Genomic DNA, 288,358 nt, shown 5'->3' with positions numbered 1-288,358 from the left:
GGAAACAAAAATTAGGAATAAGTGGTTTCAGCAGAGAGAGAGGTAAATAGTGGTGTGCCTGAGGGGTCTCTACTGGGACCAGTACTGCTCAACATATTCATAAATGATCTGGAAAAAGGGGTAGAGAGTGAGGGGCAAAATTTGCAGATGATACAGAACTACTCAAGATAGTTAAGTCCAAAGCTGACTGTGAAGCTTTACAAAGGAATCTCATAAAACTGGGTGAATGGGCAATAACATGGCAGTTGAAATTCAGTGTGGATAAATGCAAAGTAATACACATTGGAAAACCGAATTCCAACTGTACATATACAATTATGGGGTCTAAATTAGCTGTTGCAACTCAAGAAAGAGATCTTGGCATCATTACGGATAGTTCTCTGAAAACATTCACTCAATGTGCAGCAATAGTCACAGAGTGTTGGGAATCATTAGGAAAGGGATAGATAAGACAGAAAATATCATATTGCCTCTATATAAATCCATGGCCCACATCTTGAATACTGCATGCATATCTGGTTGCCTGTATCTCAAAAAAGATACTGTGGAATTGGAAAAGGTACAGAAAAGGGCAACAAAAATGATTAGGAGTATGAAACTGCTTCCGTGTTAGGAGTGATTAATAAGGCTGGGACTTTTCAGCTTGGAAAAGAAACGACTAATGGGGGATCTGATAGAGGTCTATAAAATCATGAGTGGTGTGGAGAAGGTAAATAAGGAAGTGTTATTTACTCCTTCTCATAACACAAGAACTAGGGGTCACCAAATGAAATTAATGGGCAGCAGGTTTAAAACTAACAAAAGGAAGTATTTCTTCACACAACGCACAGTCAACCTGTGGAACTCTTTGCCAGAGGATGTTGTGAAGGCCAAGACTATAACAGGGTTCAAAAAAGAACTGGATAAGTTCATGGATGATAGGTCCACCAATGGCTTATTAGCCAGGATGGGCAGGGATGCAAAACCATGCTCTGAAGTGTCCCTAGCCTTTGTTTGTCAGAAGCTGGGAATGGGCGATGGGGAATGGATCACTTGACCTGTTCTGGTCATTCCCTCTGAAGCATCTGGCATCGGAAGACAGGATACTGGGCTAGATGGACCCATTGGTCTAACCCAGTATGACTGTTCTTATGTTCTCACTTTAAGTTGGCCCCTTGTGCATATGCACTACGATAGTCTTTAATTACAAGATCACATACCATTTTTTCCACGGGCCCCCTACAGTACCACCTTTTTCAGACTGCTATGTAGATAGAAAGATTAATAATAATAATTCTTTTCCACAGCTTGCTCATTTACATCTGAACTGTAATTACCTAGCAGCCCTGTAATTTATTTACCTTGTATACCCAGCAATGTGAAGGATCTCTTCCCTTTTAAAATTCCTTATCTCAAGCCGTATAACAGGAATCAAGAACTCAAGCTTTAAAATAGTTACTGCTACTATATTAATTTGATTGCCTTAAACAATCAGCCTTGTGCCAGAAAATAAATCCCCAAACACAGGTTAAGAGAAGTATTTTCTCCCCTGAGTAGAGCCTCCTCAGTCTAGGGCAATGCATAGTTATTACTAATGTGTTATAAGGCTGTGAAGATCCGTATGATTATCCTTAGGTTCTGCCCACACTGAATTTCAAACTGAATTATGAACATTGGTGTGGGCAGAGAAGGGATTTTTTTCCCCAGGAACAGTGAAGACAAACACAAGGCTTGACTGGTATGGGGCTTGTCCTCGCTGCTCAGGGAATCTGCCTAGAATCATGATAGCACCACCGTTTGGTAATTACTAGCATTGCTCCAGTGAAGTAGGTAAGGGCCTGGAGGTTTGCTGCTAGAAAAGTTCCCTCCAACATAACATTTCACTGAACTTTGGGGGGCTTGTGTGAGTTTTAATTATTTTGCTGGGGAAAAAAACAAAAAGCTTCCTGCAATAAGTGCTCAGCTGGATATCACTTGTCAAACATACCTCTTGAGTGGCTCGAACTCTTTCCTTTGACTTTGTCAAGGGAGTAGGTGGTGGTTGTGGGCTATGAAGTTAGAACAGTCATATATCTTCCCAAGAAAACTGCTGGCAATGAATATATTCATAGCTTTTGAATCCACTGTTTTTGATGATCTTATTGTCAGTTTGCTTCTTTGTATAAAAATTCCAATTTTGAGCTGAGTAGAGTCATTATAAGATAACATGCTGCCAGGCTGTAATAGTGAAGTCTTACACTTGCCAGGTTTAACTATAAAAGTGATCAGTAGAGTCTCGGGTGTGTGACTGTAAGCGAAGCCAGTTGCATCATGTCCAGTTATAGGGCAATGTTGGAGCAATCTGTTTTTCCATAATGAATCAATTTTAAAAAATTAAATACCATGCAAAGTCACGTAATATCAATAAAAGTCGTGAAACAGTATAGGGGAAAATCTTCCAAAGTTCTTATGGGAATCAGTGCCATTGCTTCATTGGTATTTTCCCCATCTCCCTACTGCGGGAGTCTGTCTTTTTTTAAAAAAAAAAACCTCACATCTTCTCCACTGATTCATGCTAGGAAAGAACACTGAGATTCCCATACATTTGAAGGCTATATGTACAGTACATGAGAAAAATCATGGCTGGTGATGGACATAACTAAGAATAAAAAAAATTGCCAGGCATAGCAAATCTAAAGGCTGGAGATCGATCAACTACTGAAGGGCTTTAAAATTAAATTATAAACCTCCTGAATAACTTCCTAGGGCTCCTTTTTCTCGAAAGCAACCTAACGACAAAGATTGGTGAAGCCTTCTTGGGTGGTGGTTCTCCTCTTCTCCTGTTTTCACTGCCCACCCTTTCCTTGTAGCTCACTCTCCTCCTCGGCTCTGGCTTACCCTAGTTGTGGCAGTTCTTCCCTCACACAACCAGTGCTCTCCCACTTGTCACTAACACTCCCTTCTGCCTCACACTACTGCCCCTTACTTCCTATTTGTTGTCTGCTTGCTGATACCCTGGCACATTGATAATGCCTTACTTCAGACACAACCTAATTCTTCTGAACGTTCATTACAAAACCCAATGATACCAGTTTGGCAGAAAGGAAATGTGGAAATTGGCCAGAAAAGATGGAGGAAAGTATTGTTGCCTGGACGGTTGGTGGTAGCAGCACTGTGTGATGTGGCAATTTAAATATGAACCTTGTGTCTCTGGTTCCTTAATGTCTCAGGCCAAAGAAGATCAGAAGTTGCATGGAGGGTAATACGATTAGGCTACAGGGACAGAGTGAGTTGAAGGTCCCTTGTTATTCAAGTGCCTACTGCTAGCTGATCTGAGTGGCATTGGCCTCACACAAGTCTACTCATTTTCCCTGCTAGCTGTAGGAAAGGCACTGAGCCTGTGGCTACTTCAAGGTAAAGAGAATGTCAGGAGGTTAAATAGTAGGTCACCCAAGAACCATTACATGTGCATGGCCTTGATTAGACAAAGGATAGATGTAAATATATTCCACTGCAAAAACTACCCTTCATACTAGTGTATTGTGAAGCCCAAAGAACTTCAGGACCAAAGGAACATGTATATCCTACTGCCATGGGACATCCTAGGGCATATTATTACTCTTACAAAATGGTTCCCTATGTCTAAGGGGCAGAAAAAGGAGGAACGAGTCTTACTTCTAACATAGTTATGTTTTTACTCTTTTTAATGTTGCACCAGAAAAAACATTTTTCCTTGCAGTATATTTTCCATTTATTTCTTACTCAGTTAATTTTCACTGTCTAGGAATACAGCAAGACTCTAGGCTCCTACAGTACCAGCATATTGACAGTGGCTTTCAGGATATCTTTCTCTTTTTTAACCCAAGCTACAGCCTTGCAACCTGACCCCAACCTGACCCAAACCAACTACAAGTATCGGGGTCAGGTCGGGTCTGAAAACAGCCTGACCATCTCGGGCTTGGAGTGGGAAGGCTCTGATCACCTCCGCTTGCCCATGTGGTTGGCATGGCAGTGGCTGCATGCCCCACACCTGCCAGCCGCCACCACCTCGCTGCACTGCACATGCTGCATTGATGCTAGGGTCAGCAGGCAGCCAAAGATGGATTGTGAGCATGGGTCATAAGGAGCAGGAATCCCCCACCAGCCAAGCCCCCAGCCCAAGGTGGCAGCACTAATACAGGTTTGGGGGGAAGTCTCATGTCCAGGTCAGACTGGGTTGGGTCTGAAAAGGACTCAACACGCTCAGGTCAGGTTTAAGTCAGCTGTCCCTGGGTCATGTTCAGGTCCCAGTCAGCTTTAAAATTAGGCCCAAGCAGACTTCTAATGCACGCTGCACAAATTTATTCTGGAGGCAGAACATTTGAAGTCAGTGCTGTTTGGGAAAACAGCAGCATTTTTTGGGGGGGTGGGGTGGAAACCGATTTAATCCAATTGCTTCCATGTTCTAAAACCTCCAAAAATTGCTTCTCATGGAGAAATGCCCACAGCACAAAACCCAGCTATTCAAACGCTGTCCTTTAGTTGTCTCAGAAGAAAGCCGAAGTTTGAATAGCCATGGAACCTCAGACCTAGAACTGGTCCCTCTAGAACTGGTCAGAATTTTTTTTTCCCATGGGAAATTTTGATTTTTTTTTTTAAACAAAACACTGAAAGTCCCAAACCCAAACAGTTTTCAATTTAGTTTTTTCAGCAGGAAGTCAAACATTTCCATGGAAAGCAGATATTTTCCATGAAAACGTTCATTTAGTCAAAAATTGAATTTTCTGTCAACCTCCCTCCCCCCATCACCACCACCACCAGTTTTCATGGGAAAAGCTTGACCAGCCCTATTCCCTTCCGCTCAGGGTTGAAGCATAATGACAGGGAAGGGTGGAGTAGCTTATACTGCTGCTGCCTGTGCTGTGGCTAGAAGGATAAACAGCCTGCAGCATTGGGTTTGTCTATCACATTCCATGAGCACTTCATTTGTTATTAAAAAAGTATCGGAAAAAGTTTTAAAGTATACTCCAAGTATACAACATTTCTGAAGGGATACAATTTCCTCCTTAGCCACTGTCAAACAGCCAGGAGTTTGAATAGACAGTAATGGGAGGAGCCTGGATCCCTGTGTCCTTTTGAACCTTGGCACCACTAAGAGAGACCCCTTTATTCTCACATGCCCCCACACCAGCTAGAGAAGACCACCAGAAGTTAAAAGGTTCTCTGCCAACCTCAAAAATAAAGGGACTCACAAGACTGAGATAATTTTCTTGGTAAATTTATGAGTCCTGGATTGAAGTAGCTGATTTAATGGAAACCTCTACAGAATTTAAGCTCCTCTAGCACCCTGAAGTATGCAGCATAATTTTATGTGGTAATAATTAAATACACTGAAAACAATATGAAGATCTTAAAGAATTTTTGAACCAGATCATGAACATATTGGAAGTATGTCTGCTATGGTCTGACTTTGACTTCCATAGTCAAATGTACTCATTCATTGTGCCCAAGCCAGTGTGTCCTCATCAGAATATATTAAAAATAATTCAGTAAATCAAATGGCTCCTTTACATATAAACTATTGGTTTTCTTCAGCTCTGTGTGATATCATCCTTGGCCTCTAATTTAAACCTGAATGACAATACTCAGCTGTCCTCTAACGTCTGTTTCTCAGGAGATGACGTTACAGGTAAAATAGGTAATTTAAATAGCTCAGTCTTACGCTGAAATGCTATTAAGAGCTGTTGACTTACCATACTATTAGAGATGGGCTTGAAGCAAACCAGAGATCCAAACACTCACAAAATGCATGTGCCGTGTGTGTGTGTGAAAGTATGTGGTAAGGGGAAGGTAGTGTTTCAGAATCTGAAACTCGATTCAGACCTAGATGGGGTTTTCAAAAAAGTGTAAGTTCATTAGGTGCATTAGTCCCACTGAAAATCATTAGGGATTGTATTTCTGACTTACTTGGATGCTTTTGAAAACCCAATTCTTAAGGTATAGCTCCTCCTATATCACTGCAATGTGTCAAACCAAAAGTCTGGAATTGAACACCACTGGAAATTCAAAATCCAGACACAAATCCAAATTTGCAACTTGAACTCATCTCTCTCTTTTGGATGAAGTACCAATATGCTTAGCTAAAAGTTATCTTCTAAGATTGCAGCTACAGAAGCTTGCATTTTACTCATCTCTGTATATACGCGCAGGGTTTTAACTGATTGCCTAAATGCATTTTCAGCTTGTCTGTGTGACTGCATGCAATGCATTTTTCTGTTCAAATTTTTCAGGCGAATTTAGTGCTAGTGGAAGGTGCTGGCTTGATGGCCCAGGAAACTGAAGACCGCTCTTTATACCCACAACATTTTCACGTTGCGCTGCCAGTGAGGCTCATTCCTCCTTGGGAGGTGAGCACCTCTGGGGATGAGAGTGTAGGCCAGTCTTCACGTCCATTCAGTCTTTGTCCTCTCTGCAGATACTTCCAACAAGAGTGCCAGTTCCAGTTCTGAGTGGATGGGTGGGGTGGTTTGGTGATGCAGACCCCTCTACGTGCTGGAAGCTGGACTGAGATCGTCCATTCCTTTCACATAGGCCACTCAGCAGCTGGTCATGACTTCCAGTAATTAGTAACCCAGGCCACAGCTGAATGGGGGATCAAGAGGTGAAAGGCACTGTATCTTATTACTAGAGTCCCCAAGCACTCTCCATACCCGCTTGAGTTAAAAATTAGAGCTGTCAAGCAATTAAAAAAATGAATCGTGATTAATCGCACCATTAAACAATAACAGAATACCATTTATTTAAATATTTTTGATGTTTTCTACATTTTCAAATATATTGATTTAAATTACAACACAAAATATGTGTACAGAGCTCACTTTTTATTTGTTTTTGATTACAAGTATTTGCACTGTAAAAAAACACATAAGAAATAGTATTTTTCAATTCACCTCATACAAGTACTATAGAGCAATCTCTTTATCATGAAAGGTGAACTTACAAATGTAGAATTATGTTTGGTTACAATTTGCAAGAGATAATGCTGCACACGTCTTGTTTACAATGTCACCTGAAAGTGAGAACAAGTGTTCGCATGGCACTGTTGTAGCCAGCATCGCAAGATATTTACGTGCCAGATGCGCTAAAGATTCATATGTCCCTTCATGCTTCGACCACCATTCCAGAGGACATGCATCCATGCTGATGATGGATTCTGCTCAATAACAGTCCCAGGCAGAGTGGACCAACATATGTTCATTTTCATCATCTGAGTCAGATGCCACCAGCAGAAGATTGATTTTCTTTTTTTGGTGGTTTGGGTTCTGTAGTTTCTGCATTGTAGTGTTGCTCTTTTAAGACTTCTGAAAGCATGCTCCACACCTTGTCCCTCTCAGATTTTGGAATGCTCTTCAGATTCTTAAACCTTGGGTTGAGTGCTGTGGCTATCCTTAGAAATCTCATATTGGTACCTTCTTTGCATTTTGTCAAATCTGCTGTGAAAGTGTTCTTAAAACGAACATGTGCTGGGTCATCATCCGAGACAGCTATAACATATATGCAGAATGTAGGCAAAACAAAACAGGAGACATACAATTCTCCTCCCAAGGAGTTCAGTCACAAATTTAATTAATGCATTATTTTTTTAACGAGCATCATCAGCATGGAAGCATGTCCTCTGGAATGGTGGCTGACGCATGAAGGGGCATATGAATCTTTTAGCGCATCTGGCACGTAAATATCTTGCGATGCTGGCTACAACAGTGCCATGCGAGCACCTGTTCTCACTTTCAGGTGACATTGTAAACAATACATGTGCAGCATTATCTCTTGCAAATTGTAACCAAAGATGTTTGTCTGAGCAATTGGCTGAAGTAGAACTGAATGGACTTGTAGGTTCTAAAGTTCTACATTGTTGTTGGGTTTTTTTTAGTGCAGTTACGTAACAACAAAAAAAGCTACGTCTGTAGGTTACACTTTCATGGTGAAGAGACTGCACTACAGTACTTGTATGAGGTGAATTGAAAAATATTATTTCTTTTATCATTTTTACAGTGCAAATATTTGTAATCAAAAATAATAATATAAAGTGAGCACTGTACACTTTGTATTCTGTGTTGTAATAGAAATCAATATATTTGAAAATATAGAAAAACATCCAAAAATGTTTAATACATTTCATTTGGTATTCTATTGTTTAACAGTGCAATTTAATCGTGATTAATGTTTTTAATCGCAGTTACTTTTTTTAGTTAATCGCATGAGTTAACTGCGATTAATCAAGAGCCCTATTAAAAATATAAGTAGTTCAAAGTCTTCTCACCAAGAGGAAGTTAGTTTTTTAGCGTGATTACAATATACAGGTGTCATACTGTTCAGAGAATGGCTTTTATTGGGGAATACTCTAATGTCCTAGTCTTAAAGTGACTAGATTTATTCGGCAATTTTTATCTGTCTAGATAGCTAGCTATCTGTTCCTGAAAAAAGTGTGATACCCCACTACCCTTATCTCTGGCAACAGTAGATTAAGTTCTCCTGTGTAGATATTATCTTTTTTGATTTGTAACTTTAGCTAATTAAGGTATTTAATACTATTATGACATTATATGAGAAAGAAAGAAAAGATGATCAGTCTAGATAGTAAATGAAATGCATGGAAAATAGAAACAGCAGGAAAATACATAATCAATGTATCCATATAAATGAAAAAAAAGCAAACAGGTAAAGAAGAATGGACAAGTTTAATGGTAGAGGAAAAATACAGCAGATTGACAGTGGAAAATGGATGGAAATAAGGAGATCACAAGAGGATTAAAATATTGATACCATATGCTCTTGGGCAAGTTATGTTTGCAATATAGTTCTCTCTTTACTTTTTCATGCAGAACTGATTGGTTTTCCTGCAGTTTCCAGCAGTTATCCTTGATTCCTAGTGTGAGTTGATTCACGCAGGCTGTGGTCCCTGATTGTTCCCCATCACGGTCATAATTCAAAACCCACTGAAGCCAGTGGAAATTTTTCCAGTGACTTCAGTGGTCTTTGAATCCAACCCCTGGTGAACGGCATTGTCAGGGAACACTTGACTTTCACATGTACAATAAAGTTTATTGTTCTCAAACTTAATAGCAGTTAATTTAATATTATGGGGATAAATTGGGGAGGTTTCACTCACTGATGAGCACTCGCTCATGCATATAATAGTTCCACACTGAAACCAATCGGATTACTTGAGTTAGTAAATACTTAACACTCTGTCACTGCTCCATAATCTGGCCCACAGCCAGTTGGATGGTGGCTCGAACAAATATATCTAAACTAGACTCTGCCACCTTTACCCACACTGAGTAGTATGAGTATTCCCTTGGGTAAGATTCTGACACCCTTACTCATGGTGAATAGCACTTTGCTTCAGAAGTGATCCCACCGATTTCAATGGAACCACTTAAGGAGTAAAGTGCTACTCAGCATGAGTAAGGGTGTCAGAATCTGTCCCTTTGATTTCAACTGGCCTCTCTGACCTGGAGTAGGATATAACTCAGCATGAAATTTAATGGCAGAATCTGGCCCTCTCCGAGTAGGGGTTTGCGTGGCAGCAGTGCCTTGATCCTCCTGGTCCACAATACATGAAGTAAAGGGTGAAAGTGCAAGAACAGAGTAAAAAGAATAACAGCTGAAAAAGCACCATAAAGCCCAAAATGCAAACAGGAAAATGTCTGTGAGATACCAGTAATAAGGTGAGGTAATAATAATGACATATCATTATACGCTGATTTATATGGCATGTTCTAGTCTGGTTGCAAAAATCAGTACTCTTATTATGTATCCCTTCAATTCTTAGTCACTGTGCTTTCATGAGAAAGTATTGCATCACATCACAACTGCATAACCCAGCTCACCCATTTTAACTGTTCAACAATCCTAATTTACTAGCTTCTATAATGAGTCATTTGTTGGAGTCAAGGCAAATGGTTATTAAAAATATGCCTGCACTGGGGGTGCAAACTTCAGTTTAAAATTTCCTAAAAATGGAAAAACCTTAACACCTTTTCCAGCCACTTTCCTATTTCCTCTAAGTCAGTCTTTTTCAAAACATTCCAACATTCCTTATGGTACATTCTCTGTGAAATCAGAGAAGCAATTCATGATTTTGGATCAGAGCTGATCCACATAACTTACACACTAAGGCCCTGATCCTGCAATCAGAAACCTGTGGGAGAATCCTTGTGCCAATGCACCATCTTCCACTGAAGCCATCGGGGGTCCGTGTGGGCACAAGGGTCTGTCCGTAAAGATCCAACTGGAGATCAGGGCCTAAAACTGTATTTTGTATGCTACATTAGTACTAGATATTATTATAAGGCACTTTTAAAAATAAATCTAAAATCAATACATGTTGTTTAATTTTACTCAAACCCTTGGGCCACCAGAGCACAGTTCAGAAAACCAGTATGAAGGCTATTTCTAATTGTTTGAAATACAGGGGATACTGCTCACTGTCATATTTGTTTTCATCTTAAAGCATAAAACCTAGCATCCGGCTTACTTAATACAATAGTATGTGTCCATTTCAGGATGTTATATGTATAAAATGTGTGATAATATTCATAAGTGTTATCATCTAATTTTATAACCATTTTGATTCATTTTAAAATTTTAAATAGTTTGGACTCAGATTTGAGGGGATACATCTGAAGTTATTAAGTAAGCTAAGGACTGCTATATGCACTCTTGGTGTGCCAGATCACCACTGCAAACAATTCATTGCAAGCAAAGTGGACACTGAGTTGCAACTACAAGATTTACTCTTCAATGATTGATGGCTTCCACACCTGGGCTGTGACACCAACTTTCTTTGCTGAAAACTTTGGCCTTGGAGCAGTAAACAAAGAGGATGTGATTGATTCTTGCTTAGAAAATGAGGGGTAACCACTAGGCTCGTAGGACTCATTTTTTGGAGTGGATGAATTCGACTGGAACCACGGTTGTGAACTGTAGGCTGGTACGGAGTACACTGAAGATGCTTGGACATTAGCAGAAGAACCAGCACTGAGTGGTCTTGAAGGCAGAGCATATTTTGAGGCAGACACTGAGTCGAACTTTGTAGACTGCTTAGTAGGTAGGCCTTCCTTAGTAGCAGAAGGAGGTTGAAAAGTAAATAAAGATGCATTAAGTTGATATGGCTGATGCTTCATAACATCCAAAGCACTGAGAACTTTCTTAGGTTTTCTTTTGGTACTTTTGGTAACAGCAGGTGATTTAGATTGGGGTTTAGTAGCAGCAAGAGGGTAAGAGGGGGACTGGATGGGATTGTAAGCAACAGGTGGAGGTGCTCGAACATTAGATGAATACTTCCAAGAAGCTGGTAAAGATGGAGTTGGAGATGAGGCCCGTGCCATGTGTGCCTGCACAGTTTCTGAGTCTACCACATACTTCTCCATTCGGGATTGCCTTTTGGCAAATAACTGTGCTCCTTTTCCACTAAAAGCTGGTGGCATCTCAAAGGCTGGCCCCATTCCTCCAGCGAATGCAACATTTCCTATTGGTGTGGTAGGTGTTTTGGGTGTATAATTTTGATTTGATACTGCTGCTTGAGGCCCTTTAAAAGGACCAGCTATGTTAAGAGTACTTGGAGGTTGGGGAGGATGAGGAGCAGGCTGTGTTACTTTGATTGGTGCAGGAACTGAAGCTTGTGGTGAGTTTGGAGTTGGGAAGGCAGGAGGCTGGGCAGAAGCCACAGCTGGAGGTGACCAGACTGGTGAAATGGGAGTGACAGCAGTAGGCGAGACTTTGACTGAGGGCTTTGGAGCAACAGGAGGAGGGGTCTTTTGTTTTGATGCTTGGATCTGCATGAAATTACAAGCCTCTGCTCCCAAACTAAGGTAGTCTTCTTCAGGTCCCGATTCAAAGCCAGTTCCAGTACCTCGTTTGCCTTCTGTATTCTGTACAAGGGACAATAGGGCAGGGTTAGGACTCACTTTTGGAGGTTCTTTGAAAGTAAACATAGGCTTTGCAGTGCTTCTTTTCTTTGCTTCTTGTAGTATTCCAGTTCTTTTGGCTGGCACTGCAATCCTTTCATCTCTGGATGCTATCTGCTCTGTTGGTGACCAAATAGCTGACTGAGCTCTGCTGGCCACTGGACTCGAGATTGCTCTATACAAGCCTTGAGGCGGTGGGCTAATTGAGGAATAGGAAGGTGGTGCTGGTAAGTCTGATAGAGGGTTAGTCACATTTCTTGTTGGTGAAAATGGTGGTGCTGCTCGATTCTGTATACCAGGAAAAGGTTTAGCTGTTCTGTTTAATGGTATTGATTTATGGGCACCAGAAGACTGAAAGGAGATGTTTGTCTCTGATGCTCCCCCAATGCCATTTTGTTGTACCATTTTGCCATGACTGTGGCTCACCTCTATGTAGCTTTTGCTCACACAGCTCTGCATTCTTGACGTTTCTTTCTCTTTTGCCTGATAGGATGAGGAGCTCACTTGTTTGAAGCTCTCTTTTGGAGTGGCTTCTCTTTGTTCCTCTGCATGCATTCCGTGCGACTTCACCTCTTCTTGCTCAGCTGTGATCTCATCCATTCTCTGTCGTCTCTTGGCAAACATGAGGGCCCCCTTGCCCTTGCTCTCTGGCAGCATCTGCATCTCGTCTGCACCTTTTAGTTTCTTTTCAATCTCAAGCAGACCAGTGTCCCAATCAAATGTCACAATCTGGCCTTCGTGGTCAATGTCAGAGAAGAAATCTTCATCTATTTCTGACTCACTTGTTCCAAATAAAGTTACCTCAAAAGTGTTTTCTTTGTCACCTTCTTCACCTTCCCTTTCTTCACCCTCGTCGTCTTCACGTTCTAGTTCCCCAGTGCCGTAGCTGACTAAAGTGTATTTTCTGGCTCTTTGGCGACGCTTCTTGAACATCAACACCCCCTTGGAATTGGGATTGGGAGCTGCCGTCAGCAGCAGGGCAATGCTTTTACATTTAGATTTGGCTTCTTTCACCTGCTTCTCTGACAGACTCTCGCTCCGCCGGAGCCCTGTGGGAAGGATCAAAAGATATAATTAAAGAAATACACTCCATAGAAATATGTGAAGGTGTCTGACTACAAGCAATGCAACATCTATATGGAATGCCACTTCCTAAATGTGCTCCTCTCCTCTCTTCTTTCTTTTCATTAATACTGGAATCCTACCTGGCAGCAGGACTGACTTCATATCCGTAGTTTACATGTATTTCTACGTGTGTTTTTAATATAATATATATATAAATCTATAAGGAAGGTATTAAAATTAATCTTTTCCCACAGTAACTACTATGGCACAAATTCCATAGCAATAATTCTTCTTTGTGAGACATGCCTCAAAGTTTAAAGACAACACAGTTTTCTATAGGACTTTGCTAGTTCAACTTACAAGAACTTTTTTGTGTCACATATCTATTTCTATCATTACATACATATTATATTCTATGATTATACATATAAAATCTCTCCTATATGCACTATACATTATATATATAATACATTTATATGTATAATATTACAAACTCACATAAAAATACGTATAAACTAGGGATATGAATTCAGTCCTGCTGCCATTGAAGTCACTGGTAGTTTGGCCTTTGTGTTCAATGCAAACAGGTTTAAGCCCTTTAAAAGGAAGAAGTGCTTTCCTAAAAGGTAATTCATAATAATAAATAATAGAAAATGGACTGAAAAAATAATAGATTGTTTATCATAAAAATGTATTTTAAATACATTAACAGGGTTAATTGTGTAGGATATAACATTTCTAGAGTATTTCTTTAAAACACGTAGCAAGGATAGCAACTTCCTACAATAAATGCTGTTCTGGAACTAGTTCAGGAAGGCATAACTAACTCCTAAAGAGTATTCAATAGTATATTATAGTTCCATGTATCTGTTAATGCATAAATTAATGGTCTTAATAATTTATATGGACTGCAGTTGGCCTCACTACATTCTCTCCTTTTTTTTTAAACTAGTGTGCATCCTGCTCCTTTTAAAATTAATGCTCAAATTCCAATTAACTTCAAAGGGAACAAAATGGATTGCTTGTGTATTATTCATGGTAGGGCAATAGAGCAATAAAAAAATGTTTACATCTAAAGTGTTTTTAACGTACACGTAATAACCTCATTAAAGAAATGTATGTAAAGCATTTTATAATTGATCCTTTCAGTCATGTCAGGAAAAAAAAATATGGAACGCTGGAAGCTGATCCTTCTCTTGTTGAAGAAAAATGTAGTTTGCCATTATATTAGGTGAGAGCATGACCAGACCCATGGTTTTCACAAAAAATGATAAAAGAGGATAGAACATGGGTCCAATCCAGCAAAACTTCCACAGGGCCAAATGCTGAAATCCTCTGCTCAATTCTTAGTCAGGCAAAATTTTTAGTGAAGTTACCAGGGGAATTTGTCAGAGGAGGGGCTGTACAACCAGAACCATTTTTTGAAGATTAAGGTAGTTACTATAGTATCTAAACAGTATGGACCGATTCTGCAAATCTAACTCACAAGTAATCCTTACTCATGCAAGAAGTTCCATTGGCTTCAAATGAGGCTACTCTCATCAGCTCAAACTACACTTGTGGGAAAGGATTTGCACCTATGATTTTGTAGCAAGGAATAATTTAAAATATTCTCTTAACAAATATTTTTACAGCTTGTTTACGTCCGGTTTAACCAATAGATTCAAAAGAAAGTTTAAATGAAGAAAAAATGCCTGCTTGATTAAATTTAATCAGATTGCTATTTGCAGGGAAATACCCCTGTTAAAGAGATCAAAACATCACAGTGCTTTATCTGTTCTAGTTTAGAGTCTTAAACACCACATAACAGCTTTTTGCTTCACAAAACAAACATGTTTTATATGCACCATACTTGCTGCTTCAAGCAAATCTCTTATGTATCTATGTATGTCAACGGTACCTAAAGTCTTAGATAAGCTCTTTAAAATGTTTTTATCATTCAATCAATATCTCTGTATGTATAACTAGTGTTTATTCTTCAGATACAGTTGATTTAAAATTTACAGTCCTGCCAATTGATTCAAAATAATTCAGATATTATATGGGAAAGGGAAAAAAGGCAAAATATTTGTCCTAAGCAGAACAAATTTAATGTAAGTACATTTTGTTCCACATGATAGTTCATCCTGTACTAAATAGGATTTGCCTCACACTTACCCCTATCTTATTAGACAGCCAGTGCATTACAGAACTGACAGACCCTGTTCTACAATTGCTGCTAGCTTCACTGCCAAAATATAATGCATGTGCACTCTTCTTTTATACTCCATTTAATATGCCATAAATATGTGGATTACATACAGATACTTAAAGCGTAAGTAACGGCTTAACCCACATGCCAATAAGGATGGAAATGGTTATCATTCTAAAAATATGCTTACAGAGGAATTAGCAATGGGTTAGGAGACTTATTCCAACACTGCATATAAAATAACTCGTTGCTACAGTATATCATTGCTCACATTCAAGCACCTTTGCCATACTGCGATTAAATCCCTAAACAGGATGCTTGACATTGTCGGAAAAGAACAAACAAGCAGTAGAAATTACCTAAAAAATAAATATGTGTGTGTGTGTGTGTGTATGTGTATATATATATATATATATTTTAAAGCAGCATTGGATTCAATCACGTTTTCAGTTTGTTTTCAGTTAAACTCCTTAGATACATTTTGAGGCTGACCTCTGGGTATGGAAGGCAAAAGAAATAGTAAGTTCACTTTACAGTCCAGAGAAGACTTACAAAACTCAAAGGATCATATAACTAGCCAGTAATACACATGCTGGTGTCTGTCAAACTGACTTCTGCAGGCATCATCAAGCTTTCCTACTAGCCTTCTTTATTCATATCTACTTTTAACAGCAGTGGCATAGCTTTGATTTTTAAAGATGCAGTTGAAGAGAGACAGTTTTTTGCTATAAATGGAGAAATCCAGAACACCCAACTACGTTCAAGAGATGATCTTGCTTATTTGGTTAACATTCTACAAATCATCCTTGTAATGTACTTTAGAAGCCTAGCACAATTTACCTCTCTTTGTGCAACTAAAAGTACTTGAATTTCCAAAGTGAGGTGTCACATTTTAAAATAAGTAGTCTTTAAAATAAAGTAAAGTAGGCTACTACAGCAATGTTGTACAGTACTGTGAAAGCATGGCTAAATATCTGGCCTGTCACTTTTGCAATTTTTTTGTTTTAAAAAGACACATGAATCTTGAATAGAAATATCAATTTAAAAACAAAGAGAGAGAGGAGTTAGAACACTTGAGAAGAATCTCTTTAAAATATTTACAAATGCAGGCACTGTTCTGAAAAGCTGTTTCAAGTTACAAAATTTACCCTCAAGTCAATGCAAATGATTTAGATGCAACATACTTGCGTGTCTTGCCCTGTGCTTGTGAGGTCTGCTGTGATCTCTTTCTGAGTGCTGGTCGTCTTCTCCCTGCTCTGTGCCTTCTGATGAGATTCCAAAGGAGACTACAGAAGGAGGTGCTTCTGATTGCCCTCCTTCCTCTTGAGAATCAACACACCCCTTTTCAGCTAGAGACCTGGACACTTCCTTCTGTCTGTCAGAGCAATCTAGGATCACTTCCACTATGGGGAGAGATGGATCGCTTGCTTCTGCTCCTTGGATCACCTTGACCTCTTTGCCACTAGGAATCTGGAATGTTTTGCTTGACCACTGGACAGTGGCCTCTTTTTCACCCAGGGGGACTGCAGTTATCGGGCTAGTCCCATCTTCTTGCACAGTGGGTCCAGTTTCTGAAGGGGTACATTTTTCAGCTCCCAGGAAACTAACAGCAGGAACACTGGTGCCCTTGTCCCTGTCATGTGAGAGGGACAACTGCAGCTCAACCACAGTGCCTGGCCTCCTTTCTTTTGTCTTCTCTTTGAAAGCAGCCTCATCTGTCAAGACTACTCTTGAGGTTTCTATCACTTTAGGAGCAATTTTGTGGCATTGTATTGTCTCCTTTTCTTGTTTTGTCCCAGAAAAGTCAAAGTCACTTTCCTCTGCTCCAGGGGGAGCTTCATTGTGTATCTCTGTGATGTAGAATTCCCTCTGGGGCATTTCCGGGGCTGTTCTGATTTGCAGTGTGGTACTCTCCCTATACTCCTCATTTTTTACGTTATCACGTTTTCTGTTTTCTGTTTCTGGACTCAAGCTTTCATTTAGTCCATTGGATGATCTGCACATATATACACATACACACACAAAAATAATAATTCAAGAACATAAGCTGTTGTAAGTACAATTACAAAAGAGATTTTCTTGTTTAAATGGAAGTACATATTGTATTTTCCCAGGTCCCTGCCCCAAAGAATTTACTATCCAAGAAGGCAAGTCACATATAAAGGGCAGGGAGAGAGCGATAAATACTTAAAATACTTGTTTTAAAGGAAATTCCGTGTTTAAAAGTATCATCATCCCTCTGTGTCATTAAATGGTTAAACTTTAAGGGCCCAATCCCATGACATATGCCTCTCCCTGTGAAGTGCTCAGTGCCTTTAACTCCCACTGAAATCAATGCAAGTTGAGGGTGCTCAGTACATCACTGGATCAGTCTATATATTTTAAAATGGGACTTTTCTGATTGGTGAATCTTGCTTTAACCCTACATGTCAGACTATATCTTCATTTTTCTATTTATTCCTCTCTTCCCTCTCCCCCATTATAGGTTCCCTTAAAAGTATTATAAACTTTACTGTAACCTCCAGTTCCCCCTTTCAGTGCTGTATGCCTCAGGCGTGTACTATTAATTTCAGTAGAAACTATTTCAGTGCAGTCTGACACAGTGACATATTATTCATTTTTACATTTGGCTGTAATGTAGCAAAACTTTTTGGTAATTAATAGACGCATTAGGTGCCCTCAATAAACTACAAAGCATCAAGTACTATAAGAGGAGTTTGAAATCAAAAGCAGGCTCCTGGTATTCTAAAACTATTGGATCACACTGCAAATAAAGGCCAGAAATAGCAACAGAAAATGACGAGGTAAATCTATCACTGAAATGACTTTAACTCAATATAACTCACATTTATAGCTTCTCTGCATACTGATTGAATCAAACTGGATTTGCCTCAATTAGGAAACAATGTATAACATCTATTAAACCACATATGGGGCTACATAAGGGTCAGACAGACTTTCATTTAGGAAACCCTGTGTCTCTATCTGGATTCTATCATGTTGTGCTATTTGGACAATCAGTTGTGCGGCTGCTGACTGCAGACAAAATTGTATGAATCCATAAACATTTCCTTGTAGGATATAAGACTGGGTGTGGGCCAGCTAACTTTTAGCCTTTATTGGTAGTTGAACGAGTGTGTGTGTGTGTGTGTGTGTGTGTGTGTGTGTGTGTGTGTGTGTGAGTGAGAGAGAGAGAGAGAGAGAGAGGGAGACTTCCACCTTAAAAGGCCCTCACTACTTACAGATATACTGTTTATAGACACTGATATGTGTCCAGTGGTACAGTACTGTATCTGGTCTTTTTTGTTTTATTTTTCATTCTATTTTGTCAGATTCATTTTTTTAGGTCTGCTCAGTTCACTGGAAGATTTGCAAAATCTCTGAGTACCCAGAAACTTGTGGTATAATTGCAGGAAGGAAGTAGAGCTGTGTGGAGGGAACGCAACAGGATTTGGTCCAAAATGGTGTTTACAGACTGAATGTTACACTTCAGTTTGCTATGCACTGAGCATGAGCCAATCTTTTTACTTTCATGGAAATATTTCATGCTTTCCTCCCGCAGCAACCCTCTGCCTAGTCCCCAGGTCCTCACATTCTTAACATCCACTGGGAGCTTTCTACTCATCCTTGAGTGCTTCAGGAAAGGCTAGTGGCTCTCTTCCCATTCCCACTGCTTCTTTGATACCTCCCTCTAGAGGCTTTCTGGAAAGTCAGTAAGACATTCCCTCCATATGGTCTCTTTAGGGTAGCTGCCAAGCAGGGCCTTTCCCTCTCCACTTGCAACCAATCCCAATCCCAAGGATTTTGCAGGGGAGCATCAGGAGTGTCACGGTTCCTCCCCCACTCTGAACTCTAGGGTACAGATGTGGGGACCTGCATGAAAAACCTCCTAAGCTTATCTTTACCAGCTTAGGTCAAAACTTCCCCAAGGTACAAAATATTACCCCCGTTATCCTTGGACTGGCCGCTACCACCACCAAACTAATACTGGTTACTGGGAAAGAGCTGTTTGGACGCGTCCTTCCCCCCAAAATACTTCCCAAAACCTTGCACCCCACTTCCTGGACAAGGTTTGGTAAAAAGCCTCACCAATTTGCATAGGTGACCACAGACCCAAACCCTTGGATCTGAGAACAATGAAAAAGCATTCAGTGTTTTACAAGAAGACTTTTAATAAAAAATAGAAGTAAATAGAAATAAAGAAATCCCCCCTGAAAAATCAGGATGGTAGATACCTTACAGGGTAATTAGATTCAAAAACATAGAGAACCCCTCTAGGCAAAACCTTAAGTTACAAAAAAGATACACAGACAGAAATAGTTATTCTATTCAGCACAATTCTTTTCTCAGCCAATTAAAGAAATCATAATCTAACACATACCTAGCTAGATTACTTACTAAAAGTTCTAAGACTCCATTCCTGTTCTGTCCCCGGCCAAGACGACTACAGACAGACACAGACCCTTTGTTTCTCTCCCTCCTCCCAGCTTTTGAAAGTATCTTGTCTCCTCATTGGTCATTTTGGTCAGGTGCCAGCGAGGTTACCTTTAGCTTCTTAACCCTTTACAGGTGAGAGGAGCTTTCCCCTGGCCAGGAGGGATTTCAAAGGGGTTTACCCTTCCCTTTATATTTATGACAAGGAGGTAGCCTGACTCCAGTGCAGAGAGTAGCAAGAAACCTTCCTCTAACCAGCAAAGAGCCAGAAGCATTTAAAGACTTAAGGTGGGATTTTTAAAAGCTATAAGTGTTGGACTAACTCTGCTCCCATTAAAGTCAATGGAAAAACCTCCACTACTTAGTAGAAGCTGAATTAGGCTAACACTGAATGCTATGGAAATCCCACTCTGATTATAGCAGCCAGGAAAATAGTTAAAGGCTTCCTAGCAAGCGCACAATAAGAAGTGAGGCTTCCCTACTCATACCTGCAAAAGTAAAAGGTTAATGGTGCTGGGATGCAAAGATCATCCAAGGAATATATCACGGCCCTTCACAGCCTAACCCTACCATACCTATCATCTCTCATTCACAATTGAAATTTCGACTCCTGCCTCCACTTGGCCCATGATGCCAGCCTCTATTATCCATTTGTTAAATTTTCAAACAAGCACCATTATGCTTTCTCCCATGCTGCCCATCCCATTTGTGATGTTGACAATTAGTATTTTAACGGTTATAAAGCTTTTTGAATCTCAGGGTCTACTATCATTAAATAATTATCTGACCCTCCCCATACTGCAACTGCAAAATTTCCCATAACTGGAAAATTTAAAAGTTTAAAAAATGCTTAAACCCCATAATTTATGGAAAAAAAACATAAATGTGAAAACTGAAAGCTATACAAATAAAAAAGCTTAAAAATAAACATCTATATTATCTTTTGACATTTAAAATAATAAAAATCAAATTCTGCATTGCCTAGATATATTGATTTATCTTAGTTAGGAATAAGAGCTACACTACAGTAGGTAAGCTGGAATCCTCAGCTATTCCAGTGATTTCATCAAGCTGAGTAAATTAGTCAGCCCACAGAAACAAGCAAACATAAAGCATTCAAACCCATCTCCTATTATATATTAGATTAATTCCACTCAGTGACTCTCTCCCTCTCAGGGCAGAGCACGCTTTTACCCTACTGGACACATTGGAACTGTCCTACTGTACAGCTGTGGAAGTCCCCAGAGTAACTCTGTCTTACTCATTCAGAAGTCTCCTGAAAGCTACAGGGGTGCACATGCTGAAACAGGAACACTCCAGCCTTTCACAGGATGTTGCTCTGTTAGTATTCAGGGAGCCTGGACATAACCCTCCTCGCCCTTCTGGTCTCCTTTAGGAGAGCTAATTTTGGAGGGGGCACTAGTTGAGAGCACTGGCAGAGTTCCCTGCCCCTTTAGTCTTTAAGGTGCCACCAGACTCCTTGTTGTCCCTGCCCCTATTGTGGCTGGCCTCTGCATAGGAGGAAAGGTCCTTGGGTCGTCTCCTTTTCTTACCCATGTAGAATTTATACTATATATTAGAGGGGTAGCAAGACTGAACGCAAGACTCAGAGAGTTTTATAAAGGAGAAAAAATATCTCTATCACCAATCTATAGATGGAGAAACTGAGTCGTAGAGAGGTTAAGCAACTTGCCAAAGGGCACATAGTGAGTAAGAAACAAAAATGGAAGTCATATCTCCTGGTTTCTAGTCCCTGTTCTGCATGGACTATCTCTCAGGAAACTCTTTGTCATGTCATCTATGCACTGTGCCCTTGTCATGTATACAATCTTTGTTCTGCTTAGGCCTCATTCAAAATGCCTCTCTTGTATCACTCCTGCACACTCATATTCCTTCCTTTCCACTCCCTATACTTAAAATTCCCTCTCACCCTTAAGTGCCAGATCATCCTTGTGACATCCCTCCTGAAAACACATTACTTTTGGTAAGGCTGTCACTGGTAAGCCATAATGCACGAACCAGAGAGCTGTGGTCTTTAACTGGAGAGGAAGGTTGTTCCAGTGGTTAGGGCACCTGCCTGGGAGATGGGACAGATGAGTGTAATTCCCTGTTCTGCAACACATCTTAGGCAAGTCACTTAGTCACTCTGTGCCTCAATACCCTGTCTGCGAAATGGAAGTAATAGTAATTCCATACCTCACAGAGGTCAACACTCCTTTGAAAATAAGTCCATTAAAGATTCTGAGGCACATGCTATGGTTACGGGGGGGGAGCATATAAGTAGCATAGATAGATAAAAATGTGCCATAAGGAGATAGTACCCTGAATCGATGCATCATATGTACCTGGACTGTGCTGTCTGAACTATCAAGTGAGCACTTTGTGGCCAGGAATTGTGTCTTCCTTTACATTTGTACAGTGGCAAGCAAACTGTTGGTGATAAATATATAAATAATAATATTACTATATATTGGAAATTCACAGTACATGTCTATAAAATGGACATGCATGCACCACCATGTTTTGCCAGTAAGTTTAGGGAGCAGAATGTATGCCAAAGCATTCTGAACATTTCTTTACCTCTTGATAAGCAGCTGGAGGGCATCAGTCAGACCTTCCATAAGAGTGATAACTTCAGAATAGGTTAAGTCTGCACAGGACTTGCCGTTGATAGACACCACCTCATCCCCCTCACACAGCCCAGCCTTGGATGCTTTGCTCTTGCTGCGAACCTGAGATGAGTTAAAAGTAAATTAAATTCAGAATTGTATAATTAGAGTTAATTACAGCAACTCCATCCCCACATTCTCAGTAGAAAAAAAATGGGTTCGTGTATATACTTATTTATAGTACAGTAATACTGAGGAATCCAAATCAAGGATCAAGCCCTGTTGAGCAAGGTATTTTACTGGAACATAACAAAAGATAATCTGTCCCAGCGAGTTTACAATCTAGGTATCAAACAGAATGCAAAAGGCAGATGAAACAGACCAACGGGGTGGCAATGGCATGAAAGGATGAGGTAACAGTACAAAGAACAGAGTTCAGCAGAAAAGCAAAAGATGTAACTCACCACTCAGCTGGCTAATGAGAGACTACCAGGGGTTTATGTAGATAGCCCAGTAAAATGAGGATCTGACATCCTCTTAGAAACCTAGGCCAAGTTTTCAAAAATGAGTCCCTAACGTAAGGCTCCTCAAGGCCAAGATTTTCATACTTGCATGCCATTTGACTTCAATGGGAGCTATGGGTGCTCAACACCTCAGACAATGGCACAAACACTTTTATTTAGGTGACTAACTATAGGCACATCACTCTGGAAAAAATGTTCCTCAATTCAGATTTAGTCAACTTAATTAAGTGCCCTGATTTTCAAAAGTGCTGAAGTGAATGGGTGCCACTGGAGGCTCAACACCTTTGATAATCAGGGCAGCTCTTGAATGGACTTAGCAGCCTAACTTTAGGTACCCTTGTTTTTAACCCTAATTTTTGTACACAAATACATACACCTGCCACAACATTTTCTTGCTCTTGAACAACAGTTCAGCTCTACAGATGAGTTAATATAATGTGCATATTTATATACGGTACAGAGAGAAGGAGAAAACAAATGGGCTAAACTGTAACTGGGCAATTAAAATAGTATACAACCTGTTGCAATGAATCACTGTTAGGAAGGAAACAAGTCATCATGATAAATCAGGTAAGTATCATGAGAAGAAATCCTATCTAAGTAATTACTGCTGTAAGGGGGAATAGCATATTAAAAGATCAACGAAGGATTTTCAGATGTATTTGTTTTTGGCTTCTAAACTATGCACACTCTCTTGATGCCCTTATGAACATCACATGATCAAATAACCATTCACAGAAAGTCCAAAAATAAATAAATAAATAAATAAACTCTCTAAATCCCACTAGTTAACCCTCAAACTCTTTCTCCGTCACCACCTCCCCTCCCCAAAACTTTTGCCTCTAGTCATGCTAGAAAAAGTCAGGAAGAATAAATGGGGTCAACAGGTCCAGGTTCTTCCAAACAAAGGCAGAAAACAAACCCTATCGTTTGGGATTCCTCTCCAACAATTCCTCATCTCCAACGCCTTTGTGATTAAATTGGAAAGATGTCATCTCCAGATGTCATGACCTGGACTATCTCAGCTGTTGTAGTATCACATGGGGAGAGCAATGGCATCTAAGATCTAGATCTTAGGCATCTAGCCCCCAACCCATTTAATTCATTATGAGTCCAAAACAATGTCTTAAATTATTGGAATTGGAAACTACTTGTTGAAGACACTCCTCATTCATTCCTTTTAATAAATAGAGTGTACCTCTTCTTAGTGCTAACAGAAGCTGTAAAGCCACATGGAGGAATACTCTAAAATGATTGTCACAAACCATTTAGGTGCCTAAGATTCCCTCATGCATCTATGTATTCCTCCCAGGGACCTTAAAGCACTATATATTCATTAGCCAAGCCTCACAACACTGCTGGGGAGTACAGTTGGTGAGGGACAGATAGGGATCGCTTCGCTAAATAATAAAGGGCATCTAGCTTTGTGGTGAAAGGCGACAGCTATTCAAGAGTGCACAGCAACACATCAAAACAGTTTAGGACAAGAAGCGAAGACAGATGTTGTATATCCTGCTGCAAATGAAGGGAGAAGTTCAGCAGATAGAAGAATGTAATTACCCAGCATGGAATGTGGCTATAACTGCAGGGTTAACAATTCTACTTTCGCAAAAAGTGCAGTGGGAACTTTAATAACCAAAAGTGGCTAGGATTTACATCACATCCATGGAAGAACACCTCCTGCCTTCCACTGCCCCATTACTGATGCTGGGGTATTAAACTAGTACTGGTGCAGAGGAAAGAATGTTACCTGTTGGGATTACCCAATACAGCATCTAGGTTTCCCATCCAAGTCCTAACCCAATCTAACATTTGCTAACTTGTGCTGTGCTCTTGCTAGATCTTTCGAGGTGGTACACACACAAAGAAAGCTTCTTTAATTCTTCTTTGTTGTCCCAAAGGGTTTTATTCTCTCTTCTCAGCTCCTTAAGCTTAGGAGTATACTGATGGGAGAGCCCCATTATTGTTTTAAGCTCCTCTGTTCAAGAGCATAACCAGATCTGTCAATTAGCACAGCCTGCCAAGATTCTCATTAAAGAATCTATCTGATTTTTTACTGCTCCGGTCCTCTTTCCATTTCCAGTACAACATTGTGACCCATCATAGTTACTTTATAAGAAACCATAGACATCTTCAACACCACTCAAGGAATGCCATCCAATTAACTGCTATTTATAAAATACATATTTGGCAAATGTTGTTATATTAACCAGGAAGCGTGCAAACGTGTATTATAAAACAACATATATACACAAAGGGGCTGTCATGGAATCTGAACTCTGAACTCTCTATCTTTTGGACATGTATGAATACTTCAGCCTTAATATTGTGTTCATAGGTTATGCCATAGACATAAAAACACACATACACATAATCAACAATAATCTTATTAGCTATTTTATTTAATGTTATCACAGGCTTGGTACAGTAATGTAAATATGTATAGTCCTCAAAACAATTATTTGCTAACCGTGCATCTTGGTATGTATACCACACTCATTGGTGTGGTGTCGGCCCATTGTTTCCAATAGGATTACTCCCAGTTTGCACTGGGGCCATTAGTATCTGAGCTTCTGTATAGGATCCCATTTCTGGAGGCAATTCTGTGAGGCAACCCATTTCTGGAGGCAATTCCTAGATTCATAATGCTATTTGAAAATAACAGTGGGACTATAATCCTTTTTTGCTGCTGCTGGCCATTCATTTTGACTGTTAAAATTTATAAACACCGGTGTGTCATAATATGGCCTTCTGGACATTAGAGAAACAATAATCCAGTGCATACAGGAGCCAGTCGCCACCTTGCAGAGCAGCTAACATCTACAAATATGGAGTGGTATGCTGTGTTTATCCTTTTCTAGCAGGACTATAAACATCCTGGCACTTTGGGAAGCAATGATGGCTTAGATAGTCTTTAGTATGTTTCTCTGCATAAATGAGGTTGGATTTATTTTGTTTTTAAACGTGGATGACATTTCCCTTAAAATGTTTATAATACAATATAACCCTTAAAGTAAATATTTAGTAGTCATGTTAGAAACAAATTAAATTTACACCAGTTTTTAAAATGCAGAAACATTAACAATAAAAATATATGAACATTGAAACAGTGTAAATAGAAAATAAATAATTGCTGTGATTTTCACTATAGAAATAAGGAATTCCTATGATGTTAAGGGAAATCGCCTGTTTCTGTCCTTTCACTTCTACTGTAGGTTGCCAATTTGAATCGGCTCAGGTCAGCAATTATTACCCAGTTCATAGCTGTTTGGTGATCTATGTGAAATAAATCAGGGGTCTCCATTCGTTGTCCAGTGGCAAGATGTCTACATGACTAAGCTGACCAGTAGTATGTATCATCAATTTTTAATTAGTCTTACTGGCAGCATCAGAACGAAATGGGCAGCAATTTTCACTCTCCCATTCTTAGACGTGATCCTTTCAGATTAGGGCTCAGGCACATTCCATTGCCCTTCCTACTACCTGGACTTTTCAGTGAGGTCCCAAACCTGTGAGGTGGTGAGCACTTTCTTGAGCTTCTTGAGAAGTGCTGAAAACCTGCAGCTCTGGGAGTTGAGGGATGCTCAGATCCTTAAAGGTGATCATCTTGTGGGACTGGGCATAAATAAAAAAATATTCATCTTCATGGCCAGGCTAAACATACACAGCTTTTCTGTCAGCACTTCAGTTATTATGTTGTCAGCTACCAGGAAGTGTTACTCTGAATTTCCTGATTTACCAGTATAAGTCAAACCCTTTACATGATTTTGCTGTCACACTGTTGTACTATATTTCCTTTTATTTTTTATTAAATATTTGTAAAGTTCTCCATTAACAAATAGTCTTTTATTTTTAATAATTCCCCTTCTCCTTCTACAGCTCTCCATTCACACCTCTGCTCCTGTGGCTTCCCTCCTTCTCTCCTTTCCCTCCACTCCAAAACTGACCTCTTCTTTTTACCCACATAGTAAGCAAGCTCTTCTCCTGACTGTTCAGAAGCCCCCTTCCCAGCATAGGCCAGCCAGCCAGCACCTAGCTACACTCTGCACCCTTTGTGTTCATTGAGAGGTTTCTGCTGAAGTCAAGAGGCAGAGAGCACTGAAGAAGGAACTAGAAGCCAGCTAACTGGTAGTAGCTGTTGGACAAGAAGGTGCTGCTGTGCTCTGAGTGCAGAAAAACCACGTTGGCTTGCTATTGGCCTAATCTCAAGATATTATCAGGGATTGTAGTTTACCCATAACAGAGTGGGTAAACTAGTGGTAGTCAGAAAATGGGGTGGGGGTGGTGGTTAACCCCACTGAATATTTCTACAAACTGGGAGGGAAATGGTTTTCATCAAAATTTTCAATGGAAATCTTTGACATTTAATTGAAAAAAAAATGAAATTTTTCTGTTTTCAGGTTTTTGGTTTTCTGACAAAAGATCAAAAATGTTCAAGGAAAGCAGACCCTTTCTGCATTTATTTACTGCAAATTATTTACTCAAAAACCCTATTTTCCATTACAAAGTCTCAACAGAAAACACTTTTACCAGTCCTAGAGAAAACTGAGAGCTGTTTTTTCTGCTGACAGCCATGTAATTTGATTACACAGTGGAAACTGAGGAACCTTTCTTCAGTTGTGGGGAATTCAGCGGCAAGACTCTCATCCATGTAAATCACAAGAGACTCCACCAAAAACTCACGAAAGCTTATGCTCAAATAAATTGGTTAGTCTCTAAGGTGCCACAAGTACTCCTTTTCTTTTTGCAAAAACAGAAGAGTGTCACTAGTATAAAATCAGTGAAGCCTCATGGCTCAGCCTGAGCTTTTTTGACACTATCTGCTCCCACCTTCTTTGGGCTAGTGTTTCTAAAGGAATCAAAAATTTCCTCTCTCTAAAACTACTAAGTAGGTTGTCATTACTAGGGAAACTTCTGTAAAATTCCAATAGCTTCTCGGTGTTTATAATTAATTTTGTCATATAATCATCACTGCTGCAGCCTTCCACCACTTGTGCTGAACCTGTCTAGACACCAGCTGCTCTGCTGGAATGTTCTAGTGCTTTACTTCCTTCCCTCTGATGCAGAATGTGTTACTAGTGATGAAAGCTCCGTCCCTGAATGTGGGACTCCTTTTTTTGATCATTCCAGTTATATACCACCTGCTGTTTAGAACTGCAGACTACTCCATTATTTCTTCACAATACAAAATTAACATTACCAAATAGTGAAATGTCAACATAAATGGGAACTCTTATGTTTGTCACATAGGCAGGACAGCAACACCATGTTGTAACTGCCAATACTATGCATGTTCATTAGGTTCTTCTGCATTTTTGTATCATTGTCAGTTCATTGTCCTTGTGTATTCTGAAATAGTTGAACAGTGGAAAAAAATGCAGTTTTTGGAAAATAAAACTATCCTTATTGCCTATCCATTATTGAATATAGGCAAAACCAATAATCTATTCAGCACTATGTAAATATCTCCTGATAGTAAACTGGATATTATGCTGATTTGTTTTAAGTTGGTACAGCATGTCTAACTATTACTTGTTATAATGTTCAAATTTTCAGATCATCTCCTTCTGGACAGTTTGATTACAGGACTTGAAGAATGGCTCTGGATTATTTTGACAATTTGGCAAATTTCAATAGGACTTGGGTGCCTAACTCACACAGACTATTTTGAAAATCCCAGCCAAACTATTGTTCATGCTACAGAACTGCTTAAGGATCCAGTCCTGCTCCTACTGAAGCCAATTGACTTGACTAGAAGCAGGACTCAGCACTAAGAAACCATAGGAGACTATAAGAGCTCTACTGGTATTTGTTAACTATTTCAAAATCAACCAAAGCATTTTAAGATCAGATGATGCTTGCTGAAAATCTTTTTATTTAGGTGGCAAACTTACCAAATCCATATTTATAATGACAGTACTGATAATCGTAGGATTACTGCTAGTTGCTGCAGTAATCAAATAAAAATGTTAATTAGATATATTCAAATATGCTTCAGAGACTGCTCAGTTTAAAGATAGCTTAATATAATCATACATTTAATTTAATATAGTTAGACATTAAATTTACTGTAAGAAGTGTTTCATTTTTTCTGGTAATCAATATTTTCATTAATTTATTTTCCCTTGGTCACAAAGTTTATGATCTCTTTTCCTGAGAGTCTTTCTTTTATATTTATGCTAAAAAAATTATGAAATTTCATTTCCTCTGTTTATAAACCCTACAGCAAATACACAGAATTGCAAACCCATTTAAATGTATTAACAAATTATCTGTCAGTTTAATAGAATTAGCAGTGTACAGTACAGTATGTGAGATTATCGGCAGGAAATGGAAGTATCGAATGGTGCAAACTGTTAAAGGATATTAATGCTTTTTATTTATTATTAAGTCAGAGAATTAAAAATATTGTGACTGAAAATGAACTTAACCTGAATTTAGCTTATTATAAACTACAGACCCTAAGTCCTAATTCTGCAGTCCCTTACACAGGAGTCCTTCCCTGATCACACAAATAGTCTAATTGATGCCAAAATCATGAGAGAGATGTTAACTCTGGCTTAGTCCACATCAACATACGTTAATCTTCCTCAGTTTTCAACACTGCTACAATTCCTTTTCTGAGTCTTCCCATGCAGATATTGTCAGATACACTGAATTCCATACTGATTTTGTGCACCTATGGCCACTGAGACCACCAAATTCACTGCCCTTATCATGTAAACACATTTCGCTCAGGGCTCCAGTAGCGCTCAGTGATTACTCAGCACTTAAACTGCTTGCAAGAGCTCTGCTTTATTCTGTGTCAGGTTGTAACTACTGTGTGTAAATTATAAGAGCTTTAGAGTGCCCCACCCTGACTCTCTGTCTGGGAAGCACAGCCTTTAAAGCTAGGGTTGCCTTGCCTTCTGGCCAGTTTTTAACCAGCTTGGCTGATTTTTGTACCGCTTTGTCTTAAAAAGATTTAATGTGCCATTTTTTCTTCATTTGGGATGTTAGCATGCTCTACAATTCACACTCTCCTAGTCCAGACTGTGGCGCCATGTTAGGTTAAGGTTAAAAAAAAAAGTGATAAAAAAACATAAACATACACATATTGTGTTAGGGGTATTTTGTTTGTTTGTTTTGTAAATGGTTATCTAAAACATTTTAGTAATAATTTGCTATAGTTGGCTCTGGGACAGGCAGCCATTGACTGTTTTTTCTGTGTCTCAGAGGTGGTGGCAACCCTATTTAAGGCACAGCTTCTAATACCACAGCATTCATATTTCCTGTTGTGTCATTTACTTCCCCCATCTCCAAGTTTTATATCTTCAAGCAGAAATACATTTACCATTAAATGATCTAGACTGCCCTACGTTACACATTTATAACATCACGGTCTGGGTATACATGAAGGTACAGAAATATAAAACAATGCTTGTCCCCTCTGAGCAAAATGGGCTTGATTCTCTGTTGCTTTCGCTTTATGTAGTTATTTATATCAGCTCAAAGTGAGTACAAACATGCTACCAAATCAGAATTCTCTGCTCATTTGTAGTAACAGTGGCACTTTACACTCATTTTGCACAGGTGAAACTTTCTAAAGAAAATGTAAGGCAGTGGAGAACCAGGCCCTGTGCTTGCTGCTTTTGGTGATTTTCATTGTCAATGAATATATACAACTTCCTATTTTGAACGCAGCCCTTTCCCTCACCCCTTGTATGTTGTTTGTTTTGAACTTGCAAACACATATGCGTGCATAAATTTCCTCACGTGAGTAAAGTTACACAAAGTGTTTGCTGGATTGAAACCAGAGAATTATTTGCTCTTCAGGACCACAGATTGTAACTTCCCATAGGCATATGGGCACTTTCTAACACTTGGGTGCTACTAGAACACACATTGTAATAAAGTGCTGCATGCTCTGTCTCCTGCATTGAGCCAGAGTCTTGCTCCTTCTGTGGGTTCTAGAGCAGGCAGCTGCATTCTACTTGTAATGTCTTCGTGCTCCCGGAGCCCTAAACTTGCATGTTACATTTGTGAGCATATGCTGTAACTGTTCGTACATTACAGAATGTCCTTTTATAATGTTAGTTACACATAGATATTCAGGGGTATTTTGAAAACAAAAATATGCTTATTCCAGACATAACTACGTGGGTGGGGGAGAGTCCAGCCAGTCACATGGCCAAATCCATGACCTTTCCAATCCTTTGTCCTTCTTTTATCCCTTTTGGTCTCCTCCTCCCCCCCTTCATCCGTAATCCTGTCACTATTTAAAATAGTATTCATAGACGTAAATGCCTATGTTTGGTCTGTCCTCCCTCTGTTGCCAGTAGCCATCAAACTACTAGACTTCTGTTGTACTACAAATCAACACCTCTGGAAGCAGTGACACCCTGTGTCAATCTCTCCCTATGCCCTGATTCATTGTACAGAGCAGGTCAAATCCTGTGCCGGCATAAACTCCATGGAAGTCAATGGAATTAGACCAGTAGAGATTTGGACCCAGGGTGTGGAGGGGAGCTAACAGTGACTTCCTAGTCACTTGCACAGGCGGGCCTTATATTTAAAAAATAGTGAGACAGACTGAAGAGAGAAGGCCAAGAAAACGTCTGATGATACCATGGGCTATAATAGAATTAAGGTAGTGTTTTAGCTGATTTAATATCTAGACTTAACAATAGCTGGGTGCATGGTTACATACAGTAATTGGTAAGCAGAAGAATGGAAAACCTAGAGCATAGTCATATACTGTCTGTAGAATGCTGATTTACATGAAAAGCACTGTTATGCCCAAAACAGAACTCTTCAAATCTGTAGGGAACCTAAGAAGTTCCAGTTTCCAGGGGACCTCAAATGCTGTCACTGGAGGGTCATGTTCTCAGCTCGTATAAATTGGCATGGCTCCATTGAAATCAGTGGAACTGTACCAATTTACACCAGCTGGAGATCTGACCCAGAGTGTTTAATCAGCTCCAGAACTTGTATTGTTTAGCTCCCCAGCCCACTCTCTCTGACATTCCCCAAGGAATATTTTTGATTTATATAGTGTAATCCCAGCAAGAGCCCTTGTCTTTGATCTCTTTCCAAATCCAACATATTTGCATTACAAGTCTGGAAATATAGGCTAGAAACAGAAAAGTGCAGGCTGAAGAGGGAGAACTCCATGATTCACCCATGAATGTAAAGTTGGTTTTTCATATCAGATAACTTTAAATGTAAAGTGTTTCTCTCTACTGTAGGGTAATCTCTTTATTGGGGCGTAAATAATAACATGAGAGTACAGCACGAGGGAGATGTAGGGAGAAAAGAAGTTGTGTGTTTACACGCTCACACATTTTTCTGTTGCCCACATCTATATTCAGTTTCAAATGTAATCCTTTTGCACTTGCTAGATCCAACCTAAACCATGGCTTTTCCCTCCAGGTGACAGAAGGCCTCATCCTACACCCATCTGAGTCAATGGGAGTGTTGCCATTGAGTATAACAAGGGCAGGATTAGACCCTAAATTACCTGACATTGGTGTAAGGGCAGAACAGTGGTGTATCAGCCACACATTGTACTAGACTGTGGGAAATAGATGTCAGCTGAGGATTTGGGTTTACTTGTAAAAAACACTAATACATTTACAAAACTTAAATCACAGTGAATCATGTGATTGTACTACTTCAACAAAGGTTCAGTGCTCATCCCCTGGCTAGAGAATGCAGTATTTTTACTGTGTACATTCTAATCAGATTTATTGGTTTAACTACTTAATGTTACATCGCATTGTTTAACACTCTGGTTTTCTTCCTGTTGCTTTATATATGAGGAATTCCATTTTGCATTGTCTCAACTCAGAGATGTCTATGTGCAGTACCTGCTCTCTCCCCTCATGAAAAGAACTGGACCCTAACTATCAGACATAATGCAGAAGTTCCAATTTTTGTAGTGCAAATCAATCAAGTGATGGTTGTAATAAAAAATTACACACATGCTGCTACAGTGGAATATAGAAGAAGGTCCCACTGTGTATGAACTGTGGAGTATTTGTGTTACCCAGAGCCAGAGAGCAGACTTACCTCAGTAGATGGAAAAGCTTGCCCGAGTTTCCAAAAGCTATTCCTAAATGTACTAACAGTATAATCTTGCTAATGGTTGCCTTTTGCTCTGGCAGAAATCCAAGGCTAGCAACTGAAGAAGGGATGAGGTAATGACCTCCAAAATATTGATCTGGTATGCTGACGACACAGCAAATTTCCCAACAGTGAGCCCTGGGCCTTACTTTAAGGCTATGCATTATACTGACAGACGTGCTGGATGAGTGATGGTTTTCTCCAGTTATTATTTTTATTAATACAATATGATGCTTGGTGTTACATTGCACACTTTTAGTTGGCATTTTGAAGTGTCCTGTTTTATATAGCAAAGGATCACACCAACTTCCTCTACTAATGCTCCCTTTGACTTCAAGTGTGTATGACTAGGGGCACGGCTACACTAGAGAGTTTTCAGCAGCGCAGCTGCACCAGTACAGCTGCGCCACTGTAAACTGTCTAATGTAGCTGCTCTAAGCCGATGGGACCAGCCCCTGCAAACAGCAGAAGCTATGCTGGTGGGAAAAGCTCTCCCGCTGACATAGAGCTGCCCACACTGGCGCTTATATCAGTGTACCTTATGTTGCTCAGGGGGTGATTTATTCGCACCCATGAACTACATAAATTATGCCAACATAAGCTGTAGGGTAGACAGCATAGAAGAAGAAAAAGGGAAATACTGCCACTCAACAAGTTGCAGTGGGGAAGGTTTAGATTGGATATTAGGAAAAACTTTTTCACTATGAGGGTGGTGAAACCCTGGAATGCGTTACCTAGGGAGGTGGTAGAATCTCCTTCCTTTGAGGTTTTTAAGGTCAGGCTTGACAAAGCCCTGGCTGGGATGATTTAACTGGGAATTGGTCCTGCTTCGAGCAGGGGGTTGGACTAGATGACCTTCTGGGGTCCCTTCCAACCCTGATATTCTATGATTCTATGATTCTAACAGGATGCCAGTCCCTGACCTATTCCATTCCCAGTCTCACTTTTTTTCCTATCACCCTTCCCTACTGGTGGCCTGCTGCATGCTGCCTGACTTATTTTGCAACCCTAATGAACTTTTATTTTTTCTTGTACATAGCATCTATATCCTCCTTTTTTCTACTGATTTTTCTTTTTCCTAGGCAGAGAGAATAATTGAATTGCCACTGCCCTTTTGAAATAAAGCGAGAACAATGCTACTTCAGTGAGCGTGTTTTGTTATTCAGATAGCATCACAATGATAGGGTACTTCCTCTCCTTTTCAGCACTGGTTGTGAGATCAAAGATCCTAGAAATGGGAGAACACTGTGGCCTAAAAATGCATTGCCTGTATTATAGCAACTGCACCAAGGTAGCCATGGTGGAAGTACTAGCTTACAGCGAGCTCACATCTAACTTTGAGCAATAATACAAATGCCTATACCAGAAGGTTAGCACCAGTGCAGTTGCAACATTATTATCATGTATTATTTATTGCTGAGAGTGCCATCAATGTGCTAGACACTTTCTAAACAGAAAAGGCAGCACTGTCCCTCTGCTAAGAAGCTAATAATCAAAAGACGTGTAAACAAAGAGTAAGGGGCATGCATACAACAAAATATGATAGCCTGCTTCATGGTAATACAAGGTCATGTAAATACAGTTTTGAAATACTAGAGGTTATATAGAAAAGGAGTACTTGTGGCACCTTAGAGACTAACCAATTTATTTGAGCATAAGCTTTCGTGAGCTACCGCTCACTTCATCAGATGCATCTGTGCATCCAGTGAAGTGAGCTGTAGCTCACGAAAGCTTATGCTCAAATAAATTGGTTAGTCTCTAAGGTGCCACAAGTACTCCTTTTCTTTTTGCGAATACAGACTAACACGGCTGCTACTCTGAAACCCAGAGGCTATATAAACTCTTCCCTGTTCCTGGCTCTTGCTGCAATATGTCACTGCACAGCCTGCGGCAAAGGAGGAGGCAAAAGGTGTTCTAATAGTATTTCTGTCACCATTAATGTAGCATTTAGGTATGTGGGCCCTAAAAATAAGTTAGCTCTCAGACCCAGATGTTCATTTCTTAAAGGGACACTGCCAATTTTTTTAAAAAATCACATTTCTGAATTTTTGCTATCTACTGTTGTTATAGGTAGCACTCAAGGTTAGCAAACTTGAAAAAAATTGGGGTGGGGGGAACAGGTGAGGGAGGGAATTACTTCTTTATATTCTCCATTTGTTTATTTTGAACATCAGACGGCGTTTTCTGTAATGTCTCTCTCACATAGTCACTCAGTTTCCCCTTTTGGTTGTGTGGGGCTTTCACACAGCAACAGGGGAAAGAAAAACTTCTAAAAGAATAGGAAAACATGATTTTAAAATCACATTGTGTTTCTGTACACTGGCCTATTTTGTCCCCATGTGCCAGGCAGATCCCCTAATGGATCTGTGCCCGGAGACTTGAGGCAACAAGGGACCAGAAATAGGCCCTACAATCACAGAGTACCTCCCATCCAGCTTCTGCCTCCTGATCTGATGGATGGCCATCTTGGCCAGCACCAGGAGGAAGTTAACAAGGAGGTCTCGTGACTTTGTGGGGCCATGGAGAGGGTGTGTGCAAATCAACAAGTGAGGAGGAAAGTGCAGCCAGAACCTCAGCAAGAGATTCTGGAGGAGCCAAAAAAAGGGTTGAAACCTAATACACCCTACTTTGTTTCAACAGTGTCAGAACAAGACATCTCAGTTTTTTCTAATGATTTTCCTTCCCTCCCCCTTTCTTTTTTCAGTTTAAACTAATCACCACATTAAATCTAGTGTCTATACTAGCTTTTGTCCTAGAAAAGCTCCCACTAATTTGGGTATAGATGAAGCACTGGTTTAGACAAGGCTGCAGGTGCCAATAATGTGTTAAGAATGCACATGTTGCCTAAACTTGCTCAAAACAGGACTATGTGACATAGTGATAGAAATGCTTGCAACCACCAGGCTCTTATCTACACTTTATCTACCAATGGTGATAAAGTGTTACCAATGATGATAATTCCCACCTTATCTATCACTGATGACACTGCTCTGATGGGAAGATTTTCAGAAAAAGACTAATGTAGATGAAGCCTTAGGGCCTGATCCTGAGGTGATAAGCACCTTTAACTACCATTAAATTCAGTCCAGTGTTTGGATAGCCTGGGGTCAGCCTACAGGAACAGCCATAGTTGGAGAAAGGGACATTTTGTGGATCCGAGTTAGGCTTGGAATGATAACAGTTCATTTGCTTGGGCTAGGATAAGTGCTAGGATCAGACTGTGGGCCTTAGCTAGGTTAGACTGGGTCTGTGTGAACATAAAAACAGTGAATTATAAAGGTCATCAATAACAACGTCTCTGGGATCTGAGATAGGATTGGATTACTCACTTTGCTGCACTGCAAGCATGCATCACTTCAAACCAAGTGTCGTTTTATAGAGAGTTAAGTTTTGTACTTATATCTGGGATTATGTATTGGTTTCTGTAAGTATAACAACAAAAATATTAATTCCATAGAATGTATTACTGGCAGGATTATTCTTTGTTCCACAGTGTTCTGAAAAGAATGGTGCCTAGAAAAGTGCGAGAAATCTGGTGGTTGGGGTTTTTTTTTTTGCTTTTGTTTTTTGGAGGGATAGGGGAGGTGGGTGTTTGCTGGAAATCTTTCTTCTCCACTTAGCTTCACCTCAAGAATATGTTTGTGAATCCACTGGTTCCTCCTGCCATCTTCATCTGATCCCCCTGCGCTGATTTTCCTGACTAGCTCATTCCTAATTAATGATGTGCGCACCATAAATTCACCCTACTAGCAGGCAAAGGAGCCACTCGCTACCAATATGCACTTACATACACATGCTCCTATCTCTATATCCTGCATCAATTACTCACTCCTATGTGCCTATCCAATCTCATTTTCATTCTATCAGTCATCTGCCCTAATTCTGTTGACCTGGGAGGTTTCTCATTACAAACTCAGATAAGAGATAACACGCTTGATCCTTAATGCAAAACTAGTCCAACAGGAGCTACAGTTAAATCTTTATTCTATCTTCCTGAAATGGTCTAGTTTATGATAATCCCCTAACATTATATCATGAGTTTTCAAATATACAAGTGTAACCCTTCTGCCCGTCAGAGTTGGCAGCAACAAGGGCCAGGTTCAATATCTAGTTGATCCATTCCAATAACACAATGTAAACCGGCTCGAGTCCCCACCCAGTGACCTAGGACAAATATATACCACCCCCGCTGGGCGCCTCCAAGAGGCAATACTTCCCCTCTCGCAAGCACATAGTCTGAGTGTAGCAAAAAGCCTTTTAATAACAGAGAGAAACAATGTGGCATTATGTTGGGGAAACACCACCAACAGGATTCATAACACAACCCATGTGCAAAAAAACCCACCCCAAGCAAATTGGAGCATGCCCCTTTCCCTTTGGTTCTTGAGTCCAGCAACCCCAAATCACCCAAAGTCCCAAAAGTCCAATGACCCAAAAGTCTCTGTCCCTGGTCAGGGCAGCCCCAGAGTTCAAAAGTTTATCTGCGGAGCTTTACCTCCCAACCTGGGTGGAGATGGGACGGGGGTAAGAGGCACCTTACATGATCTGAAGCTGACCGCCCCACAGCTCCATAGGCCTTCGCTTCGCTCCGATAGCTGCCCCACGAACTCCTTCGCTCAGCTCCGCAACCCACCAGCAGCTCCCACCGTCCCACGAACTGCTCCACCAGCCGGTCCACAAACTGCTCCGCGGCCCACCAGCAGCTCCCGCCATCCTACGAACTGCTCCACCAGCCTGTCCACAAGGCACTCCAGCCGTCCCACAAACTGCTCCACAATATATCTTCAGGCTCCCCCACTACTTAACACAATGCTCAGTGATTTCAGCTCTTAGTCAGTTCAGCTCTTTGGTGAATTCAGCTTGTAGTAGGGGAGCCTCAATGCTGGTGCACCATTAGCCCAAAGTGAGCTCAGCAGCCTGTAACTAGACACCTAATGGAATCAAAATTAGCTCTGATATTCCACAGTGGAGAGAGGAGGAAGTGCAATTAACATGTAAGGCCCTCACCAAGGGGCCCATGCCACCAAGTATTAATACTTGTCACCAGCCTCTCTCAATTCAGAGTTTGAAAACCCATGACCCTTGCCTAGCGAGTGCTACTTAGTTGATGGTGAGTCCCTCCATCATAACAAAAGGCCAAGTACAGTTCCAAGCACAGTTCCCATAATCAGGGTAATAACAATTTATTCTTCCTGCCCCAATAACAGAGACACTGGGGATCCCACAGCAGCCAAAGTGACCGTTTGGGCAGCTATGGCCTCATTCTAGGCGGGGTGGGTGTGCCTATGCAAATGAGATCGGCCCCTGAAGTTCTTTTCCACAACTTGCCACACCTCACCACCTGATGTCAGGGTGGAGCTCATCCTGACACTGCTTACACAAGCAAGACATTTGTCTATCTGCTTGAAAGGAATAGCAAATGAAGCATAATGAGAAACAAGTGTATTTTTATAGGTTTCTTTTTCACTAAGTACCACAGCTATCCCCATCAATGATGTCACCGTGTTATGACGAAATGTGCACCCAATGATGTATTTTTTGCCACTTGTCTCACTGCTGGCGCAGCAATTCAGTCAACACCAAAAGGGCCATGAGATGAAAAGGAGTGGTTCTGTCTCACTTCTGCTGAGAATGCAATGGCTTTACGTTATTAAACGCAGGGACTGCCTTTTAATATGTGTTTGTACGATGCTTAGCATAGTTGGGCCTGGATCTCAGCGAGGGCCTCTAGGTACTACTGTAATAAAAATAAATAATACTCAAATCATGCAATAATACAATGGAATAAAAAAAGTGAGTAGCTGTTAAAGGAATAAAACCATTAAAAGAATAATCTTCCTGTACTAACATACACAATAGGGTTCTTTTGAGAATAATACCAGTCCCAGTATAGATGGCCCTTAAAAACAAAACCACAGACCTGAAAGTCCCCTGGATCCAAACCTGCTCAGCTGAGAGCACAAAGTTGAGAGTTGGTTCCAAACCCAATGATTTGGGCCCATTTCTAAGTGGAATATCCAGTCAATCAAATGATCTGATTATCAAACACATTTAAAGGTCCCAACCTGTTTCTGTTTGAGTGATTCTGCAGCTCCTTCCATTTGGTTTCACTTATCAAGGTGAAATTCTGCCAAGTTCTGCCATTCTTTGATTGGTTTAATTTCAAACCAGGCAAAACTTGCAGAAGTTTCACACAGTTTCCCCGTGTTCGGTTGAAAAGTGGCCAAGAAATGTTAGAGAATCTTGCTGAACTCCTCAGTGGACCTGGCGTAAGTTTAAGGCTTGTCATGAAACAGGAAGCCAGGCAAGTTTTTTTTCAGCTGGTGGTACAAAAGTTACACGCAAATCCAGTTAGCAAGCTCCTAACTTGCTTGACAATTTCCCCTCCATCCCCAGCTATCCCATTTCAGAATAACTTCCTGATCACTGTTGTCCACACTAAGGATTGCAACATGCTTAGCAACTTAGCTCTGACAAGGGAAAACTCCACCAAGCAGACATGTGGACTAGGTTTTGTTTTCTGTGTGGAGATGTGCATGTGAAAGAGCTGTCATACATGCACCTTGCCCTGCCATCCCTTTGCTCTCCCTGACAGCTCTTTTCTTGTGAGTCAGCAGGGGATTCTGAGTTTCATCAGTTTCAGACTCCTGCTGGTTCAGAATAACAACTAACAGGGCAGCAGAGGGATGAAGATCTAAAGTTCATGCATGCATCCATAGCACATACATGCCCACAATGGGAAGCCAATAAACCCAGTGTTCTGACTTAGTTTTATTTGTGTTTCCAAGCTGAAGAAATGAGGTTTTAAGGCTCAGCAAGCCTCAGGCAGCAGTGCTGGAACTAGGGGTGCTGGGGGCACAGCATTAATAACAACCAAATACCTGGTTTCTGCTTTCAGCACTCCCACTATAAAAATTGTTCCAGTACCTCTGCCCTCATGTTGAAGGGACCGATAATAAAATAAACGATTGGTGGAGATTTTGAAACAAAAAAATCTCATTTTTCAACGGGATATGTCCCTTCAAGAACTCATTGGGGAAGCAGTTTGTCCAGTGATTTAAACTGAGACAGAACTTCTGGATTCTAGTCCTACTTCTGCCACTGACTCTACCACTGGCTTGATATATTGCCTTGGGCAAGTCCCTTTGGCCAAAATTTTTAATACTGGCCTCTAACTTTGGTTGCCCAAATTGAGACAGCTAGTGCCTCAAAATGGTCACGAAAAAATTAAGGCATCCAAACTGAAGGGGGTATTCCTGAATATTGGGCCTTTAGCCTCTTTCAGGTCTTGTCTAAACTCAGAGGTTCCACAGGTTCAATTTAAATTAGGTTTTAACCTGATTTAGTTAGGTTGATGGTAACCCTTTGGTGGACACTCTTTTCAGTTTGAGTGGCTTATTTAGATTTAGTTTAAACATGTTCCTAATTGATTTTAACCTAAACTGAAATAAACCTGGTTTAAACTGAAATTAGAGTGTCCATGCAGCTTTTGGTGCTGGTTTAAAAATCAGACTGTAAGTGAAATTGTGGCAACTTTCTTGTGTTGACCAGCCCCTGTACAATAATACACCCTTCACGGAGCTGTTGTGAGGATTAGTAAGTGCTCAGGAATTGCTTTTTGGTCCTTAAATAAAAGGTGCTACAGAAAGTTTTTCTATAGAATTCCAATCAAAGGCTTAACTCTGTATATCCCAGATATAAAGAGTTCAGATATGAAATCTGCATTGGAATCAATGGGTCCAAATCATGGCCATCTCCTCGTATAAGGGCTTAAGGCACCAGGGTCCATTTGCATTTGACTTGTTGTTTAGAAATAATATCATTCTTAGAATAGCATGAAATGCATGAAATTACATGAGCAGCGACGAAAGAGAATAATCAAGCAGCAGGATATTTTAACGAACATTACTTGGTTGTGGGAAATGGTATCTTCCTTTCCTGACTTTTAGCCCTCAGCTATGAACTGTCTACTTGTGGGCAGCACCCAAAGCACACACATGCCTGAATAGGGCTGATCCAGAGAGGTACTGATACCACAGCTCCCATGAATTTCAAGGCTCGGTGTGCTGCAGGATTAGGCCTACCCTTAGGTTTCTTTTCAAAGCAGCTGCCATTGACTTCAGACTTTGTCATTTGTTGTTGACAATTGTCTTGTCATTAACAGGTTTCAGAGTAACAGCCCTGTTAGTCTGTATTCGCAAAAAGAAAAGGAGTACTTGTGGCACCTTAGAGACTAACCAATTTATTTGAGCATGAGCTTTTGTGAGCTACAGCTCACTTCATCGGATGCATACTGTGGAAAATACAGAAGATGTTTGTTTTTATACATACAAATTATGAAAAAATGGGTGTTTATCACTACAAAAGGTTTTCTCTCCCCCCACCCCACTCTCCTGCTGGTAATAGCTTATGTAAAGTAATCACTCTCCTTACAATGTGTATGATAATCAAGGTGGGCCATTTCCAGCACAAATCCAGGTTTTCTCCCCTCCCCCACCCCCCCAAACAAACCCACCAGGATTATCATACATCTTCTGTATTTTCCACAGTATGCATCCGATGAAGTGAGTTATAGCTCACGAAAGCTTATGCTCAGATAAACTGGTTAGTCTCTAAGGTGCCACAAGTACTCCTTTTCTTTTTGTCATTAACAATAAGCTATCACTGACTTCAGTAGGAGCTGTGGGCACTCAGTGTCTCTGAAAATCAGGCCATAAAGGCCTCTGTGTTCCCTTTTCCCTTTGCTCCTGTTCAATGGCACAATCCCTTTTCCAGTACATGTATTTTTCTGTTCCTTAGCAAAGCTGGTCCACGTTTTTCAAATTTCAAAATTAAAAAGAGGAAACAAGTTTGAAAAAGCTTTGGTGGAAACAATTTTCTTTTTCTTCCACCAACTTTATTTTCCAGTGATACACTCCTCCAAATAAGCACACTGAGAAGGTCAAACGAAAGATGCCATTTTAGCTAACATAAGGAAATTAGATGATTTCTCCCAAGTGCTCTCTTCCTGCATATGCTCGCCTTTTCAGCTCCTCACCCCTAACAATGTGAAAATTACAGCTACTGGCAAGTTCAGGCCCGTTGGCTACTTCCGACACCACTGACTAGTTTCCAGTGACCACACCATACAGCTTTATGTACTGTTGGACAGGCAGGGACTTTACAGAAATCATCTAACCATTGCTTCATCATTCAGAGCTCTCTTATTCCTATAGGGCACTTATATGTCTATGGCCGAGTCAGGGAATACAGTTCCAGTATAACATGACAGAAATTCTGTTTGCTTATTATATATTTTCTCATCCCTGTCCTCTCAAACCAAGTAGTGGTTCCTCCAGTTCAGGGATATTTCACAGTGGCAAGGCCATCTAGAGAAACCGGCACTAATGCTGGCAGTGCTGTACTTGCTCTGTGGAAAAGGGAGAGCTATAGTCTCCACGGCTGTAAATCCAGCACCTCTTGCCAAAGCATTCATTCTTTTTTATTATTCATTTTTTAATATTGGATGCTTGTTGGATGCTAATGAAATCTCCTGTCATCAGAGTACAAAACAGGCCAGATCATGCATATTTGACATTTGTGGGACACTTACAAAGGAAGTACAGGGCACACCTTCCAAAACTCCAGCTTGAAATATAACAGTTTCCATATTGCCTGGCACCTGTGTCAAAGAGAATTCTATTTTTAGAGTGGTGCTCCACTGAAGCAGCTATATAAGGTTGTGCTGAGGAGATCATTGCTTTTGTATAACATATCAGAATGCCCATTATTCACTGGGGGAGGAAAAGGGCCTGATTCTGCTCTCATTTACACTTGTTTGTAAATCAGGAGGAATTCCAGTGAAGTCAGTGGTTTAAAAAAAGAAGTATGAGATCAGAACCAAGGCCAGTATTTTCGTTTTGAATAGTAAAGATACATATTCTCCTTTTCCCCCAGAGCGTAACATCTTAAAGATAATGTTCTAATCTTTAAAAATATGAGAGCGGGTTCATGATTAAACCAAATGATGCAGGGGAACATGGATGTTCCAAGTACATGGAAATGAGATCTGTTTGCATAGTAAGCTAACAATAGCCTCGTAAACTAGTAATAGACTAACAGGGGAATCCCACTAAAGTTTCTACTCTTGTTCCATGAAGAAATTACTGGATAGGATACTTGATATCTACTATAGTGGTATTTAGATTTGATAGTAATTTGTTTTCAGCTATAATTCTATTAGTTGCACTGGATTTGCAACAGTGAGGACTAAATGAGATATCAGGGCTAAATTACCACTGGGTCCATTTCTGCTATAGAATTTAAGCATCAGGATAAATAAAGGCAGCACTGGATTGATTCTAGTCTTCTTTACATTGGCTTTACGCAGTTGTATGTAACTTCTCTGACTTCAGTCCTGATCTAACCTGTTTTGCTTCAAGTAATTAAAAGTATAAAGAGTCAGGCTGTCTCAGGCTGGACTAAGTAACAGCAACACACAAATTATAGGAGACTCTAAGGATGAGACACAGCAACTGGAATCAGTGTTCACATTCCAATAGCATAAGGCAAGGCAGCAGTCAGTGGCATGCTGCAGAACAGGATAAGGCAGGCCTGGCCTGGTGGCAAAGCAGAAGTCTGGGCAATAATTGCTGAATAGTCATGATCAAGACATTCTCCTACCCACCAAACATGCTGAGCCAGGAACAGCAACACAAGGGCATTCTCTGCTTCTTTGTGACATTCGAAACTCACAAGGAAAAGCTCTGCACAGTCTGGATCATTTCGTTGCAGAACTATTAAATCAAATGATTTTCAGCAGAAATAAAGTGCCAGTCTTTATGGCAAGCAGTTCATGCATGGCAAGGTGCTCCAGCTCCAGTTTACAAAACTCTATCCTTTTTCAAGCTATATAACTCATCTTTTAAAATAGCTGCATCACTTTTGAATATAATAGAAGAGATTTAAACAGAACAGCTGGACAACCTTATGGTGACACAGAACATTTTCCATGTAATTGTAGGGACTGTTCAACATGACATAAGAAAGGCTAGAAAGAAGTTAGCAGGCTAAACAGAGTTAAACTTTTCAAGGCTTTTAAAATAAAGCAATACTACCCTCTACTGGCAAAGTTCTAAGCCATGCCAATATCCAATCAAAGGAGTTTCAGAGTAACAGAGTATAACCAGTACTTTTTTGTTAATTAGTTATAATCCAAAACACTATCATAATTGGCAGGTAATTACAGTAATTAATATGTTGAATTTCAGAGAACAAGTCATACAGCAGTTCTACCACAAGAAATTTAGTAGGACTTCTAGTGCAATGCAGCATTCACTCTAGCGTACTAAGAAAATATCAGCTGCTCATCCCTCCCATTCTACCCTTAAAGCTTCTAATTCTCCTCTGAACTGCTCATCCCTCTCTCTCCATCCATTCTACAAGGCATTTTACACTCTCCCAGGTCTCTTCTCGTATTCGTCTAGTACACCCAGAAAGCACCCAAAAAACCTTCCTCCTCACTGCAATTCTCTTCTACTTCTTGAATGTCCCCTCTCACCACTGGCTTCTTCATGACACACACAAAAGACATGAATACCCCATTTGATCCACTTCCCAGATGTCAATCTCAGACCGGATTCCTAATATGCCTCTCCCCAATCCCTGACCAGTTCCTCTGTGGGACTGGCCTTCTACACCCCTTAATCACAGCTCCCTACTCTCACCCACCAAGGAACTGTAAGGGTTAATTCATATCTTTGTGGACTGCGCATTTGCATGCTTTTATAATGGAAAGGAAAATATACGGAACTATATTCACTGCGGTACTGGGGGCTGTGCCTTTAAGGGTTGAGTTTCTAGACCAAGTCTGGGTGGGGCGCTCTGCAGCTCTTGTTATGCACCTGAGCTGGACTTAGACCCAGGGTAAAGCAGAGTTCTTGTAAGCACCAAGGCCCAGATCAACAAAGGGACTTAAGCGTCAAGTGAGCTTAGGCACCTACAGGATTAGGTGGCAGCTGTGCAGGGGTTTTATGGATTTTAGTGGCACCTAAAACAGGAATTTCGGCATCTAAATCTGAGGTTTAGGCACTTAAGTTTCCAAAGTAAAATTCTCTAGGCACCTAAATTTCTGCCTCTAGACATGCTCACTGCTGCCTTGTTCTAGGCATTCAGCCACCTAAGCCCCAGTGTGATCCACAAGCCAAGAGATAACGGATGTTTCTTCGCTTAACGGAACTCATTGTAAGTCCTCATCCAGTAGGAAGCTCAGAGCATTTCTACCAGATTAGGCCCCATGCAAAACCTGGCCAGAGGAGGTTGTGGTGCCTATATTGTAACTTGCAGCCAAATGGTTAGAGCACTCACCTGGGAAATGGGAGACCCTGATTTAACTACCCTGCTGCCTGAGGATTTGAACAGGAATCTCCTGCCTCTCAGGAGAAATGCAAAAGTGGTGCCACTGAGAGAACTATTAGCACTGAAAGAAAAGTCACAGGCAGTAAAAGGTAAATGGGGGAAATTCAGGACTTACAGTGGTGATGTTATCCCCACTAAGGGAGTAGGTGACCTAAATGTATATGTAAATATCAAACTGGAAAACACACCATTTGTAATAGTACCAGGGAAAAGAGAAGGAAACTTTGGCTGTAGTCCATGAGTGTAAAAAGTTTCACGTCTTTATTTATAGAAGCCCTATTTTAAGCTGAAACTGCCCATAACCCACTTACTGCCATTGCCAAAAGGGGCCTGATAACTCCCTTTCTTAATGATATAGAGATTATTCTTTCAGTTACAAATGTATGCTCTGCAAATTGAATATAAACCTGGGAGGGATTTGGTGACTGCAGGTTGATATATACACAATCTTGCTCTTGAATTTCCTCCACTGCCCTCTCAAGAGCTGTCATAAATATAAAGGGAAGGGTAAACCCCTTTGAAATCCCTCCTGGCCAGGGGAAAGCTCCTCTCACCTGTAAAGGGTTAAGAAGCTAAAGGTAACCTCGCTGGCACCTGACCAAAATGACCAATGAGGAGACAAGATACTTTCAAAAGCTGGGAGGAGGGAGAGAAACAAAGGGTCTGTGTCTGTCTGTAGTCGTCTTGGCCGGGGACAGAACAGGAATGGAGTCTTAGAACTTTTAGTAAGTAATCTAGCTAGGTATGTGTTAGATTATGATTTCTTTAAATGGCTGAGAAAAGAATTGTGCTGAATAGAATAACTATTTCTGTCTGTGTATCTTTTTTGTAACTTAAGGTTTTGCCTAGAGGAGTTCTCTATGTTTTTGAATCTAATTACCCTGTAAGATATCTACCATCCTGATTTTACAGGGGGGATTTCTTTATTTCTATTTACTTCTATTTTTTATTAAAAGTCTTCTTGTAAAACACTGAATGCTTTTTCATTGTTCTCAGATCCAAGGGTTTGGGTCTGTGGTCACCTATGCAAATTGGTGAGGCTTTTTATCCAACATTTCCCAGGAAAGGGGGGTGCAAGTGTTGGGAGGATTGTTCATTGTTCTTAAGATCCAAGGGTCTGGATCTGTAGTCACCTAGGCAAATTGGTGAGGCTTTTTACCAAACCTTGTCCAGGAAGTGGGGTGCAAGGTTTTGGGAAGTATTTTGGGGGGAAGGACGCGTCCAAACAGCTCTTCCCCAGTAACCAGTATTAGTTTGGTGGTGGTAGCGGCCAGTCCAAGGTGTAATATTTTGTACCTTGGGGAAGTTTTGACCTAAGCTGGTAAAGATAAGCTTAGGAGGTTTTCATGCAGGTCCCCACATCTGTACCCTAGAGTTCAGAGTGGGGGAGGAACCGTGACATGAAAACCTCCTAAGCTTATCTTTACCAGCTTAGGTCAAAACTTCCCCAAGGTACAAAATATTACACCTTGGACTGGCCGCTACCACCACCAAACTAATACTGGTTACTGGGGAAGAGCTGTTTGGACGCATCCTTCCCCCCAAAATACTTCCCAAAACCTTGCACCCCACTTCCTGGACAAGGTTTGGTAAAAAGCCTCACCAATTTGCCTAGGTGACTACAGATCCAGACCCTTGGATCTTAAGAACAATGAACAATCCTCCCAACACTTGCACCCCCCCTTTCCTGGGAAATGTTGGATAAAAAGCCTCACCAATTTGCATAGGTGACCACAGACCCAAACCCTTGGATCTGAGAACAATGAAAAAGCTTTCAGTGTTTTACAAGAAGACTTTTAATAAAAAATAGAAGTAAATAGAAATAAAGAAATCCCCCCTGTAAAATCAGGATGGTAGATATCTTACAGGGTAATTAGATTCAAAAACATAGAGAACTCCTCTAGGCAAAACCTTAAGTTACAAAAAAGATACACAGACAGAAATAGTTATTCCATTCAGCACAATTCTTTTCTCAGCCATTTAAAGAAATCATAATCTAACACATACCTAGCTAGATTACTTACTAAAAGTTCTAAGACTCCATTCCTGTTCTGTCCCCGGCCAAGACGACTACAGACAGACACAGACCCTTTGTTTCTCTCCCTCCTCCCAGCTTTTGAAAGTATCTTGTCTCCTCATTGGTCATTTTGGTCAGGTGCCAGCGAGGTTACCTTTAGCTTCTTAACCCTTTACAGGTGAGAGGAGCTTTCCCCTGGCCAGGAGGGATTTCAAAGGGGTTTACCCTTCCCTTTATATTTATGACAAGAGCATTTGACAAAAGTGCAGTGGAGGAAATTCAAGAGTTAGATTGTGTATATATCAACCTGATTTTAAAAAATCTGTCCTCTACAAAAAGTAATTAAGGCTATTAGCACAAGATGGTGGGGGCAGCATATTCCCAGCCCCTGTTGCCAATTTAATGGGGAGCTCTCAGTGTTAGACGTGATTTTGTTTAAATACACCGGACTAGTGATTCCTAAGATATTATAGAAAAATATGTTGAAAGGATACATGAAGGTCAATTAGGGATTGAAAAATCTAAAGGAAAGGCCAGAGACATTTTATATAGGCCTGAAATGAATAGTGACATGAGGAAGCTGTTAAGACTTGTTGCATATACCAAAAATATAGGCCAAGTCAAGCAAAAGAGCCCATGTAGATGGCATAGGAAAAATTGGCCTGTTGGAGCAAAATAGGGATAGTATTTTCCAGCCAACATTAAACAAATCTATGCACTTGTCATAAACTACTATGCTCACATCCCTGAGATAGCCTTACTAGAAGATGCTGTACTATAAATAGGAGATTAGCTAAAATAAATTTCATATGCACAGATGTGGTATACTTGGCACAGTAATGTCTGACAATGGACCACAGTTTAGTTCAAGCAGTTTGCAGTGAAGTTTGAGGGTTGGTGGAAAATGGTGCCAAAATAATAAAGCACCTACTGAAAAAGGTTGAGGAGTCAGTCTCTGATCTGTATTCAGAACTCTTCAATAACAGAATGGCACCAGTGAGGTATGGGTTGTCACCTGCTGACATCTTATTAACCAGAAACCCCCCAAAAAAGAATGCCTGCTCTGTTAGAAGCTGATGGCAGAGTCACTGGGGGGCTTTCAGATGTATAAGGAGACAGATAAGTCAAAACAAGAAACTCAGTATTGTTTGGAGTCCCAGAAGCTGCTGTCACCACTACTTCATGAAAATTATGCTGTGAGTATCTGCAATGGGAAACAACGGTCACAAACAGCAGTGCTGTCACAAGAGGTTGCCCTGTGGTCATAAGAGTCCAATGCCCCCAGACGGACACACACTATGGAAGAATAAGTGACATCGTCCCCAAATCCCAGAAGCAGAAGCAAGTTAACAGGTGCTGAGTCTACTGTTTTGCCAGAGAGGGTCTCCAACAGGCAACAGCCATAGCAGATTGAGACAGTGGATTCCCAGGATATACCACCAGAACAAGTGGCCTTGTCAGCTCTTGAGAGCAGCACTGTTGATTCAGGACAGGGCACTCAAAGACCAATTGAACATTGTTAGTAAATTTACTTATTAGATTGGTTATAAATATTAATAATTGTGTGTTATTGTTAGTTATGGCTTGGAAAGGAAGATGTGATATTAGGGGGGTGTACCTTTAAGGGCTGAGCTTCCCAGAAAGTGTCTGGCCAGGGTACTGTGAAGCTCTTGTTAAGATCAGAGGCTGCCTACTGAATCAGGCTTCTGAGGCAAGTTAGCAGAAAATGGAGTATGACCTCCCTTAGTACCTTTAGCCTAGTGTATAGGTTACTCACCCAGGATGTAGGAGACCCTCTGGGTCAAGTCCCCCTCCTCTTGAAGGAGAAGAGATGGGAACTGAGATCGGCTACTGCTCAGGTGAAAGCCCTAACCACTAGGCTATGGGACATCCTGATGTGGGCACCCTCAATCTCTCCTATTGAATTTGTTCCACTTACCCCTAAGTAATTGAAAAATTAAATATTAATTGAGCCAGAGAAAGAGTTTGAATGACTCTATAGCCTCATGGTTAAAGCATTCACTTAACAGTCATCTGCCACTTCTTCAAATCCCTTCTTCTGCACAGGAGGAGGGGGGACTTTACAGGAGAAGAGGCTTTTGTTTCCACTGCACACTATTGTTGACATGTCTGTTAGATAATTCATTTAATGATATTAAACAATATATATGACTGAAGGATATGATTGGAGGGAAATACCTAAGCCTTTCTTCTCTTTGTTCAAGATATTCTGAAAAATACAGCAACTTGTACTGAAATCCTGCTCAGGCATCTAGAATAGACAGATAAGATTAACTAATAGCATTACATTATAAACAAAGAACACCATTTTGTAAGTCATCTGGTTAAACAATGATTTCATCAGACCTTTTCTGATTGAATAGACAGAGGTTAAATCAGCAAAGCAAAAAGCACACAAAGTTACTGAAAACAGCTGCATCTTTTTATACAAAAACCTGCATTTAATTAAAGACCATGATTAGAAATATGTTTATAAATGCTTTGGTCATTACTTTATTGTTTTTGTTTTCAATTTAAATGGAGTCATTTGATGTAACTGTTTCAGAATATATGCTATGGCAAGTATATTCATAATATCCCAGATCAACAAGTGAAATAAACTGGGTTACAGGGAATCTTATACTAAACCAAAGCAAACTGGTAAAATGTTTTTTAAAGTTACTTTAATACTTGTGGAAAATGGAATTTGATCCAGCACAGGCAGTAGCAATATACAAGTGTGAGGAACTGTTGTCACATCAGATATATGCAGACAGCACAGGCTACGGAGAGAACTGAATCTTTAATATTAAAAATGTGTGCCCCTGCCACTCCAGCTGAAACAATAACTCCGTTAGCTTTAAGTAAATAGCAGGCTGTTATTTGTTGTTGTAACCAGCCGCTGTATGGAGGCTTGGTCACAGATTAAAGGGTCTTCATTGCCAAAAAAACAAATGTTTCCTGAACTTGGGTTAGCTAGCTCTGGTTAAAATAGCTATAAGGACACGATAACTTGGCTTTTAACTTGGGTAAACAGCTCAAGTTTAACTCCAATTCTCCTATAGGGTATAACTGGAGCTGCTAAACAGAGTTAAAACCAAGTTGCCAAATCTTCACTGCTATTGTAACAAAAGCTAAGAACACACCTTTGTTTCCGTGAGTGAAGTTTTACTTGCTTGTCTGTTCCACCTCACAATATGACACAACCTGACCCAGAGAGGAGCTATCTTTTGGGGAGTTCAGTCTGAGTCCTTTGATTCATTCCTGAAAAGGTTTCCAACTTCTGTCCATTTTGATGGTTATAGGAACATAACCAGTTCCACAAGGAACTGGACTGAATACTAACAGTAGCCACTAACAGAGGCCGTAAGACAGCCTGCAGCTGGTGGCAACATATTTTATTTTTAAATTAAGCACGTTGCAAAAACCCTGAGAGATAATTGCAGCCATTTGATATTCTGAATAGAATTCTTTCAGGTTATCTTTACAGAAAGACTAGTCAAGCACTTTAACCCCCAGTTTTTTTCTTTTAGGGTGCACCTTGATCCTGCAAGAAGCAGTAATGAGCAAAGCTTATCGAAGGGATACAGTCTTCATGTCAGCACACAGCCTCACCAGCCAGCACACAAGGAATGTTCACAGATGAAAAACATGTTCTAAGAGCCTACTGCCCGCTCTTACCCCACCTCCGCCAAAACAACCTGAAAGAGAAGGGGAAGCAAGACAAACAGAAGCAAGGAATGAAAAAGCAGAAGGAGCCCTGCTCCACAGAGAGTGCACTTAAGAAAAGGTAGGATTTTTAATAGGGATGAAACTAGTAAAGTAATACAGAAATTATTCTAAAAACCTATGAAATCTAAATAAGCTTTATATCCTATGTGTGTGTGAAGATAGATAGATAGAATTTATATCCCTGCTCTGGAATCCTATGGGTGAAATCCTGGCCCTAGTAAAGTCAATGGGAATTCTGCCATTGACTTCAGCAAGGCCAAGATTTCTCTCTGTATGTTTAAAAAATCATAGAAAGCTGCTGGTTCTCTACTGAATTCTATTGCATTTGTTTAAGGAATGGTCCAAGGGACAAACAAGAATGGTGGTTGTCTGTGGAGAACCCTTGCCCAGGGTTCCTTCATGGCACCAGAGTTGTGCATCTGGGAGCAGCAGCAATCCAGTAAATGTTTTGGTTTTAAGTAAGAGATGAGAGTAGTGGGAGCAGCATGTGGAAAGAGGTGACTATAGTGACAAGACGGGGGCGGTGGTTTGAAGAAACTGGCACACCTCCTTTCCCCCACAAAGCAATTTGTGCACATCTTCTAAACTGTGTAAGACTGGCACTGGTGCCCATGGAAAAGAGAAGAGTTCAGAGAACTCTCCACCGTCTCGCTGCTAAATTAGCTGGACCCACAGCCAGATTCAACCCCAAATCCTGGACCACTGCAGACCTACCAAGTCTACGGTTTTCCTCTATAAACTACAAGTTTGTTGCCCTTTTTCTAGTCTAGAGGGACACTCAAGCAGTTCTTCTCTTTTTTCTGATGCCAGTGCAGGGGTGCGGGAGGGTGGGCTTCATACGATTTATGTGTTTTAATGAGAAATAGTCCTGGCACTAAAATGTTTCATAGTCCTCTCTGTTTCCCTAATATCTCTTATAATTTAGGTTGTCCAGATTAAATTCCCCAGACCCTTTCACAAGACAGAATTCTAAGCAACATTTCTCTCAAACTTGATCAAATGTCAAATTTCTTGTATCATGCTATCCAAGTCTGAACTTTTCAATGAGAACTTCTTGCATGTCCCTTGGAATTTTCAGGTTATTTCCTGGGTTCAGAGAGCAGGAGGAAAAAAAATAGGAATTCATTTTTATTTTATCCCTGACTTTCCAGTGTCTGGAAAGTACAGAATGGTTCTCTTCTGTATTTTAATGTCTTCCTGTTCTGTATTCCTTGAACTATATGCCCACACAATATTCAGAGAAGGGGGAAGGTAAGTAAGTGTAATGTGTTTGATGTTCATGTAAACATCAAACACGTTCTATAATGTTAAAAATGGGAACAGCTGCAAAAGTGTATCCAGGAAATTTAGATTAAGAATTGTGATCCTATAAAAAACTTTAACATCATGATTCATAATGCACTCTATTGTGTGTCTGTGTTCTGTTCTCTGTGTGTAACTCTCCTTTACCGTTTGATGTATGACAGTTATATTCCTTCTAAGAAAAATTTATATTTCCAGTGTAGCATGGTGTTGAGATTTCTGCTTAACAGTCCATATTAGAGCAGATCCATGCTAGGAACAAATGTATTTGAAAAGGACATCACACTTCTTCTTACCAGTGTGCAGTGGAACTTTTCTTATTGAGAACCATGTTATAAACCCATGCAACAGAGTACAGACTATGGTGATAGGCCGTTGTGTAATTTGACTGGCAACGTTTTCTGAAAAAAGTCTCTCTCCATATCAGTTAGGGAATAGCATATTAGCAACCGCTGTGTTTAAGCATGGTCATTGCTAAAATGGTGTCAGCCACAGTGTGGATAGTGCCTAAATTGTCTTCTATTGGTAATTAAATGTCAATCAGTATGTAAATTAATACTGCCAGGACTGTGCAAGCCCTGTACACTGTACAAAGATCTTAGTTTGGAGACCAGGCATGTACACTGTTAGCTCTCTGAGATAGGGACTGTCTCTTCAACTTCGTTCATACAGTACCCAACACAACAGAACCCTGATCCTGACTGGTGCCTTTGAGTGCTACCAGGGCTGATGAGAGTGTGGGGAAATGGGAGACAATTGTACTGTGGCCCCAAGCTCAGGAAGGGCCCCGAAACATCTGTAACTGGGATGAAATGAGGAGTAGGGGGCAATGAACATGGTGTACCTGAGCCCCAAATTTCTCTCAGCAGATCAGGGTGCTACTTTTATATATATATGAAAAAAGATGATGAGGTATGGGAAGTAGCAGGAAGCTAATGAGTGCCTCACTCACCAGTACTCTATATCACTGATGCACAGTGATAGTTTGCTGTGTGTTCTGCCAAGATAATGAAAGCGGTACGTGGGGAGTGAGGGAAGCGCATTAACCACTTAAAGGTAGTGTTCTTGCACTTTGGATTGAGAGAGGTTTTCAGATTCAGATCCAAATTTTGCAGCTTAAGGCCAAGCTCTACACAAAACAGACATTTCTGAAATATACCATATGATATTAATTTTCAGTGAATGTACAATTCATGTATACAAAAACCTCAGCACAAGGCATTTCCTGGGGATTATTAATTGGCTGGTTTTAGTGGTCTCTTGGCCATCTATTCATCTTGGTTAGTCATTCTGAATCTCAATGATCGTTGCTCAAATAATTATTTCAGCATTGTTTGAATGCACACTGAGAAGAAGTGCTCAGCAGATTTATGAATTAGGATCTAAATACCTATAATATGGCATTCTCGTAGTGAATCTGTAGAAGTGGCTATGGAGGTCCTGTCATACTAAACATGACAGGCTATGGTGGCCCTGTCATACTAAACTAGCATGGTATTATACCAATCACAAATTCCCACCCTTTTTTACTCTAATGCCCAGCTCTACAGGACTCATGTTTTTGTTTTTCTTTTCTGTCATTGTAGGTAACATTTTCAAAGATATTTAGACATTGCTCCACTTAGTGTTGCAAGGTCTAAGTGACTTAGGAACCTATGTTCAATTTTCAAAAGAGACTGAGGCACTTATCAACTGACTTTCAGTGAGACTTAGACCCCCAAGTGTCTGTCACTTTTGAAAATGAGAGTTAGAAGCCGCTCTCATTTGGATATTTATGAAAATTTTACCCTAAATCTTTCTGTGATACAGAGTAATCTAGTACAAATATCTCACTTTCATAAAACAATTCCAAATTTCACCTTTGGTGAACTCCTTTGTTGTTTTAAAGGAAAGCTCTGCTATTAGTCGAAGGTCTTGCTCTTCACAAGAAATAGTTCAGATTTTTAACTGTTTCATTGTTCCAATGTTTCCAAGGCAGGTAAAGTTTCATCAGGCATGTCAGCAAAACAAAATGTTCCCTTAAGTTGGTAATAATGGTTTTGCCTGAAATCAACAGATTCTGTATCATTGTTCTCATCTAGGGCAGTAGAGGGCAGTGAAGCCACTGCTGAGGGGGAGAAAAATTCACGACCAACTGGGGAGAAATATCATATTTCTTTACAACCACATTTTTTGGTCATTCCCCATCAGAAATCTATGCCACAGTTCATATGTGTGGAGGACATTTTTAATTCTGTGATGTACTAAATTAAACAAAATTGTTTTAGTTTGGGGGCCCAATCCTGGTCTTATTGAAATAAATACAGCTTCTTCAATAACTTCACTGGGAATTAAATCAGGCCCAGTGGGTACCAGAATTGTCAGATTATACTATGTGATGCACAAAAATAAATTATGCTGCAGAGTTTATTTCCTTGATGTGCTGCAGAGGGAAAGAGAGTAGGTAACTTAGGAGTGAGTGAGAAGGAAACAGAGAGGGATTGAGGTGGAGAGAGAGACAGTCAGACGGACCACAGGAGGAAGCAAAAATCACAAAAATGGAGATAGCCAATAGTGAAGACAAAGACAAAATTCCATGTGATTGGATGTAGAGTTCAGAAAATGGGGTTTTCCCCTCATGGAAAGATAATAGTAACTTTTCAGTGAAAACCTGAAAACATTTAGGCTAAAATAAAGCATCAGGGTTGGAAGGGACCTCAGAAAGTCATCTAGTCCAACCCCCTACTCAAAACAGGACCAATCCCCAACTTTTGCACCAGAACCCTAAATGGCCCCCCTCAAGGACTGAGCTCACAACCCTGTGTTTAGCAGACCAATGCTTAAACAACTGAGCTATCCCTCCTTTCTGACATAGGTGAGAGGTTTTTCACAGGAGTGGGTGGGTGAAATTCTGTGGCCTGACTTGTGCAGGAGGTCAGAGTAGATGATCATAATGGACCCTTCTGACCTTAGTATCTATGAATCTATAAATACATTTTCAGCCCAAAATTTCCAGGTTTTGGTTTTCTGACAAAAAAACTAAAAGTTTTCAAAGAAAGCAGATACTGTCTGCAGAAATTTTTGTTCTGTTGAAAATCCAGTTTTCTGAAGAAAAGCAATTTGATAGGAAATTTTCAAACAGCCCTGTATGGAGCATAATTGAAATAATTATTAATAATAACAAAAAATAAATCAGAATTCTAAAACACTTGGATTATTACAAATTGAAGATCTTGCTACTAAGGCAAGCAATGATAGTTGTTAAAACATGATCTTTAAATTTACAGCATCCCTTTAAACTAGGTAAGCATAAAAATTACAAGGTTGAATAATCCTTATCCACCAGGGCATAAACTGATCCAGCTGAGATTAGAGAGAAATGCATCCCACTTGTTTAGTATTGGCCAACTAGTTCATTCTGGTATAGCCATTTCTGTGCCCCTACATCTTACTTCTCACACATTGTTTGATGTTGTACCATAAGTAGGGCTCTACCAAATTCATAGTCCATTTTGGTCAATTTCACGGTCATAGGATTTAAAAAAAAGTAAATTTCATTATTTCAGCTATTTAAATCTGAAATTTCATGGTGTTGTAATTGTAGGGGTCCTGACCCAAAAAGGAGTTGTGGGTGAGAGGGTCACAATGTTATTGTAGGGGGAATGGGATACTGCTACCCTTACTTCTGCGCGGCGGCGCTGCCTTCAGAGCTAGGCAGCTGGAGAGCGGTGGCTGCTCGCCAGGAGCCCAGTTCTGAAGGCAGAACCACTGCCAAGAGCAGCGCAAAAGTAAGGAGGGCATGGTATGGTATTGCCCCCCCTTACTTCTGTGCTGCTGCCTGCAGAGCTGGGCCATCAGTCAGCAGCCGTCACTCTCCGGCCACCCGGCTCTGAAGGCAGCAGCGCAGAAGTAAGGGTGGCATGGCATGGTATTGCCACCCTTCTGCGCTGCTGCTGGCGGGGCGCTGCTTTCAGAGCATGGCACCTGACCAACAGCCACCGCTCTCCGGTCGCCCAGCTCTGAAGGCAGTTCAGAAGTAAGCGTGGCAATACCACAGTCACCCCTAAAATAACCTTGTGACCCCCTTGCAATTCTTTTCTGGGTCAGGACCCCCAATTTGAGAAACTCTGGTCTCCCCATGAAATCAGTATAGGGTAAAAGCACACAAAAGACCAGATTTCATGGTCTGTGACATGTTTTTCATAGCTGTGAATTTGGTAGGGCCCTAATCAGAAGACGTGTTCCAAACCTCACTGTGAAGAAGAAACAAAAGAAAAAGATCTGCTACGTGCTGAAAAAGTGACTGAGTTATAATTAATTGAATCTTCTGTAAGTGCCTCTTTTCTCTTGGAGGAAAGACACCGCTGTTTAGTAAGGGTGGAGGAACTGAAAGATTCTGTCTTTAATCAAAAGACTGTTAAAAATGATGGGCTTGTAGAAAACAGCTAATGATTATTACCTATCCATACAAGCATTTATGAGTCACCCATTCCTGCCATATCTGGATACATTTTACAAGGTTTAGATGTACTAGCAAACTGTATATTCCAAAAAAAGGAGCATATACTCTTTGATCAGCTGCAGCACTAACTGTGTAACTTTATAGGGGGAAAACCCAGCCAGTAGGCTTAGTGAGAGGGAATTACAGAGAGCTGTAGTGCAAGATATTAGGATGGCCTGCTATTAAAAATAAAACAAAAAAACCCTCTTGGATTGTACTCTAAATATGGCCAGGTTTGGTCTCAGACATATTCTTGAGGGAGTGAGTGTGTATAAAATGCACCCTTGAGAAAGGCAGTCAAAACACCCCTGCTACACATAAATGATTGGAAATAGAGGGATGATGGTGGCCTAGAGGGACAGAGTGTGAGATAACCGAAGTGTGGACTGTTAGGATATAATGACCAGAGCCCTGCTTTTCAGCTAGAAGTTCATTGGCAGCCAGTGCAGAGGGCAGAGCACACATATAACATGATCTCACCATTCTGCTCTACTCAAAGGCAGGCAGCTATATTTTGCACTAGAGGAAGGTTCTTTAAACATTAACACCAGATAGAGTGCACTGTGGTCATCTAAACATGGATGATTATGGCAAGGTCTGCATCTGCCTCAGGTCCAGATTCTCAGCTAGTTCAAATCAAGATTGGTCTGTGAATCTGGCCCTTAGTCTCTTGGTCAGCCATTGATTACCAAAATTCTCACCATTTCTGGAATATAAATGCTTTTCAAAGTATGTTCTAAAAGGAGTTAATTGGTAGGCTGATTTAATGCACAAGTTCTTCACCCCTTTTTGACCCAAGTTCATATCTAACACAGGGATTGCGGTATGAGTTTGATCTCAATCTAGCGAGTGCTCGCTCCCCTCACAATTAGGGCACATTTCAACACTATGAGTCACCTCTGCTGAGGAGAGGCCCAGCATTATAAGAGCAGGTCAAGATTGAGTGTAAATAGCTACACAGGAAGATTCCACCAGTACATATCTCTCAGGCTTGGTGTACACTGAATTTCTGGAGAATTCTCCTATTGTTACTGTAACGACAGGTAGACATGCTGGCAAGAAATAGAAATTTTAGTTCCTGGACCCAGTCACATGACCTAACATGGGGTGCCAAAAGTTAATATTCCTGTCATATGATACTGGACCATATCTTCTGATTCCAGGGGCTACTGCTACAGTTACCACCATGTTGTGTAGACCTGCTTTGAGCAGCATTAAATTACACTGTGATAACAACATCAATCCACTGTTTATACTGGTTAATAATGAAACAGAGGAAGATCCCAGAAAGACTAATATAGGCACAGGCTTAGCCAGCGCTATTACCTTGACACTTACATATGGATTTAATACACCTCTTTCTTTGTGATGTATCTATGAACAGAAACATTAACTTTTGAGATCAATTTGAAGAAAAAGTGCTAGTATGTCACCTCTCTCCTCCCATTAATACACACATACACACCTGGACTATGAAGAGAGTGAAAAAAATCTTCCCCCACAGTTGGTTGTAACTAGCTCAGATATTTATTCCCTTACTCCCTACCCCCGCTCCCTTCTCCACCCCTCACTCAGGCTTTAATTAGACTGCTGTTAGGGAAATAAAATAAAATATATTGTAGATAAAATCAGCATAGTGCACAATAGCAGAGGGAAGGGAAATATTTTCCAAGGGCAAGCTCTTAAAAATACCACCACAGAAGCTTTAACCTACATTGACAGCAGATAGGATATTGATTATTAAGGTGTCATCTGAAAATCCTATGTAGTAAAGTAAATGGAACTCACCTTGTCTATCTTAGAAGGTTAAAGGACTGAGTTAACTCTGCCAGGTAGTTGTTTGAAACATGATGTGTAGCCACCTCTCTGCCTTTTGAGGCCACACTTCTCCCCTCCACTGTGCATGGTAACAGCCTAAGTATTTCAGATGTCCTTCACAGGATCCTAATTACCTATAGCGAACATTGCTGACTGATGGTTTCTCAGCAACCCCGTGTTCTTTGATCGTCCTGAAATCTACCTTCTCCTTAAAGTTTAAAGCTACAACCAGTAAAATTTGGAAACATGCTATGTTATAGTTTAGATTATCCTGCCTCCTTGAAACAGCTGCTCCCACCATTCACTGAACCCATTGCTGAAGTAACATCCGATCTGAGGTAGGTGAATGAATCATGTACTAAGAAGGACCTAAATGTGGTACTGTAGTTAGGCAGCTAAATAGTTGGGGAGAGAGGAGAGCTAATTCCGACTGGCACTAGTTAAAGTTTCCCATTAAGTTCAAGTTTCTTGGCCTCACTTTCAAGGGCCTTTAGATCTATTCCCTCCCTAATTATCATTTATTGTTTCCCACATCCCCTCCAACTCTGCAATGACAGCCTTGACCTCACCACCCATGTGTTTGTTTCTCCTACAAAAGTTTCCATGCTTTCTGCCACGCTGTCCCATATATACAGAATGAAAGGCCACTACTCTCTCCTTCAGATCCCTCTTCAAGACCCATTTCTACCAAGGTGGGCAGGGGGGGGGAAAGTGCATGTTAATATACTACTACCCAAATTCAGGGTCAGATCACTCCCTCTTTTGGTAAAAGTCCTCAAGTTTTTTCCTCTAAGAGTTTCTCCCATATTGTTCAGTCAGGAGTGTAGGCTTGGGCCCGCTGCAGTATGAGACCTAAGTCCAGTCCCCAGACACATCGGATGAGAGCCTGGTCAGGTCACTCTAATGTCAATGGGAGTTTTGCCTTTGACTTCAGTGGGACCAGGATTCCACACATGGATCTCAGGAAGCAAATGCTATTTACATAGAGAGTGCTTGTGTCTGTATCCCAACACTTCAGTGCCTAGCACAGCTGCCCCGGCACTCCCCTGAGAGGAGATTCTCCACTGTAGAGGGGGACCATGGGGAAGTTAACAGAAGTCATATTAGCTTTGCTCCCTAATTTCTGCAGGGAAGAGTTGGGGGTGAACAATGCACATCTCACAGCTTGCTCCCACTCACCATTGGCCTGCCCCTCTCCTTGTATGAGTCCTGTCTCTGTAGAGAGCACTCCAAAGGTGTCAGGGAGTGGTAATGGTGCCATGAAGGTAGCTGACCAACCCATTCCTTCCACACAGGAGGGGCAAAATCTGTAGACTGAGCATCCCCTCCATTCATATGTACATAATGACTCCTGAGAATGTCCAAAGAGCATGCAGAAATGTCAGGCCAGTTTCAGCTGTTCTGTACTGATGTTCCTATAAGAGCTGGGAATGAGTTCTTCAGGTTACCAAATGGGAAAATCAGAAAGGCATTCCCATTATTTTCTTTCTGCAAAAGAGAGTTTGCTCTCTGACCCCAGTTCTCACACTGTAGCAAATAGCAAACTCAAATGGGACTTGCAAGAAATATGAGAAACACAGACATTTAAAAAATGTTTTCTTAGAATTAATCACTCAGAATAGGAAGCATCTGGATCTGGATAATCTAAATTGAGGGAGAAATCAGGGAACCAGCAGATAACATTTTAGTGCAGAACTATATCTTAACATAAACAAATAACTCTCTGATTTCTTTTGAAAACCCCTGTTCTGAGCCCGGTACCAGAATATGTAATACAGTGGTTGGATTTTCCAGAAAGAAAGTCCTCAAAGCCGTAGTCTACTTGGGGAAGCAGATCTGAACAATCATTGGCCTGGGCTCAATTCTAGCTGTTGCGTTTGTGATGAATTAGAAAAGGACATTTTTCCGATTTTAGTGGAGTTTTAAATGGAACTGTGGGAGCTGAAGAAGAAGAAGAAGGGAGAGGGTATTGTAATTTCAGAGGGAAACAGACCAACTTTTTGCCCTGAAAAACCGTTTCCTCAGAGGAAACTTGGATTTGATTAATATTGAATGGAACATGGGAGTAAACCCTACAGTCCTGCATGCAAGCCTCAAAGTGGGGGCAGAGATGGAAAAATGTGTAGACAGGAATTGTGTAATTCTATGTGTTTGTACCACACCCAGCACTGTGGGGTCAAACTGTGATTAGAGCCTGGGGTACTGTAGTTAGATGTTCAGATGCATGCATATGTTCTTTTTGTGTGCTGCATTGGCTCTGGCCAGATAGCCCATACAGTAGGCTCCTATCAAACTGTCCAATAAGACCACAAGACTTGGTTTACTAGTGAAGGTGCCCAGCCAGGTTTATTGTCAATGTAGCACGGTAATGGCACTTGGCAGATTCTACGAGGATACTAAAGACATGTAAGCTCGTGACAACGGCCGCAGCTCAGTTAGTGGCAGGACTTTCCACGGCTTTCTAGGCTAGCCAAAGACACTCCCTCTGAGATACATCTTTACACACAGATACAAACAAATTACATATTGCCCCTGACGTATCACGGTGCCATGCTCTGATGTATTAGGGTACCACCCATTGCCTTGTACTTGTTGGTTTGATTAAAACATTTTTATTTATTATGCTGGTGGTAATACTAATAAATAAGTGCAGTTTCCATGCACTGACTTTCCTGTATCTTCCCCACACAGCAGAAATATAAGGTGAAATCCAGGCCCCATAGAAATCAGTGGCAAAACTCCCATTTACTTTAGTGAGGGCAGGATTCCACCCATTATACAGTGGATCTCAAGTCTCATCTAGTCCTCCTAACATCGTACAGGAGCAGCCATAGCCCAGCTACAGGCAAAGCCCTTTTTACTCAGGCTTTGCTTGCAAGACCAGACCTTTTCCCCTTACTGTCCAGTTTAAATATTTTTGGCAATATTTTGCTGAATCAGCAGCATTCCCTTTGCAGAGAACAAATGAACTAACCATCTCTTGCTGTTTTTGCTTTTTCTGTTTAGCTGGAACGTGCAGGCTTGTTCTACAGACACAGTGTACAGCATTTCCAAGAGCCAAAGGTCACCCTGAAATCTCACAGCACACTGTACAAAAGCCAAGCAAGGAAATGCTCAACAAGCTTTTGGAGAGCAGTATCCCAAAATATCAGTTTATTTTACTTGACAGTCATGCTAACCCCATATGCCTCATGCCTTGAATTTTCCACCTGGCTTGACATTAATACAGAATAGCTAACTATCTTCAATACAATGTGGTCTCTAGTTATAGGATAGTGAAATGTCATGAGAGAGGCACATCCCTCCATCCCTTCACACAAAAAAAACAAAAAGGAACAGTGTCTCATTTAAATAGCCTACGCAATCTATGCTGTTTGCAATAAAAGGGTTAGATTTTGCTCTTTGTTAATCTGAATCTACACCAGTGCAGTTCAAATCAGAATCTGTCTCCAGATATCTTTTTTCCACTATAGCATTCTTCTTTAAAAAGACTCTATAAAACATTGCAGCATTCTACTATAATATCGTACTAGCTGGTGGCATTATGTAATATTAATATTGTTTGCTGTAGTGGGGCCAATACTATAACATTTCTCTCTTTTTTTTAAATAAAGGTATATAAATGTTTCATCATATACATTCTGAGAACAAGAATGTGTTCTAAACAAATACTCCTACATTTGGACCTGATTCACCACTGATTCTTCCCTAACACGATATAAACCACACCTATTGACTTCAGCAATAAGTACTCATATTCTGCAGTGGGAGAATATGACTCTTTGTTTATCAGTTTTTAAATGGGTCAAAGAATAAGGTAAAACATTACAGTTCAAACCAGTAAAAGGAACATAGCTTTTCAGTTGGTACATTGGACTGCACTGCATGCATCTCACTAGTACTTAGGCACTGTTTACTGATATGGGAAATTGAACCAGGGAAAAAAAGAAATCAGGAAGTTACTGTCTAAATATGTCCCAAATAAATGGGATGCAGCCTATTTGGAAACATTGTCCCTCTGGGTACAATAAAAATAACAACAGGATATAAATGAATAAAATCATGTCAAGGTCTAAGGAGTGGAATGAGTTGGGGAACTTCTGCATCTTATGTGTACAAAAGTCCTTCATGTTTTCCATCGACTTTGATAGTTTTCAGTTAAATGAGATATAAATGCACAGTCTGATCCTACTTCCTCACAGTCAAGGGCAAATCTTCCACTAACTACAGTGAGAGCAGAATCAGGCACAACAATTTCAAAAAGGGCCAGACTCAATGGCAAGCAAGTGTGGATAAAATGAGAACTCCCCTCTTCCAAATCTTTGCCCAAACTCTGATCACACCATTTTTGAGGATCAAATAAATGTAGCTAAAATAAGTATGAAAGTTAAAGCAACAACTAAAGAGCTTCTGCCCTTCTTAGTTTTCATTGGAGCCAGAAGTGGAAGTGCCAAATGAATACAAGTTTTCATGAAATGTTAATTCCAGCTTAAAGCTAGATAGTTTGGATAAGCATATGGACTTCAAAGCCCTCAGTTGAAATACCAGATTTGCAGAGGTTCCATCACTGCTATTTATAATATGTACAAACATGTCATCTGTGAAGCAAAATGTGTACCACATTATAACATTGTAGGTGTAGCTCTATTGTGTATTCACAGTATCTAAGAATCTGCTAGACTTTATGCTGCCGGATGTATGTACTGATCCTAGTCCTCACTGAGGCAAAACCATTCACTGAAGTCTACAGAAATTTCACCTGTAAAAGTCCTGTAAGATCAGGACCATTATTTTTAATCTTCTATTACTATATTTCAATTCCAAATATTTAAAATGATCCAATTTCTGTGACTCTCATTCTGGAACACGGACATCATTGTGACAAGTTTAGAATTACAATTGTAATTATTTTCTTTATTTCCTATCCTGTTATTTACTAAAGTCTAAATTCTGCTGCTGGGGAAATCCTTCACTAATTCCTATTTTCCTCCTTTCCTTCTTTGTCCATTTGCATTTTTTGTGTGGTATGTGTGTGTAATGAATTTACCCCCTACTCAACAGTAGGATACTTTAAGTGATCTCATTCCCCTTAAGCAATAATCCATCTCTCCTCGAAACAAAAATAAAACAATCTTGTGCTGTTTTAACACAATCTAAGAGATAGAGAAGAGGGCAGCTCAGGGGACAAATATCAGAATATAGCTACTCTAGATCACTGGTTCATTCTAGCCAAGGTAAATGACTGAAAGTTGTTACTGTCTAATGGCTGTTCTGTAGTCTTCGTGAAGAGTTTGTCCACCGAGTTCTCAGTGCAGTTATCTACATCAGAACTGCACCCTAGCTGACTGGCTCACTATGAAGGTTACCAGCCCTTCTCACCCCTAAAGGAGATCCCTCCAAAACTGGGTGAGGCAGGCTGTCTGGGAGGTGTAAGGAAGCTTGTATTTATGCTCCTTGTGCTGTACCCATTCTGGATAGAGATGATTTTAGTCTTCAGGGCTGACATTACATCACTTTTCACCAGCAGTACTGTAAGTTATCGCACACAACGTGTAAGTAATGACACAACAGAATGTAATAAAAACTACATATTTTACTTGCTGAGTAAGATTAAGCACTAGACGCAGTCTTACACATTGAGCAGTAGTAAGTCTTAAATCCCCTGGTCAATCAGCTCCTTCACTCATGAGTGCATAAGGAAGAAAACAGGGGCAAGGATTGGGCAAAGAATAGGTGTTTGTGGACATCTAGACTTAAGAGCTATCACCATCATTCATTCCCTTAATTCTGCTACTAGAGAACAGCAAACTGGTAGTTGCACAATGGCACACATCAAAGCAGGACTCAGTAATTTTTTACTCTGTGCTTACATGTGCAGAATGCCAGTGCTGTGAGGGAACAAGTTCTCCGTATACATATACATCAGTGTGAACGAGAAGCTCGAATAACATATTGTTTGTGACATGAAAAAATAACATCTCTGCCTTGTCAAAAGTGACAGATTAAGACTTGGGATCAGGGGCAGGAGAAAAGGCTGAGTACATTTTTGGCAGAAAACATGAATGATATTGTTATATTAGATGTTAAATTCACTTTGTGGGCTGGAGAAGAAAGTCCACATGACACACCGAGGTTTACTCTAACAATTGCATAAGCTCTCCAGAGTTTGCTGTTAGGAGAGGAGGTTTTCAGGAAACATGGCTCTTCGAATGAGATCGTTGGAAGGATATTGACAGATCTCAAAGTAGTTGCACATTGACAGTATTATGAGGGAGAAGCTGTTCACTGAAGTTATTTTAACTTGCAGAGTGTGTCTGGTTAAAGGGACATATTCTCATCTAGATGCATGGGGATTTGTACCTATAATTAAACTCTGGTGAGAGTTTATAGGCCCTTCCTGCTATCAAGAGAATACAACATAAAACAGTCAGCATGATCAAATCTAGACTGTTGAATCTTTGCACTACAGTAAAATGATAGGGGGGGAAATGCAGTAAGAGAGAATATTGTTTCACTTTGCCATTTGGGGCTTATTATACACTACATTGGTTCTCTCCACATCTATCAATAAACTCTTGGGGTGAAATCCTGGCCTTACTGAAGTCAATGGCAAAACTTCCATTGACTTTAACAGGTCCACAATTTTACTCTAGAATTCTAGTTATACAGTTAGTTGGTGTCTTTGTAATTCATCCTTCCCCCACAAGGTTGCACATGAGAAGGGCTGCTCTCTTCTTTCCATTGCTACAAGGTGGCAAAGTGGCTTTCCAAAACCTAAGTAGAGGTTTGCAATGGCTACGTTTGGTTACTATTTTCTTCTGCTTGGTTATTGTTTTCTTATTTTTGTTTGTCTTAAGTTTTTTCATTCCAAAAAATGATTTTTGTTGCTGCAGACCCATCCACAAAGAGAGCATAATTGAACATACCTTATCCCCTGAGCTGTGTTATAGACATCACAGATTATGTTGGTGCATGAACAGGAAGCAAACAAAGCTGAGTAATGTTGTCTTATGTTCCATAAGAAACAAGGGGGCAAAGGGAACACTGTCAGATAGATAAGTGCATAATGGATAAGAAAATTATTTTCAAGCTTCTAAGAGAGTATTACCTGCAATAATAGATAAAATACCTGTTTAAGTAAAAGGTATATGAAAGTAACTCTTTAAGGGAAACTCAAGCTCCACCTGATTTCTGCATCTATGCTTAACCAAGTAGTAATCAGGTTGAGTTGTAACTGTGGTTTTGATGTAAGGATAAATGGAAATTCTTGGGATTAGGCGCCCACAAATCAGACCGAGGATGGAGGGAAAGACTTGTATTTCGTGCGAATACAAAACAGTAACACTATTCTTCTTTTTTATTCTCTATTGTCCTTTTAATGTCCACAAAAGTCTACACATGAAACCTATTTAGCAAATTCCTTGGAAAGTGCAACAAACTTCCAAGTTAAATTTGGAAGCTGTGATTGGCTCTTTAAATAAAAGAGGCTGAGCCTTATGTTTTAAATACTGAGTTGATGTGCTGGCTGATATAATAAATTCCACCAACTCTGATACCCTCATATGGTTATGTGAAATTCCTCAGTTGGTGGCAACAGATCCCTTGGAAAGAGATCTTGGCTTTTGTTGACTTTTTTCATTTTTATTTTTTTACAGAAACTAAATTATATAGCTGCTGACAGTTTTATAGGCTGCAGTTCAGCCATGTACTTAAGCATGTGTCTAACTTTAAGCATGTATTTCCATTGAAGTCAATGGGGGTAATCACATGCCTAAAATTAAGCACATGCTTACGTTCCTTGGCGAATCACAGTATTTCAGACACTAGTTACAGCTGAGGAAGTAGATGGTGGCTACAGTGTAAGAGTTGCAGAATCAGACCCAAAATGTGGAAATAGCTGCAACTGTTTTTGAGAAAAATGCTCTATGCTTTTTTTCTTATACGCACCCACATCCCCACAGGCAGTCACTGGTCTGTTGAATGCTTAGTGTATACTGTGATTCTCATAGAATCTGCATGCACATTTTTTCAGTTGTACCTTTCCTCTGATTTTAGTTGCACATTCCATAAATGGTGATGATTAGCCTGTATAAATGTTCTTTTGTATTATAGATTCAACTCTGCGCAAATGTGGGTTCAGATATCATACTATCATACCTATTACAAAAACATTAGTGCACGTATTCAGAAAAGAAAAGGCAGGTATTTTAGAAGTATTTATTTCTAAAAAATATAGAAACATTAAACACTCAGTTTTGACATCTTAAAATTGAATAAACATTGTTACCAGTAGAGCTATGAAATCTCAATGGTTTTGCTTCAGGAGTGTGTGTGTGTGTGTGTGTGTGTATACACACTGTATTTGGTGTCAATGCACAGACATTCACACACCTTGACAGTCACATTTAGTTTTGAGTTTGAACTGAAAAAAATCTCACTGCAAAACACAGTTAAGATTGCCACACTTCACCTATTTTCACATAAAAACTAAAGCAACGACAACAAACATTGCATGATTTTGATGCAAGCCCACATTCATATGAAACTGAGCTCAGGTTTGCTTAAGGGTATGTCTACACTACAAAATTAGGTCAAATTTATAGAAGTCGGTTTTTTAGAAAGCGTTTTTATACAGTCGATTGTGTGTGTCCCCACACAAATGCTCTAAGTGCATTTAGTGGGCGGAGTGCGTCCACAGTACCGAGGCAACCATCAACTTCCGGAGCATTGCACTGTGGGTAGCTATCCCACAGTTCCTGCAGTCTCCGCCAACCATTTGAATTCTGGGTTGAAATCCCAATGGCTGATGGGGCAAAAACATTGTTGCAGGTGGTTCTGGGTACATATTGTCAGGCTCCCTCTTCCCTCCCTCCCTCCATGAAAGCAATGGCAGACAATCGTTTTGCGCCTTTTTTCCTGGGTTACCCGGGCAGACGCCATACCACAGCAAGCATGGAGCCCGCTCAGCTCACCGTCATCGTATGTCTCCTGGGTTCTGGCAGATGTGGTACTGCATTGCTACACAGCAGCCGCTCATTGCTTTTTGGCAGCAGACAGTGCAGTATGACTGGTAGACATCGTCGTCGTACTCCTGGGTACTCTTTTAGCCGACCTCGGTGAGGTCAGTCAGGGGTGCCTGGGCAGACATGGGAGTGACTCAGCCAGGTCATTTCCCTTTTTAAGTTTCATCTCATGGAGATTCAGTCCTACCGGCAGTCGTACTGCACCGTCTTCTGCCGAGCACCCAGAGATGACGATGGCTAGCGCACCGTCTGCTGCCAGCCTAAGATGTAAAAAGATAGATGAAGTGGATCAAAACAAGAAATAGACCAGATTTTGTTTTGTATTCATTTGTATTCATTTTCTCCCCCCTCCCTCTGTGAAATCAACAGCCTGCTAAACCCAGGATTTTGAATTCTATCCTTCAGGGGGCCATTCTGTTTCTCGTTGATGCAAAGCCACCCCCTTTGTTGATTTTTAATTCCCTGTAAGCCAACCCTGTAAGCCATGTTGTCAGTCACCCCTCCCTCCATCAGAGCAACGGCACGCAATCGTTTTGCGCCTTTTTTCAGTGCAGACGCCATAGCACTGGGAACATGGAGCCCGCTCAGATCACCGTGGCAATTATGAGCACTATAAACACCGCAAATATTATCCAGCAGGATATGCAGAACCATAACCTGCAAGAAAAGCGAAACCAGGCGTGGAGGAGGCGACTGCAGCGCAGTGACGAGAGTGATGAGGACATGGACATAGACTTCTCACAAAGTACGGGCCCCTGCAATGTGCACATCATGGTGTCAATTGGGCAGGTTCGTGGTGTGAAACTCTGATTATGGGCCCGGGAAACAAGCACAGACTGGTGGGACCGCATAGTGTTGCAGGTCTGGGATGATTCCCAGTGGCTGCAAAACTTTCTCATGCGTAAGGGCACTTTCATGGAACTTTGTGACTTGCTTTCCCCTGCCCTGAAGGGCAAGAATACCAAGATGAGAGCAGCCCTCACAGCTGAGAAGCAAGTGGCGATAGCCCTGTGGAAGCTTACAATGCCAGACGGCTACCAGTCAGTCAGGAATCAATTTGGAGTGAGCAAATCTACTGTGATGCAAGTAGCCAACACAATCACTGAGCTGCTGATATCAAGGGTAGTGACTCTGGGAAATGTGCAGGTCACAGTGGATGGCTTTGCTGCAATGGGATTCCCTAACTGTGGTGGGGCGCTAGATGGAATGCATATCCCTATCTTGGATCTGGAGCACCAAGGCAGCGAGTTCATAAACCGAAAGGGGTACATTTAAATAGTGCTGCAAGCACTGGTGGATCACAAGGGACGTTTCACCAACATCAACGTGGGATGGCCGGGAAAGGTACATGACGCTCACATCTTCAGGAATTCTGGTCAGTGTTAACAGCTGCAGCAAGGGACTTACTTTCCAGACCAGAAAATAACCGTTGGGGATGTTGAAATGCCTATAGTTATCCTTGAGGACCCACACTACCCCTTAATGCCATGGCTCATGAAGCCATACACAGGCCGCCTGGACAGTAGTCAGGAGCTATTCAACTATAGGCTGAGCAAGTGCAGAATGGTGGTAGAATGTACATTTGGGCATTTAAAAGTGCGCTGGTGCAGTTTACTGACTCGGTTAGACCTCAGCAAAACCAATATTCCCATTGTTATTACTGCTTGCTGTGCGCTCCACAATATCTATGAGAGTGAGGGGGAGACGTTTATGGTGGGGTGGGAGGTTGAGGCAAATCGCCTGGCCGCTGATTACGTGCAGCCAGACACGAGGGCGGTTAGAAGAGTACAGGAGGGTGTGGTGCGCATCAGAGAAGCTTTCAAAACCAGTTTCAGGACTGGCCAGGCTATGGTGTGAAAGTTCTGTTTGTTTCTCCTTGAGGGAACGCCCCCACTCCGGGTTCACTCTACTTTCCTGTAAGCTAAGCACCCTCCTCTCCCCCCCTTCGATCATAGGCATAAAGTCATTGTTGCTTCACATTCATGCATTCTTTATTTATTCATCACACAAATAGGGGGATAACTGCCAAGGTAGCCCGGGAGGGGTGGTGGAGGAGGGAAGCACCGGGTGGGGTGGTGGAGGAGGGAAGGACAAGACCACACAGCACTTTAAAACTTATTGAATGCCAGCCTTCTGTTGAAAGAAGGCCGGAGGCCCTCCCACCGCATTCTTGGGCATCTGGGTGAGGAGGCTTCAGCCCGCCATCTCTCCTAGTGGTCATATTGTGTTTTCCTGCACTCTGAGATTGTCTACCTCCAGGTATTTTGCTGTGCTCTGTCAGTGTGGGAGGAAAGCATGAGGTCAGAGAACATTTCATCGCGAGTACGTTTTTTTTGCCTTCTAATCTTTGCTAGCATCTGGGAAGGAGAAACATATGCAGCTGGTGGAGGGGAAAAAAGGGAGCGTGGTAGTTAAAAAGACACATTTTATAGAACAATGGGTACACTCTTTCATGGTAAACCTTGCTGTTAACATTACATAGCTCATGTGCTTTCATTACAAGGTCGCATTTTGCCTCTTATTGAGGGTATGCCGGTTTGGTGTGAGAGATCATAGAATCATAGAATCATAGAATATCAGGGTTGGAAGGGACCCCAGAAGGTCATCTAGTCCAACCCCCTGCTCAAAGCAGGACCAATTCCCAGTTAAATCATCCCAGCCAGGGCTTTGTCAAGCCTGACCTTAAAAACCTCTAAGGAAGGAGATTCTACCACCTCCCTAGGTAACGCATTCCAGTGTTTCACCACCCTCTTAGTGAAAAAGTTTTTCCTAATATCCAATCTAAACCTCCCCCACTGCAACTTGAGACCATTACTCCTCGTTCTGTCATCTGCTACCATTGAGAACAGTCTAGAGCCATCCTCTTTGGAACCCCCTTTCAGGTAGTTGAAAGCAGCTATCAAATCCCCCCTCATTCTTCTCTTCTGCAGGCTAAACAATCCCAGCTCCCTCAGCCTCTCCTCATAACTCATGTGTTCCAGTCCCCTAATCATTTTTGTTGCCCTTCGCTGGACTCTCTCCAATTTATCCACATCCTTCTTGAAGTGTGGGGCCCAAAACTGGACACAGTACTCCAGATGAGGCCTCACCAATGTCGAATAGAGGGGAACGATCACGTCCCTCGATCTGCTCGCTATGCCCCTACTTATACATCCCAAAATGCCATTGGCCTTCTTGGCAACAAGGGCACACTGCTGACTCATATCCAGCTTCTCGTCCACTGTCACCCCTAGGTCCTTTTCTGCAGAACTGCTGCCTAGCCATTCGGTCCCTAGTCTGTAGCTGTGCATTGGGTTCTTCCGTCCTAAGTGCAGGACCCTGCACTTATCCTTATTGAACCTCATCAGATTCCTTTTGGCCCAATCTTCCAATTGGTCTAGGTCCTTCTGTATCCTATCCCTCCCCTCCAGCGTATCTACCACTCCTCCCAGTTTAGTATCATCCGCAAATTTGCTGAGAGTGCAATCCACACCATCCTCCAGATCATTTATGAAGATATTGAATAAAACCGGCCCCAGGACCGACCCTTGGGGCACTCCACTTGATACCGGCTGCCAACTAGACATGGAGCCATTGATCACTACCCGTTGAGCCCGACAATTTAGCCAGCTTTCTACCCACCTTATAGTGCATTCATCCAGCCCATACTTCCTTAACTTGCTGACAAGAATACTATGGGAGACCGTGTCAAAAGCTTTGCTAAAGTCAAGAAACAATACATCCACTGCTTTCCCTTCATCCACAGAACCAGTAATCTCATCATAAAAGGCGATTAGATTAGTCAGGCATGACCTTCCCTTGGTGAATCCATGCTGGCTGTTCCTGATCACTTTCCTCTCATGCAAGTGCTTCAGGATTGATTCTTTGAGGACCTGCTCCATGATTTTTCCAGGGACTGAGGTGAGGCTGACTGGCCTGTAGTTCCCAGGATCTTCCTTCTTCCCTTTTTTAAAGATTGGCACTACATTAGCCTTTTTCCAGTCATCCGGGACTTCCCCGGTTCGCCACGAGTTTTCAAAGATAATGGCCAGTGGCTCTGCAATCACAGCCGCCAATTCCTTCAGCACTCTCGGATGCAACTCGTCCGGCCCCATGGACTTGTGCACGTCCAGCTTTTCTAAATAGTCCCTAACCGCCTCTATCTCCACAGAGGGCTGGCCATCTCTTCCGCATTTTGTGATGCCCAGCGCAGCAGTCTGGGAGCTGACCTTGTTAGTGAAAACAGAGGCAAAAAAAGCATTGAGTACATTAGCTTTTTCCACATCCTCTGTCACTAGGTTGCCTCCCTCATTCAGTAAGGGGCCCACACATTCCTTGGCTTTCTTCTTGTTGCCAACATACCTGAAGAAACCCTTCTTGTTACTCTTGACATCTCTGGCTAGCTGCAGCTCCAGGTGCGATTTGGCCCTCCTGATAACATTCCTACATGCCCGAGCAATATTTTTATACTCTTCCCTGGTCATATGTCCAACGTTCCACTTCTTGTAAGCTTCTTTTTTATGTTTAAGATCCGCTAGGATTTCACCATTAAGCCAAGTTGGTCGCCTGCCATATTTACTATTCTTTCGACTCATCGGGATGGTTTGTCCCTGTAACCTCAACAGGGATTCCTTGAAATACAGCCAGCTCTCCTGGACTCCTTTCCCCTTCAAGTTAGTCCCCCAGGGGATCCTGGCCATCCGTTCCCTGAGGGAGTCGAAGTCTGCTTTCCTGAAGTCCAGGGTCCGTATCCTGCTGCTTACCTTTGTTCCCTGCGTCAGGATCCTGAACTCAACCAACTCATGGTCACTGCCTCCCAGATTCCCATCCACTTTTGCTTCCCCCACTAATTCTACCCGGTTTGTGAGCAGCAGGTCAAGAAAAGCACCCCCCCTAGTTGGCTCCTCTAGCACTTGCGCCAGGAAATTGTCCCCTACGCTTTCCAAAAACTTCCTGGATTGTCTATGCACCGCTGTATTGCTCTCCCAGCAGATATCAGGAAAATTAAAGTCACCCATGAGAATCAGGGCATGCGATCTAGTAGCTTCCGTGAGCTGCCGGAAGAAAGCCTCATCCACCTCATCCCCCTGGTCCGGTGGTCTATAGCAGATCACTCACGCAGGGCCAGGCAACAGAATTCGGCTTGCAGGCAGCCATGGTAAGCCAGTCTTTTGGCTTCTTTAACCTTCATAACATGTGAGAATGGTTTCAAACAGCAGCGTCCTCATTTCCCATACAAAGTAGCCGTTGGGTTGGTCATTTAAAATGGGTTGGCAATTTAAAAGGAGGGGCTGCGGTTTCCGGGTTAACGTGCAGCAGAAACCCAACTAACCCCTCCCCCCACACACACACAATTCTCTGGGATGATGGCTTCACCCCTCCCACCACCACGTGGCTAGCAGCAGGGAAGATTTCTGTTCAGCCACAGGCAAACAGCCCAGCAGGAATGGGCACCTCTGAATGTCCGCTTACTAAAACCACCCTATTTCAACCAAGTGACCATGAATAATATCACTCTCCTGAGGGTAATACAGAGAGATAAAGAACAGATGTTGTTTGAATGCCAGCAAACACTGGGACCATACGCTGCAATGCTTTGTTCTTCAATGATTCCCGACTGCGTGCTACTGACCTGGTGTGGTAAAGTGTCCTACCATGGAGGACGGAATAAGGCTGCCCTCCCCAGAAACCTTTTGCAAAGGCTTTGGGAGTACATCCAGGAGAGCTTTATGGAGATGTTCCTGGAGGATTTCCACTCCATCCCCAGATATGTTAATAGACTTTTCTGGTAGCTGTACTGGCCGCGAATGCCAGGGCAAATTAATCATTAAACATGCTTGCTTTTAAACCAGGTATAATATTTACAAAGGTACACTCACCAGAGGTACCTTCTCCACCTTCAGGGTCCGGGAGCCCGCCTTGGGTGGGTTCGGGTGGTACTGGCTCCAGGTCCAGGGTGATAAACAAATCCTGGCTGTTGGGGAAACTGGTTTCTCTGCTTCCTTGCTGTGAGCTATCTACAACCCCCTCCTCCTCATCATCATCTTGCTCGCCCCCAAACCCTCTTCTGTGTTGCCTCCCACTCCTTGGACGGAGTCAAAGCACAGGGTTGGGGTAGTGGTGGCTGCACCCCCTAGAATGGCATGCAGCTCATCATAGAAGCAGCATGTCTGGGGCTCTGAACCGGAGCAGCCATTTGCCTCTCTGTTTTTTTGGTAGGCTTGCCTGAGCTCCTTAATTTTCATGTGGCACTGCTGCGGGTCCCTGTTATAGCCTCTGTCCTTCATGCCATTGGAGATTTTTTCAAATATTTTGGCATTTCATCTTTTCGAACGGAGTTCTGCCAGCACTGATTCGTCTCCCCATACAGCGATCAGATCCCATACCTCCCGTTCAGTCCATGCTGGAGCTCTTTGGCGATTCTGGGACTGCATGGTTTCCTGCGCTGATGGGCTCTGCATGGTGACCTGTGCAGGTGAGCTCGCCACGCTGGCCAAACAGGAAATGAGATTCAAAAGTTCGCGGGCCTTTTCCTGTCTACCTGGCCAGTGCATCTGAGTTGAGAGCGCTGTCCAGAGCAGTCACAATTGAGCACTCTGGGATAGCTCCTGGAGGCCAATACCGTCGAATTGCGTCCACACTACCCCAAATTTGACCCAGCAAGGCCAATTTCAGCGCTAATCCCCTTGTCGGGGGTGGAGTAAATAAATTGATTTTAAGAGCACTTTAAGTCGAAAAAAAGGGCTTCGTCATGTGGACGGGTTCCAGGGTAAATCGAGGTAACGCTTCTAGAATCGACCTAAACTCGTAGTGTAGACCAGGCCTAAGACTTGTCTAAATGGGGAAACTAAACAGCAGAAGTATATGCTGGTGTAACTCCTCATGTAGACACTTTATTCTGGAGAAAAAAATGACTTTATTCCAATATAATTACTCTGTTCTGCTCCTCAGTTTTCCCATATAGACAAGACTTCAAGGGTGGGTCAGGTTTGAATTTCAAGTCTGTAATTAATACTTGAAAATCAGGCTACTATTGCTTTGATTCCCTTGTAAAGATATTGCTCTGCTCCAGTTGATTCTACATCCAGATTATGATGTTCTGAACCACGTTAGAATTAAATTAAAATGCTTTTCTGTTTTTAAATTGTTTCTCCATTTTGAGATGGAGCACAAAAATATGCAGAAAAATAGATGAAAATAAACAAGATCACATTGCCTTTTGAAGCTTATAATGGGTATCTGCACCCTAATTCAATCCAAAGAAGTGATTTAGTAGCATTAAGATGAACTGTTAGAGACTTTTCTGATTTAATGTATACATTATATAATAATAACAATGGTTAAATTATCCTTCAAGGGCCTAATCCTTCAAGGTGCTGATTTTAGGAGTTGAGGGTGCTCAGCACCTCACAGAATTGTGACCTAACAACACACACACACATACTTGAACCAGTAAATCAAACATTTCAAATCTGGTGAGTGCTTCAACTTTGTAGAAAGAATCTACTGCCTGTAGCTTCTTGTTTAACAATTTCCCTTCATGGAAGTTGGAAGTTACTCATGTGGCTGTTGTTAGTAGGCCAGGACCAAGAGATTTTACTCTACCTAGTTTAGTAAATCTAGAGCTTATTAGACACAGGTTATATATACACCTGAGCCTGATCATCCACTGAAGTCTACATTTAAAGTCAATAATGTACTTAATGCTGCTATCTGGGGATATGAAGTAAGAAAATAGCATTCAGCATTATTCACTTACCTAAAATGCCAGAAACAACAACTGCAATAGATTAGGCTTCATGAGCCTGTTGGAGAATCACTTGTGCATTATTTCAGGCATTTTGTATTAGCTTTGCTTGCTTGTTAAAAATAACACACATTCTAGTCTGAAAATTCTGTACTGGAACTGGGTATTTTCTGAACATTAAGACTTTTTAAATGCTTAATTTTTTTATCTGCTAAAAACAAAAGTGCTAACAATGGGATTTTGAGAGGGGGTAGATAATAAACTAAATATGGACATTAAAAATTAAACCAACATTATTAATCAACTTGATTAAGTTTCCCCTTTGACTGATTCATCACCAGTGGGAGCGCAGAACATGTAATTAATGCAATGCCTGTATTCAGTCAGAACAGCTGCTTTAGGGAAAAAAGGGAAGGGATTTGAGATTTATACCAGAATCATGAAACTACAACCATTAAAGGTCTTAGTGGCTTTTTAAAAATGCAAGAGAGAGCCTGAGGGTTTGGGGTGGGAATCAAAGATGCAGACTCATCCTCTAATATCCAATTTCTGAGACAAAAAAGAAAACAAGACAAAAGTAGTGCCTGGGGATGGAAAAAGAAGATATAAGGATCATTCTGCGTGATTGGAACCAATTACGTAGCTTTTTATTGCACAACAACACAGGATCAGTGTTGCAAGGGTTGTTACTTGCCTTGTGTTATGCAGTTCCATATTTTGTTCTTTGTCCCTGTCTAAAAATGAGTAAGAAATCCAGAATGTCCCTTCTTAATGAGTGTGTTACTGTTGCTAGTAATGGCAGAGTTGTACACTGGGAGATTTTTATAATACCAGTTCTCCAACTTCCCCCAAAGAGTCTGGCAGCTTTTCTTTTACACTTTCTTGGTCTCGCTCTCTCTAGCCAGCTGCTTTGGGAGGGGCTGGTATAATGTACTGGTTTTGCATGTGTGTGATTTCATCTTTTTATGGCCACAGAGAAGATAAAGGACCATCAGCTTCTGATAATAAAAGGGAGCCGAGAATGGGATGCCTTTGTTTTCAGACTTAAAGGGAAAGGGCTCTGGTCTTGGTTCAGTAGGAATGTGTGTGATTCTAACAATTGTGCCTGTCATCAGCAGCATATAAATTTGCTACACTTGGAGAGAAGAGAGGGAGACCTCTATTTTTACAGATGCAACAACAGTAAAGGGGCCTATTAGCCCAATCCACAAGTCCTTACTCAGGCAGAACTCCTAATATTTTCCTTGTCATCTCCTGGGCTCTGTGTTCTGGTTTATGAACTTAAACGAATAAAACCAGAAAAGATGTAAGAGCAAAACTGACCTTGTTCACCTATTTCTGACACTCCTCAGACTCTCAGTGCGCATTTGAGAGTCTGAGAATGTTCTTATGTTAAAAAGTGGAAAGTTAATCACAAGCTTAACTACAGAGAGACCAAAAGCTCTCCAATAGTGTATTCTTCCGTAAATATACAAATATGACACCATCATCTCTTACTTGACCTTGACACTGATATATTTTCATATATTTCTATTTTCAGTATATGTTTCACAAATTCATGGTTTGATGTTTTTATGGTAATAGGCTGTAATTATATAAATGTTACAAGTACTGTACAAAGCTGAGCCAGTTATTAGTGTCTTTGCCTGTAAATAAAGATTTGGCAGGGGGAGGGGAGGAAAGTGGAGACTAATGCAGGGTTTATAATCATGAACTTGTTTCATGTGGTTTTAATCAAACGTGGGATATCTGGAATTAAGGGTCACCACCCTGCTAGGCACCTTGAGAGGAATTTCTGTTTCAAATAAGACTAGGGCTGCTGCTGACATGAATGTGTCTGTGAAGTTATGTTCTGCTGGAAACCAGGCATAACAGCAAAAAAAAAAAAAAAAAAAGAAAGCTAGTATAATGCTTTGAAGAAGGGAGATTGTGGCGTTTCATAGCATGTCTTATTACTCGCCCCACCAAAAAAAATTTTTTTTACCTGACCCAAGCTCATTTTCCAAACACATATATTGTATACTGTAAATTATTTTTCCAATTTGGATGGTAACAGATTGTAGCTGACTGATAGGTTACGGAGAACTTGTTTTTGTTCAGTTTAAACTACTCTAATCTAGAATTTGTAGGTTAGATTCCAAGGCCAGAGAGGACCACTGAGATCATTTAGTCTGACCTGTATAGCACAGGCCATGAGATACAAGGATTGAGAATGAGATAAAAGGAATTAAAATAGAATATTCATTTGATAGGTAATAAAACCACTTTTAATAAAAGGGAGGTATATCAATGAGGCAAAGTTGGAATGTAAATTTCAGCTTTCCAGAACTTTGTGGTAGTGATGGTGGTGCTGCTTATATTGAGATTTTGGTTTGGCAATTTATGGAAATAAGAGACAGGGAACAGATTCTGTGTCTAAGAATCATGGTGTTTGGATCCGGAACTTTGCTTTTGGTTTCCTCTTTAAAAAATCACTTGAGAAATCCAAAGCACAATGCAGTTATGACGGAGCAGAGATAACTGTTACCTGTTGGGCTCATCAGCACCAAAACACAGCCGTTTAACAACGTTTATTTTATTTTGATTTTATTCCTTATAAATACTTATTTACATCAATTCATGTCTATATAATTATTATATGAGATGGTTTGTAGTTTGAGAGGGAAAGCAACACAAATCATACATTCCTCTTGAAGATGTCAACATGACTTTGGACATTTAACTGGAATTTTATGCTGTTTTCCCAGCACTACTGTGCCATCTCCTCAGATTGTGTAGAGTACCTGATTTGTTTTTTCAGGGAGTTGTACCACTAAGGCCTTGTAAAATGGGAGGATAAGAGAATTTTAAACACATAGGCCGCAGTTCTATAAACACTTAGGCATGTGCTTAACTTTAAGCATGGGAGTAGTCCCATTGAAATCAATGTTTACAGGATCAAGGCCAGAAAGTGATCCATGCCTCATTGTTCTCAGCATTTCCATGGCATCACTTTGTTATTAAATAGATCTTATATAGCTGCTACTGAAAGTAGCACTGAAGTTTCTAAAATGTTAAAAGTCTCGGTCCCCTATGCGAGTGACAAGTGTTATTATTTAGCTGGTCCTACTGCTGAATCTCAGTGGTGCACATCAGCATGGAAAAATATGTAAAATTAAAAGAAAAAATATTGGACCCAATCCTCCCTCTATTGAAATCAATGGCAACATTCCCAAAGACTTAAATGGAAGCAGGATCAGAACTAGAAACATGCTCAACCCATCTCCTTTTGTATTCTCACCTTTTCCATCTTCTTGCTGTTTAAAGAGAACAATTTTTTTTTCTGCTGCCAATATCCCAGTACTTCAGCGATCAAAAAAATGCCTTGTGTGACTGCACTGCTGGTGCTTGTTTAGGACAATCTTTAATCAGATCTGTCACAGTCACATGAAAATGAACTGCCTGATGTGTTTTGCAGTATAAGCAGAGGACTGCAAGGGAAGTACAGGCTTTGGCTATATTTGCTGCCAAAATCTGTACTGTTTTAAGATGAAATCCCAACTCCATAATATTTAGTTTGGGGTGGAAAGGAAATGGAAGGAAGATGGAAAAAAGTCTTTCCAGTATACCTATTTATCATACTCATTGCATATAGTGGTGGAAGAATTTTACTGTCTGGTTTGAGTGATGATGTGGATGACATTGGTTAGTGCACAACAGGACATCCCCAAGGCTGACCAGCCCAGCCAATCAGAACTTGATTTTGACTTCATTCCAATTTGTGTATATGCAATATCTTTGAAAATCGGGCCATGTGCATCCCTACCCGAACCATATTCTGATCTGGAAGATAATGCTGCTATGTTTTGAAAATAAGCACAGCACACATCTGGCAGTGTTAAGGACATCAAGGGGGGGTACATTGCACTTCAACCTTAACAACAAACAGGACCAGTTCAGCCTTTTCTCCCAGCATTATAAAATGCAGCACAATTTTTCCAAGCTGTTACTACTGTTTTCACCTGTAGACCATGCATATTTTGCATAAACATTTTTAAATGGCAGGTGTTTGGCTGGTGGGTGAGTGGATGGATGGCTAATACACACACACTAAAGCCATCCCATTATCTAAAGTAGTATACAGCATTATTCAATGATAAAACTGTTAACACAATGTACTGGGCCATAAAAATGACTACATGATAGTTATTTCAGAAGCCCTTCTTTTTTAGAAAAATATGATAAATACATTTTAGAAAAGCCAAAAGTTTACAAAAACAAAAGTCAGCATTTCTTCAAAGCTATCTCAAATATACAGACATGCCCTTGTCATGAATCAAAACAGTTCTCCCCACACATCCACCCCTGGCTTGAGTAAACTTATTCAGCTGCATAAATGAAAAGAATGTCATGCTGAGTAGCTGTCCAGTTCTATGAAACAGGTAGATCGACTGTCATTATTGTTTATATCATCTTGTGCGCACAGAATCTATAGGAAAGTGATTGTTACACTTAAGTTTAGTGTTCTTACCAATTTGATAAGCCTCAGACTCTCACATAGAAATTTAGTTCCATATCATGTAATATGAGTACAGATTAGCTTTATTTGGCATTGTTTCTTTAATATAACAGTCTCTCAAACACTTTAAGCAGCTAATGGCTGAGGGAGAAAGAAATTAGAAAGGCAAGAGAAAAAAAGACATGTATTACAATACATTTGAAATGAGATGGAGAGTCTGTGAAATGCAGGAAGGCTGTTCCAGATGGCAGGAGGAGCAAAGGGAAGGCTCTCACATCAAAGTAACAGGAATTTATGGGAGGACATAGAAGAGGCTAGGGCCAGATAAGCAGGGGGGAAGTGTAGAAACACAAAGAAAGACCAAGAGTGGGAGGTAGACTGGGGCCAGTAGATGCAGGGCGCTTGAACTGAGTCCTGATATTATTGTGGAATCCAGCGGAATTGCTTGAGGACAAGGATGATGTGTTCTTGTTCCTTTTTATATGTGAGAAGGTAGGAGCAGCATTTTCCATGTGTTGGAGTCTGCAGAGGTGGTATTTGGAGAGGAGGGAGTTAAACATAAGAAAACGTCCAGGAATAGATGAGGATCTGAACAGAGGTAGAGTTCAGGAAGTGATATACTCAGGCACTATTTTAGAGGTGATGAAAGACAGGTCTGCAGACACAGAAGGTAAAGGAGCAGGTGGATAGTCTAGTATCATAAATATTTACCAAAAGGTTGTGTCTGACTATTAAGTTTAGATTTTAGGTTAAAATATTGCAGTTATTCTAGTATGAGGCTACTTCACATGGGGTCTTAACTCCATTAAAACTCTCTTCAGCCTCTTCAATCTGCCATGACAAGCATACATTTGGGGCCAATTCCTTCGCTGGTGGGATCAATCAGCATAGCTCTGTTGAAGTCAATCAGCCATTCTGATTTACACCAGCAGAAAATCTGCCTACAGGTTCCTAAGAAGAGTCTGACTGAATATAGACAGCCAGAGCTGCAAAATTTGGATCTGGATTTCAAATCTTCCAAAATCCAGGAGTGTTTATAACCAGAGATTTGACTTGGGCATTGCAGAGAGAGGAGCCAGATGCAGCATCCTGAACTGGATCAGGATTGGGATTCTGAATCCCTCATTCTAGCATTTTGGTTTGGGCCCCATCTTTAATTCTGAGGGAGCACACAACTGACCAGGCAAACTGATTGCTAGGCCCTGTTGTCACACATGCTCTGTGTCCCATGCTGCTTTGTATCAGAAGTCATTATTGCAGTTACCCAACTTGTCTGAAACTAACCATGCTGTGTCTCTTGGATATTTGGATTTCAGTTGCCTTTTTAAGGAACATATTAAAAGTGATATTTTGCAGACTTGGCCATATTGTGGGTTACTTTTATCAGAGATGGACTAAACTGCCACTTGGTATTTTTGCTGTTGGCAAGAATGGCTAATTGCCAGCTGCACTGGTCTGCTTTCCAAAAAAGGCATTCAAAAAAATCTTGTAAGCACTTTCGTTTTTTATTTCTCTATTTAAAAACCATTTTAAATAGTGGGAATAATTCTTTTACACAATTAGTTTTCAAGTTATCCCACTGATCACTATTTTTAAGCGCTGAGTTCAGGGGCTTGTTGTTTAGAAATGAACGCAGACACATATGAGGATGGAAGCTGTCCAGGAACATATTGCTTTGAGTTAGCAGATGTATCCTCAAATAGTTGGGTCCTCTAACCTTGTAAGAAGGAGCACTAAGAGGGGAAGGGAATAGGAATGGCAGAGACTGAACTCCTCGATTTTAAACTTGACCTCTCACGGACATTTTTTCTGCTCATGGAAAAAAATTAGAAAGAATATGGGTCCTCACTATGAAAAAGCTTGAGAACTCTGTTCTACAGACATTTGCCTTTTGGAAATTTTGGGAAAGGAAGGGAAATATATGTACACATTCCAAAACATTTTTTCTGAGGAAACATTTCTATGTAAACTTCCATTAGCATATTTTCTATTTCACTTCCACTGGCATATTTTTCCCTGGAAATAATTTTATACTCCCTCCATATACCTTTTTATGAAAATGATTTGTTTGGTCTTATGTTTATAAGTGAAAAAGTGGTTATTTTAGAACCTGAAGGTATTTCCTCAACACTCATTTGAGGGAACCACAGTACCAGCATATCAGGATACTTTTCAAGAAACAGTAATGGATGCTAGGATTTTCTCTGTGTAACATTATATTGGGTCCTCGATTAGTCAAAATGAGCTGTGAATCATTTCAGTATATGCCACTTTCTCCTGTTTTCATTATCAAAATATTTTATGTCTCTCAAATGATACTTTGTGACAGAGTGCTGAGGCCTAACAGATGGGTCAGCACTCTGATCACTGTGGCCTCAATTAGTTTCCCTAACAATGGCTGATTGAGCAAATTGGGGGGAATTAGCAAATCAGATGGGGAAGCTGGAAGAGTTAAGTAGCTGATTGGCTCATCAGCTGACTAAATTGACAAAAGGTAGGAAGGAAATGTTAGAAGAGGGAGCATAGGACTAGCAGTGCCTAGACTGAAAGTGATTGCAAGGAAGGAAGGACCGGCCAGCCAGCCAGGATGAATGTGGGCTGAAAGCAATAGGGTCATAGGTATTAGAATTGTTGTATTGCAAATTGTTGCTGGAGGGGACTTGAATAACATGGGGTGGACACTAAAAGAAGGGAGTCTGAGTGGTTTCTGGTGTGACTCAGGGTGGGGGACAATATGGTCTGTTACATACCTGCTTACAAGTTCCACTGTGATACAAAAGAGGTATGGATAGTATGTATATATGTTGTGCTTTATATATACCACAGCCACTGACCTGAAATGCAATACTGTACCTCTTGGACTGCACTCGATTGTATAGATATCTATTTATTAAATGGGATAATTGAAATGCATAACCACCATTGCAATCAAGTATTTGTTGACTGAGAACTGCATAAACTATTCCTTTGCAGATTAAACCCTATAAGCGCCAGGACAACTAATAATTTCAAGATGCTTCCATTTAAATGGGGAAAGATCTCTAAATAAATAAAACAAATACTTCAAAAATCACCTTCACACACTTGCAACTCAGCCAGCATTGATTTTTGAATGTGGGACAGTTGAGGTAGGTTCATGGGGCCAAATTCAGCTTTAGTGAAACTAGCTATCTAAGAGGAATTTTAGACCATGAATTTTGTTAAATCATCAAACTGTCTTCTAGAACAATAGTTCTTACCATTGGGTGCATCCCAAAAGCAAGCTGTGAGGTCTCACCCCTCTGGAAGAGAGCAGCAAACCTTGTAGCTACTAGGAGCCAGCAGGAGTCCACAGCAGAGGGAAGGAATAGCTGGCTCCATCTTCCTTCTCCTGCTATTCCTTCCTCAATCTCTCTTGGCAGAGATGGCTCTGTGCTATGTGGCAGTCTGCCACTGGATGAGGAATGGACAGTAATGACAAATGGACACAGGGGATCAGACCCAAACACAGAGTGTAGCCCTATCTTGGGTGGGTGCTACCCACCTCTGACAGACCTGAGAATTTGTCGTTTTCTTACACTTTGGCAACCCGTGTCTAGCTTGTTATATCAATGAAGTCTCATTGAATTGAAATTAACTACCTCCTCTCTTCTCCCAACTCCTCAGCTGTCAGCTCTGGCACAGGCCTTCCAGGGACTGCAGATCCACCTTTACAACCCTTTGGAATAGCACTTCTACTGCTGTGGAGGTGGACACTGAGCACGCAAGGTAGAAGGAGAAGGAGAAGCTCCTCATACCTCACAACCCTACTGTCCCCAACAGCACCACTCTATCCCAACCCCCAGACACCAGTCCCCCAACCACATAAGCTCTTCCTTCAGCAGCAGCACCAGTCTCCTCTCTCTTAAAACCATTCCCCACCCGCCACATATTTTTGAACTGCAACCCACAAAATGGACACCAAAACAAAATTATCCCAGGACTCAAATCCCTCTATTCTAGGCATCCATAAAAGACTGTGGGATGTCAGAGATCATGGATGGAACTCTTGGGGAATTTTGTGGATCCTGGACTCAGAAATTATCAAGAGTTCATGCTTTAGACCTGTGTCAGATATACTGTAGAAAAACAATCTTGACTTTGTTTGATCCCTGGACTCCCAAAAATTAGAATATTTCTGAGCTTGATTCAAACATACATGAGATTTGTTTGGTTAGAACATTCTGAGTATCTCAAACCTGGTATATGAAGGAATTTTGTTATTCCAATTTAGCCTTAAAGACAAATACAACTGCATCATATTGCAATTGCCCTCAGAATGACTCTAGTGTGTTTAAAATAATGAAAATTCAAAATGTCCAACATTTTCCTGTAATCTTTGAAAGAGTGGGAAACTGGGCACAGGATGATTTTAACAGAATATTGTTCATTCCAGCTTTATAAATGAGCTCAAAGCAGGCTTGATCCAACTCCCATTGAAATCTGTAGTGTCCTTTCTACTGACTTCAGGGTAAACTGGATCAAGCCCAGAGGGAACACTGAAGGGGAAAATTCCTTAATGCTATATCAAAGAAAAACTATTTTTTTTGTAAATCATCCCACTGATGCTTTAGGAGACATTAATTGATCCACATGGCCAATATTAGATACACATGTTCACAACAAAATTAAGACATTGCAGCTGCTGAATATTTAATGATATAAATAGGTACGTCTTTAGATGTGATAAATATAGTAAACTTCTCCACAATATATACGCACTGTGAAAAAGCAATTTAAAAACTTACAGATATACCTATCTTTGTGGGGGACTGAGAACTTGGTTTAAAATGAAGTAATTGCAAAATGTTTACAGAGTAGAGATTTTTTTTGATTGTACAGTGAGAAACTGACCAGTTATGACCCAACAGACTTATGCCATCATTTCTTACTTCCTTGGGAGGTTCTTTAACTTTAATACAAAATGTTTTTTTTTCAGTGTATTGTACTTCTTTCCAGATGGTTTCTACAGAGTCTTGGCAAATATACTCCAAGATTAGGATTGTTGCCCCTCTAATCTCTCACTTTAAATAGATATTTTTATCCAAGAGCTTTTACAAACTGTTTAGCAGATCTATAACTAGGCTCATTATCACAACATCCTGGCCTATTGCATGCATGTATTATCTGAACATTCAGGTATTTTAAGTGAGGAATATGTAAAAGACCATTGCTGTTCAGATTCAATGTACTTTACACAAACGCCTCTTGGTTGAATGGAAATAAGCAAACAGCTAATGTCAAAGTTAGATAAATTCCACTTCTCAGGTGGCTGGCATGATGTACTTCAGATACAAGTCAGCATGCTCCCTCCCAATTCTGGGTATTGCACCTTGAAAAAGAGAGAGAAGGTGGGTGAGGTAATATATTTTATTGGACCAACTTCTGTTGGTGAAAGAAACAAACTTGAAAGCTTGTCTCTTGCTCAACAGAGGTTGGTCCAAAAAAATATTACCTCACTCATCTTATATATATTATAATATAGTACAAACACACTTCTCATATGCATTCCTAATAAGGATAAACGTGAGTCCTATTAGGACTCAATCTCATGATCCTTAGGGCCAAATTCTCCCTTTTCCCACTGAAGAATTGGAGTATTACTGGGGTTGCGCTAATGTAAATTAGAATTTGTCTCTGACTTTAAGTGTTCTGACCTGAGTTCAGACACAAAATTCTGTCCCAGTAAAATCTAATATAGTGTCTGTAAAAGCCAAGGAACTCTGTTCCCTTTTCATCACCTGTTCTCTTTCTGATCAGACTCTCATCTTGGATGACACACTGAAGTAAGCTGAAATATATGTTAATGTCTCTTTAGGGTCACACCATGCTAAGCCAGCAGTTTCTGTAGTATAATACTGAGCAGTATTGAAGAGTTAAGAAGTTCTGCCCTGTGCCACTGTCCCAGCTCATCCTGATAGGTTGCCAATGGCCAGACAACAAAAATGTGGAAGCAATGTGATACCATTTGGGAGACTTGGTCATATAGGCTTTGTTTACATTAGAGAATTTTAGGGAAAAAATCTTACCAAAGCTTCTACCACTACAGCTGCTCTGTTGATGCCTGAGGAAACCCCACTGTAAATGAAGTTCTGGTGACCGCTGATTAATTTTACCACCATGTCAGTTAGCCAGCAGGTGTAAGGAGCCACAGGTCTAGAACCCTGGGCTGCAGGTTCCTAAGAGACTGATTGCTCTATACCACTACTGGGGAGCCAGCCACAGCACTATCTGACAATTACTGGATGGTTATGCATTGTAGGAAGTACTGCCTGAAGAGGCCAGAATGACAGAATGCTCCAGCTGCCTGATTGGTCCACACCAACTATTTATACCAGAAAGTGGGTCCTATGAGCCCTCAGAGCAACAATGCAGACTCTGGTTTGTTACTGATATAGACCTTGTCTTTTGATCTGCCTTTGACCCTGGTGCAGCTTGATGTTGGTAACAGTTTCCTGACTCAGCTTGGTAACTAATCTCAACTCCTCCCTTTGACCCCAGCCCAGCGGACACTACTGGCTTGACTGCCTATGCCCTGGCCATTACAGCAGGCGAGAAATCAGCTGGGGAGAAAATGACAAATGCATTTTAATGTAGCACTTGTTTGATACAGCATGCTGGTTTGTATGGTTTATGTAATTTAGAATGAAATTACTTTGTTTCTGTAGAAAAAGAAAAGATTGGAATTTGACCCATCCTGTTTAGGTTTTGTAAGGGTTCCAAGGAAGCTAAAGTGTATGAAGTACAGAAAAAGTGTTGTAATATCTAGGCAGAGCTGAGTGAGCTATTTTGTTCCTGAATATATAGAATTGTATAATTTTGTATAATTTGTATAATTTTTCTTCTCTTTTGGAACTTAATGCTTTGTACTGCCAGCTATAGAATCCCAACACTAACTCTGACAGAGCAGAGCAATGCAATTGGAATTTGCCTGTGAGCATAGGTGCTGGAACTAGGAGTCCTGGGTGTGCAGCAGCACCCCCTGACTTGACGTGCTTTCCATCATATGCAGGGTTTACAGTTTGGTTCACTGACTCTCAGCACCCCCACAATACAAATTGTTCCAGCTGCCTTGCCTGTGAGAATAGAATTTTTGGTAAGTAAATCAGATCAATTTTGTCTTAGAGAACAATGATAATCTATAAAATATTTTTCTTTAAAATTTACCACCGTCATGCTCAATACAGAATCTAATCTGGCTCTATCTTATTAAAATCCTGTCTGAACTCTCTATTCTGTAGCTGTGCTCTGCAAATGAGTCATACCATAACAATTCCCACTTTGTAGCCAGTTCTCCAGAGAAGCAGAAGAAAAAAGAAACAACTTCCTTTTATGGGAATCAGACCTGTTTGTAGTGATAAAACTCTTTCCATTTCTATTTGAAGACATTCTCCATAACCTAAGACTTGATAGTTATAAAAACACTACCTACTTTATTTGGATTCCAAAAACATGCATAACTATAGTTCTTTGTTTAATATGTTGCTTTAAAGTGTATGTACGTACATGCATAGATACTGTACAAGTTACACATGTGAAATTTCAAGAGAACACCTTGTTTAGTGCATTTATCAACATCACAGCTTGGAAGTTTTGTTTAATTTTATTTTATTCAGTGTTTGAAACAAGCAATCTGTATGGGGTAGTGAAAATTGTTTAATAATATGTGGCCACCAATTAAAGCACCACAGCAGTGGCTATTGAAGAATTAACTTCTGGCAAAAGTTATCACACCATAGTATCTCAGATACCACAGCAGTTTCCTGGCCTTGGCATAGAGGGAAGTTACTGTGTTATTTCATATCACTGTGTGGTAACTTTCTGACAGTTATCATTGTGATGGAGACCACAGTGTATCACAATAGATGCAATTTTAACTTCTCACCATATAAGTGTAGTATGTATTTAATTGGGTTAATGTGCCTCTATGTTCATCGCTAACTGTGATTATTTCAAACTGTTACAGTAGAACCTCAGAGTTACGAACACCACAGGAATGGCGGTTGTTCGTAACTCTGAAATGTTCGTAACTCTGAACAAAACATTATGGTTGTTCTTTCAAAAGTTTACAACTGAACATTAACTTAATACAGCTTAGAAACTACTATGCAGAAGAAAAATGCTGCTTTTGCCTTTTTTTAGTAGTTTACATTTAACACAGTACTGTACTTTATTTGCATTTTTTTTTGTTGGGGTGGGTTGTGTCTCTGCTGCTGCCTGGTTGCGTACTTGTGGTTCCAAATGAGGTGGTGGTTGACTGGTCAGTTCATAACTCTGGTGTTTGTAACTGTGAGGTTCTACTGTACTTATAACTTTGCTACTGATAAATAATATTCTGCTTTCCTAACTTTGCCTAAGCAATACCATATAGGGGTGGACTTAGCCATTAAAAATATGTGGCTTTCCTTATAGGAAATCCATTGCAGGAGCTGAGTGCTTTGCAACATTAATGAATCTGAGAAGTAGGAAACTATTTTCCCCATTTTCAGATGGGGAATTGAGGGGGCAGAAGGTTAAAATGACTTATTGTGCAATAGTACTCCTGATAGCACAGGACTAGGTTTAACGACAACATTATCTTTTCCCTCGTGCAATTATTTTTAATGGAATTGTATTCCAGTAATGCCTAGAGGCTCCAGCTGAGATCAGGACACCCTGGTACCACACCCTGTGGGTGCAAATGGGAATTGAAGGGCATCCTGGCTCCTCTTCCCCTAAAGAGAAGAGCAGGTGTTGCAAAGCTCATTGGCTCCTCTCCTGCATGGGGTGAGGTTGTATGTGCTGAATCCCTCTACGCCACAGCCCCTTAACCCTCATTGATCTTACCCACTTTCTTATTATAAAATGGGGTAGAAAATGGCCATGGGGTGTGGAAACATAGTGAGAGTCTGGACAAGGAGAGGGAATGGATTTGGAGGACAGTGGAGTTTAGGTAAGCGATTAAGGCAGTGAGGGGCAAGAAGAAGAGACTGCTTTGTACATCTTTCTATCCTTCCCCCACTCTTGCATCCTTCCTTGCCCCAAAACAATGTTTCCTCTCACAAATTCAGAAAAAATAATCCTATTCTCAACACCATGCACTAGAGCTGGTTGAAAAATTTCTGTCAAATGTTTCCAGGAAAAATTGGGTTTTTAACTAAACAATTTTTTTCACAAAATGTGTCTGCTTTCCATGAAGAGTTTCAACTTCTTTGCCAAAAAAGAAAACCCTGAAACATTTCTGGTTTTTCGCCAAAAACTTTTTATATTAAAAAGTCATATTTTTTTTCAGAGAAAATGAACTTTGGGTTTGTCTAAACACTTAGTTCATGGCAAGCTGGGATTTGCATCTACCCTTCACTCTCCTGCCATGGACCAACTATCCATGTGGACCCTGCTCATATGCATTAACAGTTCATTATTGTGCTTTGATCCAGTCCAGGTTCAAAAATAGATCAAAGCACATTAGCAAACTGTTAATGTTCATCAACAGGGTTCACATAGTTAGTCTGTGGCTTGTGGAAGATATTCAGACTGCAGTGTGCTGTGAATGACCTATATGTGGAGACAAGACTCTTGTTTCATTTTTATTGTAAGTTTTTGCAGAGGGCAAAAAACATCTTGCGATGAGCTGTACTGTTCAGTGACCAAAAAATACTGTTCCCCACCACACATTGACCAATTAGTATCCTGCCTACTAGGCTTATCTATTAGTACTGCCTCACCACATAAAAGCCAATTAATTCTGCCCTCCCACACTACATACCAGCCACTTCATTTTATACACCCCCCCATTACTTTTTGGCCCCATCACCCACAGACCAGTTAATCTGGCTTTGCTCTCACCTGTTAATTCAGTTTCTCCCCCTCCCATGCACACATTTCTCATCAGAGCCCCTCAGCTCATTTTAATTCCCCTACCCTCCTCTTCTCCCAAAAGCCTCCTCACATACTTTCCCAGGCCAGGAATGGAAAAGGCTGATGGCATCAGTATTGCCCTATCCCAGCCTTAGGGGTTTCTTGACACTCCCTCCCTCCCACTGGACCAGTGTTGTTGTGGGGTTAGCTCCAAAACCTTAGAAACCAGGGCATGGGACCCCCTCCACAAAGCTTGCTAGAGCATCCCAGGCAGGATCTTCCTCAAGGGCCTGGCACGTTGTTGACTATGGGTTTTCCTTAGAGAGGGAGGGAACAGTTGGGATGACAGGCTTTTCACAGGAGTGGAGTGGGTAGAATGGAGGGGAGAATCAGCTATGAGTTGTTGGGTTCTTTCTACTCCCTCTGTTCCTGTGAAAAACATTTCTGCTTAGCTCTGCTCCACTCCTGCCTTCCCCGCTCCTCTAAGAAGCTAACTATCATTTCAGGGTAGGAGGAAGAGACAGTAAGATGAGCCAATACCCCTTTCCTAGGAGCAGAGGTTGGAGATAAGGGAGCAGAAAGTGCTAGCAACTCAGGGTTGGATCTACTTTCCCTTCCTCCTTCCGTCCTGTGGAAAAAAACATGTGTTGGCCCAGATGCCAGGCTCTCCCTCCTCCCAGTCTTCCTCTCATCTACCTGTTTGGCTGTCCTGTCCAAGGAGGTGAGAAAATGTGGACAGGCAGTATGGCACTGGTGTTAGGGCTTGTGCCTTTAAGGACAGTGAATCTGAGTAGAGTGCTGTGAAGCTTTTATTGTGCACAGCCAGCTGAAGTCAGACACACAATAAAGCAGAGCTCTTGCTCTCTTGCAGCACCTTAAGAACTGAGTTGGGATTTTCCCCACAGACCTATAAAGTCAGAAAACTAGTCTGTGGAAAACTGATAGTATGGGAAATTTTGTTCTCTTGTCTGCCCATAGTGATGGTGAAGAGTGAAACAACAGTATTGCCAACCCTAAGCATTCGAAAACGATGGACCGGGCCCCAAAAAGTCATGAAACTGGCTTTAAAAAGATATTTAAAAACTAATAAATTTTGGAGTTCTTTTTCTTTGCCGCCTCGTATAGCATCACATGGAGTTCACAGTTTCAAGTTTTTCTCGGCTACTAGGAGGACTAGAAACTTACTGTTTTTTTTAAAACAAGAACTGCAATTTGCAGATAACTTGATTCCAGTAGCTTTGGCTTTAAAGAAAACTGCAGATATCACAATATTAATGATAAAACCACAAGAGTTGGCAATACTTACAATGCTACATTCAAGCTTTTTTAACACCTGATTCTTGAAGTGAAAAACAGGATTTTATCTTGATAATAATTTTAATCCTATAATGGGGGCATTTATGCATATATATTTCAATATTTTATTGTACATTCTACTTAAAGATGATCTGTAATAAGGATTGATATAAGAAACGCCGTTACAAACTTACTAAAAATTTAATTAAATATGAACTGGTGGCTCTTTAATACCACAGAACTAGAGATGGATTTTTCAAGTAATATTCCCACCAGTCTAGCAACAAACCACTGGCGCTATTGGTTAATTGAGAGGTTGAGACAACACAATGCTTTGTAACATGGATTTATATTACCAAAGGAGCTACAGTAGAGTTCTATATCATTAAAGTAAATTAATCAAAACATCAGGGGAAATGTTGTTGAATTACAAAGGTTACACTAGTCACAAAGTTTAAAAGTTGAATTTATAAGCAAATCCAGGGAGCTATGTCATTTTGGGAAAGGGCCAAACAAAAATTTAGTTTAGCCATTTTTAACAACTCTTACATTAGTTCCAGAATGTGAGAATCTGAAGTATTTTTTTCAATTAGTAACTTGACAGAGTTTTATTTAGTTACCTTCCACCAGTAATAATTTCCATACAGTTATATGGTTCCATTACTCCTGAATGATTCCAAAGTACTTTATGGACTGGGCCAGATTCGGTCCTGGATTTCATAGTGCTGTGCTAGAGGTGTATCTACAGCCCCTATATGTAGGCCCCACTTCACATACTACTGAAATGCAGTCACTCTAACTGCAGCACTGTAAAAGATGGTTTGCAGGAGATAAACTTAAACTATAGGGAGGATTTAATGTAGTTGCAAAGTTGGAATTTGGCTGGGACACTAAGATTAATAGCCCAAGCATTGCACAAATAAATAAATAAAAGCAAATGACCAAGAATAGTCAGGACGCCAGTTTTATATTTCACCTGACATATAGCACCTCTAGCAGCGCAGTTCTTCCTGGCACCATGGGGGGACACTGGGTCAGTACTAACTCAGCAGAAACAGTGCCACCTACTGAATGAATATCATTAATTTCTGCAGCATTTCAGCTTTCCCATGGCAGAGAGACCTTGCAATGCTTAGGAGATCATAAAGTGATATGGTTTAAGGTAGTTGTACAGTTGCCAGTTTTAGGAGTATAACACAATGCCTCTTTATGAAAACATAGTACTAAATGAAATGAGGTTTGACTCCTCATTGCATCCCATGGTGGACAATAGCCCGTCCCTATAGATACTACAACAATGGGATGGATGGACAAACAGTACAGCATGGCAGGCAACCACGGGCCTTCATTTGGGCTGATTGTTGCTTAGAATCCAAACCTGTGTCTACTTTCATTTTGCTTGGCACTACTCACAGGGGATGCCACGAGAAAGCGGTCATCCCTACTGTGTCTACTGCCATATCCTCTCAGAGTCACAGCAACTCTGAGGTGCAGAGACAAGCACACTGATGAAGTTCAGAAGCCCTAATTTACATCCACCTGTTTGCAACCTGGGAGGCAGTTTCTGAACTAGGCTTAACAGGCTACTGTCAGGAACAACCAGAGTGCTGCCACAATACAGAAATTTGTCTTAGTCCAATCCTCAGAGTATAACTGTGGAGCAGCAAAGCAGATGGTCAAACATGGTGTAGGAATGCACAATGAAAAGACTGGAGAGAGTGGACTGCAACACCTTGCTGCCCTTGTTGTTCAGCAATCTAACTGCTGCATCAATCTAGATATCAACTTGTGATGGATACAAAAGATGTCTCCACCATTTACCAACAGTATTGTCACAGCTAACAAATGCCCAGCCTTAGCCACTCCCCTAATCTCTCCTTCTCAGAGAAGAGGTGGTTTACCAGAGTACTTTGGAGGTAGTGTGAAAGTTACTTTCCCACACCTGCTGTAACAGTACTTGAGCATGTACAAACGACCTCATTTTAAAAAACAAAAAGATAATACTACTCCATGTCATGTGGGGTTCGTTTGTTTTTTTACAACACTTAGGAAAACATGGAAGACAAAGAAGCAGTCAGTCACTCTTAAAAGTCAGACTCCACAGGGCCTTTCCAAAGTTATGACTAAATCATGCCTTCCTTACAGGATTAGGCTCTTGGGTGGGTAATTGGATAATTCGGGCTACTAGGGGGACAAAGTTTTGTGAGCCATTTAGGCCCAGATCCTCCAAGGTAGTTAGATGCCTAACTTCCTTAAACACTCCTCTGAATTTTTGCTCTTATGGAATCATCACTGACTTTTATATATTTATGGATGTCAAATATTTGACATCTGCTATAAGATAATTACATCTCTAAAGGGTAATATGCTATTCATAGTTGGCTCAGGTTTCATTGTTGCATCATAACCATAACATCCAGTAACCTTCCTGTTCCTATCATACATATATTTTTCTAACTGGAGAAAATATGCCAAAAAACTCTTCTGGTGAAGTTCCATTGACTTCAGGGGCATTACACAGGGGAGAGAGATGCCCCATTGCATCTAGTCTTACTATAATAAATAAACACTGGAATTTTAAATGTTCAGCTTGTGTTCATAATTTTGGTATGAAAGAAAAGGGAGCAATAGAAATAGAAGGAGGGAAGAACATGCAGAAATGCTACAGGGAAATAAATTTGTATATTGTTCAAATCATACTCCAGCTGCTGAAGTGATAACTAGTCTAAAGCATTTTCTAAAATTAACAAAAGCAAAATATTGAACATGATGATGACAAACATCTGGAATATATAAGATGACATGAAATAACTACCATTTTACAGATTTAATTTAATAACTCACACGGTTCAAACAGATTAGCCTATCCCCCTAAAATACCTACTTGCCATTCAAAATACTTCACCCCTGTAGCAAGCTTTTGACATATATAGCGGGGTGGAGAAACTTACTGACTCTCTGAGTTGCATGTGACAATCTTCAGACATTTGAGAGCTGGGGCATACTTGCCGCGGCTAGGGACTTCAGCACGGTGGGAGGCGCTGGCTGGGGTTTGGGGTTCAGCCTGCTCCTGCTGAAGCCCCAAGCCCCAGCAGGAATGCCTTACAGGGCTGAAGCCCCGAGACCCCCCTTCCTGCTTGGCACAAACCCCTACCCCACCACCCCACTGTGAGGCAGAGGTCCCAAGCTCCCCCCAGTCTGGTAGGTGGAGAATGGGGGAGGTGTGGGGGGATCCACGAGCCGCACTTTAAAGTGTAAAAGAGCTGCATTTGCCTCGCGAGCCACGGTTTGGCCACCCCTGATATTTAGTTATATTAATATAAGAGATGGATTTTCCTTTTCATTTGGTGTTTCTATTATTGCTTTGATTATTTTGTAGACTCTTCAGCTATTGTTGCAGCCATTGAGTTAAAGAAACTTCACTATGGACAGTTTCCAAAATAGTGCTAGATCCTTCCAGTTTATTTTAGGAGCAAGCATAGCTTGCCTACATAAGAAAACAGAACATTTTAGTTTCTACAGAGTTAAAAGGAGCAATTTACAAATACTTGTGCTCATGGAGATTAAGGAAGTGGCAGCTATAAAAACAAAAATCCTCAGTGTAATATTTCCCGCTCGATCTGCACCCACTCCCAGAGTAAGGTCAAATACAAGCTCAAAGAGATGAGATACAAAGAGAACAGGAAATGGAATTCACTCCATCTATTCCTTCAATCACATACACTGTGCCTTTTTCAGAAGCCCTTAGTGAAAAGAAAAATAATGCAGAGGAAGTGTCTGACATTGACAGCACATTAGTCATGGAGGATAGTATCAGAATGAGTGTCTGCTGTGATCTGTGACATAGTGGGTCCCAGCACTAGGCATCTTTTGAAGGGATTGAGCTAAGATTAAGAACAGGAAATCACCCACAAGAACAAAACCAACAAATACAAAAATACTCACGTGGACAGGTATTGAATTAGTTCATGAAAATATTGGTCAAATTCTGCCCCAGGATGCATGTGATCCATACCACTTCAAGTCAATGGTTATTGCATATGCTTTTTTGGCTCTACTTCAGCTTATTTTTTTAAAGACACAGCTATTTGTCCTACACAGCTCAAAATTCCATTATGGTAAGTTATCATTTAAAGAATTGGTGACACTGATGATAATAATAAAGAAGTCATTTTGTGACTGAGAGCACTGTGAGCAACAGAACAGGAATGTAATCTAATGTGCTGCTTTTCTTCCCCTAAAAAAAAGACAATCTGACTCATGTTGTCTAAGATAATGGCTATGACTTTGCTGGGCGCACTTTAACTGATCTAATTCTGGGAGGAAGGGCCATTTTGACATTTTGTGTTGTAGCAACTGTGAGTAGCCTCTCAAGTTTCCCTAGGAATCACTCATGTTAAGAACTGGATAGCCTTTAAACAAGTCACAAGTCATTGCCTTTATACACAAAAATAAATTAAAATGAAAAGTCAGAGCTCAGTTTCCCTTTCTCCATTATTTTGCCCTGAAACTTATCTTTCTACTAAAAACCTGGACACGTTCATTAATAAAGTAGCTATGTGTAACTAGGGAATTCTTCTCTATAGCTTGTGTCTCCTACTTATACTCAACCCTCTTTGACCTCCGTTCTCTAATCCTTACTGAACAGTCTGCTTATAGTTGTGCTGAAGAATTAATGTGACTCATAATATTTCAGTGTGAGTATGACTTAAGGCACAAACCCATACAAAAAACATCCCTTCAAGCACACATGGGAAGTCAGGAGCAGCCCTAGCCATTTTGTCGGCCGGGTGGAAAATGTTTTTGGCTTCCCTCCCTTCCCCACTTTAGCAGTGGATCAACCTCTCCCCTGCCCCAAAATGGCTGGCCAATCAGCAGAGCAGTATAACAATCTGGTGCTCCCTGGAAGCTGGCACCTGGGGGTCTACCCTAGGACCAGTCATTTGGGAAGTACATCTGTGTCACTGAATCAAAGGGAAATTATGTTGCTTTTCAAATCTATTTTTTTTGTTCCATTTTTCCATTCAGGAACCCAGGAATCTGTATAGGGAATAATCCCTACTTCTGACCCCTCTGAAGGCGTGAAAGATTCTGAACCTAGTGGGACCAGCATGGTTCAGCTAAACAGGCAGTTGGCTGTAGGAAGTCACTACAGGGAGTCTGCACCTCCATTATACTACTGATCTTCCAAGACCTGTTGCAAAAGCATTTTAAGGTATGGGGGCATGGATCTGTGATAGTGCTGCCACAGGGGTAAAAGAGGACACAGTGGTGGAGTGACCCGGATAGGAGAAGGGAGAGTCCATCCTCTCTCACACACGCAGCTCATTTACACAGGCTGTATAGTGGCAAGTGGATTTCACCTTGGACATTCCCTAGAGTGGTCTAACCCTTCTGACCAGTGATGCTCCTAGAGGCTTTTACAGCAGGATCTTTACTATGAACTGGTTCTGAGGGCTGGTCTGCACACCGTTTATGTACTGCTTTAACTGTGTCAATCTGAAACCACTTTAGTTAGAGCAGAACAGTCTGCCAGTGTGGACACAGTTATACCATGTATAGACCCCTTTCTTCCACAGCCATTAAGGGGTTAATAGGTATGCTTGCTATCTCCTCAGCTGTAGCTAATTGCTGGGCCAGCAACAGCTGGGAGATAAGAAGGCTGCAGCTCAAAGGAGAGGATGGTTCCTAGAAAGACTACTGAGAGGAGAAGTTGAGTCTGGAAAAAGCCTATAAGAGAGGTGAAGTAGGCAGCAGCAAGGGACTGGGAGGAACTGGTCCTAGCTGCTTAATTCAGGGTTCCTGGGCTGGAACCCAGAGGGGTGTGTGGATGGGAGGATCTGAGTTCTCCAACCATCCCCAGCAAAGGGGTCAGGACTCTCCTGGGGGCTGGGATTATTCACCCATTCCTAGGGACATAGGACTTCTGGTCTATTGGACTGATTGTTTATTGCCCTGGAAGGGGTGAGACTATCAACAAACCAGCTACAGTCATAAGGAGAATCCATCTGGCACAGAGCTAGATGAGTTGTGGGGTAGGAAAACTGAGGCAAAATCACCATTCTACCTTGCAAAGCCATGGAAGGGGTGGGTGCTGGCTGGCAAAGTCACACTGGGCATACTATTGTAAAGATGCTTGTGAAAAAACATCTATACCGTTATAAAGCCCCTTTGTACTGGTATGATTGTGTCCACACTAGGCTTTCAATTTTACCTACCCTTTTTCAGATATCATCAGTTTCCACTCCTCCTGGCTGAAGACCATACTTAGTTCTTGGATACACATTGTACAACTCTCGTAGGAGTCAATGGAAATTCCTTGGACATATCCAAGGACAGAATTTGGCCTTTAGTGACTAATTCTTTTTAGTGGATCTACATGTATTTACCCAGTGACACGCTTTGTGTATCTTGGCTTCTTTTCCCCCCCCCGCATCTCTTCTCACCCTCTGCCCTTCCGACTGGGTGCAGAGCAACCTGAAGTGAGGCTATAAAGCTACTTCATATCAAATAGCAGAGGGGGCTAATTGTGTAGCAAACTATTCCCCTCTCTTACCCAGGCAGCAGCATTGCACAAAAGCATTTCAGAAGCTAATAGGACCAGAAATCTCAGAGAAGTCTGTTCATGTGAGATTTCCACCACATTTTGTAGCTTCAAGAACTTTGCTATACTTATCTAAACCCATCCTAATTTTTAGACTCCATGCTGCATCCAGTGGGGTTGCTGAACTCCCATTGAAGACTGGGGAGGCTATTGTTACCTTGCAGGATCAGCCTCATTTTGGAGGTTCACTTTTCACTTGTTAGAAACCTATTAGCAGAAATTTTAACATTCTTTAGCAAGTGAATGAGCAGCAGCAAACTACATGGGGCAGTGTCAATAGGTGACCTGTTCTGAGCAGGTTGCAGGAATGTAGCCATGACTCTGACATAGGGAGAGGATGTACACCAGAGATGGTTCCTCCTGGTTTGAAAAATGTACAATATTGTAGCAGTTTCCTTTCCAGCTTTGGTTGGCGCACACCAAATGAAAATGAAAATGAAGTGAAGGGGGGAAGGTACATTGATCATTTTCAACCCTCAAATGCTTCAGTTCAAGGTTTGGGAGAAATTTCAGGTTGGTTCCTATCTTATGTGAATTGGTTTACTCACCCTTGGTCTGGAATGCCTGGAAAGAAAGTATTTGTCACTTGGACCTGTAGCTTCTTCCCCACCCTTTTCAATTTCAACTAAGATTTTCCCAAAATGTGGCTCAACTGCTGTTCCTTCATTTTCATTGCATGGCCCAGAAGTATGATGAACCATGCTTGCTCTTAATTGTTCTTCAAAGCTGATTCAGGAGGAATCCAAAGGGCCCAAGTCTGATTTGAACAGTTCGCTGCGGCTCTAATTTTAATTTCAATCAATAACACCAAGCATGAGTCTGTTAATTCTGATCTATGCAACTTTTTCCAGGACAGCTATGCTAATCATCAGTTGAAGAAAACAACAACTGAGTGACACACAAGAGTTGTACCATTATGCCACCATTATTTCAGTGAATGCATTTGAATGCTTCATTTAGTCATGTAATGACATTAAAAAAAAAAAAAAAAAAAAGACAGGCCACAAGGATGATCTTCCCAGACCTAATTATTAACTCCTTTGCCTTGTTCTCTCCAGTGTAGTATAAAAACACCCAGGATCTTCTCATATTAGTTGAATTTAGATTCACTAAGTTGCTTTTCACAATTGCTGTACAGTTTACTAGAGGAAACCCCTAACTATGACGGTTTGAAACTCCCCCCGCTAAATAATACAAGATTGTAAATCACATCATTGTTTGAGTTACAAATGATCCCATGAACTCAGAAAGCTTCTGGTAAAGTTAGTCTGATGACCCTGAAAAATAGAAGACTCTGATAACTTTGTCACAATCTAGGGCCTGATGCTATCTTCACTGAAGTCAATGGAAAGATTCAAGATGTTCCAAGCAGAAACAGGCCCAAATTGTAAAATTCAGATGATTTAAAAAAAAAAAATTGGGGGGCATTAATTCCAGGATTTTTGTCCCTCCTGGGACCTCCTGTGACCCCACCCCCTATTCAACCCCCCCTGCTCCCTGTCCCCTGACTGCCCCAATCCCTATCCATACCCCCACCCCCTGAGAGGACCCCAGGGACCCCACCCCTATCCAACTGCCCCTGCTCCCTGTCCTCTGACCGCCCCCCCCCGAACCTCTGCCCCATCCAACCGCCCCCTGCTCCCTGCCCCCTTACCATGCCGCTCAAAGCAGCAGGAGCTTGCAGCCACACCGCCTGGTCAGAGCCAGCCACGCCACTGTGCTGCCCGGCAGGAGCGACGGCCCAGAGCACAGGCGGCGCAGTGAGCTGAGACTGCGGGGGAGAGGGGACAGCAGGGGAGGGACCGGGGGCTCAAGGGCTGGGCAGGATGGTCGTGTGGGCCAGATGTGGCCCGCGGGCTGTAGTTTGCCCACCTCTGATCTAAAACCTAAATAGACTGGGTTACTTGCCCAACTTTCAGAGGTATATCTAGGCAGATTTTTGGGTTGGGTCCATCTCTAGTACAGACTGTAGATTTGGTTCAGATCAGCACCAAAAGTCTTTCTTTCAAACCTGGCTGGATATTTCACAGTGGCAGCCTTCCCCCACCCCTGCAGTTTATTACAGCTATCCCCCACTGTGAAGCACTCTTGGAACCCTTAATGTACAAAGTTTCCCACTGATGGCAGAATTCCTAGGAAGGTTAATTTAGGCAAGAAGAAGTATTTTAAGTGTATCCTACTTCATAATTAATTATTTTAGGGCATCCACAATCTGCTAGGTACTTTACAGATATATAGACACACATGGTGGCTGCCCTGAAGAGATTACAGTCTAAATTCAGACATGATATAAGGAGTGGAAGTAATAGATAGCAAGATGTGGAACTGGAGGGGAGTGGGGCAGACAGTTGTAATGTTTTTGATACTATATACTTCTTGTTCTGATTTACATGTATAGATATCCTGTAGGCAGTAAGTAGTTCTGTAAGAAATGATTTCATCAGAAAGGCTAAAGCAATATCAAACTTTGCTGCATGATATGCAACAGCTTCCACGAAGAAAAAGCACCATAACTAACACATATTTCTCAACAATGTAACTACCTCCACATTCAGTTAAGCAGAACTTGTAAGACTGTATGAAATAGCAACATCTGGCAATTCTCAATCATGTGACTGCATGATGATCAGATGTTTACTCAGCTCAGGCATATATACATGTTGATAGTGGGATTTTTGGATTATTATAATTGTGATCACTTAAATTACCAGAAGCACCCCATATAATCTCTGACAGGTAGCACACATCTGGGAGCTAAAGTCAGCCCAGATCCCGTTATCTAATTAGTTTGTCCACTAAAATAATACATAAAGTAAACGTTGCTTACGGTACCATATGTTTAATAATCAGTTACATGAAAACCTGTTGTGCACGTTCTGTAACTCAACCCTATACTTCAAATTGAAGAACAGTTCCTTTGTCCTGGTCAATAACCTATATAGACCTGAATCACTGAGAATGTGAATGAAACCATGCTGGTTGTCTAGGCACCAGGCCGCCCTGCAAGCCTAGCATTTTGCACATTTTGTTTTTTATTTTAGTATTGCTATGAATAAGATCAAACAAGTACCTCCCTGCACAAAACGTACCTTCCAACACATTAAGTAGTTTTATGTGTTCCCAGCTTCCTTAAAATAGACAACCTTATATAGTAATAGTTCCTTCTACTTGGAAGAATCATGTGTATAAGTCTTCCGCAGCTATTCTGGAATATTATTTTGATGACTGTTCAGGGAAATGGCTATGCAATGTTTACTTATTTAGCAAAAACTTTTTGCTATTCCCTCACAATGTAGGAAATTATTCCTCCCTCTTAGATAATTTCGATATCCTTTTTTGTAACTAACTCAATTAAATTTGTCAACAGGTGTTTGACATGAACTCTACAAAATATAACTTGTAGAACAACCTACTGAATGGTGCGCAGCAGTTATATTAGCTGTTCCCTGCTAGCTTCTGCACTTCTATGGCAAGCGATAGTTTGTTCTAAGCAGAAAGTTTTCAGAACCTTTTAGAGATTCCAAAAGAATTCTGTTTCTTATTGGTGGCAATCAGTCAAACAGCAAGTAAGAAGAATAGTTCATAGAGTAAGGAAAGAGAAGTGTGGGCAAAAAATACAGCTCATCAGGCAGCTTTCAGCAGAAGCGGGGCAGGGAGCGGGGAATGGTATGCTTAGAATCCAGTTAAATAAAAGTGTTCTATTCACTACCTCAGGATGGAAAAAGCAGAACACCAAATTAGCAGAAAAGTGCAGCAAACAAAAATATCCAAACAAGATAAATAGTTATGGTCACTTCTGGCAAGAGGCATCCAAACCCCAGCAGATTTTTGCTGATCCCAGACAAGGCAGAAATATCTACCTGTGTTTTCCTCCCTCGCCAAATGGAAAAAGCAGGTCACTTGTGTGTAAAAACTCAGCAAAAGGTGACCAGGCTAGCCCCCTACTGGGATCTGGATTCAGCAGTCCATCCATATTCAGCAAAACATTTAAGCATGTGCTTAAGTCCACCTACATTCAGCAAATGCAACTTAATCACATGCTCATAGTTAAGCACATGCTTATATTCTCTGCTGAATTGGGAACAATTTTCAAAGTTATTTGGGTACCTAAGATGCAGATAGGAGCCTACTGGGATTTTCAAACCTAACTTGTCACCCTTGGTGGCAGAGAGAAGCCAAGGATTTGAATGGGCATGGAGGACTAACTAGATGTGGTTCCTTGACGTGATAGCTGAAGAACATTTGTGGGGTATCATGAGGGAGTTTGTACAGCTCCAGTATGTGCCCCCTGTATTGTATGAGGGTTTGTCTATGAGGGAAAGCTTCACCAAGTATATTTGTCTGTGTACTTAAACCACTGTAATTATGTAGGTATAACTCCCCATGTAGATACTCTTATTCCAGAATGAGTGGCTTTTGGGGGGGCTTTCTTTTATTCAGCTTCCAAAGCAACATAAGCTTAACCAGAAAAAGGCACCTTGTACCAGTATAACAATAACCACACAGGTAGTCATACAAGCGTTACTATAGTGACTTAAATTCTCACCTTACCCAATGCACATCTAACTTTGCTGTGTAGACAACACATCAGTAAGCCAAAGTCCTCTAGTTTCTAGTGCCGTCATATAGCACACTTCATGAGCACCATTTTTTTTTAAAAAGTACAGATTGAAATGTCTTCAACTCAAGACTGTATAGCTTATCCTCTGTATAGACTTCCAAGAAATGCATGGAAATGAAACATACATTCAGTAGTAAACACGTTTTTAGCATTATATCATTGTCATTACAGTGCCTAAAAAGTATGCTAGGTGCTCTTCAGGACAAAAAAAGGAGATGTGATTTCTACTCAGAAGAGCTTACAATTTAATGTTAAACATGATGCAAGCAGTGAGGGTGCAAAATAGATTACTCCACCTCTGTCCCCCAAATAGTTCATTCTGTCATTTCATTTAAAGCTTTACAGGATTCACACACTTTTGCAACAAGCATCTATTCTAACTGTTCAGGGCAGTAACCGATCTCTACAGCAGTCAGGAAAGGTTTCCCACATGCTTATGACACTTAACACATACAGAGCTTTCAGTGTGGCCATTATACTCAGATATACTCTCAAAGAGCCAACGGGATGACTTAAGCAAGCCTTGCCCCCAAGAAGATCAAACCAATATCCTTATCTGGTTCAAACTGGCATAATTCCATGGAAGCTGAAGAACTGGCTTCCTGTGTATGATACCCCTGTCCTGATCAGGAAGAATGGGAGAAGGACCCAGCAAAGGCAATAGGTAGTGGATCTAGAACTGAAATGTATAGCTATGGAGACAATCAGAGAAATAGGGGTTGGAGGTTGTGTATTAATCAGGAGGAAAGGATCCTTTCATGTGCCCCAGTCAGAACTGCAATAGATGGCATATTACCCAGGGGGCCCAAGTTTGAAGCTCAAAGTTCCAGTCAACATGAGAGAGCTCAGGGCTAGATTTTTTTTTAATTTAATTTAATTTTTTTTTCAGAAAAGCTCAACTCCGATTTAGGTGTTTAGGCACCCAAATGAAGTGGCCAAATTTCAAATGTGCTCAGCATACATCCATCTCCCATTGTTCTCAACGGAAGTTGGGTACTCAGCTCCTTTAAAAGATTTTGGCCCTCATACTCAACATTATACTACACTGGAGTGTGAGCAGCAAATAAAATGCTATGCCATAGCCGGTGTAGGTACCACCTATGCTGATGAGAGGGATTCTCCCATGAGTGTCAGTCATCCACCTCCCCAAGAGGATGTCTACACCAGGGGTTAGGTTAGCATAGAAACATCTCTTAGGGATGTGGATTTTTCACACACCTAAGAGATGTAGCTATGCTGATATAATTTCCCAGTGTAGACTAGCACTGGTGTGTGCTCAAATCTTGCTGCTTTGTCCATCCTCAACTTGGAGCCTGATCCTGCAGCCCTTCCATTATCGTCTAATGTGACTGGTGCACTCACAAGGGCTGCAGGGTCTGATGAGAAAAGGGAACTACCTGAAGAAAGTGGGAATAAAACCATGTTATATGAGGAATGGTGAATCGTTCCTTATATAACATGGTTTTATTGGTCCCAATTTTTAAGCCCCTCAACCTGCCCTCCAATTTTGTGGTGTCATTTTTGTTCCTGCCAGCGATAGTTGTAGAAATGAATTCTGGGTTCAATCAGGTAGCTCACTCTCTAAATGTGCTCATTGTTGCCCACAATTAATTGCAGGGACAAAAAAAAGTTCCTCCAAAACTAGAAGCAATTTCTTAAAATAAAAGCCATTTTACAGTGTGATAGGCTCTGAGCATTAATCCCCTGAATAATGGGCCCCTTCAATAGTTTCTGCTTGAGAAGATACGTGTAAAGCAACCCAGGTTCCACACTGAATGCGAGAGCCCCCTTCCGTGATACGCACAAGTACTGGAGTTATCCTTTCTAATGACCTGACACAATCCTCAAGGATATTATAAACATCATTTTCTGTTGTGCTGTTTTGCTGCAAATTTAACTAAGAAACCTTACTATCAAGTTAATGGCAGGAAATACAAAACAATAAAATATAATGTCATACAATACACTTTAAATGTTTCCAGCAAAGGGTTCAAATGATGAAGCAAAGCACTAACAAAGGAGCTAATGTAATTTTAGTATTTAGATACAGACTTTACTTTCTTAAGTTATTTATATTGAGCCAATATGTACTCTCTCCCACTGAAAACTCTCTTGGCATAGAGTTTTGAAGTTTATCTATTAGAAACAAACACAAATGAATATTTGCCATATATCCAGACCATATTGTATTTGCATAAATGCTTTTGGAAAGCATGCCAAAAACAGTTTGGTATGGAGGCTGCATATCCAAAACAGGGTATACAGTCGTGTCAGTTCTGCTGTGCACTACTACACTAGTGCCTTAGTACTAAACTCTTCCATTGGCACTGCTGCTGGAGTACGAAGCTTTCCTTCCTTCCCTCTGCAATGAAATTACTTAAAAACTCACAACCCTACACTTTGGAAGCTCCCTCTGGTAAAGGTATATTACAAAGGATTTCTTTTTCATTATTTAGTCAGTGCCAGAAAGACAAACATAGTATTTCAGCCTCAGAGTTCAAAACTAGGCACTTTCCACTTGATTTTGGCAAACTAAATTTATTGTTTCAATTTTCAAAATGATTTTTAATCAGATCTCTGAAATGGCCTCCTGCTGCCCCACTGAAGTGAATGGAAGTTTGCCATTGACTTAAATAGGAGCTGGATCAAGTCCTATGTGCACAGGCAAAATTTTATTGGTTATTAAATTGGGTCAGTATCAGTTAAAGGACTTAATAAAACCTTCTTCAGAAAAGAAACACAGCCCCTCAAAACAACTCCTCAGGCAAAAGACTGTGTGTAAATATGCCTTACTTGCCAGTCCACCCTAATGAGACTTTCCACTGCTGGGGGCTTCATTTTATGGACAGACATCTTTAGCCTTTAGTGCTGTCTGCCTCATACCCTTCACGAGCACTAAAATCAATAATGCTTTAAAAAATAAAATCGGGAGGATTCCCCCCTAAACTTTCAAGGTATATATTTTTGATTACTCAGCTAATGCATGTGCATATATTTTCCTATAAGGCTCAAAGAGCCAACAATGTTAAAAAAAGTAAGGGCCAGATTCTCAACTGGTGACAGTCAGAATAGCTCAATTGAAGTCAGTAGGTCACCAGCTGAGGATCTGGTCCTAAATATTTATTTCTGGCTTCCTGAGCCAGCAGGAGCTGGAGAAGCTGCACAGATTTTGCTCTTATTGGTGCCTGGTGCAGTATGAGTACTGTGCAGAACTGATGTGCTCTGGAGGGAAATTCAGCCAGCCTCTACAGCCAGCGAATAGTAGCTCTGAAGTGATGCAGCACACAGGATGAGGAGGTGTGGAACAGAGAGGGAAATAAGATAATCCATGGAGCACTCTCAAAGACAAGACAACAACAACAACAACACAAAAAGCCCCACACAACCCCCCTGAAATCAATTAATTTTTCTGTGTTCAGCAGCATGGCTTTATCATTTAAAGAGCTGATGGAAAAGTAGAGGTTTTCCCCCCAAGAAGTTTTAAGTATTTTCTCTGAATTATTTTTGCTAGGAATAATCAAACAGAAAACCTCATCCTGTAGGTATGACTCCAAACTTAGCATTAATATTTATGGCTAATAATTCTGTAAATATTTAACAGAGTTTTACTTAATTAAAAAAAAAAGAGTTTGAGCATTCTATGGATGTGGTAAACTAGAGCTATTCTTTTCAGTGACAAAATGTTTATGTACATATTATTGCTCCAAGAGAATGAAGTGGCTTTACTGAGTCTCATCTATTAGAATGCGTGTTTTCTTTAAAAAAAAAAAAGTACTTAGCTATTCAGAGTAATAGAGAGTACAGAATGGTTGAGACCAGTATACTAAGGCTTTGATTCACATAATACATAATACATGTACTAAGGCCTTGATTCACATACGCATTCCCTGTATCAAGGGAATGGTTCTGAAATAACAATGAAACTGTCTAAAAAGCCAGGCTGCATGAAATTAAGATGATATTTTTTATCTTTATGTTCATGTGCCTTCTGTGTCCACCTTGACATAAGTGAAGGACCTGGATTTTTTTTAAGTTTTTAATTTTATAAAATATAAAAACTAAATTAAAGAAAAAATAATATCCAGAAAATCACTTCAAAGAAAAACATGACTTTCCCACCTAGTTATGTGAGTTTTCATAGTAAACACTTAACATCCATTATATATATAATGGGCTAGATTAATTCCTCCTATAGCTCTGTTGAAATCAGGTAAGTTAATGGAGTTATACCATGGATTAATTTGATCCATTACATGTAACAAATATGTAAGCAAATGAGTTCACATGTAGCTATGTCAAAGTCTTGTTAACTTAAGATAGGAGACTTATTTGCAGAGTAGAATTATTCAAGCATCATAAGTTCCAATACTCAAACCCCATGACGCTTCAAAGGATATTCAATCCTTTCTCCCCCTAAAAGAAAAAAGATTTACCACTAAAGGTAAAGAAGAACAGTCTCTAATTCCCTGTGAGGTTGTGGGAAAATTAACACTATTGAGAAGTGTGCCTCACTGCTTATTGATTTCTGATCAGCTCTGAGAATACACTGGTAAAAAAAGATTATGCCAATAAAAAGATTCCTCTCTGAAGGTGTCACACTACCATGTTTTATCTCTGTGGGCACAAACTTTGGGTCTGATCCTTCTCTCATTGATATCAGTGGCAGAACAACCTATAACTCAATTGGTAGAAGGACTGGGCCTTTTTTGAAAAAACAATATTAGAGACTTTACATGCTTTTTTAGCACAACTGAATTTGTTGTAGGCTTCAGAACAGTCTTTATAAAATGGAATAAAATCCACTGCAAATTTCCCTTCCTTTGTTTTAAACCATACCAAGCTACAAGTGCAACTAAAATCCTATTGCACTGAAATGTCAAAAGCTGTGTATTTGGGGGTGGGGATGGGGGGAAAGAGGAACCATTTCGCAATTCTTTATCCACTGACCTTGCACCCAAGAAATTTGCTTTCACACAAAAGGCATTTTTTTTTCTTTCCTCAAAACATGAAACAAAGTGAAAACCTTTACTTTTTAGGTTTGCGTGTTCTGTTGTAACTATTATTCACAGACCTACCTGAAGCCATGAGATATTTGGCTAGTTTAGAGTTCAAATCAAACAAAACCAACTAGGTTCTCTCCAAACATTTTTAGTGCTCATAAACGTTTTGCCATAACTCTCAACAAAACGTTTTGCTGTCTCTGGATAATTTTTTTTAGACTGTTTTACCTCAGATTTAGTAATGAACCATATGGCAGTTGGTTACATAATTATGTTAGACTCAAGAACTTCTGCAACAAAACTCTCTGGTTTCGATATGGGTTTAATTTCACCATATTTTGTTCAAAAGGAACCTGAAACCGAAAGTGAAATGCAAAGGGTTTGAAACAACCTGAAACAATACTGAGAAAAGTTCATGCTCGCGTACAATTCATTAGTGTTTTATAAGCCATATAGGGGTTGGGTCCTAGCCATGTTAGAGATTGACTCTCTCCCTGTATTGTGACCCCGAAATTAAAAGCAGCTGAAGGGCCTGGTATCTGAAGACTGACAGCAGGATATGTTCAGCAAGGGGCCTTTTAGGACTTGTCTAGACAGCAAAAATAAGTCATGCTAGAAAATGAGTTATAAAAAAATAAATGTAGCTGAAGAAAAGCTCTGTGTAAGCTCAAAACTTGTCTCTCTCTCACCAAAAGAAGTTGATCCAATAAAAGATACTATCTCATCCACCTTGTCTCTTTCCATTTTAACTAAGAGTTTTAAACACTATTTTGGGCAAGTCATGTTGAGTTAGTTGATCATGGTCAACCATAGGGGAAGACTAGAGTTATCCTCAAACAGCTGTTGTTTTTTAAACTAAACTAGGTGCACATTAATTGAAGTGTGTTAGCTAATACATTCCCAAACATAACTTGTTTTCCCAGTCTAGACAAACCCTTACTCTGAAATTCACTCCTCTTGCTGGTCTGACAGAGCTCATGCTTGTTGATATGAAGGGCACCAAGTAAACCCCAATCTGCCTAGGCACCCAGAACCTGTCAGTGCAGCCCATCAAGTAGACAGGGCTGGCTGACCGGGAGATCTGCCAATTCAGAACATCTCTCGGGGAGTCACACAGCAGGCCCCTGTTGAGCCCTGGCTAGATTTTACCAGTACTCTCCCTAGTTGGTCATGATAGGAAAAGGCATGTTGTGGGAAAGGTATTGACAAGTTGGGGTACCAAAAAAGTTCTTGGCCTTGTGAAGGAGCAGCGTTGGGCCAGTCAAAAGTGACAGCTTTCAGTCCCTAGTGATCTGGGCCATATCATAACCAGCAGCTGAGGAATTAAAACTCTGGTACCCATAACCAACTTCATGAGACATTAGTCTACAAAGAGTCACTGACAAATATATATAATATAATTTTATTTTTATAAAGCTTGTTCTAAAGTTTTTGCATTACTTGGCCATTTGATTGGTTTTAATTACAAGTAAAACACATATTTTCCTTAATGATCCTTTCTAAAAACGATTGGTTCCTGCTTTTAGAGATTAGTCACAACTGTAACCACTTGGCTAGTTCTCCCAACCTCAGGGTTCAAATGGTTTAGTGGTTCTGGTGAGTTAGTTTTAGGACACATCCAAACTATCCCTGGTTCTGGGTTTGGGTTTTTGTTTTTTGTAAAACCCCTGCCTTTACCCATCTTTGTCTGTAACAGAGATGGGTCATACCTGAACCTTGTGTCAAAAGTACCATGGTTTTGCTTTGCTTTGACAAAACAAAAGCTACCCCAGTTCTATCCATCTCCTTTGACTTTTGCATTCCTTGATGTTTCCACTAGGTGGCAGGATTCCACCATCACCTACTATTGATGAAGTTACTTGCAAAGAAACATTTGTGTGCAAACAGGTTTTGATTCTTTTAAACAAAAAACGCTGGTAGAGTATTGCAAAATATTTAAAAATAAACATTAAGAGACAATAATACTTACAAGTGATAAGTGAAAAATATGTTCAATAAACTGCAGCTTGATTATTGAATAAGATTAATTTTATGGCTGAAAATAATTCAGAGAAAACAGAATGAAAGATGTTATTTTCCTAGCAAAAGAATGGACACAAGCCCCTGGTTTTAAACAAGTAAAATCCTTTTCTCCCATATCTAATATTTCTGCTATATTGGAAAAAGTAACTAACTCAATTAGTTTAATGCAACTCTAATTAGTATGTATATTGCCAGCTAAAAGAATTACAAGATTAAAGAACTAGCTTAATAATGCCCCAAAATCAAATTCCTAAAAATGTAGCAACCTACCTAGTACTGAGTACTATGTGATAATGAATATACCCCTTTTTTTTCTTGTTTCCTTTTTTATTTTATTGGTATAAAATACATCTTAATCTCTGGACTTCAGGTTAATCTGCCAGGATTTATTATATTCACTAGTCCAAAATCTGCTCTCACAGTATTGAATTTGTGCCGATACCATAGCTGTGGACAGAACGGCCCCTTGTCTAAAATGACAGGATGCGGCAACCCAGCTATCATTCTACAATTCCTAATCACCATAAAAAACCACAATCTGTAATAAAATGAATATTTGTTTTAAACCAAACTAATTTTTTTTAAAAAATGTTCTAAAATTTTATGGTTTGAGAGCATTTTCTTTCAAGTTGTTTTAGACTTTTTTTTGTGTACTTTCACTTCATATATAAATATAAACTGTGATACGCTCAACAATTTTCAGGGTATAATCCATGAAATACATACCAGGGCATGTTTGGCAATGATTAAAGCTGTTTCCAGAGAATGTACTTTTCATTAATATGAAGTGATAACTCTCTGGGTAATGCTTTCCAGGAGTCCCAAAATAGTAGGAACACTTTCTCGTGCTAAATCATTTATTTATTCCATGCCAAGACTAGAGAAAGTGTTGCAAATCAATAGTCAAAACTGGGATTGCTAACTGGGGACCCCATCCTGTGTGGTGCTGAGTGACTTCCACCACACCCAATGAATTCAGTGGACACTGAAGGCACTCATCACCTCATAAGCTTGTGCCCTTCCCATTCAAGAAAACAGCTGTGGTACTTGTAGGTAATCAAACGGTAAGAATTGCCTATCATTTAAAAAAATCACAATCTGCACCTGTGGAAGCAGCTCCCCAAATACATTTCCAACAAACATAGCAAGCCCCACAATAAAACTTGCCTCAAGGTTTCTGACTGGAAGCTATATAGATCACAACAAGCTTCTTTCTTTCTTTCCCTCCTTGTCATAACAGACTGATAACATCTCTCTCATTGTCCTACCTTAGCGATTTGCAAAGGCTGCTTTTGCTCCTTGCCACCTTGCAATCTAAAGCCCCAAGGTGCCCCTCCACTCATGGAAATGCAGATATAATCCCCTGTGCCCATTTTCCTGGTGCGGTTAGGCAGAATTCATCTGCAGAGGAAGATGAAAAGTTCTCTAGCTTTTGTAGATGTTCACTGAACTTGAGGCTCGCCTGCCAGGCAGAGCTGGAGAAGCAGAGCACCACTCTGTTGCTGCTGTTGCGTACTGCTCTCTATAATGTAGTAATTCACAAGAATGCAAGAGCTCTCACAGATCAAGGGCCCAGCCCACTGTTTCGTCAGACTCTCCTATGCTCAGCCCACCTTCAGAGTAAAGTAAAATAATGCTGAGAAACCACACACAAAAGAGACTGAGCCATGAGGCTAAAAAAGCTATATTTAACCACAAGAGCCTCTGCCTGTGACAGCTACATCAAAACACCAGAGCAAGTAGTGTAAATTTCCCAGTGATGATTTAAGATCACGTTTATATTTTGTACATGGAACCAGGCTTGTTAAACTTTAATCTCTGTATTTCTTGATCTCACACTCCAAAAAAAGAAGGGAATAGAGGATATCAAGGGAAACTCCATTAAGATCAGCTGAATAAATTATATTCTTAGATTCCTACTACTACCCACTATGCACTCGCTGCAGCTTTGGGGGGGTAGGTAAAAGAGGCAGTTGTGACTTCCTCATTCTGGAGCTGGTTCTATGCTGGCCCAGTCCTTATGCAGCCTTCAGGTTCTTCTAAATTGTGCCAGCCAGTTATGGTCATAAGCAGTGTTCCCTCTAATTTTTCCCACCCATATTGGTGCACATAGCAAAATTCATGTGGCGGGGTAGGGTCGAGAGGTTTGGCGTGTGGGAAGGGGCTCGGGGTTGGGGCAGAGGGTTGGGGTATGGGGGGGTGAAGGCTCCGGGCCAGGGGTTCAGGCTCTGGGGTACGGCCAGGGATGAGGGGCTCAGGGCTGGGGCAGAGGGTTGGGGTGCAGAGGGATGAGGGCTCTGGCTGAGGGTGCAGCCTGGGTTGGGGCCAGGGGAAGGGCGTCTATCCCCCAGCTACAGCAGGTTCGGGGCCGGATGAGGGGTGCCTGTCTCCCCAGCCGCAGCAGGTTCGGGACTGGGGAAGAGGCGCCTGTCCCCTGGCGCAGCAGGTCCAGGGCTGGGCTGGGTCGTGGCTGGGGGAAGGGCGCCACAGCAGGTCCGGGGCTTGGGGAGAGGCATCTCTCCCACCCTGCAGCCCTGAGCACCTGCGCAGCACGTAATAGGCAGCTGCGCGGCTGTGCAGCTTAGAGGGAAATTAGGTCTCAAGGCACCAGTATGCCCCCAGAGCATCACTGAAGCACTTCAGCCACGTCTCCTTCCTCTCAGACATGCACCCAGCATGCCCACCACTTGAGAAGGAGGGACTAGACATGAGGTGTAGCAACTGGCTTTACTGACACTATCCACAGATGGATGGAATTCATCCACCAGAGCAGGCCATATTATAGAATAGGAATGAGCTAGACTTGGACTTAACAGTTAGTTAATGCGCTTTGATCTAGCACTCAAACAACACTAGCTCAAAGGGCTCTAATAAACTGTTAACATGCCTTAGCAGGCCCCCACACAGTCAGCTAGACTGAAGCAGGCTTGTGTGATCTAGATTCACTCCCTAGCTTGCCACAGTCTTGGTTCTGTAGACAACCTCGTAGACTCTCTGTGCCTTAGATGGCCATCTTTAAAAAGAGCATAATAGCACATCATTACCTCTCAGGGGAGAGGATAAATACATTAAAGATTGTAAAGTGTTCAGTGATGGGAGGGTATATAAGTACCTTACATGAAAAGTAGGAAAAATTGGCCCCTAAATTGTAATGCCTTCTTGGATGGACTGTATTTTCTTATGACTGCAAAGTGTTATGCAGATCTATGACGCTGGAGAAGAAACACTATCATACTTTGGTATATTCAAAGATTACTTTTGGGAACATCCTGGCAGATGATCACAATGAATTGAGAACTACTCTTTGAAAGAGGATACCAATCAAATACCTCAGACTGAAGAAGCTGTGCCTGCTATTAGTGCTGTCAATTAATCGCAGTTAACTAAAAAAAAATTAATCACAATTAAAAAAATTAATTGTGATTGATCGCAGTTTTAATCGCACTGTTAAACAATAGAATACCAATTGCAATTTATTAAATATATTTGGATGTTTTTCTACATTTTCAAATATATTGATTCCTATAACACAGAATGCAAAGTATACAGTTCTCACTTTATATTATTTTTATTACAAATATTTGCACTGTAAAAATGATAAACAAAAGAAATAGTATTCTTCAATTCACCTCATACAAGTACTATAGTGCAATCTCTTTATTGTGCAAGTGCACCTTACAAATGTAGATTTTTTTTGTTACATAACTGCACTCAAAACAAAACAATGTAAAACTTTAGAGCCTACAAGTCCACTCAGTCCTACTTATTATTCAGCCAATCGCTAAGACAAACAAGTTTGTTTACATTTACGGGAGATAATGCTGCCCACTTCTTATTTACAATGTCACCTCAAATTGAAAACAGGCGTTCGCATCATAGGCGCTGACTCCATGGGTGCTCTGGGGCTGGAGCACCCACGGGGAAAAATTAGTGCACCCACCGGCAGCCAAGCTCTCTTCCCCTCCACCCCACCTCCTCCCCCCGGCCGAGCACGCCACATCCGCACTCCTCCACCTATCTCCGAGCGTGTCCCACCCAGCCACTGCCAAAAAGTTGTTTGGCAGCGTAACAAGCTCTGGGAGGCGGGGGAGGAGTGAGAACATGGTGTGCTCAGGGGACAAGGTGGGGAAGAGGAGGGGATTTGGGGAAGGAGTCAGAATAGGAGCAGGAAGGGGTTGGGGTGGGGACTTTGGGGAAGGGGTTAGAATGGGGGTGGGGCCTCGTGGAAGGGGTAGAGTCAAGGCAGGGCAGGGGCAGAGGAGGGTCGAGCACCCACAGCAGGAGCAGAAGTCAGTGCCTATGGTTCGCATGGAACTTTTGTAGCCGGCATTGCAAGGTATTTATGTGCCAGATGTGCTAAACATTCGTATGCCCTTTTGTGCTTTGGCCACACTTCCAGGGGACATGCTTTCATGCTGATGATGCTCATTAAAAAAAAAGTGTTAATTAAATTTTGACTGAACTCCTTGGGGGAGAATAGTATGTCTCCTTGTAGCGGTGCAGTCACCCCACTCTGGCCCTGAAGGAGTTAAAAACAGCCCTGGGAAAGGGCTGCCCCAGGGAGCCAATAGGAAAAGGCTGGGAGGCAGCCAATCAGTGCCAGGCTGGGCCCTATAAAAGAGCTTCAGGGCCAGAAGGAAAAGGAGTCTCACTCTAGCCCTATAGTGGGAAGGGCTAGCTGCCTGGGAGCAAGGTACCTGAAGCAGAGCAGTACTGGGGAAAAAGGCAAGAGGAGCTGAGAAGCTCCAGCCTGGCAACTCTCTAGCTAAGGCCTTATGCAAGGCCTAAAAGGGTACTGAGGCTGCAGAGGGGTAGCCCGGGTTAGGCAGAGGCAGCTGGTCTGACACCTTGCCAATGATGAGTGGCCATTACAGACTACAGTTTGCCCCAGTGAGAGGGTGCTAGATGACGACTGGCAATAGCCACTGAGGAAAGGTGGGCCTAGAGGGAGGGGGTTCCCCTGGGAGGGGAGACCCAAAGTGTGGGAGTACTGCTGGGGCACAACCCTGAGGTAAAGGGGCACTGGGGTCCGGGAGGGACACGGGGGCCTGAGGCAGGCAAGACACCGGCCAGCAGAGAGTGCTCCGAGGCTAGGAAAGAGCTAATTCCCAGATGACCAGCAGGAGGCGCTGGGCCGGTGAGTCCACGACCTTGCTACGCTCCTGCTCTGTTTTAACCTCATTCTGCCCTATATTTCAAGTTATAGCAGTCTCCAATGAATTTGTTAGTCTCTAAGTTGCCACAAGTACTCCTTTTCTTTTTGCGAATACAGACTAACACGGCCGCTACTCTGAAACCAGCACATGTTGTTCGTTTTAAGAACACTTTCACTGCAGATCTGACAAAACGCAAAGAAGGTACCAATGTGAGATTTCTAAAGATAGCTACAGCACTCCACCCAAGGTTTAAAAATATGAAGTGAATTCCAAAATCTGAGAGGGATGCATGCTTTCAGAAGTCTTAATAGAGCAACACTCTGATGCGAAAACTACAGAACCCGAACCACCAAAAAAAAAATATCAAACTTCTGCTGGTGGCATCTGACTCAGATGATGAAAATGAACATGCGTTGGTCTGCACCGCTTTAAGCAGAACCCATCATCAGCATGGACAGATGTCCTCTGGAATGGTGGTTGAAGCATGAAGGGATATGTGAATCTTTAGCACATCTGCCACAGTGCCATGCAAACACCTGTTCTCTCTTTCAGGTGGTATTGTAAACAATAAGTGGGCAGCATTATCTCCTGCAAATGTAAACAAACTTGTTTGTCTGAGCGACTGGCTGAACAAGAAGTAGAACTGAGTGAACTTGAAGGCTCTAAAGTTTTACATTGTTTTATTTTTAATGCCGTTATTTTTTGTACATAATTCTACATTTGTAAGTTCAACTTTCATGATAAAGAGATTGCACTACAGTACTTGTATGAGGTGAATTGAAAAATACTATTTCTTTTGTTTTTTCCAGCACAAATATTTGTAATCAAAAATAAATATAAAGTGAGCACTGTATACTTTGTATTCTGTGTTGTAATTGGAACCAATATATTTTAAAATGTAGAAATCATCCAAAATATTTAAATAAATGGTATCCTATTATTGTTTAACAGTGCAATTAATCACGATTAATTTTTTTAATCGCTTGACAGCCCTACTTGCTCTATGACTCCGGACAAGCTAGTCATCTCTTTCCTGCTACCACTGTGCTCTCTCTTCCTCAATTTACAAAGGGCAATGATGACTTGATACAGTAGATAGAAAAATATGTTTCTCAACCTTCAACTTTTTACTACCTCCAGGGCAAAATATTTTTACAGCTTGATACAAAGGACAAGAGACAGCACCCCCCCCCCCACCAGCTAAAATGACACAGCATTTTCATATAGCTGACCTGTGGTGCTGCTGTAGTAGAAAGTGAATCTCATAATCCATCCAACCTTCAACTTTAAGAGCTTCTATGATCAAGTAGTGGAATTGTTTGTACACTATTATCAGGACACTTGAAGCTTGTTTTTAGGCTTTTTTAAATCATTAAGTCAAAAGGAAAAGATAACATTTATCTTCCCATATCTGATCTTCTGCACAGCAGTATGAGTGCAGTGTTATATGAAAGAGAACCATAATTACATGCACCTGTGTTTGGATGGTCACATATCTGTTTGTGGAATGTGTACGTGGACAGAGATTTCTACCTTTTTTGACCACGTAAGAGAACTGTGTAAAAAACTGTGACTGGAAACAAACAAAACACAAACAAAGGTTAGGTCATCACTCATCAACAGAGAGACTCTAGCACTGAGTAAAAGCCAAGAACTGGTTGACTCTAGTGCATACCATATGAGAACTGCCTCCCTACAGCCTACCTAAATCCTTGGCATCTGGGCTGCCCTTTCAGACATGCCTAAAAGCTGTTTCCTCCACATCTATTTCTGTTCTTTTAGGCAATATGGCAAGGAGGAACACTCTGAATCTGAACATATAAAGACAAAGGGGGGCACAATAATGGGAATAAGCTGAATCTGCATACCTGTACAGTGTTACTGACATTTCTTGGAGTTTAAAAAAACCTGGTTTTCTACAGTAGTGCAATAATGCTGTAGTAGCGATAGTTTGGGGGCTATTACTGTAGAATGCTTTAGCAGGTAGTCATGGAGTATAAAGCCAGATGGGACCACCAGATTACCTAGCTTGACATCCTGTATATCGTAGGCCACCAACACCACCCAGTACTTGCACACTAAATCAAGCAACCAAAATTAGACCATAGTATTACAGCCCTACTATGTGTGCTATTGGATTATCCACCTTTTGAAATCTAAGTGGTGTTATAACATATTATTCCCTTGATATGATAGAAGCAGAGGCAACATTTTCCAGGGGAAGAAGGGAGCTGGTTTGATGGATGGAAGGGAAAACTCTAAAGTGATGACAGCAGCTGTTGGCTCACTTCTAACCTGGAGCATACACTATTCTGTGATGCTGGGACTGAAAGCCAAGATCACGGTCCTGCCAGGATCCCAAAAGCAATGTATAATTCTTCTTTTCACTTTTTTTTTTTGCGTGTTAGTACAATTGTATTCAGTTCAAGTGACTTCTATTTTCTTAAGACCGTGCTTGTTGCATGTACCCAGTGACAAAAACAACTGAAGTTTGTGACTCCCACATTCCCAGAATGGAGAGGTCAAAAGCTTCCTAATCCCTAGGAAATACTCTTCAATGAGCACTAAAGAAAAACCTATTTGCCGTATGATTTTCTTAAATGTTTATGCATCAGAGTATCTTGCTTTTTAATGCTATTCTTATCTTTTTTTCCACATTCTCTGCATCCTTTGGGATTTCTGCTCAGAAATCAGACAAGAGTCCCTATAAAGGCGGAGTAATCCATGTTTGTGACATTTGTGCAAGATAAAATGGAGGCTGATATAAGCCGGACTGAAAGGAATAAAACAAAAGTTTATCCTGCAACAATTTTCTCAACTGCCTCTTCCTGCCCCCTCCCCCTAAAATAACAAAAACACTGATAAGATTTTTATTTGGCCAAAGCTTCTTGATTGGCTCCAGCACCAAAGTGAATTATATCTGGCAAAACTTAAACAGAAAAAATGTTGATTGTCCCTGCTGACTCAGATCTGTTTCCCCACCCTCCCACCCCGCAGTTGGTAAAACTTGGCCTGGATCTGATCTGAGACAAAAATAAATTCCCTGTATGAAAAATGGCAAAATGGAGATGCTGTATCAAGCTCTGTGTGCCTGCTTTTGAAGTTTTTGATACCTAAGATGTGGATTGGTCTTGCCATGTCATCACAGTTTCAACTAGCAGCTCTTTATATAGGTTATTTGATCATTACAATACTACCCAAGTGATACTGAACACCTTCACTATCAGTGGATTTGAATAAAATCAGCTTTCAGTTGGGTAGCTCTTAACAGGAGCCAGATCAAGAACATGGATCTCATTGCCAGAAGAAATAAGAATGTCCACCACCCTTACCTCAGTCAAAGCTATCTGAAAACCGTTCTCTTCACACAGGCTTTCCTCCAGTAATACCCTTGCTGTCATGGATTCATTTAAAAAAATAAATAAACCCAAAACTCTTGAGCTTGCTTCTTGGTAGCAGGGAGAGAGAGAGAATGAGCAAGAGAGGAGAGAGATTATCATCATCAAACTTACAGGAGGCGTTCAGAGACTATGGTGATGAGGGCCATATATAAGTATATAGATAGGTAAATAAATAAAAGTAATGTCCTCTTTAATATGTATGTCAGTTTCCTTCTGTAGCAGATATACATAGATGTTTTATTTGAATTCATAGATGTTAGGTTTATAAGGATTTCATTACAGATAGGAAGTCTGGATAAAACAGTTATATATGCGTGTCTTAGCTTTACAACAACATATCAACCACTGCTACAATAGATTCTAATTATATCTGCTATAAAATAATTTTAAAAACAGACCTTCTTGTGATCAGCAGTAGAATGTGACTTTTTTAGGATCTGAACAGGAAAATCAGCATCAAAAAGGCAAGAGTATTTTTGCCAATGCCTTTCATTTGTTAAAGTTACAAGGAAAATGCCTTTAAACAGCCAGTTAAATGGGAAAGAAGGATAATTATTCAGGAAAGCATAAATTACAATCTCATCTACATAAAACAAAAGTGACCTCCTAAAATATTCTCTTCCTGATAAAATATCTTGCTCATGCAAATCTAACTGCAGAAGGCCCAGCCTTGAGTAGATTCTCAAGCTAAATCATGTTGAACAGAATCTATTCTAACAACTACAGCAAATGCAAGCAAATTATAAAATCATAGATTAATGCAATTTATCCCAAGCCTAATGTAAGTAAACAGATATGTCTCTGCTTAATTCCTGCCCTAGAATATTAATAAATTTTCTGTCATCCTGTATTTTTGAAAAAAAAATTCTAACATTTTTCCACCAATAAGAAGTAAAAAAGGAACAGACCCACAGTTAAATAATTCAATTTTCACAAATGGTACAAAATAAGAGGCAACTGAAAACATGCTGAGGAAAACTTCAAGTCCACAGCTCAAGTCAGATAACACTCATTAAAGTTGATTGCACTTCATCTTTTCTCCTCAAATTCCTCTCATCCTGCACCAGAAAAGAATAGAATCCAGATGTTGTGATTACATGAAAGACTTAGCAAAGTATTGGAAACAAAAGAAGGCCTGCTAACTGAAGGCAAATACTGGCAGAGAGACACTATTATTAAAAGAGTAATACCAAGCGCTTTGTACAAAAAAAAAGAAAATAACGACAGTATGTTATTGTCAGACAATGTCAAGGAAACTGACCCCCATACCTTCAAAAATACACCTACAAAAAGAAAGATTATGAAGTCATTACTCACTTGAGTAGTATGATAAACTGCTTACCAAGTCTTCAGAATCTGGTATATAATGTGGATTATCATTTGTGTTATGTGGTACAAGTCATGGATTTCAGGATTGTTTCTGCCCCAAATTTCAAATATATACTAGGAAAACCAGAGAAAGGATCTGGATCTACTGATCTACAGCTCTTAGAGATTCTCTTCCTCAGATATCATGGTGATAGAATTATGAGAATCTGAGTTCCTAAAGCAATGTTGATAATGTATTCAAAAATTAAATAGTTTTCTCTGAACTAAAATACACAGGGATGTGCTACCAAGTTTTAAAGAGATTAACTTTACAGCCTGCCCTGGGCACAGAGCTGTGCCTAGCTCTGGGACCCCATGCATGGGATGGGTCCCAGAGCCCAGGCTCCAGCCCGAGCCCAAATATCTACATCGCAATTAAACAGACCCATAGCCTGAGCCCCATGAACCTGAGTTAGCTGACAAGGGCCAGCCATGGGTGTTTAATTGCAGTGTGGACTTAACCTAAACGGCCTCCTCAGTGTGGGAGCAAAACAACACAAGTCAACTGAGTTCAACTGGAAACCAAAAATTTTTCACGCCAGGCCCAAGAAGGCCCTTCCCTTTTCAGTGATTGGACTCATCCCAGATAGTCTTAATGGGTTTACTATGTGTGAAGAGCTACACAAAGGAAGCCATTTGCAGCGCACAACAGCAAGGAGTTCTACTGGTCCTACAAAACCCAGGAACTATGCTATATATTCTTCAATATCACCTACTGGCACATTATCAACGGGGAAATGACCATCTGGTCACACAGAAAAAGAGACTGAAATTTCCAGAGACAGCAGGCCATAGGGCCTGCACCATTTAGGGGAAAGCTGCAGCCTGTTGAGAAGGGGGGACTGAGTGGTTGCTGGAAGGGAAAGGCTCCATGATACATTAGGGGATGGGGGCTACTGGGAAATTGGAGATAGAGTGTTGAACTGCAGGAGGAGAGAGGAAAGTACGGGTAATTCAGATAAATATCCACAAGTTTGGATGACTATGTGAACAGAACCTATGTTTAGTTCCTTGTCTGGTTTGCCCATCACTAGCTAGAACAAGCTTCATTCACCAGGAGATATTCTCCTTAGCTCCTGGGTGAATGAAGAAGTAGAGGGCCTACTTACCAGCTCTCCAGAGGCTGCAGGAAGGGCTTCCCTCAGAGGCACTGGAGCTGGGATGTAGGGGAGAAATAATGTGTAGAACACCCACAAAAGGTTATGTTAAAGGAGAAGGTCTCAGGGACTGTTTGTGGGAGAGAGAGTAAAACTCACATAAAATGAACTCACCAAAAAGTTTGTGAACCTGGGCAAATTTCATGAATCTGGACCTCAATCTGCCTGGTGTCAAGTATCATTATGCTAGTAGTTTTGTCCAACCCTAGTGCTTGGCTTTAGCAACTCAAGATTAATTTCATTTTGACTCTCTGCAGAAGAATATGCAGAAATGGTTAAATTTCAGTTCCATTAGTTGGGTGAATTTCTGCTGAAACTATCCAAAAATCAGGGCTCCATTTTGTGTGTGTGTGATGTTTTCCTTTCGTTTTACACGGAAGAGTTACCTAAGATTCCATTTTAATAAAGACCACAACTACAGCTTCTTTACAAAAGCTTTTGGATCTTGAACTAAACAAGGTATATAAACTCTGTTCTGCATTTACATAATACTCTGCACTGACCTTTCAGTTACCATAAAAGGTGAAGCTTAGCACAAGACCCCTTCATCTATCTATTCAGTTTAGGCAACCTGCTTTTATAATCTATCATCTTCTTACTGAAAGAACTCCATGCAACATTTGATGACTAGTTAATCTACTAAACTAAACTCTGCCCCAAGTGACACTTGTGTAAACCCAGAATAACCCTGTCACCATTAGCAGAACAACTCTAATTTGTAAATGGCATATGTTAATGCAGAATTTGGCCCAGAATGGTCTATTAAACTGTAGCTGACCCTGTTGAACTGAAGGTTTAATACTAGCCTGACATTTATATACTAGATCTAAATTTCCTCTCTAGTTTTCATTTACGCAACTGTATTTTTTGGTTTTGTAGAACAGAGTATTTCAGGACATTTACATATAATACCAGTTAGTACCAATATGATCCATTCACTGAATATAACTCTAATAAATCAGAGTGAGTGATTACACAAAGGGTTACTATCAAGTATAAAAGTTGGTATCGGCAATTTTTTCTTGCTTTTTTTTTTAACAATCTTTTTTACATGAAAATCTCATAAGATTCAATTAATCACTGGTCAAACCTAGGTGCAATTCTCACTGAAGAAATTAGAAATGGAAGGACTGGGCCTCAGGAAACCTGGGTTCAACTCCTGGCACTGCAAGAAATTTACTGTGTGACGTTGGGTAAGCACCACAGTTCACTGTCTATAAAATGGGAACAATAACCTCTCCCTGAATTTTTTCCTACCTTGCCTATTTATAAATGTATTTATAAATTCAGGACAGGGAACTATCTGTTGCTATGTATATGTACAGTACCCTAGCACAGTGGACTTTGATCTCTATTGGAAGTGCTAGATGCTATTGTTACTGTAATACAATAACAATAAGTTGTAGTTTGCTTATGCAGGACTGGATATGGCCCATGAACTCCAGTTTCTTCATCATACGTTGTCCACTCTTTAGCTGCATATGGCTATCATTTCTGTAACTCTCAAGGTATGTGCGGCGTGCTTGGGATTGTATTTAGTGGGTAGCTCTCCTCTTAGACTTCTCCCTCCCACAGAGAACCTGTCTTGATGATGGTTGGTATTCTTTTATTTGCATTACTGCAGCACTTAGGAGCATAGTCATGGACCAGAACCCCATTGTACTAGGTGCTGTAAAAACACAGAACAAAAAAGACTATGACACAAAATATCTCATTAGACTGTATCCATTTTTCTTTTTGTCTTTTCCTTTCTGTCATTGTCTTTACTTACTAAATACCTCAGGATACAATCCACTGACACGTTGTTTATCTCAGACTAAATTCCTACCAACTCACCTATATAAAATGTTGGGACATTTATTTTTAGGGGAAAAAAATCAAATTTGGATGACCAAAGCTAGATGCCTAACTTCAGTCATCTGTGACGTAAAGGCCCTGGATTAGGACTCAGGAGACTAGAGTTTAATTTGTGACTCTGCTGCAAACTCTGTGTGATCTTGGTCAAGCTGCATAATCTCGCTTTGCCTCAGTTCTCAGTTTTCTACTTGTAAGTTGTATCCTTTCCTTTCATCTCTTTTTCTGTCTTATCACTTGAAACTGTAAGCTCTTCAGGGCAAGGGCCGTCTCTTACTTAGGGTGACCAGACAGCAAATGTGCAAAATTGGGAAAGGGGGTGGGGAGTAATAGGAGCCTATGTAAGAAAAAGACCCAAAAATCGGGATTGTGCCTATAAAATCAGGACATCTGGTCACCCTACTCTTACTGCATAATTGCCTAGCACAATAGGGACCTGATACTGGTTGGAGCTTCAATGCCTATCATAATAATTGTAAGAGGGGAAGAAAGAATAAAGAGAGCAATTAAATTGGATCGCTGGAGTTCAGTCCCAGGTTTCCTGAGACTCTCCCATTTTGACCCACCAAAGCCCCTGTCCTTGTTGATGTGGCTGTTCAGTTTTGGCCCAGCACTACTGACAGGGGGAGGAGGGCATAACTGAGCTAAAAATGAGTGACTGGCATGCACCAGGTCATAACGCCACTCACTCAAATTTGGTCTGCTCCTGTCAAGGGGGCCCAGCCAAACCTGAGCAGCTATGTGACCCCATGAGCCAGGTTGCAAAACCCAGAGTGTGGAACTGAGCCCAGCCAGTCCCACAGAGCAGAAGACACTGCTGCAGAGTGCGTACAGGTTGGGTTTGCTTTGCAACTCTTTTTCCTTCTCATCAAGAAGAACAATTTTTCTCCCTCCTCCTTGTAACAACCTTTTATGTACTTGAAAACTGTTCTCATGTCCCCTCTGAGTCTTCTCTTTTCCATACTAAACAAACACAATCTTTTCAATCTTCCTTTATAGGTCATGTTTTCTAGACCTTTAATCATTTTTGTTGCTCTTCTCTGGACTTTCTCCAATTTGTCCACATCTTTCCTGAAATGTGGCACCCAGAACTGGACACAATACTCCAGTTGAGGCCTAATCAGCGCAGAGTAGAGTGGAAGAATTACTTCCCATGTCAAGCTTACAACACTCCTGCTAATACATCCCAGAATGATGTTCGCTTTTTTTTTGCAATAGTGTTACACTGTTGACTCATATTCAGCTTGTGGTCCACTATGACCCCCAGATCCCTTCTGCAGTACTCCTTCCTAGGCAGTCATTTCCCATTTTATATGCATGCAAATAATTGTTCCTTCCAAAGTGGAGTACTTTGCATTTGTCCTTATTGAATTTCATACTATTTACTTCAGACCATTTCTCCAGTTTGTCCAGATCATTTTGAATTTTAATCCTATCCCCCAAAGCACTTGCAAACCCTCCCAGCTTGGTATCATTCACAAACTTTATAAGTGTACTCTGTGTGCCATTATCTAAATCATCGATGAAGATATTGAACAGAATCAGACCCAGAACTGATCCCTGCAGGACCCCACTCATTATGCTCTTCCAGTATGACTGTGAACTACTAATAACTACTCTCTGGGAACAGTTTTCCAAACAGTTTTGCACCCACCTTATAGTAGCTCCATCTAGGTTGTATTTCCCTAGTTTTTTTATGAGAAGGTCAAGTGAGACAGTGTCAAAAGCTTTACTAAAGTCAAGATATACCACATCTATCACTCCCCCCCATCCAAAAGGCTTGTTACCCTGTCACAGAAAGCTATCAGGTTTGTTTGACACTATTTGTTCTTGACAAATCCATGCTGACTGTTATATCCTTGCTTGCTGGCTTATTTCTGTAGCCTTTCGCTCCCTTCCTCACTGGAGCAGCAGGTTATATACTTTCTGCTGGGAAACTGGCAGGCTAAAAAGGGCCACTGCCCAAGAATACTTAACTGCTTAGCCCCTGCTGCTCCTAGATGCTTCACTGCAGTGCTGAGTTTTCTCTCCCAGGATCGGCTTGGGAGTGTTGCAATCTGGAGGACCAGTCCACTCCATTACAACTTCCCTTCCCTCACTCCTCTTATTCTCATTGTCCTACAGTCTGCATTCACAACTATTCATTAGATCTGTCATATATAATGTGATTGTTTTTAGCTCCATTAAAAAAAAACTTTACTGGTGGAGATGGGGAGGATGTTTAGTTGAAATTTGAGTTGGGTAAACACAGAAAAACAGTATTCTTGAAAATAAATATTCTGGCAATTAAAATAAATATTCTGGCCAATAACACCCATCAACTTACTTTGCTGGTATTTGCAACCTCTTTTATTTGTAAATATTCAGAAAGAGGATTTTTTTCCCACAAGAATGTTTATGGAAAGCGAAAATCTGGTAAACACTAGTGTGAATAAATATTCACACTAAAGTATTCACAGCTGAAGAGCTCTCATGACCATTTCAAAAAGCTCTTTTTATCATGCAATAGTTTCATCCACTGTTATGAATGTTCATGGATAAATAGGAAAAAAGCTCATCCTGCTTATAAAGTTTGGTCATCCAATCTGGGAGGAGAAACAATACCATGTGACTTACAGTGACTTACTCATAGTGAGCATTTTACAAACTGTCAGTTGGCTGAAATTTGGTACTCAAACTATTCACTGGATAACTGGAAATAACAGGTGTGACAACAGAAAAAAGAGTAAAATTAACTGAATAATTAGTTTGCTGTAAATAGTTTGCCTATTTCTTGTTGAGATATGCAATCTCTGAATTTACCTATGACAATACACTTATCTGAGCTCTTTATGCATGGCAAGAGTTTAAAATATTCAGCAAAGATTTATGAAATGCTAAATGAAAACCAACAAAAGTGAAGCTACTTTAAATGCCTCTGGATGAAAGGGTGAAAAATATCAAAGCATTTGAGAAATGCCAGCACACAGTTCACCAAGCAAACATCAAAAGTGTTGCATAACTCTCTGTACTGTCCTTGATTTGGAGGTCACTGACGGTTTCATGTCTATTTAAATGCATCACACTTAAAGCACGAATCTTTAGGAGTTTGTGAGTGATGCTCATATTTATAGTCTGCATGGCATAGTTTTATTTCACATAAATATATAACACGGTAGTGAAGTTATTTTATATTTTAAGAAATTACTAATGCTCCTGTCTACAGCTCTTGAATAGCTAGACAATCACTGTTAATTAAAAAAAGGATTAAAATTCCTTAGCTGAAACATCACAGCAATATTCTCAGAACACTGGATCCAAATGATGAAAATGTTCCAGATCAGCTTGCCAGAATGCTCATTTCATTAGTATGGCAGAGTAGCGGTAGCCAGTGTGAGTAGTCAGAGCCTTGCAACTTTCTGATATTTAGCTGTCTGGATCCATTCTTTGATTTACCAGGAGATCCATCTGAACCTTTTAAAATAAAATAGGCATATGTTTTGTAAAACACATTCCATTCATAATGACACATCTCTTGTATTTCACTTTTCACCCATATACCTCAAAGTACTTTGCCATGGAAGATGCGGAATCTTAGATTTAGAGAGGTGAAGCAACTTTCCCAAGGTCAGACATCAGACCTGAAATAGAAACCAAGACTCCTGATTTCCAGTCTAAGGCCCTAACCATGGGCCCACGTGGCCTCATAGGAAATAATAATATTTTGCGCTTCTATAGCATCTTTTCTTCAGCTATCCTCCATGGAACTGCATTATACCATGGACAAACCATTAACAACATTTTCTGGAAATGGCATTCCCAGCAAGACAAGCTGTCATGTACCTTCTTTTGGTAAACATCTCTTAGAGACCCCTTTAATGTCATGTGAAGCTTATCTCTACATGACATAACTTTGTTTACTGTACTAGTAAAAGGAATCAAGCTGAAATCCAGGAGATTTGCTAATAACAGAAAAGGGTGCAGTTTTCTTTTCTAAATTTAGAAACTATTGGAGTTTTATTAACTACTCCATATGATAAAGCAGCTTTTTAGAAAAAATCACATGCATAGTGTTACCCTCATCTTCCTCACCAGCATGGTTTGAATTTCAAGCTGTTTTATGGTATAATTTGATACAAACATGGAATGCTGAACTTATTGCAGGTATTGTTCTCTTACAGATATAATGCTCCATATCATGCTAGCATGTACATCATAAACGTTAATAGACTGAAGGGCTGTTAAAAACACAGTGGATGTACTAGTAATCCCTAAATTCAATTCTGCACTCCTTACTCAGAGAAAACTGTTATTCAGTTCAATAAGAGTTTTCCCAATACCAGGCCAAAAAAAAAAAAAAAAAATTAGTGAAGCTCAAGTTAAGATTGAAAATACATATTTAAAAGTAAAATATTCTTACCTACTTTTTGATAGCTACAAAGTTCTTATATCTCAAATCCAAGAAATTCAAAGTTAAAGTTAAACTTACAAGAACCTCAAACATATAAAAGTATGAAAGATGACACTAGCCACCTTACCTCAGTCTCTGAGAATTATGATGTCAGTAAATCCAATGTATGTAGCCCATGTAAGCGGGAGGACCCTCAGGCCCATATCAGCATTTTTCTCTTCCTCCTCCATACTCTCCCCGCCCCAACCTCTCTTAATTTGGTTTTCACTCTGCTCCATTTGCCCCCGCCCCTATTTCCCCCTCTCCAGAAGTCCCTTTTCTCAGTCTCTAAATGGAATATGAACCCAATAATGTTCAACTTTGAATTGAAATTTCAGACCCTGTTGTCAGATGATGTTACATAGTATTGTGATGACCATGGCATAAATATATAGGTGGGTAAAGTATAAAAGTAGTCAGGAGGGTCAAAGACATCCACATTTACTTAGACTGTAATCTCTTTGGGGACAAGGGCCATCTTTTCTGCATTTGTTTTGTACAGCAACTAGCACAATGGGGTCCTGGTCCATGACTGAGGCTCCTGTGTGCTACCACCAGACAAATAATAAATGATAGTGATGAATTTGTTTACCTGGAACCCGTAGAAATATAAAATAATGAGGAAAAAATTGTTGGCCATCATGGTATACAAACAAATCACATGACAGCAAATATTTACAAGGCAGCACACTTAGGCCTGGATGACACATTAATAAGTATAACAAAAACAGTGATGTAAGCATTAACTACTGTATACATGTTGTTGTTTAAAGAAAAGCAAAAGCAAAAACACCTCAAAAGAACTGCTGTGCCAAACTAATGTGTTTAATTCTAAACAGAACTCCTGGTACTTCTGTGAGTTCAACTAACTGTGCTGAGTACCTGTGGAATTCACACATTGTGTGCATTAAACAATTATGCAATTTATTTGCATTCCCGTTTTAATTTGCTACCAGAAAATAGCAATGTAGAACTGCCAGTATCATGAGAATTAGATTTCACTAGCTTTCAGGTTATCACTAATGGAGCAACAGGTTGGCCTGACACATATTAGAACCCTATGCAAAGAGCTATTTGAAGGACACCATTGATGAAAATTATAGAGGGAATATTTCCCTTAAATCTCACATTTTCTTAAGGCAATCCATTTTGATATGCAAGTCCTGAGTCCTGTATTGTTACTCACACATGGCGTCGCTACAATGACTTCAATGGATCAGGGCCTAAATGATCAAAAATGAGCAGGAAAAATCCTCAAAGTCTTCCTCTGTGACCCAAGATTGGATCTGAAATCTTGTACAGAACTAGACAAATATCAAAGGAAAGAGGACTGTTGTTTTTCTCATTTTCAGATCTACCTGAAAATATCCTAAAGATAATGTCAACAAACCCTCTCTTTTACTCCTAGTTTTCAGTTCCTTACTAGATGCAATAGTATACAAATTTAGAATCAAAGCCCAAATTCTCCTTTCAGTTACAGGCAACCACACTGTCTCCAAATTATGTTGTAAATTAAATTTGTGTAATATCATTAGGCTTCAGTAGTATTGCACATGTATAATTTAGCATATAATCTGGTTACACAAGTGCCAATCAGAACATAATTTAGCTTGCAGGATCTCCAGTACTGATGATGGTGCATAAGAAAGAAAGAACCCACTTTGACTCTCAGACCCTAGAATAAGATTGCAGAACTGGCTGTTACATAAACATATTTGTATTCACAATGTGGGCAAATTTCATCTGGAGTTATTGAGGGACAATAATCAGGAAACCTCGCAATGTCATTTTTACCACGTTGCTTTCCAGAGCAGAATTACACTTCACGCTTTAATGGTGTTCCCATATGTCTTACATTGAGGACACATATGTTTGAATGCCTAGGAGTTATAGCATCAGATAAATACTAATCCTGGCATAGTTCTTAGAAACTTGGTCAAATCCTGCAGAGAGTGCTGAGTGTTTCTTCTGAAGATTCTCAGTGCCCTCAAATTCTGTGAAATCAATGGAAAATGAGCCTACCCAAAACTTCAAAAGAGGCTATAGTCCACTGAAAGATGGGCCCAAAATGAAAGGAAGTAAAAATTATCCAGGGATTTTTTTAGCTATTTTTTTTTTCTTTTTCATCTCATCCTGCCAATTTCAGTGGAGCTAACTTCAAGAGGAAGAAATGTGATAGTCAGTATTCAATGGCAAAACTCAGTGCAGGGTTCATATGTGCTGAATTATCCACAGCTGCATAATGTTTAATAGCCAAACTCGAGGTACTGGCAAACAGGAGGACCAAAGGGGCTGAGTCCATTATCTTTGTACAAAATATTCAACTTCAAAACTTATATAGGTCACTTAAACAATAGTTATACTCCCCTTAGTAGTGCTGTGTTTCAGAAAGAATTTATATTACTTCAGATAAGCACACTTTTTTATAATCATGAGTATTTTTTATAAGAAGAGAACAGGCACATCTCAAACAACAGCAGTCACACTGAGGAAAGACAACTGTTTCTGTACCTTGCTCATTATGCAGCCACTGGGAATGCTCTAGCGAAAAGCATGATTACCTAAATATTCCATCCTCTATCCCCAATTCTCCATCCTAATTATAGTGATGTGAGTTATCTGAAAATTTTGATTCATTTTTTCCAATATATATCATATGTCTCCAGTAACACATTTAGAAACTGCTAACCTTGTAGCTGTTCAATGAGACATTTCTATCTTTTAATTTTAATGGGCATTGTGATTTTTTTCTGATTTCTGATTGTATTAGTAATTTTTATGTAGTAATGTTTTTGGACAATTTTTCTTATGTATCCATTACTTTTTAACTCTATTTGACAAAGCATGCGTATATGCAGATACAAATTACATTAAAAATCCTACATTAAAATAACTCTAAGGTTGCAAAATCAAGCATTCAAAAGATAGAAAATGTTATGCAACTTTAATTTTGGCCCCTTGTGCATATGCCTGATGATACTAGTTTTTAACTTAAATGATATGCTATGTTTTTAGGCAAGTTCCTGCTTCATTCAGTACATGGATTGCTTTTTCCTAGCTTTAGCTTCAGGTTAAGCTTAGGGAGGGAGGGGCTTTTTTGCCTGGGAATAACCACTACATTCATTTTAATAGTACTTTCTTTTCTTGTATTGCTCCACATGATTCTACTGAATTAATTAGAAAAATATGGAAGACCTTCAGTGACCAAAATAATCCTGTAAACTCCCATGCATGATCACTAAAGATAGAGTAGCCTAGTGGATAAAATAGCTGCATCATGTTTCACACTTAATGAGTTCAGTCTTGAAAATAATGTTGCACCTCCCTCATGTGTAATGGAGTGATGCTGCACTTGGCTTTTGAAGGATTTTTATACAAACTGACACCACTTCTTAATTTTTGTTATGATTTTTCAGAGAAGAATGGAGTTCATAAACCATCTGCCAAATTAGGCTATTTATGCCTTTGTTTATTAGCAACATCTCACGTACAAACTAATGAATAGAAAGGTTATCTTGATACATACTAAGGTCTCGATCGTTCGAAGACTTACACATGTGCTTAATTTTATGCACGAGCGGTCCCAATGACTTCAGAAGGACTACCTGTGTACATAAAGCTAAGCACGTGTCTTTGCAAAATCAGAACTAAGGGGTCATATTCAGCGTTCTCTACTCAAGCAAAACTCCCATTGAAGTCAATGGGAGTTATGCATGCTCAGCAAACTCTGAGGTGCCTCAGATTGGGAACTCAAAAATTAAGGTGTTCAAAATTAGTGGAAACTCTTTAAAATGTTAGTCTTCACCTCTCCATGCCGCAGTTTACCCACCTGTAAAATAAGAGCAATGTTTTTTTCCCTGTCTCCTGGGTGTTGTGATATTCAATTACAGTTAAGATTAAATGTTTGCAAATTCTGCAGCATTTGTATGTTGAACCACAATTCTCTATTGTCTTCAGATTTTTCTAAAACTGGAAAACCTCCAGCTCTTATATATACATACAACAGAAATCAACAGAATTGAGGAATAAAATGTTTCTTTTGTATTTACTTATTTGGAAAAATACTTCTGTCACAAAATGAATCGTTTCCATATTGACCTAGGGGAAGGTCTCCAAATTAGTCACTGGGTACAGGTATAAACAAAGTGACCTGCAGCAATACCACTTTACGCTGGGTTCCCATCTGCTCTCATAAACTAAATAGCATCAGGCCAGCTCTGTGCTAAGGATGGGAGATGAACAAGGAACACCCAGATATTGCAGAAAGTGATTTAGTGAGTAGCACTTCTCCCTCTGATTCAGCAAGGACTCAATACCTCAGCGTGGTCTATGTTACAGAGAGTGGTGACTTTTTAAATAAGGTGAATAAACAAGATCCTAAACCACCAGTAGTCATTAAAAAGTCTAAGGCACGTTCCCAATGTAGGGTATTAAACTCTCTGTGCTGGCAAAATTCCATCTTGGGTAAATTACTTTCTGCTTATCTGAGTTCACCTTGCATTTTCAAATGGATATGGCATGTTTCTCCTCCTGCCTTTTAAACTATTGTTTAGTGTTGCTATTCATTGTTAAAAAGGTGCCACCTCTCACTTCAGAAGTGGCGCCATTATAGTGATGAAGTGATTGCCTTATATAACTTCTATAACAGCTTGTAAAGTGTTTTGTGATTCTTTGAGTTATATAGGTGCTATATAAATATAAAATCATTATCAATTAAGTCTGCTTAGTGGGGGCTGCTGTCATAGCCTTACTCAGCTATTTGTGGGTGAAGCAAGTCAATTAGGTCTACTGCAAATGACAAAAGGAGTGGCCTGAAACTGTATGATCCTCAGCCTACAAATCTCTCCAAGAACAGTGGGTTAATCCATCAAGGTGTTCTGAGAATGTGAGCATGTAGTCAGGAGGAGTTTGACCAAGTCCGAGGCTCCAACAGCGGGAACCATAAAAAAAGAGGGCGGTAGTAATTTTAAAGTGTCTCTGATGGAGTACCAGAAGAGGCACTTCAACAGAACAGGGCACTCAAGCAGAGTCACCAAACTGGGAAAAGGGAGGAGATAACAATATAAATAAAAGCACCCCAATATCCTGAGAGCACCCAGCCTCCTGTAAAGAACTGGTACGAGTTATTTGGGTTGGGGCAATAATCAGGCCTCAAGTCTAGTTCTTTCTTAAAGCCCCTTGAATATGACCTGGACCTAGCACTCAGCAACCTCCACAATTTATATTTATTACTAGCAGCCTAGTCATATATGATGATTCTGTGCCGGGTCCCATAACTGTGGCAATCAAAACAACCAGTCCCATCTAGCTAGTTACCCTGGAGTTCTAGCTCTTTGGACTCGTTATTCGAGTGACAAGTGATCAGGGGAGAGACTGCCCGTCCCATTGGTTTATTCTGAGGGGCAGAAGGGAAGATACATAAAGGTCTAAAAGTTGCACATTAAGTTAAATAGCATACTATGATGTAATTTGCAAATAAAAAATGAAAATATAAGATCATTTATAATAATAGGGAAAATAATGTCCCAGCCAGAGGACTCAGTGAACATTTGGAGCCAGGGATCAAAGAGCTTGGAAAGGAAAGCTCCCCTTACAAACAAATCATTGACCTATGTAGAGGTCCTTCCCCCTCCCCCGTACCCCTTCACCCACACACACACACTTTAAGGTTGTGTACTATATGCTGTGAGATATGGAATCAGTCTGCCTTATAGGAAACATTCCTTAAATAAAATTACAAACTTTACTATAGACATGAACAGGCAGGCTTCTGCACAGCTTCAATGCCAGCTTTGTCTCTCTTTTTTTCATCATGGACTACCCCTGCCTGGAACTCTATACAATTCACACAGACATCTACTGGCCATCTTCCTGAAAACACCATCCTGGCCACTATGGATGTAGAAGCCCTCTACACCAACAGTCCACACAAAGATGGACTACAAGACGTCAGGAACAGTATCCCCAATAATGTCACGGCTAACCTGGTGGCTGAACTTTGTGACTTTGTCCTCACCCATAACTATTTCATTTTTGGGGACAATGTATACCTTCAAATCAGCAGCACTGCTATGGGTACCCGCATGGCCCCACACTGTGCCAACATTTTTATGGCTGACTTAGAACAACGCTTCCTCAGCTCTCGTCCCCTAATGCCCCTACTCTACTTGCGCTCTATTGATGACATCTTCATCATCTGGACCCACGGAAAAGAAGCCCTTGAGGAATTCCACCATGATTTCAACAATTTCCATCCCACCATCAACCTCAGCCTGGACCAGTCCACACAAGAGATCCACTTCCTGGACACTACAGTGCTAATAAGCAATGGTCACATCGCTTTTACAGATCCAGACTAACACGGCTACCCCTCTGATACTTATCACATTGTGGAAACTCCGCAATGTATGTCTTGCAAAAGATTAAAGGAAACAGACCTCTCCCTATACCAAACTATGAGGGTACCACTTGCAGCAGTGAAACATCTGTTAGTCTTCAAATGGTAATCCTTTCTGCAAGGTGCAGCGTGATTTATGATTCCCTCAGTCTCCGGAGGCCTTTTTGATCAATTTAAATGGTTTCACTGGGTCTGTTTGGACTTTTTAATCTGGGTTCTCTTTAATATTGTCCTAAAATTACAGTTTTTCATTGAACCAAGGTCTGTTTGCTGCTGGTAAGGGTGGTATCAGATTCACAAGTGGCCCATGAGATCACCCTATACTAAGGGTCTCTGTTCATGATATGTAGGGCCCTACCAAATTCACTGTCCATTTTGATCAATTTCACAGCCAGAGGGTTTAAAAATTGGTCAGTTTCATGTTTTCAGTTGTTTACATCTGAAATTTTATGATGTTGTAAACGTGGGCTCCCAAGCCCAAAGGTACCCAGAGGTGCGTCCTATCCTTCCCCAGCCCAACAGGGACTAGCAGCTAGGAGCCCCCTGGCTGGGGTGCTCCTGGCAGCAGCAGGAGATCGGACCCACCTTCACAAGCCTCCTCCAGCTGAAGGAACTTCCAGGGCTGCTGCCCAGCTGGAGCTTCCTCCAGCGGGGGAGGCACTCCGAGGTGGCTCTGATCTCCCTCCCCCTCCCTCAACCGCACCCCTGACTCCTGGACAGTGGCCGTGCAGGGGATGGACAAGCCCTGTCCCTCCCCAGGCCAGCTGGGACTTGCAGAGAGGAGCCCCCCAGCTGGGGTACTCCCAGCAGCAAGGGAGAGATCAGATTTCATGGGGAAGGGCTTATTTTACAGCCTGTGACACATTTTTCTTGGCCATGAAATTGGTAGGGCCCTGACAATATGAAAATGTGCATATAGCTCAGGGACTCCAAATTAAGCCTTGTTTTTTTCCCTCGGTGGTTATGGCTTCTGTCACTTTAAAAATATATTTTAAGTATTTTTATGAGCTGGGTTAAACTTTGTTATGGGTTGAGTTAAAACCATATTGAACCTGGTGTTTGAACATGCCCTTTGCTTAAAATAGCTGGCAGAGACAGTTAAGGGGCCACATCTAAAACAAGGCCTAATAGTCTGCTCAGAAACTAGGTGGAGGTTTCCTCAGAATATTATTCTGACCAAGTGGACGTGTGTGAAAAAGACATGCTGGGTTGCAGGCAAAAAACAGGGAGAGACTGAGACCAGAATAAGGCCAGGTCTACATAAAAAGTTAAATTGACACAGCTATGTCACTTAGGGGTGTGAAAAATCTACATCCCTGAGAAATTTAAGCCATGTCTACACTCAAGCCCTGCACCATCAGAAATCTTTCCCCCAGCTAGGGTCTTAGACAGTGATCAAGTCACCATTTAATGTTCTCTTTGATAAGCTAAATAGGTTGAGCTGCTTCAGTCTCCCACTTGAATCATTCTTGTAGCTATTTTCTGAACCCTTTCTTATTTTTCAACCTCTTTTGTGGATGCCAACACTGGATACAGTATTTCACTAATGGTTTTGAGCCAGCAGGGGGTCATGTTTTCCAGCTCCCCTCCACCACCACCAGCCAGACTCAGTGACAGCCTCTTTAAGCATAAGCGGAGAGTCTCAGGACTCCAGGAGCTGGGGCTTTAAGGAAACAGCAAATAACGAGACCCTGCCGCGTTTTCCTCCCTCTCTGCATTAATTTTCATCCCTTTCCCCTTCCTGACAGCTGCACAGCCCCCTAGCTGCTGCACCACTCCCCCCACCCCAGCCCCACTGCGGCTCCTCTACCCTTCCTTCTCCAGTCCTCGCCCCGCTCTGCTTAGGGAGCCGATTCGGCAGGCAGGTGAGGGCGGCGGCTTCAGGGTTGTGACTGCGCTTGCTCGGCCTCCTCTCTCGGGCATGCGCCTGAGTGAGGGAGCGTGGTTCGAGCCGGGCTGTGTGCGCCGGCGCGTGTCCGCGGCGGCTCCCGGCGCTCGCTCCCGGCGCTCGCTGTTAGACGTGGCAGTTCACTGGGCGGCCGCGAGCCGAGAGGAGCCGGGAGCCTCGCGCCGGAGACAGCTGCTGTGTGACCGGCCCCGAGCGTGCGAGCCCCAGAGACACGGGGGAGGGGGGCTGCACACAGTGCACAGGTAATGGAAACCTGGGGCGGTGGTGGGGAGCAGGCTGCGTTATGTGCGCTCAGCAAGGGGGTGCACCCGATATATACTACCTGTTAAAGTGCTGCAGGGGCTGCGTCCTAGACACACAGCACTGGCGGGGGCTGCAGGGTGGTGCACGACCTATGAGTACAGCTTGGGGGGTGCGGCGTGAGGGTGCACCCTGAATACGCACCAACTGGGACTTGGTGGTGCAGCCTATATACACATAATTGGAGTACAGTTTGGGATGCGTCTTATATGAACAGCACTGGAAACTTGGGGAAGGAGTGGATACTATCTATGTACATAGCATTGGGAGGACATGGGGAGGGGGGTGCATAAGGTATATACAGAACTGGAGACTTGGGGGAAGAGTGCATCCTATATATGCAGCGTTGGAGTATGTTCTCAACACGGAGTTGGAGTATTGTGAGGGACTTGTATCCTGTATGCACAGTATTGGGGAGCAGCAGACTGGAGTGCATCTTATACACACATCCCAGGGTGAGGGACATGCATCCAGCACCTGAGAGCAATGGGAAGGGGTGTACCCCATATACTAGGTAACAGTGAGATCAGGGGAGCATGCACCCTACATGCACGGAACTAGGGGGGAGCCCAGGTGAAAATGTATTTCCTACATGAGTAACCCAGGTTGGAGGAATGTCTCTCATACACAGTATTATTAAGGGGAAGATGCATTCTATACACAGTACAGTAATGGGATGAAGAAGGAGAGGGCATTGCTGTTGCGTTACACTGTGTTGTAATTGAGCCTATTATATTGAAGTAAACAATAACTGCAGTCTTAATAATAAATTGTGGGGGGAATTACATTTACTCTTCCACAACTCCTTGCAAGATGAATTAACTCCAATTAAATATACTTCTATATAAAATATACACACAGTCTTCACTGCTTTCAGTTTGGACTGTTGTCTGGCTTTCTAGTATATAATATGCCAAAATTGTACTAATTATCTAAGTGTAAGGTGCTAGGGGCAGGGACTCTGTCTCCCTCTATGGATTGTGCAACACCAAAAACACAGTAGCACTTAAATCATAAAAATAACAACCAACTCCCTTCCATTGGGGTGAGAGTGTTTTTATATTATAGTTAAAGTCCCTGATCTTATAGTGGAATCTGTGTGGATGGGCCTGTGTGATTTTCGAGAGCCGCATCGATTTCAGTGGAACTTTGCATGGGCACAGCAATTATGCTGAATAGACACAGCTGAAGGATTACAACCTAGCTGACTACTGATATCATTTGAGTTAGTGAAGTGTCAGGGAGGGCTTTGTTGTTTGGGGTTGGGAAAGACATAATAGCAAGAGAAGGGAGAAAATAAAACTTTTTTCTATTTATATTTATATGTAGGTATATCAATAGAGAAACTTGTGAAAAGGACAGCACATACAATAGAAAACCCCTGGTTTAAGAGGCGATCTTAAAATTTCCTGTGTAGTTTCCTGTACAGTTTTGTACATCTCTCATTAAAGTCCAGCATTGACTAGTGGATCATTTTATGCTGGTATCTTGGGTAGTATTTTGGAGCAGGTTTCCCTGTGTGTTCTATATATATGTATATCTGTGTATGAGGAGGGTTATTTATTATAGATATGAAATACAGTATGAGATGAGTCAGAACAGTAAGTTGGCATTATGTTTGTGTTTGAGAGTCCCTCTCCTTCTTACACATTATCTCTCTGTTTTTTTTTAATGTGTGGGAAGTTTGACGTGGCAAGGTTTTTTTGTTGGTTTTTTTTTTTTTTTTGGGTGACTGAGTAGTGGAGGAAGTCATTTCCCTTGGATACTGTCAGGGCTAAGAAAGGTGTTGGCTGCTGAAACCTTCTTAGAGTGAATATTTCTCTCTTCCTACATACTGTACGTTAGAGCTGACTGTTAGGTAAATCTATTCTAGAGTGACCAAAGCTCATGTTGCCACGTCTCGCTCTGCTGGGGAAAAAAAAAAGTACTACTGGCAACAAAGCACCCTCTGGGCTTTCTCTCTTTTTCAAGCTTTGCCTTAGTAGCTAAGGAACAAATGACAGCTCTGTCATCTTATCTGTTTGGAACTGCTGAACATTCAACAAAAATTTCTTAAACAAGTGGGGAATCTTGTGTATAGGAGAATTGTGAGCTATCACCACGGGACTGGGTGTAAGGAGATCTGGGTCTTGTTCCCGGCTTAGCCGCTAATTTCCTGTCTGACCTGGGAAGGACGCTTAGGCAACATTTTCCAGGAGTGCCCATTAATTTGGGATGTCTCATTTATTGTGTGTTTATGTGTGTGTGCGCGCAACTTAAGGCCCCTTGGGTGCTGAGTACTCACAGCTCTCCTTGACTTCATTTGTGGTTTTGGATGCTCTGTATCTCCGAACAATCAGTCTCATGTTGGTTACCAAAAATCAGTTGATTTTATTTTTTCAAATTTTGAACTTAACCTCTCTGGTTACATAAGAACATAAGAATGGCCATACTGGGTCAGACCAAAGGTCCATCGAACCTGGTATCCTGTCTACCAACAGGGGCCAACGCCAGGTGCACCAGAGGGAGTGAACCTAATAGGTAATGATCAAGTGATTTCTCTCCTGCCATCCGTCTCCACCGTCTGACAAACAGAGGCTAGGGACACCATTCCTTGCCCATCCTGGCTAATAGCCATTAATGGACTTAACCTCCATGAATTTATCCAGTTCTCTTTTAAACCCTGTTATAGTCCTAGCCTTCACAACCTCCTCAGGCAAGGAGTTCTACAGGTTGACTGTGCACTTAGTGAAGAAGAACGTCCTTTTATTTGTTTTAAACCTGTTACCCATTAATTTCATTCGGTGGCCCCTCGTTCTTATATTATGGGAACAGGTAAATAACTTTTCCTTATTCACTTTCTCCACACCACTCATGATTTTATACACCTCTATCATATCCCCCCTTAGTCTCCTCTTTTCCAAGCTGAAAAGTCCTAGCCTCTTTAATCTCCCCTTATAGAGGGTTTGGTTTGGTTTCTTCACTATGTAAAAAGAGGGCAATGATAATTACCTAACAGGGCTGGGTAAGTAAATAACTTTAATATCAGTAAAACATTTTCACATCCCCTGTTGAAAGGTGCTATGTAAATGCAAAGTAGTGTTATGAAATGTGTTAGCCTAGCTCAGGCATAGGCAACCTATGGCACGCGTGCCAAAGGCGGCATGCGAGCTGATTTTCAGTGGCACTCACACTGCCCGGGTCCTGGCCACCGCTCGGGGGGGCTCTGCATTTTAATTTAATTTTAAATGAAGCTTCTTAAACATTTAAAAAACCTTATTTACTTACATACAATAATAGTTTAGTTATATATTATAGACTTATAGAAAGAGACCTTCTAAAAACATTAAAAGTGTATTACTGGCATGTGAAACCTTAAATTAGAGTGACTAAATGAAGACTTGCCACAACACTTCTGAAAGGCTGCCCACCCCTGGTCTAGCTCAACACTGCCCTATACTTCAGAGTTTTATAGTCATCTTAATTTTTAGCCCCACTCAGGGAAAAGCACTAGTAAGTATGCTTGTAAACAAAACCTTCCTGTAACAAACAGATGCCCAAAGTGTTATTACAGGTGAGATCCAGCTTTCAAACACAATGAAACGAAATTCCTGGCATCAGAAGGTCTAAAGTCACGTGGGAGTTGGTTTTTGTTTTGCTTTAAATCAAATGCTAATAAAACAGTGGGGGCAGAAGAATGGGGAGAGTGGTGGCTGAAGTTATCCTGTGGCTAGGTGCTGGCAGCACCCTGGGAATGGGGTGGCAGCTTCTTGTCTATTGAAACACTTATGCATTTGCTAGAAGGATACATGTTCTGGTGACATTGAGCAGGTTTGTCTGGGCAATCAATGGAAAACAAGATTGGATCTGTCGGAGTATAAAGCAGAAAGATAAAGGAAAGCGGTAGCTAGCTAGCTGGTTGGTTGGCTGGGGTCTGTAAAGGCTAACTGGAGGGAGACTGCCCAGCCAGCCATCAGCTGTGAATATGAACCCAGGCTTGGTTAGGAAGCAGGTCTCCTGTACCCTGTGTTGTGATTACTGAGCCTCCTATGCCCCATTGTCCAGCCTGCTTCCCTGTGACCAGAGGTTGGCTGGGGAGGTCTGTAAGGAGCACAGCTGGGTAGCAGGGAGTCAGGCTGGAGCAATGGGGTTAGGGAGGCACTGTCAGATAACTGAAGTAGCTGATGTTTGACATATGTGCCGGCTTCTCTTGGAGTAATAAAAATGGCTATGACAAAGCGAATAACTTTTTGTTGTGCTTAAATCTGAAGGGGGGCCAAGGCCTGAGCTGTGGTGCTAATGCAGATGGGTGAGATGTTCTGGATTTGCAGTTATAGAGATGAATTCATCCGTGCACTGTAGGCCCTTTGCTCCAGCTAAACCAGCATGAAAGGACCTTGAATCCTCCCTCACTACTGGAAATATGTCTGGTTCAGGAGGCTCACTGCACAGCTTGCTTCTGCAAGATAGCCTGGTGCAAAGGGGGTATTGGGGTAGGACCAGTGTTTGCTGGAGTGGTCCTGCCCCACCCTCATTCTGCTTTTTTTTGCACTTCCTCTGTATCTTGTGGGATCTGTGGTGTCTGGGGAGCGGACCCACATTCTGTTCTTTGGGGGCAAATGCAGCCCGTTCTCACCGCCTCCTAATAGAACAGTTCAAAGAGTTTTCTTCCACAAAGATCACCAGCCCCCCCAAAAAACCAAACCCCCTACTCTGTAGTCTTTTCCCCTGGGATAGAATGACTATGTCCAGATAAATTAAGTGATTTGTTCAAGTTCACACAGTAAGGCTGGGGAAGAGATGGGAACAAAAAGTTGTTCTCTTCTTGACTCTGTTTGTGTTGCCTTAAGGTTTTCATTGTATCCCTTTCAGTAACAAAAATGTGAGTCTCGTAGGATGCTATGGAGTAAGAGTTGATAGAAATCTTTCCTTTACAGACTCGTAAGGAAGACTCCCATTTGGAATGAGAATAATATCGGAATGAGCCAACAAGGTTATGTTGCAACACCTCCATATTCCCAATCCCAACCGGGTATTGGAGGTTTTTCTACAGGCTTTGGACCACCTACATCTTCACCTCTTTATGGGCATTATGGCAACCCAAACCCATCATACTCGGCATCTCAGTCAGGTAAGGCAGTACTAGTGTACTATATACTCAGGGCCTGATTCTTAATTGTCTTGCATCTCATGTAATCATTTACACCAGTGAAAAATTCTCTGTTCTGATTTGGTGGTGTCTTATACCAACTTTGCAAATGATAAGACAATATGCAGAGCAAGAAAGAATCAGGCCTTTCATGTATACTTACACTGCATGTGAGGTTTGCTTTGCAGGGAACAGTAAGTAGTATTTGTGTTTGGATACCACAGTGATAAGAAATGCCTAATATATGCAGAGAGAAGGAAAGAGTTAAAAATCTTTTCTGAAAACAAAGAGAGGTGTTTCCTAAGCTAACCTCTTTGATGGGAGGTGTCAACTTCAGAAATGAGCTGTTTTCTGCTGTAGGACCAATAATTGATTTAAAAGATTAATGAGATCCTAACCGGGATCTAGACTGTGAACATCCAGTTGGTACTGTACTCAGTATTGTACTCATTGAGATTGTCTTTTCAGTGGTGGGGTCAGTTAAAAAGAGGAAAACATAGGCCAGCTATCTGATCATATAGGAACCAATTGGCTTCTAATAGGGAAAATAGCCTGGCTAGTTTTTATAGGCTGGGTGGAAAGTTGCTCATTATATCTCAGTATGATGTGTCTACTGATTAATACATTGTAATTGACAGACATCAGATAAAGCAAAGCAGGACAAACATGTAGCTGCAGTGAATATTTGTACTTACACCTATGTCAGGATACAAAACTCAAAAAAAGATTGCCAAACTGGGGCTCCAGATTTTTTAAAAAGTAGAGAATGTGATTGAACTTATATAGGATTGATGCAAGAAAATGACCAAAGATTTATACTGGCAACCTATATAAGACCAGATTCTCTACTCGCTGACCTGTGTAAATCAGGTGTCATTTCAATGAAGTTAAAGGAGTATATACTGGAGAGAAAAATCAGGGCAGTAGCCTTTAATCAAAGAGTAAGGCTTAAAAAGGGGGCGAGAAAAACTTAACAACATTGGTGGGCAGGATACTGAGTCTGCAAAGGGAAATGACATACAAGTTTTGGCCAACATCAGAGAGGCGGGTAGAGCACATATTAAGGTGTTTGAGCTGTCCTTCAAGGCTTTTATAGAAGGTAGGTAAAAGAGGACTATAAGAAGATGAAAACTTAGATTAGGATTTACATTTTTCAGATATTAAGCAGGATCGACAGCTAATTAGAAGGCTGATTTCTTCTTATTGCATAAGATTGTATATGTAGTTTGTTGAATAGCCTGTCTACTTTTCTTGTTCTCATGAAATGAGTGACAGGAACAAATTCAGCCTAGAGCGAGGAGCCAGGACTCTTTATCAAATGCAGTGCAACCTTCATACCAAGACTGAGTTTGGACAAATGAAATCGAAGAACCTCTAGAAATTAGAAGTTTTTTTGATATGGAATATTCAGAAAGGAGAGTACCAAAGTTGGTAGCCATCCAAACTTTAACTTTAAGGAAAGTTAACCTAAAAGAAAAATAATCCAAGAAACACTGATTGGAACATTAATTGCGTTACATTATTGTTCTTTATAAATTGTAATCTCCGTACCGTTGGTCAGCAATTTGGATTTCTCAATGTTTAAGCAACACTCCTACTGTAGGGATACTGGTTACAGGTGAGCTGCATTCTTATGGTAAGCCTGTATTGTCAGGCTCTTTCAGTTTTCTGAAAAGCACTGTCTTACTGAGGAAAACTTAACTGTTGGTGTTTCTTCTTACTAAAAAGCTTAATGAGTAGGCTAGGAATTCCCAAATAAACTTTCCGAATAAAAGTGCACAGGTCCTTTCCTGCACTAATTCGGAGACTCTTTCCTAGCTCTTAATTTTTTTTCTCATCTTTCCCTTCCCTACCTTTCTCAGAATCCTTTTCACCTTCCTACTCTGATTTTTTTCTTTCCTTTCCTGCACAATCTCTTTCCTTCTGTTTCTCCTTCTCTTCCCCCTTTGTTCCACTGTAGTAACCTGGGAACAAGCACCTGCTGCCAACCAAGAAGGGTAATAGAGGGCCTGCAGCTGAGATGCAGCAACACAGAGTGCTGTCCTGGGGAGAGATGGCCAATGAGAGGGCAGTTTGAGTGATGGGGCTTGGGATCTACTGGAGAGGAGGTATTTAGAAGGTGGTTAGAGAAGAAGGAGGCGAAAAGAAGCGTCACTAATGTAAAAAGGGGATTTGCTGAGCAAGCTGTATTAGAGGAAGCTGGACCTTGAAGGGCAGCATGCTAGGAGCCTGGCTGCAAGGGTTATAGATCGTATGCCCAGTGAGGTTGACCATTGGGACACTGATGGAGGTACAATCTGGGAAGTGGGCGTGATCCTCCGGCTTGAGGATCTGTCGTTTGTGGGTGAACCTGTTGGAAAGAGTTGTGGTCATCACAGTGCCAAAGCAAAGGAGTATCACAAGCCGGAGAGAGATGAAGCTGGACTTTGAAGCCAGGGTGAGGAGTTACTGATTCCCTCTTGGGGTGACACAAGGTGGTGTTGAAAAAACTTTCTATTTCGATGGTAACTTAGTTTATTTTCCTAAGCAAGTATTTGATGTTACCTTATATAATATTATTATTTTATTATTTATATTGTTCCTGTCAAATTTCTGGATTTACCCCTTTATAAAGTTTAACATTTAAGGTTGTCGCCATAGCATAGCTGAGGCCTAGGTTGCTGTTTATAATCTGTGCCTGTTAGTGTACAAAAAACAGCATCCTTGAAAGCAATAAAGGAATGGGAAATGCTGAAAAAGAGAGGAAGGTGAGAAGGAAGTCATAAATGGTGAGCATTGTTGATGGATTTTTTTAATTAATTTCTGTGCCTAGCTCTGAATTCATCCAGTCTTGGCTATTGGTATTGAAACCGTAATTCTTATATCTCCCAATTGTTCTGTTCCAGTAAGTCCTCATTTAATGGATTTAATGCATTTTTATATCTATTATAAATGTATTTAAATGTGACTTATTTTAGGTATGTTGAAATCTACTGTGCCTTTTGGGTCCTCTGCTCCTGTTGGATCTCCACCTCCTGGCACCCATCAGTATAGCCAGACCAACCTCCAGAATGGCCCCCATTCAACTGGACATCAGCCACACAGGTGATTTTCAAGAAATAGCATGGATCAGATCTAACTTTTTCTTTATATATTTTTTTCATAGCTGATCCATAGGTATTCAGCCATTTCTGACCCATCTAACTTGAGGACTGTTCAGTTTCCAGGTTTAGCTTTTAAGTGAAAGTGAATTTTGGGTCACAAGTTGCTTTGAAATGGTCAGCCAGTCTTCTGGGGATAGGAAAAAGGAGAAAGCGTCCAAGAAGGAGTAGGTAAATTTTAGGGCTGTCGATTTATCACAGTTAACTCATGATTAACCAGGGAGCATTTGATTTAAATCACTAGTCAGGAAGACTCTATTTAATCATGGATTTCTACATAGAAGTGCATTCTTGTTGGTTGTTATAACCTTAATACATATTCTTCACAACTCAGAGATAGGTGTAGGTTTCATTTTTAGAAGGTACACACGATGTATTTTAAAAGTGATTTATTTTGAAAACTTTTCAGATTAGTTTTACAGCTATATCAGAAAATGAATGATTGTTTGGATATTTCATTTACCAAAGGTAATTGAAGCAGATATTTATGAAGTCACTGGGGGGGGGGGTGAACTATCTCCAATTCAACAGGTTAATCATTAATATTTGGAGGATTTTCTTTCCATGCTGTATTAGGAGGAGAACATCACCAGACAGACATTTAAATTATTTTATTTAAGTAAACAACAATGTTATGTATTCTGGATTATTTTCTTCAACAGCAAACATATAATATTTTAACAAAACAAGCATATGAATTTTTGAATTTAGTTAAACATTCAAGTTATTTAAAATCAGGTTTGTTTTTGTTAAAATTGTTTTTAACTAAAATAGTTATGAAATATTTAAAACAACAAAAATTAAATGGACTGTCAGCCAGGTCAACATGAGAAACTTAAAATATTGGCTTCTGCAGCTAACTCTGTTGTCTTCACCTTCATTTTCCTGTTTGTTCATAATCTGGAAAAGAAAAACAAACTTTCCTGCTTTTTCAGGTCTCACACGATTTCTCAATTTGGAATGAATTAGCCCAAGGGAAGAAAATATATTCTTTTTACACGGGCAGAAGAAGCTACTGCTTTTAAAAGAGAGATTGTCACTTCAACAGTCTCTGAATCCAAGTGTTTAAGTGACTTTCACCAGTTCACTGATGTGACTTTCTTTAAAACATCAGCAAACATATATTTCTTGAATGGTTCACACTGAGCTCTGAAGTTTATTATAGTTGGCATTATGGAGGGATGATTGCTGGATGTCCATGTCAGAGCCATCTCCTCCTCTTCAGCAGTTAAGGTTTGACCCTGGTACCGAGTATTGAGAATATTTGCAAGAAAATGAGCTGGAGATCGTGCTTGTCCCATTCGTTTTTTAATGCTTGTAATTTAACTCTGTCATTGCATATTTCTCTTTTTAAGATCTATCTCAGTTCCTTCCAGATTCAGCAGCATCAGCAACAAAAAAGCTATTTCCCTGCATTTTGTTCAAGGCTACAGAAATATGCTTCAGGGTACTCAGCATGTGTTCGACACATCTCTTAAGCCCAATGTTGAGAACTTTGGCTGTGATAGTGCCGTCTATTTTTTCACGATTTTGTTCACAGATTGTCATCAGATTAGGCCAGTTCTTGGTACAGTGCTCAAAACAGTACACTACTGAGTTCCATTGTAAGTCTTGTGGGAGAGTTGGCTTGCTTCCTCCCACTTTTTTTCAGAGCAGCTGCTGCAAAGTGGTTGTTTCAGAAGTATTTTGCAATTTCCACATTAGCCTTTATTTCTGGAACACTGAAGTCTTTGGCTAAGAAATGCATCAAATGAGCACAGCAACCATATGTTATTAGCTTGGGACTCTCTTCTAAATTTCTTCTCATCTTGGATACATTTGCAGCATTGTCTGTTACCACGCTGTGTACTAGACATTTGAATTTTTCCCCACAGTTTGTTATAGCTTTTACTGCTACTTCTTGTAAGTATTCTGCTGTGTGTACATTTGTTTCTGTAAGGAAGACATTCCATTCTTCTGTTGTTACCCAAGCACATACAACAGGATCATTGTGGACATTGCTCCAGCCATCATGGCTCAAGTTAACAATTTCACCCTCTAGACCTTTTGCACACTGCTCAATTTCTCTTTCATACACTTTATCCAGCAATTTGCCTGCGATGTCTGCTCTGTTGGGTGGACTGTATCCTGGTCTTAATGACTGAACCATGTTACTGAAGTGTGGGTTCTCAATCATACGGAAAGGAGCGTTTGCGGCAAAAACAAACAGGGCAATTTTTTTTATCAATTACCTCTTTTTGTAATCTGCTGTTTCTTATCACAAAGTTATCTACGGTTGTTTCTGGATGATGGAGATTTTTTTTTCTTTTTGCTATAGGTGATATACTGTGGCTATGTGACATACATGATGTGACTGAAACACTATCATTAGCAGATAACTCTGAAACTATAGAAAATGATGGTGATCTTGAAGGTGGATAGTCTTCAGAATCCTGTATGTTGAGGATGGATTCTCCCAAACAAAATAAGTTATTTAATTATTATTACCATACTGCTTATTTAGTATTTCTCATTGCATTCACTGACATTCAGTACTATTTTAAAGGTGAAATTGTAAAAGGAAGATCTGCCTATTTCAGCTATTTATTTTTTTATCACAACTGCATCTAAAATGATAGTACAATAGAATAACAACTATATTTTTTGCTCAAACATGAGAATTCAAGAACAGTCCAGAAGAAAGAAGTATGGAATTAAAAAAGTTTACCAACCTGAAGATCCCGCATGTTCAGACATGTTCCTTTCATCATTGTCAATGCAGCTTTCTCCTGAGAAGGAACACTTCTCATGATGTTGTTAATTTGGGCAACCAGGCCTTGCATTTCTTTGTTGCACTGTTTGCATTTTGCACACATGCCTCTCTTACGCACAGGTGTAGAGGAACTTCATTAAAATATTCCCAAACTGGGTCTCTTTTACGGTCTGCTGCCATTATAGGTTTTCCCTTCTAGTGAGAGAATGGTATGGTAGATCTCAAATCAATGAAGGCTGCACTCAGAAAGACCTCAAGATTTCTGGAATATGTTGCTCAAAGAGTTTCATTTTTGTTCTTACTGCCTGTCCCTCCCTTCTCATATTTATCGCCAGATTACTTCTCCTTGTCCAGATCTATTCTGTCCCCACCATCTTCTATTCATTGAACTTTTTGAAACGTTGCACTTTTAGAGAGAGGTAAGGGATTGACTTTGTGTGCACAAATTTGCATAGGGACAATAGGGTTGAGGTCTGTTATTTCTCACCTCTATATATTGTTTAAAACATTTTTGCTGTTAACCAGCATGTTATCCAGGGGTGAAAGTAAAACTGAGCTCTTACCAGAATGGGCCCAGCTCTGGCCTCCGTGGAAGGGACGGGGCCTTTGGCGGAAGGGGCGGGGCTGGTGTGTCAGCGTCCCCCAGCCAGCCCATCTGCGCTGCCTGACCTGCATCGCCCGGGGCTCCAGTGGCGATTTAAAGGGCCCGGGGCTCCAGCAGTGCCTTTTAAATTGCGGCCCCGGGGCAGCTACGTCTTTTGCCCCGCCCCACCCCGCGCCACCCTTTCGGCGGCCTGGGGGCGGGGAAGGGGCAATGACATTAAAGCGCTGCTGTTCGGACCGGTACTGGTGGCCACTTTATGCCGGTACGCTGTACCGGCCCATACCACTTTACTTTAACCCCTGATGTTATCTCTGGAGACGCAAATCCACAGTTTGAGAACTGCAAAACGAAACATCTCTGACGGTATCGTCTAGACTGAGCACTGAGTCCCATTGGGTAGATAGAAAGATGAACCTAAATAATCAGTACAGAAGCCTGTGGAACCCCATAAAATTGGGTCCCTAATCCATGAACTATTGGAACTCATTTACAAAACTTTTCTTAAACATTACATGAATATATTGTCTCAGACTATAGAATTAGAATTTATAATCCCTATTCCATGACGAGATCTCTTTGAGCTATAATGTATCTTAATTAAAACTATCTTTAGATTGCTTTTTTCCTCAAAAAGCATTCTATCAAAAAAAAAATCCAATTTAAATTTAAAAAAATCTAATTTTTTTAAAAAATTTTTTAAAAAAAATCATTGATTTTTATCCACGCTGTGATTAACTCAGAAAAAATTAATCATGATTAATCGCACTTTTAAACAATAGAATATCAATTGAAATTTATTAAATATTTTTGGATGTTTTTCTACATTTTCAAATATATTGATTTCTACTAGAACACAGAATACAAAGTGTACAGTGCTCACTATTGATTACAAATATTTGCACTGTAAAAATGATAAAAGAAAGTATTTTTCAGTTCACCTCATACAAGTACTGTAGTGTAATCTCTTTATCGTGATGGTGTAACTTACAAATGTAGGTTTTTTTGTTAGGTAACTGGACTCAAAAACAAAACAATGTAAAACTTTAGAGCCTACAGGTCCACTCATTCCTATTCTTGTTCAGCCAATCACTAAGAGAAACAAGCTTGTTTATCTTTATGGGAGATAATGCTGCCCGCTTCTTATTTACATTGTCACCTGAAAGTGAGAACAGGCATTTTTGTAGCCGGTGGTGCAAGGTATTCATGTGCCAGATATGCTAAACGTTCGTATACCCTTTCATGCTTCAGCCACCATTCCAGAGGACGTGCTTCCATGTTGCTGATGTGCATTTAAAAAAAAAACACATTAATTAAATTTGTGACTGAACTCCTTGGGAGGAGAATTGTATCTCTCCTGTTTTACCTGCATTCTGCCCTATATTTCTGCCCTATAGCAGTCTCGGATGGTGACCCAGCACATGTTCGTTTTAAGAAGACTTTCACAGCAGATTTGTCAAAACGCAAAGAAGGTACCAATATGAGATTTCTAAGGATAGCCACAGCACTCGACCCAAGGTTTAAGAATCTGAAGTGCATTCCAAAATCTGAGAGGGATGAGGTGTGGAGCATGCTTTCAGAAGTCTTAAAAGAGCAACACTCTGATGCAGAAACTACAGAACCCAAACCACCAAAAAAGAAAATCAACCTTCTGCTGGTGGCATCTGACTCAGACGATGAAAATGAACATACGTTGGTCCACTCTGCCTGGGATTGTTATTGAGCAGGATCCATCATCACCATGGACGCATGTTCTCTGGAGTGGTGGTTAAAGCATGAAGGGACACATGAATCTTTAGCACATAAATATCTTGTGACACCAGCTACTACAGTGCCATGCGAACCTCTGTTCTCACTTTCAGGTATATTGTAAACAAGAAGCGGGCAGCATTATCTAAGTAGGACTGAGTGGACTTGTAGGCTCTAAAGTTTCACATTGTTTTATTTTTGAATGCAGTTATTTTTTGTACATAATTCTACATTTGTAAGTTCAACTTTCATGATAAAGACATTGCATTACAGTACTTGTATTAGGCGAATTGAAAAATACTATTGCTTTTGTTTTTTACAGTGCAAGTATTTGTAATCAAAAATAAATATAATTAAATACCAAGGCATGCTGATTTAACACACAGTATTATGGAAAATATCTAACACAAAGAATGCTTGATAAACAGTAAAGTGAAATTTTTAAAATTGTACACTTTATATTCTGTGTTGTAATTGAAATCAACATCTTTGAAAATGTAGAAAACATCCAAAAATATTTAAATAAATGGTATTCTATTATTGCTTAACTGCGATTAATTTTTTTAATTGCTTGACAGCCCTAGTAAATTTACAAATAAATTGGGAACTATTCTTCTATTCCCAACTTCTGTTTGGACTTATTTTTAAGGTGGAAGCATAGATTGCATAAACAACCCAAGATTGTAGTTTAAAAATATTTGTATTATTACAAAATTTACAATTAAAAGCTTTATTGTAATAGCGATATGTATTCACTGTGCACCTTAATATGCTACTGGTGCTGGGCTGCTGGTATATTTAGGTGATTGAAGGCAAATGGCTTTTGTCCTTTTTCTTGCAATACATCCATGCTAGACACCAATAGACTTCTCATGCTCATTCTTGTATATTGGTGCATTCTGCTTTTCGGAGGAACAAGTCAGACCAGCTGTTTCAAATGAATGTTGTGCTCTGGAATGGCTATTGGGGTTAGAAGTGTAAATCTGATTCACTGGGGAAAAACACTGATCTTTGGATTCGTGGATCAAGTAACTATCTAATGCAGACTGAGGAATAATTTGGACCATGTGTTTCATACAACCTTTATGTAGGATATATTCCCTGAATAGAGAATCACCTTTGACCTTCTTTTCTATGTTTGATTAGAAATATAAAAATAGAAAGTGAACCAGCACTGAGAAAAGCTTTAGTATTGATTACACTTTTTTGTCTCCTCTACTTGGAGGAGACAAAGGCAACAAACAGGTGTTAGAAATACCATCTGTAATAGAAGTTACATTAATTTTCTGTATCTTTCTGTATCAAGTTTTCTTCTTATGACTAGAACCTCTTGATTTGTCATATAATGATGATTGCATTACATCAGTTGCCAGCTAATAGAGAGTAGAAGCTTGTGCATGTCTGTGCATTAATATTCAGTTTGCCTGCTTAGCAGTTTCTTTAAGCCAGCTTCCAACGTCACAGACAAAACTCAACAGCATGCCCTAAAGATATGAGGCTTTGTCAAATTCTTGGAGGCTGGTGGCTGCCTTCTCTTGATATAAGTTCTGTGATTTACTTTGGAGAAGAAGGTTGATGTTTGGTGAGCTTTGGTAGATGTTTGGGGAAAGTAGAGCGAGGACAAAGGGTTACAGGAGTGGGTAGAACAAGAAGAGTGTGAAATGAAATAGGGAAAGGATAAAATGAAGATGGCAGGAGGGATAAGAAGGAGAATGTGGAGGAAGATAATGAAGAGGGAGAAAGTTGACCACAGAGTGGTTCAGTAGCAATATTCGTAGTTTGTATAGTTTATAAATAAAAATATGTATGTAGCTGCCTTAGAAAAAAAGAAAATAGCTTAAATAAAATGGCTTCCAAGGAGTAACAAAAAGAATTGTATGGTAAGTTTCTAAATCCTTAGCTGTAACTATTTTTGGTTGCATGTTCTTTATTAATTTGGTGCTGTCTAGCAGCAATGTCTTAGACATCAGTGAGTCAAACTACTGTCTTCACATTTCTATTTTAGTTGTCGTCCAGATATATTTGTGAATAGTTTATTTTAAATAAAAATGTATTTGTGTGTGTTTTAATTAGATGTCAAAATTAGGAAGTTTTAGTTATTGCTAGTATTGTGGTAGAATCTAGAGGTGCCAGCTCATATTGGAGCCCCATTGTGTTATGCCCAAACACTTTTAGTGAGAGTCAGTTCCTGCTCTGGGTAGCTTGCAGCGTAAATAGACAAGATAGATGAAGGATGGGAGGGGAATCAGGGACATGGAGTAGCAAGGTGACTGACCTAATGTCAGGTCAGTGGTGATGCCAGGACTAGAATTACATCTCCTGACTCCCAGTCCTTTACTTCATCCGCTGTATATTGTGTACTATATCCTGATCCTATCCCTGTGTACTGCACATATTCTTACATTAGAAAGAACTGGTATTGTAGTTCAGGACAAAATAGAACAAGATAGCAAGAAAACAAAGTTATATTTTTCTTAAAGGAAAGGGCAGTTCCTTCATGTTCAGAGGTGAATTATGGTCAGAACAGTGTAGAGACCAGAACACCACCCACTGCTTCCCACACACAGGCTGTTCCTCTTTTCTCCGCATACAGAGATTCTTCAACTCTCTCCCCATTATTCCTCTCCCCCGCACCCCGATACATACACACACTCTCCCCTTGTTAATACAGTAGGAATCTTCCTCATCCACCCAAAACTAAGGCTGTCCCCTTGTACCCCACAGGTGGAAAAGGGGACAGATTATTTGACGTTTGGGTTCAGAATTTCAAAAGAACTTTTTAAACTGCACCAGTAAAATCTTACATACAGGTTTAGTTGCTTCTAATAAGTAATTATGTGTGCAAATGAATATTTGTTCTCTGTATAGGCACACCGTTTCCTCTGTGTGCGCACTTCATTTCTATTGTCATAAAAATATACATTGTGTGGGGATAATCTGAGGAGACTCCTTTGTAATTTTGGCCCTTATAGTCAGAGGTATCAGTGTCATTTGTGAGGAGATACTAGACTTTCTGGGTTGTGATTGGCTGAGATGATTTTTTTTCATATATATATATATATATATAACATAGTTTAATTTCTCTTCTCAGGTTTCAAGGCCCTTCACCTCGCAACAATGCAGCACCTTCCTATCCCCCATACTGCCCTCAATCACAGCCATCCTATCCAAATACTGCATCCTCTTCATCCACAACACAACTGGCTAATCAGCTCAGCACCCTGCAAATAAATAACTATGGTAATGGTTGCGTTATCATTTATCCATTTTCATCAGCTAAAGCTATTAGTAAAATATGATGAAAGAGCCAACAATTTATCTATTTTGATGTTTTCATAATGTTAAATAAGTCAAAAGTAAACTGTAGATTGCTCTTTGAGACCACTGTGTTGAGCAATGTTACTTACTCAGGTTCCTAAATGTCAGTCTCATCCTGCTCCTTCAAGTGTGTCTACCTTTAAATGTTCTTGTAAGAACCATATAGGGCAGTAGTTTTCAACCTGTGGTCCACAGACTAAGATTCCCAAAGGGGGCTGCACCTCCATTTGAAAAATTTTAGGTGTCTGCAAATGAAAAAAATTTGAAAACCAATATAGCCTGAAGATTTCAAAAGTGCTGAGTGCTAGTTTAACTGTGCTATCGTTAAAGGTAATAGTAAAATTCCCATTGACTTCTGTCGAAAGAGAGTTAGGGCAACACTATGAACTTTTAAAAATTCCACTTTACTGTTTATCAAGCATTCTTTGTGTTAGATATTTTCCATAATACTGCTTGTTAAATCAGCATGCCTTGGTATTTAATTGCTATTCCCACTAATGGATATTGAGACTAATTTTAGAAACTTGTCTTTTTTTAAAGTTTGGTTTGTCTTCGAAAGTGACTTAAAAAAAAAAGGTAACTCAACAGATATGCTTTCTGGGTGTACTGAAAGTCATATCTGCTCACTTTAGAGTGCATTATGTCTTTACTCCGATTAACGCTGTAGAATGAACACAGCTATGAGAGGAGTGAACTGGACTCTATTCTTGCTTGCATAACATCATCAGAATTGTTAACAAAGTTCTACTTAAGGGCTTTATTGTGCCCTCATTTAAAACTGTGCACCTACACTGAAGACAATGGTGTTGCATAGATGTAACAGATGGCATAATTTGAAGACCATTACATTGCACAGTTGTAATGAAATCAGAATTTGGCCTGTAGAATCTTTTACCAGTAATGGTGTTTGAGAGTGAAAGAGCCCAGCTTGACTTTCAGATCCCAGGGTGAATTTGCTGTGGTGCCAATTAGAAAAAACTAATTTTTATTTGAAAATCAAGAAAACTGTGAAGTGAAGTTACTGGGACAGAATAATCATGGGACTCCTTTTGTCATTTTTTACAGTTACTTTTCAGAGTTGACCCGCACTTTAGTTTGATGTATAAGTAATTAATAATGGGGTTGCATAATTCACTAGCATAGCAGTAAACAGACTTAGCTTCCAGTGATGAAGTTCAGCTATATCCTGCTTTTAAAAGACCTGTTTCTGAAAGCAGATAACATAGGCATGAATTTTATGATGTTTGAAAGGTAATCTGGAGCTAAACACTTTGTGCTTTTTACAGTAGTAGCACCATTTTATAGGGAACCTTTTTGAGTCATTGTGCCAACCTCTGTGCTGACTGCCAAGTTCCCATATGCATTCATTTTACTTGTGCTGGAAGAGAGCGAGTGCTGTCTTTCTAGGCATATCTTTAAAAGTTTGATACTTTGATTTCTGCAATAGCAACCAAAACTTGAATGCAAATTAGAACAAAATCTATGAAAGCAAATTAATTGCTCAGGTCCACCTTTTCACATCCGCGCGCCTATTCTCTTTTCACAAAACATCTGGGTGAAGCATTTGGGTCTGCAAATTTTGGGTTTGTGCAAGAAGACAACTAGAAGACAAGAAGATGTGTAGTTTTCTAATATGGCATGCAAATGAAAGACTTTCATTTGCAAGCAAGCTGTGTGAGTGCCCAGAATATGTGTGTCACCCCTTCCGTGTTGGGGACTGAACTCTGAAGGTTTGGGAAATATCTGTTGTAAAATCATTTTCTGGATGAAGTAGGGATCCAAGAAGTTACAAAATAAGGTTTCTAACTATGCTATGATATGGTCATGAGCCAAACTCTGTGGCCTTTCATCAGGCAAAACTTGGGTCATTGGGCATTTTGCTCTATTTAGGAGTGGAGAATCTGGCTCTCTGACAATAAGAAAGTGCATGTATTTTCTTACCTACTCAAGCTGATGAAGTTCCCTTGGAATGAGGATTATATTGGGATCATATAAGAAATACTGTGCTAATACAATTAGGGATCACATAATTCTGAGAGTTATATTATGTTACTAAACCTGTTTTCAGCTTTGCTGGAGCTACTGCTGGGTTCTTGTTGAAATATCAACTCTCACATTAGTTTTTGTGCTTTTTGTTGACTCTGTTGCGATAGTTCTTTGTTCTGTTCCCAGCAAAGATTGGTTGGTTTTTGTGTTTGTTTTATTTTTTAATAGTAGAGTTTAAATTTAGTCTGTATGCAAACCTCCCATTGACTTCAGTTGGTTGGTTCTATAGACCTACTGAAAGTTACAGAGTGCAAGCTTAGGGCTGGATCTCATTCATATCAGTTTGGAATTTACCTTTGACTTGAATAAAAGCAGGACTGGGCTCCCATCTCTGTTTGTGTGTCTTATTTTGGGGTTTTTTTGACTGTCACCAGTGTTGTTTAGAAGGATTAATGAGGACAACTACAAAGTGGTATGATACCAGATAAAACCTTCCAAATTCAGGAGTAGATCCCTAGCTAGCATAAGTTCAGTATCACTCCATTGTCTTTACTAGTTGCTGACTCCAATGAAATGAAACCAGTTTATTCTAGCTAGGATCTTGCCCTCAGTTTGTGCAATTAATTGCAAAGATGGGGATGGGGGGAGCTTTTAAAATATTCCTTAGCCTAACGGATTAAATGCACTGAGAGTGCAAATGCACAGTGACATTATGCCTGCTTTACACAGGGCTAGATTTGGTCCAGCATTTTTATTATACTTCTGTAAGATGTTTCAGACTAGGCAAAAATAATTGATTTGTGTTACTGTTAATAGTTTGCCTTTAGAAAATATTTTTTTGCCATTCCCCTGTCATTTAAGTGTAGACCTTAAATAGTCCTTAGTCTACTGAAGGTATACGTTTTACACTGCTCTGTTTCTCCTACTTACACTGATATTTTGGTTGACTCCAAAGCGAAGCAAGAAAAGAAAATGTAAGATTTAGGGACCAGATCCTCAGCTAATCTAAATTGGCATAGCTCCACTGAAGTCAGCAGATCCTAGGCTATGTCAGTTCATACCATCTGAGGATATGGTGGGCTTATATTTTGTAGGTGAGGGCTTTGTTTACTAATTAAAATGTCTAACTAAATATCTTTTAGTGTTTTAAGCTTTTTGAGCAAGAAGTCATTCTACAGAGTTTTAGTTGACGTACTTTTATCTCTCCTGAAAATTCTTTCTTACAAGGTCTGTCAGGTGAAATTTGACTCAAAACGTAAAAAAACCAAACATTTACAATATGTAAGCCCCAAAGCAATATTTCTATAAGCATGATAATTTCATTTGGAAATAGGTTGTTTTTCTTATGAGCAGATAAGTATTCCTGTGCGGTGTGTGTAAAACATACATTGCAGCATTTAGTACCTGAGAACCTGAAACTGAAGAGGATTGTAAACAACATGAAATGAGTGGCATGTTTTTTCTCCAATGGACCAATCCTAGTAAATTGGAGAAAGTAAACACATCATAAAAAGAAAATTGGATATTTCAGTATTCTTTGCTTTTAATAACCTAAGCCTAAACTTTTAAAAGTAACTAGTCCCAGATCAAGACACCTTAAGGGCATAACTTTTCAGAGGGTTTGTACTTAACATTTTGTGAAAATCAGACCTCAGAGTGACAAGTTGGGCACCCAAAATTACTAAGCACTTTAGAAAACTTAAGCTGTGACATGTTATTAATAAGGATTATTAGAGGCACTGTCAGTTTAAAGTACAGTATTCTTACATAGGCTGAAAACATATTAGCAACTAATAACATTAAATGATTGTTAGTATGTTATCATTTTCGAATAATTTGATATATCACAGGAATGTTCTTGCACAGGTCCTGGTGCTTCTCAGAGTTCTCTCATGCCTTCTGGGATTCCAACATCTTTTCAAGGTCCATGTCCACCACCACCACCAACACAGCAGCAAATGGCCTTGCCACCTGGATCTCAGATTCCTCCGGCACCAGCAAATAACCTGAATGGCGTTTGTACTCCACCCTCACTGCCTCCAGTGGCCATGCAGGATGGGATCCCAGGATCTGTACCCCCAAATGCCAACTTGCAGCAACTTCCAGGACAACCTCCAGTGCCTGGGTATCATCCACAGCATGGTAAATATGGATGTTTGGTTTCTTATTTAAAAACATGCATTAAATATTGTGCGATAGAACTGCTGTCATCTCATGAGTAAAGCTGAAACTAAAGGGGCAGTTTCACTTTTGACACGTAGGACTTAATCAGTCCTTGGAGACACTGCTGACTACACCACAGCAGCCACATGCAGGAGGAACTTTGGTACCTGGGCATGTCATGCCTAATTTTAGGCTTATCCTTCAAACAATGAATCATGGGTATAAAAGTGCAGGAGCTTTTACTTGCACTTGTAAAACTGTATCTACAAAAATAGAAGTCAGGCTAAGGCCTTTGTAAAATGTGGCTATATCATATTATAAAACTACTCTCTCTCCCTTTTTTGGGGAGGGGAGAAACTGAGCTGAAAAGTGTTTTTCTTGTTTTGTTTTTGTTTTAAATTATTCATAAATACTACTTCAGGGAGATTTTCTCTTTCCCCCTCTCCATCCCCTCCCACAAAGAAAGCATATTTTGCAGGAAGTGGGAAATACACTGTGTTTTATTTCATTAACATTTGTATGGCAAGATAAAATGCCCAGACATTGGATGGAACAATGTAAGAGCTTCATGACAGAGTTTAAATGCTTTAAATTTGATGAACGGGCTTTTGTAATTCTGCAGCCAACTATGGCCCTCAGATGGCAGGCTCTCAGCTCTCTTATCCTGGTGCCTTTCCTGGGGGTCCAGGACAGCTTGCTGGTCCACAGCAGAGGAAGCTTGATCCTGACTCCATCCCCAGCCCTGTAAGTAATATTGTATTTAGTTAAAAGTGAATGCTTTCATATTAGAATGTTACAAAGAAATATCAAAGCTAACTTCATGTTTTTATGTTGTTGGGTTTTTTAGACTTCTAAAATATGCTGTGCCACATGGCTCATAGAATATGTTCATAATATAACATAATTCTTTAATTATGTGGTATTCTGTACTTAGAGGGGTTATGTTGTCACTTTTAGATGAAGTGGCAGCAGCATGTAGCTTTAGTGCCATTTCTGGAAAATGTCCATGAATCTTGTTAGAAAATTAGTGTAGACTTTCTACCCTGCTAATTCATTGCTTTTTTTAATGTGAATTCTGCTGTGTAATATCACAGTATGGTTCCCTTCAGCAACACCTGATCTGTTCCCAGGGATCCATACACACAATTACTACTCGCAAACGCTTCAAATAAACCACCATCTCCTGTTACTACAGGAAGATCTAAAACTTTAACTGTATCTGAAATATTATAATTTGAACTAAATGCCCAGAGGGTTGAAAAAATCACCCAAAGCATCGCTGGGGATCTGTAAATGATGGACAGTGAAGCAGTAGGATGTACAGGCCTAATCTACTGTTGAATTAAAATGGCTTTTGGGAAAACTTTTCTACTGTTTGCCTGATTTTTCCCCCCCCCTCGCTTTCTTTTATGCTGCTGAAGGCGGTGGATTTACTCTTCGTTTACATGGGTTGGAGTGAGATCAGAATCAGGCCTTACATGTTATGGCAAACGTACAAAATGTTTTGAACTGTATTTAATCTCTTGGCTGGTCATCTCCCTGTTGCAATAAATTATTTACTCAGCCACTAATTGCTAATAAGATTTCACACTCCTCTAGAAATGCTTTATGTTCAAAGACCTCTTTATCCACTGTTACTGACAGCAGCCCTGTGGAGTCTAACCTTGCACAGCTAATTGGACTATTAGTTTCCCAATTTTAGGTATTACGTACTTACAGTTTTTACTGTCCTTCCATAAAAAAGGAGCATCTATTCTTTGCTACGTCTTAATAATATAGCCATGCAAATGAACTACTTCAGGCGCTCCCCTCTGCCTTATCACTAACATAACTCATAAGCCAGCAACTGAACGCATGTCTCATCTTTTATATTCTACTGCCAGAGTTGTCCTAGTCTCTCTTTGCTTGGGCAAGCCAACAAACTGAGGACAATATTGGACCAGAGGAGGGGGAATTGCAGGGTGGGAAAACAAGTTCCAAAGCTGAGGAGCCTTTGCCAAAAATGTGCTGTTAGGTGATAGAGTGTATCCCTGTGTTTAATTGGGGCTCCAGCTCACTGAAATATTTGTAATATTTTGTCTTGGACTTAAATGCATATATCTGTTAGCTCAAAAATGTTAAAGGGTGTGATTTCAAAAACACCTAAGTCACTAAACACCTAAGTTACTTTTACCCAGATTCTCAAGGATTTAGATGCTTAGCTCTAGTTAGGAAGTTAGGAGCCTAAATACCTTTGAAGATCTGGGCTTTAGGTACATGTGAAAACCCGACCCAAAGCTACAAGTGGATAGACAGCTGCACCATAGGCGCCGACTCTGTGGGTGCTTCGGGGCTGCAGCACCCACGGGGAAAAATTAGCGGGTGCTCTGCACCCACCGGCAGCCAAGTTCCCCCAGCCCTTACCCCCTCCTCGCCTGCTCCTCCCCCAAGCGCACAACGTCCCCACTCCTCCCCATCCCTGCACTTTCCGCCTGCCGTCTAACAGCTGTTAGGCAGCGCTTAGGACTTTCCAGGGGGGAGAGGGAGGAGTGGGGACACAGCACGCTCAGGGGAGGAGGTCGTAAAGAGGGGGGTAGGGGTGGGAACTTGGGGGAAGGGGGTGCAATTGGGGCTGGGCGAGGGTGGTGCGGGCAGGGGGGACGAGCACCCATGGGGCAGAGGGAAAGTCCACGCCTATGAGCTGCACTATTGACTATGCATTTGTGGAATTTCGTGTGTTTTCCACCATGTGTAAGGAAGAATTTACATTAAAGAAATATATTGTTAATACTCCATGAAGCAGCGTATAGCTGCTGGGGCAGGAGGCTAAGACCACTTCCTTGATCAGTTTAGACTCCATTTGGGTTGTCTTTAGGCATGGATGAAGATGGTATATAACAGTTGACACTGGAGAGAAGGAACCTTGAGGGAAAAGGCTCTCAGTTGCTCACTTCAGATGTAACTAAGTGTGACAAACTATTATTTTAAAAATATAAGTGTTTTTATGACTTGCAAGTGTAGGCATTGCCTTTAATAGGTAAGTCATAGAATCATAGAATATCAGGGCTGGAAGGGACCTCAGGAGGTCATCTAGTCCAACCCCCTGCTCAAAGCAGGACCAATCCCCAACTAAGTCATCTCACCATTTCCCATAAAGCAGTATAACGTGTTGAATTCTATCTAAAAAATATCCCTGGAATAATCTGATGTCTTGTTTCAGTTACCTTAGGAGAATAAACAAACTTGACAGTGACAGCAGTGTTAAAAAAAGGTTGTTAAATGGTTTGTTTTAGCAGCACAGTAAGGATCAGAACAACATGTTTAAAAGAAAAGAGATCTGGGTCAGTGACTGTAAAGGGCAAAGAGCTAATTGACAATCAGGAATAAATATCTCCGTGTGTGTTAGTTATGTTTATATGATAAAATTACAATAGTGTTGCCAGCTAAATGCTTTTTTATGTATAGCCAATGTTGATTAGATTTTTCTACAAATGTTAAAGATTCATCTGAGCTCTAACAACATCTATGAAATGCAGCATCTGTACTTTGTCAACAGCTAGTTCCAAGAATGATGATATATTTCTGTCAGTTAACTCTTCAGATTACCGTTTACGTGCGTTTTCTACAGAGCTTAGTCTGAAAAAGGTTCACTTCCTTCAGCCAATGGACTTTTTTTGGAGTAAATAATTGGTTTTCCCTTTGTGCAAGCAGCTAGCAATCGGTACACAATATGAAGAGTAGAGAGGAAGTCAAGCAAGCTAAAATGCAATACAGAAATGTTGTAGCCATTTAAAGGGACAGAGTCACGTTGGGAAAAGTTCAAAATGGTACTTGCCCCCAAGATTTTTCCCAGTGTATTGGGAATATCTTTTGAACAACAATCAGTGGGCTCTATCCTGATGTATTAGGCTCTATCTCTGCTGTCTGACAGAGACTTCATGAGTTCTCCCAACCGCAGTTAAATTTCAGGTACAAGCTAAGCTGCTATAAAACAGGCTTAAACAAATGTAAGACTGTCCACAAACAGCTCACCAGTTTAGCTAAATCTGTTCAACAGAACACCTTTAGTTAAATCATTTCCACTTCTGTATTTTAGGTGGGGCTGAAGAAGCAACTTGCCATGCTAATTTTGGCCTCAGGTGGCTATTCATTTCTGTGTCCACCCCAGGGGCAGATTAAAATTTCACCCAGCGTGACAATTTGCCTCCTGGAGGCAGCTGCTGGCTTTAGAAGACCTGCCAGCTTGGCTCTTCTGACGTTTGTTACTCAGGGAGAAGTCTCTCCTTTCATTGGAGAACTTTGCTGAGATTGCTTCCCCATTAGTCCATTCCTGTAAGTTTTCTTGCAGAAGAGGGAATTGAGCATTGACTGTCTGACCTTCTTGGTTTGCCCATTATCCAGGTGTACTATGACAAAGTTCAACGCTAGGCAAATAGGAACTAAGAAGGGGTATGAAACAGTTATGGGCATAGATATATGTATATTGTTTTGATCCTCTTTGGACAATACATGCTACAATATACTCCTTTTCTACTATGCACATCTATAGAGATAATGAATGCTAATAGGGTTGCCTGGGGTGAGCGTTTACCTGTAAACTCTCTATGAAATTGAGGAAATCCATAATCTCCCCTATTTCATGTTTTTCTCTTTATTTCTGATTCATCAGATTCAAGTAATTGAAAATGATAAGGCTTCCAGAGGAGGTCAAATCTATGCTACAAACATCAGAGGCCAAGTTCCTCCTCTTGTCACCACAGATTGTGTGATCCAAGATCAAGGTAACTATTTGTGTGATCACTTTGGGTTTTTTCCTAGTTGAAATGAAGTTAAAAAACAATTATTGACTGAAATTTTCAAATTTGGTTACTTCAAATTATGCTCCCAAATCCATGTGGGGAGGGATAGCTCAGTGGTTTGAGCATTGGCCTGCTAAACCCAGGGTTGTGAGTTCAATCCTTGAGGGGGCCATTTAGGGATCTGGGGCAAAAATTGGGGATTGGTCCTGCTTTGAGCAGGGGGTTGGACTAGATGATCTCCTGAGGTCCCTTCCAACCCTGATATTCTATGATAATTAGGCACCTAGACAGAGGTGGTGGCATGACTTTCAAAAATGCCAAGAGCTCCTGAACCTCTCATTAATTTCAATGGGATATGTGATTGCTCAGCACTTTTGAAAAGATATTTACTAATTAGATGCTTGTGCCATAAATAAAAGGCAAAACCCATTCATGTATCCTTAATTCTCCTTCATTTCCATTGTCTGTTGTGTCTGTAAAACATTGCTAATTGTTCTTTTTCACCTTATTCGTTAAGGTAGCATGGAAGAGAAATGACCATACAAAATGTTAATAGTTCAGAGCAATGCAGTCACCATTACTGTATTTCCATAGCAGTATTGTGTAGAACAAAACAGTGTGTGTGAGAGAGAGACAAAAATGCAAACTTGTAGCACGGAAATATTCTGTGTACCAGAATTGACTGAGATCTTTAGACCTCAACCTTGTATACACCATAAGCACATGCCTAGTTTACAATTCTGAATGCTCCCATTGGCTTTGTTAATATTTGGCTTCACTGAGATTATACATATGCCTAAGCATTTCCAGGATCAGGGCCTTGCTGTGCTGTTTGAGGGCTGTCTGCTCTAGAAGAGGCTGCGCGACTGGCAGCTCCTCCAGTAGAGGCAGTGAGAATAGGGGAGTGTTCCGCTCCTCTCAGGATCCGGCCCTTAGTACTGCCAGCTCCTTCATAGCAAAACAACATAGCATCTAGCGTGGCTTCCAAGTAGAGCCTTGAATCTGACAGGAGTCACCTGAGCACAGCCCTTTTTCCTAATAACATAATCAAAAAAGCCTGAGAAGAATAGCAACCTTGTGCCCTACAATCGACACGTAAACTCGTGTCACAGTTCAGAATTACTTCACTTCGTAGCAAGAGTTGCACGCCCTAAAACAGTCGTTCTCAAACTTTTGTACTGGTGACCCCTTTCACGTAGGAACCTCTGAGTGCGACCCCCCCTTTTAAATTAAAACCACTTTTTTATGTATTTAATATCATTATAAATGCGGGAGGCAAAGTGGGACTTGGGGTAGAAACTGGCAGCTCGTGACCCCCCATGTAATACCCTCACGATCCCCTGAGGGGTCCCGACCCCCAGTTTGAGAACCCCTGCCCTAAAAGCACTGCATATGAGGGGTAACCTGGCTGGCTTTCCATGTGCTGAAGGACATTGTCAAGGAATATATGCTGTATCCTTTCCCAGAACTGTTGGGATTTATAATAAGCGTATTTCAGTTACAAGAATAAGCCTCAACTATGAAATATGAATGACATTTTAGTCAATCTTCTTCTCATTTGAAATAAAATATTTGAGTAGTTTAATTGTATAAAATAGTGGAAATAGCTATGAAGATTTTTTCTAATTAATGAAGGAATCCTCTTCACCTTCCCCTGTGCGCATGCTGCCGTTTTAAAAATTTTTGGCCTTTAAGATGGGCAGGAAAAGTAATGATTGAAGGAATCATGCAGACGCACTGCTGAGTCCATGCTGGTTAAAAAGGTTAAAAATTGACACTTGCCAAGTTTAACTTGTAGTATACTGGTCATTTCTATTCCTGAGATTCAAACTATATGGTCAGAGTACAAGCTCAGTCACTGGGTTCAGTTTTTCCTCTTGTTTATGTAGCTCCATCCATTTCTTTCTTGGCAATCTGCCAGTCCCCCAGCTAGAGTGCTTGCCGATCTCAACTTCCACACGCATTTCGTGATGGCAGAATTTGTGCATGTTATAACTCAATACAAGACTCTCCCTCATGTAAATTAAATTTGTGATGCCATTAGCTCCGCCTTCATCTAACTGTGTTTGGATAAAGTCTAGTTGGGAAAAATGTATAACTACATATTCTTCTGGCTTTTGGAGGGGAGGGAAGGGAAGGGAGAGAATGTCTTTTAAGCAAAGAAGTCTCTTTCAAATAACTAAGTAGTACAGTTTCAGGCTGAACTTTTAAAAGGAGTCTGAGAGTGAGATGCCTAGCTCCCATTGACTTTCACTGGCAGTTGGGAGCCCAGCTCCATGGGGTTCCTTTTGAGATCCCAGCCATGATTTCCACACTAAAGGGTTTTCTACTGGAGCATCAATAGCATATTCATGCCAGGAATAATTATTAATGATACAGCAACATATGTGTGGAAGACACTGACAAGTACTGAAAGAAAACAAGGTTCCTGCCCCAATGAACTTTAAATAGCTTTAGTATGCTGAAACATTGAGGAAAGCCTATCAAGAAGAGGTGTAGTGGGATGATAGCCCATGAGAGGAAAGGGTGCAGAAGCTCACATGGGAAGAGGAGGAAACTTTTGCTAGTATATTTATTTTATGTTCAGTGTTTATATTTGAATTGTCACTTTGCATTACTGTTTTGGCTTTGCTGTCCTTTTTTTTTTCTCTTACAATCCCAATGTGGATAAGAATCCATGACGTTTTTAAATAAAAAAAAATTGGATATTTAAAATTTTTTAATTAAATACAGGTTTATTTTTTTAAATTAGTCTATTTAAAATTAAATTTGAAATTGAAACCTATGTTAAGATCAAAACTTCTTATCTGTTAAAATCATTTAAATTTAAGTTAAAAATAATTCAAGAAACATGTTTGCCAAGTTTTAAAGGAAGTCAAACCCTTGCTGGAAGTCACTGGCTGAGCACCTGGAACTAGAGTTTGTTGAAGTGCTAACCCAGCAGTAGCCTCTTTTTCCAGGTGCAGGGAGAATATTTTCTTTATTTCAATGTATTCCACTAGTTCAGTTCCATTATTAATTTATTCAGAGTTAAGAAATTAATTGGAAGTTGGAAAAAAGCAGGAAAACTTGTTTTCTGCTTCTGACGTATGAATAAAAGGTTAGTGTCAGAGGGGATACCTACTAGTTCTAAAATCTTGAAGGACGTGGTAACTAGGAACAGTTCCATTCACTAACTACAGTGAACACTTCCTTTGTTTAATAAATTATTTTTAAATGCAAAACATGTTTTGATAAAAAAAAATTTCATACATATGCAACACATTGAAGGTAGCTTTATTGAATAAAAAATGCTATTTTGACACTAATAGCAAGTAAAATATTAATCAACATCTAGTAAAATGTTAAGCTGTGTAATTTCTTAAATAAATGTGTATAGATACAGTTTATCCTCCTGGCTAGCAAAAAGAAGCACCAAAATTATGTAAAGATCATATTTAGGTGAAAATAAAAAGTTCTAATTGTTACCAAGCAATGAAAATCAACTTTTCTTTAAGAAAATAACTGAAAAGTGCAAATGCAGAACACAATTAAAATTCATTATTTAAATCAAGGTTTCCTGCTTGTTGATTTAAATCATGATTTAAAATAGTGATTTAAATTGCTTTGATTTAAGTCAATCCACCCTACATAACCCTATCTCATAATATGTTCTTTTAGGCAATGCCAGCCCTCGTTATATTCGATGTACTGCCTACTGCTTCCCATCCTCTTCAGATATGGCCAAACAAGCTCAGATTCCACTGGCTGCTATCATCAAGCCTTTTGCTGCTGTTCCACCAAACGAGGTAAGGGATCAATAAATACCTATCCAAAAGACCTACTTCATGGTTTCTCATATTATGATTTTATGTGACAGACTAGTTCTTTCGTGGTCAAGTATTTGTATTTACCCCGGCATTTTGGGGAGAAAATCTACATTTCTTGCAGTGGTGCAACTCCACTGGTGTTAGCAAGAGTGCAAATGCTAATGTAGACAGGGTTTGGTGTCATCAGGACTACAAAATTAGGCATCATAGATTACCACGTACCCATACCCAGCTCCACAGCAGATCTGTTGCTCCTGACTCCTTAGTTCCTGTCCTCATTCTTGGAAACAGTTCAACAGTTTTGGCTGAAATTTTCCAGAAGGATTTAGCATGAGGTAGACACCCAGCATGAAACATTCTAGCGTGGCTGGTAAAGTTTGACAAACAGAGTCTTATCATTAGAAGTGTTGCGCAATCTTAGTAGGCGGTGCTGAGCCCCCTCCGAAAATTCCTCATCTTTTCTGCTTCTGCTAAAATATGTAGCTCTGTTTTTAAGTCAAGATCACAGTGAATAAAAAGGCTCTTTCATATGGAGAAAACCTTACAAATATTAAGCAATATCAATATCAATTTTTTGTTTTAGAATTGCTGATGTTTTCTAATACTGAAGCCATATATTTCTTTAAAAAAGGGATTCCTCTTTCCCTTGTGAACTATGGTTTTAAATCTTTTGCTTCTTTGTAGCCTTTTGACTTGACCAAGGTAGACTATAAAATATCTGTGAGAGAGTGTGTGTGCACTAATATTTCAAGTCTCTCACCCAGTACTTTCTGACTAGAATTAATGATGGCAGGTACAAAATACCCATGCCTTCGGAATACTGAGTACTTCACAGGAGCTCCCATAAATGCAATCGAGCAGCATTCTGCAGATGGGGCTCACGAGAATTAGGTGCAAAGTGAGAATCCATCTTTGAATAAGTTGCAGCTCACTTTGACATTTGATGGCTTTTTGATAAAGGAAGGGAAACTCTGGTTTTTACTGGTCATAGTGTCTCATTTGATTAGCTGTAATGTCTCCTCTCTTCTGCAGTTGCTAAAACGCTCAATGCTAGCAACCAACAAGTTTAATTTTGTTTCTTTTATTTTAAAAAAACACACACACAAAATAGCACAGAATGTATTATTAGGACTCGGTGAACCATGGCTACAACATGCCCGCCTGTACGCTATTTTTGCAGACTCTTTGGTGTGACTTGGATCAATTAAAGGAGCTGCAAATGACAGTTGAACTATAAAATTGATTTTATTTACCAAGTCAATGGCACAGTTGGCATTTGGTTTCCTTTAATACTGGAGATCTAGATAGATAAATTTTCATTATGATGGCAAGAACATTATAAAATACCTACATTATTTGCACTGAGTCCATCATGATGAATGTATATTGTGTATACCAAGTCTCACCGATATAAATAACATTTTAAAGGCTATGAGCGAGGGTTAGGTTCACTCAATTGCATAATAGTCCTCTGGGTGCAGCTTAAATAGTAAATACATAAATTGTTATTAATTGGCCTGTGTGGTTCTTTGGGAACCATTTACGCTTCAGGATGAATTCAGAATAGGATATAAAATTCACCTGTTACAAATTGCGTTCTTAATGGTCAGTGTTGACAAAGGAGTTTGTGGATTGTTTTTTGTTTATAGGAATAAAACTGCTGGAAATGTAGGAAAAACCTTGTCTTGTGTCAATATCTGAGTGAATTGATGTGCCAGTACAGACTGTGGTGATAGCATCCAGTGGTGCTTGCTCTTCCCTTCTGGAGTCTGTTATCTGGAGCAGGGATTCTGATTTCATTATTGGAGTTATTGTTTGCATTGTGGAGTAAGCCATGTTACTAGGCAATCCAGCTGAACAGAAGTTGTGTATAAAGTACTCCCTCACCTTTGCTTTTCTGGCAGCATTTCAGTTACTCTAAACTGTACCTAAGCATTGGGGAATAAATGAAAACATGGATAAATTCATCCTGTAAACAAATTCAGGTCTGAGGTTGATAGAATTGTGTATGCTTACTTCAGGGCTGAATTTTGTCCAGGGGGTCATAGGTGTGGAGCCTGTAGCTGGCTGGAGAAAGATCCCCTGCTTTTGAGGTACATGTTGGTACCAACTAGAGAGTTGCACACTTCGCTTCTTCAGTAGACCAGTTGGTACGCCCTATGAGAGAAAGCAGCAGCTTCATACTGTATGCTGCCTGTGATGTATAGACAGACACAGGGGGCACCAGAGAGATTCCTCTCGACGCAGCATTTTGGTGGTGGTTGTGGGGAATGGACATGGAGATGATGTGGGGAGGAGTTACAGACACTCCTCAGCCCCTGAACTCAGAGCTGCTTTGTTCTTTACCCTCCAGATACTTGTTAACCTGTCCAGCCACACACCTGTGGACCCTTCTTTTTCCAGAGTCAGTATTTGCAGAGCTTGAGATGATCAACCCAGAGTTCTTTATAAACAGGCTCTGCTCCTCACCCTGCTCATCTTCCTCCCTCATGGTCCCTGCTTTCTCCTGCGGCTCTCCAGTCCCTCTCCTTCGGGTCTCTGCTTCCCTCATCACCATTGCCTCATCTTCTCTCCACTCCTACTCTTTCCCTGCTCCCTCCAGGTCCCCACTTTCTCCCCCCTCACACACAATTCCCCCCCCCCCCCCGCCCCCCATCAGTGGTCCCTGCTTCTTTCTCCCCATGCTGAAAGGCTTTTTTATGTCTGTTAGATCCCTGGCTACACAGTCTCCCCATGCAGCAAATTAAGCTGCTGCTCAGATTGGTATAGGCAGCAGCAAAGGGTGTCAGAGAGATTTCTCTATCTGCAGCACCCAGCAATTGGTAGCTTGATTTTCCTCTAAACTAAGCTTTTCGGATTTCCCTTCAATTGACTAGAATACTCCCTGAAATTTTGTAACTGATTGACTGTGGTGTTCAAAAATTATCATGTTCCATACAGACAAACAGAAATTCCCTCAGGTATAGGGCTCACTTTACTTGGCCAATGGCATATGGAGATGTAGGGGAGAGATCTTGGAAGCTAAATGTAGACTATGAGGTAGAAGCGTTGGGTCCAGGGTCTCAGTGATAGCTTTCTCTGAAATGCTTCTGGTCCCACATGCAGGTCCAGCTTAGCAGAAGGAACTGCAGAGTCTCAGTGCATGGTTGAGAAGAGGAATTTAAGTTTATTAGGCACTGGAGGGTATTTTGGGGAAAGAAAAGCATATACAGAGGTTTTTGGGATACTCCTTAATCAAAACAGAAGCTGACTGCTGGCATTGTAAAATAAATAAGATATTGAGGGAGTATTTAAACTAAGAGCTGAGGGAATGCTGGCACAAGCTGAGGAGCACTAAATTTGGACAGAGACATCTGTTAAAGGCATCTGTAATACAGTGGTGTCTGAGTATCCAGCAAAGAGTCGGATACAAATTACAACTGAACTAGTGCAGAGACAGGATCAGAACAGAGGTAAATTCTGTAAAATCATCAAGGTGTCAGATTAAGGAGTTAAATAAAAGCAGGCCCCTAGTCAAGAACAGAAACAGCAAATGCCTGTATGCAAATGCAAGAAGTTTTAAAAGCAAAAATAAACAAACTAGAATGCCTTGCAGTAGACAAGGACCTTGACAGAACAGTCATTACAGAATCTTAGTGGAATGACAAAAGCCAATGAAATACTGTTATACTTGGTTATAAACTACATAGGAAAAACAGACCAGGCCAAAGAAGCAGGGGAGTAGGGCTGTATCTAAAGGATTGCACAGAACCTATCAAGATAACAATTCTGAGTGGAGAGGAGTACACAGCTGAATCTATGTGGATACAAATCCCAACCTGTACGAATGTAAATATTAGTAGGGCAATACTACCAGCCTCCAGACTAAAAAAAAAAAAAAAAAAAAAAATTCCAAGAGGAAGTAAAATCTAACGCATTGATGATAATGGGGACTTCAACTACCCACATATAAAATACTGAAGACACAGTTTAGGGAAATAATTTCTCAGCACTTCAGTGATAGTTTCTTAAAGGCTAGTTGTGGAGCACACAAGAGGAGAGGCTAATTCTTGACTAGTTTTAAGTAAAACGCAGGAGCTATTTCAAGTGACAGTAGCTGAGCCACTAATAGTGACCACACTATATTTAGGTTCAACATTCTAGGGGCAGGTAGGGCACCAAAAAGTGACACTGAGACATTAATTTGAAGTAAAATTCTTAAAGGTGGCATGGATACTACTTAAACAAATCCCAGTAACAACCTCAGAGAGTGTGTGTGTATATATATATATATATATATTGCTGCAGAAGAAGGGAATCAGAAAGACTAAGCCTATACGGCTAAATGACAGGGTTTGAGAGGCTATTTGAGCCAAACAGAAATCCTTCAAAATTTGGACTTCTGATCCTAGTGAAGCCAATAAATAGAAGTATAAATTATAGCTGGCAATAAGTAATAGGGAAAATGGATTCCTAAGAATAAGTAGCTAACAGTGTAAAATGAATAAGAAATTCTTGAAGTACATCAGAAGCAGGAGGTCTGCTAAAGAATTGGTGGGTGTGCTGGGTCATCAGGGTTTTAAGGGAGTAATTAAGGAAAATAAGGACATTGCTGAGACTCTAAATGGTTGCTTTGCCTCAGTCTTCACTGACGAGGATTAGGAAGATACTTACCCTGGACCTGCTCTTTTCTGGTGATAAAGATGATCTGTTCTGAGATTGAGGTGACAGAAGTGGTAGTGCTGGAGTAAACTGATCATTTAAAATGCAATAAATTACCAAACCCAGGAGTTGTAAAGGAGCTCAAGTACGAACTAGTCGAGCTGCTAACAGAAAATGTTAAGCTGTCATTGAAAACAGCCACTGGTCCAGAGGATTGGAAGGCAGGAAATGTTGTACATATATTTAAAAGAGGTTCTAGAGGTGAGCTGGGAATTATAGATCAGTAAGTCTTAAATCTTAAATCTGGAAACTGGTTGAAAGGAAAATTAAAAACAGAATAACAACTGGACTTTTTTTCTCCCTTGCCAAAAGGCTAATTACTGTAGACATTACAGTATCTTATTTATACTAACTCCTTATTTATTATTTCACAGACAAATCAGTTCTTTATCTTCAATATCTTGATTTGGATGATCTATGAAAAGTATTTGTTTGTGATAGTTTTTTGAGAATACACTATCATTGTTTGACAGGACTTATTTTTAGCTGGCACTGTTTTAGCAACAGACTGTAAAAATAAACGTAACTCTCTGAGTTATCATCATAGACCAGACCCTACATAAGTTTGTTCTGGAGATGTATGAATGTTTCCAAAGCCTGGATAAAGCATGTGATCTTTGTTTAACATTTAATGCTGCTTGCTATTAATATTATTTTAGAGGAGTATTTTACATTTTTAAAAAGCAAACATTCAACAATTCAAAAAAATTAAATATAAAGTTTTCAGTGTTTATAAATATAGGTGATTTAGTTTGTGTTTAGAATTATTCTCTAATAACTAATGTGTCTTGCCCTGTTTTACAACACCACCTAATTTTAATTTGACTTCATTTACAGAAATATTTGCTGGTGAAAAAATTATTTTAAAATAATGTGTAATTTTCTTCCTTTCAAAACAGTAAATCCTCTGGTATTTGACAAGATTAGCATGACATAACCATACAGAACTATAGTACATTAACCAGATACTTGAACTTTAACCGGTAGTCCAGGAGTGGCATTGTCCAAGGAAAACCCTGAAATCAGGAATGGAGTTATCTCCCATAAATGAACAAACAGTCTCTGATCTGGAAGCTGGTCAGTTTTTTCAGTTAGAGAAATTTGGAGGAAATTATTGGCCTCAGTCTAGTTGGGCTGGAAGGAAAAGCCACGTTTGTGGCGATGGAAAGGATTAATAAACTAACTTTGAGAGAGACCATCCCCAGTAGCTTTAATTAGAAAGGTCCAGTGCTTCAGTGCTGTTAAGCTAGAAGAAGGTAGGTATCCAGTAAGGTGAGTGGTAGTAACTGGCTGTAAGGAAGGTAAGTGATAGACATATGTTGTAAACATCATCATTTTGTCAAGAGCAAACTTGTAATGGCTGTAGCCGATTTTAAACAGCAAAGTAAATCTACAGTGCCTTTTGCTCTTCCTATTTTTTCTAAATCTTTGCAAAGAGCACAGAAAGCAGCCCAGCTCCAGAGTTACTATTATTCAGCCTCAGTTGGTAGATTCATATTAGTTGCCTTTGGTGAAGCTAGCTGGCTTGTCACAGATCACTCCACTGCCAGGTGTGTCAATACTGCATCCATTCATTCACTGCTCATTCCCATCTTTCATCCTGGAGACTTAGGAGAATCCCCACAAAATCACACCTCCCTGCAGTCTCCCTGGCTTGTCTTAAAATAAGCAGCAGACTTAATACAAGAACTCTGCTGTGCTCCGGGGAGTGGAAGGAACAGAGTTGTTCTGAGAGTCAAATGTTCTATTGTCTTCCCAGCTAATGAGGTCAGAACAACTCTGTCCGAAAGGGACTGGCTATCTTATGGGTAATGTTCCTCCAAACAGATATGATGCAGACAGAGAATTAGAGCTGAAGGATTTATTAACACTATATAGAAGGCTAAAATCATAAAGCATAAGATGGATGGAATAGACAGAATTCACATGACTAAGTTATCCATGCTACTTGAAAGCTTTGTCATAGCAGAAGATAATAGGCTTAAGAAAACTTTCTGAAGGACTGGAAGGAAAGTTGCCTATCTAGCTATCTGTCAGTTTATTTTAAAATGTCATGCCCTTTTTCATATTGGTTTATATGACAGTTGACTAGTGACTCCAGCATGTGTTTGAGGCATTACATCATTAAGAGGCCTCTCCTCACCCTCACTGTTACTCAAGAGTCTAATGCTAAAGCTTATGTGTGTTCTCAGTTAGGGGAATCTGACCTTTTCCTATATGCAGGAAATTAATTTGTCTGCAGTAGAGTTTGTCTCTGGGTTATTCAAGATCTCTTCACATCACTTGAATTCAAACGAAGGTATCGATCATGCAGAAACTTCCCTCCCTCCAGTCTCTTGACTAAAGATTCCTTCTTTCACACTCAGATTCTAGAACAAAGGCAACAGCAGTGGAACCAGGGACCATGTAACCTATGAGGACGTGTCTATTCAGTTCCATTTTCCCTTGTCACAATCAGGATCTGAGACTCTTGTTAAATTGTGAACATTTCCAACGTTCCATTCTCCTCTTCAGGTTGATGGCTGACTCCTCAAGCCTTCACAAAGGTGTTGTTAGTGGGGGGTAGCTTCTCAAAGCAAAGTCTAGGTCCTCCCTGTCCTCCGGGATTGGCACGTCAAGATCCTTATCGCAGAGCTTCTCTCTAGTGCTGAAGAAAATAAGGGTGATCCAGTGGGTATAATGTACTTGGATTTTCAAAAAGCCTTTGATAAGGTCCCTCACTGAAGGCTCTTAAGGAAACTAAATGATCATGGGATAAGAGGGAATGTCTTCTCATGGACCAGTAACTGGTTTAAATGATAGGAAAGAAAGGGTAGGAGTAAATGATCAGTTTTCATAATAGAGAGAGGTAAACAGCAGAGTCTTTCAAGGATTTGTGCTGTTCAATGTATTCATTAATAATCTGGAAAAGTGACAAAATTTGCAGATAAGAAATTTCCAAGATAGTTAAGTCTGTGATATTAGACTGTGCAGAGTTACAGAGGGATCTCACAAACCTGGGCAACTGGGAAACAAAATGGCAGATGAAATTCATGTTGACAAATGCAAAGTAATGCACATTGGAGAAAAAAATCCTAACTGCATGACTAATTATGATGGGTTCTAAATTAGCCAGTACCACTCAAGAAAGATCTTGGAGCCATTATGGATGGTTCTCTGAAAACTTCAGCTCAATTTCAGGCAGCAGCAGTCAAAAAGGCAAACAGAATGTTAGGAACTTTTAGGAAGGGATAGAAAAAAAGATGGAAAGTATAATGTCACCATCTAAATCCATTGTACGACCGTGCCTTGAATATTTGGTGCAGTTCTGGTTGCCCTATCTCAAAAAGAATGCAGTGGAACTGGAAAAGAGAACTGCTACAAAGATGATCAAGCATATGAAACAGCAGCCACATGGGAGAAACTAAAAATCTTAGGCTGTTTAGCTTACAAAAAAGATGTTTAAGGGGGGGTCGTAGAGAGGTCTATAAAATCATGAATGGTGTGGAACAAGTGAATAGAGAAATGTAATTTACCCTTTCTCACTATCCAAAAACCAGGGGATGAAATTAATAGGCAGCAGATTTAATACAAACAAAAGGAAGCACTTTTTCATACAATGCACAGTTAACCTATGGAACCCATAGCCATGGGATGTTGTGATGGCCAAAAGCATAACCAGGTTTAAAAAAGAAAAGGAGTACTTGTGGCACCTTAGAGACTAACAAATTTATTTGAGCATACGCTTTCATGAGCTAGAGCTCACTTCATCGTACTCCTTTTCTTTTTGCAAATACAGACTAACATGGCTGCTACTCTGAAACCAGGTTTAAAAAGTAATTGGATAAGTTCACAGAGAATAGGTCCATCAATGGCTACTAGTCAAGATGGCCAGGAAAGCAGCCCCATGTTTGGGGCAACCCTAAACTTCTGACTGCCGGAAGCCAGTAGGGGAAGACACAGTTGGATCTTTCCAAAATTGCCTTGTTCTGTATTTTCCTCCTGAAGTCTTGGTACTGGCTACTATTGGAGACAGGATACTGAGCTAGATGGACCATTGGTCTCACCCAGTATGGCAGTTCTGATGAGAGTTGCCATTTATACACCTTATCTTCCCAGCATACTTTGCTGCTGAGCAGAAACCTGGAACATAGTAGTGCTGATCTCAGGGGTTTCCTTTACAGCATACACTCTCCCAAGTCCCAGTTTGGAAGGTCGTCCAGAAGCAGTGAGAACTGTGGTCCTCACTAGAGTCTGGGTTTCCTAATCGGTCAGGAGAAACACTTTCTGGAGCGTACTGTCTGTTAGGCCACAAAAGTGCTCTCTATCAGCTACAAATTTGCAGAGTCAAAGTGAGCAAAGGATGTGGCCCTTAGAGTTGTTGAACCATGGATGAAGATAGATGAATAGAGTCTAAAGCATAAAAAGGAAAGCTTTTTTCTGCAAACTGGATCATTCTAGAGTTTTATCTGCTGTTGTGGTGACTGATGATGAATATTTTATTTTAACAGTCAATAGAGATTATGAAAAATCTTGTTAAATTTACTCATTTTTTGGTTGGGGGGCTGATGAGGGTGCAGAGGAGAACTCCCTTTTGAAGAAATTGTTATCTTTAAGAATATTTTGGAGCCACACTTGCCGCTTTTTGTTAAAGTATAAAACAAGTATTAGTATCCCTCCTAAGCCATAGAGGCTTCCGCTTTGGCTGGAATAGGTAAACAGGGGAGTCCCATATAATGATCATAAGCGTTCTCATCATATAAAATACCAGTTTCGTTTCTTGACAAATTAAAGGCCCTATCTGTCAATCAGAATGTTTTTCCTATCATGACAAATCTAAGCAAATTTAACTGTGCAAAAGAAAGAATAGGGAAATGGGAGAGTAATAGTCACCTGAGTAGCAACGTGTTAGTTTGTTTATATAATTTAGGTTACTAAGAATAAAATTATTTGAAGTTGTTTTTAGATAAGATCTGTAACTTAAAATAGCTATTGGAATAGCCTCTTTCCCTGTGCATGTGAATTTCTCTATGCAGACGTCACCATCCAGAAAAGGGATAAGATTCTCCTCTTCTTCACTTGCCAAAGTTGATCATAGCAACAGCAATAAATTAAACAATGTAACGTTGTGCAAACTCTGACATTAAGCCTTAAGGGACATGACTCAGTTTCTAAGGTAACATTATACACTATGAGCAGAGTGTTTGACATGCAGTTTTTAGTAGGATCAAGATGGAAAGTTTACAGCATTTGCTTTTAAAACTGAAACGATACTTGACCTCTTTTTGTACATTTTATTTATTGCTGCACACTTCTTGCACCATAAGTTTGATTATAATTGCCCTCTAGGATGAGTTTCCGTAAAAGGGATTGACTTCTTTTGAAGCTGACGAATAAGCAGCTGACCTGGATTTTATGGTCTGGTGTTTTCATTTTATTGGATTTTTCCTTTCGGTGTCACATGCTTCAGAAGAGTTCAATATGTCATTTGTTACTCTAGGAAAAGGTGTCTTTGGTGGTTCTACTTGACTGTCAGATACATATTACATCAGACTGCATTTAGGGCCAGATCATGGCTGGCACTGCCTCAGCTCTGCAGGAAAGTAAGCCCCCAGTCTGTTAGGGTTTTAGCTGCATCTTGGCTCCAGTTGCAGTGGGGAAGCAGGTCCTGTGGCTGCTATTCTCCTTGGAGAAGGACTGGGAATGGTTGGCCAGCAAAGCCAACAGGGCATGCTAAGTAATCCACACAGGTACAGGGTGGTGCAAATTACTCCCCTGGCCCTAGAGTAAAGGGGCATCAGGGAAGATTGTGACTGTGTAACAGTTCCTTCACAGGGCTCCTGAGATGGTGGTTTAGCTCCACACTGCCCCTTACCTCATTCAAGCTCTTAGTAAAGTGTAGCAGAAAGGAAAGCAGATGAAACATTTCAAATGTCTGTAAAGTGCATGGCATGATGGGGCCTTGATCCTGTTTGGGGCCCCTGAGTATCACTTCTGAACAAGTCCTAATAAAAAGAGAACTCAGTTATAAATCACTAATCTTACTAGATATGGTGCTTTTTAAACTGACAACCAATTTTGATATCAAAGCCACAAAGATTAAGCTGCTACTTTCCAGGGGAAGGACTCTTGAATTAATGTCTCTTTTACAACATTTGCTCAAACGTTTTGGTACTGGAAACAAATACATTCTTCTGTATTTTCTTAATCATTTTATTCTTCTTATTCTTGCCAAATACTTCAGTGGCAGATGTAAACGATCACCATTGGCCATGTTACTGTAACTGGGGGCCTTATGCAAGTGGAGCCTTCTTTCACTTCATTCCCAGTTCCACTACCCCCAACAGTTTCTTCCACTAGGAATGGGAATCCAATAGTATTGGCCTTCAAGTCACATTTTCAAATCATCCACCGCTGTTTAAATCACTGCCATGAAACCTGTCTCTAGTCTTTTAAGTACAATTTACTATAAAGAAATATCCTACTGCTATTATAAAACATTCTCTGGCATGGCACTATGTACAGTCAGTCAGCAAAATATAGTTTCCCTAACCAAAATCTTAATACTAGTCCCTCATAATGAGAAGACCAAATCCAAAAGAGAAACAATTCAGTGTCTGCAACAGGAAACATGGAGCGAAAAAATCTTCCATTTATCAGTCCTCTGATGCCATAATCCTTAAATCAGGGATGACTGCTGTCTCAAAAAATCCTGGATATCCATGGAAGAAGGAAAAACATACACCTGACATCTGTAGCATGCCCTTATACTAATAGGCTACTGCATAATGAGATCCAACTTCATTTTTCATTCTTTCTGGAAAGGCATTAATGACTGTTATGTACAACCCTCTTCTTATGTAGCATCCAGTCCAGGTGAAGAGGTACCCTTAAACTCACAAAGCTACACTTAGATTTATTTGCAAGCATAAAATTGTGTTCCTCCAACCAAAAAGCATAAAGAGCATATTCCACAACCACCACTTGGAGTGTTGCTTGATTGGCTATCTTAGGGGTATTCCACAACCTATTAGAAATGGTAACAGCTGTGTTTGTGTTTAATGGTCTTTGACCTTTATAATAGAATTAATCTGTTGGTGTATCCATTATGTTTGCACATGTATTGGGTTGAACCAGTATTTCACATTGTGTGTGTTCCCTTTTTCCAAGATTGCCAAGTACATGATAACTCTGAGGGAAACTGACACAGATACTTGCATAGAGCAGACAAAAGAGACTTCATCTTTGTCGTGAGGAGCCAGCAGTGTTGTTACTTGCAGCTCAAACTCTGAACTGTTCATTCTTCTTAGAAGCTCTTAGGGTCCACATGTAATGCTGGAAGGGCATAATGAATGGGGTCCTGCAGGGATCGGTTCTGTGTCCAGTTCTGTTCAATATTTTCATCAATCAGTTAGATAATGGCATAGAGAGTACCATTATAAAGTTTGCAGATGATACCAAGCTAGGAGGGGTTGCAAGTGCTTTGGCAGATAAGATTAAAATTCAAAATGACTTAGACAAACTGGAGAAATGGTCTGAAGTAAATAGGATGAAATTCAATAAGGACAAATGCAACGTACTCCACTTAGGAAGAAATAGTCAGTTGTACACATACAAAACGGGAAATGACTGCCTAGGAAGGAGTACTGTGGAAAGGGATCTGGGGGTCATAGTTGATCACAAGCTAAATATGAGTCAACAGTGTAATGCTGTTGTAAAAAAAATAAAAGCAAACATCATTCTGGGATATATTAGCAGGAGTATTTTAAGCAAGACACGGGAAGTAATTCTTCCTCTCTACTCGGCTCTGATTAGGCCTCAGCTGGAGTATTGTGTCCAGTTCTGGGCGCCACATTTCAGGAAAGATGTGGACAAATTGGAAAAAGTACAGAGAAGAGCAACAAAAATGATTAAAGGTCTAGAAAACATGACCTCTGAGGGAAGATTGAAAAAATTGGGTTTGTTTAGTCTGGAAAAGAGAGGACTGAGAGGGGACATAACAGTTTTCGAGTACATAAAAGGTTGTTACAAGGAGGAGGGAGAAAAATTGTTCTTAACCTCTGAGGCTAGGACAAGAAGCAAGGGGCTTAAATTTCAGCAAGGGCAGTTTAGGTTGGACATAAAGAAAAACTTCTTAACTGTCAGAGTTGTTAAGTACTGGAGTAAATTGCCTAGGGAGGTTGTGGAATCTCCATCATTGGGGATTTTTAAGAGCAGGTTGGACAAACACCTGTCAGGGATGGTCTAGACTCTAGATAATACTTAGTCCTGCCTTGAATGCAGGGGACTGGACTAGATGACTTCTCGAGGTCCCTTCCAGTGATACTATGATTCTATCTAATGGTCTGCATAAAATAAAATAAATACAATTTTGAAGAGAGGAGCACCTCGTGTCACTACATTTACTGCTGTAAATGGCACTAAACCAAATATTTGTCAATTTTTGTGCTGTTTAAGAATGGCTGTCTGTATGTGAAACAAATCAAAATTCCCTCTCTCTCTAACTCAGATTTCTGTTTTATTGTGAAATTTCTGTAGCCATTAGAGCTAGACTACATCTAGCTGTTACTTATTACTCATCACTCCTGTATACAAGCTTCCTGGAATCTGCCTCTTTGTCTTATTATTTACTGTTCTATATTGTGGTAGCTCCTAGGAGCCCCAGTCATGAACCAGGACTCCATAGTGCTATGCTCTGTACAAACACAGAAAAAAAGGCAGTCCCTGCTTGACTTTTGACTGTTTTAAAGTGCTGACATTTTGAAGGTCTTGTCCCCCATAGTTTCTTGATTATCATCTCACATTCCAATTTCATGCTCCTACTTATATCATCAGTTAATCCTTCACTTGAGATGCAGCATGTTACTACATTCAAATAAGAATCAGCACTTCAAAGCTGAGAAGTAGCTGGAGAGCCCTTTCTTATTCATGCTTAATGTACCCTGTTTGGAATCCATAGTCATAAAAATATGTAGTGCTCTTCCTTAGTGTCAATACTAAGCATTTTAGATTTGCTCTGTCCAGCTGGTACAATATTATTGTATTAAATAAATGAGCTGATCTAAGTAGGAAAATTGTCTCTCTTTTCTACTGGAAACGGTGGCTCAGTCATTATACGAATAGCATATTAATATTTATAACAGTATACAATTTACAGGGAGAAGTTACTTTTTAATACTCCGTTGTACATTTTGAGATTTGATCTTGCATTTCCTGGTTACTCAGTGTATTATGCATCTGCACTATACTGTCTGTCCAGTTTAAGGCCATGTTTGCAGCCCCATCAGGAAAGTGAGAGTTATATCTCAGTAAAGACCTTACAGGCCTGGATCAGGCCCTGATGCTGTAGGATTGGATCAGGCACCAAATTGCTTCAGATGAAATCTTTGTAGGAATGGCACCAAGAACACTGATAGCGTTCAACATATAACAGACAACAATAATAGGCCAAATCAGTTCTGGCTTCAGAAGGAATTTTGTCTGGAAAAAAAGTTGCAAGATAAAGCACAAAGGGAAGTGCTTGTCTTTACACTTTAATGTGAACCATTAAAGCCAACTCCAAACCTAAGGATTATTTGTAAACTGGTTAATCTTTCCCAAAAATAAATTACAATTAATCTGTCAAAAACTGTTGTGAGATATGTACTCTAAAAACATGTATTTAATTGAAGCAACAAAACACAGAATTATGTATTTTAAAGTTCTGACTAATCATATTGAAATAAAGTTTCATTTCTGCTTAATTTAAGAACATGATGATGGTCAGACTGGGTCAGACTAATGATCCATCTAGCCAGTATCTTGTCTCTGACAGTGACCAATGCCAGTTGCTTCAGAACAGGACACTTTTGAGTTACCTGTGCCTGGTCATCCAGTCCCGCCTTCTGGCAGTCAGAGGTTTAGGGACACCAAGAGCGTGGGGTTGTCACTGCCCATCTTGGCTAATAGGCATTGAAGGAGCTGACCTCCATTAATTTATCTCATTCTTTTTTAAACCCAGTTATACTTTTGGCCTTCACAACATCTCATGGCAATGAGTTCCACGGGTTAACTGTGTATTGTGTGAAGTAATTCTTTTGTCTGTTTTAAAACTTCTTATTGTACTAATCTATGATTTTGATTTGAGAACCTACATTTTTTGTTTTCTGTAAACTTTGTTCACAGATGTCCTTTTTTTGAAACTTTATAAACATAGTATCAGGGCATATCCTTTTATACATCAGTCTTACAATATTCTTGTAATGGGTTGGATCACAGAAACCCCCTTGGAGACTGCCACCTGATGTGTTGAGACTACTTCTGCCCCGCTTTCCCTGCCAGCTTGGGACTTCAGTGCCCTGCCTGGTTTGAGCCAGACCCGCTAGCCTGCTGCAAACCCAGACCCAGGTCTGAACCATGTCTCTTGAAAGCTGCAGGCTTAACTGAAAACAGCTTAAGGGTATGTCTACACTACGAAATTAGGTCGAATTTATAGAAGTCGGTTTTTTTGAAATCGGTTTTATATATTCGAGTGTGTGTGTCCCCACAGAAAATGCTCTAAGTGCATTAAGTGCATTAACTCGGCGGAGCGCTTCCACAGTACCGAGGCAAGCATCGACTTCCGGAGCGTTGCACTGTGGGTAGCTATCCCACAGTTCCCGCAGTCTCCGCTGCCTATTGGAATTCTGGGTTGATATCCCAATGCCTGATGGGGCTAAAACATTGTCGCGGGTGGTTCTGGGTACATATCGTCAGGCCCCCGTTCCCACCCTCCCTCCCCCCGTGAAAGCAAGGGCAGACAATCATTTCGCGCCTTTTTTCCTGAGTTACCTGTGCAGACGCCATACCACGGCAAGCATGGAGCCCGCTCAGGTAACCGTCACCCTATGTCTCCTGGATGCTGGCAGACGCGGTACGGCATTGCTACACAGTAGCAGCAACCCCTTGCCTTGTGGCAGCAGACGGTACAGTACGACTGGTAGCCGTCATCGTCATGTCTGAGGTGCTCCTGGTCGCCTCTGTGAGGTCGATCAGGAGCGCCTGGGCAGACATGGGCGCAGGGACTAAATTTGGAGTGACTTGAGCAGGTCATTCTCTTTAGTCCTGCAGTCAGTCCTATTGAACCGTCTTATGGTGAGCGGGCAGGCGATACGGACTGCTAGCAGTCGTACTGTACCATCTTCTGCCGAGCAGCCATGAGATGTGGATGGCATGCAGTCCTTCTGCACCGTCTGCTGCCAGCCAAAGATGTAAAAGATAGATGGAGTGGATCAAAACAAGAAATAGACCAGATTTGCTTCCCCCCCTCCCCTGTCTAGGGGACTCATTCTTCTAGATCACACTGCAGTCACTTACAGAGAAGGTGCAGCGAGGTAAATCTAGCCATGTATCAATCAGAGGCCAGGCTAACCTCCTTGTTCCAATAACAACGATAACTTAGGTGCACCATTTCTTATTGGAACCCTCCGTGAAGTCCTGCCTGAAATACTCCTTGATGTACAGGCACACCCTTTGTTGATTTTAGCTCCCTGAAGCCAACCCTGTAAGCCGTGTCGTCAGTCGCCCCTCCCTCCGTCAGAGCAACGGCAGACAATCGTTCCGCGCCTTTTTTCTGTGCGGACGCCATACCAAGGCAAGCATGGAGGCCGCTGAGCTCATTTTGGCAATTAGGAGCACATCAACCACCACACGCATTATCCAGCAGTATATGCAGCACCAGAACATGGCAACGTGATACCGGGCGAGGAGGCGACGTCAGCACGGTCCCGTGAGTGATCAGGACATGGACACAGATTTCTCTGAAAGCATGGGCCCTGCCAATGCATGCATCATGGTGCTAATGGGGCAGGTTCATGCTGTGGAACGCCGATTCTGGGCTCGGGAAACAAGCACAGACTGGTGGGACCGCATAGTGTTGCAGGTCTGGGACGATTCCCAGTGGCTGCGAAACTTTCGCATGCGTAAGGGCACTTTCATGGAACTTTGTGACTTGCTTTCCCCTGCCCTGAAGCGCATGAATACCAGGATGAGAGCAGCCCTCACAGTTGAGAAGCGAGTGGCGATAGCCCTGTGGAAGCTTGCAACGCCAGACAGCTACCGGTCAGTTGGGAATCAATTTGGAGTGGGCAAATCTACTGTGGGGGCTGCTGTGATGCAAGTAGCTCACGCAATCAAAGATCTGCTGATATCAAGGGTAGTGACCCTGGGAAATGTGCAGGTCATAGTGGATGGCTTTGCTGCAATGGGATTCCCTAACTGTGGTGGGGCCATAGACGGAACCCATATCCCTATCTTGGCACCGGAGCACCAAGCCGCCGAGTACATAAACCGCAAGGGGTACTTTTCGATAGTGCTGCAAGCTCTGGTGGATCACAAGGGACGTTTCACCAACATCAACGTGGGATGGCCGGGAAAGGTGCATGACGCTCGCATCTTCAGGAACTCTGGTCTGTTTCAAAAGCTGCAGGAAGGGACTTTATTCCCAGACCAGAAAATAACTGTTGGGGATGTTGAAATGCCTATATGTATCCTTGGGGACCCAGCCTACCCCTTAATGCCATGGCTCATGAAGCCGTACACAGGCAGCCTGGACAGTAGTCAGGAGCTGTTCAACTACAGGCTGAGCAAGTGCAGAATGGTGGTAGAATGTGCATTTGGACGTTTAAAGGCGCGCTGGCGCAGTTTACTGACTCGCTTAGACCTCAGCGAAACCAATATTCCCACTGTTATTACTGCTTGCTGTGTGCTCCACAATATCTGTGAGAGTAAGGGGGAGACGTTTATGGCGGGGTGGGAGGCTGAGGCAAATCGCCTAGCTGCTGGTTACGCGCAGCCAGACACCAGGACGGTTAGAAGAGCACAGGAGGGCGCGGTACGCATCAGAGAAGCTTTGAAAACCAGTTTCATGACTGGCCAGGCTACGCTGTGAAAGTTCTGTTTGTTTCTCCTTGATGAAACCCCCTGCCCCTTGGTTCACTCTACTTCCCTGTAAGCTAACCACCCTCCCCTCCTCCCTTTAATCACCGCTTGCAGAGGCAATAAAGTCATTGCTGCTTCACAGTCATGCATTCGTTATTCATTCATCACACAAATAGGGAGATGACTACCAAGGTATCCCAGGAGGGGTGGTGGAGGAGGGAAGGAAAATGCCACACAGCACTTTAAGCACAGCACTTTAAAAGTTTACAACTTTAAAATTTATTGAATGACAGCCTTCTTTTTTTTGGGCAATCCTCTGTGGTGGAGTGGCTGGTTGGCCGGAGGCCCCCCCACCACGTTCTTGGGCATCTGGGTGTGGAGGCTATGGAACTTGGGGAGGAGGGCGGTTGGTTACAGAGGGGCAGCAGTGGCAGTCTGTGCTCCAGCTGCCTTTGCTGCAGCTCAACCATACACTGGAGCATTCTGGTTTGGTCCTGCAGCAGCCTCAGCATTGAATCCTGCCTCCTCTCATCACGCTGCCGCCACATTTGAGCTTCAGCCCTGTCTTCAGCCCGCCACTTACTCTCTTCAGCCCGCCACTTACTCTCTTCAGCCCTCCACCTCTCCTCCCGGTCATTTTGTGCTTTCCTGCACTCTGACATTATTTGCCTCCACGCATTCGTCTGTGCTCTGTCAGTGTGGGAGGACAGCATGAGCTCGGAGAACATTTCATCGCGAGTGCGTTTTTTTTTCTTTCTAAGCTTCACTAGCCTCTGGGAAGGAGAAGATCCTGTGATCATTGAAACACATGCAGCTGGTGGAGAAAAAAAAAGGGACAGCGGTATTTAAAAAGACACATTTTATAAAACAGTGGCTACACTCTTTCAGGGTAAACCTTGCTGTTAACATTACATACATAGCACATGTGCTTTCGTTACAAGGTCGCATTTTGCTTCCTCCCACCGCGTGACTACCCCCTCAACCTTCCCCCCTCCCTGTGGCTAACAGCGGGGAACATTTCTGTTTAGCCACAGGCAAACAGCACAGCAGGAACGGGCACCTCTGAGTGTCCCTGAAGAAAAGCACTCTATTTCAACCAGGTGACCATGAATTATATCTCACTCTCCTGAGGATAACACAGAGAGATAAAGAACGGATTTTGGTTGAATGCCAGCAAACATACACTGCAATGCTTTGTTCTACAGTGATTCCCGAGTACGTGTTACTGGCCTGGAGTGGTAAAGTGTCCTACCATGAAGGACGAAATAAGGCTGCCCTCCCCAGAAACCTTTTGCAAAGGCTTTAGGACTACATCTAGGAGAACCGCAAATGCCAGGGCAAAGTAATCCTTTCACATGCTTGCTTTTAAACCATGTATAGCATTTTAAAAGGTACACTCACCAGAGGTCCCTTCTCCGCCTGCTGGGTCCAGGAGGCAGCCTTGGGTGGGTTCGGGGGGTACTGGCTCCAGGTCTAGGGTGAGAAACAGTTCCTGGCTGTCGGGAAAACCGGTTTCTCCGCTTGCTTGCTGTGAGCTATCTACAACCTCCTCCTCATCATCATCTTCTTCGTCCCCAAAACCTGCTTCCGTATTGCCTCCATCTCCATTGAAGGAGTCAAACAACACGGCTGGGGTAGTGGTGGCTGAACCCCCTAAAATGGCATGCAGCTCATCATAGAAGCGGCATGTTTGGGGCTCTGACCCAGAGCGGCTGTTCGCCTCTCTGGTTTTCTGGTAGGCTTGCCTCAGCTCCTTCAGTTTCACGCGGCACTGCTTCGGGTCCCTGTTATGGCCTCTGTCCTTCATGCCCTGGGAGATTTTCACAAAGGTTTTGGCATTTCGAAAACTGGAACGGAGTTCTGATAGCACGGATTCCTCTCCCCAAACAGCGATCAGATCCCGTACCTCCCGTTCGGTCCATGCTGGAGCTCTTTTGCGATTCTGGGACTCCATCATGGTCACCTGTGCTGATGAGCTCTGCATGGTCACCTGCAGCTTGCCACGCTGGCCAAACAGGAAATGAGATTCAAAAGTTTGCGGTTCTTTTCCTGTCTACCTGGCCAGTGCATCTGAGTTGAGAGCGCTGTCCAGAGCGGTCAGAATGGAGCACTCTGGGATAGCTCCCGGAGGCCAATACCATCGAATTGTGTCCACAGTACCCCAAATTCGAGCCGGGAACGTCGATTTAAGCGCTAATCCACTTGTCAGGGGTGGAGTAAGGAAATCGATTTTAAGAGCCCTTTAAGTCGAAATAAAGGGCTTCACTGTGTGGACGGGTGCAGGTTTAAATCGATTTAACGTTGCTAAATTCGACCTAAAGTCCTAGTGTAGACCAGGGCTAAGAAGTGTTCCTGTCTCTTAACACTCAGATGCCCAGCTCTTAATGGGGTCCAACTCCCAAATAAATCCATTTTACCCCATGTAAAGCTTGTACAGGGTAAACTCATAAATTGTTCGCTCTCTTTAACACTGGTAGAGATGCACAGCTGTTCCCCCCCCCCTCGCCGAGGTATTAATACATACCCTGGGTTAATTAATAAGTAAAAAGTGATTTTATTAAATACAAAAAGTAGGATTTAAGTGGTTCCAAGTGGTAACAGACAGAACAAAGTGAATTACCAAGCAAAATAAAATAAAACACGCAAGTTTAAGCCTAATACAGTAAGAAAGCTGAATATAGATAAAATCTCATCCTCAATGAGATGTTTCAAAAAGCTTCTATCACAGACTGGACACCTTCCTAGTCCGGGCACAGTTCTTTTCCCTGGTACAGCCCTTGTTCCAGCTCAGGTGGTAACTAAGGGATTTCTCATGATTGCAGCCCCCTTTGTTCTGTTCCTCCTCTTTATATATAATTTGCATAAGGCGGGAATCCTTTGTCCCTCTCTGGGTTCCCACCCCTCCTTCTAAATGGAAAAGCACCACGTTAAAAATGGATTCCAGTTCAGGTGACATGATCACATGTCACTGTAAGATTTCAATCCCTCATTCTTCCCAGCCTGACTCACAGAAAGGCCTGCAAGTAAACAGAGCCATCCACAGTCAATTATCCTGGTTGAGGGAAGCCATCAAGATTCCAAACCACCATTAATGGCCCACACTTTGCATAACTACAATAGGACCTCAGAGTTATATTTCATATTTCTAGTTTCAGCTACAAGAGTGATACATTTATACAAATACGATGACCACACTCAGTAGATTATAAGCTTTGTAATGATACCTTACAAGAGACCTTTTGCATGAAGCGTATTCCAGTTACATTATATTAACACTCATTAGCATATTTTCATAAAATCATATAGAGTGCAACGTCACAATTCTGTCTGCTGTCTGTAGCTCTGTTGAACATGGAATATCATTTAAACTGAAGTGACAATAATATATGACCTCAAAAGAGCTGCACATTAGTATGGTTCCCCAAAAATAACTCCTGGGGCTAGCTGCATTCTGCTCAGTAAGGAAGTACCTGTTTGGAGATGTTCTCATACTTTGGAAACAGTTATCTAACATGTCTGTGTGCCAGTATCCTAGAAAAGCAGATTCCCCCAAAACAGGTGATTTCAGAAAGGCATGTTACCCTATATGTTTGTCCATTGAGCGATTTTTGCTGGTGAAAAGGCAGCTTGTAATATATAGCATGACTTGATACGTTGATAATGGATCTAGTAGTGTTGAGTAATTTGTGATTGACACACTTGCAAGGAGGATTTTGAGAAATACGTGGCAATTCTTGTTCACGTGTATTTCCAAAGATTTTGTGTTCCTGTCAAATATAGTCAGGCTTCCGAAGTGAGGGCCAAGCAACTGCACAAGCTTAGAAACTCATACCTAGTAATCTATGTGCATGAATGCTAGGTGCACCCAAATGTATGTATGGAATTGAACGAATTTTGAAAGTCTGGCTCCTAATGCTAATTAGGTTGAGATGATTATGTCTGATAAAGGAACATCTTCCCTGGAAGCCTTCCCTGAACCTGAAGGGCAGAACAAGGTGGATGGCAGAGACCTATATATTTATGTAGGTTGAACTCTTACTCACATTTGGCTGAAGTATGGATATAGAACTCTTCCCTGCAGCCAGATCTGTGCACACAAATCTACCAAGGAAAACAGGGTAGCATGCTCTGTACGTTTTGCTGATTGGATGGTGCAAAGAGACAGTTTCCTTCAACATTCAGAATCTGCATCCTTTTCTCTTTTCCCCTATGCATGTCTCATTTTCTTCATGGAGTCCCACTCCACTGAGGGGCAGTGAAGGTGCAAGTGCTATTCTTCTAATGGATCAATCTATGGCTCTGTTCCTGCAATGTGATTTCAGTGACCGCCCGCATGGGCACAAGGAGTTCTGGACAGTGGATCAGAGCCTAATTTAGTAGTGAACAGCCTAACCATAGTGAGAGCAGTAATTCAACCTGATTTATGTCAGGAGTGAAGCTTTCTTTTTGTTAGAACTTGAGAGAGAATCTGATTTTGGAGTGACGCCACCGGTATCTCTAGGGCTGGTTTAATATTTCATTGAGCCCTAAGAGACAGTCTGAACAGGAATATTTTCAAAATAAAACTCACTCACTCTGAGACTAGTGGTGGATTAAGTTAAGATTTAATGGCTCAGCTGATCCAGGACTTGCACTCCAAAGGAACCCTTACGTTCCTGGGAATGATAGGCCTCACGGTATCTATCCCTTATGGCTATCCCCCTTCACTTTAACATAAACAGGACCACAAGTTTCTCCATGTTGCTCTCAGCAGACGCTCTCTCTCTGGTCAATCCAAGCCAAATGTAGGCTATAGAGCACTAGCTTTACTCATTGTTATTGATATTTATTTATATTATGGAGATATCCAGAGGCCCAGAATCAACAGATAGGCATTCCATTTTGTTCAGACTATGTTACAGTCTCCATCTCGCAGAGAGCTGTAGCTGACTACTAAATACATATGTTTAATACAAAGAATAGTTATATAAAATTAGTTTTATTATTTTTATAATGGTAGCGCCTAGGGACACCAAACAAGGTAGGGCCCTTTTTTTGTGAGGAGCTGTACAAACAAAATAAAAGATACAGTAGAACCTCAGAGTTACAAACTGACCAGTCATCCGCACCCTTTGTTTGGAATTAGAAGTACTCAATCAGGCAGCAGCTTAGACCAAAAAAAGGAAATATAGTACGGTACTATGTTAAATGTAAACTACTGAAATAAATAAAGGGAAAGTTTAAAAAAATTTGACAAAGGAAGGGAACTGTTTCTATGCTTTTCATTTAAATTAAGATGGTTAAAAGTAGCATTTTTCTTCTGCATAGTAAAGCCTCAAAGCTGTGTTAAGTCAATGTTCAACTGTAAACTTTTGAAAGAACAACCATAATGTTTTGTTCTGAGTTACAAACATTTCAGAGTTACGGTCAACTTCCGTTCCCGAGGTGTTCGCAACTCTAAGGTTCCACTGTACAATCTAAACAGACCAGATAGACCAAGGGTTGGGAGGGAAGGGGTGTAACTCACAAGGAGAATGATGGTTTGGAAACATCATTGGAATTCAGTGATTATTTTTTGTTCTTGTGTTTTTTTGTGTTTTTTTTTTATTTCTTTAAATAATTGGAGTTTTGTTAGGAGAGGGTTAGCTAAGGAGAGAGATAAAGGGAAGGAGAAGAGACACTGAAGGAAGAAGGATATAAGAGAGTGGGTAGGTAGAACGAGGCTGAAGCAAAAAGACTTTGAGGAAGAAGACAGGAGGGAGTTGAGCAAACAGACTGTCATCAGAAGGGAAAAAGTGTCCAGTATAAAATTGTAAAAAGCCATTGGGCACTGATGGCTTGTTTTAAAACAAAGGATCAGTTGCTTAATCTTCATTAATTTTAGCCATTTCAGTCAAGCTAGAAAACCTCCAAAGCTTTAAGAAAGAACTGAAATGCTTTGAAAAATTTGTTAATCTTATGTTCTGTTTTAGAATCTGAATGATCAAAAATGCATCATTTCCCCCCTGAGATTATGATCCAGATTCTGTAAACCCATAGTAACTCCAGTGACTCCAGCACAGCTACTCTGAAATTAGGGTTGTTACCAAGTTTACAATCTGGTCTAAGGGTTTAGCTTTATTCAGTAATAAATTTTGTTTGTTTCCTTTAACTTTGTTCTGCTTTTAGCGAATAAACATGTAAATATTGGGGGGAACGGAGGGAAGGGGAACACAAGCAAATCCTCCAACTAAAACAATGCTAGTTAACTTTCATACCTGCTGTCTATATACTTTTTGCCAAGCAACTCAACCTACTCTCTCTCTACCTCTTAAACTAAAGTGATAGATGGAGACAATATAATAAATGGGCTCAACTTCATTTATCTGCCCATTTATTATATTGTCTCCATCTATCACTTTAGTTTAAGAGGTAGAGAGAGAGTAGGTTGAGTTGCTTGCTGCCGCTTAATGTTTGGAAAATGACGCCCATGATTATTATGGAAGAGGCTGGTCTGTTCAGTTTCTTGTTTTCCATCAATACTAAATATGGAGCCTATTTATACACAAACTCAAGAGCCAGTGGCCACTTTACCCATGAGGGGGGAGGAAATCTCTGAGGATTCTCTTCGCTGGGCTTTCTCCCCTACTGTTCTACTGAGAAAGATGGTGTATGATGGGGCTGGCAGCCACAATCTGATTAAGAAAACTGCAGGCTGTTTGAATTAACAAACAATAGGTCTGACTCTCCACTAACTTACACCAATGTAAACTGAAAGTAACTCCATTGATTTCAATGACGTTACAGTCGTGTAAAATTATTGAGGGGAGAATTAGGCCCTATATATGTAGTGGGTGGTACTCTTTTATTACACTACAAATAATGCTGTACTATGCCAAATCAAGGGGAAATGGTGTTGGCCTGGTATTTCTAAATCAATTCTGGACATTATCCCTCTCCACTGATTTTATGACAGTTTTGCAGTTGATTTCATGAAACATGAGCGCGTTCTCTTCATATGATTTTCTGGTGCACAGTGACACCTATAGAAAGTAAGTTATAGCACATAGAAATATGGTTTTCATATCCAACATTACTTTTTGGCTTTAGGTAGTTACAGTTCTTTTGGAGTATGCTTTTGTGTTTTTTTTTCCTTCAGTAAATATTTGTAATTGCATTTAATATAAAGCCTTGCAAAATTATCATGAACATATTCCAACCCAGATACAAAAACAACTATCACACCCTGATAAAGAGAACAGTAACAATTCTTTTAAAATGTATAGTTTTTTACTCCCCATCCAAAGAAAATTGCCCATCCTGAGTGGGTGGCTGGGTGGGTAAACAGAAATTTGCAAGGCTTCAATGTTGGGTGGGTATCTATATGTAGCTATTAGCTGAGGCTTTCTTTTTGATTTAACAGTACTGTTTATGCTGGCCTTGCCCTTCAGATCACTTTAACTATTATCAGATGTCTTTCATTAGTAACATAGTCGTTTAAAATAAAATGGAGATGCATAAAATGTATTGTAATGAGATGCAAACTTCAGTAACTTTAAGGAATGATATAAATATGTGCATCCAGTACTGCTTTCAGGGATATTTACTGTCATGATATTAGGTAAGAACTTTATAATACTGTGGGTGTCCTGCATGATGGTGGTGGTTCTACCAGAGTATATAATTTTGTTGTTTTAAAGAGTATTTTTTTCTAAATAGCCTGATCCTATAATGTGATTTCACTGGAATTGAGCTTGATGTACTCTAATGTATGTTAGAGTAGAATCAGGCCCAGGGGAGGTTAAGAGAAATAAGTATTCTTAGGCTGTATCCTACAAAGGCATATGTTTAACTAGATGCATTGTGCATAGTCCCATTGACTTTATGGGGACTGCTTGTTGTGTAAAGTTAAATGTGTGTCTTTGCAGGATTGGAGCCTTGGGCTGCTGTGTCTCCTAACTTGTGTTAATGAAACAGCCTCCTTTGGTGACTACTTTTTTTTAAAGTGGGTTTAGGAGGAAAAGTAAAAATTCCACTCCAAATGTGAGAACAGGAGAAAGATCTTGTTTGGGTTTTTTTGTTTATGAAATCTGTCTCCAAGAAAGTAATTTATTAAATATGGAGAAGGCAGTAGACCCATGCGCAGGCTCTGAACTTAAAAAGAAAGTGCACTTTTCTGGCATTAATTTTAGTGAGGACTCTTCTTCATGCTTTGTGCTTAAAGATCTAGTTTTCTTTGGGGCATTTTTTTAAAAATGCAGTTGAGACAGTTTTCCATTTTCTTAAGATATTCGTGTTTTTTTCTATGTTGTGTTGTGAAGTAATCGCCCGGTACTAAATGTATTATAATTGAGGTTAGAAAAATTATTTGATTAATGTGCATAAATACAAATCCAATGTCTGATTTTTATCAGGCCCTGTCTACACAGTCAATTTGGTGGTAATAACAGTCAATTTGGTGTTCAATAGATCTGAGGTTGTACAGTGTGAGTGATGCAACCTGACATGCCGTGGTAGAATAGCACAACAGAATGACACCTGGAAAATTGCAAACTAATTAGCAATCACAAAAGTGTTTAAATTTTATTTTTAAAGCACATGCAAGTGGTGCCCTTTGGCACCCATGTCTGAAAATTTTCCTCGACATTTTTGGCAAAAATGTTGCTAGCTGACATTATTGGTTACTTTGTATTTGACTCTGCCTTTGAGTGGGAAAGAAAATAAACTAATGATACTTCATTGGAGCAGAAGGACATATTTATGCAGTAAAATTTTGATAATATATGTAAAATCTTTGCCAAAATGTTTAAAACCCTTAGGAGGAATAAATGAATGAAACAACTGCCTCCATAAAAACATAAACAAACAATAAAAGATGTTGTAAACAGTGGGTACTAACAGGAAAAATAAGGATTGCTATTTACCAGTATCTTATTCACGTCTGTTAAACTGCAATAAAAGACAAAAGTACATTATAGTGCTGTTTTGGAACATGCACATTCTTTGTGAAGAGACAGCATAACTTAGATGCAAAGCTCCAGTGGATTTACTAGTAGAAATCTTAAAGCTTTTAACATTCTTCCCCTTTTGGAGAGTTACCTCATATTATCCTCTGGATTTACTTTTTTATTGTTTAGGTTCACTAAATGGGGGCTGAAGGTTAGAAAAAAATGTAAAATGAAGTTTGTGCATAAGAAACCATCACTGATAATTGAAGAGAACACTGTTTCATTTATTTACTGGCTTCCAATATGCCTTTGCAAACCCATGAAATATAATTGCAGGAATCCTTCAATTACTGCACAACTGTTACTGAGGGAGACATCTGGAAAGTGTCTCTCATTAATTCTGATTTTGACAGAGGCAGTAATCAAGTCTGCTCAATGTAATGAAACTGACCAGAGTCTGAGATACTACATTTGTTTGTGGCTTGTATTTTCCTTCACTGAATATTAACATTGTTTCTAAATCTTGCACTCTAGCAAGTGACCCTGACATTCTGTAAGTTTTGACATGCTCTGTACAAAAGAGCGAGATACTACATCAACAGAGACAGGTGTAGGAGAAAATATCCTTGGGCTGAAAGCCATATATGTTGGATGTGAAGCAGATTGATTCCAGAAGAGCAGAATGTCTTTGCAGTTCCCTGGGAGTTGTGGAACTGCTTTGTTTGGGGAAGGAAAGCCTGGAGCACTAATGTAAATAAACTTCCCCCATCCTCATAATTACCTATACTCTACCTGTACCCCTCTACCCATGCGTAACCTGCAGCACTTTCTACAACCTCAGGATTGGATTAATTCCCATCATGGGCCCTTTGTCTCCCAAGATCCAATCATCCAAAGCATTGTAATTTAATTATAATGACTTTAATTAAATCAGAAGGACGAGTAACATGGAAATGACATACCAGCAAAATAATCAAGTTAGCACAGTCCTTGTTTAAAAGCTACATCCTGCCCCACTGGAAGAGGAAGAATTGAATGATCAGAGAAAGCACTATTCTCTCACCCCGAGGGTGAGCACAACTCAGGGTTGAAGCACATTGGCAGAGAATGGTGAGGACGCTTGCACTGATGCAACTCCTGCTGTACCTGCTCTGTGGGCAAGTGGAGGACCTGTGTATCATCAGAGCTGGCAATTCAGTAAACCTCACAAATACTAAATTAACGTATTTTGAAAAATATGTTGGATCCTTGTACTCGGAGTTCTCTTATAACTTCTGGAAATCCTGCTGTCTCTTTTAAGCAGGTTATTAAAGATAGTGGTTTGGACAAACAAATTTGAGAATGAAATCCATCCTGCCAACTGAAACACACACAAGGAACGTGACACATGTTCATTTAGACCTCATCATTTTGTATGTATAGCTGAGATTGTTTTTTCCAGTGTGCATTACTTTGCATTTATCAACACTGAATTTCATCTGCCATTTTGTTGTTGCTGAACTATTGTAAATTAAGGGTATGATTCAGGAGAAGCACTTAAGCACATGCTTAAGTCCCATTGAAGTTCAAAAGGACATCGGTATGCGTAAGAGAGATGCTTGAATAGAGATGCTTTTCTTATTCAGGTTCTGTATGAATCTTATTTTTAAAAGTCTCATTTGTGCATGTAATTGTGGCTGCTGTTTGCAGAGAATAACTGTGATAGTGCACGAAAATGCTGATATAGGTTTCTAAGAGCCAAATTTTGCCTTCCTTATTCATACTGAATAATCCCTTATTATGCAATTAGTCGCACTGATTAGGCTTAGTAAGACACTATTTGTTGTGAATAAGAATGGCAAAATTGGGCCCTAAATGGGGGTAACTGTAGTGCAGGCCAGTTCTCTCCCGTTTTAACTGAATTTGGAAGGGTTCATGCAGCTCTAATGAGAAGACACTTACCACAACTATTGTAATGGAACACTTCAGCAAGAAGAAAACTAGCCTCTTCTGTAGCTTGCCCACTCTGAGGAGTGCATGAGGCCCTGCTCTTATCAAAATTTAAGGTTTCAGCATTTGGGTGAATCCTGGATAGAGTTTAGCTGATCAAGAAGCAATAATTAACAAGAGAGTTCAGATGCATCAGTATATTTCCAGACTGTTTTTAGGTTTAGTATTTTAGTAATGCTTTTCATGACTCTATTTTCCATTCTGTGTAGACACCTCTTTATGTTGTTAACCATGGGGAGACTGGGCCAATTCGATGCAACAGATGCAAAGCCTATATGTGTCCCTTCATGCAGTTCATTGAAGGGGGAAGAAAGTATCAATGTGGATTTTGCAACTGCATAAATGACGGTAAGTGACATTTATCTACTATTTGTGTATATTCATTCATTCATTAATGCTAACCGGAAACTGCATCTGTAGTATTATTTTCTTGATTTACTTATTTGGAGTCAAATCCTGGCCCCATCAAAGTGAATGGGAGTTTTTACCATGCATCTCTATGGGACAGTCAGTACTTCATCTATGGAGTCTTTTTGGCATGTTGTTCTCTATGATCCAAATTCTCCATTCCTAGTCAGACTGAATAACTTATTTAACTTTTGAAAACATTTATTGGTCAGATTCTCAGCTTTTGCAAATCAGCTTGGTTCTGTTGAAATCAGGGAAGCTGCTCTGATTTTCATGGAGGATCGAGCCTTTGCATCTTGTATCAATAGAAAAGATTTCAGGAAATATAATTGAACAAGTTTGAAGAAATAGCAGTACTTGAATATGTAACATTACAAAAAATAAAGTTCAGTCAAGTTCTTCTGGTGACACCTTCACTCTTCTGTTTCCTTTTATGGAGGTGAAAATATGGAATTGGATTTCTTCACTATCACTTTAAACTGGGCATAACAGCTCTTTAACTGGTGCTGGGGAGACAGAACATTGCAACAATTAAACCGCACTTTCTTTGATGATGTGGCCGTGAATGGATACAAATACTAGACCCAGTTATTCTTTCTGTTATGGCCCTTTTGCTCCACTCCACAAAGGCACTGTAAACTTAGTAAAGCTAGCAGTTATGGAATTCATCCAGTTTAGGCTGAATCTCAAAACGACTTAGGCAGAGTAATGGGGGCATTTCCAGTGAAAAGTGCTTCTGCTCCTTAGTGGTTCTCCTGCTGCAGAGCAACTGGACACAAATTTGGCCCCTGTGGCTGCTCTAAACAGTCCTCAGACAGTCCCAGAATAAGGACAGCATAATCATGGTGTAAAGCCACTTTTGCTTTCAGCACCGCTCTGTTATTTTCTATATATTCCTTTACCATGCAGCCGGAACAGAGAATTGGGGCCCTATGTTTGATGTGCAATGCAACCACAACTGGAAGATGATTTCTTGACAACATCCTGTCATATGATGGGCCTTCAGCTAGTTGTTCTGCGTATGAAAATTATTAGTCAGATGTGCCCAGTAGGATTCCATATGAATTATTTTTTAAATAGTTTACTAAGAAAATATGCAGAAACTCTTTGGTCAAATCCACTTTTAAAAAGAAATGTTCTGTAACAAAATATAGCCATGCAAAACAATGAAATCCTGTCTGTAGCTTCATCAAAAGTTTTCTTTTTTAAATGCTTTGTCAACACAGGATATGTTTTTGCTCTATTCCAAACTGCCAGCTAGTATTTCAAATGAAAATAAATGTATTTAAAAATGCTTAAGTGCCTGGCAAAGAACAAATATTTAGAACAACGTAAGAGTAGTCATGTCTGTGACCATGCATTTAATGGTTAAATCACCTATTAATCTTACTGTGACAAGCTTGGTTTTCACAGAAGATACCATGCCATATTTGTTCAAGTGTGCTGCATGTGACTCATAAGTAAGCGTTCTTTTGCTTTTGGCTGGATCCCAAATCTTTGCCAGAACTAGTCTTTCTAGACATTTGTATCAAGTTGGATTTCCTCAGCAGGATCACAGTGGTATAGTGCTTTCCCTAATACAGTAATCTTTTCAGCTCTGAAACATGAACCTTGAAAGATTCATGCCAACTCCTTTTTGGCTTGAAGCTCAATCTTTTGGGCATAGTATAGTAGATAGCAAGTTTTATTGTTTGTTCAATTTAAATTCTCATAAACACATACTGCGTGCATTATAAACAGTGTAAATATCGTCATGTATTCATTAGAATATCAGTTTAAAGCATACTTTGTACTTCTATGGTGCCTTTCATCCAAGAGTCTTAAAGCACTTTACAACCTTTAGTTGAGCCTCAAAACTCCCCCCGCAAGGTAGGTAAGCATTATCCCCATTTTACAGGTGGGGAAAACTGAGATGTAAAAAGCTTAAGTGAAGGTATCCGAGAACTAACTGGCGAAGGGTTGCTGCCTTCTCTTGCTCTAAAAATTAGAGAAGAAATGTTATTGCCATCCTCCAGTTCAGATGCAACTATTTAATTTTCTTAGGACTCATTTCCTAAGGTTGTCAAGAATCCTGCAGTGTAATCTGTGTGATTCACTTTTAGTTGTGAAGTCCTGCACCTCTCCTCTATGATTGCGGAATGCTCCCGACACAGTGGAACAGAACAGAAGGCCAGGATTTGTAAACCCTGTTAGAGCAACCTTCTGTGCAGCAGGACTTGTGGGTGGAGTGGGGCTGTCTGGTGGAGAGGTGGGGCTGATGACTCTGACTCTGCAGATCCATCGGCATCTCTCACTGGAACTATGACAGCTTCAGTTTTGCAGTAGCTAGCCTGGAGTAGTCCTTCTGTCCTTGCATCCTTGGAAAGGCAGATTCTTCTCCCCAGCCTGTACCATCCACAGCTACTCAAGCTTGTGCAGGATGAGTGCGGAAGATTCAAGTGTTCACGAGAGAAAACACCCAGTCTTTCAAACACAGTAGGAGCACGCATGTGACAATAAGCACAAAATAACTTTTTTCTTTTTAAAACTGTGCAGTTTCTGCATAAAATTAGTTTCCCAGCTAAGCATTTGCATTCCTTCCTCAAGTGGTGAAATGGGAGACTGCATTTGTTCTGTTGTGTTTATTAAAAGAAGAAAAATTAGTTTTACTGTTTTTCTTTAGTCCCTCCATTCTTCTTTCAACATCTGGATCACATTGGCAGAAGAACAGACCACTATGAGAGGCCAGAGTTATCTCTAGGATCATATGAATATGTCGCTACATTGGATTATTGCAGAGTAAGTATTTCCAGCATGGAAAACTGTTTACAAATGTAGGTAAAACAAACTGAATTTTTTAAATACCTAAAGCAGAATAAAGCTTTTTCTACTTCACACCAGAAGTTCAGAAGTCTATGAACATTTTTAAAATTGAAGCATGGAATAATATACCAAAACTAACCTCCTCCTCCCCATCCACCCCCACATAAACACTGTTGCTCGTGGTTTCTGTTATAACAATTGTTGAATTATATCATTGTCAAATAAGAATTACAAGGCATTGCAGCAAAGGTGGTGGATCCACTAAGTTTCAGCTGGGGCCTTGATTTGGTCCTAACTGTATGGCATTGTTCTAGAGGCTACAGTTGAGATTTTCAAAGCAGTGTCACGTGTTAGTCACATGTCTTCTATTAATTTTAAAGGCAGATGTGTGGCTAAATCTCATTCTCTGCTTTGAAAATCTCAGCCTAAGAATTTGACCTGAAACTTTTCATTTCTGGGAAAACTGGTGTGTTTGACCACTATGTTAGCTGTGGAAGTATGGTTTGGTCTTCATATTATGAACTCACTGAGGGCCTCATCCAAAGCCCATTGAAATGAATGAAAGTCTTTCCCTTGATTCCGGTGTACTTTGGGTAAGGCCCTTAAACTAGTTGGGGAGTGGAGGAATTAAGAGGATTCCCAATAGAGCTTGAACAGTTCAGCATGGTTAATTGTTAAAATAAATCATAATGGTTGTGGGTGGCTGAGAGATCTGAGCTTTGGGTTTGAAACAGACTACTTGGAGTCCCAATTTCATAACCCAGCAGGGTCACATAAACCCTTTACATCTCTGTGGTTGATAAACTGAGTTTTCTCTGTTCTTTGTAGATGTGAATGATCCCCTGGTACTTTTGGTAAAAGTAACGGTTTGCCTAATGTTCTTGGCTAAACATACACTTCTTATCCCCACTTGTGTGCACACAGGTTGCTGTGCGCAGCATATCTGCTTGGCTGCCTTCCTACTCCAGAAGTGGCTTCAAATTGTGAACCTGTCCTTAACAGGAGTTCATTTTTTAAAATAATTGCAGACACGTCTTGTGCTTATCTTCAGAAACAGTTTAACTCAGTCAGATGTCTAAGCACATTGTTCTTAGAGCTCAGACATCTAAACACCTTAAATGGAGGAAAAGATTTTAAAATCCAGCCCTTTGTTAATTTACACCATGTACAGCATTTGTGTGCAACCTTTTAGATTTTTCTGTCTTCTTCTGTGGGGAGGTCAGTAATAGCTTATCAAACTCCTTATCCATGTTAGAAATGTGGCCAAAAACTAACGTAAGCTTAATCCAGAAAAGTGTTGGTAAAAATAAAGTGTAGGTACATGTTAAGTCTGTTGTAAAATCAAGACACATTAAAAATGCCCCCCCAACCCCCAGTGAGACTGATAAAGTAAATCGCTTTCTCAAATTAACATTAAGTAGCAGACCACATCTCTGAAGATAGATTGGGCTAGTATTTGATCATGGTTCCTGTTAATAGTAAATTGGTGACAATTAGTGACTGAGCAGTGATGGAGTGTTTCCACTCACAGAAAACACGTGTGGTTATTTATATTAGCTTACATAAAGAATTATTTTCCTACAGGCCCTAATCCTGCAAGGAGAAGTGTGTGGTTGGATCCCTATGTCCACATGGAGCCGTATGGGATTCAGGAGGGTTCAGTGCAGGTGGAGGGATCTGTCTTGGTGGTTCTAGGGCACAATCAAGGCCTGAAAGGACAAAAAATGGTTTATCGTTTTGGTTATGTCCTAGATTTGTTCGAACACACATGCCACGCACATAAAATAATTTGAGAGAACTTGCTGGTATTTTCCCAAGTATGAAGTATTTAAATTCTTATTTGAACATGCCTTTGCTAGCTTTTAGCTTAATTCACAGTATGTCAAGTGTGATGTTCTCCGTCCATGATGGAGCTCTAAGACATCCACATTCAGTTCTCATCGTAGACCAACAAAACTCCTATTAGCTTCAATGGAGGGAAGATCAAAGTAATGATAAGCTTAAGAATTCAGTCGGAGCCTGCATAGTCTTGAATGCCCTTAACGTCCATTGAAGTCAGGGATTTGGCTTCAGAACATCAACTTATTGCTAAGATTTTAGTCAGTATGTGTTTTTGTTGTTAGTAAACTTGAGGAACTCAGCAGGCTGATTAGCTGACCTCATAGTTCACTGGAGGCCTGATCCAAAGATCACTGAAATGATTGGGAACCGTTTCATTGACTTCACTGGGATCTGGATCAGGACTCAGATCTGAAATGAGCTCAAGTAGGAATGAATATATATATATATTCAATCCATTTACTGTAGCTGAGGTTCCTGCACAATATAGGGAGGGGGAGGAATAGGAATATAATGCGGGAACCTTAGCTACAGTAAATGGATGTCTCTCCATCAGTGTCAGTAGAGCTGTGCTCATTTATGGCAGCTGAAGAGCTGCCCCATAACTTTTGAAAATTAATTTGTCTATTGGGTGTGTCCACTAAAATATCTTCAAGATACTTTTTGTTTGTTCTAGAACAGTGTTTCCCAAACTTGGGATGCCGCTTGTTCAGGGAAAGCCCCTGGCGGGCCCGGTCCATTTGTTTATCCGCCGCGTCCTCAGGTTTGGCCGATCGCAGCTCCCGCTGGCCGCAGTTCGCTGTGCCCGGCCAACAGGGGCTGCGGGAAGCGGCATGGGCCGAGGGACGTACCAGCCACCGCTTCCCGCAGCCCTCATTGGTCTGGAGCGACGAACCGTGGCCAGTGGGAGCCGCGATCGGCCGAACCTGCAGATGCGGCAGGTAAACAAACTGGCCCGGCCCGCCTGGGGCTTTCCCTGCACAAGTGGCATCCCAAGTTTGGGAAACACTGTTCTAGAATATGATTCTTTTTGACGCTTGCATCTTCAGGTAATAGTTTTATATCCAAAGCTCTTGACACAAAGCTTAATTCATTCAGGAGTTCTGAGAAGTAGCTTTTTGTCAAGGAGCATGCTATTATAATCTTCTTGTTACAAAAGTGCACGTTGGTGTGGATTTGTTTCAAGATTTTTTTTTAAAAAATAAATCCATTAGAAATATAAAGCCTCTTTGGAAGTGTTAAGCTATTGCCTGTTGGGAATCTGACAGAGTTATTTGATATTTTTTTCCTTTGGTCTGAGTCAGTAAAGTTTGTTTCTTTTCTAAATCTCAGACCAAAACTGAAGGATCACTTCCTTTGGGCTTATCAAATGATGAGGATGAACAGCTACAGAAAATGTTAACAAATAACAGCTGTTTTGTATTATTGCTCTTCTGTTAGGCGGATGTGGCAAAAGCACAACATCTCATTTCTGTCCTATATCTGTCAGAAATTAGCCAAGATCTTTTTATAAACTGCTGTGGGATTTACAAAAGTATATTTGATTTTTTTGAAATAGGGTCCAAATACTGAAATAAAAACAGCTTGTATAAACATGGCCTGATTTTCCTCCCAGATCAGTAGAACTCCTGCCTTACAGTGGTGTAACTGAAGGGAGAATGAGGGCCATAATTTTAAGTTGAGGGTAAATGTATGGGGGATGGGAATGTTATAATTGAGGGGATAGGTAATGAGAAAGTGGAGTTTCATTTATAGGGTTGTGTTTCAAATACGACTCAATAAGTGACTGGAACTATTTATCTGATGGCTGTGGAACAGCATACATGATTGGCTTTGGACCATTTCCTAGTGGTTGGGTGTCCACCTCATAAAAACAAACAAGCAAGCAAGCAAAAACACCATTGCACGAGACCTTAAATAACAATCATTGCTAGTTTTAGTAGGGAAGCTAAAGACTGAATAGTCATGGAAACTGAACTGCTGTCACCCCTAGCAGTGCCTTTAGAACAAAGCCAAGGAACATTTTGTGAAACATTTTAGGCCAGGTCTGTACTACAGAGGTTTGTTGCTTTGTTTGTAGCTATCTTAGTGGTGTGAAAAAACCATACCCCCAGCCAACATAGTTATGCTGGCGAAGCCCCTGTGTAGACACAATTATTCTGGCAGAAGAGTGCTTCCATCAGCTTAGCTAATTTGTTTGGGGAAGTGGTTTAGCTACTCTGATAAGAGCAACTTCTCCTGTTGGTATACGCTGTGTCTTCATTAGGGAGCTCTGCTAGTACAACTGAACCAGCAATAGCATTTCTAGTGTAGGTAAAGGGTTAGAGAAGATTGCATCGCTGCTGCCCATGCCGTATTTGATTTCTGTTGTGAATAAAGGACTTCAGTGTCTGGGTTGCATTAAACACACTTAAAACCAACTTCACCAAACAAGGACATTCCACCAGAGAAGTAGGTTGCATCATGGATCGGGCCACCCAAATACCCCAAGAACCTCCTTCAATCTGGCAATAAAACTCCCTCTGACTGTGCACCCTTAGTTGTTACTTACCCTGTATATTTTGCAGTGTGGAGTGGTATCATTAAACAGTGACAACCCATACTCAATGGCGGCGACCACATTCTTAAAGAAATCTTTCTTGAACTCCTTCTTCTGGCCTTCAAACAGCCCCCCAGCCTCTCCAAGCTCATCATCAGAAGCAAGCTCCTCACAGACCAGGACACACCTGCACTCAAAGCTGCAGCAGACCCTGCCAGAACAACAGATACGAAACCTGCAGACATTTCTTCACTGCTACAATGATCAACAACCCACCTCTCTGCAAAGACACACCTTTCATGGTTCCTAAGCATGCTTAGGCAACATGTGGTATCCCCACCAAAGGCCCTAGTACAACAAATGGGTGAAACCAGTCAATCACTATGCTCTTGAATGAACTCTTTCACAGAAAAATAAGACAAACACTTTTCACAAAACAATCACTCCATACCTGACCTCACAGTCTTCATCCTCAAAAGGAAACCTGCACAACACCTTCAAAAGATGAGCCTGGGAGCTTAAATTCATAACTTTGCTAGACATTAAAAATCATGGACTGACTAGACACACTCGATTTACGGCTTATGAGAACAGTTTATAACCCACTAACAAACCTGCACCCCTCCCTGGCTGCCATTTTATTTTTCCCTTCCTTTCCCTGTGACTGAAGCGATGTTAATGGGCCACTTCACTTTACATGGCTCCTTGAAATACATGTTAACTACTTATGCTAAACAATCTGTTCCACTCTGAGGGCTAGTGTACACTGGCGGTGCTAAAGCGCTGCCATGGCAGCGCTTTAACATGCCTTGTGTGGTTGCGGTGCAAAAAAATACCTCCACGGGGGGGTGAAGCTCCCAGCAGTGGGGCACTGTCTACACTGGCACTTTACAGCACTGAAACTTGCAGCGCTCAGGGGAGTGTTTTTTCACACCCCGAGAGAGAAAGTTGCAGCGCTGTAAATTGGCAGTGTAGACAAGCCCTGAATCTGAGTATGTTTCCCAGACCTGAAGAAAAGCTCTGTGTAAGCTTGAAAGCTTGTCTCTCTCACCATCAGAAGTTGGCTCAATAAAAGAGATTACCTCACCCACTTTTTAACAACTTTATAAATAAATGTTATATATAGAAACTTGGTGTAGCTTAGTACAGTATGTTCATCATTTTTACGTTACCTGCAGTACGAACAAGAAATAACATGTAAGAAGTTTTACCCAGAAGAATCAATACCAACCCAATATGTTGCTGGGTGCCTAGCTCTTGTTTACATATAAATGATATGAGCTCATGCTTTATTTATCTTGTATAAAATCAGCTGTTTCTCAAAGTACAGGGGGCCTTTCAGTGGTTCTAAATTCAGCTGTTGTCAAGATTTGCTGGAGCACAAAGCATGCTTATTCACAGCCAGTCAAAGTGCAGGAGTTGCACTTCTGAGGAGAAAAACGTCTCCCAGGCTGCAAAAAGAAAAAGATATTATATGTTGTTAAAAAGAATATTGTAGACAGAAAAGTTTGGTATCATTTGTAATGCTTCTGGTGAAAGTTTTTTATCAGGCCTGGTCTTGGCCCTGAAAATGTTGAAGAGCATGCATGTCAGAATAAAAAGCACTTAACACAGCAGGGATCCTGAGGAGACTTGAATAAAGACAGTTAAGAAAGATGATCTATCATGAAAACATTAATATAAAGTACATGTAGAGTACAAAGAAAACACACACAATTCCTATCAACAACAGGACTCTGAATAGGCATAGGTTTCAGAGTAACAGCCGTGTTAGTCTGTATTCGCAAAAAGAAAAGGAGTACTTGTGGCACCTTAGAGACTAACCAATTTATTTGAGCATGAGCTTTCGTGAGCTACAGCTCACTTCATAGGCATAAAGGCCAGTCCTAGCTAATCTCAGCGCAGGATCAGATCCTAAAGTGACTGAGTTGTTTTGTTTAATTCCGATTGGTCTCCTATAGCTTATCAGTGTTAATGCTGATGGAAATTGAATTGAAGAATTTATGCTAGTGAAATGCTATTATACATATATACATGGAATGGAAAAATAAAAGATGTGCAAAGAGCCAAAGACCTGTTGTTTAAACATTTGAAAGTTTACAGAAAACTTCCTGTAATATTTGTCCACTTCCAATAAACACCTTCACATTGATGTTTTAGACTAGTAGGAAACTATTATCCTGTAATAATGGTTTATTCCAGAGATGGTGCTTTTCAAAGATTAGATCATCATTTTAATTATTATTTATTTATTTAGTATAGGTGTCAACCATCAAATAATTATTTGGATTGCCTGTTTGAGCTGTCTGTAGATTTTGTTGGACTTAATGTGTCACTCTTTATAGTTTTGCTTTGTGGATGTGGATGATGATTGTTTCTTTTCTGTAGAACAACAAGCCTCCAAACTCACCAGCCTATATCTTCATGATCGACGTGTCCTATAGTAACATCAAGAGTGGCCTTGTTAAACTCATATGTAATGAGCTGAAGACTGTGCTGGATAAACTTCCAAGGTAAAGAGATCACAGTGTGTTTTGTATAATTTTCCTCATCTCAGCAACTCACTTGCTGAACAGAGAAAACAAAAAAAGCTTCAGAAAATATCAAAATTATGATAAGTTTTAGGACAATAATTGGCAGATCACACTAGACTACATATTTAACATTGTTGACAGTTCTAAAATAGTTTGACTGGCATCGAGGCTTGCTTAACTCATTAAGGGTAAAGAGCAGTTATGCAAGTTAAAGATTTGGTTGGTTTTTATGGTTTTAGAAACTTGAATAAAGACAGTTAAGAAAAATGATCTATCATGAAAACATTAATATAAAGTACATGTAGAGTACAAAGAAAACCACACACGATTCCTATCGCCACCAGGACTCTGAACAGGTATAAAGGCCTGTCCTAGCTAATATCAGTACATGATCAGATCCTAAATACTGTAATTAGATTTTTTTTAAAACACATTTTCGTCAAGAATTTTTTTTGTTGCTTTCATATAGTTTTTAATTCCTTTAAGGGAATTATTATTAAGATTATCCATATAAGGCAGTCTAACAAAATTTGCTGATTTTCCCCCCCACGTTTCAATGCATCTTTGCACTCAGCAGCCGTAGTTAAAAGCTTTTGCAGGAAGATGAGATGAAATTATAATAGATATCACCCCCCTCATTAAAATTATTGTTATTGTTATTATTTATTATTATATGCATTTCTGAGATGCTAAAGGAATTGCTCTTTGCCTTTATTGTAAGGAGAAGGGATTGCTGTTCTCCTATGATGGCATGTGGATGGCCTAAGTGGGTCCAGCAGACAGGCAATTAGCTCCGTGCCCATGCCTCTGTCAACCGTATCCCATGGGGGCAAGGTTTATGGTAATAAGGAAGTATATCTGCTGAGGGCAATTGGAGCTAAGGGCTTATGCCAGGCAGTCCTAATGAAATGGCTCACTGATAGGCAGGAGAAAGGGCAAGTGAAGCGGGTAAGGAGTAAGCCCAGATCCTCAAAAGTATTTAAGCACCTAAATGCCTGGAAGGATCTGGGGCTAGGTTACCCCAGGAGTCTCAGAAAAGGCAACTCCCATACCAAGTTAAAAGGGATTAGAGTTTTCTGTAGCCTTATCAGGACCTCTGTTTTTCCCCTACTTGCTTAAAACTGTTCAACTAAAACTAAAATGTTCCAATTTGGGTGCTTAAAACCAGTCCCTCAAATGTATATTTAGGCACTGAAGTCTCTGGAACTTGTGGGTGCTCATCACCCTAAAAGTCAGACTCTGAATATTAGGAGTTAAACCCCTACCAGGCAGGCTCTAAAGAGAACTGTGATGTGTTTGAGCCATGTTAATTAACGCTGTCTGCTTCCACATCCATGACTAATCTTTAGAATTGTGAGAGAGGAAACTGCAAAATTCACTATTGAGGTGATATGTGAAGAGTATCCTCTTATAGAATTGCCTAGATGCATGTTGCTTAAGGGTGTTTTGGTTAACTAGCTAATGTGTGCATCTCTTTTCCACACAGTAAAGGAATATATAAGTGGAGACTATTACTAATCCCTTGGCCTTGTCAAGATACTAAATGTTGGAATAGCCTTCTTGGTGGTTACCTCAGTAACTGTGTCTGAGTGGCAGGGTAGAATTAGAACCTTCCCTTCGGAAATGATTCATCTGTCTAGGTGCAGTTTGCGAAGTTATTTCAAATAAGTCATAATGTAGCCCAGGAAGTATAGACCATTGATTTATTTTTGATCAAAATAATCCTTTTATGATCCAGCTGTGTTTCCATGAGCCAAGAATGGCAGATTAACATTCTACACCGACATGAGAATTACAGATTGGAGAAAGGAAAAATGAGTATTTTTACATTTTAAATTAACTTTGTGAATCGCCATAGGCAATTCATTTTTAAGATATCTTGAAAACAGCGAGATCTGATAGGAAATACCATGTCAGGATTCTTTTATGTAGCTAATTTCTCTTTATTGCTTGACCCTCAACAAAGTAGGAATTGTAATAAAACACTGTTTTTATTTCACCTTTTCCCCCTGCTTGTGGGTACTGGATGTCCAGAGCATAAGCATGGGCTCATCCAAAGGTCAGATCATGGGCTAGAGTCTCTGTTGGGATGACTCTACTGAAATCAGTGGGGTTATGCAAGCAGAAATGTTGGCCTCAAAAATGATACACTTTGACTAGCGGCTGATTTGTAGAGAAAATATTTCTGTAGTAAGATAAGAGGGCTTTTTATTTAAACACTTATCTTTACAGTTGTTGTTCCACTTAGTGTTAATTAACACTGTTGTTATTTAATGACTGTATATACAGCAGGGACCAAGAGAACAAAACATACAGGGCCGATTAGTGGGAGCATGTACGTGTCCATGGGCAGGATTGTATCCACAACCAAATGCTGACCGTGCTATGGTAGAAATAAAATAAAAATTTGTTTTTTTAAAAACAACGGGCAAAGTATTTCCTCAGAGTTTTTAAAAATATTCAACTGCAAACAATCAGGACCAAATCCTGACTCCTCTGAAGTCAAGGGGAGTTTTGCCATTGACTTCAAGTGGGAACAGGATTTTACTGTCACTGAAGGACAAATATTTTTTAGAGTATGGGTTCTCTATCTGGACATTGTGAACAGGTTTCGAGGTCTCATTTGCCAAAACCTTTTTTCTGTTGTAACATTTGGGTGGAGCAAGCTGAGACCTGATTTTCTAGAGAGTGGCACATTGGTTGTTTGTGATTTGCACTAGGTCACAAAGAGTACATTTTACCCTGGTGTAGAGGAGCAGCCAATGCCTCACTCAGGTCCTCATGATGGTGGTTTCCATCCTATCAATGTGCTTTTGAGGGGCCTCAGTACATCACAGATCAACTCGTAGACTATTGCAGACTGCCACAGAGAGAATCTGGCCAGTCTTTTCTGGACAGAGATGGTGTCCAGCTGACAACTCATATTTGAAGGGTAAACCCGGGGCAATCTTCATTTATCTTGACAAATGAATTTTAATTTTATGACTAGCTGACAGAGTTCTTCTCTGAGATAAGTAATTTATTTGCGTGGGTGAATAAAATACCTGTGGTTTTTATCATCATCCTTATCATAGGAAAGGGTAGGTAATGATGCTGTTCCTAGGCTGGTAGATTTTTTTTTTAAACAATTTTGCAAAACTGTTAAATAGTATGATAACTTTTTAGCATACGGATATATGTACTGTAGTATATTTTATACACTTAAATTCCTAGTAACATGAGACTTTGCACATTGGGGTATTAAATTTTTGTGGGGCATATGAGTGAAACCTCTGGGAGTTTGTTTGAGAATTACAGTATCTGGTTTGTGGATTAGTGACTTTCTATCATGTTAATTTGTTCCATGCACAAATGGCAATCATACACTTTTACACTGAATGACTTCTGTTGTAGATTGATTTTCCTGTTTCCCTTAATCTAAATAATCCGAGTCCTTTCACTGCAACTTCTGAGTGTCTTGTGACTGTTAAAGAATATGTAGATGTACATCCCTGAGAGGTAGGGAAATGCTGTTCTCCCCGGTTTACAGATGGGAAACTGAGGCACAGAGAGATTAAGTGATTTGTCCAAGGTCACACAGGAAGTAGATAACCGAATTGAACCTGGATATCCCACATTTTGTTTTGTTTCTTTTTATTTTTTTAAGCAATGTTGTTGTGTTTTAATGGGGGAAAAGAATCAGACAAATGTTCTGACCGGCACTAGTAGTAATGTTGCTGCCCAGAGAGCTGTAGAGGTGCTATCTTCATAAGAATAAGGGCTGAATCTGCTGTTTACAAAATTCCTGGAAGAGGGACAGCTGTGAGATACGCGGTATGGCAGCCCCATACCGGTTGTTGACCTGATAGGAGCAAACAACAAGCAGTATTGAACAGTTTACACGGTACATAACACAGCTATGGAGGGAATGAAAGTGGCTGATAAACAGAAAGAAGAAACATGAGATTGACTCTCACAAGTCCCAAAGTACCATTAGATCACCAGAAGATGTTCCCAATAAGTGGAATTACTGTTCCATCAGTCATTAGCAGTAAGTATCATTGAACTTTAATCTGTTTCCAATAAAGCAGATTTTTCAACTAACTGGGTCTCCTTTTTAGATTATATGTGACTGTTGCTCAGTTGATTCCATATTCGGGACTTGCCCTTTGGATGGGAGGCACATTTGATAAGATAGATTTAAAGAAACCAACCAAACAAACAAAAAGTTTATATCAATTAATTTAATTAGATTATATTAACTAGCACTAACTCTACGATTGGGACATTCCATCTTGATGTTGGTTGTTCTACCACACAGACGTTATCTACCAGCACCCTGGCATTTCAAACAAAGACTGGCAAAATAAATGTTACAAAATTATTTCCAGTTCTGTTTTATATTTTTCTCACAGAGAAGAGCAAGAAGAGACCTCAGCTATTCGAGTTGGCTTTGTCACCTATAACAAAGTTCTCCATTTCTTTAATGTAAAGAGCAACCTAGCTCAGCCTCAGATGATGGTAGTATCGGATGTTGGAGAAGTCTTTGTTCCTTTGCTGGATGGTTTCCTTGTCAACTTTCAGGAATCACGATCTGTTGTGAACAAGTAAAGAACTAATTTTTCATTTTTGAATATGAATTGAATATTCTTCATTATTGCTTACAGCAAATAATGATCCTTCCAAAAAGTCAGCCAGAAATCTTGGAAGCAGAGAGATCACTACCTTGAAATAAACTGGATTATTTGTTTTTATCTGAAAGTCTTAGAGGCGAGCAAGCATTTAGAAAGCTTGTACCCTAGTTTTCCAGTTCTGAAACACAGAAAAGAGCTATCAGCTGGCCTTTTCAAAGCTGAGATAGAAAGCAAAATTTACCCCATGTGTGACAGAGAACACAATGTACTGGACATTGCTTACAGAATATTGGAAAAGGGATTGGAGCATTGTGTAGTATACTGCATGTATTTCACTCCACTGACATGTATGCTACAAGCTAACCATGATCTTATGTTCCTGAAGTCCTCATAGTACAGTTACTCCCCAAATTTAAGCTACTCTGCTTTTTTTATTTCAGTATCATGTGTGACTTGACATTATTTTATAATTAAATTTAAAAGTGTAAATTTTGTAAAATTTAAAATCCAGACAGTTTTATAGTGGCTGGAAACCTACAAATTTGCATTACTAAAATTCCTTTGAATTTTATTTTAATGGAAAGCAAGTTATTGTGTAAAAAGGCTTTATGTGTTACAGATTTTTAGGTATTAACACAAGTATTCTAACCAGCTGAAACACTTGATCCTTTTTCCCTTTCATAGCTTGTTGGACCAGATTCCAGAGATGTTTGCAGACACTAATGAGAGTGAGACTGTCTTTGCTCCTGTTATCCAAGCTGGCATGGAAGCACTAAAGGTTAGAACGTTCCTGTGTGTGTGAGAACAAAGTCTTTACTAGGATAAGCTACGAAAATTCACTTTGCTAATGACTTTGCCAAGTTCTCCCACAAATTGCAGTGGGAAACCAAAAGAAACCACTGATAGTTTCCAGAACTTAGATTCCATTATTGACCGGGACGGGCGGGTGAATGATTGACAGACACCTGGGATGGGTTTCAGCAACAGGCCACAGCTTTATTAATTATACCTTGGGGAGGGGCACTACATTGCCCGCCCCTGGTTCTCATGTAGCAGGCATTTAATTGGGCCCAGTAAGAATTACTGGGCTTTTACCACAAACCAGACAACTCAGGTAGACCCTCCCCAGTCTATCTCAGGAACTCAGCTCAGTTGTGAAACTCTTCCTTCCATCACATCCTCCACAGAAGGGTGGTGGAGTAACCCACAGGGCTGGGTGGGGGAACCTCTGTCCACAAAATCTTCAGACGACTCCTCCACTCTGAGCACTAGGTCCAATTGCACATTCTCGAGGCTCATTTACCTCTGGGCACTGGCCCTGTTAGCCTTTACCCGAACTGGACAACAGCTGAAGGTAGTGATGAGTCAATAGTCATAACAGTGTGATATGAACCTTGTATCCCACTATTTCTAACCCAGATGTACCTCCAGGTGGCTGCCAGAAAGGTGAACAAAAACAACCCACTGGACTACAAGCCAGTTTGGTCCAATGGAAAAAATTACTTCCTGACCCCCTAAAAACAAGGGGTCAGTGAGACCCCCACAGCATCATAAGCAGCACAACTATAAGTAGAGGGAGAGAGGGAGGGCAGGGCACCTAACTGGACAGTTTTGAACAAGAGGCTTTTGAAAAGCCAGGGTTAGCTTAAATAGGTGGTTGCAGGGAACATAGCAGCCAGTCAGCTGGCCTTGCCTCTTTTGCCCAGCCAGTGACTAAGCAGAGAACCAAAGTGGGGGTTGAGGGAGGCAGTAGCCCCTGCTTCCTTCCCTACCACACATGTGTGTTGGACTTCTTTCATTCCCTGCTGGCCAGTCTGAAGACCTCCCCCCACTAAAGGTGGTAAGGGGGTATTCTAGCAGCACCTTCGAGCCACTATACTGAAATTTGGGTCGGTGTTTCCATTTTAATATCTATTTTCTGATTTTTGCTCACTGAGAGGCAAATGCAGACCCTAGTGCCCAGTCTGCATAGACTGGACACTTGAGAGAAGAAGGGGATCAGGCTGTGAAGCAGCTATGGAGGTTACTTCAGCCTGGAATCTTAAGTAATGTACTCTGGGCACTTACCCAGCCCACTTACTCTTATGTATACAGGGAGAATGAGAAGAGTCAATGCAGTGGTGGGACCCTCAGTCCTGCCCAGGCCCCAGCCCCAAGCGTACTCTTCTTTGTGTACAGAACTGCATTAGTTCCACTGAACAGGACACTGCCACGGCTTTGCAGGAGAGGGCTGGATTTTCCTCTTAATCAACAAGTTTTAGTAGCTTGAATACATCAGAAGGTGAAATACCCTGGACACAGTGCATCTCCAGTGTTTTCCCATGTGCCTGGTAAGTGCTAACAGTGGCAATTAAAAGAATGCCACCAGGCTGCACCGTAGCTTTTACAGGGACAGAAAGCAACAGCTAGTGGTTTAAAATACAATCACTTTGATTATCTGTGAACTGTCTACAAAGAAAGCAAAAACCCACAAGATGATAATCTTCTTGCACTAAAAAAGGAGACTATTTCCTAGGCCTTTTTGAGCTATTAATTTAATAGCTCTTCTCATGAACTATTCTTCAGTATCACAATGTACGTGTGCAAAGATGATGTATTCATTTAATCTGTTCTTCTGTCAGGTCCTTTTTCTAATGGTATTTACTTTTAGTTTTAAAAAAGTAAAATTGCCATTCAGAACTATACAGAACTATACAAATTCCCTCCGATGTTTGCAAAAAAAAAAAAAAAAAAAGGGGAATGACCCTGATATTAACCTGTAAAGAATAGCTACGAATAGTAACTGCTATTCATAAGGCTTTTAATGCAAAGAGCACACATTCTATGTGCATATTAACAAGAGAACCATTCCAGTCTAAAAGGGAAAAAATAGGTTAAATTCATACTGGTGGAGATATATTTTTGGCCCAGTACATATACATAATTAAAACTGTCTAGCATATTTTCAATTCAGAGCAGTTTTAACCAAGAGCAATGCTAAAGTAAAAGGACTTTCTGATTTTTAATAATGTGATAAATAAGATGATGCTATTAAGCTTCAATAAAAGATGTTTGTTCTAACATAAATTGAGGAAATTGACATACACATATTTTCTTTTAAAAAAAGCCATATGTCTGAGTGAAATCCCAGCCCCATTAAAGTCATTAGGAGTTTTGCCATTGACTTCAGTGGCGCCAGGTTTTCACCCCCAAGAATTTAAAAGTTTACATTGAAACTATCCACTCAGAATGCAGTTCTCTCATGTCAGTGGGACTGTCAAGGTTCAATTTTGAATTTCCCAGCTTTTCTCAAGGTGCCAACACCTTAATTTACTGAAACCTTGGTTTGTTTTTGTAAAGTGCATACACTCTTGGCTGTGTGTAGTACAGTGTCACTGGAATTGCAAGTATAATTTAGGTGTGCAGTCACACACATTCGTGTGTCTTTTTTTTTTTTTTTTTAAATCAGGAACTTTAATATTTAAACAAATCACAAAAAGGGCCATTATAATTTTGGTTTCCACTCCAGTGGGCAATCTCAGTGGGAAGATGAAGGATTAAATAAATGTGGATTTATCACTTCTGGATAGAAATGTCAATTAAAGTAGAACAGGGTTGGGATACTTGTACTGTTGCTGCATCTGCTGTTCTGGGAATTGAGCACATGAGTCGGCAGGGTGGCAATCTGAAGCTGTTGACAAATACCAAATTTTGTTAAAATTTTAAGTGTAAAAAAAACTTGGAATATAATTGCATTTACCGCATCCCTTAATTACAGGAAGAAACTTTTTTTTACATGTGTAGATACTGGTAGTTTTGACTTTTCCATCTAGAAGTGTAATTTTTGATGCCAGGCATTTCCCTCAAGAATTCATTCATTCATTCTTAAATTGAAAAAAAAACCTGAATAGTGGCTCATGTGCATTGAATTAAATATTTTTAGGACTTTTACAAAAAAAATCTTTTAAAAATATTACACATTTATATATAAAAAATTAGAAAAATGCCAAATGGAATAGGCATCTCTCACGAAGGAAAGAAATAAACAAATATACAGTAAGTACAGGCACAAGAAAATTATAAACCTAGTAATGAATTCACTTTATAACAGGTCAGTCTGGACCTGGCTGGAAACTTCTTGTGTACATTTATTCTGCAAGTCATCCGATTAGCCAAGTAGACTGTTTTTCTTTGTGTTCCTATATCTGTAACATCCCACACTTTTGCCAGTCGTTCTGTTCACTTCAGTGCAGAACATTCCTATTAGAATCTAACAACTGCTGTCCTGCCAGCTGTGAGCAATTATTAAAATGATCACACTGACGGTCTTCATAAGTAGGTGAAATGGAAGCTTAGGTAAAATTTTGGCAGAAGACTTGTGGTGGTGGTGGTGAGTTAGTTGAAGAATATAGAGAACTCCTAAATTCCTAAATACCGTATGAGGTCATTTTCTTAAAATTTACCACCTATGCTAGATGCTGGACTTAGCAAAAGAGGGCCAGATCCTCAGCTGGTGTAAACCAGTGTAGCTCCACTGAAGTCAGCATAGCTTTGCTAACTTTCAGCAGCCAAGGATCTGGCCCAATGTCTTCTGTGTACACAGACAGCCCATACTGACTTCCCTACAACCTATGTGCATCTGGTCTGAGTTGGAAGGACCACCTGAGAAGGTTTTTTCAATTTCAGCATCCATTCAGTCTTTGGATTCCCTGCTGAGACTTCCATCAGGGTGGTAGCTTTGTGTGATGTGGACACTTGTTCAATAGATACTGGACTAAGAATACAAACTTACTTCATGCAGGTGGCCAAACAGTTGCCAGCACCAAGCCACATGATATTTGCAACCTCGAGCAGAAAGGCTGTGGGTCCCTTTACCAATCTCTTCAGCCATCCTCTAACCCCATAATTTTTCTTTTTGGGCTTGTCCCATATTGTCTGTGGGGTCTGATCCAAAGCCCATTGAAGTCAGTGAAAAGAGTTCCTCAATTAGATTTTGTTCAGGGCCATAAAAATATCATGCCTGGACAGCACAAGGTTTTTTTCTGGCTAGCAAGATATATAAACGTACAGGATGAATACAAAGAATCTTAAAAAATCTGGAACACCATAGCAATCCTTCTTTTAGCCTAACTGTTAAGCTTTGCTCAAATATTAAGGGATCCCATGAGCAAAGTTAGGCTATTGTCTTCAGACCCTTTAAAGATTCCTTGACTTCAGCCTGGGTGTTCATATACCCCTAGTGATCCAAGAAGAAAAAAACTCTCTCATTCCCCGCAACATATGATTTAAATTGGAAATTGTTTTTTTTTAAAAAGAACTTCTCCAGATATAGATATATAATTTTTATTGACATTATTCAAGTGGAGAAAAAAGAATTGTGCGGGGGCCAGATTCTTCTGTCGTTGTTCACACACCACTCTGACTGCAGTGGGACTCACTCATGCATAAGAACTACAGAATTGCACTGTCTGTTTATTCTTTATTGCATCTTGTTGTTTAATATTTATATTGCAGTAGTACCTTCTATTTAACTCATGGGCGTTAAAAAAAAAATTAAATTGACAGCAGTCTGGGATACGTATTGTTAACTTTGTCCATCGAGACTAGATTCCTATGTGGAAATCACTGAAACACCACATATGACCAGACATATCTATGTTAGATTAAGCTATTTATGGATATTAAATTCCCAGTGATTTTCTTTTGGGATTTTGGTGCCATGAAGAGTTCAGTCTCTAAACAAATGGACAATTTAGCTTACGAGGATTTAGGCAAAATTTACAATTTTGTTTACGCAATTGCATGAAAATCAGGTTAATCTGTTTATACCACCAGCAGAATAAAAGGTTGTTACTGTGTATTTGTAACAGGCAGCAGAATGCGCTGGAAAGTTGTTTATCTTCCATTCTTCATTGCCGACTGCTGAAGCACCAGGGAAGCTAAAAAACAGAGATGACAAAAAACTGATCAATACGGATAAAGAGAAGGTATTTCCTATTTAGAACTTACAATGATTTGAGAAGAAAATTGCGATGATTTTTGTTGTTAGGTTTCTTCAAAGAATGGGGTAAATTTCGATAACTGCATATTAATTACTTTTATAAAGTTTATTATGTTCCCATCATCCTGGTGCATGAGTACTATTTATCTAATTAACTCACATTAATGTCAATCCTAAATCAACAACAAAGTAATACTGCCCTAAATCATAGAATCACAGAATATCAGGGTTGGAAGGGACCTCAGGAGGTCATCTAGTCCAACCCCCTGCTCAAAGCAGGACCAATCCCCAACTAAATTATCCCAGCCAGGGCTTTGTCAAGCCTGACCTTAAAAACCTCTAAGGAAGGAGATTCCACCACCTCCCTAGGTAACCCATTCCAGTGCTTCACCACTCTCCCAGTGAAAAAGTTTTTCCTAATATACGACCTAAACCTCCCCCACTGCAACTTGAGACCATTACTCCTTGTTCTGTCATCTGCTACCACTGAGAACAGTCTAGCTCCATCCTCTTTGGAATCCCCTTTCAGGTAGTTGAAAGCAGCTATCAAATCCCCTCTACACCATAAATGAAGCCTGCACAAGGAAAAAAAAAAAAAAAACGCCATTCCCTTAACAAGAAATTTTGCTTACTGTTAACTCAGTGCTTTTTTTCCTCCAAAAACTTATGTTGAATCTCAGCATTTTGATGCAGTTTCCTAGAGCAAAGATGACCAGATAGTGGCTGGCATAGGTTTTAGGATCCCTGGCCTAGTTCTCTACCTTAAAAGTTGAACTTCAGTGCTATCTGTACCTGTCCTGGGCTTCTGCGTGACACCTCCTTTCTAAATGGCTGCGTGCACACTGGGGTCTGAGGCATCACAAGTCCTAGCTTCCACAATTTGGTAGGCTCTGGGATTCAAAGGGTTCCATGCTCCATTGTGAGCCAGGCTTCCCAGCAACACAAAAGGAATGTGCTCAGTATTGGGCCCCAAGTTCATTTTTTCATTTATGAGACAGGCAAGGAAGGGGCATCGTTTCAGTCGTCTTGGCCCAAAAAAAGGGCATCAAGAAGCAGAGGAATGAAGACACCTTGCCTGAGACACCTTGCCTGCTTCTTGTACCCTCCTATAACCAGACCACAGTCATGCTCCCCTTTCACAGTGATATATGCATCTACATCCAACTGCGTATCCTTTCCATTCCCAACCCATCCAACTCTCTCACACTTCCACACTTTCCAACAAACCCTGGTCTCTACACGAGTTTTTGTTGTGGCACTAGATACTGTTGCAAAACTGCCCCTGTGCTGGTTAGTATGGATCATCCCCCTCCATTTGTGAGCAGGACCTACATTTAGCTAAAAATCGATGGCCGAATTCTGCTCTGCTACATGCATGCAGCTGCCACTGACTTCAGTGGGAGTTGGGTGTCTGAGGGCTAAATTGGGCTCTCAAGAAGTTAGTTTAATTGCATTAGCTGTGTCATTTTTAATTTTTCGAGTAGATGGTTGAATTTTGACATATTCTCAACAATATCTTAGGTGATGTCCAAAGAGAAATTACCATGACTACTTTTTTTTTAATTCTCTGCAGATACTTTTCCAGCCACAGGTGAATTTTTATGAGTCCCTGGCCAGAGATTGTGTGGCTAATGGCTGCTGTGTGAATCTGTTCCTCTTCCCAAACCAGTATGTGGATGTAGCCTCCATGGGTCTTGTCACAATGTACACTGGAGGAACTCTTTACAAATACAACAATTTTCAGGTAAGTGCTAACAAATTCCCTATCTGTCAGATTAGTTGCTAGGAATTTACTGTTTTCTTTCCATTATAAAGGAATATCTAGTCTAGTCTAGCATAAAAAATGAGTGAACCTGAGGAGAGCTTGTGTGTGTCCACTAGTGGGCAGAATACAAAACTTGGAAGTGACCAGTCAAGCTCAAGTTAAAGACTTTCAAAAACATGTTCAGTCTCTGAAATGAGCTGGTTAGTATCTTAAAATGAACCGTGCTTACTTAAATACATTAAGACATTTGAATGCATTGACTTCTGAGAAGGTACAGCAATCATTGTTGAACATCACAAATGGAAATACTTATGTCCAAAAGGAAATGGACATTCTTTGGAGAAAAATGAGAATCTAATCATTTACTCAAAAAGTTGTGGGTGTTTCCCAGCCATGACAAGACCAACATGCTCAGGATTCATATCTTTCCAGTAAAGCAGTTTATAGGGTGAAATTCATCCCAGTGTAGAAGGGACCCATATTTGAGAATTTCTGTAGGCAAAAGGGGATTTTCTCTGTGCTCAAAACTGATCTGCACGTGCATTTTCTTGCTGACCAAGCGGGAAACACACACAATGCACACAGTCCTGGCTGGGGCCTTAAAATCCATCCTCCAGGCACCCATCTGCCAGGAAGGTAATGTCAGTGCAGCAGCTCAGTAGTTGTCAATGGAACGCACCCTGACTCACAGGGTGATCCCTTTTGGGAGTAGAGGAATTCTAAACGTCCAGGATTGTAGGAATGTTTACTGTTGAATTGGATTATTCTTGCACATCCTCATATCTGTTCAAAGGGACATGCAGAATACTGCAGATGGCTCATGTTTAAAGACTACAAGTAAAGAGGAGGATGTTTTACGTACACATCCATTTAAAAACATAAACTGTTTTAAAGACTATGTGGCATTTTTTGCTGTTTGCTGCCATCCAGTGGTGGATGTCAGCTTTGGTTTTGATTTGTGTTTTTAGGTACATTCTGATGGTCCCCAATTCCTGACTGACCTCAGGAAGGACATAGAAAAAAGAACAGGATTTGATGCAATCATGAGGGTTCGCACAAGTACAGGTAACAGTACCCTTTTGGAATAAGAATTAACTTGAGTGCACGTTTCGGTTTTATGCCACCATATTCATAGTTTCCTGGAGAAGAGAATTGTTGAGTGCTAACAAATCATATTATTTTAAATAATAGCATGTTGGAAATTTTGTACATGTTGTTTCTACGATGCCTCGGATTATTTTACACCTTCAGGGCACTTTGCTAGAAATAGAGGTTGAGGGTCTACTTGCAAAAAATGTACATGCCTTTACATTTGAATATGCAGAGTTCTGCTTGAGCATGAAATTAATCTGCACATACAAATACAGATTCTGCTCACATTACACACACCTCAGGAGCTTGGTTTTTATGTAAACCACTTCTATCAGCCGTTGTGCACCCACTTGTTCCCAGGTTTTGTAAAATCCTCTGTTGTAGTGAAAACCTGTTTTTCCAAACAACTATTCTTCCTACAAATGGAGGTATTCCAGGACCAGCTTTAAATAGAGCAGGTGTCCAGAGGGGCACAAACTCTTCTGTGGATGTTGCAGCCCAGCACCAACTCTGCAACAGTCCTTCCTTTACTCTGGCTCAGCTGCCAGATGGGGAGAGAGTCTTCTGTTACCATGCCTCTTTTTGGCAGTGAAACCAGACATGGCGGCCTACCAGAGTACCTGGGGCCGCTCAGATATTGAGGTCACTCTGTAGTTCCACTCTCATCCTGCACAGCATATTGAACATCAATGAATAATGGGTCACAAAGCTACATTGCTTTAAAAAAATTACAAATACAAAAATAATTTTCTTTGATTTGTTATCTGACTCCAGGTTTCAGGGCCACTGACTTCTTTGGTGCCATTTACATGAACAACACCACAGATGTAGAGATGGCAGCAGTAGACTGCGACAAAGCGATAACAGTGGAGTTCAAGCATGATGACAAACTGAATGAAGACAGTGGAGCCTTAATTCAGGTGACAAACGTTATATCTGTGTCATTCCGTTAGATAATGTGCCAGATTTATTTTTCAGTAATAATAAAATACCTCCCACTCATGGGGTGGATGTAGAGTATTGACTTGAGTCAGGCATAATTTAGACAAACTCAGAGCAGTCTTGCCAGTGCCGTTCTGCCAGTTAAGATTCAGAAGCATGTTTTAACGGACAACAAAGTAGCAGTAATGCTATTCCTATACACCTTAAGTAGAGAAGGTCGAATCTGGCCATAAGTGATTGGCCGAAGGTCATTCAAGTAGTCTATGGCAAACCCACATCTGAGTCCTAGACCTCTGCTGTCGCCACCATCTGCATGTAAGTATGACTCCCATTAGGAAACTACGGTCTTTCAGTCAGAATCACAGCCACCTGGCATGTTGTTGCAGGACACCATAATTGGTTGGCCCATAAAGCTCAAAGTTCTTGCAGCCATCTGTCAAGTCATTTCCTCACATGAGGCCAGGGAATTAAGTTCCACATAAACTTCTGCCAGTGCACCATCCATGGACTCTTAGCAAACACTTCCCAACATGTCAGCTTGCCTAGTAGTTGTGGTGGGCACAAATGAGGACTCAGTTGAAACTTCTAAAATACATTTCATGTTTGACTCCAAAGGTGAATCTCAGAGTATGAACCCATTGCTGTGCCAACACCCTGCTCACTTCTACATTTGTTTCTCATTTTAATATTAAGAGGTAAACGTTTCCATAGGTTCAGATTCCTTTGTTTAAAAGCTTGGTTTTTAATTATAAAAATAATTATGAACATTATTTTAAAATTGTTTTTTAATTATAAAATAATTTCAGGATTTTTTTAAATATTTCTCATCCTTAAAGAAATCCTTACAGAAATAAACTACACCTGGACTAGGAGAGTATCGTCTCCCAAACTTGATTTAAAATAAATTATGTGGAAACATTATTATAAATCAGCAACTATTTGTAAACACATACAAACATTGAGTCAACTTCACTCAGGAAATGGAGTTTCTTTGTTATTTCTCCATTGGCAAGGGTAGGGCTTGGTCCTACTTTTTCCCTAGAGAAGAAGCTCAGAGCGCCTCTCCAGTGCCTGGGATCCCCCGGTAGCCACAAGCATTGGGCGTCCACATGGAAACCTTCTGCCCAAGCGTCCAACTTCCTGCATATCAACTCCCTATGTAGGAACCATGTTTACCAGGGACTCTGCCCACCAGGAAATTGCATATAATGCCCCCTCTCCTGCTAGAGTGGTTATACAGCACAGAGATGGAAGTTGTACAAGATTGTACTGCAAGTTGGGTTGGGGGGTTTTTGTCTGTGTGTGTAGTCTATGCCTCCTGTTCAACCCCATCACTTTGCAAGACCGTGCCTGACCTAGTCTCGGAGGAGCCCTGTGGAGCCTCCCATGACAGAAGGCCCGTCAGATTGGGGGTGATTGGGAAGCATGTTCTGGAGATGTAGGACTTCCTCCCTGCCTGGAACCGCAGGCATTCATGGAAGTGGAAGGGGAGGATGGGGATCCTTGTCAGGAGCGAATGGATGCACATCTAACGCATATGAAATTGAATAGTTGGGAGCGCTCTGCTAGCCAAGGCTGATGCCATCACTGCTTATGCTTTAGCAGTAAAGTTAATATCTGTTCCCAATAATCTGTCAATGGGGGTATTCTTGGAAGTTTAGATTTAAAAGCTGATTAGGGTTCAGAATTTTCTGCCTTTAAACTTATTGGCGATGCTTGTGATACATCCATCTAAGGAATGTAACTATCCCTCAGTGTTATCAATGAGAAATTGTCACCAATTATTATAGCTGCTTATTCGTGACTTCTCTTTTTAACCCCCCAGAAAATGTGACCGCTTATGATCTTCAAAGCTAAACCACAAAATTACCTAAACTGTTATTTTTGCGGTTTTCCTTTTGTCATGCTCCTAGAAACATAATGTATGACTCAGTAGTTAATCCTTGGGTAAATACAGTTCTATAAAACATAACAGGCCTTGTGTGAAGTAATTTCCTAGGGCCACGGTACAATATTGACACTGGATGTACATTCCTTGTAGACTTTAATTTTACATCTCCATTTCAAATGGGAGCTGTTCATAAAGGGTCTGATCCAAGCACACTGAAGTCAATGCAGTCTTTCCATTTACTTTAGTGGGCTTTGGATTAGGCCCATAAAGAACAAAACAGTGAGTTTCATTCATATTGGTGCATTGTGAAAAGCATTACAAGGTACAATATCCTGATTAATACAATGCAGGAAATGTGTTTGCCAAAAAAAGAAATCCTGTTCTCAGTTCCTTTCTTATTCCATACCAGTTCCCCTAAATACTAGCACCATATTTAAACAAAATAGAATCAGATTCCAGTGCAGTAAATCAGAATGATAAAAAGCACTCAAGTGTTAGAGAACAGCTTAACTTTTTGAGATTGTCTTATTAATCTTTTCCTCATATTCTTTTCCTTCCTCCCCTTTTTTTATCATGTGGTGACAGCAATAATGTGATGTGTCGAATAGTTGTCAGATAGCTTCTGCCTATTTTGTGGCATGTATTCATTTACAGTTACTTGCTGAAATGTTTTCTTTAATAAAGTTTTTCAAAAATTAAACAGTTAAAACCTTGTGACTTTCTAAAACAAAGTTGCTGCCAGTTCTTGCTGTTTTCCAATGATGTCATCTGTCTGTGGCGCCATGAGAGCAGCAAGCTTTTTAATCACTCCTGTTGTTGTTGTGTAAATTTTAAGATTAGTTGCTTCTCTGATGGGTTTACACATCAGTGTATTTACATTATGAATGTTGAGGAAATTGTTCCTAAAGCTCATTAACATCTGATGAATGTTGCTAGTCCCGCCTCGCATAAAGCATCTATTATTGCTGTCTTATGTTGAAAGTGCCGAAGACCAGTCGATGGTGGGTTTTTTTGTTTTATACTAAAATAAAGTTAACTGTGGTGAAAACTAGAACTTCTCTTATCATTGCAGTGTGCTGTACTTTACACTTCGATAAGTGGGCAAAGACGACTCCGCGTACACAATATTGGCTTAAACTGTAGTTCCCAGTTAACAGATCTCTACAAGAGTTGTGAAACTGATGCACTTATAAACTTCTTTGCTAAATCAGGTACATTTATGAACTGTCACTTATATTTTTTTTCTAAAACAAAAATATACATATGGAGCGTGATTCTCCTTTAATTTAGACTAGTGCAAATCTGGAGTTACACCAGTGTACAACAGAGAAGAGGTTCAGGACCATATATTTTCTAAGCAGCAGACACAGCTTTTTGTATCTGGAATATACTTAGACAAAGTTCTTAAATATTGCTGAGTTATTTGTAAGTCAGGCAGCTGAAACAGATAGTGACTTAAAATAGCTGCAGAAATAATTTTACTTGCTTTCTTTAATATTATATGCAGGTTAAATATGGGCCTCTGAAACAAAGTTTTTTATGTCTAATTAACTTTAGGATGATCTTTTCTTTATTCTGTAATGGTAGCTTTCAAAGCCATTCTAAGCCAGCCCTTGAAGACAATCAGAGAGATCCTGGTGAGTCAGACTGCTCGTATGTTGGCATGTTACAGAAGGAATTGTGCCAGCCCATCTGCAGTAAGCCAGGTAAGATGCAGTCCAAGGAAAACGCTCTATATCGGAACTTGAACCTGAGATAAATAACTTTGCAACATTGCAAAAGCAGTGATGCCACAGATTAAAATTTCAGAGTAAGGTTTAACTTCCTTTCATTCTCCAGAGGGAGTTTTTTCTCTTTATCCCCCCCCCTTTTTTTAAAAAAAGAAAAGCAGTGATTGGTTACATTTGAAGTGATGGGTTTTAAATAAGAGTTCTGAAAGTGCATGGTATTTCTCATTATCAGATATTTGACTTATTACAACCATCTGTCACCCACTAACCCCTCTTTTTGTCCTATGACTACAAGGGTGTTATCAGGCCACTTCACCTTGAACGGTCCCTTAGAATATGTGCAAACTGCTTATGCTAAACTAACTGTTTGACCTTGTATTTAGCTGTGACACACAAAGTACCTTTCCCAGACCTGAAGAACAGCTCTGTGTAGCTCAAAAACCTGTATTTAGCAAATGGTGTAATGCTAACCATAGAGCAATATGTAGGTGAGGAGGGAAGTTTGAATTCCCTAGCTTGGAAGTTCTTTAATGTTGCCAGCCAAGGAGCAGCTAGTCTAAAAAGGGTTTTCCCCGGCTTTCCCCAAAACCCTATACTGATAAAACACTGATGACACACTGCTTGTTTGTAGTTGCCAGCAGGGTTTTAGTACCAGTGTAGTAATCAATCACACTCTGGAGTTGAATCCAGGTTGAATGAAAAGCTACTTTAACTTGTAAAGAGAAGGGTCATACTTTTCACAATACTGTGTGGTGATCTACTCTGAAGGTAAAGTAGAATCATAGGACTGGAAGGGGCCTCGAGAGGTCTAGTCCAGTCCCCTGCACTCATGGCAGGACTAAGTATTATCTAGACCATCCCTGACAGGTGTTTATCTAACTTGCTCTTAAAAATCTGCAATGATACTGATTCCACAATCTCCCTAGGCAATTTATTCCAGTGCTTAACCACCCTAACAGGAAATTTTTCCTAATGTCCCACCTAAACCTCCCATGCTGCAATTTAAGCCCCTTGCTTCTTGTCCTATCCTCAGAGGTTAAGAAGAACAATTCTTCTCCCTCCTCCTCCTAACAACCTTTTATGTACTTGAAAACTGTTATGTCCCCTCTCAGTCCTCTCTTTTCCATACTAAACAAACCCATTTTTTTCAATCTTCCCTCAGAGGTCATGTTTTCTAGACCTTTAATCATTTTTGTTGCTCTTCTCTGGAATTTCTCCAGTTTGTCCACATCTTTCCTGAAATGTGGTGCCCAGAACTGGACACAATACTCCAGTTGAGGCCTAATCAGTAGTGATTAGACAGGACATGTGAGGCAGTTTGTCTGCTTTAAATGCTTTTTCTGTATATAGTAGATTCAGGGTATCTGTGCCTCTACAGCGTGGTCCAGTGGAGAAGGCTCAGAACTGGGGATTTGAGACCTAGGCTCTGTTCCTGGTTTCCCCATTGGCCTGCTGGGTGACCTTAGGCAAGTCACTTAATAGTTCTGTGCCTCAGTTTTCCCATCTAAAACTGGGTGTTATATTATATTTCATTGCAGAGTTACATAATTAACGTATCTTTGTTTTCTTCCTTGAGGTGGAACCTATCAATTTAACTGACTGCTGATTACACTCACTAATAAGATTATAACTGTTGCTTTATTTAAAGCATTTATTCAGGTTAAGTCACTCAGTGCCCATTTATACATTAAGAATGTTTGTAACCACACTGGCATTTTAAATGTTTTAAACTGATTTACAACAGGCTGATGTTTTATTCTGAGCATCACATTTTCATACAAGTACACCAAATACTGCATTCTGTGACCAAGTGTACATTAGAATAACATCCTGCTCTCGTTACCCACTCACCTTCCGACTTGTTTATGATTAATGTAATATTGTTCTACATCCTTCACTTAGAAAATTGGGTTGGGGTAGAGAGCTGAAGTAACTTCTCCTGCATTTTATTAGTGCTTAATTAACGATTCCAAATATATTTCATAATTGACATATCTTAAAAATAAATGGTAAGATAGTATACTTAGAAGCAGCTTATAAATCCAATAGTAGACTGAGTATATTAAATAACAAGAACTTTGTCTTTCAGCTTATCCTTCCTGATGCGATGAAGGTGCTACCGGTTTATATTAATTGTTTATTAAAAAGTTGCGTGCTAGTTGGCAGACCGGAAATTCCAACCGATGAAAGAGCTTATCATAGGCAGTTGGTCATGTCTATGGATGTTGCTGACACCCAGTTGTTTTTCTATCCACAGCTTCTGCCAATTGTAAGTATACATTAGCAGTGAATCTTTTCTAGTGGGGAAAGGCTATTTTTACAGGTTTTTCAGTAGAAGTGATAAGTGGCTTAGACATATAGAAGGCTCTTTATATATTGAGTGATTCCATGTTGTAGAGGTACTTTCTTGCTTTTGTGTAGTCTTCCGCTGATCAAGCAGATTGTCTGAAATTTCAATCAGATTAAAATGACTTGAGAAAGTTACTGACCAGAAGAAATAACTACATGGCACTGAGGACAGTGAGACAGCAGTTTATAGCTGTCTGTATATGCACGGATACAGTCACTTTGACCCAAATGTTTAGATAGTTTGCTAAAGAGTAGATGCTCTTACTCTGCTCAATAGTGTGATAATAACCTCAATAGATAGTTTCCTTCATGCTGTTTGTTTCTTCTAAATGTCAGTATTAAAGGATGCTTACATTGTTGATTAACAGCTTTATTGGAATTTTAAAAAAATCCTGAATTAGGGGTAGTGAAAGATGACTATCGTTCCACTTATGCACAGGACAGGTAGTTCTGTCTTTCAGAAAGAATTATTATTAAGGGTAGCTCAGTAGCTTAATAGAAAATAACTACAGTAACAATTTATAAGAAGTTTTTTCTCTCTTTTCACTTTGTTCACTTCGTGAATCTGAAAGCACTTTGTATAATCAGTTTCACTGTGTCACCTCAATAGAAAGTCAGTCACTGTTCCCCTTTTGTGTCCTTCAAACAGCACGAGGAGAGAATCTCTTTTTAAAGATGCATTTCAAAACAATAAGAATAGGCAGGAGATTCAGGGGTAGGTAGTACAGCTTCTAAACTGAAATTGACTAGATTATGTTTATGTAAAGGGTAGCTCTACTCTGAAAAGTGGCTGTATTAAAAAAGGTAACTTCTTACCCAGCAGATTCACTCCCTGTGCGTATTCAAAGTAGTGCCTGCTTGCGTCAGTGATAACAGTAAGTTTTTACCACTGTCAGCCCTGCAGAGGCAGTACAGCTATGAGAGAGTGAGCTGGGTTCTTTCCTTGCTTTCAGATCATTCACAGGATTGTTAACTAAATTCCAGTCAGAACTGTGCAACCCAATTGTCTCTGTTTAGACAGTCAGTTACACTAAGGTGCATCAGTGTGGTACAGGTATAATTTAGCAAACCCTTTGGCCTGCAGAATCTCATGGGAGGTGATGTGTGAGCTAGAAAGAACACAGCCTGACTTCAAAAACTTACTAATTGAGATGTAATAAATGTGTTATGACCCTAAAATGCCATTTTTACATAGTTACTTTTTCAGAGTGTAACTCCCCATTAGCAATAGAACTCGACGCTTCTTTATATGACATTCAGCTACACTAAAGAAAAAAAGACTAACTGAATTCACTACTTTTTCCCCTTTGTCCTGCAGCACACTATGGATATAAAGAGTGATGCTTTCCCCACTGCTGTCCGTTGCTCAGAGGAACGTCTGTCTGAAGGAGGGGTATTCTTCTTGGCAAATGGGCTAAATATGTTCTTGTGGCTGGGAGTCAGCGCCCCACCAGAGCTTATTCAAGGGATCTTTAATGTGCCATCCTTTGCACATATTGGCACAGAGGCTGTGAGTATATTGTGGGGGAGTGGGGACTGGGCTGCAGAAAATGTGATTTCTATATAAATGGGAAGCCATTCTGTTGGGAAATTTAATTTCCAAATAAATAAGTGGTCCAATGGTTACACCACTAAGGTCATAACTTTTTGGATTGAAAGAAGAGCGTAGGTAGTTTGAGTCTCTCTTTCTGTGCTGGTCACCCATTGAGGGCACAGAGACAATACTCTGTGATTTAGGTGACCAGCAATCCAACAGGAATAGCAGCCACTGGACAGTTCACAAAGGGCTGAAAATGAGCAAATACTTCTGAATAATTAATACATTTGATGAAATGGTCTTAATTGATTTCTAACCAAATCAGTGATTAAGGCTCTAATTCAGCTGCTTTGGATTGCATTGTCTTATGGGCACCCAGTGGCCCTAAACTAGGCAGATCTATTCCCCAGAGGATCCCCTTACATAACGAAGCCTTGGATGATGTAGTCCAGCCAGAGTAGCTCCTACATTACTAACCCCGCCCCCCAGGGGTACTAGCATGGGGGTGCGGCTGGGCAAAGGGCTCCCTTGTGCCCCACTGATCCCCGACAGCTGTAATAGTCCCTCATGACTAGCCTTTGGCAGCCAATGCAGGTTAGAGCACCATTTAGGCTTCTTTAAACTGCTGGATGACTGTGACCAACTCAACACACCGTGATCAAAGGAGCACAGAAGACCACTTTCTTTCACTACCCTCTCAACTCAGCTGAGGATCTGCCCCCAAATTCATAATCATATTAGTAATGAGTAGTTAAGCCAGCTTAGCCTTTAAGTTGCCTTATGAGGACACTATAACACACAATGCTAGATTTGCAAGGGTCAACACAAATCTGCAACTTCAAGTACTAGTTCACAGTCCAACTGCTTTGCACAGTGTTACTGGAGAAAAGGTACCACAAATCAGCTTCAGAATTTTCCACAAAGCCCAATTATTTGTCTGTCTAGCATGGGGTCGTTTTTTCCCTTTTGAGGAGATTGTGATGGCGGGGCAGGAGCATGGATTTTAGCAAGTGGGCTACTGCCTGGGGAGTGACTGCCATTCCACCACACTGCTGCTGCATAAATTCAGATCTAGTTGGCCCTCTTCCAGGCATCCCCCCAAAACCTCTTTTGCAGAAATCACTTCAGAGCTGGTGCAAGTCCTTCCAGGAGCCACAGGGCAAAGTGGTCATTGCATCACTACGGCACCTGCTGTGCTTGTGCAATTTTACTACTGGTGTTTAGTGGTAGAAAGCTCTGCTCCAAACCTCAACTTCTGCATGACTTTACCCTGAGAAAAAATGCTATATGTTTGTTCATGGTGATAATGGAGAGTACATTTCCCTTTCATTCTAATGGATGGTAATAGATCCATACAGTGGATGGAATTATTTTTGAAATTGCCTGCACCAAAAAACCCTAGCATATTGATTAAGCATAGTGAGGCAGAGTTAAGGTAACAGTGGAAAAACCTTAGCTCTGAACTTCTTCCCTCTTGTGACAACACTATGTTCAACTTTGAATGTCATTTTTCTTTTTCATGTAACTGCTATGGGTTGGGTATTAAGTAACCCTCCTGTTGGTTTTCCCATTGGAAAACTGATATTTCATTGAAGGCATACAGTTACTCATCTGTTTATATCTGGCCATTGGTACATCTTCCTGTTTGAAATGGGAACTGGTTACACCTTTCACAATCTGCCAGTATAATTTTGTGCGGTCTTGGACAGCCTCTTCTACACAGCCCTCAATGTTTAGTCACTAATGTTAGCATTGACTCTACTAGTGGTAGGTGTGTATAGCCATGTAACCATTTCATCACCTCTTACTTCTGTTATTAGACACTACTCCCTGAAGTGGACAACCTCTATTCTAAGAAGCTCAGATCAATAATGGATTACATCCAGAGCAACAGACCTTACTCCATGAAGGTAGGAGAGAAAATGAGAATGACTTTATTTTACTTCAAAAAACTAATTCCTCTTGTCCTAAAGAATATTTGTGCAATGCTGGCTTTGACTGGAAATTTGTAGCAAAGGGACCCCTGTTCAGAAACCCTTATTGCTGCATGGGGTTTTGACGTCAGCAGGTTCTGTATCAGTGGAAAGACCTACCCCTATTCAGCTTTTTTTTTCTTGCTGGATGAGAAATTGTAGCTATCTCCCAAAGGGCTGGGTTAACTCTGCTTCCCCTGAAGTCCCTGGCAGTTTTACTATTGATTTAAATAGGAGCAAAGTAAGGCAAATGTAGTAAAAGCTTTAAGGCACATAGCACAGTTCACATGCAGTAATTAAATCAGGGTGGTGGTTTATCAGGGGCTTGCTTTTGAATTGAACACATGCTGATTATTTAGGGCAAGATTTTCAAAGACAGGTGCTTAAGCTGTTCCAAAATATTTACACATGCACCCACAGTATCTGCAGTACTGTCATACCCAGACAGCTAGTCACCATGAGGGTTCTGCTTTGTTAGCATGGGTACGTCTACATGAGCTTCAGCATAGACACAGTACAGATGTAACCAACTGATCTAGCTAGCTCACAAAAGCAGGGAAGATGTAGCAGTATGGGCTCCCATGTGCTGCTATGTCCTCACTGCTATTTTTAGCTAGCTAGATCAGTTTCCATGAGTTACCGACCCTGTGGAAGTGAAGTGAAGTAGTATACTTGGCAGTGCTCAGCTAATTTGCGTATAAAGCAAAGCAAACCCTTGCTGTATCCTGAATAATCAGTATTTCTCATTCCAGCTGCTAATAGCAAAGCAACGGGAACAGGCAGAAATGCTTTTCCGACAATACCTGGTGGAAGACAAAAGTCTTTACGGAGGAGCTTCTTATGTCGATTTCCTATGCTGTGTCCATAAAGAGATCTGTCAGTTGCTCAACTAAAGGAAGCTTGACATACCAATGCAAGGAATATCTGATGAAGTATGAGAGACCTTCCATTTGGTGACTAACTCCAAATGGTGCTTAACTAAGCTTTTCCTATGCTATTTTTGTACAGTTTCTAATTTCACATATTAGCGCTTATTTTCAGAGTATCTAGTTTACCTATTAATATGTAGGAAATTCTGCACTCAGGTATAAATCTTTTGGGAGGGGCTTTAAAGAGTGTCTGTTTCTAATTGACAGATGAAGGCATATTTCCTGAATATAATTCACAGAACATTCCAATGTCCTCAGTTATCTACTCTGGGTTTTTTCATATAAAGTGTACTATAATTGAGGAAAAAACTAGTTTTACATTTTGATATTTAATCAGGTCTTTTAAACATGGAAAAATTTGCAAGTGAGGGCAAACAGTTAAATATCCAGTTTGCAATAACATTGTTCAAGTGGGCTTCCATGGGGCCCTGTTCCTTTTCTGGTTGTCACCATATATTGTGTTGAGCAGTTGGGATCATCTATATGGTCCCTAATGAAGCACACAGCAAAGTAATTCTTTCCCTGACAAATGCAAATATTTACTTCTACAGAGGCAAACTATCGAGGGCTAATTTTGGCTTACTTTCTACATGTACCACAATGAAGCATGTTGTTCAGGCAGCTGGTTCATCTCAATCTCACAAATCATGGTGCTATTAAAGAAAAGTGTCGCACTCTGAACTACTTCTGTTTAACCAGTTGCAGAGCTATAAGCATGTTTACCATGGGAGTGCAATAGTAATGGGGAGCTAGGCTAACTTTGCACATGACATCCTTGCTGTTGAACAGGGAAGGCTTTAAAAATTACACAGGGTCATGACTGAAGTCTTGTGGAGATGAACTGGCTCTGTATGTAAGTGAGGCATGGTGCAATGGTCTACATCCATGTGTGGATAATCAAGGATACAGAAGCAAGAAGTCTACCTACAGCTGGTCTCTTTGGCTTCTCATCATGCTCAGGAGATACAGAACTTGGCCCATAGAAACTACAGTGAAAGAAGGGAAGGGTAGCATAGTAATAAGTGTACCCACCAAATCCAGGGTAACTTTTGTTGTACTTAGCTGTAGTCAATATAAAGCGAGTCATTTACTAGTGTGTCTTCAACACACTAGTGTTGGTCTATAAAAAAAGTTTCTAGGTCTGAAACCTTACCTGTTAAAGATTGTAATCTAACTATACTGAATTAGGTTATTTACCAACTGGAATATTCATAGCTTTTAACTTAGACAAATATTCAGACCAGAGTTGTGTTGCAAATTTTTCTTTTCTGAAACTCCAAGAACAGTTAGCACTTGTTTTAACCAAAGGTCACATAGGATGGAAGCAACATAATTTATTTACATATTAGTTGTGTATTTCTGTGACCATCTAACTCAAATATATTAAGACAGTTATTGCTTTAAAAAAAGCTAGATCACTGACTGATATATTAATATTGATATTAAAGGCAGCGTTTGGAAGATTAAAAGGCAGTTTGCTTTAAGAGTTCTGTTGATTAGATAGTTTCCTTATATCAAACTGTTTGCATTCACACAAGATGAGAACATGATGATAAATCTCACCTTCAGAGCTTGTCTTGACAACGTATGAGAATTTTGGAACTCTTTCTTTCCAAACAGTGAAAGGAAAGCAAATAGCCTTCAAAGTGTAGAGGAGAGACTTCAGAAGCCTGCAAAAAATTATGTGCCTTTTAAGAAATGTTTTAGCACATCAAGTGAATTAGAAGATCATGTAAAGTGGTTGTAAAGAGTTCAAAGCTCTCTTGATCAAATGGGGGTACTACAGAAGGACACTAAACTAAATTCAACTGGGAACTAGAGCTGATATTTCTTCACCAAGATAGATGGGAATTTGGAGGAGAAAGATTTGTTGCCATTCCAAGTCAGCATATATTATGAATTACACCAGCAACTTTTTTAAAAATGTAAACAAATGTTCATTAAATATCATTACTGTGTGTGAATGTTCATTTGTTGTCATATGCTCAGTTGCAGATTTGGTACATCACCGTGTAAGAGGCTAGGTGTCTTCAGCATGTGAACTGAAAACACACTTAAGGGGCTTTGTTCAACTGGCAGTGTGCAAACTGTCTCGTACCAACTAATACAGCTATTGACAGTACAAGGGACTGGAGCTGTAGAAGTTTTTGTTTGCCAGTACCTGAACTGGACTTTAGGTGTGATGGGAGAGGGAACTAAACTGGGCTCACTGTCACTGGTTATTAGTTTCAAGTATGGAAGAGTTTTGTAAAGACATCTGGGAATTTGGTTGCGATGAGTCATCTCTGGTACCAGTTCTAGGGAAGCAGTGACTGAAAACTGCTGGCAGCCTCCATTCATGGTGCTGTATAGCACTTTATACTGCACTGCAGAAATTGCAAAGGCACTCAAGCTGTGGTCTAATATTGCTCCCATTGAAGTTAGTAGAAACAGACTTAAGTGGGTATCAGGAAAACTAGGCAAATCACTAACATTTGGAACTATAAACTTATTTCACTTTAGGATTTTATTGCCTTCTCACATATTCTGGCAACAGTAGTTTCTGGACTTTGCAAATGCTTACACTAGGCAGAATTATTTATGGGGTAGCATTTGAACTTTATTTCTAGCAGCACCAAAGTATAGCAGATCCTGGTTGTCATGTAGGGGGCAGTTTAGTGGCTATAGGATTGGAGAAGGAGTCAGAAGAGCTTGGTTCAATTCCTGGCTCAGCCACAGACTTCTTATGACCTGTCACTTACACTTCAGGTTTCTCCCATTTCAGCAGATGTGTCAAGAGACCCATAGATATTACAGTAACAAGAGCCATATACTTACATAGACAGATGATGCTGGTTCACTCCTCAGGTCCATGATTTCAGGCTGTCTGCAGACAGAGGAAGAAAAAACTGTCACAAGGACTAAGATGTTCATATAATATCATTAGGGATGGCCTGCCTCTGCTAAAAGGCCTTGAACAAGAGAGGCAGCTTTAAGATGAAAGAGCACTTTATAAATGGAGAAAGTTATTTATGGTCTCTACTAGTCTGAGGTAGTAAATCCAGATGCTGTACATATACGATATCAGTAATACATTTGGAAGAGATCAGTCACCCTGTATTAGAAGTAGTATCTTCAAATACCACCTGGCTTTTAAAAAGTTCATTTTACTGAAGTCAGTCATCATCACAGAATGGTGAACAAGGCCCTCAGCTCCGCCATGAATTCACCGTATACTATATTAACATAGGCAGTTGCAGACCAGTTGATGGTGGATTGCTGAGTCTCCTTGTTCTTAGCTGCTAAACTGCATGAAGGCAGCTAAAAATGCATTATTTTCCTAATAAAAAATTGCTGTGGGTAGCTCAGGCAGATTAGGGGAGCTGGGCTACACAGTTCTCTCTCTATTAAAGAGGACCCACAAGGATTTTTTGAAGTGTTAGTGTTGTAGACTTTTTAAAAAACTCCTTTGTGTAAAAGGCAGCCTGAAGGTATTTTATCTCAAGCAGGAGGGGGAGAACCCACACACTTACCTTGGACATATCAAGTCTAGTCTTTCCAGGCTTTGCTGCAGGACAGCTTCAGTATATTGAGAGATCTCACTTTAACTGAAGATGGTGGGATACTGAATGAGTCCTTTAGCCCAAGTCGTCATTAGATGCTGTGTACAGAGAGAGAACATCTATTTAATTCAAAAACTGGAACTAACAAATGTAAACATTGATTACCCTCTTCCCATCTCATTTGCTTAGCTTTCATCCTCTTGTGATATCAGTTCACTAGTTCTGTGGTCCCAAAAGAGTATTTCAGACTGAACAAGACCTGAGTTTAAAGACGACCAGCAAATTTGTTTAGTTTTTTTATATAAAAAAAAGAGTACAAGCCCAATTCCTATCTTTTAGGATGGTTCACCATATGAAAACAAGTTTGAGAATCCTTCTGTCCTATGTTAAGATTGAAACCCCCACATCTCCAAAGTGTTTATTTCTAGTAGTGTCTGGGGCTAAGAATAGTGTCAAATTCTGTGTGTTCCGGTTTTAGCTATAAACTAGTCAACCAACTGAACTGAGACAGAGCAATGGCTAATGGGGCACGACCCTAGAATAAATCCACTACACGTACTGTTAAATGGGCTCAGATCTTCATATAGTATCATTAAGGATAATTTGTCTCTGCCAAAAGGCCTTGAGAGAGAGAGGCAGCTGTGAAATGTAACCTTCATTTATAAAGTGCTCTCATTTATAGTCTCTGTAACTAGACTAAGGTAGTAAATCCTCATGCTGTGCATATACAATATAAGTATCACACATGTGGAACAGAACAGTAACATTGTTCTAATACTCGCTTTGCTATGTGACATTGGGAAAGTCGCTATACCTTTGCCTCAGCCCTTACTACCCCTTTTTTTTTTTTTTTTGGTCTATGCAGATTGAATAAACTTTGACACAGGAGCTGTTTGCAGCATCTAGCATAATATGCTCCCAATCTTATTTTGACAATTTGGTGCCACTTAATGCACCAAAGTAATCTGTAAAGGTGAGGACAACTCAAAAGTAATATAGAAGTTTCAGAGTAGCAGCCGTGTTGGTCTGTATTCGCAAAAAGAAAAGGAGGACTTGTGGCATCTTAGAGGATTGGTCAGTCTCGAAGGTGCCACAAGTACTCCTTTTCTTTTTGTTAATATAGAAGTATAACTGAAGTTTCATTTCTATTCCACTAGGTGGTGTTACTGACTAATTTACTGTGCAAAGCTCACAATATAAGCCAACGTTAAACTATTTATAAAAAAGAGAAACAGTTTCCTTAGCTGCCTTACAATTTCAAGAATCACTTTTCAGGTATAGGTTTTATTACTTTATATAGAATTGCTCTCCAGACAAGACATTTTGTTTGTTTTACCTTAATGAAAGCTACTAAAAGGCTGTACACAGGGCTATTTCATTCAAACACTTCTCTATTTATGAAACAAAAAGGCACATAGACTAGTCTATCCTAATTAACACATTGACAAGTTCCATGCAACTGCTTTTAGCACAATAACTACTCACTTAGACAAAGCTTCACATTTTCCCCAAGTCAAATCTTGATTTCTTTTTAAAAAAAAGTTAAATATTGGGAACTCATTTGCCCCAGGGATATTTCAGATGGCTAATACATAAATTGTTTAGGTTTTATATAGATAAAGCCACCAGCTTCTGTGAATTAGTCTGAAATGGCAGTTCAGTGAAACCTGGGTCTCTCTGTCTGGCCTGCCACCATCACCAGCACAACAGCAGCTACAAAGCTATAATTCAGTGCATGAAGGAGCCGCAATTATTATCTAATAAAAGCAAATTCTAGAGAGCTTTTTACTTGACATTAGGGGCTATAATCTTGTTTGCACTTGTGCAACAATCGTTCGAAAAATAAAATATTTGCATAGGCAAACATAGCCATAGCCTGCTTCTCTTATTGAAAGGCAGTGGGAGGTTTGCAAGTGAGTTCAAGAGAAGCAGGACGGGATCCACTTTTTTGCCCATGAGAGTATCATTTCTGTGCGGGAGTTCAAGAGCTGGGTTCTGGCTCCTTTGGAAAGTAAAGAGAGAACAGACAAATCTTCATCTTAAAATGACTTAAGATTTGACAGAGCAAAATAGAAAAGAAGAAGAAATACATTTTAAATAAGAAGAGTAATTGCTGCAGTGGTGCATGTCCACACACTGTCCTTGGATCAGTGGTGTGCATCCTCACTAGGAGCACTTACACTGACCTAATAGGGACAGTGTGGGGAGCCGAGAGCCCGGTTTCTCAGCTCCACTGGCAGCTACCTGCCAGGAGCCTGGCTCTCCACAGGCTCCCAGCCCGCTGCCCCTGCCAGGAGCCATGCAGCCTTGTCAGTTTCACAGCTTCAGGCCAGAGCCATGAAATTGACAAGACAGCCAAGGTTCCCAGCTGGGAGCAAGAGAGTGAGGGGGAGGGAAGCTGCCTGGGCTTCTCCTCACTGCTCCCAGCCAGGAGCAGGGTCCAGCTGCCTGGCTCTCCAGGGAAGAGGGGGCAGCTGGGCTCTAACTACTAGGCTTTCTTGTCAATCTCACAGCTCCTGCTGTGAAATTGGCAAGACAGCCAACAGCCCAAGTAGCACAGTGTCTACACAGACACTATCATCTTAAACTACACTGACATAAGACCTACACCTCTTTTGGAGGTCTAGTAGTAAGGCACTTACATCAGCAGGAGCAAGGCTGTACTGTAGACACTGACAATTAGGTCAATGTAAGCTGCCTTACGTCGACCTAACTGTGTAGTGTAGATCAGGCCTCAGTCACCTCTCAGCCCTTGTCTACAGACAGAAGTTGTACTGCTTTAACGGCACAAGTATAGGTAAAGTAGTACATTACCCCTGAGTGTGGACATAGTTGTATTGATTTAAAAGTGCTTATATCGGTATAGCTTATTTTTTTACAGGGTAAGGGGAATAAGGGGATATACCAATGTACCTTTTTACCAGTACAACCTCTATGGTGGATACATAACTATATCAGTAAAAAAAAGCCCCACACCCAACAGTTAATACTGGTACAAAAACTGTACAGACCAGGCCTAAGTTTAAAATAATTTACATAGCACTAAGACTACATACCCTTTTACAAATAGAGTAAGACATGTTCTGATCCCCAAATAAGTTTAGAATCTAAACAAAACAAGACTGGTTAACAGCTCGTAGAAGGAAAGGTGTGGGATTATTTATAAGTAGAAGAGGGAGGTGAGATTGCTTGAAGAGAAGCTGCGAAGGAGGAGAAAGAGTATGTTTGGTGGATGAGGACAGGAAGCAATGTTTCACAATATGTTTCAAAATAAGGCGGGGCTCTCATTGGACCAGTAATACACCTTTCATCACTATCTTGCACAGTAAGAGACAAGGATGTGATGCTGATACAGGACTTGATCTGGCAAGATATTCAACGCTCTGGCCCTGATCCAGCAAAGCACTTAACCACATACACAATTCCATTGGAGTCAATGGGACTGTTCATGTACTTCAGGTTAAGCAGGTGGCTGATTGCTCAGCATCCTGCAGGTTCAAGCCCAAAGGAAGACACACAGATGCTGCAGCTAAACTTGTCTGTGCCACAATTTGGTGTTCATAAAAGCAGCCAGTGTACTGGTTACAATACTTCTCAGGAAATGAAGCTTGAGTATGCTAACCACTGCCAAAAACATTCTGAATACCTTGTTTTCTGTGTCTGCAGTATCAATTCAATTAATATTTGTAAAGTGTTTTAATTAATGCGAAGCATTATTCAGAATTCAAGTGGAATTCTTCTATCAGAAGCAACAGCATTATACGGGTATTCGAGGCTTTCATTAAAGAATGTATAAGAAAAAACATTTCATGTTTCATCACAGAGCATACATGTCTATACTTGTCTCCCGCCCTCCACACCCATGTGGGAAAGACTTGTTGACAATGGAAGGAATGATGGAGAATAAACTCTTCCTCATCTTATTACATATGCTGTGCTAGCCAGACACTTTCCATCAGCCACATATTTATGGACCTTCTCACCAACGGAAACATTTTCAGAGCAAACATTTATGCACTAATGAAAGTGGACAAAAAGGTGGAATGAAAAAAGACAGCTGTGGAGCAACTGAATTATTGGGAAGAAGTTTTCCTTTGTATATAACACTTCCCCATCCTAATAAATACAAAATAATTACAGAATTATAATGTTGACATAGTAGTAGATAAGTATAAGATTTACTTACCTTTAAACTTGATGGTCAAAACATTCTTCTGCCACGCAAGCATACGACCACTAAAGACAAATGAAGTTTTTAATGTGAAACAAAACATGGAAGAAACCTTTGACAGAAGGTTTATTTTGCTAAGCTGTGGATTTTTCTCCTGCGTAAGAAAAAAAATGAAACCCCATAAGTTGTGATCAAAAGATGCTATGGACTAACCCCCCTATAACCAATGTTAATCTACTATAGCATGGCTTTATCAGCAAGTCAAAAGTGGTTTTCAAAGCACTAGAACCATCCAAGTCACACCTATGCTTTTAACTCACCTGTATCTTTCACAGTACCGCTTCCACTGTAGAAAGAACCTGAGTCCTGTCAAGTAGCACACTAGTTTTCTCAGCAAAATGGATGAAGAAAGCAAAGCAGTGCTGAGCTGGGATAGACTGCTGGGGTAAACAAAACCCCACCCCTAAAGAGACTGTAGTTAATGGTCAGATCAGCAACCCAAGACAGCTGAAGTCAAAAATAAGATTTTTAAGAGGCCTCTGCATACCCAATGTATGAATTAAGGACAGATGCCCATTTAGGAAGGTCCCCGGTGATTGAAGTGGCATAAATCTGAATGCTAAGGAGCTCTTGTTTTTACCTCCTAATGAACTTTCCAGAGCTGGAGAAAAGTCTAGGATATAGCATAGAACAGGCCTTGGCCACACAGTCCGTTACATACATTAGAATGGCCAAACTGGGTCAGACCAAAGGTCCATCTAGCCTAGTATTTTGGCTTCCAAGAGGGGCCAATGCCAGGTGCCCAGAAGGAATGAACAGAACAGGTAATTATCAAGTGATCCATCCCTTGTCACCCATTCCCAGCTTCTGACAAACAGAGGTTAGGGACACCATCCCTGTCCATCCCGGCGAACAACCATTGATGGACCAATCCTCCATGAACTTATCTAGTTCTAACCCTGTTATAGTCTTGGCCTTCACAACATCCTCTGGCAAAGAGTTCCACAGGTTGACTGTGCATCATGAAAAAATACTTCCTTTTGTTTGTTTTAAACCTACTGCCTACTAATTTCATTTGGTGTCCCCTAGTTCTTGTGTTATGAGAAGGAGTAAATAACACTTCCTTATTTACTTTCTCCACACCAGTCATGATTTTATAGACCTCTACCATATCCCCCCTTAGTCGTCTCTTTTCCAAGCTAAAAAGTCCCAGTCTTAATAATCTCTCCTCTTATGGCAGCCGTTCCATACCCCTAATCGTGGAATGGCTGCTGCATGAGGAGAGATTAACAACACTTGATCAGATGCACTAAATCTTAAAGAAACTGGGCTAAAGGGGTCTATTTAAAAAGTTTACATTAGACTGTCCTGACATTGCCTTGGAACCTCAATATCCAAGGGAGGAGGGAAAAAATCCTTACCTTGCTCCAGAAGGGAACCAAAAAGGCATCCAGCCCCTGGCAACGTAGGCCCAGAACCGGGGTATTGGGTTATGGTAAACTTTACAGTTGTTCACCAATTGATGGAACAAAGCCATATATGCTCATATATCCAGGTGAAAACTGTGGATACTATTCTTTAATATAGCATTGAACACCCACAAGCGCTACATTAACAGAAGTTTAAGGCTGCAAAGTCAAGCACTCAGAAGTTAGGCAGTGCCAGAATTAAGGTTGCCTGTGAGACCTAAACTTGGCCCCCTTGTGTGTATGCGCATTATGACTGTCTATAATTACAGGATCGCACTCTTCCCCTGGCCCCCCAGGATTCCTGCCTCATTCAAGTGCACAGCATGAACACTGTTCAATTAATGGATCATCATCCAGGGTTTCTTTTTATCCTCAACATTCATGGTGTGTGTGGCCCCAGGTCTTATGTATTACACACCATCCAAGCCCTGCACTGAATACAAAGTTATTAATTTCCTCATAGGCTATTCTATGGTATCTAAATTCTTAATGACCCATTAATGAATTTATCTTCACCACACAGACTCTTAGGAGATGAGGTGCGTTGTGGTAAATAATACTTAAAAGTATTTTTAAGAAAAAGCAAAAGTTGCAAAAATAGTGTTTTAAATTGTTGAAAGTCAAGTCATTAAAGCAAACCTTTCCTAAAACAACATCTTAGGTAACCCCCCTGGTTAACAAAATACCAACTTAATATAAGGCTGCTATCACATTGATGGTAAAAAAAATCTCAAACCACCAAAACAGAGGGCTCTTTCAACACCGAACTTGGTGATTTTTTTTTTTTTTAAGTTTTGTTTTTGACAACTTTGGGTGTTGCAAATAACTCATGAATGCAAAAGTGGTTCTGAAAGAACAATTTTTTGCTTCTTTTTAAAGGAGACAACAACACACTTGAGGAAAAAATGCCATCAGGGCTACAAATGAGCAAGTTTAACTACTAATGCATAAAATGTTCATGGTTTGTATAAATGTACAGCTTTAACTGTGTAAGCAGCAAAAAAGGGGGAGTTTTTTTCATCTTTGCCCATTCTGGGCATACAGCCAAAGACGTGATAAAAGCTGGTTTGTTCTAAAACATTCTACAGACATATAACAGCTGCAATTTTAAGTTTTGTTTAAGCTACAAATAAAGTGAGTTGTAAGTTCTTCGCTTTAACATCTGGAAAGTTTAATATGTAATCAACTAAGATTTGTAAATGCCAGTTTTGAGATAAGGAATTTGCAAACCTTGAAATATAACCAAGTACTCCCCCCGCCCATTTTCCTTTATATAGTTAAGGTTTTTCTTTATAAATATGATTTTATGAACAAATATCCAATCCTAGGAAAAATTAGTTCATAAAAAAGAGGGATAGCGTTCTGGTTACTGGGCCAACACATTTTCATTAATTGTTAGCTCAACTGTAAAAAGTATATCAAAGTTCATAAGGTGTTACAATAACTATAATACCAAATGGTAATGGAAAGTAAGTTAAGTTGCTTTCAATAATGTTATAAACAGGCACAGGAGAACCAGACAGACAAAATTAACCCAAACAAAAAAGGCCATATTGATAATAATTATGCTTAAAATTATGCTTACTAAAAACAGGAGATGTGGAACCAGAAATAGTTAACCAAAATTCGTGTGGCAGATATTAGGCCTAATTGGTAGACATAATATTGAGGAAGTGAGCTATTCCATCTGCCATTTGCTTTGTGGGTCCTTAAAGGAAGAGACTTCGGGAGGGTAAGGACAGACAGAGGCTACTGGAGTGAGCTTCACCATCACGGCTATCACCCCCACCATCTCCCTTCTTCATCCTAATACTAAAGGACGCCTTGACCAGATCAAGCACAGGGATTCAGATGACATGTAGCCATCCCTATCAGCTCAAGCTGAGTCCCCAGTCATCATCTGAAATGAAATGGGATCAGTCTAACAGCAGCAACAGTACCTGTCCATCTCAATCAACTTCTCTTTTCCCCAAAAGGAAAATTATGACCTTTAATACTATCTAAGAGACAGCCAGACAAGGTTCCCCCCCCCCCCCTTATAATTCTCTCCAGCTAAAGGGAAAAGGGACAAGAAAGGTTGTTAAAATGAAAGCCTTACCTAACACTTCACGTCAGATGCTTTAACTGTTTTTCCTCCTCCTCTGTATCTGTAATAAAAAGTTAGAAGGATTTGTAATGGTTGGTTTGCCTTGGTAGGCTGAGGTCTCTGTATACCAAACCCTAGACTTTGTTTAATGCTGGACAGTGACAAAGGTATGTTAACACTTTTGACCTATTTCAGAGTAGTAGCCGTGTTAGCCTGTATCCGCAAAAAGGAGTACTTGTGGCACCTTAGAGACTAACAAATTTATTTGAGCATAAGCTTTCGTGAGCTACTGCTCACTTCATCGGATGCATGTAGTGGAAAATACAGCGGGGGAGATTTTATACACAGAGAACACGAAACAATGGGTGTTACCATACAGACTGTAACAAGAGAGTTGTCAGGTAAGGTGAGCTATTACCAGCAGGAGAGGGGGGCAGGGGGAACCTTTTGTAGTGATAATCAAGGTGGGCCATTTCCAGCAGTTGACAAGAACGTGTGAGGAACAGTGGGGGGTGGGGAGGACGCAATAAACATGGGGAAATAGTTTTACTTTGTGGAATGACACATCCACTCCCAGTCTTTATTCAAGCCTAAGTTAATTGTATCCAGTTTGCAAATTAATTCCAATTCAGCAGTCTCTTGTTGGAGTCCGTTTCTGAAGATTTTTTGTTGAAGAATTGCCACTTTTAGGTCTGTTATCGAGTGACTAAAGAGATTGACATGTTCTCCGACTGGTTTTTGAATGTTATAATTCTTGATCTCTGATTTGTGTCCATTTATTCTTTTACGTAGAGACTGTCCAGTTTGGCCAACGTACATGGCAAAGGGGCATTGCTGGCACACGATAGCATATTATCACATTGGTAGATGCGCAGGTGAATGAGACTCTGATAGTGTGGCTGATGTGATTAGGCCCTATGATGGTGTACCGTGAATAGATATGTGGACACAGTTGGCAACGGGCTTTGTTGCAAGGATAGGTTCCTGGGTTAGTGTTTTTGTTGTATGGTATGTGGTTGCTGGTGAGTATTTGCTTCAGGTTGGGGGGCTGTCTGGGAAGCAAGGACTGGCTTGTCTCCCAAGATCTGTGAGAGTGATGGGTCGTCCTTCAGGATAGGTTGTAGATCCTTGATGATGCGTTGGAGAGGTTTTAGTTGGGGGCTGAAGGTGATGGCTAGTGGTGTTCTGTTACTTTCTTTGTTGGGCGTGTCGTGTAGTACAGAAGTTACCTACTACCATGGGTACCTGCCATTAGAGTGGGATGGAAACATACTTCGATAGTGGGTTTCACACCTGTTTGCTAGACAAAGAATGTTGAGACTCAGGGAAAATGGATTCCTTTCCAGGTCCTGTAGGGGAGCGTGCTTTAGTGGTTACAGACCCTTCCACCCCATCCCTCTCCTTCCACCTCCTTCTCCCTTTCAGCTCCTACCCACCCCACTCCCCAATTTTCCCCTGTGACTATCCCTCCCGGCTTCTACTCATCACCCCCATGCCTGACTCCTGCTCTGCTACAGTCCCTGCCACTCCTATTCTCCTCCCAGCTCAGTTTTCTCCCCTTTGTTTCTATCCCCCTCTGTTCCTGTCACTCTTCCCTTTCCAGCACCTGTTCCTCAGCTCTACCCCTTGCCAGCTTCTCCCCCTGCCTGCCCTCCACCCCTCACTTTTCTACAGTCAATCAGGCCAACTCCTCCTCCTCCTCCTCACTAACCACACCCCCAGAAGGGAAGGCATTGAGCGCACAGGGAAAAAAGTTTCCATTCTCCCTCCAGCAGGACAATTGAAAAGAGAGTCCTATTCAGCTGCTGCAGCCCTGTGATGGAGCATGTTCAATAACTCTGTGGGGAAGGCACATGCACACTCCAGTCGGCATGTAGAAGCTGTGAGGGGCTGGAGCATGATCAGAGAATTTAGCTGTCAAACTCTAACAAGTCTCTATTGAACATACAGATTTTTCAAAGGCCTATAACTTGGCCACATGCAAACATTTCTGTAACAGAAGGGCAAACGGACATCCCACCCTGACACCAGGACGACCAACCGGACACATTTCAAGTCCTTGTTCCACAGAACGAAGTTGTGAGAGGTTCTCAACAAAGCAGATGGGAATTTTCAGCCGTAACAGTTTAACTCTGGCAAAGTTACATGTAACTGCAAACAAGATTGTACAATAGAAAACGCTGGCCAACCTTAACTATAGGTGTCACTAAAATACCACCTACCACCAAAAATAATCAGACTAATAAAAGCCCACTTATACTTCAGAGATACCAGGTAACTTTCTGGACATTTTAAACAATCTTTAATAGGCTCTTCTACATCTTTTTGATTATAACTAAAACTCCAGATCCTTACTAGAATATCCTACCTGGCTGAAATTTGGTGCAGTTTCTCAGCATACAAACAAACTTTTTTTCTTTTTTTTGTGAACAGTTGTTACTGTATACAAAAATAGGTGGTGTCATTTATTAAGTGCTTTTATTTACTCTAATTATCCCTACGAGAATACATCATAATGGGTCAAAAAAAGAACAAAACTGACAGACAGATGCTTGTACCATAACAAAATGAAGACTTTCAGAGTGTTCTTGATACAATCATGAATGGACATTTCCTATCCCCTAGCCACAGTTTTCCTAACATTGTATTTAATCCTTTGAAATTAAAGGTCACTAAAGCCAATGGAAGAATCTTGATGAATTAAATTTCTTCATTGGGATCCAATGTGTGGTTGCTAGTGAAAAAAAAAAATATTCACTGCAGTTGGATTGAATGCCATTTAACCCTCTCAAGTGGAGGGGAGGGATAGCTCAGTGGTTTGAGCATTGGCCTGCTAAACCCAGGGTTGAGAGTTCAATCCTTGAGGGGGCCATTTGGGATCTGGGGCAAAAATTGGGGGTTGGACTAGATGACCTCCTGAGGTCCCTTCCAACCCTAATATTCTATGATTCTAAGTGTATTCAAAGTTACCTTAAAGATAGGATCAGACTCCAATCCCTTGCAAGGAATATGAATACATTAACAGTGTTTGGATCTTAAAGAACCAAAATGCTTCTAAACTTTAGAGATTTTTTGAAAGCTGGAAAGTAATAAATAAACCCCAAAAGGTCAAGGCTGGAGATCAGGTGTTCCTACTTTAAGGTAGTACCCTGCACATAAAAGGTTCCAGGTGCGTAATGGATTGGAATAAGTATTAGGGGCAGACTATACAATCTCTCTTTAAATGTGCTATTGTCTGTTTCACAAACTTAAATCTTATTTCAGCAGTTTTAGATTTTTAAGTTTTCACTTGACTGTGTACATGAGGTTCCTGTTATACTTGTTTATAATAATGATATAACTATGGAGAGAGACAAGAACCCCATTGTCACAGAATACGCCTTCCAACTCCTACATAAGGGCTGAGAAAAACCAACCAATCCTAGTCAAAGTTCAAAGAGCTGGCATGCCTACATGCCATTCAAAGAGCTACAGAGCTCTCTGCACTGTGGCTGGTCCATAGAACTCTCTCACCACCTGCACTATGACTGGCCAAAACCGTTCTTTCATTGGTGCATTTCCTTGACTTCCATCAACATAAACTGACAAAATTTACAATATTCACAAAATGATGACTAAGGGCTTCCTACAAACCTCAAATTCCTACAAACATCCTACATCCACCAGTACCTTCACATAAAGAACCAAAGAGACATATCCTAAGTTTCCACAAGTACTAGAACCTTTGGAAGATCACTAGCAATCACTGTAGAAATACATGAATTGCGTTAGATACGTGGCCTACAAGGGATGCTAAGTTATACATAACCAGGCAGTGCTAATGGTATACTATTTCATGGAAAGACATTCTGAAAACATTTTCCATTTTTTCAAACAATTTAACAGTACATTTAACATTTCAACAAATTTATTACAAGTGACAGTATATGAGAGCAAAAAAGACTCAAGATGGCTAGTTTTACACAGAAAATTAGTCGATTGAGTTTTAAAATTCTTTTGAAGCAGTATGTTTAGCTGTCCCAATAGGCTAGCCCATGTCATTGTCAAATCCTTTGCTTGCTGCACAAATAGAACTTTGAAGACCACACTTTATAAGTAACTTCCTGAACAGACAGACAGGACGAGAACTAAGCAGCTATACTAGAATATGCTGCAGAAATAAGAAAGGTGGCATTAAGCACGTGACAAAATTTGAAATGGAGAACGTTCTGTTTGGTTCCGTCTTCAAGAATGGGAAGTGCTCGAATTAGCTAAATATGTTAGATAAAAGACTCACCTGATGTCCATAATTGGCTAAGTGTAATCATCACCCCTCTCCTGTGAAAATGCTCCTATCAAGAGACAGGATGGCCATTAGTAACGGGATACAAAGCCTTTCCTTTCAGAATACAAGTGCAAGTGTGGCCCAGGTCAATAGTGATCAGAAGTTACCAAATGGTGGCATTTTTACAGCCTATCTGAAAAGGTTATAGCTTCACTTTCTCATGAACAGAGGTCATCACCACAAAGCACTAATGTTGTCAGTCAAGGATAGATCAAATATGGATAATGTACTATCTTGTCACATGGAGACGCAGTCTCTCTGCATCAGTGCTGACACAACAGGGCACACAGCCCTAGTATACCTCTGAAGCACAGAAAACTGCCAGGATGACATTCAAGAATCCATATTTTCCTGAGAGTCAACATCATCAGTTGACAAGGAGCAAGTTTGTTTGTCAATGTGTATATGAGACTTTCACTGGCATCAATGGGAGCAGTGTGCATCCAAAGGCAGTTGAAGCCTTAGGAGCGATTAGCAGACATTTATTGCTTTCCCATCTTAAACAGTTTTCCCAACTCTGCCATTCTGACCTAAAGCAAGACATCTCAGTTCTCCTTTAAGAGTTATTTTTAGGTTAGAGTGCAGTATCGAGGATTCATTGCTCCTTTCATATTTTATGCCAGAATACTTGTTCTTCAACTGTAGAGAAGGCATGTATGAGGAAGAAGAATCAGAGGAAGAAAGCACTGGGTTAATATCACTTTCCTCCTCACCTTACAGAAGTTGTTTTCAGTGGCATGAGGGTGCCATCTGTAATGTTGAGCATGTACAATAGTCAAAGGTTGTGGCCCACAACTATTAAGCATTCTGGCTTGTTCCAGATGCAATCCGCTGCAAGCATCACTGATGTTCAAATGAGCTACTGATATTCTAGAAAATCAAGGATTCAAGGACCCCAACTCAACCAACTTCTACTTCGAGTCACTCCTCAGCTTTGCAGATGTGACACAGGTAGAAGTACAATGTATATAGTGGAGAGATTTATTCACCCATCACCAATTGCCATTTACAGTTACTAAAATCAGAGTCCAGTAAACTGTCCAAATTATAAAGCACGGGGGGGAGGAGGGGGGGGGAGGAGGTTGTGTGTATTTAAAAAAAAACCATTAAGCAAAAAAATGATGGGAGATTTCATCCATTAACACAATAGGAACCTCTGTTCCTTTATAAAGAAAAGCTGAATTGCCTAAGCAGAAAACCAACAAAATAAAAACTTTAAAGGCAAATTGAAGAATGAATAAAACCTACATTTAAATAAAACCAAAAAATTCTAGAAAATATTAGGGAAGATGTTTATCAAAAACAATACTGAAATAAATTTCATTATTCACCACTTTACAGGACATTCATTTAAAAGTTCAGTAGATAAGAAGTACAAGAGTCCCAGGGACAAATTCTAGTCCCGATGAAATCCACAGCAAAATCCCTTAGACTTCAGTGGGGCCAGGATTTGTTCATAGGCATCAAGTACTGTACAACTGATTTACAGAGCTGGCTTATCTAAAAACAAATACCACACAGTTACAATAAAGGTGAATCACTTTCTCTTTCAAAGTTGTAGTCTGAAGCTGATTTTCTATAAGACATTCTCATCCACACATCACTTACTATTTAAAGATCCACTGACAAAGCAAAGCTTGAACACAATTTTTCAATCTCTGAGCATTGTGTTTGCAGGTGAAGTTTATCCAGATTTCTCTGGAAGCACTTTCCCTCTTTATGGCTTTCTCCCCTTTCCCCAAATACTACCTCCACTGGGGCGGTTTCATTATTCATACTGCATTTATTTTGTAATAAAAACTTGGCTTTCCCTAGTCACAAATAAGACAGTAAACAGGCAAAGGGCAAGATTCTCTACGTTAAATCAATGCATGTCTACGTAAACAAAAGTCCTAGAACAAATATGGATGACTGCCACTTTTTGCTTTCCATGAAGCATTACAAGTGACAACATAGAATTGTTTCTGGTTTTTCAGTCCAAATATCAAAGATAAAAATGTTTTAAATATAAGTGAAAAATAAAAATACTACAAAACTACTCCCAGGAATGACTGGGGAAATTTAAAACAAATAGAAAAAAATAGAGCTCTATTTATTCAATATTACTCCTCTGTTATGAATATAGGGGAGGAAGAAATAAATGCTATTACAGACACACCATTTTTCCTTCCATAAATACAATGCAAGTCTGTATCATCATCATGCAAATTCAAATTGCATCTCTGAGTCCTGACCCATCATATTGATAATGGAAAGAAACTGATACCTACACAAAAGGTAAGGGGGGGGGGGATCTGTTCAGCGTTTATAGGGAAGCATTAAAGAAAAAAGCTGAAAGATTTTTTATTTTTTTTTAAGTTGGAAAAGATCAGAGCAAATGACTCCTCTTCAAATCCTATTCACAGCTTGGGGAGATAACCCCTTCTGATGTTCCCAGGCTGCTCTGACCTCCTTCCTGGTGAATGAAAGCTGCCAGGAGGCTTCTCAGCTCATTGCCATCAGGTGCTGGATCCCAACTGCCAAGTAAGGTGATGTGCCAGATGTGGGCAGGCAAAGTATCTGGAACTGCTTGCAGAAAGCACACTCAATTAAAAAAAAGTCATCTGGATTGAGTCCCTGGAATGACTCATCTTGGTGGAAACAGGACTAAAAAGATATGAAGAAGAAGAGGCATAGGACCAGAGGGAGAACTAATGACGCAAATGTAATCAGCGTGGGGGGAAGCCTCCTCTGTGGGTACCTCCGCGGCCCCCTCTGAATCCACCCCTTTCACCCCTGAAATTAGTTCTATTCCTCTCTCTGCCTCTCTCTCCCCGGCCAGCTGAAGTCCCGCCTCTTCCTCCTCCCCTAGGAGCTCCACCTCCTCGGTCCGACTTGGATTTTGGTGGTGGTGATTTAGGTCGAAGTCGCTCAATCTCTTCTGTACAACCAGTCAGATCTGAATTTGGAGCCGTGAAGTAGGAGGCATAGGTTTCTGCATTAAAGTTGCTGTTTGTGAGGGTGGGTCCCACAGTCAGCCAGCCTAAAGAAAAACAGAAGATAAAAAGTTAGCAAGAGCAGCAAACTGAATTTTATGCTTTAAGGACAGACTTGTTTTTTCTTAACATCTTCATGTGGATGTTGGATAAAGCTCTGAGTTGATAGCAATGTTTTCTGAAAAAAACAGTTTTGTTAGGTCTATAAGAAGCCAACAGTGAACCCTTCTAAAAAAAGAAGTCTGCACGGAAAAGTTCCCAACTTATGGAAATGTGAATATTTCAGTTTGAAATTTACACTGGGTTGAGTGACAAGGCAGGTGAGGGAATATCTTTTATTAGACCATGTTCTACTGGTGAGAGAGACAAGCTTTCAAGATCCACAGAGCTCTTCTCTTTCATCAACAGAAACTGATCCAAAAAAAAGATATGACCTCACACAAGTTGTCTCTCTCCTACCCTGGGACAAACACAGCTACAGCAACACTACAAACAACTTGGTTGAGCAGGCATGTATGTGAATGCATAGTCCTTAAATTGACTAATTTACTTAAGAATCAAAATACCACTCAGGGAAAATGAAGTTACCAGAAAGATATTCAGGTTTAAGTCTGTACTGTACCTCATGACACTATGAGCTATATAAGTGGTCCAGTACTTCACCCACTGAAGAGAATTCCTGGAAACTGAACTTCCAGTTATATATCACTTACTAATGAGAAAGACAGGGTTTAGTGGACTGAGTGCTAGCAACAAGGAACAAATTAAAATCCAGGCTCTAATACTAACTTCCTGACCTTTGCCAGGGTCAGCTAAAACTTTGCATCACTCCCCCCCAGGTCCCAATTTTAAAATAGGGAATAAAAATACTGGGTTAGGTTTACATCCATCAGTGTTGTGAGGATTTGTTAGAAGTTGTTTGCAAAGCAGTCTGAAGATGAAAAACGCTACTTAAGTGCTAATCACCACTGGCGAGCAAAAGTGTGCTCTGCCAATTTTTGCCATTGCCTGAACAAACAAAAGAGAGGGGCCACTGTTATTCTACTGAGCTAAATATATTGTAAATAAGCATACAATACAGTTCCAAAGAACATGAGGGCCCGTCACTAGCTTAAAATACAGAAGCAGCCCAGTAGGTGACTAGAACATGAGATTAACGAAGTTATGTGAATCTCTGCAGTACAGTCAAAAGAAGCCTCAAGGATGCAATGTTCTCTCTCCCTCAAATACATGTAAAACTAAATTAAGACCGAGAACACCATCTAGAGAACAGTGGAAGGCTGACTAGATATAACAGAAGCTGGTTAGTAATAGATGTAACTTGCTACTGAAGAAGCCAGGCTACACGTTTGGGAGTGTACTGTTTGCAGTTGCTGTACCATTCTCCTTCCCATCCCAGATGGACTAATTTTGTTTTTATAATAAAAGCAAGCCTTAGCTCTTACAAATCGCAAGGCATAACATGTCTGCATAGTGTAATGCACTTCCCTAGTTTAGTGAAAACTAGTTACTCCCATTTACTACAACACATTGTTTTAATAAGAAAGCTACTTAAAGAGTCCATAGAAATTGAGACCGCAGCTTTGGAAGTTCCCTCGCAAATATGCATTTTCTTTTTAATAAATGTGTTACTATGCTGAACAAGTTGTTTAATATCCAAAGCTCAGACTAATGGGATACACAATCTTAGCACAGTCATTAACCAGGGGATAACATTCAGTGAGAGTAACAGCTGGAGTCAGCTGATTTTATCTTACGAATGGTAACCATTCCTCTGGCAACTACAATGCTTTTTTAAAACCAAATCCAGTTAGACTGCCAAAATCCACTTTTTATAAGGTTAAAATAGCATCTACTAGTGTTGCAAAACTTGGTAACAAGTGGGCATGAGAACGAATTCTATTCTAAGTCAACACGTTTTTCCTAGTGAAACTGCATTTCATTCAGGAAAGCAATGAAGGGAAGGGCCCACGACAGAGGAAATGTGCAACATTTTAGACTGAAAGTAACCTCAAAAGGTCTGATGCATGCACTGGTAACTTCTAGATTAGGCATGCAGTGGCTGTTGTAGTTTTAGACTTGGAGCCAATACAGGGACGTGTCAAATTGCTGGCAATGCCATTCAAGCTCACATGGCTAACCAAGGTAAAATAGTTTTCAGGAAAGAAGCCACACACAGGTCATGATTCTGACAAGGTGTAAAAGGCCATCATAGCAATCGAAGTATTTTATCTGACATTAGCTCAGCAATAATGAGGAAGAATACTTATAGCTGGCGAGGACGTTGATGTATGTTAAAAGAAAGGCATCCCTCTCCCTCTAAAAGCAACAGCTGCCACAGACTTTCCAGATTCAGCTGCTTTTTAGTGATTGCTTGGTTGGTGATGTGGGAGGAAATATTTTCTTAATTTACTTGAAATCTATCACCTGGCCTGGGACACATCTGTCTAAAAAGCTCTTTAGGATATTCACACAGATGAGAATTTACAACCAGCAGTGAGTGTTATTTTCTACCTTGCACATGATAAAGACATTCACATTCCAAAGCTGCTATGGAGTTTGGTCTTCTATTTCTTTTTTAAAATGAAGTCTGACAACAGAGGAACGACATATCAAAATGGCTTTAAAAGGTATAAAGTGTTTTGGAACAGTTTAAGCACAGACACATTATACGAATAAGTTTGTACAAAAAAGCTTGTAAACCTGGAGTTATGGCATTTTGTTCATTTTTAAAAGTAGACACAAATATCTGTACATTTTTAAAAGACAACTTACTAGTAAGCAGTGCTAAGCTGGATTCTTGGTCTGTCGCTGTACCCCTCACCGGTAGCCACATAAGCAGCAGCAGAAGTTATAACCCTAGAAACAGAATAACCTCCATACACCACTCCAGCAAGGAGGGGAAGGTACATCCCTTTCTTTGTGTGTATACTGTTCCATCTATAGATACACACCCTAATCTGCACTTGCAAGTGCCTCTTCTATTCTGATCAGTAGTGGGGGGGGAAGGAGGGGGTGACAGTAGCCCACGACTAATACTAGGGTACAATTCCTATGCTTCTTCACTGCTGGCAGAGTTCCCCAAATATGGCAAGTGATGGAATGATTCCCCACTTTCCCCGCCACCTCCCCACAGCCTGCACTCTCCACAATCATCAGAGTGGAAATCTTGTTTGCAAGGTGGAAGTCTTCTGCCCAATAGATCCTATGTCCTCCCGCTGGATGAGCTCCACGTTGGAATCACCACCACAAAATTTACTGTTGGCCACATGGCTTCCTTCAGTCAGATAAGGATTACTGAAATCCCTTTTATTGGACTCTTTAAGGTTAACATGATGTCTGACTAGTACAAACCTCGGCAATATAAATGTACATTAGACTAAATTCTATTTTGTATCAACGTTTTCTTTCTGACCTCATGAAATTCCATCTTATATGGAAGTTATCAAGGGAAGGGACAATCAGATTAAGTGAACTTTCACTTATTTCATAAAATAAATAGAACATCTACCTGGTCGGATTGTACTATCCCTTCCAAAAAGATGAAGGCGTCTTCTTCCAAGGCAGAAGTGTTCAATGATGTGAAAAATCTCTACAGGTTTTTCTATGTTGCCAATCTCAGGCTCTTCAGTGATAATTAAGTCAATATCAACATTAGCATGGATGAAGTCACCATCTGTACTACGGCGGACTGTTCCTTTAATACCCATAAGGCAGTGTTCCTAGACAGAACAAAAAAAAATTATGGAGGGTGTCATCCTGAAAGATTCTAAAGCCCATTACAAACCATATATGTACAATGCAATCATCTCTGGATTTTGGGAACTGAATAGTGCACAGCACAATAAAGTGTAGAAAATGTTCTAGCAAAGCCACATGGCAAACTCCTATCTTTATGATAATCAGATAGGACTGACCCAATATGAACTGTTTTTAAGGTCTTATCCAAAAGAATGGAACAAACAGAAAAGGTACCAAAAACCCTTCTAAAACAATGAGAAAAGAGATCCTAATTTAAAGAGTTCCTGATTGTGGTCCCTTTTCACAAAGTCACACAGTGCTACAAATCAAATTATTCATGGTCTGAAATAGGTATTTATTATGGACTCTAAAACTGTTTCAGATTACTACTAAAAGGGCATAATCATGAAGAGGTCTAAGGTGGAAAAGAGTCCTTAAACAGATTTCCTGAATCCAGTACAGTGCAAGCTGGTGCTACAAACAGTACAGAGTCAGACAGCTCAGTGCTGTTTCTCCTTCATTTTATTATGCATTGGCACAAGCATTATATTAAATCATGATGTTAAGGTAACCTGTGAAAAGAAGATTCCATAATTTTTCTCCTTTATGGCCATGAAAGGATCAAACAATAGAAATGAGTGTAACAGCCAGTCCTTTACAGATTTCTTTTCATAGTATGCCTTTTACAAAGCTGGTCTCCATCCACCAATTCCTTCCTATAGCCACCATAGTATACAAAAAAATAAAACCAGTGTAAAGTGATTAGTGCAGTTTGAATCAAAGAACAGTATAATGCTTGAATTAAATGAAACAAGCACTGTGTTTCTTTTCCTTCTATAACATAGTAGGAAGTGACCAACAGAGGATCTACAAATGGGGAACCTCCTTACTGGATATGAGAGGAAATGAGGGCTGTGCATATTAACGTCAGAGTTCTGTTTCTGGGAGTACTACATTCCAATGAGAAATTTTCCTCAGATCATAAAACAATGATTTACTAAGCATCACCAGATGGTTCTCAAAAATCGCAGTGTATAATCATTTCCAGATTTTTGGCAGAAGGGCTAGAGGTTAGAGAGCGACTGCAAAGAAGCAAAGAAAAAAGTGATCTATCCAACATACTGAGCTTAGTGACAGCACTTACATTTTAGGTTTTTACCATTTCTCAAACAAATATTCAAGTAGAATAGGATGGAGCACAGAAAATCCCTAGGCAAATCACCCATCATGCCAAGTTTGATAAACCTGGTGGTTACCAGCATATCAGTGAAAAACAATCTTTCTAACATAGGGAATACGGTTTATAAATGCCTCAGGTATACATTACATTTAAGTAATATCTCTCAATGGCGGTTGTATCAATTTCTTGTCTTAAGTTTTGACACTTGATACTGTATAGAAATACTATCAGTGAATATTCCCTTCTTCACATTTGACAGAGAATATGAACTTGGCCATCTGACAGATCAGAATAAAATTGGCTCTAATTTCCCCACATATTCTTGTTATATAACCAATTCTGACACCAACCTTGATACCAAATTCATGTATACACAACAGTACACAGGCAAATTCTCAGTTACCAGCATCAACAACCTAACTCCTTTGACAAAACATGAACCTTATCTATCTCCAATGTACATAAAACCTTATTTTTATTCGTGAAAAAGTTGTACAACATCTGGCCTTTAACCACCATACACAATAAATATACATCCACACCTACCCATATTTACGTTAGAAAAGCATATAAAGGACTGGTCCAAATCCCATTTAAGTCAAAGAAGTAACAGTTGGATCACAACTAAAATAGTAACAACCATTAAGATTCTGTTTAATGATCTAAGCATATCAATTGGTGATCAGGTTAGTGAAATTTTAAATTGTTATAAGCCAGGCATTGAGAGACAGCTCCCTGTATTCACTAATACAAATGTGTTCCGATTACTATGTTAAATGAAATATCCTAAAACAGTTCCTAACGACTGCGGCCTATTTATGATTACCACTATGACTCTCACATAATACGTTGTTAAGCTTTCTAACCTACAACCTACTCTTACTACACTACTCATTCAAATACGCATCTAATTTAGTCTACATCATCAAGTAAATATTTAATTTGAACCAAAGTTCATCGTGCATCCATATGCAGTGAAAAGCCTCTTCCTTGTAGGACACTAGGAGATGGCTGTTATACAGCTGTAGTCCTTAAGGTCATGTTCTTTAAAAAAGTAGAAGAGGATGCCTGTGTTTGTTTTTCAACAGCATTTTTACTGTCAAAGTTAGATTAATAATGTGCCTTTACAGCGCCCATGTCAATTTATAACTTCAAGCTTTAAATGTTTAAATAAACATCTTTAAATAAATACTCAAGTTCTGTAGTCAAACTAAGTAATTTAATCAAAAGCTGTTATTCCCAAAAAACCTGTTGCCATTCTGATTTGGAAGAAGGTTTGTTTCTAAGCAACTGGTGTGCTCCAGAATTAAATAAATCAATCAGTTTCTATACAGGACTAATCTAAATCCCAGCCCAATTTCCATCTGTCATTTGAGCAAGTAATGAGGGGAAACATTTGTGAAGCCAGCATTTGCTCATGTAACGTGTATCATTTACATTTCAATAGTGGTTTTTAAAATCTGACAACCTAAAAGTCAAAAACAATCAACTCTACCAACAGGTAGGCACAATGAAAACAATAGAAAATTGTACACAGCTTTTATCTTCCTGCAGGTTGATAAACGGGAAAGCATTTCTACGATTCCCTTTCCTGTCTATCAACATTTCAATGAGACTTGAATGAATAAGAACATTCAGAAAATCAAAAGAACTTCCTAAAGCAACATTAGATGTGGATGATGACTGTATATTTAATCAAATTGAGTAAAGAATCTAGAATTGATGAAAAATTAATTACCCATTCTGTGAAAAACAATCTATGCAAGAAAGTAAAAAATCTAAAATCCTAGCACCTATTTTTCTGAAACTACAGAGACCACCAATTGCCATAGAGCACCTGATGTTTTTTTAGATCAACTGAGGAGGGAGGAGAAAAATTCAGGCAGAGCTGTACCTTTGTTCTTTGGAAAACAGCTTTAGGGTCCAGAGTCTTGGTCTTTCCAGGATTGTTTTTATTGGTTTTAATCCAACAAATATCTTCACATCGTCTGTAACCCCACTTGCGTAGACACTAAAATATTTAAACAAGAATAGTCAAAGATAAAAGATGTATTATATCAAATACTGGAACAATGTATTTAAGAATTAAGATTGACTTAGTAAGAGGTCATAGGTTTGTCTTCTGTGCTTGTTTGAAGGAGGGGTCAATCATCAACATATGAAACACTTATCTCCACACTTTAATTTTAACCATGTTCTGAAATCAAGTTTCCAAACATTGTTTGCATTCATACTATCTCATGTGTCTACATCACCCTTTTCTGGAAGTGTCACACCATCTCACTCTGTTTGGTGCAGCTCCTATGGAGCACTTGGGTAGCTGGATACTGGCGTTTTTATCTCTGTGACAATGACTTTGCTCAGAGCAGGTTTAAACAACGCAGTGGTGAAAATGCGGGCAGCTGTTTTAGTTCCATCTAAAGTAATGCTCCCACTGTTGCTACCACTGGTACAGCTGCATTGGTAGTTCAACAGTGGGAGACTGCACAAAAACAAATGTGAACAAGGACACAATGTTTACAAGTGCTATAATAGCTCTCTTTAAAAACTGTTCCTGCCTCCAAAGGAGGTTTGTAATTGGTGGAGACTAATGCCCAGTGTCTGCTAGCACAGACTGAAAAAAACCCTCTACTCTGAAACTGTGCTGGCTATTTATCACGTTTGAAAACTACTCAACTTACATAGTTTTGCTTCAATGTGACCAGAATCAAGTTTGCAGCAAAAGTTATTCAGTGAGCCTGTATCAAAAGAACTTAAGTAAAATGTACTATATAGAAAGAAATTAATGGCTATATACTGCCCTTCATTTGAATACAGAACATTTCATTGGCCTGAACCTCTCCCCCCTTCAGTATAACAAACAAACACAGCTACTCTGTTCAGCTAAATAAGCTACACTGTAAGAGAGATGAAAGAGATTTTAAAGCTCAAACACATTTCTACAGGGAACAGGATAAAAAATCTGACACAATAAATAAGAGTACACCTGAATTTAGGGTAACTACATATATATAGATAGCTATATATAGATATATGATATATACAGATCTATATATAGATATATATAGATATAAAAATTACTGCATAACAATAAAATAGTCATGCTCTAACTTTATACAGCTCACTAAAAACATCATTAAGAGCCTAAACTCAACCTGTTTAAAAAAAAATAAGAAGTCTAATATGTAAGAGTTTCTCGAAATTATGATATGACAACACTGGTGCCAGCCTGACAACGTTCACTGAAAAGCACACATTCTGCTAGGATTTGTTTGGATTTCTGTACAGACAGTGATGTAATCACCTAGAATAAGGCATCCTACTCCCACAGCAGCCACGAACAAACGAGAGATAAAACAGTAAGGTAGCTCTTTGGAGACCACAGATGTATTCATCCTCAGATATCTACAGCTACCCATAAGGAAAATAAGTGTCTAAAGGATTAATGCTGGATTAATTTCCCCTCTGCATCTCTCACAGTAACAAAAAGCCCGTCAACATTTAAAACTGAGGAGTCTATGCACAGAGAAGAGATCATCATAGCGTTCTTGAGTAAATATTTATTTTGTCTCAGCCTAGGTTTAGTTTAAAATATGTTCTTACCACTCTGCCAAGATCCAGACCCTCCCCTGAGCCACACCACAGAAAGACAAAAGACCTTAGGGATGCAATCTCTTCAATTTCCAGTTTCATAATCTACAAAAACAGAAAGGAACAAAATGTTAAATGCTTTCTGAATTAAGACTTTGTTTAATATATGTAGTATGGTCACAGATTATATCAGGAACAATATTTACATGCATAACATTGCCACCGCAACCTTAAGAATACATATTACTAGTGTTAATCTAGACCCTCATTCTCTTCACTGGTGCCCTTTCAATACATTTGCTGGAGAATGGATTTTAAATTATTTTACTAGTACCCAATCAGTGCCATCCATTCCCACATGTTCTGTTACTCTTCACGCTGACCTGGGCCATATATAGCAATCAGAACACTTTAGAACAGTGGTCCCCAAAGTGTGGTGCGCACCCCCCAAGGGAGGCCACAAAAACATTTGGGGGGGGGGGAACAGGGGAGGGGGGCGTGTGCAGCAAAGCCCAGGCCAGCCCCCATGGGGGCACCCAGCCCCACTCCAACCCCATCTCTGCCATGCCCCAGCTTCACTCCTGCACCCAACCCCAGTTCTGCCCCCAGCCTCAGCGCCCGGCCTCAGCTCCATTCCTGGCCCCAGACCCAACCCCAGCCTTGGCCACCTTACTCCTGTCCATGCCCTCCCCTCTCTTCACCTAGAGCCACAGCCCCATGGGGAGCGGGGCAGTGCGACCGTGAAAAGTTTTGGAACCACTGTTTTAGAATGGAAGTAGGAGAATGGTCAGCACTACTCAATTAAAATGAATGCACTACCACTGCTTCAGCCACTTTTGGAAACATTAATACTTGTTGGCCATAGTGATAAGTATGCAACTTTAAATAAATCAAATATACACAGAAGAGAATATTATGGATTTAAAGTCCAAAAAGTATCTATAGCCAATATACAGTTTTCTTGAAAACATGGAGATTATCTTAGTCTCATCTCATTAGCAGTTTAAACCCAGAAATACTCAGCTAAGTCTTGTGACCAGTTTTAGATAAGTGAAGCAAATACATAGTCATTTATATGAGAGGCATTCCTTTCATTTCCAGGTTTAAATAGAAAAAAATATCAAGATCGAGGCTCAAAAACAAGAGTAACATTTAGAGTGAAACAACTTCAGGTTAAATAACTAACAGATGCATGCAGGTTGAAGGGATTATCTGTAACTTGCTAATACATCAAACCAAGTCTCATTTACTGCAATGGCAAAAAAAAAAAAAAAAAAATGCAACAGGAACTACTGCAAGATAAAATAGTGAAACTTATAACAAGTTGCTCTCCTTGTACACTTTGTTTTTTCTTCTAGATTATTTGATGTGTTATGTTTCTCAACTGCTTCAATGTTTTTCTTGATGAATCCTAATATTGAAGTCTATTATCATGGGTATGGTATGACTATTTCAAACTCATTCATTACAGTTGGATGCAAGTTTGCTTCTCCATTACCAGTTGCTTCTCCGTTATTTTTGCCTTTCATGTGTGCCCATTGAACATCTCCACATGTAGATTGGTCTGTGGCTCTTTGTCTGAACGGAAGCCATAGCTGTGGTCTTAAGTCATGACAAACAACTTGAGATGGCCATGGGTGTGTAAAATTAAATGACAACACACTGGGGTAACAGAACTAAGTCCCAAGACCCCATCTGTTTTCCTCGGGAGGTTAACATGTGGGATAACTGAGGGAAAATTATATAGTTCAGAGCTAATTGAGATTAGAACAAAGTGATTTTCTTCTTCATTATGTTGGAGTGGAGGTCATTTTAAAAGTGTATTTTATGTCTAATTTTCCTAGTGCTAACATAGGCAGAGTACATACATTTAAATAAAATAAATACTACAGTAAACATGACCTGAAAAGGGGAAAAAAACTGGATTTATATGATTTTTTGCTTCTTTATGATATATAAAGTCTGGAAAGTTTTATCAAGGAGCTTCCTTCTTTCTTTTTTACATTAGAAACTCTGTTCTTGTCTATCTTGGAAAAGTCTATGGAGACTTGACATTTAGTAAAAATGACATAAGAGAAACAACAATTAAGGGGAAGAATTTTTAATCAAACTTTTCAGAATTATAGTGGGCTTTGGTTGTCTTCTGTTAATACCTGTTTAACTCCAATACATAATGAACACTTGGGAGAAAGGATGTCTGTTAAAGATTCAATTATTGCACCTGTTCAATTAAGGAGCAAGTGATCCTCATACACATCTGAGACCTCCTCAAGAAGTTATCCAGCAAAGCCAAGAAAGACAAGACTGGCTATTCCTAAAATTTCTAAGATTAAAAACAAGCAGCAAAAATGAAGGGTTTTTTGGATGTGGGGATTGTTTTAAAAATCCTTTCAGGCCTTCTTTATACATTATGATGGGCCAAAAAAGGGCATAAGCCTAGTTTTGAAAAAATCCTTTGAGAGTCACCTTTAACAATTTAAGTGTGTAAATACAAATACACACACACACACACACACCCCTTAGTTTTTGCAAGAACTCATTTTTCTCACACAAATCCTATGTAAAAATGCTGTACACCGAAATCTACACTTCAATCTATTTTATAAGGTATTTACAAAGACTTTTTGCACAGTAAGAAAAAAAGCTTACATCATCCCAAGTCCAGCATTTTTCATTGGCCGTGATGCCAGTCTCTCTGTAGTATTCTTCCAATGGAGGCTCCAAAAGAATCACATCAAATTTGGACTTTAGTTCTCTAATGTCAAAGGCTTCCAAGTCCGCTTGTAAATACCTATTTAAAGAGATAATAAACTATGACAAATTGCTTGGACAAAGTAGAACTGCAGTTCCCAAATTCCCACAGAGCTCTTGCTGGGGATCAGTGGAAAGATTTGTCTCCTCTTGGTTTCTAGGGGCTACAATGCATTAAATACATGTAAAAATATATTAAAGTTACCTTGAACATAAGTAAGTGCTGTAGTGACTACACAGATGTTGTGGAATAACGAACAGGAAAGTAGAAGATCCCAAAAAGTGGTCTACACCATTACACTATGAAAGTCCAATATAACTAAACTAATGATACTTTCAAAGAGGAGTCCTTTTAAGACACAGCAATAAGAATTTAGAGATAGCGAGTAAGGAAAAGGGCTAGACAACCGTCCACACATGATCTGGTACAGCATCAAGGTACAATCATTTACATGGAACGTTTTTGACAAATATCTCCATTTAAGAAAGAAAAACCAGTTGCTGCTCAGCTATATTTATATATACTATTCCCCCCCCCCAAAAAAAATCAAAGTGACAAATGGCAATGTTAAAATATATAGTTTCTATCTGCACTATATGAATCCTATATATATGGAGGGCAATTTGCATTCCCAATATGTAGAATGTGTTTTAAAACACTATTAGAAACTTTGCTTTTCTGAAATTCTGTAGGAACAGGGAGAAAAACAAAGAAATTTAACAAGGCAAGCCACCTCAAGCCAGTCTCTTGCTTCTCTTATTGTAAAGTAGAGCTAGATACCAATGTGGTAGCTACTATGCACGTGTGGAAAAGATACTTATTGTGAGAACAGCATTTTCAAAATATTTAGGCCACTGAACATTAAATAAAATGTCAAATTTTCTTAAAACAAGGTTTTCTTGTGGTTTGAAATTACATTGTTCTAGGTCAAGCTTTTTCATATATATTTCTCCTTTTTGGCTGCCAGATGTATGTTTACATCTGAATGAGGCTGAAAGCACAGTCTACAAAAGATATTTTACAGGCTTCATGACCCATCATGCTCTGGTAAGAAAATCTAATTTATATACAGACATCAATTAAACGCTAAATTAAATTATCCAAAATAAAATGGTTGCATTCTATTGAGGATTCTGTGATTTAATTTAGATTCACAAACCAGAAATAGAAAGTGTAAATCTTAAACAGGTGCTGAAAGATAAAAAGATTTGTGGCGCAGACAGCCAACATTAAGAGAGTCTGGAGAGCAGAAACCAGTTTCTAACAAAAACACTTACATGGGGGGAGTGTTAGATTTAGATATTAGTTCGTCCTTTAGTCTGATGAGCTCTCTAAGTTTGGGATATTCTTCAAACCTGTCTGCTAAACCTGAGGAAAATAAGAAAATTTGTTAATTTTCAATCTGTTCTGTGAGAATGAAATCTATACAGACAGCCAGTAGACAATCCCAACAAGTATCCTGAAGTAGAGCCAGATATTTTAGTAACCATATTTTATTTAAAAAAAAAAAACAAAAAAAACACAACCTGTTCAGGTTACCCCAGTACTTTATAAAAGCCTGCTATCCTCAGTCATCCATGCCCAAAGTTACTGAATATTCCAGTGCACTGAACTTCTCTACAGTAATAAAGTATAGAAATATTAGAAAAGATTATGAATGATACCTTGTCCAAAAGTCTCCAAATTTTTCTAGAAGTCCATGATTCACTTTTGCTCAAATTAATTTGGGCAAAAGACATACAGTGGAGTTGTTTTATGTTTTTTTCTGTAATTTTAGTTTAAGTTTATTAAGTATACTAAAGCAGGGTGGATACAAACATTTTGTGGTAACAAATATATATTACTGTTTCTAGAACAACTGTTTGACCTTTAAAGACCACTTTTAATAGGCAACTGACTGTGGCTGGTCCCTTAGGCAGTCACTTAAGCCAGGTTTAATTGTAACTGTAACACTACCATACACACATACACAAAAGTTTTAATTTCTTAATTACTTAGACTTAATTTTAAAAACCTGTATCAGAAAGGCATAATTTTGGCTCTGATATGTGTAAGACAGAGACCTTGTTATACTCTTAGCATTTAAACACTGGCTGTGAGCACTGCTCCCTATAAACCCCCTACAACTAAAAAAAAAAAAAAAAAAAGTTAAATGGAAGTATTTTTGTAAATCCTAGTAGTACCCTAAATAGGAGAAAACAAAAAGATTGTCATGTAGTTCCCTCCCCCAAAGAAATATTAGCTCAACTTCATAAGTGACCTGCAAAGCTTTTCTTTCTTAAATTTGTCCACTTTGTCAGCTTATGAGACTTGGAAACCATAAAGATTCACTTGTACTTTATTTTTTTTTTAATCAAAATTCTTGTCCTGATTATTTTAATTAAGAATAGTGGCTATGGCCCCTGCCTCCAATTTCATGGAAAAACTGGTGTCAGAGATTCTTAAGCTCCACCACAGCTGACATTACAGCTATTTGTATCCAATGAAATGCAAATAGTATCTTTTTTCCCCCCTCTCACATACATATTTTATTTACACATTGCATTAAAACAGTTATGTTTTTAGTTACAGCTGCTACTTTGTTGCCTCCCAGCACATTGTGTGTGGGAAGTGGAAAAGCCAAAAATCTCAGACAGTAGGAACTCAAACCAGCGGAAGGCAAAGGGGTATTTCCAAAAGATGATCTTCAAGGATGAATAAGAGTCTATTTAAAAATTTAAAAAGTGATGGATACTAAAATAAAAATAAAGCAGGTTCTATTGCATCAGGAGATAAATTGATCTTGCAAGAGAAGGAATCAATGAAAATGAACTGGTGCTGACAAGGCACCCTGTAACTTTCAACAGAGATATATCAAAAAGCTATTGTCAGAATTGCATCTAAAATACAGTTTGGGTCTACATACATGTTTAATATTCAGTTAGTAACTATGATCAGCTAACAGTGCATCACACCTACCAGCTGCCTCGTATGGCACACAACTGTCTTCCTGTAACTGGTTTAACATATTTGTTTCAGAAACAGGACACCACAGTCATATCCATGTAATCAGTTTGGCCAGCCCGCCTTCCTCCCAGCTCTGCAGGCAGAAGAACACCCCAGAGTGTATTGCCTCAAATGCTATTGTGTGCATATCCTCTGGGCCCTCAATTCCCAGCTAGCACTATGAATACCTGCCTAGAGTTGATTAGAAGGATTGTCCAATGATTAGAGCAGTAGCCAAGGAACTGAGAGAACCAGGGTCAAAATATAATCTTTTTCCAAATAAATCTGTGTAAAGTGAAATCTGAATTTAATACAAAATATCAGACTTATTACAGTCTCTTAAAACATTAAAATAAAAAATAAATATGATGAATCCAAGAGCCTCCATCAAAAGCTTTGAGTCAAAGGCTGCTTTTCTATATAAAAAAAACACAGGGAAAACATCTAACTATGACTCAATAGGTCATGTATTGTATTAAGGGCTTGATCCCATGGTGGGAACCAGGGGCTATGCTACTGGGTGCAAGAGACTGGCAAAGTCATCACAGGCATTCAGACCCAGCTACTGACTCCTGGAGACATCATGTACCTCACCAGGATCATCCACTGAGCCCACCTGTGTTGTCTCATTGTCCTATTTTATACCTTCTCCCTACCTGAGCTCTGACTGGTTCAGTTCTTAAATTATGAATATTTATGACTCCACCCATCATGGAAACTTACTCTCCTGCTCATGAAAAAACACTGATCTTCCCAGTAACTACCAGACCTTGCTTCTGGATGGTTCTGGGCACTTCCAGTAAATAGTCTTGTTCTGTCTCCTTGCATGTATACACAAAGATACAAATAAACAGAAATCCATTAATTTCTCAACTAACTCCTTCTCTGTTGCTAAACAAATAAAATACTGCAATTCAAAAGGCACAATTGTTACAGCAGCAGAAACTTTGGGTTGTTGTTAGTTCTTTTATTTTTCTGGGGGAAAAGGGTAGAGTAGTTAAGTACCAGAGGAGAAGGAGCACAGTGCAACCAGAAAAGAGAAACACTTGGGTCAACACAGAGCACTATGGGGGGAAAAGGGACAATATTCCTTCAGAGAGTACAGTCTCATGTTGTTTTCAACACCTAGAAACCGGAGGGGGAAAAAACTGCTATGGCTGCAGGTCAGATTTGGGAATATTTTCAAGAAATTCCCTGTACCTCTGGGTAAAAAAAGGAGCATGTGCCAAATGCAAACAGTGGAACAAAGAGATGCAAACCCTGGTTGTCAGAATGAAATGTTATGAAAAATCCTCCTCAGAAGGCAATGCCTTTGAAAACGATGATGTGGACATGTCTGAACAATCTGGATCAACTGGTTAGTAAACTTATTTTTGCACCATTCTTATGGACAGCCCACCATGTCTTACCATACGAGTAAATAATTTAGACGGTCATAAATTTGTTTACAGAGTAGATTACCTCTTTATGAATCAAAATATAACTGGCATGTTAGTTTATTGTGGAAGTATTTATCAAATACATTTTTATTGTTGCTCCTGGACTTCTCAAACAATTTTTTATTGGTCAGTATAATCAAACATCCTAGGTGAAGATTTCCTGTTTAAAAGTAAAATTTTATAAGGCACTTATGAATTTTAAAACTTAAAAAAAAATGGTTTTTTTACAGCTGTTTGGTATGTTCCTAGAGATAAGGGTTTGAGTAGATTTAGGTAATCCTTATAATTTATTATATTCCCTATAAAACTCTGTTTAAAATAAATCATATGATTTAAACACTAATACAAACAGCTGCAGTAGGAAGGATCTTCCATTTACAATTTCTTTTAAAGCAATGCACTGAGTAAAGCTCTGAGTGATTGACTTGATTTTACCATTTTGTTTCAGGGTCCAGCTTAGACATAGGATTTATGAATGTCCATCATCTCCAATACCATTAACTGCAGAGCCATCTGGCTGATACCAGCAGCAATGCTGCAAATGAACATACGTCAGGCAGAACCATACCTGCATCAAAAAAGACTTTCTTCATCATCCAGTAAAATCATGGATGAGTTCATAATCAGGACTGACAGATTCCAGAAAGTTTCCATAGATGAAAAGACTGCTTTGTTAATTTCTGCATCGAATTTTCCTTTTCATCTTGCTCAGAACAAACATTTCATTGACATGGTTCAATCATTACAATCAGGCTACACGCCACTCTACAAAGTAGACGTTGCTGTAAGATTTATGCATACACTGTATGAGAAAAACTGACAGGAAATTCATTAATCTGAGTCTCGATGGATGAACCAATTTACAGAGTGAGCCAGTAATACGTCTGTGTGAAACAGAAGATGGGGTTGTCTATCTTACAAAAACAACTAATACATCAGGAAATACCCATACAGAATAATACATAGAAGTAGCAGTAAAAGCTATAACAAACTATGAACAAAAATGCAAGCATCAAGTACATAGCTTTGTCACAGACAATGCTGCAAATGTAGCAAGTCAAGAAGAAATCTAGAAGATAATGAAGGGAACCTGAAACTTTTACCATATGGAGGTAGTGCTCATTTGGTGCATCTTTTAGCCAAAGACTTATGCCCAACTCTAGGAATAAAGGAAAGTGTTGCTGAAATTGCAAATTCTTCCCTAACAACCACTTTGCTTCAGCTTCACTGATGAGAGCAGGAGGATCCAAACCAACTGTCCCCCAAATGTACAATGATATTCAATGGTTGACTGTTTTGAGCTATTTATTTAGAACTGGCCTATTCTGATGACAATTTGTGAAGAAAGTCATGACAAAACAGATGGCACTATCAGTCAAAATAGTCAACATCAGACTAAAGAGAAATGTGGAAGATATGTTGAAAATACTGAAAGCTTGGACAAACTGCAGAAAGATTGTTTCTGTATTGCTGATGCTGCTGAAATTCAGAAAGAACTTTGAAAACAGACATACCCAAAAACAACCCACAAGCAGTAAAAAAGAGGATGGATCAAGCACTCATTCCACCTCATTTTCTTGCCAATATTCTCAACCCAAAGTATGAAGATAGATGCCTAGCTGCTGAAGATGCAGCTGCTATGATATGGGAATCACCACCAATCATAATAAATTTCAGGCCTAGAGGTGAATCATTCAAGCAGTACATGTTTGCTGATGGTGTTTAAAGAAAGTCACACTACTCAACTGGTGGATGTCACTAGCTAGCACCTGGAAGCAGAGTTTGTTGAAATAAGTGCTAAATCAACTTTGACAGCAGTGACCTCTTCTGCAGGCACAGAAAGAATATTTTCTTCCTTCAAAGCTGAGAAATCAACTGGGAATTGAAAAAGCAAGAAAATTTCTCTTTCTTCCAGTCTATGAATAAAAACAAAGAGGGAGTGGAGGAGATCTACTGGTTTTAGAAGTTTGAAGGACAGCCTAAGTAACTTAGGAGGCTATTGTCTCATTTTCAAGAGACTTAAGCAAGTAGGAACTTTCACTTAGGCATATCTGAAAAATGTCCCAGGTTGATCTAAATAATCAGTTTAATTCATTGACTACAGTTAATCCCGCTGTTCCTTTATAAATCATTTAGTTGTAAATGTGAAACATATTTTAATAAGTGTATATATCCAAAATATCAAAAGGTTGTTTTAATATAAAATAAATTTTATATGCTGCTTTGTGTGTTTGTTTAAATTCCAGTTACCATCCTAATGCAGCTTGACACAAATCATGAGCAAAAAGTTAAATTACCAATGACCAATATATCATTCATGATTTTCTAACACACTGAAAATGTACCATTAATAAGAATCTAAAAATATTAAGCTATATAATTGCTTAAATAAATGTTCATAGTCATAGTGTACCCTCCTAGGTAGCAAAAAGATACATCAAATCTTGAGTAAAGGCTCTGTTTAGCTGTAAATCAACATGTTTTAATGTAGCAACCAGTGAATAGATTTTCTTTAGAAAATAACTCAAGTGCAAATGGAAAAGTTGATTAAAATCAAAGTAGTAAAGCAAGACTTTTCATTTGGTGATTTAAATCACCTTGATTTGAAATCAATCCACTCTGTACCAAAGACTGAGAGACAGTCAGATATTCTAACTGTGATGTGGGCCCAAGTATCAAAGAGAGATTTCCCACAGTATACATATATAAACAGAGCTAAGCTACAAGGTAGGTGCAAAAGCACAAATATTTTTCTGATGCCTGAAGAGCTGCCACATGGAGACAAACTGGGACCATGCCCAGGACCCTAAGTAATCACCAAATTTTTAAATTAAAAGTTATAAAATTTATTAAATTAAATATTGATATTAAAAGTTTAAAAAGCCCCAAAGTGGCAGTTTGGTGCCTATAACGAGAGAAAAAGGAGGCTACCAATTATCTCTCCAGTCTTATGTCTGCAAAGTGTGAGGGTCTAGAGAAACAGTTGTCCAGAGACTCCTTTTACCTGATCCTCAAATAGGTTTCTTTACTACAGAAGAGCCCGACTGCACACAACTGCGGTTCTCAATCAGGGTTATGCAGAGGTCTTCTGGGGGCGCATCACCTCATTTAGATATTAGCCTAGTTTTACAACAGGCTACATAAAAAGCACTAGCCAAGTCAGTCTAAACTAAAATTTCAAACAGACAATGACTTGTTTATACTGCTTGACATGCTATACACTGAAATGTAAGTACAATTCTATTCCATACAATTTATTTCATAATTATATAGTAAAGATGAGAAAGTAAGCAATCTTTCAGTAATAGTGTGCTGTGACACTTTAGCATTTTTATGTCTTATTTTGTAAGCCGGTAGTTTTTAAGTGAGGTGAAACTTGGGTGTGTGCAAGACAAATCAGACTCCTGAAAGAGGTACAATAGTCTGGAAAGGTTGAGAGCCACTGGCATATGACACCTCACGGAAACAACAATTTCAATTACATTTATTCTGTATTCCTTTTATGGCTACACAATACGTCAGAGCAAATATTAACAAGGCAAGCTCTCATTCACTTATCTTCAGACATACAGATTATTCATTATTCTCTCTAATTGGTAAAAATAGTGAAATAAGTCTTTCAAGCATATGAACATCTCATTCACTCTGAATATAAAAAGAAAAGGAGTACTTGTGGCACCTTAGAGACTGAGGGGGGGGAGGAGGACAGGGGACGACCTTTTGAAGTGATAATTAAGGTGGCCCATTTCCAGCAGTTGACAAGAACATCTGGGGGGGGAGGGGGGATATGAAGAGAAATAAACATGGGGAAATAGTTTTACTTTATGTAATGACACATCCACCCCAGTCTTTATTCAAGCCTAAGTTAATTGTTTCCAGTTTTCAAATTAATTCCAATTCAGCAATCTCTCGTTGGAGTCTGTTTTTGAAGTTTTTTTTGTTGAAGAATTGCCACTTTTAGGTCTGTAATCGAGTGACCCAAGAGACTGAAGTGTTCTCTGACTGGTTTTTTAATGTTATAATTCTTGACATCTAATTTGTGTCCATTTATTCTGTTAAGTAGAGACTGTCCAGTTTGACCAATGTACATGGCAGAGGGGCATTGCTGGCACATGATGGCATATATCACACTGGTAGATGTGCAGGCGAACGAGACTGATAGCTTGGCTGATGTGATTAGGCCCTATGATGGTGTCAGCCTGGACCAGTCAACACAAGAGATCCACTTCCTGGACACTACGGTGCTAATAAGCGATGGCCACATAAACACCACCCTTTACCGGAAACCTACTGACCGCTATACCTACCTACATGCCTCCAGCTTTCATCCAGACCACATCATACGATCCATTGTCTAAAGCCAAGCTCTTCGATACAACTGCATTTGCTCCAACCCCTCAGACAGAGAAACACCTACAAGATCTCTGTCAAGCTTTCTTACAACTACAATACCCACCTGCTGAAGTGAAGAAACAGATTGACAGAGCTAGAAGAGTACCCAGAAGTTACCTACTACAGGACAGGCCCAACAAAGAAAATAACAGAGCGCCACTAGCCGTCACCTTCAGCCCCCAACTAAAACCTCTCCAATGCATCATCAAGGATCTACAACCTATCCTGAAGGACGACCCATCACTCTCACAGATCTTGGGAGACAGGCCAGTCCTTGCTTACAGACAGCCCCCCAACCTGAAGCAAATACTCACCAGCAACCACACACCACACAACAGAACCACTGACCCAGGAACCTATCCTTTGAACAAAGCCCGTTGCCAACTGTGTCCACATATCTATTCAGGGGACACCATCATAGGGCCTAATCACATCAGCCACACTATCAGAGGCTCATTCACCTGCACATCTACTAATGTGATATATGCCATCATGTGCCAGCAATGCCCCTCTGCCATGTACATTGGTCAAACTGGACAGTCTCTACGTAAAAGAATAAATGGACATAAATTAGACGTCAAGAATTATAACATTAAAAAACCAGTCAGAGAACACTTCAATCTCTTTGGTCACTCAATTACAGACCTAAACGTGGCAATTCTTCAACAAAAAAAACTTCAAAAACAGACTCCAAGGAGAGACTGCTGAATTGGAATTAATTTGCAAACTGGATACAATTAACTTAGGCTTGAATAAAGACTGGGAATGGATGTGTCATTCCACAAAGTAAAACTATTTCCCCATGTTTATTCCCTCCTGCCCCGTTCCTCAGATGTTCTTGTCAACTGCTGGAAATGGCCCACCTTGATTATCACTACAAAAGGTCATCTCCCATCCCGTTCCCCCCACTAGTAATAGCTCACCTTACCTGATCTCTCTCGTTACAGTGTGTATGGTAACACCCCTTGTTTCTTGTTCTTTATGTATATAAATCTCCCCACTGTATTTTCCACTGAATGCATCAGAAGAAGTGAGCTGTAGCTCACGTAAGCTTATGCTCAATTAAATTTGTTAGTCTCTAAGGTGCCACAGGTAATACTTTTCTTTTTGCGGATACAGACTAACACGGCCACTACTCTGAACTCTGAATATAGATATACCTGACTCAGAATATGCAGATTTTCTTAGGAGTGATAATCAGAGCTCTCAAGATGAATATCCTGTTTATCCTGGAAAGCAGTTTGTTATCTAAAACCTCTTATTTCAATACCTTATGCCAAAAGATTTTTTTGAAGTGTTCAAAAGACTGTGATAGTATGTTTATACTGAGGAGGCACCCAGATGCCATGACTAAGATGTGCTAAGAGCTGTACAAACACACAATCCCTTCTCTGAATATCTTACAGTCTTATAATTGGTTCACAGTGAGATAAAATATTTCAGAGATTTTTTTTTAAACTACGTTGCCATGAGGCATCCATGTTGGAGGACAGGACCAAAGGATATTATTTTAATTTTACAAACTCAAAACACAGAGCCAGGTAGCACTTACCATAGCACTTTTCAAACAGTTGCGTAAATTCACCATTGGCCTGAACATGTGAAACTACATTGACTTAAATAGTTATGCTCTTCTATATTAGTAGGCTAAATTCATTGCTAATGAATTCTCAGAACTAACTTATTTTGCAAAGTATTATTTTCCCATTTTATATGGAATGCACAGATGTAAAATGAGTTCTCTGGGGCAGCACAGTGAAATCAACTGCTAAACCAAGATTAGAAAACTGTCCATGGGACCTAGGGACAGTTGATCAGTCCACTAGACCAGAGATTCTTTATCTTTGTTTTCCTGCTATAAAACTCCAGGGCCCAGTTGTGGGGGCAGAGACTTTGACTTCCATTGGGGTGCGGGGGAGCGAGGGTTAGCGGGGCTCAGGCCAGCTGCGCACAGTGGAGTCCAGGGAGGGAACACCACCTTCAAACCAACTCACCTCAGGAGGCCACCCAGACTGTCTGGGTTGGGGGGCAACCAAAAATTACAACTCAAAGCGGGGACTTAGTCCCACGGGGGCGGCGCCGAGGCTTTGGGATTCAGTCCCATGATTCCTGGCTTCAGCCTCGCCTGGGCTCCAGGACGTGGAGATCCAGGTTTCAGCCATGGGGCCCTGCAGCCCCCCTGAAACAGCTCACAGACCCCTGGTTGAAAGCCACTGCACTACACCACACTGGAACATGAAATTCACCAGTTAAAAAGCTTTTAAAACTAAATAGTTTAAAATAAAGCGGGCAATAGCATTTTCTTACCTCTATAACACTGATACTGACAAAAAACCAAGTCCCAAGTAATTTTATAAATGGAAGAACAGAGAGACACTTCCATTCCCTTTCTTATTTTCAATACCAAAAAAGACAGCATGCCCAAATACAAACAATTACAGTTTAGGGCGGGAGAAGGAGGGGTCGGGAAGAAGAGCAAGAGGTGAAGCTATATTACAGCAAACAGTGAGAAACTTTCTTAGTTAATTGTTTGGGCTATTCTGACATACCCACATCTCTGATAAAGTTCTGCGGCCTGTGTCCTGTATCCACAAAGTGTTGACAATAATCATTGTGAGGATTTAAGCTCTGGGTTCCCTATAGAAAAAAGGAACAAAAAGGGGGAGAGATGATTCAGGTCATGCACATTTCCAACTGATTTTACATACCACATGGCAAAAACTTTCTAGCTTACAAAATACTGTTCTGCCCCTTCCTCAACATATCATTCTACATCAGTGTTTCTCAAACTTTTGTACTGGTGACCGCTTTCACATAGCAAGCCTCTGAGTGCGACCCCCCCCTTATAAATTAAAAACACTTTTTTATATATTTAACACCATTATAAATGCTAGACGCAAAGTGAGGTTTGGGGTGGAGGCTGACAGTTCGTGACTCCCCATTTAAGAACCTCGCAACCCTCGGTTTGAGAACCACTGTTCTACACTGTAAAGATTCCGCAATACACAAGTTATGTATTCTTATAAATTTTAGCCACTGGCATGGGTTCACTGATACCATGGCTCGTTGCAAGCCTGAAACAGGCGAAAAATAGAACAGGCTGATAACATGCACTTTTGTGTCAGACACTGGCCAAGTGATTCATGAATAATTTAAAGGCCAAGTGTTAATTTCATGTTATCCATAAAGACCCTTCATTAACCTCACATTCAGAGGCATAAGTTCATCCCATAAAATATCTCAAACCGCTTCAGTTGCTGATACAGCTTAATGCAACCACATGATGGGAGAGCAATGATTGCAAGGCGCAAAAGGGGATTACCTTCAGAAAGGTACTGGAATCTTTGTAAATCTCTTCTTCATAGGGCAAGTTCTCTTCATCCTGATGCAGCTCTACTTCATCCTTTGGAATAAAGCAGATTTTATATGCATGTAGGCACATGCTGTTTCTCTCCTCATTATGACTCCGCTTCTTAATGAAGGAAGAAGTGGGCTGTCTATGAATATAAGCCTCCTGCAACAGTAGATCATGAATGTTTCCAATGCCAGTTTTGGAAAAGAAATATAACTGACATGTTGCCAAAAAGGGCACTCTTTCTCTCATTACTACGCAGCTCGGGTTACCAACAAGGCCTTGAAAATAAGTAAGCATGTATAAAGCACCATAAATATATGTGGTGCTTTACACAACACAAAATCAGATATGCACTATCCTGAAGAGTTTACACTCCCTTTTTATATATACCTACTAAAGTATTTTTTTGTGCAGGGGAAACCAGAAAGCCTTAGTAATTAAGACCCCCTCTTGTGAGTTACTGCTAATGTTTTAATGAGTCACCACAGCCCATCATACAAGCCAACACTTAACTCCTTCTCCCCAACCATATCTTCAAAAAATACCTAACAAACAACTCAAAGCTTTTACAAAAAGGGTGACTGGCTAACTGCTACCGTTAAAAAACTACAAGAAATTTCCTTTCCCTGTAAAGGTAATCATCATGTATGTATGCTCAAGACTACAAAACTAGAAGGATGCCAATCTGGTACATTCACAATCTAAAGTACAACAGTGTCCCGAGCAAGTGCTGATTGGTTTCTACAGCAATACAAATCGTAAAATAGGCTACAGCAGCTAGTAGCAAGTAGAAGTAGCATGTGATCTATCAACAGTTCACAGAACACAATTTGAGAAATGCCAATATAAAAATACCTCTCTATTCCTTAAGCCTAGCAGTTAAATAATTCTTTTTAAATGGCACAGAGGAGAGAAAATATCAGTGCTACATACAGGATTTCACAACAACTCCTGAGAAACACAAAAAAAACTGATTTTGTACTCAAAAAAGTACAAGTTGCTCTTTATTTACTTTGACTTCAGTAATGTTAACATGGCAACTAGACATTAATGAATTATCTACATTACTAGCTAAGGCTCTTCTATCTTAAGCAACAGGATTTCAGTATCAGAAATTCCCAAGTGTCTGGATGGGGCAATGATTTAGTGCACTACTTCTCATGTCTGAAAACCTGGGCTCAACCTTGCTTTAGATAACACAATGAACTTTTTAGTCTCCATTATTCACTTGACAGATTTTTGTCTGTATAACAAAACCACAACATACTTAGGCATTATTAGCCACCTATGCTCACTATAGCTCTGGAATTAGAATACTTAGAGTGTTGCAGGTCCAGACTGCAGTGAGAGATAAGCAGTAAAACCTGAATCAGTACTATGTCTCTTGTTTTCATAAACCTGACAAATCAATCTATAACTGTTTATTAGTGTTATCCCAAGGGGCATATTCAGTCTAGTGCAGGCGTTCCCAAACTTGGTTCACAGTTTGGTCCTGGTAGGCCACGAGACGCTTTGTTTACCTGACGTCTGCAGGGACAGCCTCTCACAGCTCCCAATGGCTGCAGTTCGCCGTTCCCAGCCAATGGGAACTGTGGGAAGCGGTGGCCCACAAAATATACTGTACGTGTACTGCAAAATATTTATTCTTGGCCAGCAACTCATCTCCCATTTTGGTAATGCAACCTCTTTCTCTTTGGCCTCAACACATACATATCACAATTTCTTTTCATACAACATTACTAGTAACATGTTCCTAGCCCATTCCTATGACCACATCACACCTTTCTTTGAATCTGTCCACTGGTTTGCTCACCCTTCACCACCATACTCATCTGTGCTATCAAGGCCCTCTCTAACTCTGCCCTTCCACATCTATTCAAACTTGTCTCTTCCAATACCGCCCATATTCTCACAGTAATCATCCCCATATTCCAACGACCTCCATGAGAAAATAATTAAGCTTTCAGATGTTACTATGTACCAAGACTAGAACAGTGCACCACAACTGCATCCAAGGGGTTCTCCTCATCACCTAAACTTCCTCGCTAGCTTAAAGACGACCCATGGAAGACACTTAATCATTAAATATATATGTTAAACAGCCCTACATGACAGGTTTCAGAGTAGCAGCCGTGTTAATCTGTATCCGCAAAAAGTAAAGGAGGACTTGTGGCACCTTAAAGACTAACAAATTTATTTGAGCATAAGCTTTGAATGCATCCAATGAAGTGAGCTGTAGCTCACGAAAGCTTATGCTCAAATAAGTTTGTTAGTCTCTGAGGTGCCACAAGTCCTCCTTTTCTTTTAGCCCTACATGAGGCATATCAATACCATGAAATATAATCTAACAGTTTTAGTGACTGACTTCCTGAAATAAGTTTCCCACAAACTAATCTTTTATCATTCAGCACAGAAAGTTCACCACTTTAAAAAAAATCTGTTTCTTGGATTGTTATTTCACTGTCTTTTTAACCTTATATTCTTCAATTTCTTCTTCATCAGCCTCTCCCTCATCTGGATATTTCCGTTTTGCATTTGGTGCTGAAGTATCGTAAGAAGCCCTAAAAACATATAGAAAAGTCATAGATATAAAGCAATTTCTCTCTCTTTATTACATTAGAACATATTTCATAATCTGGGATTATCTGCAATGGGTGCATATTAGTTTCTGAATTGAATTTAAAAGCCTGGTTTTAATCTATAAAGCCTAAAATGGCTTGGGACCGCCTCTCTCATAATACCATACTGCCACAGCTTTGTGACAAAAGAACTCTTTTAAAGAGTTCTAACTTATTTTCTTAATTGCTTATATTGCTAGAAACTTAAAATAACACATTTACTTTGCAGTGTTTCAAACTGACCAGACCCTAATGGTCAGATTATCAGTTCAGTTGAAGCAGTGTAAATCCAGTAATCATTCCTATTGAAGTTAGAATTTCATTAGTGTAAATCTGGAGTAACTGAAATTAGTTTCTGTCTCCAAGGATTAGTTTGAAGATGGGGGCTAAATCCTGCTTGCCTTACTCAAACAAGCAGTCAATCACTTCAAAGGGATTTTTTCTGTGATTATGGTAAGCATGTTTTGGCTCTAATATTGTTAGAACTTGGTTGGCTAGGGTATTTCTTTTACTATTTCTGCGTTTATGTGTGTTGTACAGTTTTACCTTTTGTTTTTATAGTCCTCCAGGACTGGCTAACAACCACCTCAGTTCAACATCCAGTGTTGTACCAAGTGCTAGTTAAACAGATCTAACAAAGGCCTCTCTCCTAGTCAATTAAGAGCTGTTTTAAGGTTTCCCTTTGCAATCACAAGTGAAAGAATGGAGTTCTGTAAACACAGGAAAAGTAGGGACACTACTATGGCAAGGCTATTTTTAGAACAAAATCTCAGTAAGACAATAAGATTTATGAGCAGAGGCCTTTGATTGTGAAATATTTTTTAATTCTTCTTTTCTGATGTGGACTAACATTTCTTTACTTTTGTTAACCTGGATGAAAAAAAAATGCTTGTCTTATGAAACTGATCCTGCTCTTTTCTCCCCCTCTTTCAAAAAACGATAGGTTACATTGAGCAAAAACTGATTTTTAACAGAGAACTGCTTCAATACAGACCTGCAGGTTTCTCTCGTTTCAGCGATTTCCCTCTGATCATCTTTGCTGTTCAATACGGCACCAATACTATCCGCACTTTCAGCTCCCAACTGAAGGAAGGGCAATACACACACAGAGACACACATATTACACCCCAGCAAAAAGTAACGGCCACAACCACCTCAAACCCAGCCTAAGCCCGCTAGTTTCTGCACCGGGGATGCTCTGATCACTGACCCCTCGCTATGCAACACTGACTGGCTCAGACACTGGCTCCTACCGCTACGTTCAGCACACGCTGCATTGGAGACCAGCAGCGCAGCAGCGTCGGGACGGGGCTGGGGGGCACACGCGGGCACGGCCCGTGGCACGCTGCCTCCCCCGCGCCACTAGCGCTCTGGGCCCGCCGCCGCCGCCGCCCTCGCCCTCGGGACCTAACCACCAGGAGCCAAAGGGGGGCGGGGAGGGGACCCACGGGGCAAACCCGCACCTGCCAGCGGAAGGCCTAGCGCGCCTGCCGCAGCTGTGTGGGCGGGGTCAGAGCAGCTGAGACACACAGCCCTCCGCGGCGGGCGCTGCTCTCCGGCCCGGCCCGGCCCCTACGTTCCCTCGTGTCACCCCCGCTACCTGCTGGGCCAGGAGCTGCCGGCGCAGTTTCTGTCGCTCCCTGATCTCCTGAAGCCGGCTGTTCATCGCCATGCAATCGAGGCGGGCTCGCCCCAGGCGCTTCTTTAAAACGTCATTTCCGCTTCCTGCCCTAACTCCCCCAGAGCCTCCGCCAGGCCGAGTCCCGAGCGCGCTAACCACGTGACGCAGACCGTTGCTCGCTGCCCCCACCCCGGCGGCCATCTTTGCTCAGGGCAAGAACCCTGGGAGGCCCGTTCTTCGCACGGGCAGCTGTGGTGGCTATGGCTAGACTGTGTTACGTGTCTGTTAGTAAACAGGCACCAGGGAGGGAGGGGCCAAGTGCCCCAGGATCACATGGCCTCATCCCAGCCACTACCGCGGTCTGTCGCTGCCTCACCCGTCCCTCCAGTGTTGGGTGACCAGATGTCCCGATTTTATAAGGACAGTCCCGATTTGGGGGGCTTTTTCTTATATATGCTCCTATTACCCCCCCACCGTCCCGATTTTTCACCCTTGCTGTCTGGTCAGCCTGCTGCAGTGACACCTCCCAGCGCGCCCCCACTGTAGGCTGTCCTGCAATGACAGCCAACCGGAAGGCACTGTTTGTCCGATTTATACTGTGCCTGACTCTGGACCACACGTGCTAGTGCGCGCTATGAAAGTAAACTCTGTTCCTTAGTTTTCACACTCGTGTCCTGTATTTCCTTGGCTCCTTGCTGGGCCCTGTACGTGTGGGGCAGACATGCCATGATTAAGGCCCTACCAAATTCACGGTCCATTTTGGCCATTTTCATGGTCATGGAATTTTAAAAATAGTAAATTTTACAATTTAGGATATTTAAATCTGAAATGTCACAGTGTTGTAACTGTGGGGGTCCTGATCCAAAAGGGGACCATAGCGGGGCGTCGCAAGGCTATTGTGGGGGAGGGTCACAGTATAACCACTGTGGAGGTTACTGCAGTCTGGGGAGGTTCCTGGCAGTGAGTCTGACCCAGCCCTAAGAGTGGTCCCTGCAGGCGAAGAGGAAGTCCCTTCCCTCTGCAGCCTGTCCAGACTAGCATCTGGAGACCAGCACATGGTAAGAGCCCCCAGCTCTGTTCCTCCCCTACACTAGCCAGATTTCACAGGGGATATCAGATTTCATGGTCTGTGATGCATTTTTCACAGCCATTAATTTGGTAGGACCCTAGCAATGATATGTCTTACAGTCTCACAAGTCAGCACTAATCCCAAGATGCAACAACACAAAAATGCCACAATACGATATCACCACATTGCAATAAAATTTCATATCAAAACACAACTCCTTCACTTCAGAGTGCAACTCAAATGTGGAACAATGCAATATTCTCATATTGCAACACAACATCCACATTAAAAATGCAACATTCTATTGCCAAAATTACTGGAAAATAAATGGACTACCGTGTTCTGCTTTTAGCAACAAAGCCATGAACCAGAATCCAGACTGCTGCGCTGGGCATCACAAAATGCGGAAGAGATGGCCAGCCCTCTGTGGAGATAGAGGCGGTTAGGGACTATTTAGAAAAGCTGGACGTGCACAAGTCCATGGGGCCGGACGAGTTGCATCCGAGAGTGCTGAAGGAATTGGCGGCTGTGATTGCAGAGCCACTGGCCATTATCTTTGAAAACTCGTGGCGAACCGGGGAAGTCCCGGATGACTGGAAAAAGGCTAATGTAGTGCCAATCTTTAAAAAAGGGAAGAAGGAAGATCCTGGGAACTACAGGCCAGTCAGCCTCACCTCAGTCCCTGGAAAAATCATGGAGCAGGTCCTCAAAGAATCAATCCTGAAGCACTTGCATGAGAGGAAAGTGATCAGGAACAGCCAGCATGGATTCACCAAGGGAAGGTCATGCCTGACTAATCTAATCGCCTTTTATGATGAGATTACTGGTTCTGTGGATGAAGGGAAAGCAGTGGATGTATTGTTTCTTGACTTTAGCAAAGCTTTTGACACGGTCTCCCATAGTATTCTTGTCAGCAAGTTAAGGAAGTATGGGCTGGATGAATGCACTATAAGGTGGGTAGAAAGCTGGCTAAATTGTCGGGCTCAACGGGTAGTGATCAATGGCTCCATGTCTAGTTGGCAGCCGGTATCAAGTGGAGTGCCCCAAGGGTCGGTCCTGGGGCCGGTTTTATTCAATATCTTCATAAATGATCTGGAGGATGGTGTGGATTGCACTCTCAGCAAATTTGCGGATGATACTAAACTGGGAGGAGTGGTAGATACGCTGGAGGGGAGGGATAGGATACAGAAGGACCTAGACCAATTGGAAGATTGGGCCAAAAGGAATCTGATGAGGTTCAATAAGGATAAGTGCAGGGTCCTGCACTTAGGACGGAAGAACCCAATGCACAGCTACAGACTAGGGACTGAATGGCTAGGCAGCAGTTCTGCAGAAAAGGACCTAGGGGTGACAGTGGACGAGAAGCTGGATATGAGTCAGCAGTGTGCCCTTGTTGCCAAGAAGGCCAATGGCATTTTGGGATGTATAAGTAGGGGCATAGCGAGCAGATCGAGGGACGTGATCGTTCCCCTCTATTCGACATTGGTGAGGCCTCATCTGGAGTACTGTGTCCAGTTTTGGGCCCCACACTTCAAGAAGGATGTGGATAAATTGGAGAGAGTCCAGCGAAGGGCAACAAAAATGATTAGGGGACTGGAACACATGAGTTATGAGGAGAGGCTGAGGGAGCTGGGATTGTTTAGCCTGCAGAAGAGAAGAATGAGGGGGGATTTGATAGCTGCTTTCAACTACCTGAAAGGGGGTTCCAAAGAGGATGGCTCTAGACTGTTCTCAATGGTAGCAGATGACAGAACGAGGAGTAATGGTCTCAAGTTGCAGTGGGGGAGGTTTAGATTGGATATTAGGAAAAACTTTTTCACTAAGAGGGTGGTGAAACACTGGAATGCGTTACCTAGGGAGGTGGTAGAATCTCCTTCCTTAGAGGTTTTTAAGGTCAGGCTTGACAAAGCCCTGGCTGGGATGATTTAACTGGGAATTGGTCCTGCTTTGAGCAGGGGGTTGGACTAGATGACCTTCTGGGGTCCCTTCCAACCCTGATATTCTATGATTCTATGATTCTATGAATCCAGATAATATGCTAGATGTATATTTCCATAAAAGTTAGTATTTTTTAAAATTAGATTTAAGGATACATGATATGATTACCACCATATGGCTTTCACCATTTGAAATGTGGTACAGTTCCTAACTGTGCTAAGCCTGCCTTCTGCTATCCTCTTTATCAGTTGCTCTATTTTCTCACATCCTAACCTTAACCACATCCTATCACACCTAATAGCTGAGATTTTTATTCCATATCTGTCTACAAATCTAGGTTCTTATATGGCCCCTATGGCCATAGATTTTAAATGGCTGTAACTGAGCAGCATCTGTTGGAGAGTAAATCACATCAGTATTTAAATATTGTTAGATACTATTAGATACTATTTGTTCGATAGCAAATCACACCAGTATTTTTCAGCCTATTGGGCAAGACTCCAACTAGGTCACAGCCTATGATTTGAAGGGGAAAAAATCAAAATCAAAATCCTGAAGATACTAGGGCCTACCAGAAGCAAATAAAGGGGAAGCAAGAAATACTTACTGCTGTCAGCACCTTTGTACTCCTCATCTTAACTCTGTTGCAGTGAATCCCTCCCTCCTCTAATCTCAACACAGCTCTATGCTCCCAGGGAAAGTAGCGCTTCAAAATGCTGCAAAGTCAGTTTTATTCGGTTATTCCACATTTTCCAATCCCTAGTTGATCAGAAAAGTGGATTTGGAGAGACAAAAGTCAGGGGCAGGAGGGGGAAACAGACAGGTATCTATACTCAAGCATCTGTAGAAGCTTTGTAGCCTAAGAAATCTTGAGATGAAAGCCATCACCAATAATAGATGGAGCTATTTAAGCATATTTTAGATAAAGAAAACAAAACTGATCAGAGAAAATCATTCATGGAAGGTAAAGGAGACCAGACTGTTGACTAGGCTGTTTTGTAGTTAGACAAAGGAGAAACAATAGGAGAGTAGTGTATGAACTGGATCCTAGTTACCAAATGTTTGATTGGCTGAAACTGCTTAATGACCCTTAAGTATATCATTTTGGGATCGAATTAATGCCATAAAATGAGTGCTTTTCAAGACAACCATGTAAATCTTTGTGAAGAAAAAGGCCACTCATCCATCATCTTTTACTGTATGTGTCCCTGGAGTATTTAAACATATGGCTTTTTCTTGGGTTCATTCCTGATTTAAATTTAAAAGAGAGAGAGAGAGAGAAAGAGAGAGAAATGTAGGTGAAATCCCTTTTAGAACACTCAGTTGTAATCTCCCATTCACAGCTGCTGCCAATACTGACCTTTCAACTGTGTCATTTATATGAAGTGTTTTGTGTAAGGGATAAACATCAGTTCTACAGAAATGCCCAGTTAGCAAGAATTAGGATGATATTTAATGAGGATTTGATTACCATGAAACCGTGAAGTATGTGTGTGCATGGAACAGTTTTCTCATGAATAAGTGCAATTTGCAGTATTTTGCTGGAGAGATAATATGTAGGCTAAAATGTCAAGAAAATATTGGGGAAATTCTAAATAATAAACCTAACTTAAAATGTGTAAGCATCATCATATCATGGAGTAATTACACATATTACTTTGCAGGTCTATGGTGGCTTTTCTTCAAAAGGATGCTGTGACAGATATGGCAAGTTCCTGCAACATCCTGGCAAACCTTATTAAATTAAGTTTAAGTATTTTATGAGTTCATTGCATTAAAAATCCAAATATTACTGTGGACCGTATGTAACTTCTCTAAGAGCCATGACGAATGTAAATCTTAGGAAATGTTACGAGCTTCAAAGGAGTCTTTGAAACAATGTGCTAGCTAGATAAACAAAGGTAAGTGGGATTCCTAGGAAATACTTGGGAGGAGGAGAACGCCACTTCTCACTTCCAGACCCATCCTTTTGATGCTGCTGCCTGAGGAGAAACTCATTGTCTGCTGATATCTGTTTCTTTAGGACCAGACCAGAGACCCAAAGTGGATAAAAGAGTGACTCATAAATTCATGGGTGTGTTTGTTCTGAGCTAATGGCTGTTATGAACTTTGCAAAAAGAAAAGGTGTACTTGTGGCACCTTAGAGACTAACCAATTTATTTGAGCATGAGCTTTCGTGAGCTACAGCTCACTTCATCGGATGCATACCGTGGAAACTGCAGTAGATATTATATACACACAGAGACCATGAAATAATACCCCCTCCCACCCCACTGTCCTGCTGGTAATAGCTTATCTAAAGTGATCATCAAGTTGGGCCATTTCCAGCACAAATCCAGGTTTTCTCACCCTCCGCCCCTCCCCCCCACACACACAAACTCACTCTCCTGCTGGTAATAGCCCATCCAAAGTGACCACTCTCTTCACAATGTGTATGATAATCAAGGTGGGCCATTTCCTGCACAAATCCAGGTTCTCTCACCCCCTTACCCCCCTCCAAAAACCACACACACAAACTCAATCTCCTGCTGGTAATAGCTTATCCAAAGTGACCACTCTCCCTACAATGTGCATGATAATCAAGGTGGGCCATTTCCAGCATAAATCCAGGTTTTCTATTTAAGCCTAAATTAATAGTATCCAATTTGCAAATGAATTCCAATTCAGCAGTTTCTCGCTGGAGTCTGGATTTGAAGTTTTTTTGTTTTAAGATAGCAACCTTCATGTCTGTGATTGCGTGACCAGAGAGATTGAAGTGTTCTCCGACTGGTTTATGAATGTTATAATTCTTGACATCTGATTTGTGTCCATTTATTCTTTTACGTAGAGACTGTCCAGTTTGACCAATGTACATGGCAGAGGGGCACTGCTGGCCCATGATGGCATATATCACATTGGTGGATGTGCAAAGGCTTCACCTGCTGAATTGGAATTCATTTGCAAATTGGATACTATTAATTTAGGCTTAAATAGAGACTGGGAGTGGCTAAGTCATTATGCAAGGTAGCCTATTTCCCCTTGTTTTTTCCTAACCCCGCCCCCCCCCCCCCCTCAGATGTTCTGGTTTAACTTGGATTTAAACTTGGAGAGTGGCCAGTTTGGATGAGCTATTGCCAGCAGGAGAGTGAGTTTATATGTGTGTGTGTGTGTGTGTGTGTGCGCGCGCGCACGCGTGCGCCCCCGCCCCCCCCTGGGGGGGGGGGGGTGAGAAAGCCTAGATCTGTGCTGGAAATGATCCACCGTGTAGATTTGTTCCCGTGCTGTAGCAGGGAGTTTCTTGAGCAGACGGTGTAGTTTCTTTTGGTACTCAGAGGATAGTGGTCTGTAAAATGTAGTGTTGGAGAGTTGCCTGGCAACCTCCTGCTCATAATCCGACCTGTTTATTATGACTACAGCACCTCCTTTGTCAGCCCCTTTGATTATAATGTCAGAGTTGTTTCTGAGGCTGTGGATGGCATTGTGTTCTGTACGGCTGAGGTTATGGGGCAAGTGATGCTGTTTGTTCACAATTTCAGCCTGTGCACATCTGTGGAAGCACTCTATGTAGAAGTCCAGTCTGTCATTTTGACCGTCACGCAGAATTCTTCTTCTTGTAGTGTTGGTAGGAGGGTTCCTGTGGGTAAGTGCACTGTTCAGTGGTGTGTTGAAAATATTCCTTAAATAGGAGACAACGAAAGTAGGCTTCCAGATCACCGCAGAACTGTATCATGTTCGTGGGGGTGGTGGGGCAAAAAGAGAGTCCCTGAGATAGGACAGACTCTTCCGCCAGGCTAAGTGTGTGGTTGGATAGATTAACAATATTGTTAGGCGAGTTGAGGGTACCACTGTTGTAGCCCCCTCTGGCATGTAGGAGTTTAGATAGTTTACTGTCCTTTTTCCTCTGTAGAGATGTGAAGTGTGCATTGTAAATGGCTTGTCTTGTTTTTGTAAAGTCCAGCTACATGGAAGTTTGTGTGGAAAGTTGGTTTTGTATGAGAGTCTCCAGTTTTGAGAGCTTATTCTTGATCTTCTCCTGTCTGCTGTACAGGATGCTGAACAGGTGGTTCCTCAGTTTCTTTGAGAGTGTGTGGCACAGTCTCTGACCATAGTCAGTGTAGTATGTCAACTGCAATGGATTTTTTACCTTCAGTCCATTTGGTATGATGCATGATATACAGGTACAATTGCCTTGTGGTATGATAGGTGTGTTACTTGATCCTTGTAAAAGTCCCATGCTCAGAAAGTTCCCACTGTGTGACTGTTAACTTCCCCCTAGATTTTACCTGTTTCAGTGCTGCCTAATTTTATAACCTTTTTTACATATGTATGGCATACTATTGATTGTTAGATAAAGGATGGGACAAAATACTTTTCCAGTGGTACGTCAGATACCAGATACAGTACATTAAGTTCCAATAAAGCACTTGTTCTCTCAGTGGAATGTCAACAATTCAAACAACATTACCATGCTATACTACCACATGGAGCTTGCAAGTGAGTACAGCCGCAAAAATATTTTAGAAAAAAAGAAATGCAAACACTTCGATTTTTTAAAAATATTTTATGTTACAGTTTGAGAGTAGGACTGTGACTTAGGCAAATCTCCAGACTGTGACACAGATGTGGCAGTAATCCTCCTGCAGAGTCCCAGTACTCTTCACTTTGTGAGAAAACAAACAAGAAGCTTTTTGATGCATTACATATGAATTAAACCCAAATCACTTTTAAACATGAGTGGCCCAATGGGCTTCAGGCCTGCATATCTAAAGGGAAATTTGATTCCTGGTTATTTCGGAAATAATACGTCTTATTCTCAGTTATTTCGTTCTCGCACTTGTGGTAAGGAGGGAGGAGTGTAGGGGGGAAGATGGCTTTAAATCACGTTTATGCTTCCTGCATTCTGGGCTATGCAGGAGCCTGCCTTGCTTGCTATGTAAACTAGGGCAACTCTAAATTATGCTCTGTCTCCTATGGCCTCCAGTGAACCCTAGGTGCATCTTTGCAACATTCCAAGATACATCTGAGCTGAAGACTGGGAGCTCTCTCTCTCTCTCTCAATGCTGGTGTTAAAATTACTTTTATGGCTACTTAGTTTCCTGACTTTTCCTTATCTAGTTTCATTGATTCTAAAGCATTGATCTTTTACACTTTGCTTGCATTTTTGTGATGGTTCAAAGGGTGTTTCTTGCTGAATTTTTATAGTGTTTTTCCTCTGATTTTTGGGATTTTAACCTTTTATTCATCCTTATTGAATTTATTCCAAATGGTTATACCACAAAAACCTATTTTTGGCCAATTAGCAATTGAAACAAATGGAAGAATGAAACAAGGATCACCAGGCTTGATTCAAATGCCTCTGAATAGGCTTCGGTTCCCGGTGCCTTCCTGAGAGAAACTGATGAAACAGTAAGGAAATATCAAAAATTGTCACAGTATTCTAACACATTTTAATCTTTGTTCTCCCCAAATAGATAAATTGTTCCTACACTTGTCAGACCAGAAAATGTGAACAGCAAGAGCTGGAAAATAGGAGTATTTAGTTTTATATTATAACCAAAGACAGTGTTCTTTCACCATGGAGAAGTCTAATGTGGTGCCAGATGTTACTCCGTGTTTCTGTTGTACCAGCTGGGTATTGGATGTCAACAATTTGATGCAGAGCAAATCTAAAACTGAGACAAGGAAATTACAGCAGTATGGATTAATGCAGAAAAATAATATTTTCACTCATTAACTTTTCTCAAGGAGATGGAAATTTCATACTACTATACTTCTGAATTCTATAAGAAGATTTAATACCTCCCTTAGTGACTAGTTACTACTTATACCATCCCATCTATAGAAACTCCATGGAAAAATAAATGCTATTTCAAACTACTGTACACTTTGCTAATACTGTTGGCTGTAATGAATACAGGAGAAGTCCCTGCACAGTAACAAAATCACTTCCTCTTGGATATATGGACTTCCACAAATATATATAGCTATGATGAAGGAGAAGTTTGTATGAGTATGCATGCTATTTTTAGAGCTAGTTGGTAAGACAAGCTAGTTTTAATTCTATTCTAAAGGCTGTGGAAAATAGAAGGTCATGTTATATATCTGTACTGCTTTAAAATAAAAAGCTAATATTATTGCAAAATGCTGTTTGCCCTTTCCTCTTCTTTTGTAGGTGGTGCCATTTGGCTTTCTGAGGTGTCTACGTTATATGCACGTTGTAGTCAGTTATTTTCTATTAATAAATATTGGGCCAAAATAGGCCAGTCTGAAGCCAAAGGGAGCTGCATTTATGCAAACCTCACATCACAATTTAGCCTATGGCTTTGGTTTTGACAGCTGACCTTGGAGAATATTGTTTATAGTGTCAGATGCAGAGAATAAGGGCATGACTCCCTGTTGCTCTGCACCTTTTACTACTGAAGGCATTCTGTGCCAAAACATTAAAAATTATAACCCCCAAAAATAAAAATTCTGCACACAATTCTTTAAAATTCTACACAGTTCTGCAAATTTTATTTGTCAAATAAATGTGGAGGCTCCAGAATGGCATGGAGAGGACAGGCCACTGCTGCACAGAGGTGGGAGATCACTGTGCAGCTCCCCCTGGGACACGGATTCAGCGGTGAGGCGGCACCCAACCCTGACATGGCACAAGGACCGGGCCTGCCCCAAAAACACCCTAGGGCTTTGCCCCTCTGATCCAGGTGCACCAGGTGTGAGCAGGCGGGCTCAGCAAGGCAGGATCCAAGTGTGGAGGGGCTTAATCAGGGGGTGAGGGGAGGATCCAGGTGTGGGTTGAGAGGGTCCTGTGTGGGGCAGTCTAGGTGTGGGTGGCTCAGTGGGGGATCCGGTGAGGGGGGGAATCTGGATACACTGGGGCTTGTTGGAGGGTTCTGGGTGCAACGGTAATGGGACTCTGCGGGGGGGAGGGGTCCATGTGAAGCATCAAGTAAATAGTTGGGGCTCAGATGGGGGGGGGAGATAGAGCTCAACAGGCAGATACAGGTGTGGGGGGCTCAGTGGGGGGTCCAGATGCAGCTGATTGGGGCTTGATGGGGTGGGGATCCCAGTGTGGGTGGCTCATCAGAGTGGTCCAGGTGCAGGGGAAGTGAGGCTCATCGGGTTCTGAGTGTGTGGGAGGGTGAGGTTCGGTGGGAGGGTCTCGGTATGAGGGTGTCTGGATGCACAGGGGCTGGGCGGATGGGGGAGCAGCTCCCTGTTCAGGGATCCCTCCCCCTGCAGCTGAGGAACAATGGGTGCAGGAAGCGGGGGTGGGGGTGGAGTTTGCAGAGCTTCTTTCAGCTGGCAGAGAAATCTGGGGGGTGGGTCTGACCCAGCCCCGGATGCTGTGCAAAGGAAGAGGAAGTACCTCCTCCCAGCCCAGCTGGGACTAGCAGCTGAGCCTGCCACAGGGTAGGCGCCACCTGCCAGGTCTTTCCCAGTCCTGCCTCCTGCCCCACAATGATTTACCTCTCTGCCTGATGCCCTGAGCCCCTGAAACATACTGCTGAAGAGGGTCAAATGACCACTCTTGTGGCGTACCTTTGGTTCCTTGTCAGAAAGTCATTTTTCTGCAGGGAAGCAAATAAATCTGCGGGGGGACATAATTCTGCACATGCACAGTGGCGCAGAATTGCTCTAGGAGTAATCTTTTGTAATTTACACTGGTACAAAGTGAGTGCTCAGTGGATATAAAACACTACTAAACAATAATGGTACATTTTACACCCAGTTGGCATTCACGTTGCACTGATGTAAATGACTATGCAAGGTGCAGGGCAACACAGAACCAGTTCCAATATATTGGGTTAATAAACCACTGCTATTTCACTCTGCACTGTTGTAAATTACTAAACGAGGTGCAGAAAATTGTGCACAAGCTCTTGTCTTAATAAAACACTATCTCAGTTCAATCCTCCTTCCTTTTGCAAAGCTGAAGCCAAATTATGTCCAATTAAATGCTCAATTAAATTGCTAAATTAAGACCACTGAATGATCAAATAGATGCAATGGATGGAATGCCATCTTTCATCTCAAATCAAAGAAAGAGAAAATGGTCTAGTACGATTTGAGCACAAGACTAGCACTCAAAAAGTCTGGGTTTTATTCCTGGCTGTCTCACCTACTTCATATGTGACTTTAGACAAGCCACTTAGGCCTATTTATTGAAAAACGCCTACTAATTTTGGTAGCCTCAATTCTTGAACCCACTTGGAGCACCTACAATTCCCATTGATTTCAGTTGTGTGTGCTCTCCAACTCTTTATAGATATGCCCCTTAAATTACACATCACACCCTCTTGTAAATGTGGTACCTATGCTGGTGTACTAATTGGTTGTACTTGCTATGGAGAAATCCTGTTTCTTGTTTGGGAGCAAGGCTCCTTTAAGCCCAAGTTTTCCCAATTTGCACACCACAAATAGGATTTAGCCCTTTGTAACAAAATATTCTATATTTTCTGTTGCTACCTCCTGAAGTAGTAAACCAGTTCAACAGAAAAAGTAAGTATTTTCCTATGTACTACATATGGCCTGAACCATTTACAGCAGTAGTGTAAGAGTAGAATTTGCTCTCTAGTTCCAGGCAATTTAGGCATTCCAATTTTGGTTAGACCACTAGATTGTAATACCCTGACTCACATAAAAGATCTTACTCCATGTGAAGACAATGGAACTATTCACAGAGATACTAACAAATGTGAGTAAGGGTATTACAATCTGACACTGGCCTTATCATCACTGTAGTATATTGCATACACATTATACAACAGTCACATCCAGCTAGCTTGTAAAAAGTCCATCAATGATATGTTGCAAATATTTTAATAAGCAGTTCCCACAAAAATGTTCCCTCATCTGATAAACCCAAAGTATCATGTGAATTAAGTCACAATCCTCCCTCCAAAATAATTGTCAAATTTTAACCAAAAATGTCCTACAAGTCCTCAAGAGTCCACTTCAGCGCATCACTTGGGACATGAACGTTAATGGCTCCATGCTATGCACTGTGAGGATGAGTTCAAAAAATGCATCTAGTTTTCTAACTGAAATGGCTGCACATGTTTCAAAAACTAGCATGCTGGAGTGCTTTGTGTTGAAGCCAGATGGATGTTGTATTGAATCTAGCCCTGCATTTATTTCTTTCACACTTTAAATACATTGGGTCAAATTCAGCTCTCAGTAATGCAGATGCAAATCTGGACTAACTGCAATGATTTTAATGGAGTTACTCCACAGTTTGATGTAACTGAAAGCAGAATTTGGTCCATTTATTTTGGTCCAGAATTTTGGTCCATAATAGAAACTGAAACCATTGTAACTGAAAGCAGAATTTGGTCCATTTTCCTCAAAGGCAGTATAAACATAATTGCATAACATCTGCTGGCTTTATTATTTTAATTTGAGAAGCTCCAAAAAAGTGTAAATTCATTCTGCTCCAAATACCAAAGAGGCATATTTTCATTTGCCTCATTGTGCACTGACTTACAGATGTAAATCCATGAGCAGTGAGATGAGAAAACATTTCACGTATAATTTTTTTCTCTAGCTCTGTTTCACACAAAATATATTTATTTTATACTGCCAATTATATCGAACAGAAATGGTGTCCTGTCATGCTTATGATTTGATGTGATAACATTTTTATTCTTTAACATACTTTACTTGTGCCATTTCATGGGACCATACTAGCACTGCTTTACTTCTCCTTATTGCTTTTATTAAATAATAATAAAGTTAGATATACAAAGCTGCACTACCTACTTTAATATTCTAAAGCCTTTATATACCAGAAAACTCAACTTTTTAGAGGACCCTCATATACTCAATATGTTTCCTTTGTTTAAATTTGCAATCAATATTATTCCAATATTTTCCAGCACACTTCACCAATAGCGATTACATGTTTTTCATTATTTATTATTATTGTTGTTATCATTCTTATTGTTAATAATTATGACCATAGCATCTGGGAGCCCCAGTCATGCACCAGGACCCCATTGTGCCAGGTATTCTACAAACACAGAACAAAAAGACGGTCCCTGTCCCAGACCAATTACACTCTGTCATTTGTTCACATTTTAAAATTTGTCATGGAATTTATGGTTTACCTTCTGTCCCTAATGTTTTGTTGTTAACATGTTTCCCAGTAATGTCAACTAACTTCACTTTACTTCTTGACTCTTTCCCCAGTTTACATGGGGTTAGAGGTACTCACAATTGTCCGCCTCTCCTTCCAGCCCATGGCACTGGCTTTTAGATCTTGAGGTTCCATTTCTTTTCTTTTCAAACTTCACAAGACAAAGTCTTTCCATCATATCCTTGATCTTTCACATTCTTTTTTTGATGTCCTCTTCCTCCCATGATTTCTTTGCTGGTTGTTCTTCTCTCACTCTTATTACATACCCAGCCCAACTCAAATGTTCATTCTCCAGCCTGTCTATCACTGATAATCCTAAATTCATCTTCCCCCTAATTTCTTCCATGCACACTCTGTCTACCCTTCATGTGCCTGCCATTCTCCTCAGTATATTATTTTCTATTACCTGTATCTTCTTTTCTTCTATCTTTGAAAAACACATCAGTTCCAAACCATAGAGCAGGCAGAGACAAAATACAAGCGGCATACACTTATCCTTTCAGATGGTTACTTAACGGCCAATCCCACAGTACTCCTGCCACCAACTAGTAACACTGCTAGTAACTAATAATGTTATCCATGAAATGTGGCTTTTTAAAATACTATCATTTTGTAATATCTAAGTCCTAATGTTTTCTAATTTTTATTATTCCATAAAGTGCTTTTTAGACATTCACACAGTTCTTTCATTTTAACATTCATAGAATCTCAGGGTTGGAAGGGACCTCAGGAGGTCATCTAGTCCAACCCCCTGCTCAAAGCAGGACCAATCCCTGATTTTTGCCCCAGATCCCTAAATGGCCCCCTCAAGGATTGAACTCACAACCCTGGGTTTAGCAGGCCAATGCTCAAACCACTGAGCTATCGCTCCCTCCCCCCTATTAATGGAGGATGTGAATTAAAATTTTGACTCGGCACTCATGAGGAAAAATTCCTATTGAAGTCAACAGGAATGTGTAAGTGGTGTATTTTTGGGT

At 40.4% G+C, this 288,358-nt stretch overlaps 3 protein-coding genes across 5 annotated transcripts in view; 1 reads left to right on the top strand and 2 right to left on the bottom strand.

Moving 5' to 3' along the window:
• SYNPO2 (synaptopodin 2) overlaps positions 1 to 110,739 on the bottom strand; it is a 126,688-nt gene extending 15,949 nt beyond the window's left edge. Inside the window, exons 1-4 of one of the 2 annotated variants that reach the window (XM_084626236.1) lie at positions 110,495 to 110,739; positions 22,180 to 22,331; positions 16,350 to 17,161; positions 10,764 to 12,958 (exon numbers count right to left, since the gene is read on the bottom strand). In XM_084626236.1, the coding sequence (XP_084482362.1) occupies positions 10,764 to 12,958; positions 16,350 to 17,161; positions 22,180 to 22,331; positions 110,495 to 110,599 (3,264 nt within the window). In that variant the 5' untranslated portion in view covers positions 110,600 to 110,739. Of the gene's footprint in view, positions 1 to 10,737; positions 12,959 to 16,349; positions 17,162 to 22,179; positions 22,332 to 110,494 lie in introns of both variants that reach the window. The other variant, XM_084626237.1, reaches the window with a different exon arrangement.
• Positions 110,740 to 134,989: 24,250 nt separating this feature from the next.
• Positions 134,990 to 229,984, top strand: SEC24D (SEC24 homolog D, COPII coat complex component). The gene is made up of 23 exons (XM_084626088.1): positions 134,990 to 135,139; positions 140,114 to 140,307; positions 143,283 to 143,409; positions 151,659 to 151,807; positions 155,738 to 156,013; positions 156,657 to 156,778; positions 160,683 to 160,794; positions 164,473 to 164,600; positions 193,303 to 193,441; positions 196,164 to 196,279; positions 203,070 to 203,194; positions 207,610 to 207,801; positions 208,513 to 208,606; positions 213,678 to 213,794; positions 215,382 to 215,552; positions 216,542 to 216,638; positions 217,440 to 217,585; positions 220,571 to 220,709; positions 221,086 to 221,204; positions 223,318 to 223,497; positions 224,896 to 225,087; positions 226,935 to 227,024; positions 227,840 to 229,984. The coding sequence occupies exons 2-23, from the start codon at positions 140,157 to 140,159 to the stop codon at positions 227,978 to 227,980; spliced, it is 3,123 nt and encodes a 1,040-aa protein (XP_084482214.1). The 5' UTR covers positions 134,990 to 135,139; positions 140,114 to 140,156; the 3' UTR covers positions 227,981 to 229,984.
• Positions 229,985 to 244,886: 14,902 nt separating this feature from the next.
• On the bottom strand, positions 244,887 to 274,369 carry METTL14 (methyltransferase 14, N6-adenosine-methyltransferase non-catalytic subunit). 2 transcript variants are annotated; one of them, XM_084627406.1, is made up of 11 exons: positions 274,237 to 274,369; positions 273,631 to 273,719; positions 272,492 to 272,579; positions 269,986 to 270,066; positions 269,213 to 269,300; positions 259,125 to 259,215; positions 257,745 to 257,886; positions 255,108 to 255,200; positions 253,399 to 253,515; positions 250,095 to 250,305; positions 244,887 to 246,630 (listed from the first exon to the last, which is right to left on the bottom strand). In XM_084627406.1, the coding sequence occupies exons 1-11, from the start codon at positions 274,306 to 274,308 to the stop codon at positions 246,317 to 246,319; spliced, it is 1,386 nt and encodes a 461-aa protein (XP_084483532.1). In that variant the 5' UTR covers positions 274,309 to 274,369; the 3' UTR covers positions 244,887 to 246,316. The 2 variants fall into 2 exon arrangements, with proteins under 2 accessions (XP_084483532.1, XP_084483533.1); XM_084627407.1 differs by having other exon boundaries at positions 269,986 to 270,177; positions 274,237 to 274,345.
• Between the last annotated feature and the right edge of the window lie 13,989 nt (positions 274,370 to 288,358).

The sequence above is a fragment of the Lepidochelys olivacea genome (genome assembly GCF_965140295.1).
Source record: "Lepidochelys olivacea isolate rLepOli2 genome assembly, chromosome: 4".
Taxonomy (NCBI): domain Eukaryota; kingdom Metazoa; phylum Chordata; order Testudines; family Cheloniidae; genus Lepidochelys; species Lepidochelys olivacea.
This window is presented reverse-complemented; position numbering and strand designations above follow the sequence as displayed.

Coding starts and splice junctions, on each gene's coding strand:
- SEC24D (XM_084626088.1), top strand. CDS start 140,157: ATGAGCCAACAAGGTTATGTTGCAACACCTCCATATTCCCAATCCCAA. Junction 160,795..164,472: donor TTGTGTGATCCAAGATCAAG/GTAACTATTTGT, acceptor ATGTTCTTTTAG/GCAATGCCAGCCCTCGTTAT. Junction 223,498..224,895: donor ATCCACAGCTTCTGCCAATT/GTAAGTATACAT, acceptor TTTGTCCTGCAG/CACACTATGGATATAAAGAG.
- METTL14 (XM_084627407.1), bottom strand. CDS start 274,308: ATGGCGATGAACAGCCGGCTTCAGGAGATCAGGGAGCGACAGAAACTG. Junction 255,201..257,744: donor AATGCTGGACTTGGGATGAT/GTAAGCTTTTTT, acceptor CTGTTTTTGTAG/ATTATGAAACTGGAAATTGA. Junction 253,516..255,107: donor GTCTGGATCTTGGCAGAGTG/GTAAGAACATAT, acceptor TAAATATTTTAG/TGTCTACGCAAGTGGGGTTA.